This window comes from Rattus norvegicus, chromosome 5 (genome assembly GCF_036323735.1).
Source record: "Rattus norvegicus strain BN/NHsdMcwi chromosome 5, GRCr8, whole genome shotgun sequence".
Classification (NCBI taxonomy): Eukaryota; Metazoa; Chordata; class Mammalia; order Rodentia; family Muridae; genus Rattus; species Rattus norvegicus.
The window spans coordinates 72,372,954-72,661,078 of NC_086023.1; the positions used below are offsets into that span (position 1 = coordinate 72,372,954).

Below are 288,125 nucleotides of genomic sequence, written 5' to 3' on the forward strand. Positions count from 1 at the left end.
AAAACAATTATCAATGACAACATAAATATGACTTCCAGTTATTGTGAAGGCTGAGGTGGTTTTTTTTTTTTAACTCCATCAATTTCTTATAAGGGAATCTTTTAAAAGACCAGCCAACAGATCACCAAATGAACTTAAAGTGTTTGTAGTGCTTTGAGATTGATGTAATCTTCTAAGTGATTTTAAGTTTACAGTGTAAATTGAATACAATTTAGAAACATTTAATAATTGTAGGATAAATGACCCAGAGGCAATTAAAACAAAATTTATAATACCGTTTAGATATATAACTCACAAAACAGAACGTTTCCTCAAACGTATATTCTAGGTTGAGCAAGTGTCAACAATAGAGGTGTGGAAATAAAACCTGACTATTTCTGATGGAGACCTATAGTGGAAATCTATGACTCTGTTCAAAATGATACTTTTTCTTAATGTATTAACTAAAAAAAGTCACATTTACTTTTATGTTTAATCATGGAGTGCCAGAACCCACAAGCATCGTTCTGGTCTCTTGGCCCCTTCAAACAATATAGCCATACACACAAGTCCTCAACTCTGTTCATGCATGCCTGTGTTCTGCCTTATTTAAAATGTCCTCCTGTTGGGTTGGGGATTTAGCTCAGCGGTAGAGCGCATGCCTAGCAAGCAAAAGGCCCTGGGTTCCGTCCCCAGCTCCGAAAAAAAAAAAAGAGAGAGAGAGAGAGAGAGAAAAAGAAAAAAATGTCCTCCTGTTTTTGTTGGGTGTTTCCTAGAAGATATAAAAGAAATTTGCCCCCCAGTCGGAATGACCCAAACAATGACACATGCAAGTCCCATGTGACGGTGACATGAGTTTAACAGGGGCTTCTTATAGACATTGCAGGTTGTGCTCACCCAACTTCACCAAAGATGCTGCCACCTAACCTAATATGGTTCGGGTAAGTCTAAGCAGAAATCCAGACTTAGAGTGCCACCTACTGTCGCAATGTCAGTGACTGCACAGCATATGACAGCCAAAACCATATGCGCACTCCATCTTCCCATTCTTAGGGATTCTGCTGATCTCAGCAAACACTGACTGAGGAATGGCTCTATTTTGCTGAAGCCTAACATGTAAAGCACATAAACGACAGCTTGCTGACAGTGGGAGTCCTCTGGCTGGGTTCTAGAGGAGAGCAGTCACACACACACACACACACACACACACACACACACACACACACACACACACACACAGGCACATCAGAAGTGTCAGATAATACAACCATTCCCATGCCTGCATAAACCAGGCTTTGCTTTGGGACGGAAAAGCCAATTCTGACTTGAAATAATTATTACAGCATTTGTTCTGACAATCTGTTGAAGCAAGTATAAACTCTTTAAAGAACTCACTTTTTGAGCTTGTAATATAATTACGTCATTTGTCCTCCTTTTCAATTCTTTGCCATACATGTGACATAGCATTCTTCCAGCTTGGAGACAAGTGCATTAGTGGCTACAGCATTAAAAACCAGGAAGCACAGCTCATTTTTGTCAGTGGACAGTAATTTTTTGTGTGTGTGTCGTTGAGCAAGAGATGCAAATTAAGAAAGTGCTGCGTAAATGAAAGGTGGTATTCTTTTATTCAACAAATCAAACTTGAAAAGCAAGCCTCAGCCCAGTTGTTAACTTCATTCAAGGACAGATGGTGTCTGTTAAATCGTGGTGTAAATGTTCAGCAGACAAAAGAATTAAGTCGGGGGGCTGGAACGATAGCTCAATGGTAAAGAACACTGACTGATCTTCCAGAGGACCTGAGTTCAATTCCCCGCAGCCACATGGTGGCTCACAACCATCTGTAATGGGATCCGATGCCCTCTTCTGGTGTGTCTGAGGACAGCTACAGTGTACTTATATACATTAAATAAATCTTAAAAAAAAAAAAAGAAAAGAAAAAAATAATTAGGGGTTGGGAATTTAGCTCAGTGGTAGACCGCTTGCCTAGCAACCGCAAGGCCCTGGGTTCGGTCCCCAGCTCCCAAAAAAAGAAAAAGAAAAAAAGAAAAAAGAAAAAAATAATTAAGTCGATGTAATCACTCTAGAAGCTATGGTTCACAATAAATGAAAGATAAAGAACAAAAAGATTTTTATAAGTGATTCTGTAAAAGAAAGACATGCTAAGTAAGATCAAATAAATATAAAAATAAGATAATACAATATATTCTTATAATTTATTTCAGACAAATTAAAAAGTTATGGTTATTATCTAGAAATGTAAAATAAGTAAACTTAACTGAGTACAGATGGTATGTGTCTTAGTTATATTCCTATTGCTATCATAAAGCATCGTAACCAAGACAACTGATAGAAGAAAGAATTTATTAGGGGCTTATGGTTTCAGAGGGTTAGAGTCCATAACTATCACGGAGAAAAACGCCATGCAGGCATGGTGCTGAAGAATTAGCTGAGAGCTTACATTTTGATCCACAAACACAAGGCAAGGGGAAGAAACCCAATGGCTCAGAAACCTCAAAGCCTGCCCCCAGTGGCACACTTCCAATATACCCCTCCCTCCTAAATCTTCTCAAAGAGTTCCACAAATTGGGGAATCCAGACAAGTGAGCCTAAGGGAACCTTTCTCATTCAAGCCATCACAGTGTGTTTTTGAAAAACTAGTTACCCTAATGTCCTATTTGCTAACCCATATCCCTAACCAAGATTTTCATCTCGTTCATTCCAAGACTAATTTGTCCCACCCAACTTTATCAGCAGTTCCTGCCACTTCTATACACCAGAAGGAGTTTGGGGTCTAGGTCACTGGGTAGTACTTCTATACACCAGAAGGAGTTTGGGGTCTAGGTCACTGGGTAGTACTACTCACAGAAACTCCAGATGAGGAAGAGAAAATATTCACTCTCTACTACACTTGGGCTGCTATAACAAAACACTGAGGAGTGTACAAAAAGCAGAAATTACTTTGTCTAGGTTCTGAGGGCTGGAAAGACCAACCTAAAGATATCAGCAGATTCAACATCTAATAAAGGCCCACTTCCTCACTGCGGCCTCACATGGAAAAGATAAGAACTCTTCCTGGGATCTCTCTTACGAAGGCACCAATCCCATTCCGAAGGACTCCTCCTCACCATCCAACCCCTTTCTAAAACCCCTACCTCTTATTTTCAATAAAAGGGGAGGGGATATTGTGCAATGATAGATCTCTTCCCACATATCCAGGTAAAAGTTGTTTAACTGCCTAAGGAAAAAAAATCTTTCTACACGTTCAAATATCATTAAAGGTGCAGAAGCTTCATTTCTTGGATTTATCGCATTAAAAAGAAAGACCTACCCCTTTCAGCCATCACTCTGTAGTTAAGATTTTAAAGCATGAATTTGGAAGAGACTTGTGTGTCTAGTCATCACATAAATATCACCTGTAGTTATAATCTTGCAACCCTCTTGAAAATGTCCAGAAGAAACAAGATGGCTGGCTCATGATCAAGTGCAAGCCTTCAGTGTTTCAAGCCCTAATCTACCATCTCATCTTTTCTCTCTGCTTTCATTGACCAAGGCAACAGTTTCTCCAGGAACTATTCCTGTTCCTTCCATAGACCCCCAGATTTACTTTAGCCCCCTGTCAGGTGCTACATCGTACTGTAAAAATGGCAGATCAATGGCTAAGGATTAAGTGTCTGAGACCAATTTTGCCAGTGTCAACTGTCAGTACAATAGAGCTTGCCCTGGTTTCTCTTTTTTTGTCATTCTGCCTCAGGCTGAGCTCGCACACATCAATCCATGGTTTTCCCTTGAGAGATGTTACACACACTGCTCAAATTTCCTAACTCCTAGGTCCTGCTCCCTCTCTTAAATAAATGTCATTCAAATACCATTTTCTTATCCTTCTACCAGGAAACTGATGTCCCTGTTCATTTCCATCCTTCTAAAGACAAGCTAACAATATCGTTAAGTACAAGACACTCAACCTGCTACAAGCTTCTTCCATTCGCTAAAATTATTTACTATATTAAAACACAGCTATCTTTAATCCTAATGGGTTTTATGATAAGCCTAGAAAAATCTGTCTCATGACCTTGGAATCAGATATGGACTTCTTTTGTTTTAAAAATTTATTTATTTATTGTATATAAGTACATTGTAGCTGTCTTCAGCCAGACCAAAAGAGGGCATCAGATCTCATTACAGATGGTTGTGAGCCACCGTGTGGTTGCTGAGAATTGAACTCAGGACCTCTGGAAGAGCAGTCAGTGAGCCATCTCTCCAGCCCAGATATGGACTTCTTATACTCTCATTGAATGGAGATAGAAGCTCATTTATCTATCCGGGCTAAAACTCACCAACATGGCCTCTATGGTTACATACTACACTACCTCATCAGTGTGTCCATCCACTCTGTTGTCTTATCTCCCACAGTCTCACCATTCATTTTCCTGCCTATTTCTGTTTCTCTAGCAAGCAGATTGTGTATGGATTAAAGAGATAACAAGTAAACATGAAACCCATGATGTAATGATTAGAACAGACACATGAAACTGCTATCAGGTCGGTAAGGTAGCTCCACTGGTAAAAATGTTTGCCATCAAGCCAAATGACATGAGTTCTATCCCCAAAATTTATGGGTTTATAGGGATAGAACAAACTACAACAAGCTGTTCTCTGACCTCCACAGGTCATTCCGTGGCATTTGCATGGGTACAAAAAAAAAGTCAATAAAGATAAGAAATCTGGGACCAGACACCAGGGAAGCAAGAGGCTCCCATGACTCAATGGGGATGACTTTAGCCAAAGTACTCAGTGAAGGGGAGATAGAACCCGTAAAGTCCACCTCCAGTAGATAAGCATGGCCACAGGTCGAGGGATAGGGTTCACCCACCCATCTCAAAGTTTTTAACCCAGAAATGTTCCTGTCCAAAGAAAATGCAGGGACAAAAAATGGACCAGAGACTAAAGGAAGGGCCATCCGGCGACCACTCCACCTGGGGATCCATCCTATCTGCAGACACCAAACCCCCGACACGATTACTGTTGCCAATAGGCGCTTGCAGACAGGAACTTGATGTGGCTGTTCTTTGGGAGGTTCTGCCAGCCACTGACCAATGCAGATGTGGATACTTGGAGCCAACCATTAGACTGAGCTCGGGGATCCCGGTTGGGGAGCTGGCAGAAGGACCGGAAGAGCACAGGGGGATTGCAACCTCATAGGAAGAACAATGTCCAGCTGGCCTAACCACCCGGTGCTCCCAGGGACTAGATCACCAACCAAGGAGTGTACAGGGAGGGATCCATGGCTCCAGATACATACATAGCAGAGGATGCCTTGTCTGACATCAATGGAAGGGGAGGCTCTTGGACTTGTGGAGGTTTGAGGCCCCAGCATAGGGGGATGCTGCAGTGGTGGGGTGGGGGAGTACCTCAGAGAGGCAAAGAGGAGAGGGGAGAGGGTGGATGTGGGATGGGAGCTTTGTGGAGGAGTAACCAGAAAGTGGACTATCAGTTGAGATGTAAATGAATGGAATGATTAATTTTAAAAAAGAAAAAAGAAATCTGGGACCATATAAGTAAAATCTAAGTGAGATATGTCTCAGCTACCACAGGGTGAGATCTGTGTTCTGTTATTTGCTTCACAGTATGATGTTCAGCCTCACCTCAGGCCAGAAGTAATTGGGCCCAGAGCATGGGACTGAAAACCTTCAAAACAATGAAGCCTGATACATCTTCCTGCTTTTAAATTGATTTTCACTTTTATTTTGTCATAGCAATGGGAAGCCATTTACTATATGAAGTATGCACAGAACTATCTACCAAAATATCAGCAGCTTTATCAGAAATTATAGAACACTTTTATATCCACCGTTGTCCTTTCCTGGATGTTGCAATATTTGACAATAAAAAACATTATCTCTGTAATGAGGGGGAAACATTGAGAGAAGAAACTGCTATTTAATGAGTTAGATAAATTAGGTCTTGGAGACATTGTCCTTAATATTCTAAAAATTGTTATCTGTAGGAAGATTTAAATGTTCAACTTTAAATTACTTGTGGGATTATAGGATCTCTTAGAAGAAAACAAAGTTGTTTTTAAATTGGCTGCTAGAGGCACTGTGAGATCCCCTGGAAATACTTAGTGCCCAGAGGTTAAAGAGTGGAGAGATGGCAGGTTGACATATTTGTCCCAGCCCTTCACACACACACACACACACACACACACACACACACACACACACACACACACCACCTAGCTGTCATCCAGTCCCTGGTTTATTCGTTTCAGGATTCTACCACTAAATCATAGCTCAGAGAGATTGCTCTAGTTTAAGCTATGTGACTAGGAACAGTCACTGATTTCATACTTGTTTTCGTGCCTCGGTGTGCAGCCACATATGATATTTCAGGGGTTAAGAGCATCTTAATGATTCATTAGAAAAAATGCATGTTGGGCAGAGGGTATATGCTCATTTCTATGATGTCTTCATTAATTGAAGGTTTAGCACCAATCAACTATGTAATTTATTAGATGTGGATAACCTGAGAACCTTACATTGATACTGAAATGAGGCAGATTAGAACAGATGTGTAAACAGTAAACTTTATTTTCAGAAAGGAAAGATCATAAAAGAAATCAGAATCCAGAATAATTTATTTTATTTAAAAAGTTTTGTTAAATAGAAAATTATTTCCCAAAGTAAATACATTGTTACCTGTGAATATAATTTTTAAATTGGCTTCTACTTACTTTAGAATACAAAAGAATGGTAGCCTAGGAATTAAACATACTATATACTTTTCACTCTCTCTGGCCAAGATCTTTTGGCTGTTACGTAAATCTTTATGACAACACAATGTTTTAGCCACTGTATTTCTATCTATGTCATGCTTGGGTTAAGTGCTGTGCAAGGTTTGAACAGCTAACAGCATCTCTGAATAAAGTGTCTTGTCCCCAAAATAACTCTTCTGGAGTGACACAGTACTCTGTAGAAACACCAGAAGAACAGGAGATAAGAGTACCATCCCCTTTAGTAAGGTTAGTAAGGAATCCACGGAAGGCTGCTACAGCTGCACCAGTCACTGGAGTAACTGCTTGTTCTAATCAATCCTACAAGTAGGCCCCTGCACAGAGGAAGGTAAGGTAATACAAGGTAAGAGAATCAAGCTTCAGTGGTATTCTCAGCAATGAAAGAGTGTGCTCCGAATCTCCTTGTTGAGAATAGTAGTAAGAACTGTAGAAAAAAGAAAGGAAGAAAGGAAGAAAGGAAAGAAGAAAGAGAGAGAGAAAGAGAGAGAGAAGAAAAGAAAAGAAAAGAAAAGAAAAGAAAAGAAAAGAAAAGAAAAGAAAAGAAAAGAAAAGAAAAGAGAAATCTTCCTCCCCCATGCTTTTAGCAGTAACTCCTCACGGATATCCTGGGAACTCATCTGTTTAGACAAACAACTTTCATGTCAAGAACAAAGACACTCTCAACAACAGAAAAAATAGATAAAGAAGGGTACAACATGTCTGTTAGTGCTGAGTATGTTCTCCTGAAGAAAGCTTCCAGGGTGAATGAGTGCTAAACTGCTCAAATGATTCCTTGGGCTGCAGCCAGGATCGAAGTGAATGATACCTTTCCTGTAGGTCAAAAGGGGGAGGGGCATGGGAGAGACGTGCAAATGCTTCACGACCCACATTTCGTTGCTTCCTTTGCTGATGCACAATAATTAAGATCCAATTCCCGACCAAGCCGATAGACACACCACATCGATACAGTGTGAAGGAGCAAAAACCAAAGAGTTACCTACCGGGGAAAGAAGAGCAAGAGGAGCAGAGATAACACTGCCCTGGGTGTTTCTCCCCCACTCCTCCCTAACCACAAGGCTCTCCTCTTTTTCCTCCTGTGTTTGACACTGCTGGCGGGTTACAGTACCGCTAAATGTGAACACATTCTACATACTGAGTTAGAGAACTACTTTGCCATAATTGAAGCTGCATGGATCTGTCTGCTGATGACGGTACTGTATGAGTTTTGTCAGCTAAAATCAGAACATCAAAAGGCATTGTACTCGTCCACAGTGTAAGAGTGGCAAAAAGCCTTTCTCCAGTTTTCTGACCATTTAATGTTTTGTTTCCTATTTGGATTTTAGAGAAAGCCCACATCAATGTTCTGGGTTCTCCTCTGAGGAAAAATTGAAAATGGCCTTTCTGATGCTTATAATAATAAAGTAAGGTTAATTAAAATGTATTTGGAAAATAAAATTAGATCATTAATACCTTAAGTCCTATATTATAGATAAAATTCTCAACTTTTCTAGGCATGTAGATGAAAATCACCATCATTTATAGGGTCAGGAAGTTTTGTTTTCGTGCAATATCATGAGCATCATTATCCATTGTCCTTAATCCTTCTCTAAGATTACAATTTTCATGGCTTATGAATGTGACACTATGTCTTTTTCCTTGTCACATCATGACCTTCACATGAAAGGTTTCTGCATCCTGGAGGAAAAATTGTAGCAACTACTAAAACATAATTTAAATTAAAGTAATAATAGCATATATATGGCCATTTATTTTGTTTATTATATTATTAAACGTTTGGGGGAAATATTAATAAATTTGCAATGAATTTTAGGAACACACTTCCAGCATCTCATCAGTGAGAATTGTGCTGATCAATAGTTTGACAAAACTCATCTTTAATATCTTAATGACTTTCTTCCTAGATCTAAATTACCAAAAGTTTACATCAAGAAAGAATTTTGTGGGCCATCAAACACTCTCTGATATCTAGGTAGACAGCTGACAGAAATCTGTTGGGTTTTTTTTTAATCTGTTTGCTATACTTATTATAACAAATTTTCAGGCATTAATTTGTAATATTGTGAATTAATAAGAATAAAGGACATAATTTTTAACATATGGTTTAATGTCCCCTCTATGTGTATCTACAAATTGAATTTATTAGAGTTTTATTGTCTTTGCTATGACAGATTTAGGTAAAAGTCTATTTTAGTTTAATAAACTATAATATTTTTCACATGAATATATGGTATTAGCATATAAATTACTTTTTTTAAAAGCATAAATACTGACTGTAATCATGCTGAACCCTGTGTCTTTTTTAAAGCAAAGTACAAACAAAAGAAGCTCAACAATAGAACCTATTGTGAATCCTAGTGTGCACGGCACAGTTTGTGATTCCAGACTTTCTAATTTCAAGAGAGGTAAGAATGAGCCTAGCTGTTGCATGGGCGAAAGACCACCTTGAAGTTGCATACTATAGTATATACATTGTCTTTCTTTACACTTTATTTCTATCAGTGCTTTTGGAGAAACTGATAAAAAGCACCAGAGAGAAAAACCACCCATGGGGGAGAAGAACTTCCTAGGTTCCGTCACAGTACAATGAAATTGCAGAAATGGGAAGAGGGTGGTGAGGAATCGAGACAGGCTCTGTGCGTGCTGGATGGTTCTAATTTGTCTTGTGTGTTTACTGATTTCCTGTTTCTCTGCTTCGTCCTCTATCTGAAAACAATAGCCTACCTTGCCTGGATCCACTTCTAAATAGAGAAATGATGTCACAGTCGCTTCACCCCTACGTCATCAACAGCCCCACTGCCATTCTACATGGATTCTGTTCACACACCTTCATTAAATTGTAAGTATCTGTTCTTTCTTTAGTCTTCCTTTCATTTTTCTCTTTCCCCAAAATCAAAATTCAGCCTTCACTTTTTCTGTTTTTTGATAGTAGTCCTTGTAGCCAGTGTGGCTCGACAGCAAAGTAGAGTACAAGGAGAAAAGAGTATGTCCTAATGCGCTAAGGTACGGCTGCCATCTCTGTTTAACCTTTGCCAGAATCACTGCCTGGGTGATATTCCCTATGGGAAAAGAACTGACTTGGAAAGGAAACGGAGAGAAAACACTTTTCCTGGTCTGTTCCACATAAGAAGATGAGAGTGCCCTGGCCTACAACCAAGCAGTAAGCCCTTCATCCGTGTCTTAAAGCTCTTTCTATGGGTACAAAAGAGCCAAGGAAATGTGTGATATGGGATATGATCAGAAGAGGAAAGAATTTCATTCTAGCACAGCCCTGAAAACAGAAGCTGTGGCTGGGATGGCAAGCTACAGGGTCCAATCGTGTTTAGACCCCCAAAGCAGTAAATATGGGGGAAATGAAACAAGGTTGGGTCTTTAATGCTATAGGGCTACAATTTTAAGTGGACAAAGTGGAACAGAAAGCTAAGCTGGATGGAAATGGAAGAAAAAGTTAAGGACTAGACCACTTAAGACAGTAAGGTGTATATTGATTGACAGATGAAGACCAAGGCTAGAGGTTTCCAGGAGTGTGGTTAGTAGAGGCAAGTCTGATGGGGAGGATTCTCACATCACTGTTCTTGAAGATATTAATCTCAATAACTATCAAATGGTTACAGGCTGTGATCTAGCCATCAGAGTTTTCGTCTATGTCACACTTATGACTAGAAGTAAAACAAGTGATGCACGCTATCACGTTTGACACAGCAAGATGAAACTTCCTCCTAATGGTCTGATCCTGCTGAGAAGTAGTGTAGGAGTCTGTGAGACATGATCCGGTCTACTGGTTTCTATAGCCGGACTTAATGAGCTAAAGCATTCAATCAGCTTGCAACAGTATAATTAGGTTAGAAAAAAGTGCTCAAAAACTAGCCATCGGTTTGATCACATACAAAAGCTTCATAGCCCAGGTGAAACTACTCTAGAATGTCTTCGAATGTCACTTAGAGCACCAAGTATAAAAATTGAAATTAAAATACATATCAGTAGTTATTTATGAAGCTAGATTAATGTATCTGGTTAAACAAAATATAAGTCTAAGGGCAAGTGGAAGAGAAAAGATAGAGAATTTAGGGCAACTAGGAAGTTGTAAAAAGAAGAAATGTAGTTCTTGGTGGTTTCAGCTAAAGGAGAGTAGATTCCAGGCTGAACAAAACAGCATATAGTAGCATCGAAGTATCCCCAGGGCTTGGAAATTCCTAAGACCCAGACTACTTACTGTTTAGATGCTACGTGAAAAATGTTCCTGTTATAACTTTAATCCCCTTACTCTAAAATAAGAAGCATTATTTGAGGCAGGGTCTCATTACGCAACCCTGACTGATCTGGAAATTGCCTTGTAGTCCAGGCTGGCCTCAAACTCACCGAGATCCATATCCCTCTGCCTATGCCAAGGCCAATCAAGGTGCTGAGATCAGATGTGTGCACCACCATATCCAGGTCATGTAAAAAAATTTAATTAAATCAACTTTTCAGTAAATTGGACTTACATATATAATTTATCGAATATGAGCATAAACATAAAATTGCTATTTTATTATGTAATTTATTGTACTATATATTCATCTGTTAGTGACATATTGGAACTACTTACCATATCATCTAGTAGATTCCAGCTAAATTAGTTCACAAAACATTTTGTTCCATTCACTTCTCTAGCTGACTAGTAATAAAAAAATACCTGTATGAGCACACTTGAAAGACCTTTGACCTGAGATTACCTTCAATTAGAGACCTGCCCCTTCCTGGCACAATCCCAGGCCTCTGCTGCCATTTGATGCTAAGCACTGTATCCTGTCTCTGCATATCTTTCATAATTACTAAAAATATGATAGCCCTACCATTGCTGCTTTTAGGAAGTTTCCTAAGAAGAGAAGAAGATAAGACATAGGAAAGTTATCCTACTACACTCTATCAAGAACCGACATTTCCTTGAGCCCCGACCTTGTATGAATTCTGTGGGTGTGCTGAGTAGGTGAGGATGGGAAATGACTCTGCAGTGACGGAATTCTTTCTCGTGGGACTTTCCCAGTATCCAGAGCTCCAGCTTTCCCTATTTGTGCTCTGCCTCATCATGTACTTGATAATCCTTCTGGGCAATAGTCTACTCATTATCATTAGTGTCGTGGATTCTCGACTCCATACCCCCATGTACTTTTTTCTTGGGAATCTCTCTTTCCTGGACATCTGTTACACATCCTCATCCATTCCTCAAATGCTTGTCATGTTCATGTCAGAGAAAAAATCCATCTCCTTCCTTGGTTGTGCTCTACAAATGGTTATCTCACTTGGCTTGGGCTCTACGGAGTGTGTCCTCCTAGCTGTGATGGCCTATGATAGGTATGCAGCCATCTGCAATCCACTGAGGTACCCTATAATCATGAACAAGGTATTGTATGTGCACATGGCTGTGTGGTCCTGGGTCATAGGCTGTCTAAACTCTCTGGTGCAGACAGTCTTGACCATGGTGTTACCTTTCTGTGGTAATAATGTCATTGATCACCTTACCTGTGAGATCCTGGCTCTTCTAAAACTTGTATGCTCAGATATCACCATGAATGTGCTTGTCATGACAGTGGGCAGTATTGTTCTGTTGATGATTCCTCTGCTGTTAATTTTCGTGTCCTATATTTTTATCCTGTCTTCCATCCTGAGAATTAATTCTGCTGAAGGAAGAAAGAAAGCCTTTTCTACCTGTTCAGCCCACTTAACTGTGGTCATTCTGTTCTATGGTTCAGCCCTTTTTATGTATATGAAACCCAAGTCAAAGCACACCACAGCATCTGATGAAATCATCGGACTGTCTTATGGAGTCGTGACTCCAATGTTGAATCCCATCATCTACAGCTTAAGGAATAAGGAGGTAAAAGAAGCTGTGAAGAAAGTTTTGAGCAAACATGTGTATCTACAGAAAATCTGAAAGGCTTTGGGGCCTGTGAAACTCAAGCTGGGACCAAAGGACACGCTGTGTTTTCAAAATCTGCTTGGAAAACCAAGGAAGAAGCTACCATTCTCTGCAAGGCACATTGTGTAAACCATCTGAGTAGTGTAGTATTTGCACACTCCTCAGCCATGTACAGCTCTTCACATCTGTCCCTTGGGGTAAATTTTCATCAAGTCAATCTTTCTCATTCCTTCTGTCTCCCTTCTCAGTTCTATTTCTTTTTCTTTCTCGTGCTTCCACTCATTATCTACTTTTTTCCTTCTAATCCATTTTTCATTCATTTTTAATTTAACACCCATTATGTTATGGCCTAGAATCCCCTCTAAGAGTAAAAGAAAGTTCCCTTCCTTTCAAAATTTTTTATTAGATATTTCTCTTTACTTACATTTCAAACGTTATTTCCTTTCCGGGTTTTCTGTCCATAAGCACCTCACCCCCTCCCCTTCCCCCGTACGGGTGTTCCTCCCATCCAGCCCCTTTACCCGCCCCCAACATTCCCTTGCACTGGGGGTTCAACCTTGGCAGGATCAAGGACTTTCCCTTCCACTGGTGCTACAACAAGTCTATTGCAGGTTCCATATGCAGTTGGAGCCCTGGGTCAGTCCATGTATCGTCTTTCTGAAGTGGTTTAGTCCCTGGAAGCTGTGGTTGGTTGGCATTGATGTTCTTATGGGGTTGCAAGCTCCTTCAGTTCTTTCAATCCTTCCTCTAATTCCCCCAAAGGGGGTCCAGTTCTCAGTTCAATTGTTTGCTGCTAGCATTGACCTCTGTATTGGACATGCTCTGGATGTGTCTCTCGGGAGAGATCTATATCCAGTTACTTTCAGCGTACACTTTTTAGCTTCATCAATCTTACCTAGTTTTGGTGGCTGTATATATATATATATATATGGACTACCTGGGCCACCTGTGGGGCAGGCTCTGAATGGCCATTCCTTCAGTCGATGCTCTAAACTTTGCCTCCATATCCCCTTCTATGGATATTTTCCCCTTTTAAGAAGGAGTGGAAGCATCCACATTTTGGTCATCCTTCTTCTTGAGCATCCTGTGGTCTGTGGATTGCATCTTGGGTAATTCGAGCTAATTAGCTAATTTGGGCTAATATCCACTTATCAATGAGTACATAGCATGTGTGTTTTTCTGTGATTGGGTTACCTCATTCAGGATAATATTTTCTAGTTCATTCCATTTGCCCATGAATTTCATAAAGTCATTGTTTTTGGTAGCTGAGAACTACTCCATTGTGTAGATGTACCACATTTTTTTAATCCATTCCTCTGTTGAAGGGCATCTGGGTTCCTTCCAGCTTCTGGTTATTATAAATAGGGTTGCTATGAACATAGTGGAACATGTGTATTTGTTGAATGTTCGAGCATCTTTTGGATACATGCCCAGGAGAGGTATAGCTGGGTCCTCAGGTAATGGAATATCCGATTTTCTGAGGAACCTCTAGACTGATTTCCAGAGTGGTTGTACCAGTCTGCAATCCTACCAACAATGGAGGAGTGTTCCTCTTTCTCTACATCCTTGCCAGCATCTGCTGTCTACTTACAGCTTAACAACTCTTGCTTTGAGTCCATGTGGTGCTGGGAAAAGCTAACCTCACTTCCTAGAAATAGCATTAAGCGGTAAGCATACACCTAACTGATTAAGTGACACTCTCTAACCTGGTAACTGATGCCACTATCCAAGTCAGCCAGGTCGGGTGAACCACATTCAGTCCCAAATGCTGCTGCAGTTTGAAAAAAGCAGCAGTCTTTCTAGGCTTGGTGAAGAAGTGGGATCTGAGGCCCAGTCTTTGCCAGAATCCAGAAAAGGCCGGAAGGAAGGCAAGTGAGGAGTTGAAGGGGAAGAGAGAGTGCCTGCTGCTGCCACTTTAATTCCTTGATCCAGCTGTGGCTAAAGCAAAATTTGCAAAGATTCTTTTGGTTATGAGTCAATAAATCATCTTTCTACAATGCTCCCCCAACTTTTGGTTGGATTCTTCACAGTTATATATCCCTAACTGAATATCCCCCTTGCCACCTCCTTATTCCTATTTTTCCCCATTCTTATTTTTGAGGAAACGGTTGAAAGATTTAGATGAGTCCCAACTATCCAATATCCATGTTTTTAACACGCGTGTTTACCCATTTATCATGTATACATAGATGCCACAGTGCAAGTGTAGAGGTCTGGTGAAAATGAATCAACTGTTCTCTCAGTTCTCTCTATCTACAATGTGGCTTTTAGGGATCAAACACAGGTGCCCAGGCTTGGTAGAAAGAACATTTACCTGCTGATCCATCTCACCATCCCTCCTTTCTTTTAATAACTAAAGTATAATCATCTGATTTCCATTCACCATGCCCACAAATAGTCTACTCACTGCCCAATATTTGCTGAGGGATGTTCATATTTTCCTGGATCTAGCTTTCATTTTGGCTATATTGCCAGCTTCCGCACCAGTATATGCATTTTAAAATATTGAAATCCAGTCTACAAATACCTTGAGTAGTGTGTTATGTTTGATCATTGCATCCAGCTATATACACTTATAATTTGTGCTCAATATGAAGCCAAATACAGAAACCCATAGTGTGTCCTTGTTATGAGTACTGGAATTGCCATCACAACAGTGATAAGACTAGCATTGACATAGTTCCTTTTTACCAAAGAAAGAACCATGATTGGAATCAACCAAAAGCACTTTGAACATCCCTACTTGAGTTTCTCTGAAACTGCCACCTCACAGCAATACTTATGAAAACACCACTCTGTTTTAGTTCCCAGTTGCTTGGAAACATCTTTTCCAACATTCCTTATGGTCCAATCATCCAACAGTTTTCAACTTCTCTGTTCCTATCTTAATCACGATAATCTTTTCGTACAAAATAAGCTTGCCTGCTGAGGCAAGGAATTTAGAGAAAGATGGATTTTAAAGAAGATGAGAAAATTGGGCCTGTTATGGGAGAAGAGCTGTTAAAACTCTCAAATTCAGCAATTTTTTTTTCTCCTAAGAGGTAGGGTGATGGTTCCAGTGAGTAAGAGAGCTTGCTGCATAAACATTAGGGCCTGAGTTCAGATACCAGCACCAATTTGACAGACAGGGTCTCACAGAAGCCTTTAACCCCAGTGCTATGAAAGAAGTGACAAGAGGATTGCTGGAGCTTGCTAGCTTCCAGCCTAGTTCTAGGTTCTATGGGACACCCCGACTCCAGTGAGTAAAATGGAAAGAGATAGAACAGGACACCGGATGTGGCTCTATGGCCTCTACATGTGCACAAGAGAATGCATTACACACATGTGTACATGCACCACCTATGCACGTGCCTCACCCACATGCGTGAGGAATTCTTGTGCTCCAATATTATTTTCCAAAGCAAATCTTGACTGTAAGTTCACCCTGCACAACCTGTCATAAAATAAGCAAAAGTTAAAAAAAAAATTAGTATCCACAGAGGGGAAAAAATCACCTGGGAGATGAGCCTCTGCACATGCGTGTGGACTATTATCATGAATGTGATTCTGCCCTTCCCTGGGCTTCATAAAAAGGAGAAAGTGGGGGTTGGGGATTTAGCTCAGTGGTAGAGCGCTTGCCTAGGAAGTGCAAGGCCCTGGGTTCGGTCCCCAGCTCCGGGGGGGAAAAAAAACAGAAAAAGGAGAAAGTGAACGGAGAATGGGCATTCATCTTTCAGACAATTTTCAAGAGTCAGTTCTCGCCTTCCAAATGTAAAACTTGAGTCATCAGTGTTGGTGGCATCCTTACTCACTAAGCCAAACTATTTATTGACCCTGTTTTTCTTTTAAAAGAATTTGTTTTTTTAAATATGTATAGTGTCACTTTATATCTTTAATGCAGGCAACTACTGCAGCAATGTCTTAAATTAAAATGATATTCCCTTGCTTTTATATATGGTTTTCTTCATTCTGTACATTGGAAGATTCTGATAGACACAGTCTACCCAGCCCAGCCACACACAGCTGTAATGGCTGAACTAGCTTATGGAACCTGTAACTTGACAGTGGCCAACATAAAAGATTAGCATATAGAGCAGTGGCTTCTGTATGTACCACCAGCCCTGAGGCCTACTCTAATGGCTTCTCAAATACATGACCAAAACAGAACCTTTAATTACCTATCTTCAAAGTACTTTCCTTTGAGGCTTTCCCATGTCATGAGGTGAAGCACTGGCATTCAGCCTACCAGCAAATGTTGTCTATTCTACATTCAGACCCTGACTGTGTGAGTGCTTCCTGTACTGCTCTCCAGTGCCAAGCCACATCATGTCCCAGACTATGTAATGGCTTCCCACATCACATCCTAGATCCTACCTATGTCCTCTTACAACCCATACTCTGAACACAGTCAATATGTTCTGTTTCAAAGCGGGTATCCTGAAGATATAGAACACACAGAATCAAGTGATTGTGTTTTAAAAATCAGAACTATGTGCCTCTGTTGGGGCAATCACTGTAGGTATTATGACATAGGACAAAAGAAACCTTTTCTGAATTCAATGTGCTATATTCTTATAAGGATTCAAATAGTACAGGCATGCATTTGTCAAAACTAAGTATACCACTGATGTTTGTTATTTTACAGCATGTAAATTTCTTTTTTATTTAAAATTCATACAACATATTCTGACAACACTTTCCTCTCCATATAGACTCCCAGATCCTCCCCACCTTCTTACCTACCCAATTCCACACCAACTACACATCACACACATGCATACACAAGCACACACGCACACACACACAAACACAAAAGCAGAAACCATAACATACTAGTAAAGGTATAATAAGATTAAAAAATATTCAATAAAATTAATACTAGACAAAAAAGCTTTAAAAATTGAGTTTCTTTAGTGGTCACCATCTGCTTCTGGGCATGGGGTCTATCCTTATGTGTTGCTTGTGAAGAAAAGAAAATCCTGATTTTTCTTTGGAAATAGTTGTCAATTGGACATACCATCCTGTTTTGCTTTGGGATGGGAGCTCACGTTCATTCCTTGTAAATTTCGAATTGAAAACAAAGCTGTAAATCTTTAACTAATGAATCACATGATAACAAAATATTTATGATATAATATAATAATATCTAGAGCTTCCTTTCAAATACATTCAAAACATGACTTGCGCTTAAAGGGGGAACAGTACAGACTCATCGCTCTAAAGAATTCTAGTAAAACTGTGGATGGCGGAAGCTGATTAGCAGGTATATGGTATTCAGCATTAGCTTTTCTCTGTCCCCCTTTATGTTTGAAAGTTTTAGAATAAACATGGCCCTAGTGGATAAATATAAAAAATTAGTGAGGTCAATGGTTCTTGGATAAATTTATCTGCAATTGAGTCAGTCAGAAATCGAATCCTCAGTGGGATCATTATATATTCTTTTTCTATTGTTAAAAATGGATTTTTCCATGCAGTGTATTTTGATTACAGTTTCCCCTCCCCCTACTCTTCCTCACTTCCTCTTCCGTCCAGGTCCATACCCTTTCTGTCTCCCCTTAGAAGACAAGCAGGCACCTGAGGAGCAAAAGTATAAGAAAATAAAAACAAACTGGAATAGGACAAAATAACCAAAGCAGAAAAAGAGCCAAAGAAGAGGCACAAGACATTTCTAGGGGCCAAGCCACACTCGTTCACACTCACAGGTGTTCCCCAAAAACACAAAACCAGAAGCTATGAGAGATACACACGCAGCACCTGTAAAGTCAAATAAATAACAAAGACATGACAAAGAACTTCCAAAGATGCCATTGAGTTCATTTTGTGCCGGCATCCACTGCTGGCCACGAGCCTACCTTTAAGAGTAGTTTGTTTCCCTCTTGAGACTCTCTTGGAGAAAACAGATTTTTCACTTGCAAGTGGCCATCAGTTGGATACTGTATCTGGTTAAGAATAGAGTTATGTGCCGCTTCTCCTTTCAGCTCTAGGATCTGGTGCAGATCCCAGTAAGGCACTGTGCGTGCTGCCACAGTGTGAGCTCATACATGCTGCTGGGTGAGGAAGGCTTGAGTCTTGGTGTCTTCCTTACCCTGTAGCTGTTACACCCTGTCTCTTCCACGGAGTTCCCTGAACCCTGCGGGAAGGGATTTGATGGAGAAAACCCTTTTAAAGCTAAATGTTCAAGGGCTCTTACTCTGAATATTGTCTGGCTGTGTGTCTCAGTTTGTTCCAGATGCAAAAGAGAGGGTTGGAATGGGAGGATCAAACAGGGAGGAGAGAGAAAGAAGGATCTAGGGACGGAATCACAGCTGAAAGTAAGGGCCATTTGAGAAGTTTCATGGAAACCTTATAGTTGAAGTTTCCAAATATATATACATATATGGACACAATCTACATTAAATCACCAAATAACAGGGGAGGGAGATCCCCAGCTGTATATCTCTTGTCACCCAAATGCAGCTTCCAGTCCTGGGAATGGGTTACATTTAATCGAGGTCTTGGCCAAAGGTGTCCGTGGGAACTCCTGAACAGCAATGGTAAGGTTCTCACTGCAGAAAACAACACATACAAACTTACCGAACACAGAACACTTGAGCCGATGACTACATAGAGCCTTCACTCCTACTACTGTCCATGGTTCAGGAAGGCACTCTGCACGCTACTAAAGGAGAAAGGCAAACACCAACCCAGCTACAAACCTTCAACCTACAATAGCGACCTGCCTGCAGGATATGCTTGGTGCAGTACTAGCTCAAGGCTCATGGGAGTAACCAACCAATAACTGACCTGAGTTAAGGTCTACTCCATGAGATAGAACCCATACCCAGTGTTGTTTGGCCAGCCAAAAAGCTGAGATTAGTAGACCCAGGAACCTAGGGGAAAACCAAAAACCAAATATAGCAATGACTCCTTACAATGTTGTGCTCTTCTCATAAACTGGTGTCTTGATAAGCTGTCACCCAAGAAGCCTCATCCTGGAGCAGATTACAAATATCCAACTATTTTTCACAGTCAAAACTTTTTAATTAGGCTATTTACATCCCTTATAAGAGAAAAATCTTAAAATAAATTTAATAGTCCCTGTGAAAACTTTATTGAAAAGTCTCTCTTTCTCTCAGCTTCGAAAAAAAAAGTTCTATTATTTTAAAAGCAAAACTTCTTAATAGGTACTTACAACTCCTGCAAGTGAGAAATTAAAAATAAAGTTTAATGGTCCCTGTGAAACTTAATTTACTATGCACAGCTTAGACGGGGTTTCAGTTGTTATTCCCAGGGGATGGGTACAGGGGAAGAAAAAGAAAGTGAAGAAGTATATCAGATTTATCAGAATCAAGTTGGCATAGTGCACTGTTTTCGATGGCTACTTCTAATGGGACTACTCTTTCCCCAGACACGTCAGACTGTGTGAACTTTAGCAAAGGACAGGTGGCTTTTCTTACAGTTTTCACTCAGCAGCTAATACAGTTAAAGCCAGGAAATTCTTCAAAGCACCCATATATCTACGTGACAATTGCCTATTTATTGTAAAACCACTGCTACTCTTAAAACAATGGAGTTTCGTACTCGCACACATTTTCCTAGAACCTTTCTGATATTGAAACAATAAAAATTAAGTTTAATTCAAGCGATTTATAAATTAACAGAGTCAGTTCTTCCTTGTGTCTTATCACACCATATGCAAGATGAAATAAATGTCATTTACTGTTGGTTTAGGACAACATAACTAAATAGCAGTGATTCAGATGGTTATAATTGTTCATCTGGAGACCTCATACCATTATATTTATAAAGTTATGAAATTTCTCTTAATATAAGGAAACTGCTATTACTAGCCATGCCCCTATTCAGTTTAAATTTTGTTTCTGAACAAAAGCTTTGAAATACGAGGCATTTTGAAAGAGCAAAAATGCACGTCAGAGGCAGTAACAAATGGAAGAAATTAAGTCAGACAAGTAGATGGAAATGACTTTATATTAAAATAAATTTGAGCTCAAATAACAAAATGTCAGTAAGACTGAGAAGTCATAGGAAAGGCCATTTTTGCAACCTACTTAGAGGGCCAAACCTGTTCAAGTTCTTTGTCCACTTTTAATTGCTTATGGACTTTTGTTGTATCCGCCTTATTAAATATTATATTTTGTCCCTACATGTAATAGATTTTATTATCCCCCTTATTCCTTGAGATCATCATGTAGTGATACTCAGTGTTTATTTCTCAGTATACATATTGGACCATAAGATTCCTTTATCTCACAAACTTTGAGCACAAATATATTATCATTAAGTTACTTTCTCCATCATGATATTTTGTAACCTGAGAATTGTTTAGAAATATATTTATAAGAGTCCATGCTTAAACTACATTTTAGGGTTTTTCTTTTTTAATATGGACTTGAAGATTGTGACATTATGACCCTAGAAAATGATCTAAATAATGTTAATTTGTTGATTTTAAAAGACTTGCTTTCTGAGGAGGCATAAAGGCTCTAAGATCAAAGGGGATGGAGGACACCAGAAGAATGAGGCTCTCTGAGTCAACTAAGCAAGGCAGATATGAGCTCAGTGACACTGAAGTACCAGGAACAGGGCCTACATGGCTGTATACCAGGTCCTCTGTGTATAGTTATAGCAATTAGCTTAGGATTTTTTTCTCCATCTTTATTAAATTGGGCATTTCTTATTTACATTTCAAATGTTATTCCCTTTCCCAGTTTCCAGGTAAACATCCCCCTAGCCCCTCCCCTCACCTTCTATATGGGTGTTCCACTCCCCATCCTCCCCCATTACCACCCTCCCCGAAACAATCCTGTTCACTGGGGGTTCAGCCTTGGCAGGACCAAGGGCTTCCCCTTCCACTGGTGCTCTTACTAGGCTATTCATTGCTACCTATGCAGTTGGAGCCCAGGGTCAGTCCATGTATAGTCTTTGGGTAGTGGCTTAGTCCCTGGAAGCTCTGGTTGCTTGGCATTGTTGTTCATATAGGGTCTCAAGCCCCTTCAAGCTCTTTCAGTCCTTTCTCTGATTCCTTCAACGGGGGTCCCATTCTCAGTTCAGTGGTTTGCTGCTGGCATTCGCCTATGTATTTGCAGTATTCTGGCTGTGTCTCTCAGGAGAGATCTACATTCGGTTCCTGTCGGCCTGCACTTCTTTGCTTCATCCATCTTACCTAGTTTGGTAGCTGTATATGTACAGGCCACATGTGGGGCAGGCTCTAAATGCATAGCTTAGGATTTTTAAGGGACTTCTGACCATGAGAACAAGTGGGTCTCTGACCCTTGTGCCTTTTCTTGAGACCCCTTTTCTTCTCTTGGGTTGCCAGATCCCAATTTGATATGATAGTTTTGCTTCATTTTATTATTTCTTATTTTGTCAGATTTGTGTGTTATCTCTTAAAAGCCTGTTCTTTTCTAATGAGAGACAGAAAGAGAGTGGATCTAGAGGGAAAGGGGAGGTTGAGAAGAACTGGGAGTAGAGGGAGGGAAATTATAATGAGGATATATTGTATGAGAAAAGAATCTATTTTCAATTTTATAAAAAAGGAATGGCATGCCTAAAAAAGTATATTGTAACTCAAAATAAATGTTTTCAAAGGCTTGCTTCCTTTCATAAAAAGCAGAGACAGGGGGGTTGGGGATTTAGCTCAGTGGTAGAGCGCTTGCCTAGCAAGGGCAAGACCCTGGGTTCGGTCCCCAGCTCTGAAAAAAAGAAAAGGAAAAAAAACAGAGACAGGAATTATAAATACCTTAGACTACAGAAAGCAGAAGTGTCCTGGGAAATTTGTTAGTTGATACAATAAGTGAAATAGTATTTAATCAAAGATGACACAACAAATCAGCAAAGGAAAATATAAATGAGTGCTCCAAGCACAAGGAAAGGAAGAGTGTACATTAAATAAGGCAAAGAGGACACAAAACATAAAAGACTAGGAATTTAACTCAAAACCCTTATGTGGAAAAGCATATATGGCTAAGACAGTTTAAAATAGGACCCAAATGGTAGCTATCACTTACACATATAGCCCGAAAGGATTAGAATCCGGTTACCTTTTCCTTTATTTCTATGCTAGAGATTGAGCTCCCTTCACTGAATGGATACCATGACCAGGACAGCATGACGTGGATGCAATGATTCACTAAGAGTGGTGTGAGAAGCTGCCTGTAAAGTTCCTCTCCTAAGTGTAGCATATAGACTGCATGTGTAGGAAGAGTGCAGATGAGAGGGGGAAGTATATGCAATACAAGCATGCACAGGTTACAGAAAATGAAGGAAATGAACCAGCCTGCTCTAAATTATCTCCTTGTGGCCTTTGGTGAGTCGATTTCTTTGAAGCTCTTGTTTACTGTTTTCTTTTTTCTTTTCTTCTAAACATCAGCATTACAAAGGAAAATCAATATGAGTAAGAAAGTAACAAAGTAACCAAAAAAAGAACAAAAGAATAACATCAACCAAAAATAACCAACCAAACAAAAACAGTATAAGTGACATTAAGTACCAAATAGGCAAAATAGAATGTGATGGTACCCTGTGTGTGAGGTAGTATTAGTGACATTCCCCGGGAGCAAAAGAGAGAAGGGGGAGTTATACTTTAGGAATAAGACTTACGAACTGTTGAAATGTCTCAGAATATAAGACAAGAATTATTCAACCTTTTTGAAATTAGAAGGGACACTACATGGATATGCGGGTTAACTCATCATGTGATAGTGAAAATAGAGAAGGCTCTAGCAACATGGGTTGGCACATAAACCTTTTCCACACTGCAGATGCAGAGACAGAAGATTCCAACCGAAGAGGGTATGAAATAGGAATGGTACTGGCATAGTCCCCAAGGTTAGGGAAATCAGGAAATACACACACACACACAAGCACACACACACACACACACACACACACACACACACACACCCAAGCACACATGCACACACACACACACTCCGAAGCACACAAACACACAAACATACACACACAAGCACACATGCACACAAACACACACAGCACACAAACACACATACACACACAAGCACACAAACACACATACACACACAAGCACACAAGCACACAAACACACACAAGCACAAGCACACACACACAAGCACACAAATACACACACACACAATCATCAGATACCCCAAAGCACATGGCACTGCCTTAACCACACACATTGTTGTTAAGCACAAGAGTCTCATCCATCTTTGTCAAGAGGAGTGCTATCCTTCTCTCCATTCATACAACATAGAAATTGCATTTTTTTAAAGAATGAGTTGTCTTTATAGGTAAAGAAAATAATATGGAAAATGAGGCCTACTTCTCTCCAGGCCCGCCCCCTCTCCCACCCCATGGGAAGGATTTAACAATTTTTCTCATTTCCAAGCTTATAAAATGTTGACACAAACTTAATTACAGGGAGGCTGATTATAAAACACACACAAGACAGGCATAAACGATAAGATTAAATCCAGCATTCCTACAGTGATGAATAGTAAAAAAGCAGGTGTTTTTAAAGAACACTGGTAGCCAGAGACTTGAATCCTTACAGCAAGAGCTCTTTAGGGTTCCAACTTCACAGAGGAGTTTGCAGGTGTGCCTTGCATTCTGTTTAGCATTTAACAGTTAAATGGCCTTTATAGGCAACATTTATTCACCTAATATAAACAAAGCATGTCCTATAATTGTTTGATTATAAGGTCATGATTTTAATGTATCAGTCATTTTAATATCAGTGTTATTCATTCTTTTGAATCTTACCTGCTTTAACTGACCTTCAGTTATACTGTTGAAACTACATGCGTCACGTTCGCATATGAAAATCATACTATTTATAATTAATATACAAAGAAAGCTTGTTTGCTGCCAGGTAGTTCACATTAATCTGACATGTTTCACGTGCTTACTAATTGACTCCATAGGCATTACTACAGGTCAGTATGATTTTAGACTCGTCTTCGTTTTACTGTGTTAGGATTGTCACCGCTACAGAACAAACACAAGTGGTGTCCACCCAAGGATCCTGGCAGCTTTTGGTAATTGTCACAGTGTATATAAAAATACTTATTAAGTACAGAAAGAGCCAATTCTTCATTAAGAGGTGGTAGAGTCTGTCACATGGCCACCTTTCCCCTCTTTTATTGAAAATGTTTTTTTCCCTCACAAATACATTATCTGATTACAACTGCCCCTCCCTCCACTCCTTCCAGCTCTTCCCCACCTCTGCTCCAGTCTGGGTCTGCCTCCTTTGTCTCTCATTAGAAAACAAACAGCTTTCTATGGGATGGTGATTAACTAAAATAAAATATAGTAGGATAAAGTAAAAAACTAAAGCATCAGAACTAGACAAAGCAAACAGAGAGAAAAGAGCCCATGAGAGGGCACAAGAAAGAGACCTATTCATTGGCACACTCTGGAATAACGTGAAAGCACTCAACTGGAAGACGTATATGCAAAGGACCTATGGGGTAAATGAGAGAAGATATAGATATAGATATAGATATAGACATAGACATAGACATAGACAGATATAGATATAGATATAGATATAGGCATAGGCATAGACATAGACATAGACAGATATAGATATAGACATAGACATAGACATAGACAGATATAGATATAGATATAGACATAGACATAGACATAGACAGATATAGATATAGATATAGGCATAGGCATAGACATAGACATAGACATAGACAGATATAGATATAGATATAGGCATAGGCATAGACATAGACATAGACATAGACAGATATAGATATAGATATAGGCATAGGCATAGACATAGACATAGATATATATCTGTATATAGATACAGATATAGATATATAAAAGAATAAGATTATTTTTTAAGGAAGAGCCCAACCCTACATTGAGATAAGCAGTCTCCAAAGATTCCATTGCATTCATTTTCTATTGGCCATCCACTGCTGGGCAAGCGGCCTATCCTTAAGAGTAGTTTGCTTCCCCAGTAAGACTCCCATGGAGGAAACTAAATTTTCATTTGCAAGTGGTTATCGACTGGATATCGCTTCTGGGCTAGGGATGGGGACATGTGTCCACTTCTCCTTTCAGTTCTAGGGCTCCAACGGATGCAGGCCCTGTGCACACTGCCTCGGTCTCTGTGAGTTCATACCTGTTGGTTTAGAGGACGTTGTTTCTTGCTGTCCTCCATCCCTCTGGCTCCTACTCTATTTCTGCCTTCTATTTCATGGGGATATCTTGATCTCTGAGAAAAAAGGAATTTGATGGAGCCCCTTTAGGGCTCAGTGTTCCAAGATCTCTCACTCTCTGCATGACATCTGGCTTTAGGTCCCTGTATTTGTTCCCATCTTCTTCTTTAGGTTTAAATTTTTTTTCTTTGTTGAAAATATTTTCTGTGCCTTTCACCTGGGTTTCTTCTCGTTCCTCTATTCCCGTTATTTTACATTGGTCTTTTTCACGGTGTCCAAGATTTCCTAGGGATTTGGGGCCAGGATTTTTTTTAAGACTTAACATTTTCATTGAGTAAGATATCCATGTCTTCCTTCTATCAGCTTCAGTGCCTGGGCACTCTCTTTTCCATCTCTGGTATTCTGTTTTCGAGGCTTGCCTCAGATGTTCCTGTTCAAGTTCCTAAATTTTTTATTTCCAGATATTTACCATCTTATGGATTTTTTTTATTGACTCTGTTTCTACTTTCCAATCTTGAACTGCTCTATTTATTTTCTTTCATTATTTATTTGTGCTCTCATCAATTTCTTTAAGGCATTGTTTTATGTCCTCTTTAGGGACCGGTATCCTATGCATAGAGGGCATTTTAAAGTTCCCGTCTTTATGCTTCAGTTGTGTTGAAATAGTCTGGGCCTTCTGTGGTAGGGCGGCTGAGCTCCAGTGGAGACATTTGACCCGGCTGTGATTGTGTTTTATGCTTGCATCTAGGCATCTGGGTTTGGGAAGAGCGTCTAGGTCTTGTCTTCGGTGAGTGGGGGTTTTGTTCCTGGGTTTCTGTTGTCCTCTCTGGTTCTAAAGATACTGTGGTGGCTGTGGGTTGCCCGGTAGGAAATGCTTCTGGCATCCTGATAGGTGTGGACGCTGGGGGTTCCAGGTTTTGGGAGCTGACACTTAGGATGGGAAGGGGAAGGGGAATAAGAAGGGGATGCTGGGGCTGGAGAGATGGCTGAGCGGTTGAAATCACTGACTGCTCTTCCAGAGGTCCTGAGTTCAATCCCAGCAACCACAAAGATGGACACATTTCCCAGAAGCAATATCCAATTGATAACCACTTCATCACCACATCCCCGAGTTCCATCCATATAATCAAGTGATAAACATCTATAATGTGATCTAATGCCCTCTTATGGCATGTGGGTGTACATGCAGATAAAACATTCACATACATAAAATAAAATAAAAAAAATAGGAAGGAAATGCTAAGGAGATCCACGGGATGAAGAAATGATGATCATACCATTATAAGCTGCTTAGGGCCCTGAAATGGGAGCAGAGAGTAAAGGCAGGCCACAACAGGCAATCTGCTGTAGGGCTCCAGAGAAGACTGGGAGGTTGAACGTGGAGGGGAGAAGAGGAAATGAAGACCTGAAGCTATAGGACCGCAGTGGCCTGCAAGGTTTCCAGGGAATGCCTGTTGGAGTTGGGGACTGGGAGAAAGTGCTGAGTCCTGGAAGAAAGGAGGGAGGGCTGATCCGCAGGAGATGAGGGCGGGGGAAGCACGAGGGGGTGGGAGGGGCAGGGGGAAGCTGCCGCAGGGGGTCTGCTACAGAGCTGTGGTGTGGAAGGAGGATTGGGTTTGGAGGAGAAAGGGGAGAGCTGAAATCTACAGGTAGCCTACCTGCTTCCTTGGCCTTCAAGGCTGGTGTGTTCCCAGGGAATGCCCGCCGGTGTTGGAGGCCTGGAGAACGGGAGAATGGGATGAGTGGGGAAAAGAAGGGTTGGAGGAGCAGTTGTACAGGATCCATTGGAGATTGGAGGTGGGGGGGCTGGGGACCGGAGAGGGGCGGGAGGGTGTCAGAGAGGAAGGGAAGACTGTAATGGGTGTTCTGCTACAGAACTTGGGATGTGTGCCATAGGGGAACTGGATTGGAGGAGAGAACAGAGAGGTGAAGATATGCAGCTAGTCTATCTGCTTCCTGGGCAGACTGTCTTGAGTTCCCATGGAGTGCCTGCCAGAGATGGAGGGCTGGGATAAATCAATGAGTAGAAGAAAGGAAGCTTGGAGGGAAAGATCTGTGTGGCCCACAGCAAATGGGGGTCAGGGCGAGAAGAAAGGCTGCTGCCGGAGGTTTACTACAGAGCAGGGGATGAGACTTAGGGGTTGGATTTGGAGGAATGGAGGAAGAGGTAAAGATCTGCACTTAGCCTGCCTGCTTCCCTGACCTGACTCCTTTTAATATGGAGTCCAAATGCACTGATCAATAGATGAGAACAGTGGAAACAGAAGGAAATCCCTTTAAAAATTCTGCTAAGGAAATGTCCTTTCTGTCGTACCATATGTTGCTCATGCTCAAAGTAGCCATAGACTGGGTTAAAATGAATTCTTTGGATGGGAAGATTTTTCTTGTCAATGGGATCAATCCCATACTCAATCTGAACTTCTTTTCAAATTATTTCATATCACATCCTTCTCCCAATATAGTATTGCTCAGACTTAAAGGCAGTTTTTCTCTATTGCAATGAGTGTCTGTTTGAGAAACTCTACAGTGTTTGACAAGGTGGGCAATCCCTCTGGGAGCTCCTCTGTCAATTCTACTGGTTATCCAGGCATTGTTTTTCCATATCACAATTAAAAAGAGAAATTGAAACCAGATCTTGATTTCACTTCGATTGCTAAAGCACGTTTCTATCCAGACACCCTACAGGTTCTTCTCCTGTGATACAGACACCCCAACCATAACAGGTCACCTCAGAAAGACTCAGCCATAGGGCCCACACCAGACCTCAGATGAGCATGGCAGAGGCTGCTAAGGAATGAGCACACCAAAGGGTGATGGTCAGTCAGTCCTCAGTGAAGGCCTGGCCCAGGGAAGCCTGTGTCCCACAGCACCATCAGTCTGTCCTGAAGAGATACCATGTCATGTTTCAGAAAGGAAGCTTTCATCCAAACAGTTCTGATTTCCCCCATAAACTCTTCGCCCTCTTGCACAAGACACAGAAGGGCATTTGACCTTAGATCATGCAGAACATTGGTAAGTATCCTAGAAGGAATCCTGAAATATCTGACCTGGAGGTCGACAATACGGCCCTCTTGTTTGAACACAGCCTGCAAATTCTTGTGCTAATATTCCGATCTTAAGCACAATACCGACAATAAACAAAATACAACAAAATTTAAAAAGAAAAAAAAAGCAACAACAAACAAAAACAAAAAACAAAAAAAAACAATGCTTTAAAATCAAGTAGTGAGATGCAAGTAAAATTAAAATAAGTTAAAAAGTCAATTTGTCAGCGAGGAGGTATCTGGAATCCTAGAGCACTGAATCATATTGATATTCATAAAAAATGTGAGGACACAGATGGTTACCTAAAGCTAAAAGGTGTGTCAGCTAATAACGCAAAACAAAAAGAAAATCTATGTTAAATAATGAAAAAATCCAAAAATAGTCTCTATGGAACATTTCTCTTGAATTCCAAGGAAGCCATTTAACAGGTACCAAAACCATCTTCCTACACAAAACCTAAGGACAGTCAGCATCTTTAGGATATCTACAAATGATTTTATGAACACCAATTTGTTTTATTAATGCAATCATTAAGTAAGTTATTGCATAGTTAAATATTGAGCTGCTCACAATTTTTCTGCTACTTACTATAATAAAAATAGCAGTAAATAGTCTAGTATAGAAATGCCAAGATACATTAATAAGCTCATGAAATATGCAGTGGTTTTATTTTAATCCCCCTCAGAGCATTCTTTATCCCTCCCTAAAGCAATGTTCAACATAATGCACTCAGTCTCTTAACAAATATTCAGTGACATAATTAAGGCTCTTTATAATCAGGAGGTATGAAACTTTTCATCTTTAATTCTTGCTTTTATTGATATTTGAATTCTTAATATTGTTGATAATAGTAATAACAATGCAACCCATAAGTGTTATAATTCACTTTTTCTCTACTACATAATTCATCACCAAACACAGAAGCACAAAACAAATCCAAGACAAAAGTAATCTGAAAGCTAAAACATTCAAAATGCGTGTAGTTTATAGTAAACAGACTCAAAATCACACCTCTCTCTGTCTCTTCTGTCTCTCTCTGCCTATTCTGTCTCTCTATCTCTGTATCTCTCTCTCTCTCTCTGTCTCTCTCTCTCTCACACACACACACACACACACACACACACACACACACACACACAAGCAAAAGTTTGCTTATGTCACCATCTAGTGGCTACAGGAAATAGCACACAGATACACAAAAGTGCTTACCCAGGGAAGTGACTGCAGAATTCATCTGCCCAGAGGTATAGATCCAGAAGACAAGCATCTAACATATAACTGTCCTCCTACCCAGCTAAGGTAGCATCAACCTTGCCTGCTTCCTTCTGCACAGTTCCATGAGTTTGACAAAATCAAGCAAGAATAACATTAAACTGACTTTTCGCCTGCCTCAATTGCTAACACCCTGTAACTGGTACCTATTTGTTATATGAGTTATTTCCATCAGACCACAAAAACAGATAATAAAGAGTGAGAAAACCCCATATGCTGCTATGAGGAATATAAATTTATAAAACATTTTGGTACAATTTAGGAAGATGAATATGCGTATAACTTATGAGCCAACAACCCCACTCCTGGGTAAGAACTCTCGAGCAGTGGCTTGTTTCCCCCCAGGACACAGCCCAAAGGAGTATACTGATGGGTGGGTAAAAGGTTTATCTTAATTGTAACCAGTTACTAACTGAAATTAAGCATTTCCTTTTGTCACAATGGGAGGCAATAAATAGCATAAAGACTTGTGGCATTGTAGATAATAAATTCATAGCTACTATGTTCTAATTACATTTGTTACAGACATGGTAAAAACTCTCCATATCCTCATTGCTACTCAAAATGCTCCCACATCCACCACTAAATGTTGTTACTCTGTGCCTGATGAGTATGTCTACTTTTCTTTGGGAAGCATTTCTTTTTTCATTTCCATTGTTTAAGTCCAAGTCTTTCCTTGTATTCGATTCTTTATCATTTGTTTTCTTTGCAACTCTGTGCGTGTTACATTTTTGGAAACAAGGATTCTTATCATACTGAGAACAATTAGAAGTGCCTTAGAGAAAGGCCCTGGTGGAGCTATTACCAATCAGCTGGCGGGGATCATCTCAGCTCTGCCCAGACAATTCATGGGTAGGCAAGGAAAAGGAGCTGGTCTCTGGCTGCTTTCCTCTCTCCCTCTGGCAGCAGTCAATGGCAGCAGCTGGCAGTAACAATGGCAAATGGTAACCTCCATGTGCCAGTCCTCGTAGAACCTTCCAGAATCAGGACACTGGGCCCTGCAAGTGCTACAGCCTGAGTAGACCTAGAAAGTGCAATTCCTACCCAGTTGGCTGTGGCTAGACTGCAGCTTCTAGGCAGACCTAGTATCCCGATTCATCAGCTCTTAATGGCACCCTGTGTTACAATTTTTACACAGGCCTAGGTGGCGGAACTTTTCCAGCATCACAAGAACTGAGGTGGGACACTGAGTTGGATGAAGGCCCAAACCTGATGATCTATATGGCCTTGTAACTCTCTCTTACTGTTCTAGGAGCCAGAAGCTGATGGCCTCCAGAAACTTAACTCTTTCTTATTATTCTGTGCTAATAAACACGAGTTTCTTTTCTCTGTAACCCTCTTAGGATTTTGTGCTAATAAGTGTTAGTTTCTTTTCTCTGTAACTCTCTCACCATTTTGTGCTAATTAATGATGCTTCCTTTTCTGTGTTGCTTAAGGACCTCTCCCTGGTCAGACAAGAGGCTTGGATTCATTATCTCTTTTTGAACCAGGAAGAAAAGAGAAGAAAATCTTTTACATAGGCAATATGTAAAGACACACATATATTCATACACACACACATTCTAGTCGGGCCTGACCACCTGTCTCATCAGCTCCACAAGTGTTCATGCATACTTACATAATATACATATACCTACACACATATACATACATATAAACAGACATATATATATGATTGATATCTATATATAAATAGATATATATAAATATATATATAAATATTAGTTATGAATCAGATATCAGTCAGATATATATATATATATATCAATATATCGTATTGATGGTGGGGCAGAGCTTCCCTCCAACCCCCAACCAAGCTACTACCTCATATTGGACAAATGTTCTTCAGAAAAATTACCTCATAGATAAAATATTATATACAAAGAGAGTTACATAAGGATGTTGATATTAAGTTCAAAGCAATATTTCATTATAAGTTCAAAGCAACCATTCATTTCATATCATAGTGCATACCTGTGGCTTCATCCTTGGATCCGACTTAGAATAAATGTTTTTCTGGGATCACATATTTGTCTGAAGTCTATTTCTCTTTTTATGTAATTTATGAAAGCTCATGTATTACTAATTATGCAGGCTTTACTTACTGTTCTATGAGGAGTTAGTGGGCACATACTTGATTCCAACTTTATTATAGCTGTCTGGCAAAATAACTAAAACCATCTCTTAAAACTTTCTTTCTGAAATTATCTGAATCAAATCAGGAATTCTATAAAATCACTAATTCATCTAAACGGCATTAATTCATGAAAGCTCATCTTTACGTTGGTCTGAAGGAAATCTACCCAAAAGGGTGGGCTAATGCCCAAGAATCATTCGACTATGTAATGGTGAGGGAAGACCAATCAGTACTAAGCAATTCTGGAATGATTCTGAAGGCCCTGCGATTTAGAGCTTTCCCACTACAGCCATACAAAGCAGTGGGCCGTCTCCAGGAAACTTATTGACCTTTACCCTTTCCTAGATGGCTCCTGAAACCTAAGGATCAAGGCTTCTTATTCCTAATTACCTGCCAGTGACACAGCTCTCAGTCTGAGATCGAAGACCCTCATCCCTAAAACCTCCATGGCATCTAGAACTCTTCTAATGATCAAGACTGTGGTTTCCATTCTTTGGCTCCTTTCACCCTCCATCTGCCCCTATCTTGATATCCCTCTACTTGGCCACATCTCAAGACACTTGGTTGCTTCTTCGGCCATCAATTACTTGGCTATGACACATACCTTGTCTGCTAACCTCTTAGCTTTCCCTGCCTTTTGCCATCACTACCACTCTGCATCATTCTTAGTGTTAACTGGTGTTCTCAGTATTCACAATACTGAAAGCAAGCAAAAGAGACCTCTTGAGAGAAGCCGATTGGGTCTGATCATGCAACGCCAAGGGAAAGAGCATGGTAGAGTAGCTCTGAGTTGAATCACTAAACCTGAGCAACCTGGTTATACAGCCAGAAATGAGTTATCTAGACCTCATAGACATAGGTTTGGGTGCAATCACAGCCTTATCTTAGCACAGAGACAGCAGTGCCACTGCTGGGCTACCTCGGAAAGGTGCTTCCCCTCTGACCCAGATAGAAATGGGAGCAGGGCCATCTAGAGTTCATCTACACTTGTGAGAGTAAAAAGCCTGGCTAAAATCTGTTGTAAAAAATCCTGGTTGAGGCCGTACTTTCAAAAGCCAGATCAACCAGCTGGGTGTGGTTTTCTCAAAGTGAAGGCAAAGTGATAAATATGGCTACTGCTGGCATTAGGGTAGTTGTGTAGGTTGCTGTTGGTCTTTCTGTTCAAAGTAGATTGAGTACCGTAAGGGAGAGCCCAATTTACTAACAGTAGTAGTTACAAGTGTGACTTGTACCAGATGTGAAGAGGTGGGTTCCCCTTATCTGTGCCAGAACAAGGAGACATTTACAAAGAAACTCAAGCATTTTTGTCCATAGTCATTGAACTGACAAGAATAATGTACATTGATACATTACTGCACATGCAATGGGATAGTGTACAACAGAGATATGAACAGATTCTGGCACCTGCAAGAGTTTTGAAAGCCTAAGTCTAAGTAAGAGTCACATGACAACAATAAAAAGTCCTCCTTCACTTAAAGAGCAGTCTAGATTGGAAAAATGAAAGCAACGTGATGTTGAGAGCTACATACAACATTAGATTTTAAAGAAAATCGACATAATGAACTAAAAATTTGGAGCATGTGAGGTCAGAATGGGGTAGGAAGGAGCAGGTGTTGTGTACACGGTTGATGTCGTATCCTGATTCTTAACTCTGATGACGAGAGTGCAGCCGCTCACAACGAGTGACTCGGAGAGAAAAGATGCTGAATTTATATCCCAAAAATAGAATGAAATTTCAAAAAGCTGGGTAGGAAAAAAATGAAAAAGACACATTCCAGGAAAGAGAGATAAAGGGGAACTTTTGAAAGAAATACCAAACTCTTCAAAATTGAAAATGTTCATGGGTGAGCTAAAAGATAAAGGAAAGGCACTATCTCAGCCCAACCTTAAACAATAAAGACTTTAATTGCTTTGAGAATGCCATACATGAATATAGTATTTACACCATTTCCACCTCCATCTCTCACTCCTCTGACTCCTCCCCTGTCCCTCTCTACTCCCTCTCAAATTCATGACCTTTCCTTGTGTGATCACTGTTCTGAACATACATGGACACAGAAACACAAAACCTACTTAGAATGTTTACTAGTTGCTCCAGTGTCCATGAGTTTAGGGCTGACCAGTAAGGAAAAGTGAGGGATGATAACTGATTCTTCCTTTACCTAGCAGCCACTGACTGCTGATAGCTCTTCATTCACTGTGGGACATTGTGAGATTTCCCCACCCTCGTTGACATGCCAACTTGTGTTATTATGTAGGTCCTGTCTTATATTGTTGATATTCCAGAAATAATGTAAGCTTCATAAATTAATGCAAGAAGGAAGAGACAGTCACTCTTCTACTAAGATTAAGGCAAGTGGTGAAACTAGTAGATGATTTCTCAAAAAAGGAGGAGGAAGGGGAGGAGGAGAAAAGAAGAAAAAAAGAGGAAGAGGATAAGAAGAGGAGAGGAGGAGGAGAAGGAGGAGAAGAAAAGAGAAGAAGAGGAGGAGAAGAAGAAAAGAAGAAGGAGGAGGAGGAGGAGGAGGAGGAGGAGGAGGAGGAGGAGAAGAAGAAGAAGAAGAAGAAGAAGAAGAAGAAGAAGAAGAAGAAGAAGAAGAAGAAGAAGAAGAAGAAGTTCTTTAGATCACTTACATTACTCTATTGACATTTCCCAGGGATATCTACCTCTCTCTCTCTCTCTCTCTCTCTCTCTCTCTCTCTCTCTCTCTCTCTCACACACACACACACACACAGACACACACACACACACACACACACCTCTGTTATCTTCCTCCAGTAGAACATTTTATTCTTTGTGTTCTACTGTATTATTTTCATTCATATTGTTGACTAATTCCCTCAGAAAGAGAACATACTAGATTCAGGAGCCAATGAAAAAATTACCCAACATTCACGTATGCTCAAGTCTCTTCTACAGTGTTTGCATGTAATATACACTTGACCTCCTATATCTTTAACTCATCTCTAGATATGTCATATAAACACTTGTGATAGTCCGTTGTGTTGGTAATGCAAGAAGAAACGTTTGCACATATCCACAACAGATCCTTTTCTCCCACATTTCCTTTTCTCTGGTTAAATCCACAGATGCTGGCCTCAGATACATGGAATTGACTGTACTTTTTTCTCTTCAGTCATTTTTTCTGCAAACTGTAAGCTCTAATAGGGGAGAAGTGTACCTTTTTTCCACCTCTATAGTTTCTGGGAAAGTGCCCACAGCATAAAAGAAATGCAATAAGCATTAATTGAATAAGTAAATGAACTGTTAACTCAAGACTGAAAAACGGTGACAGATTTTAATCAAATAGATTATGTAAATGATGCTTCATTTACATTTGCTGGCTTAGGAAATAATCTCTTCAGGAAAAAAAACTGAATTCTTTCAGAATTACTAATTTTTAAGAACCCCCATCATCTAATTCAAAGCCCTTCCACAGGAAATCCCAATAAAACCATATCTGATAACCCTATAATTCTTCCCAGTCTCCACGATATAAGGAATGCTACTTCAGTGTATGCAGTATTAGCAAGAAGTCATAAATTATAATGTAGTTTAATGCAGTACTTATTTTAAACGCTAAAGATAGATGCCTGAAGGTACGTACTATGCAGTGAGCTAAAGTCTCATCTCTCTAGTAAACAGACATTATTTGTGAATAGAAAACTACAAAACACCAGAGTATACCTAACCAGGACATAACCAGAGCTGAGAAAAACAGCTTTATTTAACGTGTTAGATGAAGTTCTTCTGGGCACCACCAATCCAACAAGGAGGACTTAAGAGGTCAGCCATTTAAGTAGCACAGAGGAATTTACTTTTGATCCCTCTGAATATGATTGTAAAGGTCTCATTTCAGGCCTGTGATCCCACTGTTCTTGACAGGAGGGTTAACCTATCGTTATTCCGAGCCTCCCGAGCTATGCTGGTGGTAAACAGGGATGCAGAGTACTCTGTGATGAATGTGAAGGCTCCTGGGCAGTATCACAAGATCACCCCCACCCCGAGATTTTAAAGCACCCACATACATCCACACCTAGAGCAATATTTTGGAGTGTTACTGCCCTGCGGATGTGGGAAAGAGGGTAGCATAAAGTGGTAGCCCAGAATGTGGAACTGTACCAAGCACAGAGTTCTGCTCATTGCAACATCCTCTTTGACGTCAGGACCAGAACAAAAGACAAGCAAGGGGTCAGAGCTGAGACCACAGACCATACAGGTCGGTCCTCTGCTACCTGGAGAAGGGCGGACCCGCTCCTACGAACCCCACCCAGTCCAGCTCGGACCAAACCAAGCAGGAACAGGCACCAGAAAGCTGGGACAGCGCCTGTCCAAGCACCCAACGTGTCTTCCTGAGCGCTCCAGGCTGCGCCATGCTCGCCCTCCAAAGCAGCCTGAGGAGGATGCTGGCCCCGCGGGCTCTGGTGCATCCGGTAGGGCGCCACAGGGTCACGTGCAGGAAAGTGGGCAGAGCTGTGTGGGAGCTAGAGTACTGAGCAGGCGCTTCTCTCCCTGTCAGTGCTTGTTAAGGCTAGCGCTAGTGGGATGTCTCAGTGTCCAGGTACCAGCCGGTTGTGGCATGGGAGGATCTTGTCAGTTAGGGTGGGATTGGGGCTTCTAGAAACTGGACTAAGCTGTGATGATACCTTCACCAAAGGAAGCTCACCATTCAGCCCTAGCTGTTGAGCACTGGCTTATCCAGGGAATAAACTCATTTTGGTCCAGACTTTTACTTACCCTAGTGGAGGAAGAGGAATCAGGTTAACCTAGTCTAGAACCAAGTAAACCCTGAAGAAGAGACTAAAAGTTATTCATCCAGAGCTGTCCATGCAGCGTCACCAATTGTTTTCTTACACTATTATACTAACTTTGTTTGATTTTTGTTTCTTAAATCATCGTTCTCTTTAATGAGTCAGTGCTGGCAAGATCGTCTTAAATTGGTGAAGTGTATGACTTATCCCCAGCATAATTCTGACTCTGCAACCCAAGTCTGGTAAAACGGTTTTATCTAGTCACTCACATACTTCCTCCTCTCTGTAGGTTTCCTCCTGTGTATTGTGTCCAGGAAATAATAAAAGTTGTGGGCTTGACAATTATTGCACTCTCCAAATGCACACTCACTCTTTGAATCAACCTATAAAATATTGTTGTGAATGCCACTGGCTCATGTCCTGATGTTCTAGTCATTCATAAATAATAGGCACTTGTTCTAATAATCTCATTAGTAGATTTTGGTTTAAAGCACAAAAATGTCCATCAAATGCAAAGATGGCTGCAGATTTTTATAGGAAGTTTACTGGTTTGAGCAATGTGGAGGTTTGGATAAGTATGCCCCTCCCAGCCTCATGTGTTTGAATGTTTGGCCCACAGGGAGTGGCCTTATTGGAGGAGGTGTGGCCTTATTGAAAAAAGTGTGTCTCTGTGGAGACGGGCTTGACGTCTCATATATACTCAAGGTACACCCAGGGAGGCACACAGGTTCCCTCTGCTGCCTGTGTGTCAAGATGTAGAACTCTCAGCTCCTTCCTTAGCACCATGTCTGTCTGGACACTGCCATGCCTCCTGCCATAAAGACATGGACTAGGGGTTGGGGATTTAGCTCATTGGTAGAGCGCTTGCCTAGGAAGCTCCGAAAAAAAGAACCAAAAAAAAAAAAAAAAAAAAAAGACATGGACTAAACATCTGAAACTGTAAGCCAGCCCTAGTTAAATGTTTTCTGTACAAAGTTTCCATGACCATGCTGTTTCTTCACAACGATAAAACTCTACCAGTTGGTACCAGGAGTGGGGTACAGCTCTGTTCTTGGGATATTTTGGCAAAGTATTTGGTTGCATTTTGCCTTTGTCCAAAAAGACTGCCTGAGGCTAAAGTGAAGCGTTTTGGATTCATTGCCTTTATAAAGGAAATGTTAAAACAGCCTAATATAGACTCTGTCATGTAGTTACTAATGTTCACACTTATAAAGAGCATTTTAATGAAGAGGAGCAAGCTGAACAAGGAAAAATCAAAATATATGATTCTAGGAGAAAGGGGGTACCAGGAAGTGAAATAGAGCTAAATCCTGTGTTTGAGGGGATGAACAGATTCAAGATATTAAATGAGTAAGAGTGGAGACCTCAATGCAAGATCCCACACAGCTAAGTTTCTATCCTGTGAGATAGAATTAAAGAACAGTTTAAGTCCATGCATGGTGGTACATACCTTTAATCCAAGTACTCCTGAGATAAAGGCACACAGATCTCCGAGTCAATACCAGTCTGCTAAGCAAGTTCTAGGACATCCAATCTTAGGCAGTGAAGGAAATCACAGAATCCAGAAAGTTGGTAAAGATGCAATTGAATGGGGGGACCATATCCCAGCCCCAGCAAGCTGCAGAATTTGGCAGCTTTGGCCATGTGGTTCTGGCTTCTGAATCAAGAATAAAAAAAAGGGGTTATGGAGTCTCCGTCTGCAACTGAGGAAAGTTTCTGAGACCAGGTACATGGCAGGGGTTTCTCTGCATGGAGGCCTAGAAAGGCCATTGGTTGAAACTGTAAAAATGGAGCCCCCAAAATGTCATAGACGCCTGAGCCATGGGATACCCAATAAGGAAAATGGCCAACAGGGAGTGGAATCCACTCAAGAGAAAGAAGTGTGTTGCAGTCAACAAAGTTGAAAGGAGTTGGAGATCTGAAGAGTGCTTTGACATCAGACATGGAGATGCTGAGTTTGGAGTTTGCCCAGCTGGTTTTCAGTCTTGCTTTGGTTCAGTATTTCCTCACTGTGCTCCTCTTCCTATGTTTTATAACAGTAATGTATACCTTGTGCCATTATATGTTGGAAGTATGTGATCTGGCATTTTTATTTATTTTTATTTTACGGAGGATTGCAGTTAAGAGATTGTGTGAATCTCAGAAGACCCTTTGAACTTTGCACTTTTGAACATTGCTGAGACTGTGATAGACTATGGGGAAATGTATTTTACATTATGTTATGGCTGCAAGCCTATGGGGTCCAGGATGTGGAATGTGGTGGTTTGAATAGGTATGGCCCTCATAGACTCAGGTGTTTGAATGCTTGACTCCTGGGGAGTGGCCTTTTTGGAATAGGTGCAGCCTTGTTGGAGAAAGTGTGATACTGTGGAGGCAGGCTTTGAGATCTTTTATGTGCTCAAGCTACCCCTAGTGCGGCTCACAGTTTCCGTCTGCTGCCTGTGGATCAACTCTCAGCTCCTCCCCAGCACCAGGTCTGCGTGGATGCTACCATGCTTCCTGCGTGTTGACAATGGACTAAACCGCTGACACTGTAAGCCAGATCCAGTTGAATGTTTTATGAGTTTCCATAATCATGATGTCTCTTTACAACAATAAAACCCTAACTAAAACAAGTAGTAAGAATATAGTTTAGAGTAGAAATCAATGTAATGAACTAAAGGGAGAAAATTATATTAAGCTTTAAAAAATTATAAGCAAAAACTTATCAAAAGGAAAAATATTTCTTCTTCTACTCAGTCTAAGTTGTCATGTATACAGTGATTTTTTTCTATGCTTTTATAAACATTTGACCTGCCTTAGCAGATTTTTCTGGTAGTATTAACTTCATGAAATGGGTGTATGATGGCCCAACTTGAAAATAAGATAGGGTTTATAGCATGATGTCATATAGTATATGTACACATATGTGTGTGCATATGTACAGACACATACTCAAGGTAATTTCGAACAAAGTGTTTCATAGGGAAAAGTGCTCTCAGAGCAAAAAGTAGAAACTTATGTAGTAATCTTTTTTAAAAAGGATACTTGAGAAGTGTTTCTACCACATTGATATAAATGAATATATTAAAGGCCATCTTCACTCTTTCTCTCATAAGAAACTGACAGTGATTCAGACAATTCTGGCAATGATCTTTTAGCATCCATGTTCTATTTCAGTAGTTCCTAACCTGTGGGTCGTGACCCCTTCAGGGTCACATTTCAGATATTCTCCATTTCAGATATTTACATTTCTATTCATAAAAATAGCAAAATTGCAGTTAAGTAGCAACAAAATAATTTTATGGTCCATGTCACAACAGCATGAGGAACTCTATTAAAGGGTCGCAGCATCAGGAAGGCTGAGAACCACTGGTTTATTGCCAGATTTGCAAAGCAGTTGGAGCAAAGGCATCCTAGTGCATTGCCTACATTCCAGTTCTATTTTTTGCTGAATGTAGGAACAATTATTTGACCTGAACATCAATTTCTCTTCTTTAAAAAAAAGTTTTCTTTAATTTGAGCATGGTAACATGCCTCTAATCCCAGCAATCAGGAGGCAGAGGCAGGCAGGTCTCTCTGCTTTGAGGACAGCCTGGTCCACGGAGTTCCAGGACAGACAGGACTGTTACACAGAGAAACCCTGCCTCGAAAAACAAAACAAAATATTTTTTTATGTTACTAAAGATGTTCATTGTATATGCCCAAAGATATACAGTCTACAAAGTTCTTTCACATATGAAGCTCTAACCACATACACTATGGATTAAAGGAATATAAGGGAAAATAACTTATGTGAGTCTCACCAGGCGGTGGTGGCACATGCCTTTTATCCCAGCCCTTGGGAGGCAGAAGAAAGTGGATTTCAATGAGTTCTAGGCCAGCCTAGACTACAGAGTGAGTTCCAGGACAACCAGGGGTATACAGAGACCTGTCTTTGAAAAAAACAACAATAACAACTATTAATTGATCCTCTGGCACAGGTAGCACTGCTTTAGTTTGGGGCAACTTTCTATGAAAAATGGCTTAAGAAAAACTCACATGTTTAACAGTCGATATCTTTGACTCTACTAAAACACATCTATGGAGAGTTGAAAAGAGAAATGGAAACGGGGATTCTGACTCAGCCCCGGATTTGGTTGGAAAGATGTATAAGTTCTGTCATCCCTCAAATACTGAGATTTGGTTTATCTTTTCCTCAGGTGTGCCCATCATTTGCTACTGACCACAGACAGCGAGAAGGAACATTCTATGAGTTTTGTACTTACTATCTCAAACCCTCAAATGTGGAAGAGTTCCTGTACAATTTTAAGAAAAATGTTCATCTTCGGACAGCTCACTCTGAATTGGTCGGATATTGGAGTGTAGGATTTGGAGGCAGAATAAACACAGTATTCCATATTTGGAAGTATGGTATGAGTTATCAGTTCGAGTGTTCAATAGAGATTTTTATTCTCATAGATACGGCATAAGTCTTAGATGGACATACATTAGTCCATTTCTAGAGAAATTTTTTAAAGTGTGTAGAACCAAAAAGTAAATTCAAGTCCTTCCTTCTTGGTCCATCATTTATAGCCCTTTTCCAAAATCTAAATTAGAGCTGGGAAATCATGAGTTATCTATCAAGTGATTAAATTTTAGACTACTATTCTCAAAAACTTCATGGCTTATTGGAACACTGATTTAATGCAAGGCTTAAAACTGTTCACAAAAGCCCAATTAGGTTAAGATCACGGAATGAGAGAAATATCTGATGCTAGACCTGGTTACCAATGTCTTAGTGGAAACAGTTCGCACACTCAGGGTTTTGAGTGAATGGAGGTTCAGAGAGGATGGCAGTCAACTTTGACCTTCCCTCAACCCTGATTATTTTCAGTTCATTTCTACTTCCCAGAGTGTTACAGAATTCACTGCCAAACTACTTTAAAAATTTAAAGAATTTTACATTAACATTACTAGGTGTTCTTCTCCTACTGAAGCAACACTGCCTTGGAAAAGGAGAACGAGTTACAAAATTATTCAAGATTGTTGGTTAACTTTAAAAATCTACTATTAGTTAGCCTACATGGGGATTTGAGCATGTTCAGCAGACATAATAATTAATTACATTCAGTGTTTGGTCATCTATGTTCAATTAGTGTTCATACAACTCTTTAATGAGAAAAGATTCTAACTGTGGGTGCCATGGGTACACTTGGGGTTTGGTTAGATTTTGTTGGGTTTTTTTTTCCGTTTGGAAAGACAGAAAACACCAACAATATAGCTTATGCTTCAAATGTGCTTCATGTTAAAACATGACCCACTGGGAAAAGTAATTCAGTCCCGTTTGCCTCACTATAGGCTGTAAGACAGGTGTTTTTTTTTTTTTTTTTTTTCCGGAGCTGGGGACCGAACCCAGGGCCTTGCGCTTGCTAGGCAAGCGCTCTACCACTGAGCTAAATCCCCAACCCAACAGGTGTTATTTTTAATCCCTCAAATAAACTACATAAATCTTTTACCTTCATCTCATGATCTCTTTACAGTAAAGTTAGTACTAGGCTCAAACATGGTTAAACATGTCTGCCTATTCCAGTGATTTAGAAGCCAGAGAAATGAATGCTGGGGAAGAAATGATGGTTGACCATAGTTAGAGAATCAGCACAAGTTCTTTGGAAGTTATTTGTTCAAAGGAAATGATACCAAGTACATTCAAGTTCACTTATGTTACGTTAACATGAATACAAGATACATCTTGACCACCTACCATCACTACCAAGGTAGAATTTGTTGAGTGCTTCAACTAAACAATAAGAGTAGTCCACATGAAGTGTTAAACACTGTTGTAGGCTGCAAACCTGAAAAGCTGGCATCATATTACTTACCATGTCACAGACTGAGAAACTTAGCTCCTATCCACAGCTTCCTTCAACGAACCTGAGGAAGGTGTGCAATGTGAGTGCAACAATTGTTTCCCTTTCTTTCACCCTGAAGATGAGGAGAAGGTCGATGCCAATGCTGCATCTCAGATGGCTGTCCCCAGATCCACAGCCTGGTGTGCCTGCGTGCCCCAGATTAACGATTCAAAGAAACAGGATTTTCAAACAATTTTTAAAAAAGACTTTTCTCCATGTTTGTTCTACCACAGATAGTTATGCTCAGCGTGCTGCGGTTTACAAAGCCTTGGCCAAGGATAATGATTGGCAAGAACGATTCCTCATTCCAAATTTGCCTTTCATCGATAAACAAGAGAGCGAGATTACCTATTTGGTACCATGGTGCAAATTAGGGACGCCTCCCAAGGAAGGTGAGTCTGTCTCAGGCACTGTGAATTTCCTGACTGAAATAGTACATGTTTTAAGTTCTAGTGTGCTTTGGGACTGAGGGAGACTCCCTTTTATCTGTGGACATGAGACTGTTGAGATAAAACAGTATGCCTCTTTGTTTTATCCTTTATCTTTTTTTCTTGAAATAGGGTTTCCGACTGTCCTGGAAACTTGCCCTGAAGCCCAGGTTGGCCTCAAACTCACAAAAATCCTCCTGCCTCTGAGTGTTGGGATTAAATGTGTGGGCCACCACTCCCAGTTTCCTAAGTCCTTAAAAAGTGGGGATTAATGAAGAATTCTTCCCCCTTAAGGGTTTTAGCAGTTGTAAACCTCATCTATGTAATAGAGAATGTCACATGGTCGGTAAATGTTGAAAACCACACAATGAGAGTTAGTATGGGGCAGTGAGGGGTGATATGTGATATTGTCATCATTTTAAAACAATATTCGTATTTAATTATAAACTATTATAGAGATATATTATAATAAACACATTGAACATATATCTATAAATTACACTTCGTTTTAAATTTTAAATCACTGTATATGTTTTTCCTACAAAACTGACTATGTGGGGGAATTGATTAAGTAAAATTGCCAAGCTTGTTGACATGGGTGCTGGGAACTGAACTCTGGTCCTCTTCAAGAGCAGAACGTGCTCTTAACTGCAGAAGCATCTCTCCAGGTCCCACTGAATCCTCACTTTTTGTCATGTGTGCAATTAATAGCATAAAGTAAGTTTAAACATGGATAAGGGATTTCTAAGCATAAAATTAATGGGAAATAATACAAATATAATTATTGCATCTGTGTACATGTGTATGCATGTGCAGTCCTTCAAATATGAACATGCAGAGCAGGCTTCTACTGAAACCGAGTGAATATAGGTATGAATAGAAATTCCTTAGCTATTATCATTAAAACTGTTTTTTCCAAAATCTAGGAGTCTATGAACTGGCTACTTTTCTGATGAAACCTGGTGGCCCAGCTCTATGGGGTGACGCATTTGAAAGGGCAGTAAATGCCCATGCTAATCAAGGCTACGTTAAACTAATTGGCGTGTTCCATTCAGAGTATGGATTGCTCAACAGAGGTACAGCTGTATATTTCTTTTTAAATTTCCATGTTGGTTACAGTTTATATGTTACTGACAGGATCTAGTACATTTTAATTTTTAAGAATTGAGAAGTTGTCTCTTATTTATAATTTAACACCCACTAAAACTATTTTGAAATGCTAAACTTCTATTTTCTCTGACACATAAAATGAAAAAATTTTAAAAACAACAGAGCCTCAAGAAATACTTTATTCCTTTTATGATTTTTTTTATTCTTTTTTCCAACTTAATTAACTTGAGTATTTCTTATTTACATTTCGATTGTTATTCATGGGCCAACATCTCCCTAACCCTTCCCCCTCCCCTTCTGTATGGGTGTTCCCCTCCCTATCCTCCCCCCATTACCTCCCTCCCCCCAACAATCACATTCACTGGGGGTTCAGTCTTAGCAGGACCCAGGGCTTCCCCTTCCACTGGTGCTCTTACTAGGCTATTCATTGCTACCTATGGGGTCAGAGTCCAGGGTCAGTCCATGTATAGTCTTTGGGTAGTGGCTTAGTCCCTGGAAGCTCTGGTTGCTTGGCATTGTTGTTCCTTTTATGATCTTTTTATTCCTCTAAATATATTATTTTCAACACTAGGGATTGAACCTAGGACCTTCTGCATGGTAGGCAAGTGCTCTACCACTGAGCTATATTCCCTGTCCCAATTAGGTTTCTATTGCTGTGATGAAACACCAGGACCACAAGCAACTTGAGGACGTGAGGGTTTATTCAGCTTATACTTCCAGTTAATAGTCCACCTTGAAGGAAACTCAGGACAGGAACTCAAGGCAGGAACTGAAGCAGAAGTCATAGGAGAATGTTGGTTACTGGCTTGTTCCCTGTGACTTCCTGAACCTGCTTTCTTACCCTAGCCAGGTTTGTCTTTAAGCCAGGAGTGACACCATCCCCAATGACCTGGTCTTTTCCACACCAGTCTTTAATCAAAAAAAATGCTCCACATGCTTGCTTGTGGGTCAATCTGACCGGGCACATTTCCTCAGAAGTCTCAAGCTTTGTGTCAAGTTAACAACAACAGCAGCAACAACAAACTAACAAAAGTGACTCATTTGTCAACTTGACTTGTCAACATACCATAATAAACTTTCCTTTCTTGTTTGTCCCTGTCTTAGTCAGGGTTTCTGTTCCTGCACAAACATCACGACCAGGAAGCAAGTTGGGAAGGAAAGGGTTTATTCAGCTTACACTTCCACATTGATATTCATCACCAAAGAAAGTCAGGACAGGAACTCACACAGGGTAGGAACTTGGAGGCAGGAGCTGATGCAGAGGCCATGGAGGGATGTTGCTTACTGGCTTGCTTCCCCTGGCTTGTTCAGCTTGCTTCCTATAGAACCCAACACTACCAACCCAGGGATGGCACCACCCACAATGCTCTAGGCCTTGATCACCAATTGAGAAAACGCCTTACAGCTGGGTCTCATGGGGGCATTTCTCAAGAGAGGCTCCTTTCTCTGTGATAACTCCAGCTTGTGTCAAGTTGACACACAAAACCAGCCAGTACAGTCCCCAAGATGTATTGTTAATATTACCACAGTATAAAACATAGTATAACTTTAAAACCCACACAGTCTTCAAGAGCTCAATCTCTTTAAAATATCCAAAGTCTCTTAACTGCGGACTCTTGTAAAACCAAAAAGAAGTTACTTTCTTATTCCAAGATGGATGAACCAGGACATAGTATCGATTAAATTCAAAGCAAACCCAAAAATCCAACAGTATAAAAAGTTCAGTGCCTGACATCTGGGACCTACTCATGGATCTTCAGGGCTTCAAGGGGCCTTGGATGCTCCACTTCTCTAGTTCTGCTAACCTCAGCCTGCACAGCTCTGAACCACAGCTGCTACTGTCCTTGGTAATCATCCCACTTGCCTGGCATCTCCAACATGCTAAGGCCTCTACTATAACTGAAGCTGCATCCTCACCAATGGCCTTTCCTGGATGTTCTTCAGGGACCCCAGCCCAGCGACACAATGCCAAGTCTCAGCTGCTCTCCATGACCCCCTGTATGCCCTCAAAACCAGTACCACCTAGATGACCCTTCTGCATTCATTACCAATTCTTGTGCTGCCAGCACAAGATGGAAAAATAACATAAAACACAGTAGGAAGTCAAACAGTTTGGGTCTTGAATTCCTTTATCTATCTTACTTCACTTTGATTTATAAGCCTGTTTTACGTCTTCATCTATAAAACCAGTTTGACTAGTTAACCTATAACCTGCACTGCCATGTCTCTGACTCCTCTTAAATCTTATCACTGAAATACTTAGTATCACTCTTTTAACTTGAGATAGTCGGACTTTTTCAAACTTCATTTCTCTCTATTTATGTGCAAATGAAGCAGCTTTTGATTTGCTTCTGCAGTTCATGTTCTGTGGTGGGTCGAGGATGCAGATCGTCGGGCAGCTGGGAGGCATCAAGCGCATGAAGATCCCAAAGTCGTGTCTGCTGGTGAGCTGTTTCATGAGGCAAGAATTCTTGTTAGAACCAGTTGGATACATCTGATAACTTTATGTGTCTTATGAAATGTCTTTTCAGTTCGGGAAAGTGTCAACTACCTAGATACTCAACAGAATATGTTCCTGATTCCTTGGTCATTTTCACCACTGAAATAGTTTCCTACTGACTGTTTTGCTAGCTAAGTGAGATGTTTCAGTGGCCAGTGCTTCAATTCTCTCTAGAGAATTACTTCAACTTTTATTTGAAGGAAGTGGTAAGTTAATTTACTGTGCATTTTTAAAGACCATTAAAGGCCCTTTTATTAAACCTATGTGTGCATGGGAAATAGAATTCATTTCCCTATATATTAAAAGTAATTACCTTAAAAATAATGTTATTTTGTCCCAATGAAATCTTTGAAGACTCTAAGGTTTATAAGCTGAAATGCCTTATTGCTTTTACTAGCATCTCCTTCAATCAGATCCTTTGTAACAAAGATACTTAATCACTAGATCAAGATCATGTTCATTTGTTTCAGAATACCAACTCTGTAAGACAACCCTTTGTTCAAATGAGATCGCATTTCGAAGTGTGTGACCATATTTTTAAATTATTAATAAATATATGATCCATTTTAATCTTGTCTTTTTGCCTGAGATGTGTTTTGTTTCGGTAATTTATTTCATAATATCAAAAGGGATTCATGAAAATATTATTTAACTTCCTTCATATGAAAAACTATATAATAATCTGTGTTGTCTGTATTAATCATCAATCACTCACTTAGAAAATAATAGATCGCAGCTCTCTGCTCCCAAACCCCGTGGGAGAGAGACCTCACCGCCTGGTCAGGTGGGCACTCCTGAGGCTGCAGAGCGGAGGAGACCACCAACACTGCCCGCCCCTGCCCACATCCCTGGCCCAAGAGGCAACTGTATAAGGCCTCTGGGTTCCTGTAGGGGAGGGCCCAGGAGCGGCAGGACCCCTGCGCCTGAGACACCGCCGGAACCTGAAGGAAACAGACCGGATAAACAGTTCTCTGCACCCAAATCCCGTGGGAGGGAGAGCTGAACCTTCAGAGAGGCGGGCGCGCCTGGGAGGCCAGAAGAGACTGCACACTGCGCACGTCCAGATGCCAGAGGAAAACACCAAACGCCATCTGGAACCCTGGTGCACGGAGGCTCCCGGAAAGAGCGGCGCAGATCTTCCCGGTTGCTGCTGCCGCGGAGAGGACTTTGCTCCCACGAGCAAATTTGAGCCTTGGAACCACAGGTAGGACCAACTTTTCCCCTGCAAGAAACCTGCCTGGTGAACTCAAGACACAGGCCCACAGGAACAGCTGAAGACCTGTAGAGAGGAAAAACTACACGCCCGAAAGCAGAACACTCTGTCCCCATAACTGGCTGAAAGAAAACAGGAAAACAGGTCTACAGCACTCCTGACACACAGGCTTATAGGACAGTCTAGCCACTGTCAGAAATAGCAGAACAAAGTAACACTAGAGATAATCTGATGGCGAGAGGCAAGCGCAGGAACCCAAGCAACAGAAACCAAGACTACATGGCATCATCGGAGCCCAATTCTCCCACCAAAATAAACATGGAATATCCAAACACACCAGAAAAGCAAGATCTAGTTTCAAAATCGTATTTGATCATGATGCTGGAGGACTTCAAGAAAGACGTGGAGAACTCCCTTAGAGAACAAGTAGAAGCCTACAGAGAGGAATCGCAAAAATGCCTGAAAGAATTCCAGGAAAACAAATAAACAAGTAGAAACCCATAGAGAGGAGACACAAAAATCCCTGAAAGAATTCCAGGAAAACACAATCAAACAGTTGAAGGAATTAAAAATGGAAATAGAAGCAATCAAGAAAGAACACATGGAAACAACCCTGGACATAGAAAATCAAAAGAAAAGACAAGGAGCTGTAGATACAAGCTTCGCCAACAGAATTCAAGAGATGGAAGAGAGAATCTCGGGAGCAGAAGATTCCATAGAAATCATTGACTCAACTGTCAAAGATAATGTAAAGCAGAAAAAGCTACTGGTCCAAAACATACAGGAAATCCAGGACTCAATGAGAAGATCAAACCTAAGGATAATAGGTATAGAAGAGAGTGAAGACTCCCAGCTCAAAGGACCAGTAAATATCTTCAACAAAATCATAGAAGAAAACTTCCCTAACCTAAAAAAAGAGATACCCATAGGCATACAAGAAGCCTACAGAACTCCAAATAGATTGGACCAGAAAAGAAACACCTCCCGTCACATAATAGTCAAAACACCAAACGCACAAAATAAAGAAAGAATATTAAAAGCAGTAAGGGAAAAAGGTCAAGTAACATATAAAGGCAGACCTATCAGAATCACACCAGACTTTTCGCCAGAAACTATGAAGGCCAGAAGATCCTGGACAGATGTCATACAGACCCTAAGAGAACACAAATGCCAGCCCAGGTTACTGTATCCAGCAAAACTCTCACTTAACATTGATGGAGAAACCAAGATATTCCATGACAAAACCAAATTTACACAATATCTTTCTACAAATCCAGCGCTACAAAGGATAATAAAGGGTAAAGCCCAACATAAGGAGGCAAGCTATACCCTAGAAGAAGCAAGAAACTAATCGTCTTGGCAACAAAACAAAGAGAAGAAAAGCACACAAACATAACTTCCAAACTATCCAAATATGAATATAACAGGAAGCAATAATCACTATTCCTTAATATCTCTCAACATCAATGGCCTCAACTCCCCAATAAAAAGACATAGATTAACAAACTGGATACGCAATGAGGACCCTGCATTCTGCTGCCTACAGGAAACACACCTCAGAGACAAAGACAGACACTACCTCAGAGTGAAAGGCTGGAAAACAACTTTCCAAGCAAATGGTCAGAAGAAGCAAGCTGGAGTAGCCATTCCAATATCAAATAAAATCAATTTTCAATTAAAAGTCATCAAAAAAGATAAGGAAGGACACTTCATATTCATCAAAGGAAAAATCCACCAAGATGAACTCTCAATCCTCATCTTCGGTTGGTTTATATACAAGTGTGCAATTTCTAGGCTTGAAAGTAAAATGATGCTATCTGGTGCTGGATAGAGGAGCCTTATTTTTTTATTATGGCAGTTTGCTATTTTTGTAACATGGTGATTTGGTTGAACACAATAAAGTACAGTAGTAACTGAAAAAAAAAAGAAAATAATAGATCAGCATACTAAAAGTTGTGATCTCAGGTTTATATGCTGAAATGTTATTAATAATTTAACTAATGTTTATCTCAATTTTTTTCCTATTTAACAAAGACTCTTGTAGTATGTTTATGTAAATGAGGTGATTTTAGTCATGGAAACATTTGCCCTAATAAAAAATTTCCAATATATTCTAATACTTTTTACTAGCTTTTATATTTTCATCTTCTTTAGAATTGATGTAATGCACAGAAAAGAATAATTTATCACTCTTATTGTAACTGTGCCTACATTAAGGAAATATCATGCTACTTGTTATGGTTTGGACCTACGATGGTGCCTCTCCCCATCTCATCAGTTGAAGCCTTCATCAACAAGTGACAGTGTTACTGAGTGGTGCTAGAAAAGTTTAGGAGGGAGAGCCTAGATGGAGAAAATACATCTCTGGTCTTGCGACCTTGAAAGGCGTATTGGAATCTAGGCTCACTTCCTCTATCTCTTGTTTCTTGGTTGGCACAAAGCGAGCAGCCTTCTTCCACCATAATGTACTACCTCATGCCCGTCCTAAAAGCAACTGTACTAAGCAACCATACGCAGATACCCCTAAAAACATAAAGCAAAATAAGTCTTCCTTCCTCTAAGTTTATTTTCCCTGGGCATTTTGTCATAGCTAGGCCTTCCCTGTTCTCATCAGGAGTGTAGGATCATTTCATCACAACTAAAAGCATTTATATGTCACCATTTGTCAATGTTTGACGTGAGTCTCACTTGAAAGATAGCATCCCAACCCCTGGGCAGGGAGGACAGGCAATGTCCTGGTTTCGTTTCTGTTGTACTGGCAAGTATGGGAGGGGTTCTCTATACTTCAACTCCCATTCACAGGAGGTCTATGATGCTCTAGGGAACTAAGGCCATGGTACACTCATTCTTTCAATCATGCAGGTCATGTGTCTACAAAAGGGGGACGTAGTAGGGTCAGCTAGGAGAAACTGGACAGTCTTGATACATCAGGATCATTTGGAAAAGATGACAAGTCTCACTTGTTTGCCTTTGTTTTGGTCTTTTTTGTTTGCTTGCTTTTTTTGAAAAGGGGCTTCAGGTGGGCTAGTCTACTCTAGAACTCACTGTGTAGCTAATGATTTCCTCAAGCTCCTATTCTCCATCCCTTCTCCTGTGCTGGTTAATTTTATGTCAACTTGACATAATCTATAGTCAACTGAGAGAAAGAATAGTCAGTTGAAAAACTGTTTTCATAAGATCTGACTATAGGTAAGCCTGTAGGGCATTTTCTCCATTAGTAACTGAAGGAAGAGAGCCTAGTCCATTGTGGGTGGGGACACAATGGGCTGGTGGTCTGGGCTCGTGGTCCTGGATTCTATAAGCAAGCAAGCTGAGCAAGCCATGGGGAGCAAGATAGCATCCTTCCATTGTCTTACCTCAGCTCCTACCTCCAGGTTTTTGTCCTGTTTGGGTTCCAGTCCTGACTTCCTTTGCTGATGGACTATGATGTGTAAGTGCAAATGGAATAACATGTTCCTTCGAAAGTTGCTTTTGGTCATGGTGATTCTTCATAGTGATAGTAACCCTAACTAGGACAGCTTCGTAAATGTTGGAGTTACGGGCCTGTCATCATATAAGACTCGCATTTGGTTGTCTTATTCCATAATAGCCTTTAGGCTTTTATCATTTTATAGATAAAAGTGTTCTTTTTTAAAAAAATCCCCTAAGGAGTGATCTCTCCTCAATCTAATCCCAACCAGCATCTGACACACAAAGATATTCACTGAACTACATGCCTAACACTACATATGTGAAAGTCCATGGTTAACCAGAGGGCATACCTGTTTTCATGTAGCCAATATTCCTGAAGAATTAATTATATAACATAGCTAAAGAGCATAACCTTGGCTAAAAAGAGCAAAATAGGAGGGCAGTGAATGGGGTGTCAGGGTCTAGTTAGGTAGAGATAATCTCTCTGAGATGATTATCCAAAGCCTAAACAATGAGAAAGGTCAAGCCAGAGAGAAAGGTCTTAAAGAGAAAGAAGCCAGAAGGTGAGACCTTTAGTTTAAGGTCTCAGAAGAAATGAGTTTAAATGCCTAACAGGAAGGCAGTAGGCAGGAATGTAGTGAGCTAAGAGAAAGACAGATGTGCAGAAAGAGAAGTAGGAGCCAGCGACATAGAACTGGTAAGTAGTTTGAATTTTCTGTTCGACATGCTGAAAATTTCTGTGTTGGGTAGCAAAAAACATACATTATCTTATTTTTTAAGGATTTACTATTTTAGTGGTGGGGGGCCACTTATGTACATGCACATGACTGCAAATATCAGTAGAGGCCGGAAGAGGGTGCTGGAGCCCTGGGATATGGAAGTGATGGTGAGTTACCTGCTATGGTGCTGAGACCTGAACTCAGGTCCTCTGTAAGAACGGCATGTACTCTTAACCACAGAGCTATTTCTCTAGCCTTTAAATCTTAATTTTCTAAAGAAACAAGCATCTACAGTGATTTTTTTTCCTGAGGACATTAGATCCTCTAATGCTTGCTACTTCAGATTCTCATTAGGTTAACGTATTAGCTTTTCCAAATGAAGTGACTCAAAAGGCAAACAATGTGGATCGATGCTGTGGTAGAGACACTAATCCTGGAACTTCAGAGAATAAAAAGTAACCCCATGCCAACATGACTCAATGGTGGGTCGTGACAGGGTTTGCCTTGCAGACTAAGAATGATCAAGCTAGGCCTAAGCCCAGCTTAGCATAGTAGAAAGCTGAGATAACAAAGCCTGGGCCAGGAGCTGGAAGATCTGAATCCTAGTTCTAACTCTACTACACGAGCATCCATGTGACATCCCTTACCCCTTTAACCTTGGATCTTTTATGTGCAATCTAAGGATGAGAATGTATTCAGATCCCACATTCATGGACCCACCTTCACAGAAATGACTGCAAGCAGAGGCAGCAGCAACCATTGTCTCCCATGATCAAGTCAGAAAACATAATTACCTAAATCCTGTCTGAAACTCCTCAAACCTTCTACTTACCTCCTTGCTTTTTTTTTTTATTTGATTTTTTAATTTACATTTCAAATGTTATTCCTGGACACAAGCCCCCTATCTCATCCCCCACCCCTTCTTCTATAAGGGTGTACACAGGAATCTTATAGACTAAATGGTCTAATGAAATAATGATATTAGTTTGTAAATATATTCCATGATAATTCAAGTATAAAAATCTGAACAACACATTTCTTGGAATGTTTAGCATTAAATGACACATGGCTGTAATTCTACAGGGAAATAAGGTAGTGACAATTATCTCATTTTATTACCACTATCACTCTAAGTAACAGTTTCATTTTTACCAACCAACAATCAAGACAAAATAACTTGCAACTTGTAAGGTCACATAAGTAGTAAGTACCAGAACTCAAATCTAAGAATGCATGCTCTAAAAACACATTTCTTCTCATGACTCATACACTCTACAGGGAAGACTCTCTGTAAACTGTCTTTCTGAAATTGATAGGGCAAAATAATATTCTTCTTTCTACTCAAGTGAGTTAGCAAACAGAAATTAACTTGTGGGCAATAAAATAATAAATCTATTCTGTTGGCCAATTGTTTTCTAGTTTTCCTGACTATCTTAGCTTACCTGTTTTAGTTAAGCTTCAACTTAGGAAAAACATCAACTTTCCAATAAGTTCCTATGTCGAGTGCATCTGGATAACATCTTTCATATTGTGAAAGTTTAAAGAGAAAGCACAATTCAGTATCAGTCCCCAATATAAACATGTGTTTATTTTTATTCTTGTAATAACCCTGTATGATAGAGAACATAAAACAGTACATCGTGCACACACACACACACACACACACACACACACACACACACACACAATTTCTGTGTGAGTTTCTAGCCCACTCAACATAATCCTCTACCCTTCTGAGCCACTGTACATGTGTGGATTATACAAGAGGCCAACACTGAAGGTCCTTATCTTATTTCTGCTGTCACTGTGTTTCTTCTCCTAGCATCTTCAGCAAGTCTTCAAATCAATAAGAAAAACTATAACTGAAAACTGAAAAAAAATGTAATAAACCAGGACCCTAAAAATGACACAGCTGAAAAGACAGTCAGTTCACAAGAAGTCAGAGAAGTAGAGCTTAAATTGAAACACTTCGATTTAATAAATTGAGAGAAATGGCAAAAATGTACAATAGAAAAATTGGTAGGAACATAAGGAAAAGAAAATTCAATTACTTCCTGTAAGATGAGTGGATAATGGAGAAAAATATGCAATGAAGTTGACTCCTTAATTTCATTTTTGGGTGTATAAAAAGATATTTGAACCAAGTTATTCTGTGAGCATTATTTATTGATCACATATATATGAATATGTATATATAAGGAAGTGGTTCATAGAAAAAGAATAGTTTTTGAAAAACTCACTGGAAGAGTGAACAGAAATGAGTGGACCAGAGCTAACCTGTAGAGGGCCAGCCTCAGCAATGGCCAAGTCCCACATAGGAGAATAGAAGTCAGCGAAGGAGGAATAAATCAGACACGGTGGATGGGCGGAATTTTGCAGCCTGACTGACTGGCAATTCAAGTGTTTAAGCAGAACTCAGTAGGCATGGATAGATTCATGCTGTTCCAAATCTTAGATCATATCTTTTTGTCTCTGGGCATGTTTCGTAACTTCCTCTTCATCATAAGTTTGGTGAACATTGAGAAACAGTGACAGAACAGAGTTATCTTTTACAATGACTCCCTCTTGTCAACCCTATAACCCAAGTATTTAAGAAACTTGTGGTTTCAAGGGCACTAGACAGAAGGAAACTCTCCAAGCATGACTAGGTAAATTGCCATGTCCCGAACAGCATATTAATAACTCTTAATGGTCAGAGTGCCAACTGTCATTAGGCCCAGGAAAAATCTTCAGTCCAAAGTTACTGCTGCTATTCAGTTTCTACCAAAATACAATGTTTATATTTTATACCTTCATAGAATTTATTTATATGTCTAATTTAGGTATTCTTTTGTTCCTTGGTCATACACCACCACATTGTCTCTGCATGAGTTAACTTTTCTGAGAAAGGGAGGTCTTAATACTTTATTCTTAGATCATTTTTCCACACCATTTTCTGTCCATCAGTGTAAGCCACTGTGTAGGGTAGAGGAACTCCAGCTAATCTAACTTTGTTGCTGTGTCTTTTCCTCAAGGGGAATACCCTATGTGGTCCCTGATCTTATATGTTCTATAATTCCCTGGGAATATAGTAGGAAGAGGCTTTTAATCTGATCTGCTGCCAACACCCCTAGCCCACCAAATCTTATTTACCTTTTTAAGTTTATCTTGTTCTAATTATCTTGCTCCTGAGTAAGTACATGGCCAGATGTTCCAAGCGCATCTGTGAGGAGATCTCTGGTATCTATATTTGACTCACATCCTCCAGGGTACAAGGAAGACCTTCAAGTAGGGCCAGATAAGGATATCTCACTAAAAGCAGGATGGGTTAGTATGTTCATGAATTTTCTGGGAAAGATTAGAAGCAGTATTCCTGGAAGAGGGTATAAATGATTCATAAGTATTTCCCACCAATCTTGGATCTGAAAGTTGTACAAATATCAAAAGCCCCCAAAGCATACATGAAGATCAAGACCAAGGCTTTGCTGGATCTTTGTCCAGCAGCTGTGCTGGCCTTGTGACTTTCACTGTTCGCATTAGATATGGCTGTGTCACTAACTTGCTTAATACCTTTGGAGAATACTTTTGAATGTCTTGGTGGCTTGACGTGTGACAAAACCAGTCTGGACTATGAATATGCAAGAGCTACCCTAGAGCACTTGCAGAAGCACCGTAGAGCCCCCCAAACAACACTGTGGAGCTACACTGAAACTATAACTAGGAATGTTTTCCAACACCAATTTTAATCTTAAAGGTTCTGATTTCCCGTAAACTGTCTTTACCTTCATAAAAGGCACAATGAAGCTTGAGCTTGGAATGTGTGGAGAAACCCTAGGCAGCATCCTGAAGCTTCTAAGAAGTGGAAAAGAGGCAATAAGCTCCTTACATACATGCTCCACCCTTCAATACAACACTGAAAATAAACTATAAGAAATTCATTCTAAAGAGACTATAAAAGCAGCCAGTGAAAGCCACATAAACCAAAAATGAAAAGACAAGCTATTTCATTTAACAGTGATAAGAGAAAAGTTACAAAAGGTCCAGAAATTTTCTTCAAAAGTCCACATGTAGGAAACAGAGTGAAAGAATAAACATGAGCCTTTAAGAAATTACTGCACCACTCGGGCTGGGGATTTAGCTCAGTGGTAGAGCGCTTACCTAGGAAGCGCAAGGCCCTGGGTTCGGTCCCCAGCTCCGAAAAAAAGAACAAAAAAAAAAAAAAAAAAAAAGAAATTACTGCACTCGACTGGTACAACCATTCTGGAAATCAGTCTGGAGGTTCCTCAGAAAATTGGACATTGAACTGCCTGAGGATCCAGCTATACCTCTCTTGGGCATATACCCAAAAGATGCCCCAACATATAAAAAAGACACGTGCTCCACTATGTTCATCGCAGCCTTATTTATAATAGCCAGAAGCTGGAAAGAACCCAGATGCCCTTCAACAGAGGAATGGATACAGAAAATGTGGTACATCTACACAATGGAATATTACTCAGCTATCAAAAACAACGGCTTTATGAAATTCGTAGGCAAATGGTTGGAACTGGAAAATATCATCCTGAGTGAGCTAACCCAATCACAGAAAGACATACATGGTATGCACTCATTGATAAGTGGCTATTAGCCCAAATGCTTGAATTACCCTAGATGCCTAGAACAAATGAAACTCAAGATGGATGATCAAAATGTGAATGCTTCACTCCTTCTCTAAAAGGGGAACAAGAATACCCTTGGCAGGGAAGAGAGAGGCAAAGATTAAAACAGAGACTGAAGGAACTCCCATTCAGAGCCTGCCCCACATGTGGCCCATACATATACAGCCACCCAATTAGACAAGATGGATGAAGCAAAGAAGTGCAGACCTACAGGAGCCAGATGTAGATCGCTCCTGAGAGACACAGCCAGAATACAGCAAATACAGAGGCGAATGCCAGCAGCAAACCACTGAACTGAGAATAGGACCCCCGTTGAAGGAATCAGAGAAAGAACTGGAAGAGCTTGAAGGGGCTCGAGACCCCATATGTACGACAATGCCAAGCAACCAGAGCTTCCAGGGACTAAGCCACTACCTAAAGACTATACATGGACTGACCCTGGACTCTGACTTCATAGGTAGCAATGAATATCCTAGTAAGAGCACCAGTGGAAGGGGAAGCCCTGGGTCCTGCTAAGACTGAACCCCCAGTGAACTAGACTGTTTGGGGGAGTGCGGCAATGGGGGTAGGGTTGGGAGGGGAACACCCATAAGGAAGGGGAGGGGGAGGGGGATGTTTGCCCGGAAACCAAAGAATTATTATTAAGTATTAAATAAATAAAAAAAAACTGAAAAAAAAGAAATTACTGCACTCATGGCCTTCCGGTCTTAACATGTCACTGGCACTAAAATTCATTTTTAATCCAAACTCCTAAGAAACCCACAGGGGTATTTTAAACATACATAAAAGTATAGTAAGTATACAACTGTGTATGTTTTGGTAATAAAATACTTCACAGAAATGAAAAGCTTATACTTTCATTAAATAAGATATTCATAACTCCTACCACTGATACTAAGAAAGATATTAGCAAAACAGTTACAAAACTATAAACAACTGTTGGCAGTTCAAGAAGAGAGCCTTAGTCTTTGTCTTTCCACACAGCATTTTGTTTAATGTTCAACACACAAAGGATACTTTTGTGATATAAGCAGGACACTATTAATGAAAATTGATTTTTATCTTTGCTACAAGATCCTTAAAGGAGTTCATAAACTTGTTAGAGGGAGATTGAATGAAAATTGACTTTTACCTCTATGACAAGCTCCTTTAAATACAATGAAGCAACTCATAAACATTGTGATACTAATTTAGCTTTACTGAAATTAAGCAACACACACACACACACACACACACACACACACACACACACACATTGACTCCACTCTAAATACTTGTAGTTTAACTTACAAGAACTCAAAAAAATAAAAATTAGGAGCTGGAAATATAACTCAGTTGATAGTACATTTGCCTGGCATTCATTGAAACCCTGGGTCCAATCCCCAATTGTGTTGGTGGGGGAGGGGGGGAATTGGAGATAATGCCTAAAGAAATAAAAAGTTAATCTATGTCACCATCTAGTGGCCTTAGAATATAGTTCTGAAAGGAGAAACTTCTCCAAGGTAAGCGTGCTGTTCCTAGCTGGGCTAGCAGAAGATCCACCTTACAGGGACCAGTATCAGCACAAGACACCCCAAGACCAAGTTCTCAGCACAAAGATTTATTTGCCATAGAGGGGAAAAGGAAGGGAGTAAGAGACAAAGAATAGGGATGAAGGAGTAGGGGAAATAACAAGGGAGTGGGGGAGGGTTATTTATCCCAGGGACCAAGGATGGTCTCTGAAGAGAAAGGACCCAACCATGGCACATAGAAAAATGGCAGTTTATATAGGAAAAAGGGGACACCCTCCCCCATCCTACCCCTGTGTTAGGACTTGGTGTTTAATTTTGACTGGGCATATTAATTAGGTGAGCCAAAGGGGGCTTTTGATTGTTGGACTTTAATACTTTGATAACTGGACCTTGGTCGTCAGCCATAGGAGGAGGAAGTAGACAAAATAAGGTGGCTTGCTTTAGGAATGTAATCTAACGGTTTTTAGCAAGGCAGAGGGAATGTGTGAGGAGGGCAAGGTCCACCAGAGTCATGTCTGCCATGTTCGGCTGGCTAGAGTCCCTTCATACTGCTTCTGTCTACACGGTTGCACAAGTCTAACCTTTGGACAAAATCAAGCAAGACAAAATGCCACCAAGGACATTGATCTGTTTGCCAGCATCATAAGTCAACTATCTGGCAACTGGTACCTACTTGCTTTTTGAGGTGTACAAACATATTTTCACAAAAGCCAGAGTAAATGAAAAATAACATGGTCAGAAAAGTCTCACACAAAGAAGTGAAAAGTATAAACGTATAACCTATTTTAATAGTATTTAGTGTAGAATGTCTTAAGCACATCTTAAATTTTAATACCTATATAAAGTAGCATGCCTGTTTTTCAATAACTTACCTTTATATTTTGATGACATTTGTTCAGTGTAGTTTGTTTTTAGAGCTATATGTATTTGCTAAAGCATAAAATCCTTGAGAGTTTAAAGGCTAACAGGATTTCCAAGTTTATGACACTAAAACAGTTTTAATCCCTGATGACCAGTAAATAATGTAGTTTAGTATACATTAGTAAAGTGGCCAAGAGGCTATTTTCAGGGAAATTATTTAAGATACTGCGATTATTTAGCTATTTAATGTTTGTGACAAGTAGCCCCAATAAGCAGTGTACTTAAAAATGGTTTCTAAATCTTACGTCTTCCAAGTGAATATAGTTGGAAAATCATGAAACCTAGAATATGCTTAACAGAGAAAATAAACTCACACTAGAAAAATATAAATTGTAACTGAAGTTTTTGGAGGGCCAAAAATCAGAGAACGTCAGGTCAGCTTTCACATCACACAAAATTAATTTCGGTCTCCACGTGTCAAGCCCTCAGACCCACTTTTCTGGGCTCCAGGAAAATTAACCCATCTTTGTTCTCGGTGCCTCCCAGACCCTGTTGGGGATGGGGTTTGGGGTTGCAATAGGGATGCAGAGTACTCTGTGATAAAGGCAAAGGCTCGCTGATGGTTGCTACAAGTTCACCCCACCCGGAGAAGCATCCACGCCTCGCCCTACATTTTGTAGTGTTAGCGCCATACAGGAGATGAGGTGAAGGCCCAGGATGGGGAACAGAATCAGGTTCAGTGTCCAGATCTTCACAACCTTCACATCACCGACCACACCCCGGCTGTGCCTCAGGCGCCTGCGAGGAGGGGCGGAGCCGCGCCGCCAATTCCCGCCCAGTCTAGCACGGACCCAACTAAAGCTGAGGAGCACACAAGGAAGCGGAAAGAGCGCGTGTCCCGCTGCTCCGCTGCGGTCTATCTGGGCAGCACCATGCTCGCGCTCCGAAGCGGCCTGAGGACGGCGCTGGCCCCGCGGGCTCTGACGCCTCAGGTAGGGACCGCGGGGGCGTGCGCGAGTCGTGCACAGGGAGGTGGACAGTGCGGCCTGTGGCGAGAGCGAGCTTAGCCTGAGGAGGTGGGCGCAGCCTGGGGTGGAGGGGAGCGAGCTTAGCCTAGGGAGGTGGGCGGGGCCTGTGCTGTGCCTGGGAGGCTCAGGGAGGTGGGTGGGGCCGGGGGCGCGAGTATACACCCTCTCACTTGCTGGCAGACCCCTGATCGGTCTAGCCAATACCAGGTTCAATCAAGACCCAATATTATGTGAGTGCAAGGCACCCAAGGCTTGAGGAGATCACCACCGGAGACAGTGGACAGAGGCTTTTCTCTAGCACGGGGCGTCCCGGAAGCCCTGACCATTGCGTTCTTGCAGCTCTCACTATCGCGACTGCCACTCATTGAGGTTTTACAGCTCCTGCCTGGTTCAGATGTCGGCGTTTTGTGATGTTCAGGATCGCTCTGGGAGCATCCTGCCCTGCAACTCAGGGTCCTGGGATCTTAAGCCAAGCACGGCCCTGGTGCCTCCTGAAACTGGTTGTGCCTGCTTGTGTAAAAGGGAAGAAACCAACCAGCCTCATCCGTGGACCCTGGGCCATTTGTGACTTGAACCCAGAAGTTCTTGACCTCCTTTGTTTAGGAAGAGCTTTAAGCTGGTCTAGAGACAGACTTTGTGGTGAACAAAGAAGAGTGTACTGTCCATATGGCCTCTGTCCTGGCCGGCGGTCCAATATGGTTGACAAAAAGCTCTAATTCGGAGATAAGTGAACAAGCAGATTTTATGCTGGCACAGTTTGGCCCAGCCCTGCAACAGAGAAGTATCTCACCCTGAACACACACCTTTACCATACTGATTACTTTAATGTATACTTTCTGGGTGAAAGATCATAGTAAAAGTATCTTTGATCAGTAACTTACTTCTATTCTACCAATATAAATTCCTCGAATCATTCCAAAAGATTGTTATAAGTCTCCTATGTATCATTTTTTTTTTTACGATCTGGTATATTTTTACAAGTTTAGGTTTATTTTTCTGTATTTGTGCACCATATACATGCCTGGTGCTTGAGGAGGTCAGAAGACAGTGGCTTCTCTGGGACTATAGTTACAAATCATTGAGCCCCACCATATGGGTGCAGGACGTGGAACCTGTGTTCTCTGCAAGAGCAACAAATGCTGGCAACCATGAACCAACCCTCCAGCTTGTATTACGTATTTTAAACTACAAGTATAAGGCAGTTATTTAGAGTGTGATTACAAACAAAAAAAAGGCATTGCTACCACACTCAGAAGCACCTGCAGTGTTTTTTATAACGAGCTTAGTTGTTTGGAAAAATAGAAACGTAACCCATAATAATCGTGAATGAAGTGAGATACTTGGGTGGTTATGTTAACCCTGTACACAGGATAAACTCATGTATAATTATGTCTTATAAACAAAAGTAGAGTTAAAGCCTGTTGCTTTCATTAGTCCTAAAGATGATCAAGGTAAGCACTAATTTCGTCAAAGCTCTATTTACCAAAGTGGTTCTGAATACTTTTCTTATTTAATCACTTTCAGAAAGTAGATACATGAAAATTCAACCCACTTAGGATGGTGCTATAAACTAGAATGCTGTGTGTGTGTGTGTGTGTGTGTGTGTGTGTGTGTGTGTGTGTGTGTGTGTGTAACCAGACCCAGATAATTAATGGCAAGGTGCTTTCTTGCAGTTATTAAAGCACAACATGAAGGTTTTCATACAAAGGATAGGGCTATTAAAGGATTTGTCCATCAACCTGATATAACCAGGTGCATTATACTGCATCTTTTGAAACTGAGGAGGTCCCTGCAGGTGTCCAGGCACAGCTGTGTGCATGCAAAGAGATGAGCATGAAAACTGGGTTCAGATTGACATCGTCAAACTGGTTCAGACTTTGGGGAGTCTAATTCTGGGCAGTTCGTCCTAAGCATATTTACACAGTACAGTTTGGGGAAACATTTCCAGAAACAAACACTCCCATTGTAGGTTTTCAGACAACAACCACCCATTCCAAGTGTAATGTAAACTTAAGTGATGACTACTTAGAAACTCCTTTGCAAAGTACATGTGACACGAGGGTAGGTTTTACAGTTTAAGGGCGTAGAATCTAGTGTGGTCTCTGACCAATAGCGTAGAGGTCAGCAGGTGGTAAGTACCTGGGACATCTCCCCTAAGGATGGGTTTAACTGGAGCTAAAGGTCACAGTCTAGGAGGGGAGTCTGGACTAATCATTCTGCGGATTTGGGTGAGATCTGCTTCTGCAGCAAAAGGTGGTGAGGTCTGCCACCACTGATAGGGAAAAGGTCACCAGATCCCCAACAACATCCACTCCTAATCCTGTGGGCTGGAAAACAGATAATCCCTCCACTGAGGAGAGGCCCCTGTGTGTTTAACATTCCCGATTCCCTAATGTCGGTGGATACAAGGCCTGTGAGCCCCAACATGAAACTGTTTCCGAACACTTCTGCCTCCTTGAATTCTCCCTTTTCAGCATTTATGCAGCCATCCACTATATTGCAGAGCAATTTTAATGGTTCATAGCATCTTTTTTTTTTTGACCAGTAATTTACCTCACTGAGTACTTAAAAAAAAGTTTAGATCTAAATATTACTCATTTCTTTTAGGAACCCAAAAAGTCTTCTGCCAATAAAGATTTACATTATGTCTGTCAAAAAGACACGTATAAGATGTTCAGTCTTTTTGAAGTGAGTCGTACTGTTGACTACAGGTTTTGACTACATAAGAGAGAAGTCTAAAGTTACAAGGCTCTCTGGGAAACATGATTACAACCTTGGCGATTACATATCAGCAACTCTTCATGAAAATGTGCTTAAAGATGTCCTCCAGCTAAGAAAAGTAACTCTGCTTAGCACACTTAAGAGCAGTTACCTTTATTGGTAATCTCTACATAAACATGTATGTCTATAAAGAATTGACAGGAAAAATAGAAATAAGAACTATGAGTCTGCTTTGTGTCCTTTCTTTCCAGGCTCAAATATATGATTGTAACAGCAATGATAAATCTTTTCCAAAATATTTCAATGTGCCCTGTCTTTCTCAGGTATGTTCACCTTTTGCTACAGGCCCCAGGCAAAGCGATGGGACATTGTATGAATTCCGCACCTACTCTCTGAAGCCCTCAAAGACAAATGCGTTCCTGCAGAATTTTCAGAAATACGTTCACCTTCGGACAGCTCACTCTGAGATGATTGGATACTGGACCGTAGAATTTGGAGGCAAAATAAACAGAGTGTTCCATATTTGGAAGTATGGTATGAGTCACACAGCTTCTGCTTCGTGCAAACAATGCTCAATGTTAAGCAGTCTGTGAGGGTTGGCTCTTCTTTTTTTTTTTTTTTTTTTTTTATTAACTTGAGTATTTCTTATATACATTTCGAGTGTTATTCCCTTTCCCGGTATCCGGGCAAACATCCCCTTCCCCCCTCCCCTTCCTTATGGGTGTTCCCCTCCCAACCCTCCCCCCATTGCCGCCCTCTCCCCACCAGTCTAGTTCACTAGGGGTTCAGTCTTAGCAGGACCCAGGGCTTCCCCTTCCACTGGTGCTCTTACTAGGATATTCATTGCTACCTATGGGGTCAGAGTCCAGGGTCAGTCCATGTATAGTCTTTAGGTAGTGGCTTAGTCCCTGGAAGCTCTGGTTGCTTGGCATTGTTGTACATATGGGGTCTCGAGCCCCTTCAAGCTCTTCCAGTTCTTTCTCTGATTCCTTCAACGGGGGTCCTATTCTCAGTTCAGTGGTTTGCTGCTGGCATTCACCTCTGTATTTGCTGTATTCTGGCTGTGTCTCTCAGGAGCGATCTACATCCGGCTCCTGTCGGTCTGCACTTCTTTGCTTCATCCATCTTGTCTAATTGGATGGCTGTATATGTATGGGCCACATGTGGGGCAGGCTCTGAATGGGTGTTCCTTCAGTCTCTGTTTTAATCTTTGCCTCTCTCTTCCCTGCCAAGGGTATTCTTGTTCCCCTTTTAGAGAAGGAGTGAAGCATTCACATTTTGATCATCCATCTTGAGTTTCATTTGTTCTAGGCATCTAGGGTAATTCAAGCATTTGGGCTAATAGCCACTTATCAGTGAGTGCATACCATGTATGTCTTTCTGTGATTGGGTTAGCTCACTCAGGATGATATTTTCCAGTTCCAACCATTTGCCTACGAATTTCATAAAGTCGTTGTTTTTGATAGCTGAGTAATATTCCATTGTGTAGATGTACCACATTTTCTGTATCCATTCCTGTGTTGAAGGGCATCTGGGTTCTTTCCAGCTTCTGGCTATTATAAATAAGGCTGCAATGAACATAGTGGAGCACGTGTCTTTTTTATATGTTGGGGCATCTTTTGGGTATATGCAGGGTTGGCTCTTCTGTTCGTGTTACTGTACATACGCTTTGGCTACAGGAAACATTTTGAAAGCAATATAGCCTCTGAGATTTCTATGTATGGGATGTATTACCTCACGAATCTCTCATATGATGAACTAACTTTAATTCTCAGTTTTAGAATGGTTTGTTGGGAAAATATATCTTTTATAAAATTAAAATCTGTGCTTGCAAAAGTCCAAATTTGTGGAAAATATAAAATGAAAGTATCCTATTAACAGGAAGAGCTAGAGTTGGGTATTGACATTTTAGTTATTATTTTAATAATTCTCATATTTAGAGCCTTTGAGGGGGCCATCAACTTTTAAGTTTCTCAACCCTAAGACTTAATAATTCTGGGGTTGGGGATTTAGCTCAGTGGTAGAGCGCTTGCCTAGGAAGCGCAAGGCCCTCGGTTCGGTCCCCAGCTCCGAAAAAAAAAGAACCAAAAAAAAAAAAAAAAGACTTAATAATTCTGTTATATTTAGCAATCACTTTTAGGTTCTTCATAGTTTCAAAGAATTCACTATCTTGTTCTATAATGGAGACAAAAGCAGAGGAATTGAGGGTGTTCTCGTGCCACAGAACAAATGTCAAGGCTCTGTGAACCTCTTACTCCTGTGTCTGGTCTTCTCAGCCTGCGTCAGGGCCTGCGGGTACCTAAGGAACTCTTTTTTTTTTTTTTTTTGGTTCTTTTTTTCGGAGCTGGGGACCGAACCCAGGGCCTTGCGCTTCCTAGGTAAGCGCTCTACCACTGAGCTAAATCCCCAGCCCCCCCAAGGAACTCTTTAATCATTTTGTTTTGGGTTTTTCCATCAGTGTCCAAATTAATGTTCAAAAAAATGCTTTACTCTGCAAGTTCTTCATACTGTACCTAGCACAGCACAGTCTGGGACTTTTCCATGCTATCATAGACCAAGTCTCATTAAAATTAATATAGGCGTCAGATGCTGTACCAGTTAAAACATGACTCATCAGGAGACTAACAAAGTTTTGGTCATGGTGATTCTTCATAGTGATAGTAACCCTAACTAGGACAGCTTCGTAAATGTTGGAGTTACGGGCCTGTCATCATATAAGACTCGCATTTGGTTGTCTTATTCCATAATAGCCTTTAGGCTACAGCATCATTTTATAGATAAAAATGTTCTTTAAAAAAAAATATCCTGAGTGAGGTAACCCAATCACAGAAAAACACACATGGTATGCACTCATTGATAAGTGGCTATTAGCCCAAATACTTGAATTACCCTAGATGCACAGAACACATGAAACTCAAGAAGGATGACCAGAATGCAAATGCTTCACTCCTTCTTTAAAAGGGGAACAAGAATACCCTTGGCAGGGAATAGGGAGGGAAAGTTTAGAACAGAGGCAGACGGAACATCCATTCAGAGCCTGCCCCACATGTGGCCCATACATATACAGCCACCCAATTAGACATGATGGATGAAGCAAAGAAGTGCAGGCTGACAGGAACCAGATGTAGATCTCTCCTGAGAGACACAGCCAGAATACAGCAAATACATAGGTGAATGCCAGCAGCAAATCACTGAACTGAGAATGGGACTCCCGTTGAAGGAATCAGAGAAAGAACTGGAAGAGCTTGAAGGGGCTCGAGACCCCTTATGAACAACAATGCCAACCAACCAGAGCTTCCAGGGACTAAGCCACTACCTAAAGACTGTACATGGACTGACCCTGGACTCTAACCTCATAGGTAGCAATGAATATCCTAGTAAGAGCACCAGTGGAAGGGGAAGCCCTTGGTCCTGCCAAGACTGAATCCCCAGTGAACGTGATTGTTGGGGGGAGGGTGGTAATGGGGGGAGGATGGGGAGGGGAACACCCATAGAGAAGGGGAGGAGAAGGGGTTGGGGGATGTTGGCCTGGAAACCAGGAAGGGGAATAACAATCGAAATGTAAATAAAAAATACTCAAGTTAATAAAGATGAAAAAAAATCCCCTAAGGAGTGATCTCTCCTCAATCTAATCCCAACCAGCATCTGACACACAAAGATATTCACTGAACTACATGCCCGATGCTACATATGTGAAAGTCCATGGTTAACCAGAGGGCATACCTGCTTTCATGTAGCCAATATTCCTGAAGAATTAATTATATAACACAGTTAAAGAGCATATCCTTGGCTAAAAAGAGCAAAATAGGAGGGCAGTGAATGGGGTGTCAGGGTCTAGATAGGTAGAGATAATCTCTCTGAGATGATTATCCAAAGCCTAAACAGTGAGAAAGGTCAAGCCAGAGAGAAAGGTCTTAGAGAGAAAGAACACTGCGGGGAAAGGTGCCAGAAGGTGTGCAAACTAAAGGTCTCAGAAGAAATGAGTTTAAATGCCTAACAGGAAGGCAGTAGGCAGGAATGTAGTGAGCTAAGAGAAAGACAGATGTGCAGAAAGAGAAGTAGGAGCCAGCGACATAGAACTGGTAAGCAGTTTGAATTTTCTGTTCAACATGCTGAAAATTTCAAAAAACATGCATTATCTTATTTTTTAAGGATTTACTATTTTAGTGGTGGGGGCCACTTATGTCCATGCACATGACTGCAAATATCAGTAGAGGCCGGAAGAGGGTGCTGGAGCCCTGGGATATGGAGGTGATGGTGAGTTACCTGCTATGGTGCTGAGACCTGAACTCAGGTCCTCTGTAAGAACGGCATGTACTCTTAACCACAGAGCTATTTCTCTAGCCCTTAAATCTTAATTTTCTAAAGAAACAAGCATCTATAGTGATTTTTTTCTGAGGATATTAGATCCTCTAATGCTTGATACTTCAGATTCTCATTAGGTTAACGTATTAGCTTTTCCAAATGAAGTGACTCAAAAGGCAAACAATGAGGATGTGTGCAGTGGTAGAGACACTAATCCTGGAACTTCAGAGAATAAAAAGTAACCCCATGCCAACATGACTCAATGGTGGGTCGTGACAGGGTTTGCCTTGCAGACTAAGAATGATCAAGCCAGGCCTAAGCCCAGCTTAGCATAGTAGAAAGCTGAGATAACAAAGCCTGGGCCAGGAGCTAGAAGATCTGAATCCTAGTTCTAACTCTACTACACGAGCATCCATGTGACATCCCTTACCCCTTTAATCTTGGATCTTGTATGTGAAATCTAAGGATGAGAATGTATTCAGATCCCACACTCATGGACCCACCTTCACAGAAATGACTGCAAGCAGAGGCAGCAGTAACCATTGTCTCCCATGATCAAGTCAGAAAACATAATTACCTAAATCCTGTCTGAAACTCCTCAAACCTTCTACTTACCTCCTTGCTTTTTTTTTTAATTTGATTTTTTAAATTTACATTTCAAATGTTATTCCTGGACATAAGCCTCCTATGTCATCCCCCTCCCCTTCTTCTATAAGAGTATTCACAGGAATCTTATAGACTAAATGGTCTAATGAAATAGTGATATTAGTTTGTAAATATATTCCATGATAATTCAAGAATAAAAATCTGAACAACGCATTTCTTGGAATGTTCAGCATTAAATGACACATGGCTGTAATTCTACAGGGAAATAAGGTAGTGACAATGATCTCTTTTTACTGCCACTATCACTTTGAGTAACAGTTTCGTTTTTACCAACCAACAATCAAGACAAAATAACTTGCAACTTATAAGGTCACATAAGTACTAAGTACCAGAACTCAAATCTAAGAATGCATGCTCTAAAAACACATTTCTTCTCATGACTCCTACACTCTACAGGGAAGACTCTCTGTAAACTGTCTTTCTGAAATTGATAGGGAAAATAATATTCTTCCTTCTACTCAAGTGAGTTAGCAAACAGAAATTAACTTGTGGGCAATAAAATAATAAATCTAGTCTGTTGGCCAATTGTTTTCTAATCTTCCTAACTATCTTAGCTTACCTGTTTTAGTTAAGCTTCAACTTAGGAAAAACATCAGCTTTCCAATAAGTTCCTATGTCGAGTGCATCTGGATAACATCTTTCATATTGTGAAAGTTTAAAGAGAAAGCACAATTCATTTAACAGTCCCCAATATAAACATGTGTTTATTTTTATTCTTGTAATAACCCTGTATGATAGAGAACATAAAACAGTACATCGTGCACACACACACACACACACACACACACACACACACATTTCTGTGTGAGTTTCTGGCCCTTCACTCAACATAATCCTCTACCCTTCTGAGCCACTGTACATGTGTGGATTATACAAGAGGCCAACACTGAAGGTCCTTATCTTATTTCTGTTGTCACTGTGTTTCTCCTTCTAGCATCTTCAGTAAGTCTTCAAATCAATAAGAAAAACTATAACTGAAAACTGAAAAACAATGTAATAAACCAGGACCTTAAAAATGACACAGCTGAAAAGACAGTCAGTTCGCAAGAAGTCAGAGAAGTAGAGCTTAAATTGAGACACTTCGATTTAATAAATTGAGAGAAATGGCAAAAATGTATAATAGAAAAATTGATAGGAACATAAGGAAAAGAAAATTCAATCACTTCCTATAAGATGAGTGGATAATGGAGAAAAATATGCAATGAAGTTGACTCCTTAATTTCATTTTTGGGTGTATAAAAAGGTATTTGAATCAAGTTATTCTGTGAGCATTATTTATTGATCACATATATATGAATATGTATATATAAGGAAGTGGTTCATAGAAAAAGAATAGTTTTTGAAAAACTCACTGGAAGAGTGAACAGAAATGAGTGGACCAGAGCTAACTTGTAAAGGGCCAGCCTCAGCAATGGCCAAGTCCCACATAGGAGAATAGAAGTCAGCAAAGGAGGACTAAGTCAGACACGGTGGTTGGGCGGAATTTTGCAGCCTGACTGACCGGCAATTCAAGTGTTTATTTAAGCAGAACTCAGTAGGCATGGATAGATTCATGCTGTTCCAAATCTTAGATCATATCTTTTTGTCTCTGGGCATGTTTCATAACTTCCTCTTCATCATAAGTTTGGTGAACATTGAGAAACAGTGACAGAACAGAGTTATCTTTTACAATGACTCCCTCTTGTCAACCCTATAACCCAAGTATTTAAGAAACTTGTGGTTTCAAGGGCACTAGACAGGAGGAAACTCTCCAAGCATGACTAGGTAAATTGCCATGTCCCGAACAGCATATTAATAACTCTTAATGGTCAGAGTGCCAACTGTCATTAGGCCCAGGAAAAATCTTCAGTCCAAAGTTACTGCTGCTATTCAGTTTCTACCAAAATACAATGTTTATATTTTATACCTTCATAGAATTTATTTATATGTCTAATTTAGGTATTCTTTTGTTCCTTGGTCATATACCACCACATTGTCTCTGCATGAGTTAACTTTTCTGAGAAAGGGAGGTCTTAATACTTTATTCTTAGATCATTTTTCCACACCATTTTCTGTCCATCAGTGTAAGCCACTGTGTAGGGTAGAGGAACTCCAGCTAATCTAACTTTGTTGCTGTGTCTTTTCCTCAAGGGGAATACCCTATGTGGTCCCTGATCTTATATGTTCTATAATTCCCTGGGAATATAGTAGGAAGAGGCTTTTAATCTGATCTGCTGCCAACACCCCTAGCCCACCAAATCTTATTTACCTTTTTAATTATCTTGTTCCTGAGTAAGTACATGGCCAGATGTTCCAAGCGCATCTGTGAGGAGATCTCTGGTATCTATATTTGACTCACATCCTCCAGGGTACAAGGAAGACCTTCAAGTAGGGCCAGATAAGGATATCTCACTAAAAGCAGGAAGGGTTAGTATGTTCATGAATTTTCTGGGAAAGATTAGAAGCAGTATTCCTGGAAGAGGGTATAAATGATTCATAAGTATTTCCCACCAATCTTGGATCTGAAAGTTGTACAAATATCAAAAGCCCCCAAAGCATACATGAAGATCAAGACCAAGGCTTTGCTGGATCTTTGTCCAGCAGCTGTGCTGGCCTTGTGACTTTCACTGTTCGCATTAGATATGGCTGTGTCACTAACTTGCTTAATACCTTTGGAGAATACTTTTGAATGTCTTGGTGGCTTGACATGTGACAAAACCAGTCTGGACTATGAATATGCAAGAGCTACCCTAGAGCACTTGCAGAAGCACCGTAGAGCCCCCCAAACAACACTGTGGAGCTACACTGAAACTATAACTAGGAATGTTTTCCAACACCAATTTTAATCTTAAAGGTTCTGATTTCCCGTAAACTGTCTTTACCTTCATAAAAGGCACAATGAAGCTTGAGCTTGGAATGTGTGGAGAAACCCTAGGCAGCATCCTGAAGCTTCTAAGAAGTGGAAAAGAGGCAATAAGCTCCTTACATACATGCTCCACCCTTCAATACAACACTGAAAATAAACTATAAGAAATTCATTCTAAAGAGACTATAAAAGCAGCCAGTGAAAGCCACATAAACCAAAAATGAAAAGACAAGCTATTACATTTAACAGTGATAAGAGAAAAGTTACAAAAGGTCCAGAAATTTTCTTCAAAAGTCCACATGTAGGAAACAGAGTGAAAGAATAAACATGAGCCTTTAAGAAATTACTGCACTCGACTGGTACAACCATTCTGGAAATCAGTCTGGAGGTTCCTCAGAAAATTGGACATTGAACTGCCTGAGGATCCAGCTATACCTCTCTTGGGCATATACCCAAAAGATGGCCCAACATATAAAAAAGACACGTGCTCCACTATGTTCATCGCAGCCTTATTTATAATAGCCAGAAGCTGGAAAGAACCCAGATGCCCTTCAACACAGGAATGGATACAGAAAATGTGGTACATCTACACAATGGAATATTACTCAGCTATCAAAAACAACGACTTTATGAAATTCGTAGGCAAATGGTTGGAACTGGAAAATATCATCCTGAGTGAGCTAACCCAATCACAGAAAGACATACATGGTATGCACTCACTGATAAGTGGCTATTAGCCCAAATGCTTGAATTACCCTAGATGCCTAGAACAAATGAAACTCAAGATGGATGATCAAAATGTGAATGCTTCACTCCTTCTCTAAAAGGGGAACAAGAATACCCTTGGCAGGGAAGAGAGGGGCAAAGATTAAAACAGAGACTGAAGGAACACCCATTCAGAGCCTGCCCTACATGTGGCCCATACATATACAGCCACCCAATTAGACAAGATGGATGAAGCAAAGAAGTGCAGACCTACAGGAGCCAGATGTAGATCGCTCCTGAGAGACACAGCCAGAATACAGCAAATACAGAGGCAAATGCCAGCAGCAAACCACTGAACTGAGAATAGGACCCCCGTTGAAGGAATCAGAGAAAGAACTGGAAGAGTTTGAAGGGGCTCGAGACCCCATATGAACAACAATACCAAGCAACCAGAGCTTCCAGGGACTAAGCCACTACCTAAAGACTATACATGGACTGACCCTGGACTCTGACCTCATAGGTAGCAATGAATAGCCTAGTAAGAGCACCAGTGGAAGGGGAAGCCCTGGGTCCTGCTAAGACTGAACCCCCAGTGAACTAGACTGTTTGGGGGACTGCGGCAATGGGGGTAGGGTTGGGAGGGGAACACCCATAAGGAAGGGGAGGGGGAGGGGGATGTTTGCCTGGAAACCAAAGAATTATTATTAAGTATTAAATAAATAAAAAAAAAACTGAAGGGGTTGGGGATTTAGCTCAGTGGTAGAGCGCTTGCCTAGCAAGTGCAAGACCCTGGGTTCGGTCCTCAGCTCCAAAAAAAAAAAAAAAAAAAACTGAAAAAAAAAAAGAAATTACTGCACTCATGGCCTTCCGGTCTTAACATGTCACTGGCACTAAAAGTCATTTTTAATCCAAACTCCTAAGAAACCCACAGGGGTATTTTAAACATACATAAAAGTATAGTAAGTATACAACTGTGTATGTTTTGGTAATAAAATACTTCACAGAAATGAAAAGCTTATACTTTCATTAAATAAGATATTCATAACTCCTACCACTGATACTAAGAAAGATATTAGCAAAACAGTTACAAAACTATAAACAACTGTTGGCAGTTCAAGAAGAGAGCCTTAGTCTTTGTCTTTCCACACAGCATTTTGTTTAATGTTCAACACACAAAGGATACTTTTGTGATATAAGCAGGACACTATTAATGAAAATTGATTTTTATCTTTGCTACAAGATCCTTAAAGGAGTTCATAAACTTGTTAGAGGGAGATTGAATGAAAATTGACTTTTACCTCTATGACAAGCTCCTTTAAATACAATGAAGCAACTCATAAACATTGTGATACTAATTTAGCTTTACTGAAATTAAGCAACACACACACACACACACACACACACACACACACACACATTGACTCCACTCTAAATATTTGTAGTTTAACTTACAAGAACTCAAAAAAATAAAAATTAGGAGCTGGAAATATAACTCAGTTGATAGTACATTTGCCTGGCATTCATTGAAACCCTGGGTCCAATCCCCAATTGTGTTGGTGGGGGGGGGGGGGGGAATTGGAGATAATGCCTAAAGAAATAAAAAGTTAATCTATGTCACCATCTAGTGGCCTTAGAATATAGTTCTGAAAGGAGAAACTTCTCCAAGGTAAGCGTGCTGTTCCTAGCTGGGCTAGCAGAAGATCCACCTTACAGGGACCAGTATCAGCACAAGACACCCCAAGACCAAGTTCTCAACACAAAGATTTATTTGCCATAGAGGGGAAAAGGAAGGGAGTAAGAGACAAAGAATAGAGATAAAGGAGTAGGGGAAATAACAAGGGAGTGGGGGAGGGTTATTTATCCCAGGGACCAAGGATGGTCTCTGAAGAGAAAGGACCCAACCATGGCACATAGAAAAATGGCAGTTTATATAGGAAAAAGGGGACACCCTCCCCCATCCTACCCCTGTGTTAGGACTTGGTGTTTAATTTTGACTGGGCATATTAATTAGGTGAGCCAAAGGGGGCTTTTGATTGTTGGACTTTAATACTTTGATAACTGGACCTTGGTCGTCAGCCATAGGAGGAGGAAGTAGACAAAATAAGGTGGCTTGCTTTAGGAATGTAATCTAACGGTTTTTAGCAAGGCAGAGGGAATGTGTGAGGAGGGCAAGGTCCACCAGAGTCATGTCTGCCATGTTCGGCTGGCTAGAGTCCCTTCATACTGCTTCTGTCTACACGGTTGCACAAGTCTAACCTTTGGACAAAATCAAGCAGGACAAAATGCCACCAAGGACATTGATCTGTTTGCCAGCATCATAAGTCAACTATCTGGCAACTGGTACCTACTTGCTTTTTGAGGTGTACAAACATATTTTCACAAAAGCCAGAGTAAATGAAAAAATAACATGGTCAGAAAAGTCTCACACAAAGAAGTGAAAAGTATAAACGTATAACCTATTTTAATAGTATTTAGTGTAGAATGTCTTAAGCACATCTTAAATTTTAATACCTATATAAAGAAGCATGCCTGTTTTTCAATAACTTACCTTTATATTTTGATGACATTTGTTCAGTGTAGTTTGTTTTTAGAGCTATATGTATTTGCTAAAGCATAAAATCCTTGAGAGTTTAAAGGCTAACAGGATTTCCAAGTTTATGACACTAAAACAGTTTTAATCCCTGATGACCAGTAAATAATGTAGTTTAGTATACATTAGTAAAGTGGCCAAGAGGCTATTTTCAGGGAAATTATTCAAGATACTGCGATTATTTAGCTATTTAATGTTTGTGACAAGTAGCCCCAATAAGCAGTGTACTTAAAAATGGTTTCTAAATCTTACGTCTTCCAAGTGAATATAGTTGGAAAATCATGAAACCTAGAATATGCTTAACAGAGAAAATAAACTCACACTAGAAAAATATAAATTGTAACTGAAGTTTTTGGAGGGCCAAAAATCAGAGAACGTCAGGTCAGCTTTCACATCACACAAAATTAATTTCGGTCTCCACGTGTCAAGCCCTCAGACCCACTTTTCTGGGCTCCAGGAAAATTAACCCATCTTTGTTCTCGGTGCCTCCCAGACCCTGTTGGGGATGGGGTTTGGGGTTGCAATAGGGATGCAGAGTACTCTGTGATAAAGGCAAAGGCTCGCTGATGGTTGCTACAAGTTCACCCCACCCGGAGAAGCATCCACGCCTCGCCCTACATTTTGTAGTGTTAGCGCCATACAGGAGATGAGGTGAAGGCCCAGGATGGGGAACAGAATCAGGTTCAGTGTCCAGATCTTCACAACCTTCACATCACCGACCACACCCCGGCTGTGCCTCAGGCGCCTGCGAGGAGGGGCGGAGCCGCGCCGCCAATTCCCGCCCAGTCTAGCACGGACCCAACTAAAGCTGAGGAGCACACAAGGAAGCGGAAAGAGCGCGTGTCCCGCTGCTCCGCTGCGGTCTATCTGGGCAGCACCATGCTCGCGCTCCGAAGCGGCCTGAGGACGGCGCTGGCCCCGCGGGCTCTGACGCCTCAGGTAGGGACCGCGGGGGCGTGCGCGAGTCGTGCACAGGGAGGTGGACAGTGCGGCCTGTGGCGAGAGCGAGCTTAGCCTGAGGAGGTGGGCGCAGCCTGGGGTGGAGGGGAGCGAGCTTAGCCTAGGGAGGTGGGCGGGGCCTGTGCTGTGCCTGGGAGGCTCAGGGAGGTGGGTGGGGCCGGGGGCGCAAGTATACACCCTCTCACTTGCTGGCAGACCCCTGATCGGTCTAGCCAATACCAGGTTCAATCAAGACCCAATATTATGTGAGTGCAAGGCACCCAAGGCTTGAGGAGATCACCACCGGAGACAGTGGACAGAGGCTTTTCTCTAGCACGGGGCGTCCCGGAAGCCCTGACCATTGCGTTCTTGCAGCTCTCACTATCGCGACTGCCACTCATTGAGGTTTTACAGCTCCTGCCTGGTTCAGATGTCGGCGTTTTGTGATGTTCAGGATCGCTCTGGGAGCATCCTGCCCTGCAACTCAGGGTCCTGGGATCTTAAGCCAAGCACGGCCCTGGTGCCTCCTGAAACTGGTTGTGCCTGCTTGTGTAAAAGGGAAGAAACCAACCAGCCTCATCCGTGGACCCTGGGCCATTTGTGACTTGAACCCAGAAGTTCTTGACCTCCTTTGTTTAGGAAGAGCTTTAAGCTGGTCTAGAGACAGACTTTGTGGTGAACAAAGAAGAGTGTACTGTCCATATGGCCTCTGTCCTGGCCGGCGGTCCAATATGGTTGACAAAAAGCTCTAATTCGGAGATAAGTGAACAAGCAGATTTTATGCTGGCACAGTTTGGCCCAGCCCTGCAACAGAGAAGTATCTCACCCTGAACACACACCTTTACCATACTGATTATTTTAATGTATACTTTCTGGGTGAAAGATCATAGTAAAAGTATCTTTGATCAGTAACTTACTTCTATTCTACCAATATAAATTCCTCGAATCATTCCAAAAGATTGTTATAAGTCTCCTATGTATCATTTTTTTTTTTTACGATCTGGTATATTTTTACAAGTTTAGGTTTATTTTTCTGTATTTGTGCACCATATACATGCCTGGTGCTTGAGGAGGTCAGAAGACAGTGGCTTCTCTGGGACTATAGTTACAAATCATTGAGCCCCACCATATGGGTGCAGGACGTGGAACCTGTGTTCTCTGCAAGAGCAACAAATGCTGGCAACCATGAGCCAACCATCCAGCTTGTATTACGTATTTTAAACTACAAGTATAAGGCAGTTATTTAGAGTGTGATTACAAACAAAAAAAAGGCATTGCTACCACACTCAGAAGCACCTGCAGTGTTTTTTATAACGAGCTTAATTATTTGGAAAAATAGAAACGTAACCCATAATAATCGTGAATGAAGTGAGATACTTGGGTGGTTATGTTAACCCTGTACACAGGATAAACTCATGTATAATTATGTCTTATAAACAAAAGTAGAGTTAAAGCCTGTTGCTTTCATTAGTCCTAAAGATGATCAAGGTAAGCACTAATTTCGTCAAAGCTCTATTTACCAAAGTGGTTCTGAATACTTTTCTTATTTAATCACTTTCAGAAAGTAGATACATGAAAATTCAACCCACTTAGGATGGTGCTATAAACTAGAATGCTCTGTGTGTGTGTGTGTGTGTGTGTGTGTGTGTGTGTGTGTGTGTGTGTGTGTGTGTAACCAGACCCGGATAATTAATGGCAAGGTGCTTTCTTGCAGTTATTAAAGCACAACATGAAGGTTTTCATACAAAGGATAGGGCTATTAAAGGATTTGTCCATCAACCTGATATAACCAGGTGCATTATACTGCATCTTTTGAAACTGAGGAGGTCCCTGCAGGTGTCCAGGCACAGCTGTGTGCATGCAAAGAGATGAGCATGAAAACTGGGTTCAGATTGACATCGTCAAACTGGTTCAGACTTTGGGGAGTCTAATTCTGGGCAGTTCGTCCTAAGCATATTTACACAGTACAGTTTAGGGAAACATTTCCAGAAACAAACACTCCCATTGTAGGTTTTCAGACAACAACCACCCATTCCAAGTGTAATGTAAACTTAAGTGATGACTACTTAGAAACTCCTTTGCAAAGTACATGTGACACGAGGGTAGGTTTTACAGTTTAAGGGCGTAGAATCTAGTGTGGTCTCTGACCAATAGCGTAGAGGTCAGCAGGTGGTAAGTACCTGGGACATCTCCCCTAAGGATTGGTTTAACTGGAGCTAAAGGTCACAGTCTAGGAGGGGAGTCTGGACTAATCATTCTGCGGATTTGGGTGAGATCTGCTTCTGCAGCAAAAGGTGGTGAGGTCTGCCACCACTGATAGGGAAAAGGTCACCAGATCCCCAACAACATCCACTCCTAATCCTGTGGGCTGGAAAACAGATAATCCCTCCACTGAGGAGAGGCCCCTGTGTGTTTAACATTCCCGATTCCCTAATGTCGGTGGATACAAGGCCTGTGAGCCCCAACATGAAACTGTTTCCGAACACTTCTGCCTCCTTGAATTCTCCCTTTTCAGCATTTATGCAGCCATCCACTATATTGCAGAGCAATTTTAATGGTTCATAGCATCTTTTTTTTTTTGACCAGTAATTTACCTCACTGAGTACTTAAAAAAAAGTTTAGATCTAAATATTACTCATTTCTTTTAGGAACCCAAAAAGTCTTCTGCCAATAAAGATTTACATTATGTCTGTCAAAAAGACACGTATAAGATGTTCAGTCTTTTTGAAGTGAGTCGTACTGTTGACTACAGGTTTTGACTACATAAGAGAGAAGTCTAAAGTTACAAGGCTCTCTGGGAAACATGATTACAACCTTGGCGATTACATATCAGCAACTCTTCATGAAAATGTGCTTAAAGATGTCCTCCAGCTAAGAAAAGTAACTCTGCTTAGCACACTTAAGAGCAGTTACCTTTATTGGTAATCTCTACATAAACATGTATGTCTATAAAGAATTGACAGGAAAAATAGAAATAAGAACTATGAGTCTGCTTTGTGTCCTTTCTTTCCAGGCTCAAATATATGATTGTAACAGCAATGATAAATCTTTTCCAAAATATTTCAATGTGCCCTGTCTTTCTCAGGTATGTTCACCTTTTGCTACAGGCCCCAGGCAAAGCGATGGGACATTGTATGAATTCCGCACCTACTCTCTGAAGCCCTCAAAGACAAATGCGTTCCTGCAGAATTTTCAGAAATACGTTCACCTTCGGACAGCTCACTCTGAGATGATTGGATACTGGACCGTAGAATTTGGAGGCAAAATAAACAGAGTGTTCCATATTTGGAAGTATGGTATGAGTCACACAGCTTCTGCTTCGTGCAAACAATGCTCATTGTTAAGCAGTTTGTGAGGGTTGGCTCTTCTTTTTTTTTTTTTTTTTTTTATGGCTTCTTTTTTTTTTTTTTTTTTTTTTTTTTTATTAACTTGAGTATTTCTTATATACATTTCGAGTGTTATTCCCTTTCCCGGTTTCCGGGCAAACATCCCCCTCCCCCCTCCCCTTCCTTATGGGTGTTCCCCTCCCAACCCTCCCCCCATTGCCGCCCTCCCCCCATAGACTAGTTCACTGGGGGTTCAGTCTTAGCAGGACCCAGGGCTTCCCCTTCCACTGGTGCTCTTACTAGGATATTCATTGCTACCTATGGGGTCAGAGTCCAGGGTCAGTCCATGTATAGTCTTTAGGTAGTGGCTTAGTCCCTGGAAGCTCTGGTTGCTTGGCATTGTTGTACTTTTGGGGTCTCGAGTCCCTTCAAGCTCTTCCAGTTCTTTCTCTGATTCCTTCAATAGGGGACCTATTCTCAGTTCAGTGGTTTGCTGCTGGCATTCGCCTCTATATTTGCTGTATTCTGGCTGTGTCTCTCAGGAGCGATCTACATCCGGCTCCTGTCGGTCTGCCCTTCTTTGCTTCATCCATCTTGTCTAATTGGGTGGCTGTATATGTATGGGCCACATGTGGGGCAGGCTCTGAATGGGTGTTCTTTCAGTCTCTGTTTTAATCTTTGCCTCTCCCTTCCCTGCCAAGGGTATTCTTTTTCCTCATTTAAAGAAGGAGTGAAGCATTCACATTTTGATCATCCGTCTTGAGTTTCGTTTGTTCTAGGGATCTAGGGTAATTCAAGCATTTGGGCTAATAGCCACTTATCAATGAGTGCATACCATGTATGTCTTTCTGTGATTGGGTTAGCTCACTCAGGATGATATTTTCCAGTTCCAACCATTTGCCTACGAATTTCATAAACTCGTTGTTTTTGATAGCTGAGTAATATTCCATTGTGTAGATGTACCACATTTTCTGTATCCATTCCTCTGTTGAAGGGCATCTGGGTTCTTTCCATTTTCTGGCTATTATAAATAAGGCTGCGATGAACATAGTGGAGCACGTGTCTCTTTTATATGTTGAGGCATCTTTTGGGTATATGCCCAAGAGAGGTATAGCTGGATCCTCAGGCAGTTCAATGTCCAATTTTCTGAGGAACCTCCAGACTGATTTCCAGAATGTTTTTACCAGTCTGCAATCCCACCAACAATGGAGGAGTGTTCCTCTTTCTCCACATCCTCGCCAGCATCTGCTGTCACCTGAGTTTTTGATCTTAGCCAATCGCACTGGTGTGAGGTGAAACCTCAGGGTTGTTTTGATTTGCATTTCCCTTATGACTAAAGATGTTGAACATTTCTTTAGGTGTTTCTCAGCCATTCGGCATTCCTCAGCTGTGAATTCTTTGTTTAGCTCTGAACCCCATTTTTTAATAGGGTTATTTGTTTCCCTGCGGTCTAACTTCTTGAGTTCTTTGTATATTTTGGATATAAGGCCTCTATCTGTTGTAGGATTGGTAAAGATCTTTTCCCAATCTGTTGGTTGCCGTTTTGTCCTAACCACAGTGTCCTTTGCCTTACAGAAGCTTTGCAGTTTTATGAGATCCCATTTGTCGATTCTTGATCTTAGAGCATAAGCCATTGGTGTTTTGTTCAGGAAATTTTTTCCAGTGCCCATGTGTTCCAGATGCTTCCCTAGTTTTTCTTCTATTAGTTTGAGTGTGTCTGGTTTGATGTGGAGGTCCTTGATCCACTTGGACTTAAGCTTTGTACAGGGTGATAAGCATGGATCGATCTGCATTCTTCTACATGTTGCCCTCCAGTTGAACCAGCACCATTTGCTGAAAATGCTATCTTTTTTCCATTTGATGGTTTTGGCTCCTTTGTCAAAAATCAAGTGACCATAGGTGTGTGGGTTCATTTCTGGGTCTTCAATTCTATTCCATTGGTCTATCTGTCTGTCTCTGTACCAATACCATGCAGTTTTTATCACTATTGCTCTGTAATACTGCTTGAGTTCAGGGATAGTGATTCCCCCTGAAGTCCTTTTATTGTTGAGGATAGCTTTAGCTATCCTGGGTTTTTTGTTATTCCAGATGAATTTGCAAATTGTTCTGTCTAACTCTTTGAAGAATTGGATTGGTATTTTGATGGGGATTGCATTGAATCTGTAGATTGCTTTTGGTAAAATGGCCATTTTTACTATATTAATCCTGCCAATCCATGAGCATGGGAGATCTTTCCATCTTCTGAGGTCTTCTTCAATTTCTTTCCTCAGTGTCTTGAAGTTCTTATTGTACAGATCTTTTACTTGCTTGGTTAAAGTCACACCGAGGTACTTTATATTATTTGGGTCTATTATGAAGGGTGTCGTTTCCCTAATTTCTTTCTCGGCTTGTTTCTCTTTTGTATAGAGGAAGGCAACTGATTTATTTGAGTTAATTTTATACCCAGCCACTTTGCTGAAGTTGTTTATCAGCTTTAGTAGTTCTCTGGTGGAACTTTTGGGATCACTTAAATATACTATCATGTCATCTGCAAATAGTGATATTTTGACTTCTTCTTTTCCGATCTGTATCCCTTTGATCTCCTTTTGTTGTCTGATTGCTCTGGCTAGAACTTCAAGAACTATATTGAATAAGTAGGGAGAGAGTGGGCAGCCTTGTCTAGTCCCTGATTTTAGTGGGATTGCTTCAAGTTTCTCTCCATTTAGTTTAATGTTAGCAACTGGTTTGCTGTATATGGCTTTTACTATGTTTAGGTATGGGCCTTGAATTCCTATTCTTTCCAGGACTTTTATCATGAAGGGGTGTTGAATTTTGTCAAATGCTTTCTCAGCATCTAATGAAATGATCATGTGGTTCTGTTCTTTCAGTTTGTTTATATAATGGATCACGTTGATGGTTTTCCGTATATTAAACCATCCCTGCATGCCTGGGATGAAGCCTACTTGATCATGATGGATGATTGTTTTGATGTGCTCTTGAATTCGGTTTGCCAGAATTTTATTGAGTATTTTTGCGTCGATATTCATAAGGGAAATTGGTCTGAAGTTCTCTTTCTTTGTTGTGTCTTTGTGTGGTTTAGGTATAAGAGTAATTGTGGCTTCGTAGAAGGAATTTGGTAGGGCTCCATCTGTTTCAATTTTGTGGAATAGTTTGGATAATATTGGTATGAGGTCTTCTATGAAGGTTTGATAGAATTCTGCACTAAACCCGTCTGGACCTGGGCTCTTTTTGGTTGGGAGACCTTTAATGACTGCTTCTATTTCCTTAGGAGTTATGGGGTTGTTTAACTGGTTTATCTGTTCCTGATTTAACTTCGATACCTGGTATCTGTCTAGGAAATTGTCCATTTCCTGAAGATTTTCAGATTTTGTTGAATATAGGTTTTTATAGTAAGATCTGATGATTTTTTTAATTTCCTCCGAATCTGTAGTTATGTCTCCCTTTTCATTTCTGATTTTGTTAATTTGGACACACTCTCTGTGTCCTCTCGTTAGTCTGGCTAAGGGTTTATCTATCTTGTTGATTTTCTCAAAGAACCAACTTTTGGTTCTGTTGATTCTTTCTATGGTCCTTTTTGTTTCTACTTGGTTGATTTCAGCTCTGAGTTTGATTATTTCCTGCCTTCTACTCCTCCTGGGTGTATTTGCTTCTTTTTGTTCTAGAGCTTTTAGGTGTGCTGTCAAGCTGCTGACATATGCTCTTTCCTGTTTCTTTCTGCAGGCACTCAGCGCTATGAGTTTTCCTCTTAGCACAGCTTTCATTGTGTCCCATAAGTTTGAGTATGTTGTATCTTCATTTTCATTAAATTCTAAAAAGTTTTTAATTTCTTTCTTTATTTCTTCCTTGACCAGGTTATCATTGAGTAGAGCATTGTTCAATTTCCACGTATATGTGGGCATTCTTCCCTTATTGTTATTGAAGACCAGTTTTAGGCCGTGGTGGTCCGATAGCACGCATGGGATTATTTCTATCTTTCTGTACCTGTTGAGGCCCATTTTTTGACCAATTATATGGTCAATTTTGGAGAAAGTACCATGAGGAGCTGAGAAGAAGGTATATCCTTTTGCTTTAGGATAGAATGTTCTATAAATATCCGTTAAGTCCATTTGGCTCATGACTTCTCTTAGTCTGTCTACATCACTGTTTAATTTCTGTTTCCATGATCTGTCCATTTATGAGAGTGGGGTGTTGAAATCTCCCACTATTATTGTGTGAGGTGCAATGTGTGTTTTGAGCTTTAGTAAGGTTTCTTTTACGTATGTAGGTGCCCTTGTATTTGGGGCATAGATATTTAGGATTGAGAGTTCATCTTGGTTGATTTTTCCTTTGATGAATATGAAGTGTCCTTCCTTATCTTTTTTGATGACTTTTAGTTGGAAATTGATTTTATTTGATATTAGAATGGCTACTCCAGCTTGCTTCTTCTGACCATTTGCTTGGAAAGTTGTTTTCCAGCCTTTCACTCTGAGGTAGTGTCTGTCTTTGTCTCTGAGGTGTGTTTCCTGTAGGCAGCAGAATGCAGGGTCCTCGTTGCGTATCCAGTTTGTTAATCTATGTCTTTTTATTGGGGAGTTGAGGCCATTGATATTGAGAGATATTAAGGAATAGTGATTATTGCTTCCCGTTATATTCATATTTGGATGTGAGGTTATGTTTGTGTGCTTTCATTCTCTTTGTTTTGTTGCCAAGACGATTAGTTTCTTGCTTCTTCTAGGGTATAGCTTGCCTCCTTATGTTGGGCTTTACCATTTATTATCCTTTGTAGTGCTGGATTTGTAGAAAGATATTGTGTAAATTTGGTTTTGTCATGGAATATCTTGGTTTCTCCATCAATGTTAATTGAGAGTTTTGCTGGATACAGTAACCTGGGCTGGCATTTGTGTTCTCTTAGGGTCTGTATGACATCAGTCCAGGATCTTCTGGCCTTCATAGTTTCTGGCGAGAAGTCTGGTGTGATTCTGATAGGTCTCCCTTTATATGTTACTTGACCTTTTTCCCTTACTGCTTTTAATATTCTTTCTTTATTTTGTGCGTTTGGTGTTTTGACAATTATGTGACGGGAGGTGTTTCTTTTCTGGTCCAATCTATTTGGAGTTCTGTAGGCTTCTTGTATGTCTATGGGTATCTCTTTTTTTAGGTTAGGGAAGTTTTCTTCTATGATTTTGTTGAAGATATTTACTGGTCCTTTGAGCTGGGAGTCTTCACTCTCTTCTATACCTATTATCCTTAGGTTTGATCTTCTCATTGAGTCCTGGATTTCCTGTATGTTTTGGACCAGTAGCTTTTTCCGCTTTACATTATCTTTCACAGTTGAGTCAATGATTTCTATGGAATCTTCTGCTCCTGAGATTCTCTCTTCCATCTCTTGTATTCTGTTGGTGAAGCTTGTATCTACAGCTCCTTGTCTCTTCTTTTGGTTTTCTATATCCAGGGTTGTTTCCATGTGTTCTTTCTTGATTGCTTCTATTTCCATTTTTAATTCCTTCAACTGTTTGATTGTGTTTTCCTGGAATTCTTTCAGGGATTTTTGCGATTCCTCTCTGTAGGCTTTTACTTGTTTATTAATGTTTTCCTGTGCTTCCCTAAGTGTGTTCATGTCTTTCTTGAAGTCCTCCAGCATCATGATCAAATATGATTTTGAAACTAGATCTTGCTTTTCTGGTGTGTTTGGATATTCCATGTTTGTTTTGGTGGGAGAATTGGGCTCCGATGATGGCATGTAGTCTTGGTTTCTGTTGCTTGGGTTCCTGCGCTTGCCTCTCGCCATCAGATTATCTCTAGTGTTACTTTGTTCTGCTGTTTCTGACAGTGGCTAGACTGTCCTATAAGCCTGTGTGTCAGGAGTGCTGTAGACCTGTTTTCCTCTCTTTCAGTCAGTTATGGGGACAGAGTGTTCTGCTTTCGGGCGTGTGGTTTTTCCTCTCTACAGGTCTTCAGCTGTTCCTGTGGGCCTGTGTCTTGAGTTCACCAGGCAGCTTTCTTGCAGCAGAAAAGTTGGTCTTACCTGTGGTCCCGAGGCTCAAGTTCGCTCGTGGGGTGCTGCCCACGGGCTCTCTGCAGCGGCAGCAACCAGGAAGACCTGTGCTGCCCCTTCCGGGAGCTTCAGTGCACCAGGGTTCCAGATGGTCTTTGGCTTTTTCCTCTGGCGTCCGAGATGTGTGTGCAGGGAGCAGTCTCTTCTGGTTTCCCAGGCTTGTCCGCCTCTCTGAAGGTTTAGCTCTCCCTCCCACGGGATTTGGGTGCAGAGAACTGTTTATCCGGTCTGTTTCCTTCAGGGTCCGGCGGGGTCCTGCCGCTCCTGGGTCCTCCCCCACGGGAGCCCAGAGGCCTTATACAGTTTCCTCTTGGGCCAGGGATGTGGGCAGGGGTGAGCAGTGTTGGTGGTCTCTTCCGCTCTGCAGCCTCAGGAGTGCCCACCTGACCAGGCGGTTGGGTTTCTCTCTCACCGGGTCTGGGAGCAGAGAGCTGCTGCGGGCCGGGATCCGCGGGTGTTTTTTTTTTTTTTTTTTTTTTTTTATTAACTTGAGTATTTCTTATATACATTTCGAGTGTTATTCCCTTTCCCGGTATCCGGGCAAACATCCCCTTCCCCCCTCCCCTTCCTTATGGGTGTTCCCCTCCCAACCCTCCCCCCATTGCCGCCCTCCCCCCACCAGTCTAGTTCACTGGGGGTTCAGTCTTAGCAGGACCCAGGGCTTCCCCTTCCACTAGTGCTCTTACTAGGATATTCATTGCTACCTATGGGGTCAGAGTCCAGGGTCAGTCCATGTATAGTCTTTAGGTAGTGGCTTAGTCCCTGGAAGCTCTGGTTGCTTGGCATTGTTGTACATATGGGGTCTCGAGCCCCTTCAAGCTCTTCCAGTTCTTTCTCTGATTCCTTCAACGGCCTCTGTATTTACTGTATTCTGGCTGTGTCTCTCAGGAGCGATCTACATCCGGCTCCTGTCGGTCTGCACTTCTTTGCTTCATCCATCTTGTCTAATTGGGTGGCTGTATATGTATGGGCCACATGTGGGGCAGGCTCTGAATGGGAGTTCCTTCAGTCTCTGTTTTAATCTTTGCCTCTCCCTTCCCTGCCAAGGGTATTCTTTTTCCCCTTTTAAAGAAGGAGTGAAGCATTCACATTTTGATCATCCGTCTTGAGTTTCATTTGTTCTAGGCATCTAGGGTAATTCAAGCATTTGGGCTAATAGCCACTTATCAATGAGTGCATACCATGTATGTCTTTCTGTGATTGTGTTACCTCACTCAGGATGATGTTTTCCAGTTCCTTCCATTTGCCTATGAATTTCATGGTCATTGTTTTTGATACCTGAGTAATATTCCATTGTGTAGATGTACCACATTTTCTGTATCCATTCCTGTGTTGAAGGGCATCTGGGTTCTTTCCAGCTTCTGGCTATTATAAATAAGGCTGCGATGAACATAGTGGAGCACGTGTCTTTTTTATATGTTGGGGCATCTTTTGGGTATATGCAGGGTTGGCTCTTCTGTTCGTGTTACTGTACATACACTTTGGCTACAGGAAACATTTTGAAAGCAATATAGCCTCTGAGATTTCTATGTATGGGATGTATTACCTCATGAATCTCTAATATGATGAACTAACTTTAATTCTCAGTTTTAGAATGGTTTGTTGGGAAAATATATCTTTTATAAAATTAAAATCTGTGCTTGCAAAAGTCCAAATTTGTGGAAAATATAAAATGAAAGTATCCTATTAACAGGAAGAGCTAGAGTTGGGTATTGACATTTTAGTTATTATTTTAATAATTCTCATATTTAGAGCCTTTGAGGGGGCCATCAACTTTTAAGTTTCTCAACCCTAAGACTTAATAATTCTGTTATATTTAGCAATCACTTTTAAGTTCTTCATAGTTTCAAAGAATTCACTATCTTGTTCTATAATGGAGACAAAGGCAGAGGAATTGAGGGTGTTCTCATGCCACAGAACAAATGTCAAGGCTCTGTGAACCTCTTACTCCTGTGTCTGGTCTTCTCAGCCTGCGTCAGGGCCTGCGGGTACCCAAGAAACTCTTTAATCATTTTGTTTTGGGTTTTTCCATCAGTGTCCAAATTAATGTTCAAAAAAATGCTTTACTCTGCAAGTTCTTCATACTGTACCTAGCACAGCACAGTCTGGGATTTTTCCATGCTATCATAGACCAAGTCTCATTAAAATTAATATAGGCGTCAGATGCTGTACCAGTTAAAACATGACTCATCAGGAGACTAACAATGTGATAATCAACACCATTTTTGTTCGCCGGAAGAACGGGTTTGATGGGTACCTTTTCCTTTCACTTCTGTTACTTTGCTCAAGGCATATCTTGACCACAGTACCATCATTATCAAAGTATTTCTCTCTCAGCTGGGCCTGTCAGGTAGGCGCTTCAGTTGAATAAGAAGAATCCACATGTGTTTGGTGCTAAGTACTAAAGTCTCTTCTAAACCCTCTTCATGGGCTCATTTAATCCTCACCGCAAACCTGGAGGTCGATGTTATCTTATTTTCCCATATCACAGACTGAGAAACAAACAGTAACTTAACTCCTGTACCCGGCTGAGTGGTAAAACCTGTGAAGTCCATTCAGAGAGATTACAATAGCTGTTTCTCTGTCTTTTACCCTGAGGACTGTGATTTGAAGAAGACAGCACATCTTCCCACGTAGGCATTCTCAAAGCCGTAAAACAATCTCTCGTGGGCTGTGGATAAACAGTATCAACTTTTCTCCACTTTTTTCTACCATAGATAATTTTGCTCATCGAACTGCCGTCCGCAAAGCCTTGGCCAAGGATAAGGAATGGCAAGAACAATTCCTCATTTCAAATTTGGCTTTCATGGATGAACAAGAGGTTGAGATTACCTACTTGGTACCCTGGTGTAAAATAAGAACACCTCCCAAGGAAGGTGAGCCTGTCTTGGGCATTGCGAGTTGTCATGACTGAAATTGTCGGGATGTTAAGTGGTTTTTAAAAAAAAAGTGTTCCTGGAAAACAAAAACCAATGAATTATTTGTTTTCTGTAGGAATGACGCTGTGAGTATTGATCTAAAAACTGATCTTTGTTTATTCTTGAAAAATGAGAATTAATGAAGTATTTTTCAAAGTAAGATATATATACATATACAAACATATATTTGCATGTATGTATTTGTTAATGTATATAGGTGTTTTGCCTATGTTTGTCTGTACAGAGCTGGCACACCTTGCACCTGGGGAGGTCAGAAAAGGGCATCAGATCCCATGGAACTTGAATTACAGACAACTGTGAACTGCTGTGTGGGTGCTCGGAATTGAATCCAGCTTCTCTGCTAGAGCAACCAGTAACCTTGACCACTGAGCCATCTCACCTGCCCTTCCAATCGTTAGGGACTAAAGCCTAATTACAATGTAGAAAAGAAATCAGTAAAATATTATAGTTTTTAGGGTTCGAGACAAGATCTCATGATTTAACCCAGGGTGAACTCAAATTCACAATTCTCCTGCCTTAAACTCTCTAACACAGAGATTATAGACATGTAATACCATGCCTGTTTAAATAGTATAAGCATTTAAATACAAAAATACCTCTCACAGATTACAGTATTTCAGGTTAAACACATCTCTTATATAGAATAGACTGTCTGGAGGGACAGAATTAATTGGCACTGCCAAGGTACACTGCAGCTAACCTTTCTGTCCTCTTCTTTCTCACTCTGAAAGCAATTCCTTAGGATATGTCTTCTTGCTTATTTAAAGAAACTTATCTCAATCCAGTTTCAAACAAATGTCAGATTATAAAAGCGTAACATTTTAGCTTTTATTTCCCATTTTCCTAACTATATTTTTGAGTAGAAGAAATTTGAAAAATCTCATTGAGACCTTCCCTGTAGGGAGCAGAGGAAGCCCCGAGTGACTGTGCATTCTAACATGAGCACAGCCTGTGCGGGATACACAAGGCTTCAGACCCATAGGACAGTTGGCAAAGCCATTACCCATACGCCAGACTCAAGAGGAATGGCCACCCTTTCCTTAGGACTCGAGTGTGAGTGTTTATGAATGATTGATCCTGTGCGCCAGCAGCTGCAGCGTCCTCCTGGATGTTTACAGCCTGGCACTGCTCACCTACAGGACCTCCCACTAGGCCAGCTAACCCTGCCCCCTATGCTGCACCTCAAAACCAAGGGAAAGTGGTTTCAGGCAGTGGTGGTAGCAGCAACGTTACAGAATCTCACCTGACCCCAGCATCCCTGGCAGTATGTGTGTCTGTGTGTCTGTCTGTTCTTCATTCCCTTGTGCCCTCTAGCCTGGGTTCTGGGACCTAGGCCACCAGGTATGCAGCACCGGTGCACTTAGGCCTGCCCTTTGCTCTAAGTGCTGTCCAAAGACAGGTGCCACCTCTTGCAGTGGTGTTGTAATCTTGGTGAGTTTGGTGTCTGTTTTGGTTTGGGTCTTTTTTTGCACTTTTCACATTTATTTACTTATGTAGTATATATTCATGCCTAGTGCACACATGAAGGTCAGAGAACAACTTCCTTACATTGTATATGTTCCAAGGACTGAACTCTGTCAGGCTTGGCAGGAAGCATTTTTACACACTAAGCCCTCTCACTGGGCATAAATGTTATTTCCCTCTAAATTTTTCATAATTCTTTAGTGCCCTTGTTCTTTTTCATTTTCTAATCTTTTTTTTTTTTTGGAGCTGGGGACCGAACCCAGGGCCTTGCGGTTGCTAGGCAAGCGCTCTACCACTGAGCCAAATCTCCAACTCTTTTTCATTTTCTATCAGATCTACTTATCCTCCAGTTTCTTATTTCTGCTTTATATTTCTGACTAAAGGTTAAAAAAAAATCAAAAACACTACATAGCTTAAAATCCTATTTAAAACTATTTAATGTAATTGTTTATCCATAACTTCTATTTCTCCTTAGTTATTAAGGTTAACCTTGAACATAGACAGAAACTTCTAAACATAAAAATGAGGAAAAATAATGCAAAGGATTAACAAATACATCTGCATAAATCTGTATATACAGATGACTTTTTCATTAATTTATTTATTTATTTATTTATTTACTTACTTTACATCCCAACCACAGCCCCCTCTCTCCTCTCATTTCAGTATAACCCTCCTACCACCTAGTACCAACCCACCCTGGCACATCAACTCACATCAAAACTAAGTGTGTCCTCTCCCACTCAGGCCAGACAAGGCAGCCCAGCTAGGGGGAAGGAATTCAGAAGCAGGCAACAGAGTCTGAGTCAGAGACAGCCCCAGCTTCAGTTGTTGTGGGGGACCCACTTCCACAAGTCTCCCTGATGTTTGACGCCTAATGTTTGACTGTGGGTCTCTGCCTCTGTTTCCATCAGCTGTTGCACAAAGCCTCTCAGGAGACAGTTATGTTAGGTTCCTGTCTGAAACCATAGCAGAATATCATCAATCGTGTCTGGGGTAGGCTCTTTCCCATTGGGTGGCTCTCAAGTTGGGCCAGTCATTGTTTGACAGTTCCCTCAATCTCTGCTCCAGGAGATGACCCTTTAAACATACATATATGGTCACTTCCCACTCCTAGAGTCAAACAAAGCTAATGGCCTGAATAGTGTCGGGTGAGTAATTGCTTAATCATTTTATTAATTCTGTCAATTCCAGGAGTCTATGAACTGGCTACCTTTCAGATGAAGCCTGGTGGCCCAGCTCTATGGGGTGATGCATTCAAAAGGGCAATAAACGCCCATGTTGAGCTTGGCTACTCTACACTAGTTGGTGTTTTCCACACTGAATATGGAGCCCTCAACAGAGGTGAGAATGTGATGAATGTTGGTGATTGCCTATGTTTCTTGGGGTTTTTGACATTGATTTTAATATTGAGGGTGTTAGGTATGCACATCTTTTTTTTTTTTCTTTTCTTCGGAGCTGGGGACTGAACCCAGGGCCTTGCGCTTGCTAGGCAAGCGCTCTACCACTGAGCTAAATCCCCAACCCCAGAGGGTGTTAGGTATGAAAACACTGATTTGCATCTTACTTATTTCTAAAGATGTATTTATTTTATGTATGAGTACAGTGCAGCTGTCTTCATGTACACCAGAAGAGGGCATTGGATTCCATTACAGATGGTTGTGAGCCACCATGTGGTTGTTGGGAATTGAACTCAGAACCTCTGGAAGAGCAGTCAGTGCTCTTATCTACCGAGCCATCTTTCCAGCCCCCTGTATCTTATTTTTTAATGTGATTGCTAATACTTTTGGAGTTATTTCATAGTTGTTTAGAAACTGGAAGAGTCTTTAAAAAATATTAATTCCTTTTATCATTTTTCTAAAAGCCTCATGATTTATTTCAAAATAATAATGTTGGAGTAAAGATACTGTTTCCAAATGAAAATATAAATATACATTTTTATAAATGCAAAAATTATGGGCAAACCCAAACAAAAAATATCTATTTCTGATTATTGATGTTGACAGTGTTTTATGAATGGCAAAGGAATGCAAAGAGCTAAGAACTGTTGCATATAAAAGGCTAGAACAGTGTATGTGCATGACGCCAGCGATAACTTCCTAGGGCTCCAATGTGGATAGACAGTACTGGCATGATGATCTGTGTTTGATCTCTGGCACCCGTATCAAAGCTGGCCACAGAGGCACAATCTCCAGTCTCAGCCCTGGGAAGGTGAAAGTAGGAAGCTTGCCAGCTAGTCTAGCCCGATTGTTAAGTTCCAAATTGAGTGAGAAACCTTGTATCAAAACAGGAAGAGAGCAGTTGAAGAGGGCACCTGACACTCACCTCTGCTCTCCACCTGTGCACATACACATGTGCACCCATAGCACACAGAGATACACATATCAGGGTCAGGGATGTAGAGCAGAGGTAGAGTACTTACCCAGCATTCATTGCATCCTTTCAAAAGGTCCTAGACCCCATGCCCAGCGCCACACACATTTAAAAAAATACCTGCTATAAGGTTGTATCTTGAGTATAGTACACACACATGCATGCGTACTACATGTACGTATATGCAGATAACAATAAAAGAGGGTGTGAATTTGAAAGAGAGTGAGGAGGTTATATGGGAGGGTCTGGAGGAAAGAAAAGGAAGGGACAATGTATATAATTATAGTCTCAAAAATGAAAAAGCTGCCTGTTATGAAAACATTACAGCTAACTCATGGTTTACTCGTGCAGTTCATGTCCTCTGGTGGAACGACAGTGCCGACAGCCGAGCAGCTGGGAGACACTGGTCCCATGAGGATCCCAGAGTAGTGGCTGCTGGTGAGCTGTTTGATTAGGCATGAATTATTTTTAGAACAAATTTGATTCAGCTGATAGCTTCATTGTCTTCTAAAATGTCTTTCCAGTTCGGGAAAGTGTCAATTACCTCGAGTCTCAGCAGAATATGTTCCTGATTCCAACCTCATTTTCACCATTGAAGTAGTTTCCTACCGAGCGCTGAGCATTCCCATCACGGAGGTGAGATGCGTTTCCCCCAGACAATCGCCCTGTTCATTGTCTGAAGGAGGTGCTGAGCTACCGCACTGCCCTCTGCATGTCTGAGACTTCATGTATCCTTTACTACCAGTCGCTCAGGAAATGTTTCTGTCCCTTTTCATGTCTACTGGATGTCAGAAAGTGGTGTTATTACTCCATGCCCTGGTACTTCATTGTTCTTCTGTGGTTTTATGATTAAGTCTTGTCCTCAAAATATGATTTTGAAATTTTTTCCCTCAAAATATTTGGAAATTAAATAAATACAATATCTGCCTTTTTATTGCGTTCATTTTCCCTAAAATTTTTAACTGTTTTTACCAGTAATGTTTACTTTGTGATTTCAAATGGGATTGATAGAAGTCAGAGAAAGAACTGGAAGAGCTTGAAGGGGCTCGAGACCCCATATGTACAACAATGCCAAGCAACCAGAGCTTCCAGGGACTAAGCCACTACCTAAAGACTATACATGGACTGACCCTGGACTCTGACCCCATAGGTAGCAATGAATATCCTAGTAAGAGCACCAGTGGAAGGGGAAGCCCTGGGTCCTGCTAAGACTGAACCCCAATGAACGTGATTGTTGTGGGGAGAGTGGTAATGGGGGGAGGATGGGGAGGGGAAGCCCATATAGAAGGGGAGGGAGAGGGGTTAGGGGGATGTCGGCCCAGAAACCAGGAAGGGGAATAACAATTGAAATGTAAATAAGAAATACTCAAGTTAATAAAGATGGAGAAAAGAAAAAGAAAAGTATAATACCATGTCATCTGTATTAATTACAGTTTCACATTCATTATTAAGTCAAAATTGGAAAATAATATATTCTTGAGACTTGGTGTATAATATAGTTTTAGTGGGTTTTTAATTGCTTTTTACTACTTTTAATTTTACCTTGAATTACTCATAAATATTATGAGACACTTATTTATTTCAATGAGATCTTTATAAATATAGAAATCTTTTTGTTTTAAGATTTATTTATTTATTATACACGGGTACACTGTAGCTGTCTTCAGACACACCAGAAGAGGGCATCAGATCCCATTACAGATGGTAGTGAACCACCATGTGGTTGCTGGGATTTGAACTCATGAACTCTGGAAGAGCAGTCAGTGCTCTTAACCGCTGAGCCATCTCTCCAGCCCCAATTATGGAAATCTTTAACCTAATAAAGACCTTCACTTCCATTCTGGTTTTTCGTAAGTGTGTCTTCTGTATTTGTATCCTCTTTTCCGGAGCTTTCTCTGTAGAGTAGAGTAATGACACCATAACACTGTGGCAGCTCCACAGCTCTTCAGCACACAGTGGAATAGCATGTCGGCTGGCTCTGAAGACAAGCTATACCACTGCCGCCTCAGCTGTGGTACTACTATGACATGATGCCCAGGAAGGCAAGCTGTGTGGCTTTCTCCTCCGTTGCAGCGCCCTTCAGGCAGCCTTGAGAACGCTGTAACACTTATGTGACGTAGCTGGAGCGTCATGCTTCACATACAGTCTCAGAAAGATGAATACCACGTTTTCTGTCAGTTGTGGTCCCTAGATTTTCTATGTACATAAAATCATGTGTGTCTCTATGAAATGAAAGTAAAAACAAACCTGTCTGTGGTAACAGAGGGAACCGATGAGAGCAGAGATGGGTGAAACGGGGAGAGAGATTTGATGGAGAAAGCATAACTGAGTGTACAGTGTATGTTTGTGTGAAAATTTCCTTAGCACAATACCATATGCAATGAATGTATACAATGAATTTTTAAGTTGTCAAAAGCCTAAGTGCACATAATTTAAAACTTTTAATTAAAAATTTAACAATCGGGGTTGGGGATTTAGCTCAGTGGTAGAGCGCTTGCCTAGCAAGCGCAAGGCCCTGGGTTCGGTCCCCAGCTCCGAAAAAAAAGAAAAAAAAAGTTTAACAATCATTTATAAAATGTTTTTTCCAACATAATGTTTTTAGTGATTAGTTGGGAATTTTCACAGTGCATCCTGATGACACTCACTCCCCAGTCCTCCCAGGTCCACCCTTCCACCCTTGTCCCCTCCCCAAAAAAAGGAAGAAAAGAAACCAAATACACAAAGCCCAGTTTTTATTGTTTATGCTCACTAGAGCATGGTCGAACAAATAGTGGCTAGCCCCTTCAGGAAACCAGAGGCCTCCCCCACCTCTGCTCCATGAATCTGAAGAGCTACACTTCATCGTCCCTATCACAAATTTAAAGGACTCTCTTAATGGCTTCCTGTCTATAGGTTTCTTTTCTTTTCTTTTCTTTTTTTTCCGGCGGCGGGGATTCGGGGGATGGCCACAAATCATGGACACCGACATGGTCTCCAGTCTCCAGTGGCAGCGCAGACTGTGGCGGTCTAAGAGGCCCAATCCAGAAAATGAACCATTTTCCACCTCAGACATCCTGTTACTGCCCAGAGCCAGGGCAGTCATGTGCCTGAGCAGCACATTGTCGTGCAGAGTGTGCACATGCGCAAAGCTGCTACATGTCACTCTGTCGGCCCTACTCAGCAGCAGCATGTTCCCAGGTCAGCCACAGCTGCGCCCCCACACTTGTGACCACAGCCACAGTGTCTCTAGCTCTGCCATATCCTGCGTCAGTCCAGTCATCTTCCCCACCTTTCCATGGCCCATTTAATCACTAAAGTGACAACTGCAGTCTGCAGTGCGTCACACAATTTTTTTTTAATGAAATAGTTTTACATGCAAATACTTATTGCAGCAAGTCATTGGTCTTGTTCAAGGTTTCTGAAGCACCATAAATACTGGACTATAGCTGAGACTCCTCTCAGATGTCCTGTCGTTGACCAGAGTCAGGGTGACCCTTGCAGTGAAGGCAGAATCCATGAAAGATTCCAGGCCAATGCGCAGTACCCTGCCCTTGATGCTGGCTGCCCTGCCCACTCTCAGGCTCGCCCTGTATGGCTGCTGGCAGCACTGACTCTGCTCTCCTCCCCACACAGGAGAGCGAGAAGAGATTGTACAGACTGACACCTCCCTGTCACTGCCTGCAGGCAGGTCCCCATACCCTACTTTCTCTCTTACTGGGGAAGACAGTCATCTACTTGTCCACTTAGCTGAAGCAAATGAGGAAATGGCTACAGGACATTCTGTCTTCTGAAGCTAGGTTTTCCGGTTCTCAATCCTCAGCATACAAATATGCTTATTCCATCTTTAAAAGATAAAATCATCCTGCCCTCTAGTAACACAAAAGGAGGGTCATACTTCCAGCCTCTAATGACTCAGTACTCCACTAGCCAAGTAGCTCTCACCAAACTCACTTTCCAGTTCTCATTTTAATAGATTTCCTAGCAGTTGACCCTTTCTTTGTTGTAGATTTTGTTGTAGATTTTGCTCTAGACTTTCTTCATTCCCACAAACACCATCGGCTAAGTCTTCTTTGCTTATTAATGCTTTGGGGCCTCTATCGTGTCTCCTTCATCTCCAATGATGTCACACTCCAGAGCTGACTCCCTAGACTTTTTTTCTATCCTACACTCACTCCCTGGATTTTGTCCCAGTCATACATCTTCAACTGCCACTTGTGTTCGAACAGTCCATCCAGTATATGTGTATTCTCTAGAACTCAGCCTTATTTAACTGCCCAGTCTTACTTAGTAGCTCCACCTGGATATATTAGAAACTTCACACCACACCTACTGAAAGCTAAGATCTTAATCTTTACCCGGAAGTCCTGTCTCCATGAGTGACACCTCCTTTCCTGTCCATTTGCTCAGGTCATTCCCCCATCTATTAGCAAATCCCAAAAGCCCAGAATTTGATTGCTTCACATTCCTGGTTTCGAGCCCATCATTATTGGGGTTTAAGGGTACAGCTCTTCACTGACCTGCCATCATCCTAGTCTATTTTAAACACAGCAACCAAAAGGGTATAAAACACAGACCACACTAATTCACTCCTCTAATCCCTCATGTTTCTGATAGCTTCCTGTCTCCCCTAGGGTCAGTGTAGCCTACAAGCCCTTACATGATCTGTCCTTTAGTGTCTGTCATTCCACTCCCTTGGTTCCAGGTGACTTAACAGCTTTTCTTCTTTGACTCACTAAGCATTGTATTGCCTTGAAGTCTATTTCCCCTACCTAGAATCTTCATCCCTAATCATGAATTTTCTTGGATCATCTCCACGCCTTATTGGAATCTTTACCCCAGAGCCCGATGCAGCCCTCCTCGACAGCTCCACTTAAAATCAAAATCCCTGTTTGCTATAGAATGAACTTTCCCCCTTCAAATCACATACAGAAATCCCAATTGCTAATGTAATGCTGTTTAGAGGTAGAGACCTTATGATGGATCCTAGTCAGTGTTCTATTGCCCTGAAGAGACACCATGACCACAGGAACCCTTCTAAAGGAAAGCAGGAAAGTGGGCTTCCTTACAGTTTCAGAAGTTTACTCCATTGTCATCATGCTGGGAAGCATGGTAGCACAAAGGCAGGCGGACATGGTTGTGGAGGAAGAGCTGAGTTCTACATCAAGATCTGCAGGCAGTAGCACTCGAGCTTGGAGTGGGCCCTGGGAACATCAAAGCCAACAAGGCCACACCTTCTAATCCTTTTAAATAGTGCCACTCCCTGGTGACCCTGCTTTCAAATCTACAAACCTATAGGGGCCATTCTCATTCAAACCAGCACATGAGGTAATTAGATTTATGTGAGGGGATGGGTCCTCTTGATAGAATGAGTGTCCATACAACTATCCTCTCCATATCGCTACCATGTGAATTAACCAATGAGGTGTGCACTCAGACCTAATCATGGCTAGCATCCTCATCTCAGATTCCCCAACCCCCAGAATGGTAAGAAATAAACGTTATTTAAGTTACATAATTGGCATTATGTCACATATTAGTATAACTAATTTTACTATTTCAGTTATATGTGATTTTTATTGTATTCTTCCACTAGAAACTAAATTCCATGATATCATGGGGCTTTGTTTGAATCATTGCAGTGTCACCAATCAGTGGCTGGCTCATGGAAAGCCATCAGCAAGCATTTATTGATTGTATTTGCATATGAGGTGCATCTTAGATAAAGTTTGCCTGTGACCCCCTCTCCCAAAGATTCATGTGCTGGAGTTTGATCCTTAGAGGGATGATGGAACCGTTGACATCTGGGGCCCAGTAGCAAGTAGTTAGTTAAGTCATTGGTTGTACCAGTTTGGGAAATAATATAATATTCTTGGGACCCATGTTGATTCTCTTGAAGTTGAGTTATGTTGGTTACTTTGTTCATTGCTATGTCCAGATCTCTGAGAGAAACAAGGAAGGAAGGATTTATTTTAGTTCATGGTTTTAAGTGCTACAGTCCATCATGGTAGGGAAGACTTGACAATTCCTGGAGGTGGGAACACACAGCTAGAGTTCCTCATATCTGAGTAGATTATAAAACACAGACCTGGACAGCAATTGAACCCTCACTGTGAACCTCAAAGGTTTAATGTTACCCCAAACAGTACTACCAGCTAGGGACCATGTGTTCAAATGTGTGAGTATGTGGTGAACCGTTCACCATATTCAAATGTTAATAGTAAGTTGTTTATAAGCCCTGGATCTCTTTGTATTTCTCTCTTTTGCTGTGCGACCTCTCCATCTTACTCAGGCTGCCACCTTCCATGAGGCATGCATATATATATATATGGAGAGATGGCTCAGTGGTGGTCTTCCAGAGGTCCTGAGTTCAAATCCCAGCAACCACATAATGGCTCACAAATATCTGTGTGTGTGTGTGTGTGTGTGTGTGTGTGTGTGTGTGTGTATTCCTCTCTCTCCACACTATTTTGACAAAAGATACTATTGCCTATTGGCTCTGAGATGCCTTTCTAGACCACAAAAAACACAACAATTGTATTTCGAAGAAGAAAAACAGACACGGACAATCGAGTCTCATTCCTCCTCCACTAAATAACTTCCAAAGAATACGAAAATTGATGCTTGCAGACTCACACCCTGGACTCCATTCACAGCACCAACTCCTAATCTACTGAGCAAAGCCTAGGTACTTAACTACTGTGGGAACTGAAGTTGTAGTACTTTTCAGTCATCAAAGGAGTATGAACCTGCAACATGTCGAAAGAAGCCAAAGACTCATTAGAGAGACTTTATTCATAAACTCTGTTACTTGGAAAGATCTCTTTCAACTCATCTTCGTAAAAAGAAGCAAGTTGTTCCAGGAGAACTGGGTTTGATTTCTTTAGTTTCAACTAATTGGCCCAAGACCCTTTGGTAAGGGAAGACATGAGACCAAGTGTGGTAAGGGAGTTCGATGGGGAAAAGGCTCCTGACAGTATTCATGACTAAAGGATTAAAAACACTCAGAAAGGTGAAGAAGAATGCCATCCGTAGTCTATAGGCAAGAGGAATCCAAATGAAAGCTTGGCAATCCAGCTCTGTTTGTCTGTTTCCCTGCAGAGCACAATGGCCTGGCGAGTCATGATTCACCATTTCTCCTCCCTACCTCTCATTCCTCCTCAGTCCTCTGACTGTAAGAGTTTGCCCCAGGAACCACCATCTTATGAAGCACAATGGCCATTCACAGTTACCTTGCTCACTGTGGCAGTTTTCAGATCTAAGTAGAGTTCTGCCTCCCAGGAGCATACCATCCTTCATATGACACACCCCAGCTATGTTTACTCCTCTTCTCCCTCCTGCTGGCCATTCCCTTCCAGTTTCCTTTGGTACCTTCTAAATCTCAGGCTCAAACTTTCCTTTTCTTCAGGTAAGTAAGCTCATCCAGCCCCGTGACTGAAAAAACAAAACGACACTGTGTTTGTGTGTGTGTGTGTGTGTGTGTGTGTGTGTGTGTGTGTGTGTGTGTGTGTGTGTGTGTTGTGCTGTTAATGTGACCATTTCTACTTTCTGTCATTGTCCCCAAGCTTCAACACAAGCATCTGTCTAGTTCACAAAGTAGAAGCCATTTTTGATGGCTCTTTCCCTGGACCCCTACCGACAGCTGGTGAACAAGTGCTACTGGCTGGGAATTAGATACTGTCATCCTTCCTCCCTGAATGTCACCACCACCATCCTGCCCTATTCACTGTCCTCTAATCCTCTTCTACTGCCCTTTCTTCCCATCAAAGTCCACACTCTCTGATTAGATTGTGCCCCTTACTCTGTGGAAAACCTCTCGGTTCCTCATTATCCTAACAATGAAAGACAAATACCCAACAAGGTAGCAGGATTCTGATTCCAGACCCCACTCCCCGTCACCCCCACTGCCCAGATGTGGATTCTTCCTACTTGGCAGCCATGATTTTTTCCCAACTGTGATGTTTGTACAACGTGTTTAAGATGTGTTCTCGCAGCTCACCTTCCTCTGCTGCCCCTGCTCGTTTTGTTCAGTTCTGAGCTTAAGTGTCTTTCCTAAGACAGGCTGTTTCTGACTCTGCACCACTCTTAACCCATCACCCTGTTTCCTACTCTTCAAAGCACTTGCTGTTGTGCCTAGAGTGTTTGTCCACTGTCATTTGTCCTTCACCGATGCATCATTAAAGAATAAGGTTGATTTCTCTCAACAGAATTGGGATGGATGGCCAGCATATACATAAAACTCAGTAAATATTTGCCAAATTAATAAATAACAATGCTTAGCGGATTTACCAAGGACAAGTTTAACTGACACCTAACTTCAAAGGGAGAACCACTTGTGGTTTAATTAGCTTGCATCTTGGAACAAATCTCTCTAAGGTATCGTTTATTCAACATGTAAAATGTCTGGATTCGCTGCATAGGGTAGGTTACCAGTATCTGGCAAGTTGAAAATGGTTGCTAATTTTTCTCCTGTGTTTTTTGAAATTTAATATATTTTCATGTGTTTTCATACATGTATTTTCATGTATTAAGTACATTTAGTACCTTTCATTCACTATCCATATGGCCCAGAGTGGGTTTCTAATCTGTAACTTTAGAGAGGGCTTTGGTCAATATTTGAGTCAAGATCTGTGTGTAACTTGTATTTTCTTCTAGGTTAAGTGCCCTTTCAAAATACTTCTTTTTTTTTTTAACTCTCTCAATTACGAATTTTCACAGGCATACATAGTTTTGCTATTTCATTAAAGTCTTATAATACCCTAAAGGATACAGTTGTGTGGCAGATACTGAACAGGCTTCTAGGCCTACTGAAAGGCCAAGAACATGCACACAGAGTTCCGACCTGTCCCCTGGATGAGGAGCACCACTTCCTGTTGTCCCGGCCATTCTGCAGTGGGCACTATAGAACCAGGACCAGTGGAGGTTTTTCAAGCTGCAAGGTTAAGTGTGAATCTTTTTCTCTGAGTCTGATTCTTAATAAGCCATGATAAATACATCCTCACTGTCTCAACAGAGCACTGCTTGTGTGTGCACTACTTAGCACTGAAGTCTGAAAGCAGGGAGGGCATGGAAACCAACCCCACTACCTCCCCATATCATTTCTTTTTCCTAATTTCTCCTCCTTGGGCCTGGTAAACATTGCCGTCACCCCCGGCAATGCACACGATGCTGGGTCCTTGTAGCTTTGGTTGGATAAACACCCAAAGTTACCTTTCTGTAGCCTCCACAAAGCTCGTTCTGTTTTCATTAAGGAATCCCTACCGAAACTGCTTTCTCTTCAGCTTAATAATCAGTAACCATTTCTCCATCTAGAAAGCCTCTGACACCCTTTTTAATAGCAGTTATTTGCTCTTAAGTGAATCTGAAGAGACACAACAATCTTCTTTTATTTTAAAGTAGCATCCAGAGCTCTTTCTTCAGAGCGTTTGAACTTTTCCTGAAACTCACACCAGTGATTAACAGCTTCCTCTCTCAGTTTTACAACACTTTAGCAGCAGGTGGTGCTACCGATGCACAAAAGTAAATTTGTGTAGACCAGCAGGACTGTCACAGCTTTATTTTGTGACTCATAACATAGAAACAGGCTTTTAAAAACACTTCGTATAAAGTTATTCACAATACAATTTTTTTCAGTTTTTTTCTTTTAATGAAAATTATTTAACTTAGAAATCTGCTCTGAAACTTTTGTCTAGTTTTGCAAATCTCAGATATTCCAGTGCAAAAATAGATCCATTACAGACAGCATAAAGTGCTTGGGATGAGGGCCAATGATAAAGAAAAAGCACAAAAACAGCTTCATCCTAGGGTACACGGGGAAAGAACATACCGCATCCTTATATGGAAATATAAATGTTCTACAAAAAGGGACGCAACAATTTTCAATCGGAACAGTATTACTGTGGCATTACACTATTACCAGTTAATAGTAACGAGAGTACAAATTAGTATTTCAGTATCAAAGTGGTTCCCCATTACACAACACATGGCTCTTTGGAACAATTTTACCTGATATATACAACCGTGAGAAGACAACAGACAATCCCTTTAAGTCAATGCCTGCTTACAGAGAGCGATTGATGTATGACATTGTCATGAGGCATATGTTTGCAGTACAGACACCTAAATACAGTAGTTTGAGGTTTCCTTGTTTGTTTCAAAATGAATTGCGCTAGGATGTCTAGCGAGAGGACTTACTTTCTTTTGTCTTTCTCATATTCACAGTTAGTAAGTTTTCCAATATTAAAAAAAAAATAGTAAACCAGAAGTGTTTGCGCTTGAGAATTTCTCAACTCACGTACCACATCTCCATAGGGGATTTTATTTGAAGATAAGATTGATTTTTAAATATCTAAGATAATTACGTTTACAAAGGAAAACTGAAGATTAACTATTCAGATAGTATAAAAGGTAATACAATACCTACAGATTGTCTCTAGTTTTAGGAATGATTTTAAATCTACACTGAATTGAATCTTTTCCAAAATAGTGCCTTATTTTTGCTGTTGCTTGATTCTTTCTTTTTAATGTGGCCTCAAAAATCAGTGATTAAAACAAAGATTTTTCTCAGGGCTGTAGTATATTGAAAAGTTAGGACACAATGACAGTGGGCTGAGGAAGTCAACTAACGTTTGATTTTGAAAAATAGAGACTTGTTTCTTTGAATTCTGTAACTTTGATAAAATATAGTGGTGTGCCAATAGCTCCTGGAAACACACTTTTCTTGTCATTTTAGAGACCTATGTTGACATGAGTATCAAAACCATCATTTTTTTCCTTTCAAGCAGTGAGTTACATAACAGTGTTACATAAACATAATTTGAATAGATCTGAAATCTTTCTTATTCTTCCCAATTTTTAGAAGATGAAGAAATTAGAGATATCAAAAGCTCACTTGAACTTTGCCCAATACCGGAATTTTACTCATGTCTTGTTTTGTATGAAGACGAATGACATCGAGAATTGGTGAAATAAGTTTTTCTTTCTCTCTCTCTTTTTTCACATTGCTTGCGGATGAAAGCAAATTAAGTTTGGGTTAGAAAAGTCTGAAAAATGCTCCATGTAGAACAGCTGACTGTTTTTCATGACTGGTTAGTGAGTAAAGAGATGGACTGTTTGAGATCGTCGGAGGTTTAAATGGGTGTCTCACATCCTGCTAAACCCATTGTTTGCCCATAGTTTGAAGGTCTCAAAGGTCACAAGTATAAATTATATCCAAGAAATTTCAAGCTAGCGGTTTTCCCCTGGGAAGAGTTGGTTGTTTAGTGACCCTCCTTGGCTTTTGTACTGATGCTATCAAGTAGGCAAGGGTGTGGCCGTATTCTTTCAGTGGATTTAACAAAACAGCCTGTATCTGTAAATCAGTCAGCTGAGTCAATGGCACAGAAAATCTGCGAGCTCCCCCTCACTCCCATCCAGGAATCTACCCAGTGATTGTACGCAAAAAAAAAAAAAAAATACTCAATCTGCAACTGGAAATGAATAGTGTTCTACCGGATCTTAAAATATGGTCTGAGATGTTAACCACAACATTGTTTTCTGGTCACTGGGCTAGTCGGACATTCCACCTGCAAATTTACCAAGGAAAATAAGGCATGAGGCAGTGTGGCCACATCCCTCTATGCGACTGAGCACTGAGGTTTGGTTTGGTTCTGAGCTTCCAGAAGCATTGATAAAACTTAAAAGTTCCAAATAATACGAGCAATGCAAACATTTTCATCAAAATAAAATGCCACCCTTTCGTTTTCTAAGCTAATTCCAACAGCTGGAAAGAACTATGTTTCTGTCAAATAACGAAGGATCTCGAGATGGAGTATACCATCTTGTGTTAGCAGACAGTCGGGACGAACAGACCCAGACCTCTCACGTGTAAGTGCACCAGATTTTTCCTGCCACACCCTGAACTCAGCTGATTGCAGCCCCAGCAGTTTGGCTGCTGACCTTTGTTGCGTATCGGGATCTAATGTGTTTGAAAAAGTCTCAGAAAGATGCTCTGGTAATGCATGACACGAGCATGGTCATGGGGATGGACATGGGCATGGACATGGGCAACAGTGAACAGCAGAACCAAGGACCTGGGTTACAGAGATCCACATCTCGCACAAGACGGCCACCACAGCAGCTCATCAGAGAGAAGGAAAATGGGGACTTAGTCACACACGGCACCGTTTTGTCACCTGATATTTAATGATGTCAACAGACAGCAGGGCGGTTTTCACAAAAGTGTTTGTGACATACTTAGTGCTTCAGACTTTCTGAGCAACTTGGCACTAATAAATCTGGCACACTCATTGCCAGCAATGGATGTGTCACCGGGAAACCAGGTTTGTGGGTCAGCATGGCTTAGTGGATGAGGATGTACATGCCTTCGACGTTGATTATCACTGGCCATTACTACTTGACGGATTGTTGTTGCAATCCCAGTGAGAATACACAGGAACAAACAGTATGAATCCAAACCCAGAGTCTGCTTGGTTCCACACCAGAGTTTCACATCTGCATAAGATAATGAACTAACTTCAAGTCATTTTAACTAGAGAGCCATACAAGACATAGGCTACAAAGGCACTGCCCCTGTAATGGAATCGTGTTCTTGTTGCATTGAAGTGCATTGCATTGAATAGTGTCAGTACAGAATCCAGTTTGTTCCACTCCACAGAAACGCGGGACGCTTTCTTCTGGAACACTTGACCCGGTGCAAAGGGAGACCTAGCTCTCCCTTCCTTTCATTCCCCCTGTGTTAACAGGATTCTTCATACGTAACTTTCTTTCACTTTCTCGTCCTGCAGGAAGGATGTGAGAACAGCCACATCCACCACTGTCTGGTTTTTGTGTAGTGACAGGTCCTTTAAGTGGTCATCATCACTTTGGTCCTTGGCAAAGTTCACGAATACCTGTCAAAAGGAAGACAGACGGACGCTCATGAAGGGCTCTGGATCGGAGGTCAGTTAGGAGAACGCAGAACTGAGTAAGTACTCGAAATAGAAAACCCTGCGTGAAAGGGAGAATTCTCGAGAAGCCCCGAAAGCACTGAAATCCTTCTCTACATTACTCCACATCACCAACTTCTCAATCGGTATACCTACTTACCAGTCATCCACTTTGGCATATCTACGATTAATTAAGAGGAAAAAAACACTTGTTGGATGCCTACTAACTGCCAAGCTCTGTGCGGTACGTCGTTGGGGACTGGTTTCAATACTTTGTCTTAATTTGGCCCCCCAAATAACTCGGGAATCTGTGCGTCCTGTCGCCGAGGGTCCCTGTATGCAATCAGTTTTTGATTGGTCAACAAAGTTACTAGCAGCCAATGGCAGGGAGATGGAGGCGGGACTTTTAGATTTCCGGGACTAAGAGAAGAAAGAGCGGAATCACCATGACAGGGAAGCAGAGATCAGACTTAGGAGCTGCAGGACAGAAAATCATCCAGTCGTGTAAGAGTCAGAGAAGTGGCCCCAGGGGCCACTCCCCCAATTGGGTCTGGGGTAGCAGAGATGAAATATAGATTTTAAAAGGTAATAATGCAGGGATATCGGAGAGTAAAATGGGATAGCCACATGGAGTTAGGGAGAAGCCCAGCCTTGTGTTGTTTAGGTATATTAAATGGCATTTGTGTCTTTTATTTCCAGGATTAAGAGAACTCTGGTTGGTGGTAAGGAGGACAGGGATCTCAAATTGGTTTCACAGATTACTACAATAATATATCTTGTTCCTTAGAAGAGATGAGGCACCTGGCAGAAGGCCTGGCTCATGACAGGCAATCAACAGTAGCTATTCTGACTACAGCACAACCATCACAGTAACTATACATAGTAGAAAGCATCGACTTGGCATGTGTTCATAGAAATGTGTATAATGTAGACAGTAAGAGCAGAGAAGGAATCAAAGCACAGACCATCTGAACTTCTCTCAAGCTGAGGGTGGGGAGAAAGGGCCAGGCATCCTAAGCCTGTAGCTAAAGGTACTTTGGGCTGAAACCTTACTTGGTCAAGTGTTGTCTGAGAGACAGAGTAGTCTTCTATGTGGAGTCGCTTTTTGCTCTGGGAGAGAATGCTGAATATCCTGGCCAGAGATGACAAGGAGGACGGAAGCTGGTACTGTAGCATGTTTCGATGTTTCTCTTTCAGAACACTTCCAGGAAAGGCAAGTCCAAAGAACTCCTGGACAGGCTTTAGGTCAGGGTTGGAGCCCGCTATTCGTACAACTATGGTATAACCATCTCCAAACCTGAAAGCAGGAAACGAATACACAAAACTGGAGCCTTTGTAGAAGACTACTCAAGAGGACACTCAACTCTGAAAACCCAACTGGTACCAAGAAAAACGGAGGTCTCTGGCAGGCCTCCAGAGCCACTTCTGAAAGAAGCAATCGGTTTTATCTACCAAATACCTAGTCATGTGTGCTCACAGCCTTGAATATGAGATTCCATTAAACCTCAGTGTGGGCCTACAAAGTCTGACACGCAGACAGAAGCCCATGGAATTCAGTGACCTGGCCCTGTCTCTGAGTCAACGCCCAGTTACAGCAGGGTAAAGAAGTGAACCTTTTTGTGTTAACTCCACTGTGTGTCCTCATTATCAATAACACCACAAGTGAATTACTAAGTTTCACTTCTATAATTAAGTTCAGAAGAGCCTCGGAAACTACTCTCAGAGATGTTGAGTAACCTGCGTACAAATCACACAGCCAGCACACTGGCAAATCCGGAACTGGAATACGGCCCGTTTAGGCTTCAAAGTCCATGTTCTTTTTTTCCTACACTCGCTTGTTTTTATTTTAAGCTATCATGCATACACCCACCACAAAAGAAAAAAAAAACATCGATGATTTCAATATATGCTACCCCAGAGAAGCGATGTCTGTTACCTGTTTTTCAGATGTTGGACACTGCCGAGGCACCTGAACCTCCCATTGACCATTATGGCCATCCTGGTACAAAGAGCTTCACATTCCTCCATGCTGTGGGGAAGACAGAACGAAGTTTGCCTTTCAGACGGATGCTCCTGTGAGCACCACAACACCACCATGACTCCTGGCACTTCAAAGAAACACATCCCCGTTATCCTAGAGCATCCCTCGCCGCGATACAGAAATGATGCACTTCTCTGCCATGCGCCATACGACGGTGAAAAGGTAAAAAATAATCCAAAGGTTTACACAAAGAACAGCTGCATAAACTAGAGCAGATCTTCATAAATGACAATGAAGCTACAAGAAATGATGGCCATACCTCAGTTGTATGACCTGAAATTTTGTTTTCACTACACACGTTATAATTAAATTTTTTGTCTATAAAATGTGTACGTGCATATAAGCTTTGCATAAGAAATACACTGTAACATATACATATAAATGATAACAGCTATCTCTATTCCAGGTGGAATAATTCCAGGTGATAACTCTTCCAGGCTTTGTCTTTATTTTTTAATTTTTATAAAATGAGCAGATATAATTACACTCGGTAAAAGTCAAGACTATAATAGTACAGACCTATGAGATGTAAGAACTACGGATCTTCCCTCCTTGATAATGCTTAGGGCACAATTCCACAGGAATCTCCGGGCTTTGGGGTCCATGCCTGTGGTTGGTTCATCCTATAATTAGAATAAAAGAAGTTTAATTATTTGCTAGGAAAGAATATCAAAGACAATTTCTTTAAGAGATGAGAGTATGCTGTAGAAGAGGGCACCAGATTCCATTAGAGATGGTTGTGAGCCACCATGTGGTTGCTGGGAATTGAACTCAGGACCTCTGGAAGAGCAGTCCATGCTCTTAACCACTAAGCCATCTCTCCAGTCCAAGACAGTTTTGTTTGTTTGTTTGTTTGTTTGTTTGTTTTAAATGCTAAAGATCATGCTGGGTTTCCCAGTATGGTGTGGAGTAGAGACACGTGGGTTTCTGTGAGTTCAAGGACAGCCTAGTCTGCATAGTAAGTTTTAGGACTACATAGTGAAACCCTATTACAAAACTACAACAAAATCACAACTTTTTGTCCAAAACCATTTTGAAGTCTGAGTAGTGTTTGGGTAAAATTGATGCTCATATTTTTCTCCTTGTTCTATTACACTTGCTAATCACAGAGAAATTTCGTATCCACATGGTCAATAAAAATTAAAGCTTCGACCCAAGGCTTCTTCCCATACCCTCAGTGTTCTCTATAAGATGAGGATCAAGGACCACTTGCGCAGTCTGATCTGGTTTTTATTTATCTGTATGGGAGCAACTCTGATCCTATGGCTCCTCCAGGAGCCGTGTCCTCACTTCTGACCCTGGAGAATGAACATATATAGTCATGGAGAACATTCTGGAGAAAGATCAATTGGCACACTCAGCTTCAGCCGTGTTTGTAGCGATTATCTGAGGCAAGGAAACAAGATGCCTGGAGCCTGTCCACTTGGGGAGCCTGTGAAGGTACAACAGAGCCACCCAGTGTGCTTTGTGGGAGAAGGTTCCTCTGGATTCTCCGAGCCTGTTCTGGAGCCACAGGCAGATTGACTTGCTGTCGCCATGCCACGCATATGGCACGCAAAGGCCTATATGTGACTTTCGGATAAACCATGCTGTCTATTCTAGACAGAAGAACAGCTTCCACCCTGCACTCACGCACAACCCCCTCACACTCACCAGAAACACCACAGGAGGCCCGCCAATCAGAGCAATGGCTGTGGAAAGCTTCCGCTTGTTACCGCCACTGTAGTTGCTGGCGTATTTTTCTCCATACTTAACAAGGCCCAGTTTGCGAATTGCCCATTCACCAACCTAGAGAGATAAAAAGCATTCCTAGTTTTGTCTGGCCAAGTACTGTCACCATGCTTCCCTACACATAACAGTAGGGAAGTTCTCTCACTGAATGGGACTCAAGTCTCAGCTACCACTGAGGACCCAAAGAAGGGAGAAAGGACTCATGCAGTGGGACCTGCACTCCCTCCCTGCTCCCTAGCCTGTGCCTGCCTACCCTCCCCTGGAGTCAGTGCAGAGACCACAGTGTGAGCAAAGAAATAGTCTCAGGTTGCTGTCACGTATGAAGTAGGTATTCCACTTTAAGGGTGTCAAAAGAGATAGTCTGGCTTTCTGGTGCCTACCGTACCTTGCCAACTTCTTTTTCTGGGACTCCCCTGAGAAGGGCAAAGAACTCCAGATGCTCTCTTCCAGTCAGAAGCTCCGTGATGGCATCGAACTGAGGGCAGTAGCCCATGTTTTGATGTACTTCATGGATGTTTGATAAGATGCTGTTAAGGAAGACAGAACCAGTGAGGTTTTCAGTGGTTAGAAATATTCTGAGGAGACGATCGGGCTTGACGGTTCTTAAAACAAAATATGCTTGGTCAGAACAAATAGACGCCTGCTTTTGCTCGGAGGAACAGCCATTCTGTCCCTAGGAGGTCGACTCTTCAGTAAGGGTCCTGTCTCTGCCCTGCCTAGGTCTTGTTGACGCAGCACTTGAACCTGCAGGCTTAGTCCGGCATCAGAGTGAGTCTATACAAGTGCAGTACAGTCTTTGCCCACAGACTCAAACTTCAACCCTATGTCTCCATTGCAAATGTGACTCTGAGCTGGTCATGTGTAACAAGTGTCCCTGTACCTTCAAGACCATGCAGTACCACGTAAGTCCCAGAAATGTTGGGCATGAGCTCTCGCTGCCTTCTGCTCCCCATTCACTGATTTGGCCGTAACATTCATGATCCAAACATTCTGATTCCACCAAATATACAATGCAGACTCCAATTTATCGCTCTATCTGTTTATTTAATTATAGACCTTCTAATATGGTAACGGGAAAACTTCACATATAAATAATTTTACTTATACATGCAGGGGCGACTTCTAGGTTCTATAAAGCCTGCCAACAGTTGCTATTATCTGAAAATTTTGACATTTGTATTCCAGTCTCATGGCTGCCTTTCAGTCGCCTCCAGATAGCTATAAAAAGTCAGTCCTTTCTGCTTATTTAGTATTCTTGGGTTAGCCAGCCTTCTGTTACGGTTTGTATATGCTCAGCCCAGAGAGTGTCATTATTAGAAGGTGTGGCCCTATTGGCATAAGTGTGGCCTTATTGAAGTAGGCCTAGCTTCATCCTAGCTGCCTGGAACTCAGTATGCTGCTAGCAGCCTTCAGATGAAGATGTAGAACTCTCAGCTTTCCCTATACCATGCCTCCCTGGATGCCACCATGTTCCCACCTTGATGATAATGGACTGAACCTCTGAACCTGGGAGCCAGCCGCAATCAAACAATGTCCTTATAAGAGTTGCCTTGGTCGTGTCTGTTCACAGCAGCAAAACCCGAACTAAGACACTTCCTCAAGACTTAAAACTAAGGTACCCATGGACATTGTGTCTGGCTTTCACAGCTACATCGCCCAAGTCAGTTCTACGGTAGCTGTGATAAACCTTAGGATGGCCAGTTATTGTCTCTCTGTGTGTTTGAGGAGCTTGGTGCTAGAACAAGACTGGGAAGTCACCACTATTCCCAGAATTCCTATTCTTTTAAGGCTCCTTTAGATTGCTACTGAAAAGAGATGGATGAGTTCATTAGGCCCCTGACTTTACAAAAATATTGATTCTATCTCTAGTCAGTGTGTCTGAACTGTGAGCAATCTCCCATCACCGGGTTGTGAAATAAATTTAGTAGGTCACAGCCAGCAATTTTTGAATGGCATCCTGCAGGCTAGAGTATGAACTATTAGGGTACACTACAAGTAGTAACAGTAGGTGGGTGCCATTTTAATTCATTAGGTGGATGGGTACCTAACTGTCTGAATGTATGCGCTACATTGAAATGTAAGGTGTGTTTTCTATATGATCATGAACAGAAAAGTTCAAAAGGTACAACTTATATCTTTACTCATATAAAAAGCCAGAAGAAGCCCCACATCTTTAAAGTACTCAAGTAAAATACCACCTAACAGGTCTCTGATATGCAGCTTTCTCTACAACAAAGATTAGTGAATGACTTAACAGAGGCTTTATCAATTGGTAGGCACTTTAGAGAGGGCAATTAAACAGGTATATGCCCCTTTACCATGTAGGTGATTTTCTGAGGAAATAACAGAAATTATCTTCAGGGACATATTTACACAGTGAAGAGAGAAACTAATTAATGCCCAACCAATTATAATGAATTGATTAAATAAACCTATTTACTTGGCAGAGTTTCTAGATTTTAGAATATGTAACCCATTGCAAAATCTTCATTATAAACCTATTACTACAAACTCAAAATCTGTATAGACACATTTAGGTGCATAGCAGATGTGAGCCAATGGAAAAGCTCTAGAACTCAGCTGTGATTGTGTAATTCAATGAGTTTACTAAAAGTCACAGACCTATTTTCTCAGGAAAAGGAAATTATATGTATGTAAATTATAGCTAAGTAAATTTTTAGGGTAGAGGGAAACTGAAAGAAATTGTAAAAATGAGGCTTATTTCCAGGTAGTGAAATTGGAGGTGATTTTAAGAGCTTTTGAACTAAGTAATTTCAATGTTTTTACAAACTGTAGTAATAGGATAGATAGAAAATAACTGTGTATTTCTTAAAGCTGGAGAAAGAAAATCTCTGCGGCAAATACAGACCGCTTCTTTCCCACCTGTTCTTGTTAAGAAGAGCATCCCCTCTGGTCACAGCGGTATCTCCAGTCAGCATCTTGAATGTTGATGTCTTCCCAGCTCCATTAACTCCCAGGAGTCCAAAGCACTGAAAAGCAAGACTAGGTGAGCTGCAGGAGCAAACTCCTAAATCTCGGTCTGAATTGCCTGATAAAACAGCCCCCTGGGCTTGGATTGGCTTCTCCATTGATCCCAGAGCATCACTCTTAAGTATCAATGAGTTCAATATTCAGATATCATGAGTCTGTGTGTGTGTGTGTGTGTGTGTGTGTGTGTGTGCGCGCGCGCGTGCGTATGTGTGTGTGTGTGCATGTGTGTATGTGTGCCTGTGTGTATGTGTGCATGAGAGAGTGAGGGAAGGAGGAGGAAGGAGAGGAGGAGGAGAGAGAGCTTACGTATGGGCCATGTTGTATGTGGGCATTTTTATAAATACTGAGTCATCAAGTTGAGACCAAGGTCAATCTGTAAAGAGCCGTTAAAAACTCACACCTGGGGCTGGGGATTTAGCTCAGTGGTAGAGCGCTTACCTAGGAAGCGCAAGGCCCTGGGTTCGGTCCCCAGCTCCGGGAAAAAAAAAAAAAAAAAAAAAAAAAAAAAAAAAAAAAAAAAAAAAAAAAAACCTCACACCGACCACCCACTCTAAGAACATGAAAGAAGGGGGTTGGAGATTTAGCTCAGTGGTAGAGCGCTTGCCTAGGAAGCGCAAGGCCCTGGGTTCGGTCCCCAGCTCTGAAAAAAAAAAAAGAACAAAAAAGAACATGAAAGAAGTCCAAAAACTGTGCGAAAGGAGAAAGTCCTTTTTACCCTACTTGAATTCCATCCCTCAATGGATCTCCCAAAGCACGATCTAGATGTGCATGTTTTCTTACACTGCCTGAGAGTGTGCAAGCCTGTTCTGTTCTGACACAAGAGGTTCTCATGCTCTCCATGACTGACTGCTTCTCACAGACACAAATAAAGAAGCCTTGAAAAGCCATTTTCCATAGTTACAGACATTGTTGTCTGATTTGGCAGATACAGTCTGAATTAACATAGAGACAAACACAGTAGGGCGCTGTGCATTTACCTCTCCAGGAGGGATGCCAACGCAGATTCTGTCCACTGCAGGCTTCCGCTTCCTTCTGTAGATCTGCAACCACGGAAACACAGAAATCATGCACCTCCATTGATCCCAGAGCATTGATCCCAAATCATGCCAACTGTGGAGGAGGGGCTCTAAAAGCCACACACATCGCAGAACAGAACTCCGATGGCTGCACCACGCGCTGGATGTGCCAAGAGCCTTTGTCTCTGGGAAGAGTGACTTCTACCTGACTCTGAAACTCAAAACTGAGTTTCTTTTTTATTCCTAATATGAATTTTTTCCTTTAAAATAAAAAGACTGCGACATATTTTAAAATTAAATTATGTAAGGATGAAATCTACAATAAAATGTTTCAGTTACCATAAACTAAAATTCGAGGGTCTTTGTATTCGGAAAGGGCTGAGCAGTGGAGGTAGGTAAATAGAGTTGCTTTTTGAGCCAAGAAATTCAAAATCAACTATTAATTCCCTACACTTTGTCTAAACACACAATATTAGAATATTTTAATAACTTGCATAAACGTAAATATGTACAATAAATAAATCTTAAGAGTGGGAATTGCGTTACAGAAGTATTCCCAGTAGGATTTTGTTTTTTAATTAAGAAGTCTCCATGGTGTATTTCAAATAAAATTGACAAAGCTTAGTGTTGGGGCACATTTGGCGAGGCACTAGGTTTTGTTTTGTCTTGAATTAAACAATTCGGCAAGCGATCAGAGAAAAACGCAAAAGACGGAAGAGAAGCCATGGGGTCCACGGCCGCCGCCCACCTTGGTCAGTTCTTTGATCTCTAGGATGTCATTCTGTCCTCCACCCTCCAGAATCCTCTGTCTCTCCCTCCTCACGTCCTCGTCCTCGTCATTCAAAGGAGGAAGCCTCGCCTTTACAGGTCTTGGGAGAAACAGTAAGAAAAATCAACCTTTTTAGCTATTTTCCAAGGCAAAACTCAAGTTTCTAAGGCTAAGCCCACTTGCGGTCATTCCTAGGGTGCACAGCGCATGCTCAGGGCTGGAAAATCAGTTTAACTGGGTGAGCTTGGCTCAGCGCAGTCACCCACGGCTCATGGGTCCCCTTTGCACCCGTTAAGTTCCTGAAAGTGTTCTGAGATAAAGCTCACCTGGGCCTGATGAAAAATCGGTACTGGATTAGAACCGTAACGAGGAAGAACACCACCCCTTCCACGGCCATGGCAAAAAGGTTCCGTCCTACTAAGTCCCAAGAGAGTGGAGAGACGAAGCGGTTCTCCCCTGTGAGATACAATGCAAACATCTGGTCAGAGGGGAGGCTTCGGAAATCATGGCCCCACTTCCTGTTTCTGAGATGAGGGTCCTTTTTTGTGTACACAGAATAGTGCTTGCACAGAGAGGGCCCTTAAGCTGGGCCTGGCTTTGTTGTTTGACTGCTTTTTTTCATTTAAATTAGTTAATATTATGCTTAACTTTCAAGACTAGATTATTGTAAATAAATGTACTTTTTTGGGGTTTTTTTCACTCTTGAAATATTAAAGGACTCCCTTTATATTAAAAAAAAAGGAAGGAAGGAAGGGAAAGAGGGAGGAAGGGAGGAAGGAAGGAGAAGGGAGGGAAGGATTTCTTCATTTTGGGGCCAATTTCATATAACTTTTCTAGAAACACCACCCCTGACAAGAAGAAAAAAGTGTCTACTTTTGAGATTTCATCTGGAAAACTATAATATAACCTGGTGGTATCAGGTCAGAATTTTAGAGTCAATTAGCATTAGATCTGTAAGTTCATTAAGATTGCTAAAATCCCCTTTTTAATGAGACATGACCCCACCGAAACTCAAATGAATCAAGTCTAGTAAGGTCAATAATCCTGGGAAATTTTAGGAGTCAGGTTTTGTTTAGTTCTAAGTTTTCAAAGTAACAGGCATTAGAAAACGCATTCAAACAATGCCCATTTCTGCAGCATTTAACGTAACCTGGTGACCTAATTGGATGATTTTTTAGATTAATAGCCTTAATCCTTCATGTCTCTTTTGTATCACTAAACTGAAAACATCCTCTTCTATGTTTTTAAGTGGCACGGCCCATTTAACTCAATTAACCAGCAAATGAGTAATAGTCACATAATAGCAGGAGATATTTTAATCATTATAAATGTAGGGGGAAAAGAAAGCTTCAATAAATTACACTGAAGGCCTACATTTTCTTAGTAGAATCAAAGGGTATATCTTTCTTTTTGACTATCTGTCCTTATCTATTTGCCAAAGCTGTGGTTTGATTTTTCCAGTGATTTGACAAGCTCACCCAGTGGCATCAGGAATTGATTTCAAACAAATGCCAGCATTTTCCTGCTTCCAAAAATTTCCCCCATTTATCTCAGTGCTGTCAGAGGCACAGATAAACACCTATATGATGGGTGTCTGTCATGACAGACAGAGCAGCTGTGTTGGTATTGGCCCATGACAGTTGGAAGGACAGACATCCTGTACCCAGCCCCTTTCTGAAGCAGCGATGAGGGTGCTGAGGCCCAGGAAAACTAACACACCTCCATCAAAGCTTTGCACTGCCTTACTCACCAAACCTCTCCAGGGCATCAGCCATCGCCTGGTTTTTCACCATGTCAATAAGCCCTCGCCCCAGGCAAAAATGTGGGAAAATAAGAAACACAGATTTCAGGATGTCATTGATGTCATTGAATTTCTGAAGATGAGAAGGAGAGAGAGAGACATACATCACTCATAGTCTAAGCTAAAATTTTATCAAAGTCTGAAATGTAGACATGAAGAAATGCATCTGACTCTCTGGACCTTTGAATGCAGATACCCACGAAAAGCAGCAAGATTTCTTCATGAGCTCTGGAGTGATGATAGTGAGTGTTTGAAAGTAAACAGACTTCTAAGCATGGAGACTTATAATCAGACACAAATCCACAAGGAAACATTGGCCCAGTGTTTTTAAAGCAACTCGTTCATATCTAGGTCAATGCCTGAGTTTCAGGATTTGGTTGGCATTTCAAAACCATAATGGCAATTACATCAGAACGTATTATGACTCCGTAAAACAAGGTTGGTTAACTATCCAGCCACTGGAGCTAGAGATATGGCTCAATGGGTACAGAGGACCAGGGTTTGGTTCTCAGCACCCACAGGATAGCTCACAACTGGCTTTAACTCTAGCTCCAGCAGAACCAACTCCTTTGTGTGGCCCCTGTAGGCCCGACAGACAAACGTGCACAGGCATACATGCAGGCAAAGCACCAATACCCAGAAAAGAAAAAAGAAAAAAATCCAGCAAAGTTGTTAATACACGGAGGATGTTTACGTTGCACTGAAGGAAGAACTGAGGGTTCTGACAGTCCAGAGAAAAGCAAGCATGTATCTTACTGGGCGAATGAGGGAAGCTTCACACTAGACTTAAATCTTAAAGGACATGGTAGACACTCTCAGACTCTGTGATAAAAGAAGGGCATTTCGAGGTAGACCTACAGGAACATGGTGGTTTAAGGGAAAACTCAGCTAAATTTCCAAGCATTGGGAGGGGATATGGTAGTATGTAGCCAACAAGGCACTGTGTGCTGAGAAGAGGCAACAGAGAGTCCTGTTTATGAGATTGAGATTGGAAAGATTCAGATGAATAATGTAATAAACAACAACGCATAGATGGGTCCAAGAGAGGTATGAGAACCTGCAGAAACGTCACCAACCGACATGGCCGGAAAACTAACAGGTTCTAATAGGAAGAACCATACCCATCTGCCTAGGATGTGGTACCTATAAATGATTTAAATGGAGTCATCCACTAGGCTGTGAGAAGTGGAGAACAGAGTTCCAAGGGGCAGTCAAGGCATCGATCTGAGAGATAAAAATGAAATGCTGAAATGGTGGTGAAGGCCTGAAGGTCGAATGGCATTGCCCGGAAACGCTGCCGAAATAGGAAGGCAAAGCCAGAAGAGAATTCGGTCTTTGCCAAAGCAACACAGAAGGAGAAAGAGGCATGAAGAAAATAATCAAAGGAGACAGAAAGACTTGACCAGAGAAATACAAGGCACAGCAGGACAGAAATAGAGTTCTACGTATAGGCATAGCTTGCAAAAGCAGAGATGTCAGTGTGTTGATGTTACAGACAAGTGGAATAAGGCTGGGGATAACCACCGTTCTCCGACACCCGGAGTGCAAGTCAATGGGATGTGCTCTGCCCATGACACTCACATTGTTTGTAAAGAGCTCCAGGACGAAAGTGGCCACACTACCATTGATGCCGATGAAGAGGTTCACACTGGTGAGGACCACGTAGGCAGTGCTGGGGATCTTGAACACAAAGGACGCTGGGTACATGAGAGGAGTGATCGACCACCTGGGAAGGCACAAACATAAGCATTCATTGGCATCTTCTGCCCTCTGTCTAGCATTGGGTACCATATGCCTTGTCCCCCGGGAGAGAGCTCCACTCAGAGTTGCCTTACCCATATAGCAAGAGCAGAAGGGCTAGAACAGGCAGGTTGGTGGAGGATACATAGGACTTCTGCTGGAAGCAGATGAAGATGATAACGACCAGTGTAGCAGGGACCACATAATTACACTGAAAGAGAAAATAAAGTTGACCGCTAAGTCAAATATACAGCATACCCCAAGTCTTCACCACCACCCGACAAGAGAGGACAGATAGACATGTTGGAGAATAACTTTGAATTAATGAAGCCACATAAACTATTAATCAAAATTCCAGACAATACAGTTTGACAAGCATTTTACCCTTGGCTGATTTTATAAACTGCATGCCCTTTCTGTCTTTCCCAGAGCTCAGCCAAGGTGTCACGCTCAGTAAACTGACTGAAGGATGGATTCTCGGGCAGAGCCATTTCAATTTCACAGGAGGCAAATGAGTTTCCATTATTCTACCCAGAGATGACTGTGTCTGTTCCATCATTAATGCTCTATTACAGTCTGCCTGAGTTCAATCCCACATGTAATCTATTTGTGAGATAAGCACTCATAACATGAATGTCAAAATTGTTTCATCACACCGGGAATAATTTTACGGTCTGTCCTGACAGTGCTTCAAGCATTAAAATGAAGAAATAAAGACTTGACCCAGGGACAATTATGAAAATTCATAGCTGGCAGAGGGGGTGGGCACATGCATGGCACGTAGGTGGTAGTGGATTGGCAGATGGTAAAAGAATGGTAGCTTCAGACTGTCTCAGTCCCACCCTGTTTAATGTGTTTATCAGTGACTGCAATACAGATATGCTTGCGGCAGACTCCAGGCTCTTAGGCGGGGAGGGTCAGAAAATACATAGAGAGTACAAGAGAAGTCCCTGAGGTAAGGGGCTTGCTCTTCCATCTCTGAATGACCTCTTCCCGGGACAGCCAGACACCATCAGACTCAGTGGATTTTAAATGAATGAGTCAAGATAAAAGAGAGCTGACAAGATCTAGTTTAAAAAAATTGCTAGGTTCAAAAAAGTTGACTCTGTGTATTAGCATAGAATGAACAAGACCCTGCTACGATTCCCATGAAATAGGTTTTAGCTTCATTGTCAAGTAGAAATAAGGCAGGGCAACTTCGCAATGCCATACCTCAAGCTGCAGTAGAAAGTGTGAGATAAAAAAATAGCTTTCTCTAGACTCGTAACCGTGGCCTGAACACAGGGTTAATTCTGGGTTTAGCTTTTCGAAAGCAATGCTGATAACTGGAGTGATCAGAAGACTGGCAGGTCTTAGAGGCTTGGCATGATTAGCATATGGGATTTCATTATCTCTGTTATCGTCATTCATATCTGTGCAGAGTCTTAGAGAACCTGTGTTCTCTCAGACACCATCTCGGCCGAGAGAATGGTTTTTGGTTTGTTTGTTTGTTTGTTTTTGTTTGTTTTGTTTTACTGAGAGTTGCCTTTAAACATCTGAGGAAATGTTTATTGGGCAAAGAATTAGATCTGCTTCGGGTAGCTCTGAATTAATGAAGGTCATAAGGGAAGATAGTTCAAACTCATTTGCCAATAATTGGAACTTCAGGGTTCTATGAAGTCGTTCATATCGATCCAAACAAAAACAATGCAGTATAGTTGATACGAAATGGATAAACAATGGACAGACACGATGCTGACACAATTTATGGAGTTTTCAGTGGCAAATGGCTTCCTAAGGCAAAACAAACAAACAAAGAAACAAAACAAAAACACAGAAACACATCAGATAAGTTAGAGGTTCTGGCTTGGGTTTTTAATGAAGGTCTTTCTACTGTAGTCTAATTTTTAAAGGGAATGCTGGCTAGACTTATGTCAATTTGACACAGCTAGAGTAAACTGAAAGGAGGGAACTAAAATTGAGAAAATACATCCATGAGATGGCTGTATGGTATTTCTTAATTAGTGCTTAATGGGGGAAGAGTCCAGTCCATTACGGGTGGTGCCATCCCCTAGGCTGGTGGCCTTGAGCTCTATAAGAAGGCGGCAGAGCAAGCTCGGGCCAACATGGCCTTGATGGGAACAGAATGATATGGTTCCTGCCCCTGGGACGGGGCCAGTGGACTGGGCCCCATCCAGCTAGCTTATCCTTTGTGCTTAGCAGAGGTAGACAAATCTCTGAATTCTTTTGCAATGTTAAAAGGACATGTATGGTTGCTGTCTCCTAAGAATCAAAGGGCTGGGTCACTGATTCATAGGATAATCAAAAGGGAACCTGGAACAAATGCCTGGATAGATGTGTAAAATAAAAAGATTGGGCTTGTGATCTACAAGGGATGCACTATCCGGAGAACTTTTTAGAATAGCAAGGGAGAACTGCTTGGAGAGCTGCCTCAGCAGAGAACAGCAAGGGAGAGCTGTCTAGGGAGAGAGAGGCAGAATCTCCAGAGAAAGTAGATCAGAGAGGGAAAGCAGAACAGAGAGGAAACAGCTTAGAAAGCTGTCTCCTGCAGAACTCGGGCCTACAATTTGTCTTAGGATCCTTTGTTTCCACCATTTCCTGACACTCCTTCCTCAGAATCCCTCTCGAAGCCAAGGCTGGTCCACGACACCATTAGGAGCAAGCCAGTAAGCAGCACGCCTCCATGACCTCTGCAGTAGCTCCTGCCTTCAGCTTCCAGCCCCGCTTGACTTCCTGTCCTGACTTCCTTTGATAGTGAACTGTAATGTAGCATGTGAGGTAATACTCGGTAATAACCATAGTCATGGTGGTCAGATGGTCCCATGATGTGTGATTATTTTTAAGGCTAACATTATGTTTGGTGTCACGCAGGCATTCAGCGGGCTCGCCTTTTTCCTATTTCACACAGTTTTAGACTAAGTGGGCACTTCCCAGGATTGGTGGCAGGCTGTGTTTCCTTTAGCCCCATGACTCCACAGTCCCCATTGAGAGTCATACAGAGATAGAAGGTCCTGCGTCCTCACCATATCCCAGACAAAGTTGGAGAGCCAGTAGATGACAGGCTTCACGCCGCAGATGAACTGAAGGTGTTTGGCTTTGCTCACACGCTCCTGGATCAGGAACACAACAAAGCTGGCTGGCACAAAGGACATTGCAAAGATGACACAGATGGACACAAGGACGTCGACAGATGTGGTCATCCTAGAAGAGAAGACGCAGTGAGGATCAGAGGACCCTTCGATGCAGCTGGGGACATGGTAAATAGTAAGAGAGACAGCAAGTACAACCAAAGAGCGGCCAGAACAAAACCACAGTCACCAAACACTCTATCTCAGGGTTCCATCTAGTTATTTAAAAAGCGACAACTCAGAGGTAAAACTGGTTTGGATAATATTAAAATGGGTCCACTCCCATAGTGAAACGACAGAACACTGTGGGTGTGGCTTAACAGGGACCACTCCTCTCCAGTTTCTAATCTTAAGAGTAGTGAGCTGTAAACTCCTATAGACAAAGAAGGTGTGGCTTGGGAACTATTTCAAATGAGGAAGAAATCTAATCTTGAAGCTAGTCATACAAGTTAATCACACGGCTATAAGTGGAAAGCATACATATCAGGCTAAGACATAAAAATCATATATTATATATTATGTACTATTTATAGAATATATATCTCACTCTAACACAGTCTAATATGGACAAAAGGCCCATTATACAAAGTCTTACAAAGATCCTGATATTCAACATTAATATTCTACAGTGGTTATATAGTAATGTGTCATTCCTATCCAAGAGGAGATCTAATACGCTGATTATCAACTCTGTTGCGCTGGCTGTAGAATGTATAGCACTTACCTCATTTAATATTACATACCTAGGAGCTTAGACACCAAATTTAAATCTTGACTCTTTCATCCCAAGACTACTGACCTTAAAATTTACAGACATGCGTGTACAGGAGAATACGAGTGTGTGTGTGTGCGTGTGTGCGTGTGTGCGTGTGTGTGTGTGTGTGTGTGTGTGTGTGTGTGTGTGTGTTTGTACCACTCACCAGTACACGATTCAAGAAAGAAACTATTAAAGGCATATTTCGCTGAATTTAGAAACCTCAATTTCAAGCAAATGAAATATTAATGGTGAGTTAATTACTTTTGGATCTCATTAACAATTTTAATTCCTTTTACGTGAGTTTATCAATGTGATGATTTTCACAGATCTGGCCTTCTTTCTTCTTCGGGTCAAGAACAATTGCCAGTCAGTCTGTAAACTGGTCATTTCTGCCCAGAGTCTAGATCGACCCAGGCTCACCCAGTGGAATTATCTCTAGCTGTTACTACCCGCTTTGCAGTCTTCCCCACCCCCACCCCCACCCCCACCCCTACCCCCACCCCACCCCCCACCCCGGTGCTCAGTCTCCCTAGCGCCTTCACGCCCATCCACTTAGACGCACTTACAGAGCCACCTCCGAGAGCTGCTGCTTGGTGAGGTTCAGGGGATGGTTGAAAGCAGTAATCCCATACTGGCTTGGGTTCTCTCCCTTCTGCAGGTTGGCCCGGAGAATGGCATTGTTGATGACATTCAGGAATGAACTGATGGCATGCCAGCCCTTGTTATTGAACCACACCTGAAGTAAAACAGACCAACCTCAAGGTGATGCTGCCAAACCGTGCTTCCAGAAGTGAGTGTACATACACAAAACGTGCATGGAAACTTCAGAAAGGAATCCCACTCAGTGACATACCAAACAAAAGCGTTACAGATGCAGGGTCCACTGACCTCTGGCCTTCACTATGTGAAGACTTTTACACTTTTAACTAGTTACCCACATAGAGTTAGAGGCAGCCACAGTTGCCGCCTTCCTGCTGCACAGGAAAGGGACACTTAACCAGGTTAGGTAGCTTAAGGCAAAGACCACAGAGGTTCACACGTTAAGTATGGTGGCAAAACAAATTCTCTTAATCACTACACTGTATCATCTCACTGGTAAAGATAACCGTTTGCTCTTTTCTACCACAAATGTCCCTCACTACTTGACCATGAGATTTCAAGGAACATAGGATTACTGTTTAGCAAGAACATAGCCAAGGGTGTACCTTGACATTGTTTTTGGTGTCCAGTCCTGTCATGAACCTTCCCAAGCTGCTGAGGAACCGATCTGCAGAGCTGTCCTGTGAACAACAGAATCCTGATTCAGTGGTGTCTGTTTGCACCGATAAGGGGTGATAGTAAACAATGAGGCAGCCCTATGCTGACCAAAATGACTTCCACTTCATTCACTGAAATTAACTCTAAAGCCATTACATATGTGGTTCCCGACCACTAGAATCCAAAGTATCAATGTTGCCATGATGTCACAAGTCATGAAAAAACACACACGCACACATGCACGCACGTACACGCACACACAGAGACTCGTAACCTAAATCCCCAAGATTTTTGAGCGAGAGAAGGATCAGCAGTGAAGAGTACAGTCTGTTCTTCCAGAGGACCCAGGATCAATTCCCAGCACACACATGGGGTCTCGCAACTATCTGTAACTCCAGTCTCAAGGGAGCAAATATACTCTTCTGGCCTCTGTGGTCACCAAGCACACACATGGTATAAAGGCATACATGCAGGCAAACCACTCATACACATAAGTGAAAATAAAAAATTAAATTTCCACGATTCTTCAGTCTCTTCATCATCCCAAGAACTAAAACCCACAAGACATGCAGATGCTTCCCATGGCGTAAGTGCTCTAGGCCCAGTACGACTGTCCGAAACCCCAGGGTCCATGTCACCTGACAATTTCAACATGGGAAACTCGAGATAGAGAGAAGTAAATGTGGGCTTAGCAGCTCTTGAAGCCCAGCCAACCAACCTGGAAAGTAAATTAACTCATTTCCCCCATTTCCTGTCTACTCACTGTTTTAGGAAACTGTTTGAAATTCAATTTATTTTACAAACTGGCTAACTTATCAGTTTGACTGTTTTAAGAATTTTTAATCTCTGAGTTCATTTTGACTTACACTTTCAGAAACGTCCTAGCACGAGTGTGCATGGAGTGTGTGTGTGTGTGTGTTATGAGTAGTCTGGTTTATCTGAACTGCTTTGTATACAAACCTGTTCAGACCACTGACTATCAATTCCAGACCCATTTTTCTGACATGTCTCAGGACTGATGCTATACCTTGGTCAGCTTCAGGAGTTTCTTCATTTGCTTGATAGCATTATTAACTTCTTGGCTCGGAGGAAGTGCTTGAGAATCACTGACACCCAGGGAAAACCCGCCATACCTACAAGAAAGGCCTGCTGTTAAAAGCCAGACAGTGTGCCCAAGCCATGAGTCACGGCAGCAGATACTGCAGTGCACAAGGTTCTCTGAGAGACGCCTCTTATTCAAAGTAGAACCAACGTTTGCCTCCTCTGGTGAAATGTAGCCATCTTAATTCTCAAGATGGCTGCAGAGCAGGGAAGGCCTAGAGCTAATGACATGAAATAAAGCACCCGTGTCACAGACGGGAAGACAGGAGGATGGGCAGCCTTGAAAGCCAGGTAGGGATTACAGACAGGTCTTGTCTTCCTTGGCATTAAGTGAGCCTATGACTGCTCTGTTCAGAGCTCCAGGGACCCTGGCCCCTGGAGAAAAGGCAGGGTAGAAAACTGAAATTTGAAGTCTTTTGAACAGCTACATTGCAACTCATGACTTCAAAAATGTTTCCTTCCCTACTCTCACCTGTGCCTTCAAAATCCAGAAGGGGGAAATCAGTGGAAATAAATGCTTTTGATGCCTTTCTTTCCTCCAAGACCTCACATAATATGAAAGGTCTTGAGTCCTTGAGTCCCTAGGTACCCTTGGGAATCTGTCTGGGGAAAAATACAGCTAGGACAGGTTTTCCTTCATGACATTTTACTTTCTTAAGTCTCTAGAGGCCTACAAGGGATTTCTGAAACTCCTCAAGGAAATCACTATATCAAATATTTCTGGGGCCTCTGGAGTAAAGAGTGTGCTACACAAATCCCATAGTGAATCTAGTATAACCCTGATTGTGCCCTCGTGTGTTCCACAGGTCTGCAGCACCTCAGCCCCCTCATGGTGAGGTGACACCCAAGAGTGTACCAAGAGTGGCAAACAGTCCCCAAACCCATAACTCTGTTTTGAACCAAGATTCCTACATCAAAATCACTCTCCTGAGACTTGAAGTGATTCAGGGGGAATGGGGAGAAGGGATTAACTTACCGAAACTCATTCACCCAGACCTTATTCTTTAAGCTGCAGAAAGAAAGGACAAGCCAAACATCAGATCTAGAAAGCACAGGTCATATTGATGATGCAACAGTAATCATCTACTTGAGGACAAAGCACAGAGATAGGTGATCCTATAACTAGGCCAACGGCCAATGCTGTAGAGTTGCACATGTGTAAGGGAGGCCACTCTCAGCATGTCCTGTTTGCTATCTTCTAAACCTTACTCATCTAAGAATCATATAGTACAGTAAGTCAACTTAAAGTCCACCTTACAAGCAGGCAGGGTGGGACACACCTTTAATCTCAGCACTGCACTGAACAGGCAAAGGCAGATGAAGCTCTATGATTCTGAGGCCGTCCTGATCTACATAGAGAGCCCTAGGCCAGCCAGGACTAATGTAATAAGACCCTGTCTTAAACAAACAGACAGACAAATAGATAAATGTATTACTGACCCAGGTATTACTGAACTAAAAGCTGTTTATTGTGAATCTCATATGGAGAGTTTACAGCTCTGAGAAATGCATGGCCTATTCTTTTTTTTTTTTTGGAGCTGAGGACTGAACCCAGGGCCTTGTGCTTGCTAGGCAAGCGCTCGACCACTGAGCTAAATCCCCAACCTCTGCATGGCCTATTCTTATTCTAGCACACCCTTGCCATTTAAAGTTAGTTCAAACAGGGACATGACACCTGACCAGACTGATGGGAAGGAAACAGATTTTCTGAGCACTGACTAAACATTGGTCACTCTATGGTCATATCCCAGGAATTTACAAGTCTCTTTAAAGGCTCCACATGCCAGAAAGGCTACTGTGTCTGCCATGATCTTGTTTTTGAAGCCATCCACAAGACAGGACCTACAGGTCTTTGCTTATATCAATTCTGTTAACCCTCCCACAGATTTAAGAGTGCAACACTAGTATCAAATGTAAAAAAAAAAAAATTAAAATTCACATAGGTGAAGACTTTAGTAGAATAAGTCAGAATTCAAATCCCAGTTCAAATTTATCACTTATTTTCATTCTAAAGCAGGCAGCCACATTCTCCAGGCTGAACTTTCAAGGCTCACAAGTCCCCATATCCTCTTGTCTAACTGATATAATGTGCTAAATTTCTTACTGAACCACAGTAGGGAAGTTCCATTTCCCTACCACTCAAATCTACATATGTAGCAAGCTAGGTTTCAATAGGAAGATACCTTTTTGCTATGATCTGCACATATGTCTTCACCAGGTAATCTGAAATATTTCTTCCGGTCAGATTCTGAAGGATGTCTGCAGTCTTCTGTTTTCTCTGTCATCACACAGAAACCAAGTTCACATGTCTTACAGGTAAGAATCGGGGCAGAAAACAGACAAAAACAATAGGGACCACAGGGCCCCAGGCAAGACCCTCAGCCAGCCACCACCGAGACCATTGACACTTGTCCCTCACTTATGCCAAGTCAAAATCATCCCCCGGAAAGTGTTCACCGGATATCTAGATGGGACTCTCCATATCACCCAAATATTCAGGGAACAGCATTATAAACAGCCCAATGAATTATTTTGTACTTTGGAGTTATGTTGGTAACTGGGCCAGTCAGTTGATTTATGACTTCTTTTAAGTTTGCACACCCACTAAAAATCCCCTGTCCCCGCCCCCCCAACCTAGATTGTGATAAAAGGCCAGATACCACTATTGTCCTGAGATTTTCAGGGGAAACAAAACAAACAAAAGAACAAACAAAGACAAAACAACTCAATCTCCCTCCAAACTTCAGAGCCCAGAGTATATTGGAGTTGATGAGATACACCTAAGCTTTGTGGCCCATTAATCTCAAGTGAAAACACAGGCCCAAGGAGTTAACACAGCCAGCAGCTCCACTGTGGCAGAACCACGGTACCCATGTACCTATGACTGCTGTGTCAGGAACTGTACAGTGCAGCTCACACAACCTCTCTCAAAACCCACTTGCTTTTCCCAAGAGAGATCAAGGCAGAAATAACGGTGGCCTCACATCTCACTCATTCCGGTTGCCACACAGAGGCTACCTGGCCAACTTCTCAGTCACACTGACAGGGACTCACACACCTGAGGAGGCGGCAGCCCCCCTGCCCCTGGAGGACACACAGGCAGCATCTTCTTGATTTTGTCACTGCTACACTGGCACGAAGGTGAGGGGTTCTTCATCGTCCAGTTCCCATTTTGGAAGAGGTCCATGAGGGTCTGGGGAACTGGGCCAGTGGTCCAGTCCTCCTCCCCGACCAAGCAAGGAGTGTTTCTGTAAAAGCAGATACCAAGCGTTGTAGGCTTGCCTGAAAAGGGCCTGTCTTCCCTTGATCCTTTCAGAGCACAGGTTTGCTCTTCAGAAGGACCCATGTGCCTCCCCACCCCATTTGAAAAACAGTTTGGCTTCATTATGTTTGCTCTCGTAGGATCCTGTGGAAGCTGGAGAATCACAAAAAATCCAGAAAATAGGACATGAACAGGGTCCAGATGCTCACACTGAGCTCTGTTCAACCCGGCTAACCAATGTTTGTTGACACAACACACAGCAAGGGTCCGCTAGGTGCTGCACAGTGTTCCGTATCTGAGAGTCTGGGGAAGGCAACAGAAACTCTCTGCCTTCATGGGTTCTTCATAGCCAGAAAGTGTTGGACAATTCAACAAATCTAATTTTACACAACCCCAGATAAAGCAAACACAACAGGAAAGTACACGGAGAGAGCAGACCTTTGAATCTGCTTCAGCCCAATCATAAGCTAGATAAAGAATTGGGAAAAAGATGGGCTGGTGAAATGCCTCGGCAGATAAAGGTACCCACAGTCAAACCTGGATCCATCTCTAGACCTTGTTTTACTCTGACTTCTGCACATGTATCATGACATGCATTTGCACACGCACGAGCGTGCACACACACTAGAATACATAAATTAATTTTAGAAGAATTGGGGAGAATTAACATGTCAGACAGCAGCTGTGGGCAATCAGATACAAAGATACAAAGGCCCTGCAAAGAGATGCATGTCTGTGCTTGATGAAATACTAGAAGGTCTTGTGATGAGCCCTACGACAGACTGATGGATGAGAAGGGAAGAAGAGGAGGTGTCACACGACATCGTCATGGTTAGCAGCTTGTATTTTATGCTTAGCATGTTGAAAATCTTGTAGAGAATGGCAAGATCCAATTGATGTTGTACAATAGCCAGAGAATTGAGGAGCTGAGTGGAGTGGGAATGCTCACAGTATGAAAGGGAAGGGCATCTATGAGCAACGAAGACGCTAATCGCTGCCTAGAGCCCTGAACTGTTTGGTGCTTTATCACAAGCCCCCTGCAAACTCAGGGTTCATTTATCCTTACTGATGAAATAAGAGTATAAGATGACTTGCCGTTTCTAATCTCTCTTTCATATTTCCAATTTTCAAGATTCCACAATTTAAACTAGAGACACAATCGTTCTATCTCACATCTGTGCACTTGTCCATGTTTATAAGGATGCACGCAAGTACTTTTTGTGCAAATAACTTATTTTCTCTTTAAAGCCTCTTCCCTAAAATATTTGCCCTTGTGAAGCTCACACCCATGACCTTTAAAAGACAACAGGCTGAGACAAACTAAAGACCATTTGAAAAAGCAACTAAGCCAGAATGGTCTGTCCTAATGGTCCCCAGGAACCTCAAATTTGAATTTCAGTCTGAGATGGTGGATGAAGCTCTTGCCTTTCAGGCCGCTTCCAGCAGAGCGTCCATGGCGCTCAGACAGCACTCATACCTTCTGATGTCATGGACATTTCTTTTATCTCTGCAGGCCAGCTGTCAGCTCAGTTCTCTCTCCTATAGATCTGGCCTTTGCTGGAATCAATTCACGAATCCATACAGTTTAGCTTACCAACAAAGGACCCAGCTACCCAGATTATCATCTTACCTCATCCTTCTTTCCTAAAAACCTTCACATGGAATCCTAAAGTGTGGTGAAGTCAAGAATCTGTGTCCTTCTCCACTCTCAGAATCTTTTTAGTTGGAATCAATATTGGCTGCTGGGTTTGCCACCTTGTAAGTACTAAGGATATGCTATGGTGTGAGTCTTTAATATTTTCCAAAGGCTCAAATGCTGAAGGCTTGATCCCCAGATTGTGGTGCTACTGGGTGGGTGCTAACAGAGTCTGTAAGTCATAGGACCTAAGAGAAGTAAGTTAAGTCCCTGGGGACATACACTCAAAGGAAATCTTGGGACCCCAAGCCTTCTTTCTCTTCTTTTGCTACCTGGCTTGGCTTCTAGGATATAAGAAGCTATTATATCATACAGAAGCACACATTCTCTACTATAATGTTCTACCCAACTAGGGACCCCAAAAGACCCCCAAACAACATAGCCAATCAACCATGGACCAAAAGCTCTGACACCACGAGTCACCAATAAATCTCTGCTCCTCGTAAGTGGGTTTTCTCAGTGACAGAACATTGTCTAACACAAAATCCGACACTGTGGTGGTTTGAATGGTCCTGCAGGCTGATGTTTGAATATTTGATCTCCAGTTGGTAGAACTGTTTGGGAAGGATCAGAAAGAGTGGCTTTGTTGGAGAAGGTGTGTCACTGGGAGCAGACTTTGGGATCTGAAAAGACTCGTGCTATTCAAAAGACCTCCTGTTTGTGGATCAGGACATGAGCTCTCAGCTGCTGCTCCAGCACATCCCTGCCTACCTGCTGCCATGCTCCTCACTATGACAGTCATGGGCTCCTATCCCTCTGGACCTGGAAGCCCCCGCCAACCCTTCCTTCTTTAAGTTGCCTTGGTCACGGAGTTTTATCACAGCAACAGAAAGGTAATTACGCAAATAAAAACTAAGAGCTGATAAACACACAGAAATTATTCATCAATCTGCTTGGTCTTAGACAGACATAGCCATCATGTTCAATGCTCTGACACAAGATTAGGCATCTTCTTCTCCTTTGTCATTTGGGATTCAAATTTTCTTTTCTGTACTTCTCTGTCGCCTTGTCAACCCTCCACAGTTCCTTAGCTACCACTCATGTGCATGTGGACCTCAGGCGTAAATTCTCTCTGGACCTGCAAACTTGAAGCTCCGTCTACTAGCTCCAACTCTCTCCTCCTCACCTCTCCACTGGTTTGACCAGTGTGCCCATAACTTGCTTCCTTGGTAGACAGTCAATTGGACGTATCCCTGAGTTTATTTACCTACTATTTAGAACTAGTCCTGAAGGTGTGATGAAAATATGTAACTGCACAAAAATAAAAGTATCTGTTATTATAAACAATCAGTGGGTCAGCTCTGTTGGTTAAGGTAAAGCAATGATGAGCAGAGCTGCAAACAACACACTACTATGGCCAAGTCTATTGTAGCCAGTCTACTGTACCTAGCCTACTATGATATGCAAATATGGGAGCCAGGGTCAAGGAGAGAAGGGGAAAGCACTTGGTAAGTATAAACCGTGATTTAAAATCGGCATCACAACAGAGTAAGCAAATGTAAGTAATGATTTGTATATAGAAGAGTCTCTTTGTTACTACATTGATTTGGTTATCCCCTGGCTTTTTAAAATAAAAATTGACTGAAAGAAAATACTGACAGTGGTCACAATGAAACAGGCAACAGCACCAGGAAGAAAACCAGGTGGCCACCATGAGAAGGCAGCTCATGGCTGAAATGTTACTCACGGGATTGGGTTTCCTTCCATACAACGGGTCCCGAAGCCTGGATCTTTGGTTAGAGCATTGAGGAGTTCCTGGGTGCCCATGTCCTCTGGAGCATCGTTACTGCAGTCACATGGGAGACATTCAGATCAGTAATTCATCCAAACCAGGACTTGGAGGCAAGAAACGTTTTCTACAGATAAAACTCTACTAAGCACTTTCTGAGGAACAAGCTTCTAAAGCTAAAATAAGTAATACACAGAAGTCATCTGCAAGGAGTTTCCAACACTTGGCATCAGGGTAACATACAATACCCCCAATGAATCATGTACAGAGTGAAGGCATGCATGTACACACACACACACACACACACACACACACACACACACACACATACACACAAATGCACATACCCTTCATTTGAAGTAAAATCATTAAGGATCAGTATTTCAAAACTACATTGACAATTACCACTCGACACTGACAACTAGAAGTTTCTAAGAACAGACAGGAAGATTTTATTGATTACTTGTATGAACAATTAAAAAGCCCAAGAAATAGTGAGCCTAGATCACAAACCAATGTCATGATCTGTAGCTATGGGCAATACTAGGTCATCAGCTAGAAACGGATCAAACAAACTTTCAACCATATAGGATGAAAGTGAGCTAGAGCAGAAGAGGCTAATAAGCGATCTATTATGATATATACGTATCCTACACACATGCACACACAGAGATTTTTAATCCTTTTAAAACTGCCCTCTCTATCACTGACATTTTCTCCCATCTGCAGACCTACCAGTGCATCCGACCTGAAGAAAATCTGTGCTAAACAAGGTTAGACAGTCCTCTATCTTTTGATTTTTAATAGGACCAGTATGAAATAGGAAGCATTCTTGCCTAAAGACACACACTTAGCTAGCATCCTAACCTGAAAGATTTGGTGATTACTGAATTTATGCATAGCTGGTCATTCCTGACAACAAGAGCCCAACAATACAAGAGGAAACCTGGAATTTCAAGTTATCGTTTATTACTGCCCTTTGCTGCAGCAGTGGCTTCTATAGGAGCCAGAGCCATCATGAGAAAACCATTCCACCTCAGAACCGTGGATTCTGACTCCTCGGCTCTCAGTACAGCAACGCTGATGTCCTGGTTCAAGCCTCTCTGCCCTGAGGCACAGAGGGCAGACATACCTGACAAATGTATACTGCTCGTTATACATCCAGGGTTGAAGTTCCAGGTTGGGGTACTTGCCAAAGGGTGGCACGATCAGGCTGAAGACCAGGGCGATGCAAACAAAGACAGCCGGCAGGACAATCTATAAACAGGCATTGGAGAGGGAAGAGACAACAGGACAACTTTTTAGAAGTCTAAGGAGCAAGCCCTTAAAGTCTAGCCATCCCTACAGACTAGCAACACAGGAATAAGGAATGCAGGCAAGGCACGGGGCTGAGTCCCACCAATGTGTTTTTGGCAACTGGGAGGAAAAGGAGACTGAAAATTAAGCCTCTTCCTCCCAAGGTAAGGAGCAGAAGCAGCCAGTGTCTCTCCTATGAGCACCGTGAAAAGCAGAATTATCTAAATTTTTCCATGAAATTCCTCGAACTTTATATATACCCTCTGTGAAAACAACATAACATATGGGTCAACTAAAGGATCTCTTCATTTCCGAGAGATTGACCCTTTAAAACGTCAATGACCCCATGATAACCCTGGCTGCAGGAGTAACTTGGCAGTAGAGAGCTTGCCTAGAGAGCTTTCACATCCCGGGATTCCATCCCCAGTGCCCTAAGAATTCTAACAGTAACTGTGGTTTTAGTATTCCTGGGTTTTAAAACGGAATCTTATCACTGGATGAATAGTTGCACTGGAAAGTACCGCAGCGAGAACGAGCTCCTTTAATATCTATTCCGTGGTCAGTGGGGGTGTTAGTATCATCATCACTGCTCACACAGGAGAGCATTATGGATCAGAGGGGAGTCAGCCAGTGATTCACTGATCTGCAGGCTTCACATTGGTGCTCTGAATTAATGTCGCCCAGGTGGTCACCAGCGAGGACTCGACGGACATGTTCTCTATAATTCTCCTTTTTGTAGAACGAAATAACGCTATAGCTGACTTTACCCAATCAAGTCAGCACGGAAACTGTGACGTGGTGGGGGATGTCGGGAGGCAGGGGGTCTATGTTCCAGTTACATTCCTAGTTCTCTCAGTATCCTTTCCATCAGCTAAGTGTCAATTATGCCCTGCCAAGCACAATTCAGCATGGCAACCCATATGTTATGAGAGTTGATTCTGCCCAACTGGTTTTTCTAAACTGTGTCCCTTTCAAGATCGCCTCTAAATTACAACCCCCTCCCCTAGTAATGTCAAGCTCTATGCTAAATAAATTCATCTCATCCTCCTCACGACCACATATCACGGCTCACCTCCAGATGAAGAAACTGAAGCTCGGGGAAGTCACTGGCCACCCGATAAACAAATGGTAAGAAGCAGACAGAGTATGGACACCCAGCTAATCTGGTCCTGGTATCTACGTCTTGACCAGTCGAAGAGCCTACAGTCCATGGAGACAGACACCAGGGTATCTCACCTGAGCAAAGAAACCCTTTCTACTCCGCCGGGCAATCAGCAGCCTTTTCCACAAGAGGGCCACAAACTGCTGCTGGGTGAGTTTCCAGCCCTTTAGCTGGTAGGAGCCTTTGCCATCCATCCCGCTGAGCAGGTCTGTCTCCCTGGATTCTGTAAGAAGCAAATATGGAGGGTCAGCTGCGATCGCTCCTGTATCTGCTATCTCCTCTTTCCTCTGCTATCTCCAGCAGTCATCCTGGAAGCTGTGGTCTGAAGCCTCCAGAACCTCACAGAAGCAAATGGTTTTCTTGAAAGGTCTAAGGAAAGGCTCTAACTCAAAGTTGTATTTCTCAATGTGTATGCTTTCAGTCCTCGTCTGATGAGCACAGGAAATGAAGATGCCTTGGGGCTGGTGCTCACAGATATCCGAAGCAAGCTGTTCCCATGGAGTAAGTCATCAGCTCTGAATTGGGCCGTGTAGGCTGGCACACACTGGTTATTAGTCTCCTATCTTTCATATGCATGGTAAAAAGTGAACAAATTTAAAACATCTAAGTCCTGATGAGGAAACATAAAGTAAGAAAAAAAAAAGCCAGACGCATAAAACCAGATTAATTTTCTGTCCTCACCAAAAGATGTCTAAAACGAATGACTCCTAACTGAGGCACTTAGACAGTCTGCGGATTTGTTTCATTTCCTACGGCCCTTGTCCATCTCAACCTCACATGGACACACACATCGACAATATGTATGTCAAAGAACACAACTTCCTCTTTGATTCTTTCAAAATCAAACACCCATTCAATACATTTTCATTCAAAGCTTGAGCACTTCAGTGTGCAAGAAACGGAGACCCTACAGAGGTGACAGTAAATAAATGGGTTCGGAGCATGGACGGGTCACTTTCTCATACCCATCTGAGAAAACTGTGAAGTGATAAAGGTAGGCTTCTTCAGGTTTGACCAGATATGCCACATTGGAAAGGGGGCTCTCATCTTTTCTACTTTTCTTTGGGACCTGTTAGGATCTTAGCCAAAGGCCATCAAAGAGAGAGCTAGGAAACACATAAAAGACAAACTCAGGTTCAAACAACAGAACAAAGATCCCGCCCGTGCGAACCTGGGTCTAGGTCAGAGTCATTCGGATCCACAGCATCGTCCTCTGTAAATGGGTGCAGACAGCTCTGCTTGTCACCGAAGGCCCGTCTGTTTCGTCTTGCTGGCAAAGTACCGTCTACATAGGAAACAGAAGCAATCCCGAGGTTTATTTATCTGTAGTAACAACAAACCTTCCAGAGCAAACCCATACACTAAAGCTGAGACTGCATCAGACCAATGCAAAGAGAAAGACCAACAGGGGTCAGCTCGGACAGTCTACAGAAAGCCTAGCCAGTGTGCAAGCCACTCAGCCAAGTTACCTGAGGTCTCAGCATCCACCCCACTCTCTTCAGCCACTTTGAGGAATATCTGAAAAATTAAGGCAGGATGCAATGTAAGAAAACACTTGCTTTATGAAAGAAGTTCTCACTCCCCAGATTAGATTATGGAATCCCACATTAGGCTCTCAAGATAAAGAAGGTGGAGGCCACATTTATCAATAATAATTTTAATCAAAACCACTTGAGAGCGATGTTGTTTGGGGCAGAAAACATTTCTTCAGGTGTGACAGCTGTCGGCTTAGGCAACTCTTTCCAAAATAAAACAATACATTCATTATGACTGTGGAAGAAATTCATTCTGAGCCTGCAGAGAATGAGGGAAGTCACTTTTATCGGGTTTGTGCTCCCAGACCTTTGAGCAGGATAACACTGTGATCTTTTATTCAAGACAAAATGGCCACAAGGAAATGAGATTCTTATAATTAGAAATAAATATTATAGTACAGGGAAATCTGAATGAAGTCGCTGATTTCCAAACCCATCTACAGACCACTCTGTAGGAAGCACTCGACAGAAGTTCAAAGTCATGTCTCCAGAAATCCCGACCAAAGGCACAAGAGAGGAGCTCTGGAACCTCTACTGTCATCACAGATGTCTTTACTGCACAATCTACCCTGGGAACCAGCCAAGCCAGACAATGTTTACACCCAACCCAGGCCTTGAGGCTTGTGATGTTGGGTTTCTAAAGAGAAGCACTGCTACACAGTAAAGGCAACCTGGGATTTGAAGCCCCAAACCTCTGATTCATAACCCTAGATCAACTTCGTAATTAATTCTCAACCTGCTTTGACCAGTAAATGAGCTTTCAATGTTTAAAACAAAAGGCCACCAATGGAGTGACACCAGTATACTGACCACATGCCAGGCCACGCCCCTACCCAGGAGTGGTCCACAAATACTGATAGATTCCCATGGGCTTATTTTGTCTTTAAGAGAGAAAATCTGAAGTTGGGTAGGTAGAGAGGTGGGGATGAAGAAATTGAAAGAGGACCATTAATAATGTATGGAAGATAGTCTCAAAGAATAAGTAAAAAAATTATTTTAAAAAATAAAATAATGGGTTAATAAAAAATAAAAAAATAAATAAAAATAAAATAAAATAACGGGCTGGAGAGATGGCTCAGAAGTTAAGACAACTGACTGAGAACCTGTGTTCAATTTCCAGCCACCACATAGTGGCTCACAACCATCTGTAATGGGATCAGACGTCTTCTGGTGTGTCTGAAGATAGCTACAGTGTACTCTCATAAATAAATAAATCTTAAATAAAATGCAAATAATAATAATAATAACAATAAAATAGTAATAAAAGAGGCCAAAATTTGAAGGAGAGCAAGGAGAAGTAAGTGTAAGGGAGGATTTGAAGGAATGGGAAGGATGGGAGAAATGTTGTAAGTAAAGTATCATCTCAAAGAAACAAAACAAAAATACCAAAATTATCAAGTTAAGCACCTAACTCCAACCGACTGTCCATAAATGTTTGTATTTCCTATGTGTGAGCATTGTCATCTGGCCACAACACTATTCACAGGGAGCAACCCTACCTAACACTTCTCTACACTGCTGTCTCCCACTACCTACTCTCTCAGTGTTTTACTGGGGACTAACATTACCCAGATGCCAGTGACTTAAACTCCCAGCAAGCAACTCTATAGCCATCTTGTTGCCAGGCGAGGCTGCTTCTCTGGCCGTGGGATCGTTGAGCTTACTTCTTCTAGGGTGGTCTCTGAGATGCCGTAACTGGAGATGCCCAGGTCTGAGAGGCGGTCATCAATCTCGTGGAAGAGCTCCACAAAGGCTCCCTCCTTAGCAGCTTCGTACGGCAGCACATAGGTCAGTTCGTGCCCAATGTCCTCCACCAGCCGGGCTTCGGACACATGTTTCCTGATGAGGTTGGAGATAGCAGAGACATCTGCAGGGACCAGAGTGTGAAGGTGCTCAGTCATCAGAGGCTCCACAGAAAGTGCCAGCTTGCCTCTCCCCTTCCCAACAGCTCAGAAGCACCACTTACACACCATATGTCCTAAGATGCTAACACCCATTGGCTTATTCATCTCTGGTATGAGAACTCCCAGAAAGCAAAGACTGTTTTTAACTCATTCTTACATCCCTAAACCTAGTCACACTTATAGGCACTAGGTGTCTGATGGCTAGGTGCCTGTGTCTAATGTGTAAGTACCAGGACTCTTCAACAGAATGAGTTTAGAAATCATAAGAGACCCTGTTCTTCTGTAAACTTTCAGATAAGGATATCCATGATTTACCTCAGGAGATGGCTAATCAGTCTGTGGTAGCAGAAACCTTCCTGCAGAAAGCCAACTGTTGGGACTGAATAGAGGTAGTCAGCCTAATATTTTTATTTCACATGTCACTGGTGATATTTGTCTCTCATAGGCACTGCTCTAGGGAAATCAAAATGCTATTCCTTATTTCCTGGGCTCTCACCTTTATTACATGCTGAATTCAAATCCCTTCTTACTGGTTTGGCCCTCCACATTTCATCCAGGATCTGGCTGAATCCATTCCCCAGTCCTCCAAGGTATTCCCCAACTCCCAGTCACATCTGTTCTCTGGAATATTGCCCTCCCAGCACCAAGACCAAGCCCCATGCTCCCAGCAAGTGTTAGGCCAAACCACCACCAAGCTGCATTCATTCCCGCAGCCACCCAGCCCAGCCCAGCCCAGCCCAGCCCAGCCCAGCAGCAAACCTTGAGTCAGCGCCACCAGCCTCTGCACCTCTCCTCCTCTGCCTCCACTCTGCCCAGCTGCGGGGAGCTCAGGCACCACCTGAATAAGAAACCCCAGAATCCTTACCGATGGTCAGCGTGTCACTTTCATGGTCGCTGCCCAGGCCAGCATCAGAACTGCTCTGAGAAACACTGTCCTCCTGATGACAAAGAAGGAGGTGAGAACGTGGTCAGGGGTCAAGCCGGGCATAGCCTTCACCACCTTTGATGGGCAGAGCATTCGGGAAGTTCTACTGCATAAAACTAGAGCAGAAAGCTTTTCCTGGGAAGTGTGCAGCCAGCAGCCATGGCTTCAGAGGCCACTGCTCCGATGTATGTGCTCTATATAGATGGTCTCACTGGCTAGAGAGATCAGCAAACTGAGTGACTGTCAACAGAACTGTGGTCACAGATCAATGCTACCACTGGTCATTTGCCAACAATCCCAGGTTGGGCTTTACCTGACCATTTAGCTAATTTAATGCTTCCTTGCTGTGAATATGCATTTAGTCACTCAGACACCTTATTAACATACAGATAAGGATTTCGTAGGTCTGAATGGGGCCCAGGTCACCATGTTTCTAAAGAATTCCCAATGGAGCCCGATGTGCTACACTTCAGACCACACTTGAATGAGGAGGCTCCAGGTAAAAGGAAAATAAATGGATACACGTTCAAATCAGGTGGGAGTCGGGGCAGGTAGCTGGTCTGGTGTGACCGACCACACAAGCACATCTCCGACATGTTAAAAAGAAACAAACCAGATCCAGGATTCTGGATGTAATGGTTATGAATTTGCTCGGAGATCTTGAATATGTTACAAATTCCTACTAGCTTCACTTCCTCCACTTGAGATTACAAACATAATACTGTCTTCCCTGAGTTGCTCTATACTTGAAAAATACAAAATAAATAGAACATATAAATAAAATTGAGTTGAAAAATGTAAAATATATAAACAGAACAAAAATGTACTAGTGCCATTATTTTATTTTTTCTAAACCCACAGGTTATCAGGGGTGGTGGGGTGTAAAATCAGTATATGGTAAATATTTGATGTTTCATAGCTTCAAAGCCAAGGTCAATGAGATTTAAGGCAACAAGCAGGAATGGTGGGGCATCTTGTAGCCAAGGCTCCTCTTACCTCTTGGCAAGTTCTCTTTTCTTTGATTGAATAAAGCCCTCAAAGGACTTTTCTCCATAACTCAGGGCACTTGCAGAGGGAATGTAGGAGGGGCTGCAACAGAACTAATGTGGCAGGAGCAGAGGTCTCCTGGGCCTGCCACACAGGAGCCAGGATGCACTGCAACAGGTCCACAAAGCAAGGGGAATGTTGCCACAATCTTAGCAGCATGGAGCGCCCACGTACAAGCCATCTAAGCCAGCAAGCCCTGGCTGCCTCATTCCCACATAAGCCTAACCACAAGACAGCTGCTCACCTTTTTCAGACAAGACACAGTACTGCTACTGTTTCTGCAGGAACTGAGGGACGATTCCACATCTTTCTTGACCAGGGTCAGGTAGTAACCCGTTCCCAACTGGTTTTTCAAAAACAGGGAGGAGCCCACACAACACAGCTTCCCATGGGAAATGATGGCAATTCTGTCCCCTAGGATGTCTGCTTCATCCATGTGGTGTGTAGACAAAATAATGGTGCGGCCTGCCAGGCACAAACACAAGGTGACGGGACAGTGGGATTTGTCAGTTCTCACTAATCATAGTGGCATGTACGACGGAGATGTCATTTATGAGAAAGACATTAGGAGGTCTTTAACCTTTGTAGATGTGACCCCAGGATGGCAAGGCTTGTGGGACAGCAGTTGCAACTGTCACAAAAAGGGGAGCAGTGTTTATTTGGGACCTTGCTCTATCAGGAGTGCGAAGAAGTTGACAGACATTCCCATTAGTCAGGGCCAACATGAATATGGACACCGTCTAACTACAACACATTTGTGTGTGCTTATACTCTTTCTGCTCTTTTGGTAGGCCCTTAGATAATGAACTATATGTTTTAAGAATCTTGCCAAATTTGAGCTTTAAGGAGGCTGCAAATTTTTCTTGAGAAGCAACTCTGTCACCCTAACAAAACCAGCCACAATTCCTAAGAGCCCCTCTCTACCCCAGGTCATGATTCGAAATAAGTAACAGCATGTACCTTGTCGGTATTTCAGCAGGAGCTCCCATATTCCCCTGCGAGAGTATGGGTCCACACCTGCTGTGGGCTCATCCAGAATGACAACCTTGGATCCACCCACGAAGGCCAAGGCCACAGACAGCTTTCTCTGCATCCCACCTACAAGACAGGGAAGACAAATCTTCAAATGGTGACTGGAGGCAGAGTTGGTGAGAGATTACTGGAGCTACCCATCTGGAGACATAAAGAGGGATAGGCTTCTGTTACCCACCACCCAGGCTTGAACTCTGGGGTATTTGTCAGGAGAAGGAAGGAGAAGAAGAAGAGTAAGGACGATGCCCAGGGCTCACCAGAGAGCTGACTTGTTTTGCTTTTCAGCTTGCTGGGGGGTAAGCCAACATCCAGGGCCATCTGCTCCATCTCTGCTTTCACATGCTTCTCTGAGAGCCCCTTTAGGCGGGCATAGAACCAGATGTGCTCTTCGACTGTCAGCCTAAGGGAAAGAGGGGCAGATCAGCTCGGGGCCAACAGGATGGGTGTACCTTAGCACAGTTTTCTTCTCTTCCACAACATTCTTGCCTTAAAAAAAAACCACTCAATTTCTTTAAAAAGGTAACCAGAAGGAAGAACTCTCGGTACACAAATAGCGAGGCACACAACGGAACATTTATATCCTATAAATGAGACCCAGCAGGACTCATCACAAGGCACCAGGCCATTAAAACTTTAAATTCCAGGTTCCCGATTCAGTTTTTAGTAACCATGTTGGCTCAGCACTCACTGGTGTGAATGAACCCCAATGGGTCTCAAGTTCTAAGTCTAATGGAAGGGAGGCCCTGGGAGGCCCAGAAGCCCAAGCCACTGAACTTAGGTAAAAGGACCTTAAGACCTACAAGGTGGAAAAGGCTTTGCCTGTAGTCGAGGGCTCAGGGCATTCTTTGTTCCTCCACCAGAGAGTTCAGGACTTTCTCTGTTCTACTATCAGGGCTCCTTGAGGATCCCACTTGCTGGGGGACAGCCTGGGTGGGAGCAAATGAATTGAGCAGGGAATGCAGGGACATTGTGCCAAGTGTCTTTTGAGGTTCTTGTACCCTGCCTTAAGGAATATGCTGATTAGTCTAGACAGAAACTAGAGTTACTCAGGAAGAGGGACCCTCAATTGAGGAATTGCCTCTACCATACTGGCCTATAGGCATGTCTGTGGCACATTTTTTTTTGATGGCTCAGCCCACTGTGGGTGGTGCCATTCCTAGGCAGGCGGTTCTGGGCTGTATAAGAAAATAAGTTAAATTAGTCATGTAGGGCAAGGATCTAAGCACCATTCCTCTGTGGTCTCTGCTTCAGCTCTTGCCTCCAGGTTCCTGCCTATGAGGTCCTTCAGTGATGGACTGTGACCAGAGAGTTGTAAAATTAAGTAAACCTTCTCTTCCCCAAATTGCTTTTGGTCATTGTTTTATTGCAGCAACTGAAAACAAACTAAGAGCAAGGAGGAATGCATCACGAAGATGGCTGAACTAAAAAATTAAAAACAAACAAAAAAGGGGCTGGAGAGATAGCTCAGCGGTTAAGAGCACCCGACTGCTCGTCCAGAGGTTATGAGTTCAATTCCCAGCAACCACATGGTGGCTCACAACCATCTGTAAAGAGGGCATCAGATGATGCCCTCTTCTGGTGTATCTGAAGACAGCTACAGTGTGTACTTACATATAATAAATAAATAAATCTTAAAAAAAAACCAAAACAACAACAAAAACAAAAACAAAACACAGAAAACCCCTCTAGTCCAGTAAGTGAGAGCATGGCTTTCTAAATCCCATCAGCCAACTGTACTGATGATACAGCAACTTCACCATTTCCCCCTGAAATCAAAAGGCAACCTGTCACTGTCTATCAGGAGAGGTACGACCTACCACTCCATACCCAAGAAAGGAAAGTCTTTAGTAATACACTACTCAGAACACCAGGACTCCCAGGTCACAAACTGGGGGTGCTCCTCTCTACGTGATTCTGCTACTCACATGTCAAACAACACATTATGCTGGGGACAGACTCCCAGGTTCTGCCGGATAGAGTTCATCTCAGATCGAATGTCCTTCCCCAGGATGTAGGCAGTGCCAGAAGTTGGGGGAAACAACCCAGTCAGTATTGACCTGAGGACAAGAGTAACAGATGCAAGAATCAGGACGACCCAGCCTTACCATTCAGTGCTGCAGAGTCAGGGCAAAAAGAGCAGATCACACAACACACTCTATCCCTTCCTTTCTAATCTAATCCAATCCAATCTAATAGATGCCCACAGAGCAAAGAGGCCATTTGCTTTAGTGAGTGGCTAAGCATGAGCCTATGTCTTAGAGATAGGAGTTTGCTAGGAGCAACTGAAAATGTTACTCTTAATTTGCAAACGGGTGTGCTCCTTAAAACATATTTTGTATGCCTAACATTCTGTACAAAAAAAAAGAATAAGCAAGAACATATTGTTAAAAGATAGAAATGTTTGTGCTGCATAACAGAATTCCTGAGTATCTCAGTCATGTTCATAGTATACTGGTTTTATGTTGAAGAAGAAAGCTGGTCATCCCCAAAGATCAACCTCAGAAATGGCAGAGGGACCACACTACAAACTGTAAGCAAACTACTGTATTCTATGGCCCTTCCTCTGTCCTCACAGGTCCCAGGGAAGGCAGAGGAAGAGAGCTACCCAGGCCTTCTCTCATCTGCTTGAAGTCAGATTTTCTAGAAGTGTCCGTCTTCCTCTAGCTTGTTTGATCTCTTTCCAGTCTCTTGCTTCAAATCTCTGAACCAACGAGTTCAGAAACAGATAGCCTCAGATTCCAAGAAAGCTGGGGAATTCTGAGAACTGCATGGGGAAACTCATCAAAAGGTTCCTGCCTATTTTAGACTAAAGGAAAAACACCTAGCAAAATCTAGACCTCAGAAGGCATGCTCATGATTGACACATTTCTTCCCATCATGCTCTGCTCTTAGCCTTAGGTGTATGCTTCTAAGTGGGGATTTCCTGTGGCAGATCTTGGGAGAGCCACACCCTCTTCTTACATGGTGGTGGTCTTCCCTGCTCCATTGTGGCCCAGGAAGGAGGTGATCTGGCCCTCGTAAAAATTTAGCGCCAAACCATCCACAGCAACCTTCATGCCATCTCGGTAAACCTTCACCAGGTTCTGAATGGATACCCCCAGCTTCAGGTGAGTGGGCTCCTCTTCCATGCAGACTGTGACAGAAGAAAGGAGACAGAGATGATCCTGCAGGAAACACACCTGGCCAATAGAGTGTAGAAATACAAACGTCTATGCTTAGACCTTTAGAACTAGCTTCTGTCTGTGTTCAACCTTTAATGTTGCAGACAAACAGGAGATGAAATATTTTAAGCCTCTTGGGACACTCATGTTGATAAACGAAATGGACTTATTAAAAAAAAAACCATTAGTCTGTGGATGAAGAAAGGCTGCACAAACAATTAAAATACAGGATGCTAACAGACATTTTAGAAAAACATTAAAATAAACTAAAAGTGTCATGGATACCCGTATTATGCAACAGTACTCATTAAGGAAAAACAAACAAACAAACAAAAATGGCAATGAACTAAATATATCACAATTTGAGTGGATCTCAAAAGAATTATACCAATCGAGAAAAAGATCCATCCACTCCCTCCCAAAAAATCAACTTGGCCTTCATGTGGTTCCCCAGCAACTGGAGCTATTCCAAAAGCTGCTGCCTGTACACACATGGTGGGATATGTTCTATTAGCTGGGCTGCCTTGTCTGGCCTCAGTGGGAGAGGAATCACCTAGCCTCTCAGAGACTTTAAGTGTGGGGGTGATACCCAGAGATGCTCCCATGCACTCAGAGGAGAAGGGGGAGGGATTGAGGGGAGAGGTGACAGGGAGGGGGCAGTGAGTGTGATGTAAAAGGAATAAATAAAAAAAATAAAATAAAAATTTTAAAGTTGCATGTTATCTACACTAAGGAGCACCAAAAGGCAACCAGTGGGAAGGACACAGAAGAGAGACCCTGAGAGCACAGGGAGGAAGCAGGCCTCCTTGACAATGTAGAGAGGTAGCAGATCTACTGACAACACAGGAAGAAAGCGGGCCACTGACAATGGAGAAGGGAGCCACACTGAGCACAAAGACACAAACAGAAAACCTGGGAAGAACTGGGGCACCTCTACCTGCAGTCAGGAGCGAGGAGGGGATTAGCACCCTACTTGAGAAAGGGTGGGAAATTATGAAGCCCAGGCTGGGTATATAGCAGCCTCTTGGTATCTACCGACAGAATCCCTAGGATAGACCACCACAGCAAGGCAGATAGAGAAACTAACTAGGTCCACAACGATGGCTAACTGTAGTTATTCCTCTTGGCTTAGTAGAGTAGCATGATTATCCTAGATGGAGAAATAAGGGTATACTGATCAAAATATACTTTGCTAGAAGAGGGGCGACAAAAGAACTTCTCCTCAGGAGACAGATATGGTTCCCACTAGGTGCGTGGGATGGCAATGGCATGGGTGCATTGGGAAAGGACCTACTGCATGGGATTTCTCCCCATCGATTGTGGCTTTGGGGTGATGTTAAATGCTAGACACAGGCTCTGCTCCACAGCGGGTGGGGGGGGGATATTTCTGGTCAGCAGTACTTACTTTCTGACGCACCCTTCTGGCTGGAACCAGGGTGGCTCTTCTCATCAATTTCCTCCCCAAACCAGTAGGACTTGGTACAAGGAAAATACCAGGGCCTGGGAATTCCGTACTGTCCTGAAAGCAAAGCATAGGTAGCACAGGCATGACCCCAGCTGACGCAATCTCAGCGGTTCTGACGTTTCTTAGCCAGACCCTCTTTCTCCTTAGCACGCCCTATGGGGAAGGAGCGGACTGGAGGGAGACAGCTAACTCTTGGCCGAAACCTGCTGTACAAATCATATATTCTGCACCTCTCCATGGCTTCCCAACAACTCCCCAGGTGGTAATAGCATCCTCATTTGAGAGATGAGCAAAGGGCAGGACAAGTAGCTATATCCAAGGTCACTTACACAAAAGAAAAAGGATTCTGAATTTGAATCTTTATCTATACATGCAAATTGCATGGTCAATGGAGGAAGTTCAGATATGGGTTTAAAACAACAACAACAACAACAAAATTACAAATGAGCTTCCTTGGAAGAGAGTCAAAGGGTGGCCATGAGCCTAACTTCACTCTCCCTAAAATCCGTTCTCAGACAGAAACGTATCCTGAAGAGGGGTCCTGCTGTACTTGGTGAAGGTTAGAAAAGCATCAGAATTAACTGTTGGTGAATACTACTTTGCCTTAAGCCATGGGTAAGAGCCGAGACCCAATACATTATATTATTTATAGCCTGTAGTTAGTAGATAGATTCTCCTAGGGCTTCTTCTTCTGGGGACATAGAACTAAGAACCCAGTCAATACTAAGAGAAACCTGCCGGACTCTGACCTAGTGTAGCCCAGCTGAGGTCATCCCCAAGCACTGACACTTAACAGACACATGACCTTAGCAAGTCGCTTAAATTCTCAGTTAAATCTCTCTCTTAGAAACTGTTTACAATAGGAAACAGTCCAGAGCAACCTTCCGAACCAGAGCCCCTAAAGTACTTTGCTCGGCACCTGGCACACTAGGCTCTAGAGATTAGTAGCACAGTGGTAGTGACACATGTGCTTTCAACACAGGTGCCTTTCCTTGGACTATTTGTTTTACACAAGCTTAAAGACCAAGCCAACTCCCGGGGAGTTCCCTCATCCTTCAGCAACTGCAACACAAAGAAAGGAAGGACCTACAGACAGAAAGCTGCCTTCCCCATCAGTTAGCCAAAGCAATATGGAAGCTGGGGGTACCTGGGAAGACGGCTTCGATGTACCATGTCATCACGCCATAGATGAAGGTGTCAAACAGCATCATGGACACTGAGGTGGTAAGATTGAAGCCATCCTCCTCCACTGGGCTCTTAAAGAGATTGTCCCATTGGACCCCGATGCCTTGCTCCTCAAAAAGAGCAAAATACTCACAGCCGAATCCAAAAGCCACAGGAGACAGCAGGCTCTAGAGGAAGAGGCAAAAGGAACCGGTCTACATTCTTGACTCTCTCATTTTTTTCTCTTCTGATGTAAATTCCACCTTGAGAAGTTTGACTTTGCAAACTTAACAATTACATCAATTATAAGGCACCTAAGTATTCTCCTAGAGTCCCTTTGGAGAAGCGGACTCTCTTGCAGCATATAAAATGATTTCATTTCTAAGCGCTCATTATGCAGACACGTTTCAGAAATGTATGCATGAGAGCAGGTGAGACTTTAGAACTGTATGCTTCCCAAGATATTGCAAGGCTCAACGATCCTGTCCCCCCATCCAGCCTCATACTGACATTCATCAAGGACTTTTTTCACTGATCGGTCATTGAATATTTAGGATCAGAGAAGTCACTTTAAGGCTTCACATCTAAGAGACTCAAGCTTTCGGCACTCGGAGCATGCCGAGAGCCTACTCATATTTTATCAGTGGCCCAGCAGGGCAGGTAGTGAGTGGTTCTTACTGGTATTTTCACATGCACTACACCTACATTGCACAAAAGACAAAAATGTCCTGGACAGGGATCTGTGGGAGGGTAAGTCCTGTTTGGTTTTGTTCAGTCTGGAAAATATTACCCAAGTCAAATGACACAATGAATACAAGACAAGGGATGAGAAGGCACCATTTGTGGCCTCAAGCTGTCCATGGACTTTGCTGTGAGCTTTTGATGGCCAAAGAGCTAGAAGATCAGGGGGGGAGGGGGAACATGGTATCTACTGCATAAACTAGATCCAATGTCTCTTATCTCCAACTAGTTCAAGGCACAATCTGATGAACTCTGGCAAAAATCAAATCCAACCAGAATTTATCCTAAGGGCAAAGGAGAATCAATTTAGTAAGAGGGGAGAACGGAAGGATTATCCAACACCCTGGGGAGGTGGGGGGAACCAGAACTGCGTCCTCTGCAGAGGGATCAGTTACTCACAGCAAAGATCTTGATGGAGAAGCCCACATAGTCCTGCCATGCTACACACAGCACATAGGGCAGGTACAGCGTGAAGTAGATGATGCCCCCACAGGCTGCTGCCAGGTTGGTCCGGGAGAAGAGTGTGCTAATGAGGAAGCACTGTAGAATGGTCACCACGGCAAACACAGAGAGGAAGACGAACACCACGCTGGGGTCACTATAGGGCAGCAGATCTCCTAACTGTAGAGGAAGAATCTGGATAAATGTGTAGCCTTGGCAAGTTGGCAAGCCTGGTCACTTAATGTGATCATAATGCTGACTTTTTTTTTTTTAATCTTTCAAAGATAATTCAGGGGAACCATGCTGCTCGATTTTCTGATGAGGAAATGAAGCCCAAGAGAAATAACTTTCTGGAGAGATTACGCATGAAAAAAATCACAGCAGAATTATTATGGTTAAGGACAAAGTCCAGGACTTTCTATACTTGATCTTAGTGGACAATTTTCTTCTCTGTCTCTCACAGAGATAAAGGAATTTGGTTCCTCCTTGTCTAAGGACAACTATTGCCTCTAAGAAAAAAAGTCGTGTGAGACAACAGCCCATGCATTCTTTCTCTCCAAAAGCCTAGGAAAAAGGCCAGGGAATCTGAACTTTTCCCTGGTAAATACAAAGTCTTCATTCAGACTCTCATCTAAAGTTCTGTGGATATTCTGAGCTCTGAGCTCATCAGTAGTCACCGTGGACACTGAACCAGGCCCTGTCAACACACAGCTGACTTAATCAGTTCCCACACACTGGCCAGAGGATCCCTACCCTTGCCACAAGGCTTAGGTCGTTGCCCTCAGATACCAGAGCATGAGAAAAGAATTTGTTTCAGAACAACATGCAAATAAATCTTGGTTCTGTCATCCTTGGGTGCTTTAGTGAGGCTCTGACTTTCTCTGAGCACTCAATGGGTTACTGTAGGGAGGGTATACTGAGGCAGCTTACAGCATGTTCTCTGACCAGTGCTTGGCATCAGTGAGTGCTTGTATGTAATATATAGTAGCTGGTATTAAGACGAATGTTACACTCTCTTGCTTTCTTAGAAAACACTAACTTTTATAAGAATCATCTTCATATAAAATAACCGTTGAAGCCAAAAAGCTTAAGGGTGTATGAGCCAAAACGTCAGTGCCCAGACTCCACTTTAAGGGAGGACATCCTTGACTACAGGTAAAAGGCATTGAGATGTTAGTACCTCTGTTGTCATAATTAGGAGAGCCAACAGGCCCTGGAACGCCCCTTTGGCTAGTGAGTCCCACGAGCCCCTATCCTGTGACCAGCTAAAAGGGGTAGAGGATGTCAGGCCTTGGGAATAAGAATCTGGACTTCGGGGCTGGAGAGATGGCTCAGTGATTAAGAGCACTGACTGCTCTTCCAAAGGTCATGAGTTCAAATCCCAGCACCCACATGGTGGCTCACAACCATCCGTAATGAGATCTGATGCACTCTTCTGGTGTGTCTGAAGACAGCTACAGTGTACTTATAATAAACAAACAAACAAATAAGAATCTGGACTTCTCAGCTCAACGAGGGAAGCTCTTGGACAAGCTGTATGTTCTCCAGAACACCCCATTGTGCTGTTGAATCATGGCTCAACTCCTCCCTCTGCATGACCCAGCATGTGCTCCATCCCTCCAGATACTAATCCCTAATAAATACTCATATTCCAAAGTCTGCCTCAGCCTCTTCCTCCAGAGAGCCAAACCTTTAATAGTACCTGACTTTCTGACTGTTGAGTTTACACACTTGGAAATACCCCCGACACACACACCCAGTACCCCTATTCCCAAACACACAGTGCGGCACATGTAATCTGTGCTTCTTCAGAAGCACAAGCCTTGGGTTCTAGCTACTTAAGCTACTAACTAGCCCAGTGTGTTGATTGGGACAAGTCATTACCCCTCTCTGGATTTTCCTCAATTGGGAATGGAGGGAAACACACATGACACAGAAATCCCTTTACCCCTTGGCTACATTATTAGGCTTGTCAAGAATTCCTTGTCAAGGAGAGTGAGTGAGCCCACCTTACCTTCAAGATGATCACCAACAGGCCAGCGCTCACGAGCAGAGGGATGAGACTACTAATGAACCAGCTAAACCAGAGGATGCCATTGTCCAGGCCCATGATGCGCATGGTCTCCTTCAACCGAGCCTCCTTCTCATACACAATGCTCTTGATGATCACAGCCACAGAGTAGATCCAGGCCAGAGTCATGAAGAGGGGCATTGAGCGGCTCATGACCCGCAGAAAACTGGAGGCACGGAAAAAAGGTATGAGAAAGAGGAAACAGTAAACCCGGCACTGATCCAAGACCTTGCACACTGAAGGAAAAACCACATCAGGGTTGCTCAAGAAAGGCCCATTGAACTCTCAAAGGGACAGATGTTTCGTTAGAGGTAGACAGAGATTCGAACCTGGGCTTCAAAGTATAGCCATGCAAATTTTCTTTAGGGACTCACTTTAATAACTAGGAAATGGTTAGGGTAATGTTAAGATAAAGGTAAATTACTTTACTAAGTACTAACACAAAGGGTAGGAGCAGAACCCAACCTGGTCTTTCTCTAAAGGTCAGTGTCTCTAGGATCTCCTATTGACTTGTTTTCCCTCTCATACCGTGTAGGACATGCCTATAACACACACTCTCTACAAGGACCTGGTCATCTAATGAAGATGTCGGCTTGTTGGTACACTCACATGTCATCAACATAACAGGGGTAGGGCATCTGTTGCACATAGACGCCCGTTTTCTTCTCAGTCCCCGTCAGCACTCTGATGATCGCCTGCTCCACCACATCCTGCAAGTAGGCGAAGCCACCCCAGACATAGCGCATATCTTCAAAAGGGTCAGCCCGGGGACCAGGGTCCCAGTACCTGAAACCAAACCTCAGGTGACGAAACAGTCCTACAAAGCACACCCTGAAAAATCCAATTCCCCCACACTTCCTTGGCCACTCTTCCTATTTTCTATCTCCCATTCTTATCACAGTTGACAAGTACATAGATTCTTGGTTAGAAATAGTCACAATGGACACTCCTTATATATATCCATACTCCTTATGGGTATATTTTTTCTTTTCACTTTACTAGTGACTAACACTGCATCTGCTGGACATACTGGAATTCCCTTACAAGCTGTCTGCCTCTTCTTATAAAAATATGTATGGCTAGCAAGGAGACCTAATGGCTTTCCTTTCTTTCTCCTGACTTTTAAGTCCTTTAGCTTAGTCTTTTGAACAGGAACATGGAAACAGAAAGACTAATATTTTATAGCCTTTGTATAACAGTCCTCAGCAATGGAGTTTTACCAAAGTCATGCCGTGGCTGATTTGTTGTTGACATTCCTCAATAAAGAACCACCAGTCATAAAAGTCATCCAAATTACGTTCTTGAGCTTTGCAAGACTGCGTTTCACCTTACCCATCCTTGATCTTATTGGTTCTCTCAACATTGTCAATGTCCATCCGGATCTTGTACTTTACATGGTGGGGCAGCTCCACACTATCAGGAGTGATTCCTGTGAACACGATACCAGCCCAGAACTTCCTCTCATCCAGCAGCTCCATGGACTTGTTGATGAGCCTGACTTCTGTTGGGATGGGCTCCAGCTTGTTCAGGTTGACACACTGACAGACAGAAGGAAACCTCATTAGAACTGGCAACCAGAAAGACAAGCAGTACTCAGCCTCCTTTGAGAGGCAGGAACTAGCCGCCTGTATTCTTAATCTGTACCGTCTCTAACGTAGTCTTCCAGGTTTCAGCCAAGCTTAGAACTGAGATTTGAGTGGAACACTGAAAGTTACTTATACTGCTTTGTGTGAGGGAATGACTCTCTTTAACAATTTTTATTCTCTTAGCAACATGTCTTAGCAAAGTCAAGTCACCGCGACTAAGCAACTAGAAATCAGATAAGAAAAGATTCTACTCAGCCTTTTCTCTTTCCATCATTTTTAGGATTAAAGATTTAAAGTTTTATCTGTCCCAAATTAGATTAGATAAGTTTCATAAATAATGCCTTTATAATAGAGCAGTTTATCATTAGGATCTAGAATATCAAAACAGAGGGAAAGCTAGAAGATAAGGATAGAAACACTGGGGTCGATCTGAACCAAAGCTAGACGTAAGCTTATTCGCTCGTTAAGCCATTCATCTAGTGTTTATCTTGCTCGCCAGGCCTGCAGAATATAGCTGTACGTGACACTACACATTCGTTCTAAGCTCTCCTTCTGCCTATAACTATTGCAACAGCTCAAAGGAAAAAAGGCCCCAGACTTTGCTAAAAGGTGTGCACAGCAGACCCTCACCTCCATGAATCGAGATATCGTCTGGATTGCCTGGTTGGTCTCATTGAAAGCTTCTCTCCATGTATACACAGAGCCATTTGGGGACTGAACATCCTCTGGGTTCTTGGCCAGAAATGCCATGATGTCTTGGGCAGTCCAATCTAATCCATCCAACTTTCGTTCCCAAAACTGGTCATTGCCTCTGCTGTCCAACATCGTCTGCCATTCCAGGAAGGAAATGTGAACACTGATCATCAGGTTCGTGGTAACGAGCACATTTGACCAAGATTGGAGTCTGACATGATTGATGTTGACCAAGGCTAAGGGATGAGCTGAGACACAAAGTCAGACCGCTGACTTTGAAGTTCACAGGCTTCCCACTGCACCAGACAGCTCACGTTAACTGTTTCAACTCTAACAAGAGCAATAGTAGGGTGCTGAGGGATCTATAGGCATCAGAACTTACACAACTCCATCAGAGTGTGGCTTTGGTACTGCCCCTCTCACGAACAGGAAAATGGAACTTCCGGGACGTTAAGGTAGCTCAGGAGCAGGAAAGTGGGCGTTGATTCCAGCACACCCACTGCACGGCACCCGCCTCTCTTTGATGGTGCCAAATAAAGCCCCTGTCTCTAGACCGAGCCCACTTTTAATGCTTAGTTCAGGGAGGTAACACTGCTGGTTAATCCAAATATAAGATGGTCTTCCTAACTCCAGGACACGGGGATGATACGAAGAAAAGAAGACCTGTTTCCCATCACCCATCAATGTGAAAAGGGTAAGCCATTCTGTCCCTCAACCAACCAGTCCAGGGGGACTGGGGTAAAAGTCTTCACAAATGCACTGCTGAGAAAGCGAGCCCACTGCTGACTGGGCAGAATGGAAACACAGCCACCATGCTCACTTCCCAGTTTCCAGGGGGAGGGGGAGGCCCTTGCTCTACTGAGCAGGATCTCCAAAAGCCTGAAACCCACACCTCCTTCATCCGTCTTCTCTTCACCAACCTTGCAAGCTTTCCCCCTAGGTGGCTTCCTCTTTGCTGTTTTAATGGTAACATAATGATTTCACAGAGTGCGTCTACCACAATTTCATTAACTACTCCTGCACTGCATAGCATCTAGTCTATTTCCAATTACTTACAATAACAATTATTTCAGTAATAACGTTTTCTCTCCCATGATGTAGGACGCATCCCCGGGGATGTGTGTGAAGCAAAGGTACAACAAAGGACACATTCATTCTAAGTGGGTTTCGAAACTCCCATTTCAAAGCGCTTTCCATGAGGGGATAAAACAATGACCCCTGTCACCAATGAGGGACCAGTACAATTTTATTTTATTTTATTTTATTTTTGTCAATGGATGCAAAAACTGTACCTCGCAAGAGTCCATGGAGGTTACCAATTCCAAAACTACTTTATTTGGATCCTTGGAAGTAAAGAACAAGTAAGATCAGAGAAGAGGGATGGTGTCATTGGGCTGGGTCCTGCCCAGCGTGGCGTCTCAGCACTATGGAAAGAGAACAGCCAGACCAAGAGGCGGTGCCCAGTGAGACCATGGACTCTACAGCACCTCTAGAAAGCCGAAAAGGAATGGGAGACCTAACGTTTCACATAAAATGCTAGACAGCGAGAAAGCAAGGCCTGGAGATGAAGCACCAGGTCCAGTTCAAAACAATTTTTTTTTAAAGCGGGTTAGGTCAGGGGGTTCTTACACATAATAGAAAAGTGTCTCCAGATCTGGAGGGGGTACAATAAGAGCTGATAAAACCAGAAGCAACAGGGAGATGAGAGCATACGGCAGCAAAGTGGGCATCATCTATGTGCCAGGTACCAAGATGCTGAGGACTGAGAAACCCAAGGTGGTGGGTTAAAGTAATACTCCTCGGGTCAGGGAAGAAAGGATGGGGTAAAGCTTCTCTGGTTTCCACCGACGAGGTGGCAATTCCTTACCATTGTCCCCAGGCCAATCATCCTTCTGTATTGCAGACCCCAAGAACCACCATTCTGTTGGTCTCTCGATAGCCCCTGCCAGTCCAGGTAAAAGTCAAGACTCTCCTGTACCTTTTTCTCCTTGCCTTTCTACCACAGTTGCAGCCACGCCCCCTCTTCTGTGCTCAGCCCTTGCTACTGAGCCATTCAGTCTCTGACGAGGTCAGTCTCTGCCTTGCACCCATCTTTCTTCTAGAATACTGCATCTACATCTCCACTTGCTTAAAACCATCTGCTGACCCCCTCTGAATGTAAAGATCTTTACAGCCCCCACCCCAGGCCTTTCCTTCCCGTCTTTGCTGCTTTACGTTGACTACACTGTCAGCATTCTCCCTAGTGAATCCCTAGTGAATGCTCCCTTATAAGGACTTGTCCCTTAAGAACCAAGAGTTGAGCAATTGTAGCCTCCAAAGCAAACCCTTGATTTAAAAGCAGCGAAGGCCAGGCATGGTGGTTGGTATCTGGAATTCCAGCTCTGGGGGAAGCTGAAACAGGGGAATGGCCATGAGTCTGAGGTCATCCTGGGCATATATATAGTCAGTTGCAGACAAGTCTAAGCTACACGGTGAGACCCTGCTTTTGTTGTCCTTGTTGTTGTTTGTTTGTTTGTTTTAAAAAAAAAGAGTAGGGAAACATCTACATATGCCCAATTCAATTAAAATTCTCTTAAATCCCTTTACTGTCAGACAAAGAACAAGTTCAAGAAGTAGAAATATAGATGCCAAGGAAACAAGGCCTAGGGTACACGTTGCCATGCGTCCTGTGGTAGGATCCCACAAATCTCTCAGAACAGAAAGACTGGAGCTCAAGGGAGAACAATGTACCACCAGTGTCAACTTGTGCCATGACTCGCCCTGAATGCATAAGACTTTGCTCTTGATTTTCTCACCCAAGCCCCGTGTGTACAAAGGCTCCAAGTTAAGGATTCTCCACGGGTGTAACAGCACTGATGTAATCAAAAGAGGCTCCGTCCTTCATCTCCAGATGCTCTTTGATCATTAACTTGTCCCCCAAGGGGACCCAGAGCACCCCTAAACTCCAAAGAAGCACAGCCTCTAAAAACCCAGTAACCTTCAGGGAACAAAGGTTCAATTCCAGAAACCAGGCAAACATCCTCCCTTGCTTCTTAATGGCAGAAGAAATAAAAGCAAGTGGTCTTCCTCACCGTGGCAATAGGAAGTTGTCTAATGACCCTGGCTGAAGCTGACGCAGAGATGAGGCGGTTAAATGGTTCTCCCGCTGATGCAGAGGAGACACTGAATGTTCAGGCTGCTCTCCCTTTGAACCTCGTTGTGTCTGGAGTATGCACAAGTGGCCCCCACGTGTTAAGGGCAATTCCCTCCACTCCACGGCAGTGGCTGGGGTGCTGTATTCTTGCTGTGCCTGAAGAGCCAGTCTGCCTGACCTGTCTGCATGCCAGATCACGCTTCTGCTCCCTCCTCCTGAGACATGGCAGGATAAAGAAGATACGGGGTGCCTAGCCGAGTGACTGAAGCCCAAATGAAAATACTCGGGGGGCTGGAGAGATGGCTCAGCGGTTAAAAGCACTGACTGCTCTTCCAGAGGTCCTGAGTTCAAATCCCAGCAACCATGTGGTGGCTCACAACCATCTGTAATGGGATCCAATGCCCTCTTCTGGTGTGGCAGAAGACAGTGACAGTGTACTCATATATAATAAAATAAATCTTTTTTAAAAAAAAGAAAAGAAAAGAAAATACTCAGGTGTCCTGCAAGCACCAAACTCTACTTCCAATTTCTGATCTTCACTGGGTTTTGTGCAAAGCTCCTACTGAACCATGAGGGATATCGATGCAGGCATATCCAGGGCTATCACTACACCGAGGCCTTTACTTCTACAGAAGCAGCGGCTATGTGGCTTCAGCTAATCTCAATTGCTTTAACGTACAGAACTTTTATCTCAGGGATTTCTGGGAAGATGTCCAGAAACCTTTTCTAGATCAAGCACACAAAGCAAGTAGAGAGTCGCTCACCCGCACAAGGTCCATCTCTTGGCTGCTCTCCATGAAGGTCCAAATTTGGGGGCTGAGTTCTTCCCACATGCCCTCCAGGTCATGGAACAAAGCCAGCTCCTGAAAGGTCTTGTTCACCTAGAGTCAGGTAGGGAACCAGGATTCATACAAACACAAGAGAGGCAGAGGTGTCGAACATTTAGAGGTTGCCTAAAAAACACCACCTATTCCAGAAAACTCTGCCCAGTCCTTTTACTTCCTCAGGCAATCTGTCCTATAGCTATATTTCAAACACTCAGGGCTGGGGATGTGGCTCCCAAGATTACATGTGGATTTGGTTCAGTTTGGTTTTGACTATTTAAAGAGTCCCATTACGACCAAAAATATACCCAGCATACTCTATCTGAGGCTTCCTACTCCTAAGTCTGGGAGGACTCCGGGGACACAGTCCGAAGGCTGAACAGCTTACCTCAGCCATGACCTGCCTTGTAGCTGGTGTGTCAGGTGTATACAGAATCTTCCCAATGAGCAGTGGCTTGAGTGCCTTCCAAATAATTCGAGAAAGAGGACTAGACTCCAAGTTCTTCATCAAATCATTGCAATAAGGAGCTACAAAGAAGACAGAAGATGGATAGACATTCACTTCTATATCATAGCCAATTGCCAACAGGAACTTAGAAGTTTTAGGGGGCCATGCAGCCAGTCCAGTGTGCAAACCCCCCCTCCCCCGATCACCTAACAGTCATGAAGCGGCTAGCTTCCTCTTATCTGAGCCTCAGTTTGTTCCACTGTAAAGAAAAGTTTGAAAGCTCATAACATCTGCTCGACAGAGTCATGAGGAGATTAGATGAGGTATTTCCAGTGAGGTCTTTACTTGGAGCTTGAAATAAGCAGGTCCTCTCTCGGACGACATCTGAGCTGATCTAAAGGAAGGTCTTGACTACGCATGCGCCATCCCAACTCGAGCCCCCCACCCTCTGCCAGTCCTGCGAGCACAAACAGGATTCTTCCTGGGGAAGCCAGAGGACTGCATTTAGACTTTGGTTTCAAGAAAAAGCCAAGTATTTCCTTAGTAACTAAGAGATCCTATCGCGAATAATATTTATATTTAATAAAAGTTCCAAACTGAAATATCCAATGTTCAAACGGACAAAACGGGCTTCACACAGATACCATGCTACTTCTACAGGCTGCTTGCCAAATAAATGATAAAATGATAAGAAAGATAATACAATGAGTTGGGGGACATACTGGAAATGAACCCATGGCCTCACTCATGGCATGCAAGTTCTCTGCAGTTGTGTTACAGCTCCAAAGCTAGAATACTTTTCTGAAGGAAACTCGCCCTCAATTATATCTGTTGTGTAAACAAGAGACGCCCTTGGATGGCTGTGCAGACTGGGGAAGAAGAGAAGGTTTCATAAAACTGCCTACACCACCATCTTCTTCAGGTTTATAAAGCAACTAGGAGAGTCCTAGAGTGCTGTGCCCCAGAGAGCACAGGCTCTGTGTCACAGCCACACGTGCCGCTCTCTCACTTCTTACCTGTGACTGGAAATAGAGATTGGCTCAGCCGCGTGGCAAGCTTATGACTCAAGGCAAAGATGCCATTGTTAGGACAGTGCGCTGAACATATGCTACATAGGACCAGGCGTGGGACACACCTCCACACAAAACTGCCCAAGTGTGGCAACTGGACATAGCGTTACTGGTTTCTCGAACACCCAGAGTACAAAACAAGCGGGTGACAAAATGTCTGAGTGTGACAGGGCATACATGCCACCATTAATGAGATAGTTCACCTCAAAGAGCCAGGCGGCTGTGGGCTTGGATCCCGGCTCGAAGAAATTACCTAGGAATGAAGCTTTAACCTCTGGGCCTATGAAATTGGGAGGTTCCAGAACCTTCCTTGCAAGGTCACTGCGAGGATCAAATAGGTAATTTAAACAGAATGCATTATGCATAGGAAATTTTGCTTTAATGTCAGGTTTCCTTGCAGTTGTTGTAATTGCTATTATTGCCCTCTTTTAGGTGTTTATTATAAAGCTTACCTCACAGTAATATAATAATAATTATAATTATAATTATTATACTATTTTATAATTATTCTATTCTGTAATAATATACTATTATGTAATAATGATAATTAAAATAAAATAATTGAAATAATATAAAATTAAAATATCTCATTATTTTAACAAAGTTTTCTGGCTTTACTCTGGTAAAAACGGTATGTATTTAAAGTATACAATCTGATGTTCAATACATGTATCTGCTGTCATGATTAACCCAGTCAGGATAATTAATGTCTCCATCACTTCATGTAGATGCCCACTGCATCTGTGCAGTAACATTGAGATGAACTCCCTTACAAAGTTTAAAGATATAAAACAGTGTTACCACACCCTCACTCCGCTATCCATTTCATCTCCAGAGTCATTCTCTTTGCACAAGTGAATTCTGTATTCTAACCAAGGCAGCCCATCTCTCTATCACCCTCAGCAACTTCTTTTCTTAGCTGCTTTGTGTAGCTTTTCCTTTTAGAGTCCACATATGAAAAGAACTGGGGAGACTGGCTATCAATCACTCACGGAATAAAGGAATGCTTGAGAGAACTGGGTAACATAGGCTGAATCCAGACCCAAGCTAGGGATCAGGGCTTTGGTCTGCACAGCCACTCACTTGTAGAATTGTCATAGAAGGTGTCTGTGTCTTCCTCGGTGCCATTCCCTCCAAAGAGGGCTTTGTAGTTGTTATCCTCGTACCAGTTGAGGGACTTGATCTTCAGGCCCCCGCCCTCTGGGTGACCACAGACGATTCGGGACACAGCCTGGTATATCTGGGTGGAGGAGCCGGAGTTGTTCACGTTGGTCAGAAACATCACCTCCTGCCGCATGTCGCTCCAGCTCTTTGTGCTGAAGAGCTGGTGTCAGGGTGGGAAGAGAAAGGAGAGGGCACGGGGAAGGGACAAGAGAGAAGCAAACATTTTGTTTTCATAACCTAAAAGTAATGCTGTAGAATATACTGTGTCTAACATCATTTTAAGGCCCTGTGGTGATTACCCAGGGCTTTCTTCCCTCCATCTGTGGTCCTGGGACTGACAATGTTTTATTATGGCATTATCTGTAACTGGTGGCTTCTCCTAGCACCCTCCTGAGGAGAGAATTCCTGCACATTCTCCTTCGCCATAGCTCACACTGTACCCTTTCTCTGTGACTTGACCTTGGCTCACAGGCGAGGGTAACCACTCATCTTCCAGGCCAAGAAGAGCCGTTGTACCTGAGGTCATCGCAGTGACCAAATGGAACAGAGCCATCTGTTGCAATGTCCCCACCCTCCCTTATTGTCGCTTCAGCCTTTTCCTCAGTTTAACAGCAAGAGTGTAGACATTTTGCAAACATGAAGTTACATTACATACCCTCTTTCTCACTCCTCTGGCCTCCACCGTGGACCTTAGGTGTATGTTCTCAAGCATGCTCTTTCCTGGACTTTACATCTACTGCCCTTCCTGTGCAGAGCGTCCTAACCTCTCTAGAAATGCAGCAGCTCTGTCTCTGCAGTCACCTCATGCCACTCTCCTTAAGATGGCATCTCATCCCTCTTTCTACTACCTCCCTTACCTGGTTCATTTTCTTTTTCACTGCCCAGATTCCCATGGTCACACTCTCAGCTGACCTGTTTATTTCTGATGTCCACCTTTCCATGAACTAAATGACGGCAGTGAGGTGACAATGCTCAATGCAGCATTGCGATAGCTAGCAAGGTCAAGCACCTGGCCCGTGCTATGTGTCTGTGATACCACCTCCACTCTGCTTCTCAGGCTTGTTCTGCATGCTTTCTCTCCCACCCACATATGATAATAATCTCAGCTCTCACTCATCCGTATGGCCCCACTGTCAGGTCCACTAATGCACGTACTCTCCAAGGCTCTCTGGCCTATTGTAGTCATGAAAGGAGTTTGTAATGAATTCTTCAAAGGAGAAAACCAGAACATAAGCTTCAGAGTTTAGAGGCCCCCAAGTTCAAGTTCCACTGTAATCAATTAACTCTGTAGAAGACTGTGGGAAAAGTATATGACTTTTCTGAGCCCCAGTGCCATCTGTGAAATGGGTACAATAAGAGGTGCCTCACTGTTCCATGAGGATGAGTGAAGCAAATGCAATTAAAGAGTCCCAGTCCATCTGTGAGACCTTGTCTTTTCCTGTCAACAGTTGAGCTTTGAACATAGTAACGTTCTTTCTTTCTGAACATGGACCAAGCAAATGCATTTCTTATTTATCACTCAGAGAGAGGGTCAAGTGAAAAGTGACCAAAGTAGCTTGAGGGTAAACTCTTGGGAGAAGTGGGTGCCCATGACTGGCAGGAGCAGGAGTAAGCAGGATCCAAGAGACAGTGAAGAATAATGTACACAGTTCATCAGCCAGAGGTTTTCCACACATTCAGCCACTGGGCACAGCAAGTGCTTCTAAATTATTTTGTTATAGCTCAGGATAAAAGCAGGTACAACACCAGAAGAGAAAGTTGCTGGAAGAAACCCTGAATTTACAGGTGTCACCCCTTCCGCCCACCCACCCGGCCACTACTATGTCCACTTTGCTTTCTCCGGGAATGAGGAGCAAAGAATGAGACAAGGAGGGGGACCTTCCAAAGCAGTGTCAATGCACAAAGCCCTAGGGAAACAGACAGGAACTCGTAGGGCACTTTCTCTTTCTTCTGTTTCCCCTTTGGCAGAAACCCAACTGGCCCAGTTTCTAAGCCTATCCAAAGGTCACTCACCTCCCTAACAGAGGAACCAATAACAAACTGACAAAGTCAGTTCCTAAAGGGAGGGCATGAGAGCCAAGCCCCTCTGTCCAACATGGCTGAGCAGAGTTACAATACATGAAACAAACAAACAAAGATGCACAGTGAGGTATGCATGGTCCCAGGTTTTTCTAAACTTTCCAAATGCATTGCTTGTTCAATGATGAATGTGAAAAACTTTTATTGTCAGAAAACAAGTTAACTTTTTTATATTTAGAAGGGGAAAAAGGACATTACAAGCATGGAAAAATGTGTTAAAGGATCAGTTAAAAATAAAGCTGGGGGGTTGGGGATTTAGCTCAGTGGTAGAGCGCTTGCCTAGCAAGCACAAGGCCCTGGGTTCGGTCCCCAGCTCCGAAAAAAAAAAAGGAAAAATAAAGCTGGGCCAGGTCTAGAAAGAAATGAACAGGGGGTTGGAGAGATGGCTCAGCGGTGAAGAGCACTGACTGCTCTTCCAAAGGTCCTGAGTTCAAATCCCAGCAACCATGTGGTGGCTCACAACCATCTGTAATGAGATCCGATGCCCTCTTCTGGTGTCTGAAGACAGTTACAGTGTACTTATGTAATAATAAATAAATCTTTAAAAAAAAAATAAGGCAGGGCCAAGTCTGAGAATGCTTTCCCCATGGATCACTGTATCCCAGCCTGCCTTGTGTTCCACCCATGACCAATAGAGCAGACAGTGGTGGGACTCATGGGAACTGTGATGTCAGGAAAATGTCCATTCTGTCATGTGTGACAACATGTAGACCTAAAGGCCAAGTTGGCTCTCGCTCACTAGGAACCACATTCCCAATGCTGAGCCTCCGAGGCCAGATTTTCCAAGGCAAAAAGCAGGGTGAGGAAAGCCAAGGCCCTCTGGTCAGTTAGCAAAGGTGCAATGGCTGAATGGATGGCCTTGTCGTTGAAGAAACAACATGAAGATGTTGCTGTCAAACCAAGTCAGTATACAGGGTAGGAGGTGGCGTGAGAGAAAGAGAGAGTTCTCCTCACAAATGTGCACGGGGCAGAAGGAGCTCACAGAGAAAGGTCTAGACTAAACACGGGGTTCTGAGCCACTAATTCTCTCTGCAAAATTGATGCACTTTAGCTTCTTCTTCTCCAATGGAGATCAAACCTGATAAATTCTTAAATTACTTGTGCTTCAAAGATTTAGTCCGACGCAGCAGGTAATATTCAAAGTACAAGGACCCTGTTGGCAGAACTCAGAATTAAAGAAAATAGTAGTGGTTAGTCTGTCCACTGTGGCTTAAAAAAATACAACTTACCTCTTGGGCCAGCCCCCCTAAGCTGTCAAGCAACGTTGTGGTGGCTTCAGCCAGATGCTGGGTCGGGAGAAGAGACGTGGAGTTTAGTTTTGTCTAGAAAGAGGGGGGGAAAAAAAACCTTTGTCTCTGAGCTCAAATACAAGCTTGGAACCTCTACATAGAAAATAAACAAATAAATGAAAACCATTCCCAATAAATTTTGAAATTATAAAACAAGAAACCAACTTCTAGCCAAAGCAAAGAACACTGGACAATTACTCTAACTGCGTGCCTGCATGTTTATTTTCTTCAGATAAGGACTTCTCTTTCATGCATGGCTGTAGGAGTACAAATTTAAGGCTAGTGAATAGACAACATATACAAATATCTTACATGGTACAGGTGGACACAGGTGTGTGTGCGTATATGTGTGTATGTCCATGCATATGTGTGCATGTGTGTTCAATAAAATTCTGACCAGAAAGCCCCAACTCTATCAATAGTTCTACAAGACACATGTTTATAGGCATAGCCTGAGAAAAGAGTCTGCGATGGTTCTAAACAAACAAACAAACAAACAGATAAAATTCAACGATAACTAAAACAAGAGACGACTTCGCCTTTGCTCTGTTGAGTCAGCAGATTTTCACTATTTTAAAGACGGGAGACGTAACACCGAACACTGTTCTTGTGTCTAGCGTTAGTCGATACCTTGTATTTACTAATTAATGTATTTGGTTGTTACAATACATAACCTAGCTGCACAGTAAACATGAGAAAATAATTAACATTAGGCCCGAAGGAAAGATAAATTACAATAGAAAGCCTAAGGAGCGAGGGACAAAACCCCCACCGGCTCTGGAACCAGAATTGCTATAGACAGAATTTCAACAACAGTGCCATGATTAGGAAGAATAAGAAAGAAAATCTCCAGGGGGAAAGGCAGCTTTTCTCAGTGTTTCCACAGGTTCTGTTTTGTTCTATTCCATAGTGTATCGAACACCTCGAGAATCTTAGACCGTTTTGACAGCATATATCATGTCAAAGACTGCTGAGGTTATAATTGCTGTGAGGTTGTAACAGTGAGTGCTAAAAGTAGACAGGACTAACATAAGGAGCAGCCTCAGAGATGCTCTTCTACTTATGTTTTTGGTCGTGTTCTTTATGAATACCACGATCCCAGGGTCGGGCACCATCCTGGGTGCACACTTCTAAGAACATCTGCCTATGAAAGAACTGGAGCTGCTGGACACATGGGTTCTACTGGGAAAGCCTGTGAGTAACAGCCAAGTCTCAGAGCTCCCATACTCACAGACCTCCCATGGACCTATGGTCACCCCATAAATGTTCTACTCAGGGACGCCTGTGATTTAACTCAAGGCAAAGGCTCTTCCTTCCACAGGGAACTGAGGAGCAGAAAACAATGGGCTGCTCTGCTCTCATACTCTCTCTCTCTCCCAGTTCACTTCACAAGTGAAGACTGGCCTGAAACTGTGATTTCTCTAGGTCAGGGAAATGCTTACAAACAGAGAGGTCCCAATCAGAAGCAGCAGGAGGTAACCTGGTTTTGTGTTTAGCACGGTCCACCACTATGAATTTTGAATTCATTTATGATTCAAAATTGTAAAGCAAAAATAAATGAGGACAAAACAAAATTTCCGGAGTCACCTCATGTGCATTTCTAAAATCTGAAATGTAGGTGGATACATTTCTCTTTTGAAACCTACAGAACCCAAGGTAAGGTCCCCTGTGCCACCATAACCTCAGCTACTCTGCTGCAGAGTGGAAATACTCCGTGCATCACGAAGTTTCATAAACACTGGGTTGCAGACGCCTACAAAGTCCTTTGAGCAGAGCCTGCCACACGGTAAGCTTCAGGAGCAAAAGAAGGCTTTCATCTCCTACTTCTTCCTCCATTCCTTCAAAGTAGCTTCCCAGTTCTCAGGGGGACAACCATCCTGCCTCTGCGCCTTGCCCTGTGCCAGTCAGGTCAACAAGACACCAAATGCCTGAGGGAGTGTACCCTTAACGGTCCAGTGACCAGTTCGTCCATGCAGCTTCTCCATCTGAAAACATTTCCATCTTCGTAAGGACTGACTGTCCCTCCATCTGGTTTTTTTCACTTGGACAGTTTAGAGTGAGCTTATTCCTCCTTGTTTTTCCACAGTTCAAACACTGTTGGCATGAACCTTGCACCTTGCCTGCTTAACCCTTGAGTGTAACTAGCCTTACGTGCAAGCGCAAGGTGACTTCTACCACGAATACTGGAGCTTTGATAAGCAATGTCTTATGAGACGATTTGGCTGTCAATGGTTGAAAGTCTAAATCTGTTGGTTTAATTGATGCCCTGGGGTCTCCGCCCCTTATTGGCTAAACCATCCATATGTAATATGGTACAGCAGTCAATGTCACTGTGAGGATCTTTTTCATTGACAGTTTTTTTTTTAAAAAAACAAAAACAAAGAAAACCTCAGGGTTGGTAAGATGAGAAAGGTGCCTCCTGACAAGTATATATGACCTGAATCTGACCACCAGGAACTCCATGGTGGAAGGAGAGAACTGATGCCCACAAAGTGACCTCTGACCTCCACACATGTGCCACAGCATGGGAGTGCCACACACAAGCAAATACGATGTAATTTAAAAATAACTTGTGAGTAGACGTTCAGTATACTTTAACAATAGCAGCAACCTGCAGTTGACACAAAGTGACGCACATAACTTGAATTCAGAATCAAGTCTCCAGTTTGGATTTTCAAGATAGTTTTTGCTCCAGGTCTCAGTGAACTCTTTATTTGGGGCGGGGGTGGACCTTCCAGGATACAGAGAAGCTGCGGGTAGCATCAGCAGAATGAAATGCTTCAAACCGACAGATAAGCCATGCAAGGCTACTCCTGGCTCAGTTAGTCGTGTTTTCTGTCTCACCTCATTGTTTACAAATAAATTCTCGGTAGATTAAAGAGCTGAAAGAAATACGAAAGCTTAAAACGAACTGGAGAGAATATTAGAAAATATAGTTATGAACCTGCGCTCAGGAAGACTTTTAAACGAAATTTTTAAAAAAATGGGTTCAACCAAAAACAAGAAAGTAGTTGTATAAAAACTGCATATCAAAAGGAAACCATAGATGATCTGGAACACTAAGTCAAAGACTAGAATAATGGATTTTTTCTCTTACATTAGTATAAAATGCAATGCCAGCGAGCACTCAGTAGGAATCAGTTACGAAAGCACCGACGTTGATTACGCTCCAGGAACACGGAATTTCCTGAGAAAGAACAGGACCCGCTCAGCACGCACGAAATCACAACGTGAACTCACGGAAGCCCATACCAAGCGCTGCTGTTGCTGGTATTTAAACATATACAGTGTAATGTTTAAAAACATGCAACTCCAGAATAGGGCTCGCCTTGGAAGACTAGACAGGGTTACACAGGTGGCCGCCGTGGTGTCTACGATGCTCTAATCTGTTGACTACACTCTGAGGTGAAGGTGGCTGAATGGCAGCTGTAGCCCACGGATGCTCTTTCTGTCATTCTACCTTTTTTTATGTTCATTTGAAATGTTTTCCAATTTTCTCTTTAACCCGGTACAACTACATATAAAGGGGGAAGGGTGGCCGAGTGGGAGTGAAGGAGAGAGTGCACATCAGGTCTTAAAGGCAGCTTAGCTCACACCTTTCAATATTGCTGGGAGGGAGGTGTTCCTGGTGGCGTCATAGCCTCAGGAATAACTTAGGCCGTGAAACTGGAACACAGAATGCCACCCTTCCATACCTGCGACCCACTGTGGCCCCCTGCTCACACCTCCTCAGGGAAGGCAGAACTTGCCACAACACTGCTCCTCAAAGCTCCAGCAACAACACATTTAAGGTGCCCCAAAGGCACGGCTCAGAATTCCTGTTTTTCTCCTGACGGAAAACATCCTCTTGATTATGAATTCAAATTAAGTCTCTATTGCCCACAGGAAGAAAAGTAGTTTCCTGCACAGAGTAAAGAAAGGCGTAGAGAAAACAAATGCTTCATTAAAGGACTGTACTTTCTGTATTTAGCCCAGCAGGAATCCGTGTATTGTCCGATATATTTAGATCCTAAGTACTGTAATAGCATAGAATACAAATTCTTGCCTTATTACACAGACTTCCACCCATTTTCTGTAACATGTATATTATATCAGTACAATATTTCCTAAAAGCCCCCCAGATGACAAAGGCTACTGTCCTCATCCTCTCAGAGTCTAGCAGATGCCTTCATTTCTTCTATCCTCACTGGCTTAACTGATGCTGTGAGAGACTGAAACATGTTAAAGGTCGACAACCTAGCAGCATCCTCTTGGCTTTCACGCATGAGCTGGTATTTTACTCAGCATGTCTGCATTTCTTGCACGTTTGTTAGCCTATCTCAGTAGATGTTTCCTTAAAGGGAGGGAGACACATCTCAGAGGGAAGAAATGAGCCAGTGTTATCCTACCCCAAAAGCTATGCAAATCCCTGAAAGTGCTGTCTTCCATGCCCCTCCTCAAGTCACAAACCACTGGACCCTGCCTTGGCTGCCCTTGGTATGTGAATGGCATCCAACGCTCTGACATGAAGCGCACCAGTCTGTCTCTGATATACTTTGTCCACTTTCCCCGCATCTCATCTCATCTCTGCTCCTCCAATCAATGTCCCCCATCAGCACATCCAACCCACCCTGTTCCCCTAAACATTGCTTTCACTTCCTGTTCTCCTCCAGACATGCACATACCACATTTTCTTTTAGTAACGTTCCCTATTTTGACCTGGCTAACATCCATTGCTTAGGCCTCTAGCATTTTGAGTGCTTCTTTGCAAATGAGTGTTACAAAATGATCCCTGGTACATGCCTGACTTCTCTTTAAAGCCGTGCACTGTGGCAATGGTCTACAATCCCAGCATTTAGGTCTGAAACATGAGGTTCACAAATCAAGGCTGATCTGGACTATCTATAAAGATGCTATTATAACGACAATGAAACCACCTTCCCCTAAATGACTTCCCAAAGCAGACGTAACTCTAGCTCCCCACTTATTTTGCCCTAAATTAAGGATTAATAAGCTTTGAACCGGAAGCTGGAGTGATCGTTCAGAGCATTGACTGCTCATCCACAGGGCTTGATGCTGGGTTTGGCTCCCAATACCTACATGACAACTCACAATCATGATGTGTAACTCCAGTCCCAGGGGATCCACACCTGGCCTCAAACCAGGCATGCACTTGTGCACATGAAGACATAAAGGCAAAAGGCCCATACACACGAAATAAATAAAATTTGGAAAAAAAAAAACAGTTTTAACCTGAAAACAAGTCAGCTATGTACCGTGGACGAGGATGGTCATAACCAGTCAGTCTCTAATATTTCCATGGCATATACGGCCATCCCACTCTGAATGGGCCCAACCCAAGTCCAATATTTCCATGACAACAAAGCTTTCCTTTGAGGAATATTGTAGTACTTTTATTAAAACAGGGAATGATTGACCTCATGTCTAAAGAAGGTATTAACATATTAAAAATAACAAGTTAAATATTAAGTTTTATATTAAATGTGTTTCATGCATTAAAATGTTTCATGTTTATGCTGCTTCTTAAATACAGTTCGATGCACTTCTTAGCATAACTTAGGAAAAAAGCAAGCCTTTACCTTAAAAACTACAGCATTTCTCCAGAGCAAACATAGCATAATTAAGGCACACACGTCTGGGCAAACAGAGTTGAGCAGTCATATTAGCAAAGCCCTAAATTCACCAATTTATCCCTTAGTTTGTGCAGATGAGTCAACCCTCACAGCACGTCGCTGCACCGATACCAAACGATGAGGGCCACAGTGCTCAGAGACAAAGGCACATCATGCAAACAGCTGGACAGTAAACCAAAGGAAGCTTGTGAAATCTAATACTTTCCACAAATGTTTGAGTCTTGCAGGCCAAGGGAGAGGAAAGGCAACAATTCTTTCCTACAAAAACCTACATAAAAATTCTCCTCTACAAAAACCTACACAAATCCCATCAACATGTGACATGCTAAAGTGTTGAGCCCTTAAAAATCATGAACAGGGCCAAGGAGATGGCTCAGTTAAAGTGCTTGTGACAGAAGCATGAGAACTGGAGTTCAGATCCCAGAACCACACAAGTATCAGGTGGGCATGGCAACCTGCCTGTAACCCCAGCCTTGGAAGAGAGGAACAAGGGGCCCCCAAAGCAAGCTGTCTAATGAGACGAGTCATACCAACAGACCCTCACTGAACAAAGTGCAAAAGAATGATTCCCAGCATCTATTTCTGACCTCCATGCACATATATGTATGCCTACACATATACACACGTTCCCACCTACATACAAGCATACACATATGCACACATGCATGTGTGTGCATGTGCGTACACACACACACGCACACTGCAAATGGGAAAAATGTCACGGAGCAGAAGATAATATCTAGTCTCATCTGTCCTCTGAGTCTTTGTCCACAGAAGTTAAGAACAAGCCCAGATCTTCAAAATAAGGCAGCTCTACTCGCCCGTTGCTCATTTGCACCTTGGAGAGCAGACAGCGCAGCTGTGAGGTCACTAGCCTTGCCGAACCCACGGGCATCCTAATAGAAGAACCCCGAGTTCTGCTCTGGTGGGAACATGGAGCGTGAGTCACAAGACATTTGAAGAGAGTTCTTCGCTCCACAGAAACAGAATTGTCCCCTTTAGGCAGACAGTATTCTTAGAGGTCAAGGTGACCTAACCACAGTCATGTGAGCGATATCCAAGGTATTGTGGACACGAGATACATCTGTGGTCTTGCCCTCAAACGTCAAGAATCAGACACCATTCCCACACTACTGAGACGACAGTGAGCCAGAACCAGAACCGAAATCTATCCAGGGCAAGCCTCACTTCACCCGAGAACCTGGAAAGAAGTCCTTAAACATACCGCCTCTGCCTCTTTTCCCCTTCCATTTATTTATTCACTTTACATCCTGATTGCTGCCCCTCTTCTTCCCAGTCTCTCCCTCAAATAGCCCTCCTCCTATCTCCTTTGAGAGGGTGGAGGTCCCCCTGGGTATCCTCTGACCCTGGCATATCAAGTCTTTGCAGGGTGAGGCGCATCTTGTCCCACTGAGGCCAGACAAGGCAGGGGAACAGAATCCACAGATGGCCTTTACCGTTGGTCTTCAGAACCCACTAGATTGAAAACTCTGCAGGTGTGTCTCATCTGCCTTGCCCAAGAGTGAATTTCAGCGCCTAAACCAAGTACAATGTAGAGAGTAGACATCCGGTAAATAGTTGGATTTTGTAGGATGGATGTTTCAAAAAGAGACGTTCTGCTTCCCACTGCTTACTCTGTGCATGAGAACCCTGAGTAGGTACTGTTTATCATGCAACACAATCATTCTCAGAGCAGTGGTGAGAAAGAAAAAAAAAAAGCCGAGAACTAAAGAGGGATCAATAGAAGCCTAGGGCATTAGGGAGGATTTCAAAGAAATAACGAAATAAACTCTCCAACCCAAAGGTAGTTGTGGCAGGTGCAGTACTCCTAATGATGACCACGCACTAATTTCTGGAATCTATGACTACATCAACAGTGGGGTAAACACACTTTGAAGAGGTAATCATGGACCTCAAAAACAAGGAGACCATCTTGAATTACCTAGAAGGGCAGATCTAATGACCCCAGCCCTTAAAAACACAGAACTTTTTCTACCTGCTGACAGAGGCAAAAGTCAGAGATTTAAACCAGTCCAGGTGCTCAGAGTTGAGAGACACAACACTGCCTCTGAAAGCACAGACCCGTGCCCCTGACTAAAGCCAGGACAGGGACTTCAGGCCTACAAACGGAAGGAACTGAATTCTGCCAAAATCCCAAATGAGCTCAACGGCATGTATATCTATCTGTCTTCAGAGTCTCAAAAAGAAAAAAAGCCTTCGAACACCTTGACTTCAGCCTAGATGCCCGCCTCCCAAGGTATCCAGACTCCTAAGCTTCAGGACTGAGTGGCTGATAACTGCATTTCATGTTACACTCCTGTGCGCAATCCTGACACTTGGAGCAAACAGCTTGCTCTGGACCACCCTTCTGCTCCATTATCGCGACCCTCTCCTACAGTGCAAAGGGAAGAGGAGCCTCAGGTGGGGAGGCAGACAGACATCCCCACATAGGCTCCTGCCTATCTCTGGGGAAGATGCAGGAAGGAGCCAAAGAATAGTTCAGAGAAAGCAAAAAGAAAGTTTACCTGAGGGGCTGGGGATTTAGCTCAGTGGTAGAGCACTTGCCTAGGAAGCGCAAGGCCCTGGGTTCGGTCCCCAGCTGCGAAAAAAAGAACCAAAAAAAAAAAAGAAAGAAAGAAAGAAAGAAAGTTGACCTGCTCCACCCGGCCCATGTCATCAGCCAAATCCACCCTGCTGGGCCGTGACATAACCCAAGTTGTTGCCCGGTGGCCTAAAGCTCCCTGTAAGGGTTAATATCTTAACAATACACTAGGAACACCCAGAATTATCAGCATGTCCATGACCTCTGTTACACTTATCCTAGAGTCAGGGTTCCATAATTCAGTCTGCCCTTGTATTTACTAGAAAAACCACCCTTTTGAGAATCTCAACCAAGTAGGGTTCCTAGAACAATCTGACACACGTCACTGTTCAGCAAGGGAGTTAGCCTGGAGGTTGGTTGGTGAGTTTGGTTAGGGGTTTATGGCCATTTCTGGACCAAAAACTATCATTATGCATTGACACATTGTCCAGGATTTCTTTGTTTATTCTGCTTCTGATTCTTAACACTGAGCTACAAAAGGAAACATCTGCCTCACCAGCAACTGTTTTCCAAACGCCATTTCCCTAATCACCTAGAGGAGACCCAGGGATAGGCACAATGTTTTTTGGCTGAAAATTGGGGAAATTTCCACACCCCAAAAATAAAGGGAAATATTTCATAACATGCCTCTTATGATGAGCTGCTTTGTGTATAGAAATGACATATTAACAGAACAGTCTTCTCCCATGATACTGAGTCATGCATCAGGCTGTTGTGCTAAAAGTTTTTGGCACAATTAACTGTCCATCGGTGTGGTGAAGAGCAGAGGTCACACACACACTGACTATCACAAATTAAAATCTCAGCCGAGTAGCAAGAGAAAAAGAGTGTCCTTATTGTAAACCAAGAATCAGTCCCATCATTCCAATTAAAGCAGTGCTTAATTCAGTGACACCACAGAATGTTTGAAAGACACTCCATCCCAGAGGCAGCTTCCAGAACATTTTCACACAGCACAATTCTGGTCACTCACTATTGTCTTCCTCCAGAGCCCCTATGTTTTGACTTTACGAGAGAGGGTTCCCAGCAGAAGCAAAGGGGCAGAAACAGAACTCTACTCTCTACACCCAGGAGACGTGCAGGGGGTACACCAAAGCCATCTTAATTAATACCTGTTCATTAACCTGTTAATATCCAAGGCTGTAACAGGATAGGTTGTCACATGGCTGACAGGTTTGAAGGTGTATTTCCATGGTGTTGGAAACCCTCCCCTTTGGAGGGAGATTTCAAGTGGAAATCTGAGCTGTTAATGGACAGATGATGAGGGCCATGGTGGTATTTTATTTTGATAGTTCAGATACTCTGTGGAAGGGGGGATTTATTGGGTTCTAAACACTGCAGGTGTTCAATGAGTAAACGGGAATGAAATCGAATAAATGCTCACCAGAATCAATTCCTGTCTCTTCTTAAATAACTCATAGTTCCTAAATTTGAAGGACAAGTGTTTACCTCTGTATCTTAAGTGAAGCAAAGCAGCCCCCCTCCAACATGATTTCACATCACCCCTTTCATGCCATCGTAATGACCTTGACTCCTTTGTGTCTCACAAAATGTCAACAGTCTGCACAAATCTGCAGCCACACATTTATCCAACTACGTAGTTCTGCCACTCGGAGCACCACGAACATTTCCAATAGAGAAATTACAGTGATAAAGGCAATAACCAGTGGACTCACAGGCCACCGAAGCAAAACCTGAACCAGAATCATTTGCTTTAGGGGTAAGCAAACATTAAGCTTAGCGCAAAGGCTGGCGTGTTTGCACTCCACAGAAGCACCTAGAAGAGACTCGTCATTTCGCTGCCACCTACTCTTCACGCAACAGGGGCAGAGTCAAGACACATGCAAGAACATCTCCATGGTCAGTTCAGAGAGTCCACTCTAAGATGTTTCCAAAACCCACATGATCTAGGCTTGGAAGGCTGATGGAAACCAACCATCTTAGGACCCTGTAGGATGCATAACTCCCTGTAGTGAAAGCCAGCTTCACAGAGTTCAACGTGATTATAGCACTTCGAAAAAGATCTCAGAAAACTCACAGATCTCTTAATTTCTATTTATTTAGAATTTCTATAATGAACCCTGATGATCAATACACCAAGGCTCACTTGCATTCCTCGGTTATGGTTTGTGAGTATGTCTTTCTAGTACATTTTTGTCATTGTGTGAGCTAATTATCTTTATGTGGTCTCGCCCAATCGCAATGTTTTACTATCTAACACAGTCTCCCTCTTCTGCTAGTTTTAAAAACACTAATAAGTAGCCATCTCCCCATTAATCATTTCAAGACTTTTTCTTAAATCTGGCATGGGGGAAATCTTTCTTCAAATGGACTCTTCCTCAGAAATATAATATTTTAAAAAGTACATGAAAGATGGGTCTTCTCTAGTTGAAACCGGCACCAGAAACCTTGGGCTTGGCCTCAGCACACCCAGAACATTCATCTCCAACTAACTCTTGGGAAATAGACTGAAAAGTGAAAGAACACCCAGAGTATGACTGGGCTAAATTATATCACCAAGTTCCAGTCAGCCCCGAGTTTCTACAAAAACAAGACATGTTGTCCAGGAAAAGATTTCACATTCTAAAAGCATGAGCACTTGAAGTCCCCTGCACAGCGCATGCCCACTCACCATGACTGGCTTCAGGATGTCCATGTTAGAACGCAGCTCGCGCTCTGCTGCATCTAGCTTCTCCCTAGGTAGACTACAAAGGGCAGAAACTTCCAGATCTCCAAGCCGAATGATTTCTTCTAATTTTGATCCATTACACAGACTGGCCAAATGTAACTGGTAGCCTTGCAAAAACACCTGGAAGGGTTTGAGGTGAACAGAGAGGAGAAAAAATTATCAGGTTGCAGAGCTAGGTCCCAGATGGCTTTGTGGGGAGTGTAAAGCTTGGAAGATCTGAAGAAAAACACCACTGCAGCCAGACACGAGGTCAGCCATGTTCCAAAACTGCATGCTGACTCAATACATCCCACCCTCTCGTCCCTTTAGCACAGGAAAATCCTTAAGGCAAGTTTTTTTTCTCAACGTGACTGGAAAGCATGACTCAGCTAATGGAAACCCAGAGTCTAAATTCCTGGGACCTCTAGAGGAAGGTTATCCCAATTCTGGAATGTATGACATTGGACACTGAATTTAGGCTGGTTCATGAAAAGAGTTATACTGTGAATCTGTAGTATAGACACTTGACAAATGCATAACGTTCTGTTTAAGGAACGGCAGAATTGGGAATGTTTTGTTTGACTTGACCCCCAAGAAGAATATGGAAAATCAGGCCTCTACCAACTCCCTCAGTAAAGCACTTCTAAGTCATCCTTACTTGCTCTTCATGGCAAACCCATGGGGAACCTCTCTTTGGCCATATGCTCCTACCTAGCTAGCCTTTCTAGGTTTAAATACCTGAGCCTCACCATCCAGCAGAGAGAAGTCTCTGTAATAATACAAGGCTACCTTTGTTTATGAGGTTGTAGCCCTAGAACAGTACTTTTGAATGGATGGATTATTACAATATTACCAACCCTCTATGAGTTTAACTGAACGCGGTCCGTTCTGGTCACAGAGCGGCCCTGTAGAGTAACGCAAGTGACGAACCCAACACTGAAGAGAATCTGTCCCGCCACGCAGTCCACTCAACTGTCACTGACTGCCAGATACTCGAGCATGCTCCTCGAGTACTCTTGCCTTAAGTCCTTTTGGTCGTGCTGTGACGAAGAACCCTCACAACACTGAAACTCTAATTACCATGAAAAGACCTTCCCAGGACGCCTCTTAGTTTAAACCGACGACAGCGTGCAACAGATATGAAATTGGCAGGGGGCAATGGAAATTATGCTAAACACGATGATTTCAAAAGTCTGCTGCCTCTGGCCCACCTCCCAACCACACGATTGGTAAACACAAGGCATATTTTCCCAGTTTCATAAGAGCAAGCAGTAAGCACATTTTTTTTCCTAACTTTAAACATTCCACAGCCATGTGAATCAAAGATCTCTTCAAGCATAAACCCGCCCACTACTTCTGCTTACTGTAAAGTCAAGTCAGAATAGAGCCAAAAGGCAGTGTAGGGTGTGTGTGTGTGTGTGTGTGTGTGTGTGTGTGTGTGTGTGTGTGTGAATGTGTGTGTGTTCTCCTTTCTGACAGAGAGTAAAGTTAAGAAAAGCTTTGGGGTAAAAAAAATGTATATCATGCACTCTGTCCAGGAGTGGTATAGGAATAAGTGGTGTCAGAGAAGTTCTCTAGGACCCTAAGGTGCAAAGCCTATGTAAACACTAATATTACACTTAAAAGTCAAACAAAAGGGGTTGGGGATTTAGCTCAGTGGTAGAGCGCTTGCCTAGCAAGCGCAAGGCCCTGGGTTCGGTCCCCAGCTCCGAAAAAAAGAAAAGAAAAAAAAAAAGTCAAACAAAAGCCCCTTTATGCAGCCCCCTGTCTTTGAAAAGCAGTTCAGTATTTTTGTTTAATCTTTTGTGACAGATTCCAGTTTAAGACTGCAACCTTTGGCTCTTACTTCAGAACTACATTTCAAAAGAATTCCTAATTCACCTTAATAAAAAAAAATCACCCCTTTGGGAGGAATTCAATCACCATGCCAATGGACAGACACAAAGATCAACTTCCTCACAACATCCTGGCCCTGATGCTGGGTAACACATCCTGCTCGCTGTAGGGTTTGTCTATGGCAACCAGAGCCGAGGGTCAAACGAGGTGACACTATACTTCTGAGCCCTGGCCATTTCCTTCACAACGTTTTAAAAGGCAGGACTTTGTCCTTTCCAGGATTTCCAACAGGGTAATAGGCCCCACTGGTTTAGATGACGGTAGCAGCTTACCTTCTGGAGACTGACATCAGCCTGTAGCAGATTGTCCACAGCGGACCTTGGAAGGGACAAACTGTGCTGTAGGAATCCAGAGAAGGTTTCATTGTCCACCAGGAAATCCTGAAGCTTCAAATCTATCGGAAAAAAAAATTGTGTTTTGTTTACAGTTTAATAACTCACGAAAAGAAAAAGAAAAGACTCACCCGCTATGGGGCAGGTGGAGAATAGAATATTGATTGCTTCATTTTAAACGGATGGGTGACCACAGGCTTCTGGCTTACGTACACGGAGAAGTGAGTTTCGGGAGCTCCGTCTCAGTGGGAAAGACATGAAAAGATTGCTTTCTGATGACATGTTGAGCCACACTCAGTGTGTATTCCACAGCCTAGCAGCACAGTGGTGTTGTTACACACGTGGCCTTTCCTTGTTCCCGACTGAAAAACCAGCCCTTTAAAATGATCTCATCCATCCTACCTGAGGTTTGTGACATGAGCCCTGCTGCTCCTGACTCCCCAGTGCCGACTCATGTAGCTAGAATTGAAAACACTGAAAGCAGCCTTATTTCCACAAGCCACAGGGCTAATCTCCCAGATCAGCAGGCAACCGCTCTCAAACTTTTCTGGGGACCAGAAGCGCTTGATGGGTTGCTTCCACTAGACTGCCGGACAGCAGCCATGGAGCATCTGCTTCTTGGGGGCTTGAGCAACGTCTGCAGCAGCCGCATGTCTAACAAGCTCCCAGGCAATGCTGATGCTGCCAGCCTGGGACCACACGTCCGAGAATCACAGGAGAGACCTGTGAGCACATGCAGGTGCTTTTAAACAGACACGGTCTCCTCTTGATTCTGAACAAAACATGGGATGCGGAGGTACAAAGCCCAGTTCCTCCAAACAATGAGAAAAACATGTAAACGTAGGTTTGGAAACCCACCCTTTACTTTACTAAACGTGGTGACTTCTAAAGGCTTTCCCACTGACTCCCATTAAACAATGAGCTCTCCGAGTACATCGAGAAAAGGCTTCAGTCCAGTGGCATAGACTAGAAACAGCGCTGGCCAAGAATTCAGAATGTTAGTCCCCTGGCTGGAGGCTATGTAGGGTGGTACCACTTGAATATTTCCTAGCACCTTTCGGAACCTCGGGCTCCACCATCTGTAAAGCAAAAGGATTCTGAGCAGATCTGAGTGGGGAGTCTGTCGAGCTGAAACACCGTCATTTCCCTGCGTTATTGAACTGACTATCTTATCTTCCCTCTTTCTTTCCACATTAAACTCCTAATAACCCGAATTCTTTTTTGAAATTAAAACAAACAACCCCTCCCCAAAACAAAGCTAACAACAAAAAAAACAAAGCCCCCAGCTCATCTGTGACCAAATGGCTGACCACTAGAGGGCAAACTTCACAAACCCAAATCAATTCCCCCGGAGAGGGGGTCCATCTGAAAGTAAGACTACAGTTTGCACTGATGAAACAGCTTATTCTGGGGTCTAAAAGGGTCTCCCTTCGTGGAGACAAACAGCCCACGCAGATTCTCAAGAGCTGCAAATGATGCGGGCATCGTTGTCATTGAGCAAACCTCAGTAATTCTGAGTGGAGCAGAGAAGAACGCCTATGTGGTTTTCATCCTAGGGTTCCTCATAACATCGCAAAGCCGACCTGAGGCCTGTCAAATGTCCCTCCTTGGAATCAGCACTCAGCAAGCCGTCATCTCATCTGCCTGGTGTTTCCATTGTACAAGACCCCATACTGGTACTGACCTCAATTCTTCAGTCACCAAGCCACAGAGCACTAATACTCATTAGAAGGCACCCAGAAACTAGTCTCTGAGTGTCTTCCCCTTCAGATTAGAACCAGGGGTTCTAAGGCAGACCACCCAGAAATCTTCATTTTAATAAGAATCTGCCGCATTTCCAGTGCAGTGGGGTCCATACATTATGAAACATTATTTTACTTAAATACAGGCTACAGTCAACGCTACTTATACAAATACAGAATATGCCTTTTATCTTAGTGTTCCAAGGCCTGACAGAAATACTGCTCAGGCAATGACACATGACTAAATGCTAGATGAGACTACCAGAAAGATTGCAGAAGGATCTTTTAGATTAGTGGGTCCAAGAAGAGGCCCAGGATGTCAAGACCATCCATCCCTAGGCTATAGCCCAGGAGTAAATAAGAACCTTGAACACTAGAAGTGTCTTCCCAAAGATAACATCCAGAACATCCCAGCATTCCCGTGGTGGAGGGTGGGGTGAAGGAAGGAAGGCAGGCAGAAGGCTTTAGCTGAGGCTTGAGGTCAAAAGGCAGGCATGCTTATAAATAAGTTATGTATGTGTATGTGCATATATATTGATATATGCATATCAAAAGTAGAGCTGGGGAATACAAATCATTCAGTAGAGCACTCTTTGAGCCTGGGCAATGTCCTGTAAAATGCACACGTACACACGCACACACAATACTGGGAATACAAATCCTGAGTTTTGTATCCATGTATTTCCAAGTTTGTTTCACGTACTTAAACTTCTATGACCTTACCTATAAGATGAGGGTCAAAAGAGATCTCTGTGAACCCTCTATAGAATAGAATAAATCTATGACCTAACACCTGGATCAACCGGTTGAACACAAATTCCCCCCTAAGCAAAGCCACAGCAGCACACGGCATCCTACTTTGGAACTTCAGAACAGCTCGTTCCTTCAGGGCAGCAGAAGTGTGGGAGGTTGACCCAGGCTGCACTCTGAATGGACCTAGGTCACCCAGCCAACACTCTGGAGACCAGAAAATGTGCTTAGCATGTTTACATGATGCTTCTGTTATGTCAACAGACTCTGCAGATGAAAACAGCTGGATGGGATCAAACGCCAACTGCCTATCCCCAGGATGAGACACGGAAACCAAAGAAGCTGGTTAAACAGGCAACAGCCCTTAGCAGTGTGTGAGCATGGTGTGGGTGGCATGATAGTTCTCAACCTTGGATGCTGCCAGGCCCACTTGGGAGTTTTTGAAAGGTCCCAGAGCCCAGGCCATGCCCCAGAACAATGAACCAGAATTGCTAGGGATAGGAACTGGGTCTTGGGAATTAAAAAAGAATTCCAACCAAGTCCGAAAAATAGGTGAGCGTGGTAATCCATACCTGTAATGTCAGTAGTCAGGAGGCAGAGGCAGGAGACTGCAAAGTAGAGGCTAGCCTGGGCTACAGAGTAAGTTCCACACCCATGCTTACACAGAGAAATCAAGCCTCACAACAAAATTATACAGGCAAAAAGAAGTTTGGGACCATAAAACCTAAAATGTAATACTGTATCTTGCTATAAATTAGCTGTGTGGCCATACGATGCCACTATACCTTAGAGAGGCCAAGCTTTACCAATTAAGGAAGAGATCAGCATTTACCTTTTGAAGTCTTGGGGATAAGAGATGCTTTCATAAACTTGACCAATGAGCAACTGTCTAGTGACAAATGCTTATTAAATGGTAATATATTAATTGTCATTAAAATGGCTGTTTACTGCACTATATAGCAATGTGCAGGGAAAAAAATGAGAAAACAGAACTTCCTTCAAGGGGTTTTCTTGGTTATCATGAAGAGGCAAGCCAAGTACAGAAAGCAGAAGAAAGGATAAGAAAGCCAAAGAAAGACAGAAGCAGTTTGAAGAGGATGGAATTTATCTGCAAGAATTTATCTCATTATCATTCAGGAAATCAGGCTACAGTTCTAGAAAAGACCACAAATCAACCACACCTAGTATTTAGTGGGGTGAGGACAACCCCTCTCATGATAGAAGGCACTCAGCAATCCTGTATTCACAGGGCTATATACACAGTAAATTCTCAACATACCTCCATGAATACAGAAATAGAACAAATTCCACAACCCTAGATTTGAGGTATAGGAGGGCAAAGGGAAAGAGAAAGAAGTGATATAAAAGAGTGGTTTTGTCCTTGCTGGTCTTTGTCTTCAGGATGCAGCTAGCTGTGTAGAAGAGTACAAACAATGAACCAAGCCAGATGACTGAAACAGCTATTAATCTTGGGTGAAGACGATAGATGGATGGATGGATGGATGGATGGATGGATGGATGGATGGATGGATGGATGGATGGATGGACAGATAGATGGATAGGTAGATGGATGGATGGGTAGATGGATAAATGGATGGATGGACGCATGCATGCATGTATGATGGATGGGTACAAATGCATGAATCTAAAATTAGCTGATGTGACCTGGAACATGACCAATTTTGAGGAGGTAAATTCGTTTGACAGGAGGAAGGGGAAAAAAACAATCAGGACATGAATGTAAAACAGACTGGGTCAAGATGGCTCTGGTGTCCCTAAGCCTACTTGGTTTCATCAGCCCAAGTGAAGAGAAGCATCAGGTAAATAGCAGCCAGAAGCATAGAATAAAACAGGGAAGCTGACACAGAGCTTGCCGCAGTGGTCACGCTTGCAATCCCAGCTCCTCAGGAGGCTGAAACAGGAGGATAGCAAAGTCAAGGTCTTCTTGGTCCACAATAGGAGTTCAAGGCAAGGCTGGGTAGCCTTGTGAGAGAAAGGCTGTGGGTATGTCTCAGAGGTTTGAGCCTTTACCCAGCAGGCATGAAGCTCTGAGTTCCATTTCTAGTACCAGAAAGAATAAGTAAATAAATAAGTAAACACACAAACCAAACAGAAATGACAAGAGCATCCTCCTTTCTGGGCTGACGGTAAGCATTAGGTGAGGAATGTACGTGCCAGCCAGGGGGTTCCTGTGCTGAGCTCCAGGCTCCATTCAGAACTTCTAATCTGATCCTGTTCAAGGACAGTTTCTCTCATTTGCTGAGCTGCTGTGTTCAAAATAGATAAAAAAAAAAAAAGAAAGAAAGTCAGGTCTAATAACACAGGCCTGTTATATTCCAGATCTCTGGGGTTCTGGGGCAGGGGGATTACAAAGCCAGCTGAAGCAACTTAACTCTTTTTCTCACAAAAAATGGGGGTGGAGGGACAGGCGGGGATATAGCTCAGGGGTAGAGTATTTTTCTAACATGCAGAAGCCCTGGGTTCAATCCCCAGTACTGCAAAAAAGAAAGGAGAGGAGAAAGGAATATGAAGACAGAGGGAAGAGAAAAAATAAATAAACCTAACGATTTATAGAGAATCGATGAAGGGATCTTATCTTCTGGCAATTGTAAGAATAGACACAGGTAGACGACCAGTAACAGACAAGTCATGCTAGGTAACACAACACAAAGAACGCTTGGCGGGAAAGACAGTCACTCAGTTAACCCTAACCAAGTGAGTTGACATGGACCTGGTTTGTATTATCTGTGGAATGTGTGGTTGGAGAAAATGTTCTCTGAAAAATTCTATTCCGTGTTCCTGAGCGGAACACGGGGATCAGTTGATCCAGCACCAGAGACTCTTATCAGAAAGGCTGAACTCAAACACTTCCTATCTATGTATGAACCTCTTCTGGCCCCTTTCTTTGTTCCCTCTTGGCCTCAGTTTCTTAGACATCAAAATGGAGTTAGGGCCAACAAGAAGGCTTAGCAAGGACAGCACCTGCCACTAAACCTAGCACACCAATCTCAGTCCATGAAACTCATGTGGGGTGACTTCCGGAAGTTGTCCTGTCCCTGCACCCCACTCCACCTCATATACAAACAAAAGAAAGTGTACTGATGTTTTTAAAAGAAAATGGAGATAGTAACATTCTTTTTTTTTTTTTTTTTGGTTCTTTTTTTCAGAGCTGGGGACCGAACCCAGGGCCTTGCGCTTCCTAGGCAAGCGCTCTGCCACTGAGCCAAATCCCCAACCCCGATAGTAACATTCTTAAGTTGATGTAGAAAGCAATGATTAAGAATCTGAACGAGAAGAGTGAAGCTAGGAAGATGGCTCACTCAATAAAACACCTACTGGGCAAGCACAAGGGACTGTGCTTCTACCCCCAACATCAATGTCAGAAGTCATGAACCATGCCTACAATCCCAGTGCTGGGGAGGTGGACATAAGTGGAGACTTGAGGCTTGCTGGCCAGTTGGTGTAGCTCCAGGTTCAGTGATAAACCCTAAGTTCAATACTGATGTCTGACCTCTAAACACACACACACACACACACACACACACACACACACACACACACACACACACACACACACACTCACTCATTGAAAAATCAAGAGCTGATTATGATTAGCTGGGAATATTTACATAACTGTGAACATCAAGAAAGACAGAAAGCTGTATCCAACAAAAGGCCAAAGGAGTTCTGGCACTACAATCCCTTCAGCATAAATCAAAGTATCTCATCTGCCCATCCCAGCTTCCTGATTGGCCTGAGAGGCAACCAGCCGCCTGCCTGCCGCGTCCCAGGAGCTTTGGGCACAGTGAAGCAGGGCAAAGGGGAGGAGAAAGGGAAAACAAAATAAAAGGCTGGCATCTAAAAAAGAGCAAACAGATGAGATGCATCTGTGGGCTGGGACAGAGTGAGACACAATCCTGGGTTTCTTGCTATTCATCTGGGTCAAGCCTCTACTCCAAGCTAAGGAAACATACCACAGGCAGATAGAGGTTAAAGAGAAGCCTTAACTCAGTGGGAGCAGATGGGGGTGTCTTCCTGGCCTAGGAGGTGACCCCTGCTTTCTCTCTCAACTGCCTTCTGGAACCCAGGAGCTGAGGAGGAAAAAGAGGAGGGGAGGAGAGGAGAGGGTGGAGAAACAACAGAAGAAGGCAGAAGAGGAAAACCCTGGCAGCAGCCACCGGGGTTACTCTCGGTCAGTGCCCTCTCCAAGTCCCAGCTTAAGTTTCAAGATCTCTGCAGTCTTGTGCTCTATACAAAAGGAACCACAGCCATCAGCAGCTTGAGAAGTGGGTGGAGAAGACAAATGGGAAAAAGGAGAAGTAGAGAAAGCTGTGCCAGCAGCCCTGGCCTGCATACCCTTCTTAAATGGACCCCTGGGTGGCAGCAGAGTGGGTAGAGGTGGGTTAGAGGTCTACTAGTCCTGGCTCAGCCAACAGAGAAATGGCTTGTGGGTGGGGGTAGGGGCTGGATGACAGTCTTGTGGTTTTATTTAGCCTATTTGATTAGTCTTATAAACAAGACTTTGGAATATTTTCAGCTACAAGGGGGCTGGAAATAACCACACCTGTTTATTAGTGGGTTGGATCCTTAGTTCCTTTCTGAGTTTCGTGTGGCTAAGCCTGGCTTTGAACTCCTCATTTTCCTACTTCCACCTTCCATATGTTGCTATCATAAACACCATCATCCCCAGCTTTGGTGTCTCTGTTGTTTTGGTTGAGTTTGTGATGTACTTTCTTCAGGGGTGAGACGTCTCCAGAAGACTTTGTGGGGTGCTCTGGAGAGAAGGAAGAGCAGCTGGGTGGCTGTGCCCTGAGGTAACTGTTAGCATGGCCGAGGATGAGCGAGACTGTGGGTATGCACGCCTTGAGACCGCTCTGCTGGTCATGGAGCCCTGAAGAGATTTCTCTCTCTACAGTGATGGCTTTCGGAAGAATTCTAAAGAAACTTCAGAAGAAGCTTTGGAGTCTAATGAACCGGTGTCACATTTCGTTCCACATTAAATTCCAGAATTTACTAGTTCTGTGGACTTTGGAAGTCATTTTTCAGGCTCTCTGAGCTTCTGGGTTAAGAAAGCACTAATAACACCAAGCATGACTCACACACAATGCACAATAAATTGGAAACTAAATACGTTCAAAATGCATGCTGATAAAATCATTATGACAATTAGGTGACCAGTTCCCAAAAGACCGTGATATACACCCTGAACCGTTTGGGGCAAACAGTATCACTGCCAAAAGTTTGTTTTTGGACCAACAGAAATAGTACAACTTTAGACAATTACCAGTGCTAAGAATGAAATGAAAAAACCTAGTCAGTGCTTCCCAAAGACAGGAACGACAAAAGGGTTATGGTATGACGCAATCCCAGCCCTTGCCATCCAAGAGGAGATGGGCATCGATTAAGAACAGAGCAGCCCTGTCTGCTGTTCGAAAATCAGTCACATTGAAATCAGAGCTAGAAGGAAACACCTTTCCCTAGATCCATGCTCTAAGGCAGTAACTGACTGACAGGATAAGAATGCTGGGAAACTGGAGGCCTCCAAGAGAAATTGATCATCAGAGCAAAGTCCTCCCAGATGGGCTTATAATTTTTATGAAGCACTTTTTTAGAAGATTGAAGAGACACAGAGTGCATACACATAGATACAAGCAAATACTCATAAGAATAAAAATAAACAATATAAATCTTTTTTAAGACCTTGAGGGGTGGACTCAATCTTCTGTCTCTTCTACCAGGTTAAAGTAAAAAATTCTTCCCTTCCAGGAGTGGGTAGCCCACAGCAGATACCAATGCCGCAGCACTCTGACCTTGGGCGTCCAGGCTCCTCAGAAACAATTTCTATTGGGTAAAATTACTGAGTCTCGGGTATTTTCTTTTGGAAGCTAGAATGGATTAAACAAATAAACAATGCCTTCCTAACAAGAAGGAAGTGGGAGAAGCTGCTAGAACTGGAGGTCATCTAGTAAGACTCTGAGAGGTTAAAGAGCCAGGGAGGACTGTGGCTCTCACTGGCCAGCAGGTGGTGACAACATGCAGGCTGGCAGAGAAAGCAGGAGGAAAATGAAAGGAAATACTGAGGCACTAACACTGGTGCAAATGAGTTCTGAACCTAAGGAGAAACAAGAATCAGGAAGCCAACAGGAAAAACAAGAGGACAGCTGATAAACAAACAAACAAGCCACCACGCTTTGTGGAGAACCTTTTGTGAATACTGGAGGGATGCAAAGCACAGAGAGGGCGCTCAGAAGGTGGAAGGAGAAAAGAAGGAAAGGTCAAAAAGTAGGAAGAAACTAGTTAGAAGCAGGGAAAAACTGAATCTAACAGAAGGTGGCAGAGATGGGAAGTCTGGGGGAAGGGGCGAGTTTAGGCTACCCAGTTCTAAGCTATGACTTTGTCTCTAACTGATTGAGACCAGCTGTAACAGGATGAAGTTCCTGGGAACTTGAAAAACCCAGGAAACAGGGATTGGTGAAGCAGCTCAGAGGGGATGGGGCCGGGAGCTGGGGGGCAGACACAGGATCTCTAGAGCATGCTGGGTAGATAAGATAGCTTAACAGGTGAGTAGACCCCTGACATCAACTTCTGGCCTCCTGAGTGCATCAGAGAGAGAGGGAGAGAGGGACGGAGGGAGGGATAGAGGGAGGGAGGGAGGGACACAAAGAGACAGAGACACAGAGACAGACAGAGAAAGACACACAGAAGAGAGAGACCCATAGAGACACACACAGAGAGAGACAGAGACAGAGAAACAGAGACACAGAGACAAACAGAGAGTTGGAGACAGAGAAAGACAGAGACAGACAACCAGGGAACAAGAGAAGGAAAGGAAGATGAACGTGCCAGTGAGGGACTGAGGTGGGACTCTTTCCAGGAAGGTTTAAGGAGAACTCTCATATGCATCCTGCACACTTCGCCTTATTTCTTCTAATGTCCAAAAGTAATAAACTTAGCAGGACGTGGTGGCACTTTGAGGCAGGAAACACGACTCGTATTTACAAAGCCTCAGACACATTTACACGGATCAATTTCCAGAATCTCTAAAACCAGCTTCCGAGAAAGGTATTGTTGTTATCCTTGTTTTTCCAAAGCAGGAAAGAGACCAGAAGGGAGTAGCTGGCTCAAGGTCACAAAACAAACCTGAGGCAAATGTAAACCCAACAACTTCGATTTCAAAACTCTAGTTCTTTCCATTCTACTAGCAACTAAGTGAATTGTGTTACCTTCTAAAGTAAAAAACTGGTGATGCCAACCATGCTTCCCCACACTGAAGTGAGGCAACGAGGGCATATGGTGTGGTGGAAAGATGTGGAATCTCCAGTCACACAGACCTGGACCCACGTTACAACTCCATAGCACTGAGCAACAGATACAACCTTTTCAGACTCAGTTTTCTCATCAATAAAATGGGGACAATTAGTACTGATCTGCTAATGCTGCCTCAATGAACCAAATTCGGTAGCTCATTAAAAAAATATAAAGTTCCGCTCAGAAACACAAGCACATCAATGTTCACTGAAGCTCTCTCTTCATAACAGCTAAGTTAGGGAACTTAGAACGGCCAAGTTAGGACGCTTAGGTGTCCAACAACAGAGAAAGAGGTTCAATATTTTTCAGCCATAGAGGACAAAGCTATGTCTTTTTTGAGAAAATACATATAATCAGAGATTTGATTAATACTATTAATCGAATTAAGTTAGTCTCAGAAAGACAGATATTCCATGCTTTTCGCTCACTTGTGTGTCCTAGGCTTTACATAAATACATAGAACAGAAGGTAGAAGCCCATTGTCTAGGAAAACAGAAGGAATGATGTCAGAGAAGGTTTGAGCCAAAGGAGAGGACAGTGTACTAGAGGAGTACCCTCAACACACAGAACATACCTGTGTAAGTATGGCCTTACATGACACAGGACCAAACATACAATGCATACATACCTATGTTCAGTATATTCTTTATGGCATGGGACCAAACATACTCTACATACCTATGAACATACCCTTATATAACATAGGACCAAACATGCAATTTATTTATGTGAATACACCCTTATATGACACCAGACCAATCATACAAAGCATACCTATGTGAGTATATCCTTATATGACATGAAACGATGTGCAATGGATATATATTATCAGGGGAAGATCTTTTTTTTTAATTTTTTTCGGAGCTGGGGACCGAACCCAGGGCCTTGCGGTTGCTAGGCAAGCGCTCTACCGCTGAGCTAAATCCCCAGGGGAAAATCTTTTAATGTAAAATGTCATCGCTACCCTGCCCAACCTTGTCTGTAGTCAGAGTCAATTGAACACTGCCTTTCGGTCCTTCCATGCAATCAAGGTGGGCGGGCTTGAAGCACAATGCTCTCAGGGGGAACCAAACTCTATACCCAAGCTGCTCTCTGCCACCCACAGGGTAAACAAATCTCATACAGGAAAGGCAGGAGACATGTGACACTCTTGTCTGATGGTCACAAGTCAAGCTTTTGAAAAGGCAGCCTGATATGGTGGGGTAAGATGGCTTTCTGTAATTGAATGCAATTGTGTTTTCTATGCTTGTCTGGGTAAAGTTGACCTTTGATTTGATTTAGCTCGAACAATATTTCAACAGTGCACTGGAGCTCTGAGTCCCCTGACTACTGCTTGGCTGGAGCCAGGCCTCTGCCCTGGATAGCAACCAACAGCCCAGGCTCTGGGGCACAGCCTGGCTTTGACAGGACTCGTGGGAACAACTGATCAGCCACAGAAGCAGAGCTTGAACCCAGCTCTTCTGGCTGTCCAGTTCAGGGGATATTTAAAAGTTGTTCACGGTTCATCAACACCTGTCCTCAAATCCCGGCCTCAGCCAACTTCCTTATCACCACAACCACTATGCCTCCTGGAGCTCATGTCTCATGTCTACCATGGAGGTAGAAAGGTTTCAAACTCTGAAAGTCTGAAACCTTGAGTCAAAACTTTTGACAAGCACACACAGGACGTGAATGGCAATCACCCAAGGATTTCACAGGCTTTCAATTTTGATGACATGCTGACACGCGTCATCAGATCTCACAACAAGATGACACACACGGGTGTCAGGTGTGAGGACAGAAGACCAGACGTTTGGGGCTGCAAACCCAACTTGAGCAACTGCCCTGATGAAACAAAAGGCAGAATTTCAGACAAAAAAGGAGAAGTAGCTCTGAGTCACGAGATGGCCTTTAGAGATAGGCCTGGGGAAAACGTGGTGACTGCTACATAGGAAGCTTGGACGTGAAGCCAGAGGGAGGGAAATCTGACAGAAGCTCTTTTCCTTCCTCATCCCGGCCTGTCTGTATGTGTGTGGGGACCTCATAGGTGTCAAGGGCAACTCTCTCTAGGATGTACCAGCGATGAAGTATGAAAGACTGAAATTCTAGTCCTGCCATCAGTTGCCAATGGTGGTTTCTCAGGCAAGGTACTTAGCCTCTCTGAATTTCATGTGCACAAAGAGAAATGGCCTACCTCCCATAAGTGTGCAAATACAAGTGAATGAAGGAGGAGATCTGACACGTGCTGTGTATCAGGTCAGTATGGGAAGGCCTTGTTCCTATTGGCTCATTTCGTTGCTGTCCCATCCCTGAGGAGGTGCTAGCATTAGCCCATCTTAAAGAAACCGAGGCACAGTAGTGTTACGTAGTTACTCGTGGGAACAACTGATCAGCCACAGAAGCAGAGCTTGAACCCAGCTCTTCTGGCTGTCCAGTTCAGGGGATATTTAAAAGCTGTTCACGGTTCATCAACACCTGTCCTCAAATCCCGGCCTCAGCCAACTTCCTTGCCCTATCACCACAACCACTATGCCTCCTGGAGCTCATGTCTCTGTGACTTTCAAAGATTAATGCAGAATCAAAGATCCTTATCAGGAGTTGTCAGTGTCAACAGACAGGCAAAACAGCATGGCCATTTTCCCTAAGCCAAAACCAGCATGCTTGCAGGTGGAAACACGGATACCTGGGTCTAAGCCACAATAGAGAGGCCAAACCAGCTTTGTATTTTGAATACGTGAAAATGGAAGCCACGCCATTGCCTCAACATGACACCTAGCTAAAGAGACAGAGACAAGCAAATGTATCTCAGGATGACAGCATGCATAAGACGGCCCTGGAGATCGACCCTGGATCTCCTCCGGTCTCCACCTCAACAACCTGGGGGCATACTCAGTCCAGTCCTGGTTCTTTCTCGGAAAAGTTTTCAGGAGCTTCAGTGGTTCTGTACCCTGGAGAGAAAGCATCTGAAAAGCCCCTGAACAAGAAATTGGGGCAAGGAAACAGGCTGTGAGCAGTCACCACAGTATGCACTGGTGGAAGAGGATAGAGGCTGCAGCAGACAATGCCTGACTTGAAAGAACACAGCTCTCATGGACAGTGTCACTCCCATAGGCTGTGGAGCACATGCACACATGGGCACAGCTTTGAGGCCATCCCTCAACTGCCCTGGTTGCCTTTCCTTACCAATCACAAAGGACCAGAAAATAGTCTTCTATGGACCCCAAAGTACCTTCTGGACTTCCTTACTTAAAGTGTATCAGTGTGGTTGCCACTTGGGACAGAGCCAGACACCTAGAGAGCTAAGAGCTAAGAGCTAGGAGCTAGGATCTTGGCTGAGTCCCATGTACATAAGGGATCAGCTATCTGGCATCCAGCCATACCACACAACGGATAGCCCTAGCCACACCACTCAGGTCATGCTTCAGCTGTAAAGAATGCAGAACTTCTACAGGACGCACACAAACCAGACAGATTGTCCCTAGATCAGCATAAGTAATGGTGAGCCTACAGGAGTCCCTGGGGGGACTCACTAGACAAGGGTTTAACTAATTGTGAAGATGTGGTGTGTGCAGAACACATGAAATTCAAGAGGGATGACCAAAATGCGGATGCTTCACTCCTTTAAAAGGGAAACAAGAATACCCTTGGGAGGGGATAGGGAGGCAAAGTTTAGAACAGAGGCAGAAGGAGCACCCATTCAGAGCCTGCCCCACATGTGGCCCATACATATACAGCCACCAAACTAGATAAGATGGATGAAGCAAAGAAGTGCAGGCTGACAGGAACTGGATGTAGATCTCTCCTGAGAGCCACAGCCAGAATACAGCAAATACATAGGCAAATGCCAGCAGCAAACCACTGAACTGAGAATAGGACCCCTGTTGAAGGAATCAGAGAAAGAACTGGAAGAGCTTGAAGGGGCTCGAGACCCCATATGAACAACAATGCCAACCAACCAGAGCTTCCAGGGACTAAGCCACTACCTAAAGACTATACATGGACTGACCCTGGACTCTGACCTCATAGGTAGCAATGAATAGCCTAGTAAGATCACCAGTGGAAGGGGAAGCCCTTGGTCCTACCAAGGCTGGACCCACAGTGAACGGGATTCTTGGGGGGAGGATGGCAATGGGGGGAGGATTGAGAGGGGAACACCCATATAGAAGGGGAGACGGAGGGGTTAGGAGGATGTTGGCATGGAAACCAGGAAAGGGAATAACATTTGAAATGTAAATAAGAAATACCCAAGTTAATAAAGATGGGAAAAAATGTGGTGTGGGGGAGGAATGGAGAGAGAGAAAGTGGGGGAGGGAGAGAATGAATGAGAATGTCTTAGACTGTGAAGATGCTCTATCCTGGAAAAGTCAGAATCCTTAGCCCCCAGCATAAATAAGCACTTCCCAGCTTCAGGTCCAGTAGTTAGCCCCGAAGACACAGTAATCCAAGGCAAATGGGACAAGGAGCAGACACTAAGAGAAGGTAGATCCCCAGGAAGACAAGCTCAGCAGGAAGCAGGCATGAACGTGTTCGCTGCTTATCCCTAAGCAGAGCCTTGTAAGTAGCTCAAAGGGAACCGGCAGCAAGGGCACAGCCAACTGTAGCAGGCCAGACACCATGTTCTCTGACAGTGGGTGACAAGCCACCAAAAAGGACTGCTTTGAGGCTCCTACTCTCCCCATCCCTGGGGGAAAGGCCAGAGTCACCAAGACCTGGGCCCAGAGAAGCAGATGTGGTAAGCCAAAGGCCAGGAACAGAAAGGAGGCTGTGGGGGGGATGGCTCTCCCTAATGGGCAGGGACATCCTCTCCATCCCCAGTGCCTGGAATTCATGTAGTGCTTGCCTAACCTTTTCAGATTTTAAAATACCTATCTGTGAGTAAACACATAGCTAGGTCCTGCTCGGGGACCTCAGAGAGGGTCATGAGAGCGAATATCGACCTCTGCAGTACATGTTATTCCTCTGAACTCAGATTAGCACACCCAGGGAAATCACCGTGGGAGGTAAAGTGGGGGAAAGAGACCCAAGACTGACTTAGTATGAATGTGGAGCCTTCGGGGCCTGGTTTGCACAAGGGAAGTGGTTCTACAGTTACCTGTGCTGTGTAGAGCGCTTACACTTGACAATATCAGGTGAGGAGAGAGGGCATGGTATTTATCAGACTCGCTTTCACTGCCCTCTCTAAAGGTGCTCTCAGGCTTACCAGGCTACCACACTGCTGCTCAGAGCACAGCCACTGCCATGGCCTCTTCATGCCCTGAATAGGCTACGGCCCTGTGGGTAACACAAACCACCCCTGTATCACAGGTGTCCCCCTCCAAGGACCTAGCCAGACTCTAAGCTGAAGCATCATCAAGTCATTTAACCAGATGTCAAAAGTTAGACCATGACGCTTAAGGACCAGACAAAGTGAGCAACTTGTCAAAGGCCAAACAGCCAGGAACAGGAGGGAAGTGATGTATTTCTGACTTACTGTGTGCCACCCTCATGCTCACGAACCTAAATTTGTTGCCAAATCAGTCTTGACACAGCTTTGCGTCTCTCCTACACCACCGTTTGCCAACCTTCAGCCACTTACCACCTTGCTCTCCAGAATTTCACCATGAAACATACTTTTCTTAACTTCATCATTTCCTTCTCAATAGCCATTTGAGCAACATTGGCACATTTTGACGAGTCAGAATTAAAAGTTGTCATTTGTGTCCAGTCAGAAATCAACTCCTATATCACATAAAACTCAAAGCCCTGACCTTGAAAGTTTACACATCGCAGGGTCACAATCTAGACATGTCACTTTTTTCTGCAGTTTCTGAGAGTTTAGCCAATGCTTATAGCCTTTGAGCTTCAAGCATGACAGGAAAGGAAGACGGCTTTACCACACTAACTCCCAGACTAACTTAGCCACCACTCGACCTATTGGTAATACTCTGGCTTAGAGGGGGGGAAAAGCAATAAAGTGACCCAAAATTCCAGCAATGTGAAAACTGGGTGAGGCACATCTGTAAGGCTTCATTTTTTCTTTGTCACGATTCAATGATAAATAGAAGAATTGTCCACAACTTAATCTTTGAAGCTCGACTATTACTGAAACAGTACAAGATGGCTCTTTCTAGAACCGTGAATCGGGACGCCAGGGTTGGCGGTGCTTCATTCCTCAGATGTCACTCCCCTGACCGTGTAAACTGAAAGTGGAGGTGAGTCCACTTTCAGTATCGATTCCCGCTGGGAAGAAGCCCTTAACCCCAGGCTCAGCACCTGGGAGAGCATGGTTGGCACATGGCTGAATACCTCAAGCAGCCGGTCCATGAATCCACACACAGACTAAACAGTTTCTGAGTAAAGCAATGTTGTATCCCAGGAGACCTGGAGACAAGGCAAATGCATTTGAGTAGACTCCTGTGTCTACAGAGTCCCTGTGTCCAGTCTAATGGCGTGAGCAGCGGTAATGAAGATGAATTCTCCAAATGGACCTCAAAGCAGGACGCGGTGGTTCCAGCCATGACCACATAGGCAAGTAGCTAAGTAGATTTAACAATGTAAATAAGAAAAGACAGATAGAGTCTGTTAACTCAAAAAGCCAGAGGTACAGTTAGGGGAAGGAGAAGTCACTGCAGTTCTGTCTGTGTATTCACGAGATCTGCAGTTTGAGTTTGGTTATACATGAACAGTGAGTCAACAGGATGACAAGAACGTCAAAGGTCTCATGCAATCTCAGATGCCTGGACAGAAGTATAGGGCCCATAGACAGGCAAAAGTCCCTTTCTCCTCTCTGCTAGAATACTTTTGTCATTTCTGGTAAACTTCTGGAATGACACAAACACACTGAGAGGCAGAAGTTGGGAGGAAAAGTATTGAGTAAGAGGAGCGGAGGACATTTAGATGGAAAAAAATGAAAGACTCTAGAAACAGATACAAAAATTGCTCTGGGATTTTTTGACGGACACGGAATTAGATTAATTCTCTAGAAGAGAGCGGCAAATACTACATGACAGTCTGGGCAATCAACACACAGCATAAGCTACCTCATGAGAGGATAGTACAGGGATCAATAATGACACCCCAGTCTCCAAGTCAGACTTGTGGGGTGTTGTTCAAAATCAGCAAAATGTTACCACTTCCTAGAGAAGGAGGCAGCATTTTTTTATGTGCTTGCCCTGAAACTGTGGCCTGGCTTTCTGTTGCAAGATTAAAAAAAAAATGATAGAAAGTCAAAGACCAGCTGAGCATGGAGATGTAGCTCAGTGGTTAAGGACTTGACTAGCCAGGACAGAGAAGCAAACTGAAACAGAACAGAACTAGCTGCAGGGCAAAGGGGACACTGAAAACTGAAAGAGAGTTCCCCTCAGCAGAGCTGGGTACACCCTGCCATTTCTTTCCCCAATCTTTCTTTGTGACTCCAGTTGCTCACAGGAGAAAAGTACCTTGCTCTCTAGGCCAGCTTCCACTAAGAACTGGAAATTCTGCCGGTTCCTTTAGTCGGTCCCACAAAGTCAGAGGCAGAAGAACAGAACAGATGGTCAGAAATGAAGACAATGCTATGAAGACAGCACTGGCTTCTGTGAACAAAGCATCTACTATGTCCAGACACATGTCAGATTTGCACCTTAGGAATTATCATATTAATGGTGTAAGATCTCATTATACTGTATGTGATATAATATCATTATAATTAATCCAAGAAATTATGTCTCAGAAACATTGAACGTTTCGTCTGAGGTGTATTTCCAACACCTCCATGGCATCTCCCCACAACCTGGAACTCAGTTCCAGGGATTCTGACGGCCATTTCTGGCCTCATGCATATCACGAACATACACAGTGTACACACGAACATGCAGGCAAAAATATTCTCACACATAAAACAAAATAGATAAATCAAAAAAGAATCCTTTAGAAAAAGATTCATGACTCATCTTTTAAATGTTACCTCAGGTGTCAAAGACCGTTTTGACCCTAGATGGGTCTCAGACTGTACCCATTTTCAATAAGAAAAGATAACCCCTAAGGCACTGGGTAACTTATTCACAAAGTCACACGGTAATGCACACCGGCACTTTCTGTCTGCACTACCCTGTTTCTTGGTGGTAGAAAAAATAACCCAATTCCACTGCATGACAATCTGAGGCCCTCTGTGACAGAAAAAGCCTAGCCTTGACCAGAGGCCTCCAGGGGAAGGAAGCAGCAGCAGCTGATCTGGCTGCCAGGAACAGTCTGGCTTCGAGCTCCCCACAGGTGATCAGAGACCAGAACATGCCCACACCTCCGTACTGAAGCCACACTTCATCTGTCTGGGGCCATGGAGTCCACACAGCAATGCCTCTTATTAAGAACCGTGTGTGTGTGTGTGTGTGTGTGTGTGTGTGTGTGTGTGTGTGTGTGTGTGTGTGTGTAAGAGGCTTGTGCATGTTAGTGCAGTGCCCTTGGAGGCCAGAAGAGACCAGTAGACATCCTGGAGCTGGAGTCACGGGCAGTTGTGAGCCACCCAAGGTGGGTGCTGAGAACTAAACTTGGGTCCTTTGGGAAAGCACCAAGCTCTGATCATTTCTCAGCTCTCCAGCTCCCTGAAATGCCTTTTCTCCCACCCAAGGAAAACAAGCTCTCACCAATCCATGTCAGCAACAGCACTTGACACCACTGCTTCTTTCACAAACTGGGGAGAGAGGCCTTTCAGCAAAGGCTAGACCAGTCCATCTCCTCATAAAATGTCAAAAGTGTGTAAAAAGACTTTCCTGGAGCAGCAGCCACTGTTGACCCAGAGTGAGAGGAGTACTTCATCATTGGCATAGTTTAAAACAACAGCGCTTTCTGATGGCTTGCTGAAGGCTTCTCAGTCATCGCTGTGCAAACCGTTATTGCCAGTGAATATCCAACACTGCCCCTCCCCCTGCTAGCAGGCCACTGCCCAGGGGACTGCCACAATCTCTACAGCCAAAGTCTTGGTCAGCAAATTGTATGTTCCCCAGACACTTCCTCAGTGGCATGCCAGGAACTAACTGCCCAGCTACTTAGCAAATCTGAGGTAAAGCTTGTAATTTTTCAAGATCAGAATTCAAATGCCTGTGAGGCTTATCCAAATGGCTAGTTCCGGAGGAAGAAGAATGAGTTTCCCTTTAGAAAACAGGTGCCTAACTTTTACTTACCCATAACAAGTTAGAACTCTAACCGCTCTCATATGCACAGAAATATCTCATCTATAAATCCGTCTATGCATGGAAATCCTATGGGCAGTTCAAAAAGGCCCTTGGCAGCAAATTGTGCTCCAACTGGCCCTAATGGCCATCCTGTGACGTTCTGGATGGGGCCTGCATCCCCAGTCACTGTCTGGGACAACCAGCTTCTCTAGGTTGGTTTCCAATTCTTCCTTCAAGGAAAACCAGACATCCAGCCACAAGAAAAAGAAAGACACTTGGGGACAAACTGGAGAGCAAGCCCTAGGCCACATGGGCAGGGAAATGTCCATTTCTGGATGCCTGAGTGGAAGGGTTTTGCTTACTTGAGTTGGGATGCTTGATCTGCTGTAATGTTCTCAGGACCTTGTGCATGTCCCTAATGCTGGTGTCCTTTTGGCTGTACAAAAGAATCCGTTGAGCATCTGAGAATAGGCGGGACACACTGTAAAGGGAACAAGAAGAAATAGAATAGGCCTGGGTTAGGCCAGCTATCTCTTCCCAGCCTGGCCTCCCTACTCCCTAGCCATCACCCCATCTGCTGGCATGAGCTCACACGTGGATGCAAATGAGCATGCGCGTGTGTGCACATCATGTGTACACACACACACACACACACACACACACACACACACACAAAAGGCTAATGTCCATAATAAGCCCATGCCTCTATCCCAAGACATGCCTAATGATTCATAAAACATTTTCATTTATTAAAAGTGTGAATTAGAAACATATATAACAAGAATGCACATACAGTAATGAGTTTGCTCACTACATGCATCTGTATACTAACAGTCTGATATGTTTTAATATTTTTGTTATGCGTGAAAGTGCCAATGCAAAGTCCAAAACCTATGCACGAACATTAGAACGTGGCCCTGACTGTCTCAGCCGTGGCACCATCTCCAGGCGGCAGCACATCCTACAGTCCCCAGTCCACTCTAACTCTGTGACTCTGCACATCGGGGGCATCTTCAGCATCTCATCTGGAAGATGCACACTATACTCATCATCCCAGCGTTAGAGCCAGGAGCCAGGAACACAGACACTAAGAAAGCACTCGGGCAGCTCCCACTCAGGGACGGAAAAACCTGTCAACAGCAATAACACTGCAGTCATTCCAGCGGTCAGAGCAATGACCTGAGAGCAGAGAACAGCACACTCCTGCCCTGGGCTCTGAGGTGCTGGAGAACCCAGACCCTTCCTGTGCCATGACCTTGGCTCCTAGAAGAAGAGCCATAGGAGAGGAATAGTAGAGAGTCTGAATGAGTAGATCAGATGGAGCTTGCCGAGTCTCACGGAGGCACTGACTTTGAGTAGACAGCATTCAATCACACAATCACAGTGACTCTTAAATCCTGGTGGCAATTCCCCCTCCATTCATTCTGCAGGCTTCTCATGCAAACCTCTCCAAGAAGGGAAGGATAAGTATTAACTGGCAAGTTTTGGAAAGAAAATCTGATCTGGTACTTACATGGACTTGTTAAAGTTTCCAACAACACCGGGAGCCTCGCCTGGAGTTGGATAACGGAAGCAAGGGTTATTGGCATTACAGATAATCCCCTGGACCCAGGGAAGGGTTCCTGCAGAAGGCATGGCTTTATTTGGAAAGTGACCTGTTGAAATCGAGAAGAAAACACAGAGAAAACATCAGACCTTTGAAGTAATTTTAACACGATCCTCTCACATCTGTGTGTCTCATTCGCCATGCCCTAGATTTATTAATGTTATTTATAGGAGTGCTTTGACTGATACAGGTATGTGCACATGTGTATGCCTGATAACCATGGAGGCCAAAAGAGGTCCGTAAGCCCCCTGGAACTGAAGTTACAGACAGTTGTGAGCCACTGTGTGGATGCTGGGAACTGAACTCAGGTCCTCTGGAAGAGCACGCAGCCAGTGCTCTTAACTCCTGAGACACTGCTCCAGCCCCTCACCATGTCCTAGAAGACCTGCTTCCTCTGAGACAGGAATCTGGCATCAAGTAAGGATGACAATGGTTCTATCTGGCGTCACCTGTAGGTTGGGATTCATGATCCCAACCTCGGGAATGTAATAAATGGGATATATCAGACCATGGACACCAAGTACTTGGCAAGCAGCATGTGCTTGGTCCCCACTTGCTCAATCCCTACCATCAGCCTCACCTCTAAGCGACAAAGAAGGACCTGGGCAGTGACCTAATCAGTTCCCTTACACTGCAGCTGGTGAAGAACTCAGAGATGCTCATGGCTGGGAATAGAAAGTTCATCTTCAGGATCCCAGCCCATGCCTCTCCCTTCCAGCTGTGGCCATCACCATCACCTCACTCTCCTCAGACTACTCTTGTTCCTGCCTTCATCTGGCAAAAGTCTGTCAACCTCACTTCCTCCAACAGCCCAAAGGTTCACCAACAGCACCTCAAAAGCATGCTCCCTTGAGACCGAAGTCAGCTGTCGAACTATCTCAGTTTTCCTGTTCCTCTCTCACTCATCGATAAAATGAGGCCACCTCCACCAGGTCACTCCTCACCCTTTCCCTTACACATTTAGTAGTTTCTTACAAACAATGATTGGCATGTCTGGGTGAGGTCTGAGTCTTCAAAAGCACAGGTCGGTCTGTAGCGAGGATCTACAAATATTGCTTATGGGAATCAAGGAAAACGTTGCACTCCCGCCAGGGGTTGTTATTCCAGGGGCCTGCTCATGCTGAGGCACAAAGGTCTTGGCTCCGGCTCTCATCGTATGCTCAGTGTGATCTGAAGATCTGGCAAGCATTCAGAACCATGGCTCTAGGTAACGACTAGCTTGTATCGTCACAGATCTTGGAGCCAAACCAATAGAGATTTACACCTCTGTCCCTGCCATGTGCGAGGCCCAGACAAGCCAATCTCCAAGCCAATCTGCAACGCCTCGTGTTCTCACCTGTAAAACGCTGATCACAGTGCAAGTGGTGTTACAAGAGCTCTTATCAGTCAGGCGGCTTGTGATTCTATTTGTATTTTTATGAGACAAAGTTTCACTCTGCAGCCCAGGCTGGCTTAGAAGGTGGAACACTTTTACAGAGGGCCCAGCACAAGGTAAAGGCTCATGAATCATCAAATTAGAACTTCTGAGGCATCTTGTAGTGCCATTGTGTAGCTCGCCATCGTGTAGTGTGCTCCCCTAGCTGTTGTGCATAGGGAACAGAAAGCTCTTTCCATCTCACAACCGTTACTCTTCGCCCTTTTGTTTTCCAGTCAATATGCTAATAGAGACTCCCCAAAAGTCAACCAAAGGCTGAGCTGCACCTCACTGTATACATCGGTACTGGAAACCTTTCAATCTTTGAAAACTTCTATCCCTATTCCAACCAGAGGCAACAAGGAAGGGTGTGACAAGATCTGGCCCCCATGGGCAGTCTCTGTAGGGACTCTGGCCTATTGAATGTTTACTCAGCTAATCTCTCTATCTCCCTGTTAACAGTTCAAGGAAAACCAAACACAGCCCCTTGCCTAATGAGCTGCCTCTCCTCACTCAGTGGAGATTTATATAACCCAACCAAGTACTCCAAGGACCATGGGACTCTCCTTGTTCAAACTGCAGATGCTCGCCCTAAGGATAGGCGAGTGTAGGTCAAAGGCAGAGATAGAAGAGATTTATATAACCCAACCTTTCCTTCCACTGGGCAAGCAAAAACCCTTCCTTGTATGCTTCACCCCATCCTATGAGCAAATAGAAACAGAATGACAGACAGACACTGGTGTCCAGGACGCCAGTCAAATAATGTAATGGACATCAAAAAGCCAGAGGGCTCATGAAGACCTTGAGGACTCTGACCTGGACTACAAAGATATACAGAGAAGAATTTCACACTAGCCCTCTGTTCCCAGAGTAGAGGCATATATATGTCAGCAAGCTTCCCCTTAGCTTTCTGCTCCGCTGTTTTAACTGAAGAAATCAGAAAGTTATGTCCGAGGAAATGTATCCGAGGTATCTGGGTGTAACCTGAACATATAGGATGTCTATCAGCAAACTTGTATGTAAGTGCATGCTGTTACATGCTATGTAAGAGATGGGAAGGTGACCAAGGAACGAAATCAAAACGGTAACTGTGGCCTCAGTGCTGTCTTGGAAGAAGACAATCTTCTAAGCCTGCGGGGCTCTAGGAGCTGGTGAGTGCTAAGACAAGGGTGTGGGACAGAGAGCTTTTGTTCCCAGCTAAAACTCCTACACAAATGCTAATTCTTTGGACCTTTTAAACTGTTGTTCCATCTGTCCACCGAGCACAGCCAGACTGTAAAATGGTCATTCTGGCAAAAACAGTGCAAATTAGGTTTTGCTATTCTCTTTTACAGAGAAGCTAAAAATCACTCGTTCATGGTGACACAGGGGGTGTCCAGGCTGCCTTCAAAACTCTGTGAGTGAGAGCCAGGCGGCCTGAACTGTATTCCACGTCTACTAGATATGTACATCTGGGCAAGTCATTATAGGTGGGTGAGCCCCAGTTTAACTACCAAGAAATTAAAGCAAATGATAATAAAGTCTACTATAACAAGACTGTTGAGAACGAAATGAAATGTTATGTTAGACAAACTGAGATGTTCTACACAAAGGCCGCGAATCCTCTCAGAGCTGGGAAGGTGGCTCAGTGGTTAAGCCCACAAAGTGCTCTTGCAGAGGACCTGAGTGGGGTTCCCAGAATTCACATCAGATGGCTTACAACTGCCTGCAACTCCATCTCCAGGACGTCTGACACCTCTGACCTTCTCGGGCACCTACTCCTGTGTACATACCCACACACACAGACATATATGCATACTCTCTTTAGAAAGTACGTGTTCAAACATATATTCCATGATTTTCAACCACTGGTTAAAAGACAATGCAAACAAAAGGACCACAAGAGGGAACTGGATACTGGCATTTGAAACATTACCGCAGGGTGATTTTTAACCATCACTTTCTGACCCTGAGGCTATCTTGTTATCGTGATTTTAAAATATGTAAGATTATTATCATTACTGTCTTCATCATTTAACTCCAGGGTTCATGCCCTAACCAAAAACAAAACAAAACAAATAAATAAAAGCCAGATTTTCTGTTCCAAGCTATTTGTGGTGTTTTCCCGTAGACAGCATCTTTGAAAAGGTTCAATTGAGATTACATTCACTCTGGATCTTGCTGGTCATCACTGAGTCTCAGGCATGGTCCATGGATACTCACACTCATGTTGTTCATAGGGTGGGTAGCTCAGGCGGACAGAAATCAGGATCAGGAAGATAAAGAGAGGCCAGGCCACTTCCAGTAACAGCTGACACTAGAAAATAAGACACAATAGCATGAATTTAAAAGATAACATGGTAGCCAACTGCTACTGGACTCTGAGAAACCCACCGAGAAATTCAGCAATTGACTGACTCCAGTCATGTCGGACTTCCTTCACTCTCCAAGATTTAAGTACACTGAATTGTGTGTGAGCTCCTGGAACACCCCTTTCCGCACCTTTGTCTTCTTCAAGGCCATAGCAATGGTTGCTGCCTACTTCTCCAGGCTCCCTTCTACCCAGGCTTCAAGAACCAACCACGATACTTTCCCCCTGAGCCAGGAAGCCCTTCTCCTATGCCCACACCCCCACAAACCTCAATAGTTCCTTTGCCCCCATCACTGGCTTCCACACAGCACTCTTAACATCTATCTCAATGGGCACACAATTCATCATAGAAAACAGTCTTATAAACTACGGTTTGTCATGATCTCGATATTCCTGTCTATGAAGAGATCAGAAGTAAACGTCTCTGGATAACTGGTACTTTGGAGTATTAAGGGCATTTGGAATTTTTGCTTTGTTTTGTTTTGTTTGTTTGTTTTTGTTTGTTTGTAACCTTGTTTGGTTTTCCTAGTTTAAATAAGTAACTTTGAATTTTCTAAGAATTTCGCTATGGCGTCACATCAAGCTCATTTTTGAATCTTTGGGAAGGAACTGCAACAAGATAGTAGCTGTGAACATTCCAGAACAAAACCATGACATTTCTATGCTTCCTTTGTCTTCTTTTAACTTTTCCATAATGAACCCCAGCTACCACAAACTATAAAGAACAGTTTACACAAAGAGCACATTAAGATATAAAATGGCCAGGATCATAGAAGAAAAGATTAACCTTACTAAAGATGTCTGTTAATAACCCCCAAGGAAGCAGCAAAACCTCTCCGTTTGCAAACCTTTTCTCTTTTCCTTCCTAGAAAATGTATTTCCCACACCTCTGGGAGAGGGTAATGGACACGGATTGCAAATCATGACACCACACTACTTTTACTGTCCATTACACCTCTGTAAACTGGTTAGGGGTGGGGAATGGGGATGACTTTCCACCAGAGAACACAGCCTGGAATCCCTAAACACTGAAAATAACTTCCCTACCGGTAAGGCCAGAGCCCTTCCTCTGAGATCCAGGTACACTCTGCCTTTATCAGCGAGTGGCCTAAGAGCTGTGTTTACACACGAGCTTCTCCCCTCTGTTACTATGTTCTAAGTAAGTCTGCAACATGGCAAGGGCTAAACACAACATGGTAAGCATGTATTGGGTAAGAGAGTGAACTGAAGTTTTCAAAATCAGAAAGATGGAAACAAAAATCAGCTGATCCCTCTGGGAAAGAAGTTTGGCAATATGCAGTCCAAGCCACATTTATCCCTTTGCCCAAGCATAATCTTCCTGGGAATTCATCTGAAAGAGCAAAGTTAAAACAAAACAAAAACAAAATAAAACAAACAAAAATACCCAAACCCAAAAAGCTGTATACATAATTTGAAATGCTATAACTGTAAAGTGTTGTAAACAAACAACTTAATCATATAGCAGAGGAGAAACAGTTACATTAGCATATATCTAATGATAGATCCAATGGGCAATAATATATTACTTGGTCACTATAGCAACATTTATGAAACATAGCTCTCACTAACCAAGAACACGGGCACAGAGCCCAATACGTTCTAAGCCTGCATCTTTAGGAATAAAGCTTCTTCTAATGACATGGCTATGGATGAATTAAAGAATAATGAACCCTGAAAAGTATAAAATTAAGCTGAGAATATACAAGTCATTTGTCTTGAGGCTCTGATGCCACTATTTCAACTAACAGGATCAACAGAAGCTGCCATTTATGGAGAGCCCAATATGTACCAGGCTCATTCTACATGGTTAGCTTCCTTAATCCTCAGAACCTCATTGTGGGTGTGGAACTACCATTCTTCCCATTTTACACTGAAAAGTCTACTGCTTGAGGAAGGGCAAGCCACAACAGTAGTTAAGCAGAGCCAAGACCAGCGGCCAGTTGTACTTGATCCCAGAGGTCACATGAAATTCTATTTGACAATGGCAGGCATCTCCAGTAGAAAACAATAAAATCTCCCTACACGGCATAGACTAAAAACGTCTACATGTTCCACAGACACAAGATTAGTTAACTCTCTAGGCGGGTAACAGTTATAGCTAATACTGAAGTGATTTTTTGTGACTCTTGTCCCCAACAGTTAGTTCATAAAGGCTGCAATGACACTATTTCATAAGTGAAGAATGGAGGTTCAGAAAAACTAAGAACCATTAGAACCCAAATCTTCATGCCTAAATCTGTACAGGACTCACCAGGCTGCCTCTCACAGTGCTACGCTAGAGACACACGTTCTAATTCATCACATATAGGGGCCAGTAAAGCAAGCCTTGTGTTCAGGACACCTCTGGAGCCCCACACTTAAGACCGGCAAAGCATCACGTGGTCAGAGTATGTTCATCCACTGAAAGAATGAATGCTTCCTACCACAGTTCTGGCAGCAAAGCACCAGAAGAAAATCTAATACATCATTTTCAGGAGGTGAAGGCAGAATTTGTAACCAGGTCAGGGAAAGAGATATGAAGGAAACTGACAGTGCTAATCGTGATAGCCAATTTGCACAACACCCACAACATAACACACACACACACACACACACACACACACACACACACACACACACACACATATCTTTTATAGTCAGACATCCAAATTAGGACTATTACTGTAATACTCACTTTACATACAAGAGAACTGGGGCTGATTAATAAATTACCCAAGGAAAGCCAATCTCACTTAAGGGCCTCTTCTCTTCGCCATTAAGCACACCAATTTCCTTTAGCTCCTGCTGCTTTCCCTTACCATGTAGAACATGTAGACTCCTTACCTTTCAAAGCTTCTACTAAGCTGAGCACTAATTGGATGGATGGATGGATGGATGGATGGATGGATGGATGGATGGATGGATGGATGGATGGAGACTCTGCATACAACATTCACACCACCAAAATCAAGGAGCTCACAAGAGATACAATTTAATTATGCTTCTTTACCCTATGCCTCCAGAACTATTTTTGTGTCTGTCTAACCATCAAACACACCTAAGCTCAGAACTTTATGTATTTCCACATCCCCTCCCTCTAGAAACTAAACTTGACTTCTCCAGGGATGCTATTCTAGATCTACTAATCAAAGTCAGGCTTCTCCTCGTCTCTAACTTACCATTTGTCCTAAGCACAGGGAGTGAATAAAACAGCTTAGGGACAAAGATGGCACTTGTGCCTTTAGAAGATCCTACTGAAAACTCTTGAAAGTCCTTCATGGCTACACCAACTCCGTATCTTCCCACCATGTAGTGGCAATGGTAGGAACTGTTGTATTCAAGAAGTGATTGTCATCAAAGTCACAGCTGTCTGAGGGAATCCCAGAGCACACACGTATTCCCTTCTAACTCTCCATCTCTAACCCGAGGATGAGGAACGGGCACACCTGCATGAGGACTTCTCAGTAAGACACCTATGGCTTTGAAGGACAGCTAGTTGTTAGCAGTTCTACTACAAACTATGTTGTGTTTAGCAGCAACGCCCTTGCCCTCTACCTCTCAATCCCAGTAGCACAGGCACACTTGAAATTGTGCCAGTGAAATGTCCCAGGATGGAGGAAGAGTCATGCCCTCAGTTGAGAGTTGCTGCTGTGAAGTTCTGAGAAACAAACATTGCTTCCAGTAAATGATGCCGCTTATAACCACGCTTAGCAGCTCTGACGTCATCGTAAGAATCCATAAGCACCAAGCCATTTTTGCGTTTTCATTTAGGGCAGTGCCAAACCGCACACACTACAGACGTTCACTGTCCACGTGGATATTCACACTTAACTTTTGTTCCGGGTTGCAGAAGCCAACACACTGCATCCCAGTCATTGCACGAGTGCACTTAGCTATCGAGCCTAAGGATATAGCAGTGATGGTCTTACCTTCAAGATTTATCCTTATTAATTCAAGGCTTTAGGGTGGTTCGAGGGTTATGTCTAAAGAACACAAAAAGATCAGTGGAATAAAATTTGGCCCTGGGAAATGATCTTCTGAATAACAGTAGTCAAAAAACAAAACGAACAAAAACTATTATATGTTTGAAAAATGAAGTGATTGTTTCTTAACACTGAGCTACAGGTGCTGGGGTTGGATGGAGCAGAGACAAAGAATCAGAGAAAACGGACACCAAGAACAAGGAGAGGGAAATATGCTTTCTGTCTGCAGCATGGTCACTAATCCAAGAAACATGGCAGAATTAACCATGATGAATTGGAAATGTGGTAAATTAATCAGAACCAACAGGAAGCCTTCTAATAAGTGTCGTATACACCTTTAATGATTATCTAAGTTGATACAATGTGGGGCAAATAAAAAACATTAATGACAGTGGGAAAATTCATAAACAAACGGAAAATGGTTGAGTATTTTCAAAAGCTAAAGGGGAAGTTGGACAACTGGTTGCCCAAACATCAGGCTGCTCACCAAAGGAAGACTTGTGCACTCTGGAAATACCAGGTAACTAACTCTATGGTTACCACCCACTGTCAACTTGACTGGATTAAGAAATGTGGAGGAGCTGGGCGGTAGTAGCACACACCTTTAATCCCAGCACTTGGGAGGCAGAGGCAGGTGAATCTTTATGAGTTCGAAACTCTATCTTGAAACCCGTACCAAAAAAGGAGGAAATTAAAGAGACACAGCTTTGCGTGTACCTTGACAGGGTATTTTTAAGAGTCTTAATTGAGTAAGGAAGAGATCCACTCTAAATATGGGCATCATCACCCAATGGACTGAATATAAAGAGGGAAAGACATTTATCCCTTGCAGTTCCCTGATGCAGATGTATGCAACCAGCCACCTTCAAACTGCAAGCCAAAATAAATCAGTCCTTCTGTAAGCCGCTTCCTGTCAGGCGTTTGAAGAACCCCTCAGCAATGAGAAAGGTTACACAGCAACCAACACTCGTCAAATCTCCAAATGAACAACTTCAGAAATGTCCCTATGTGGACAAGGTTTTATATAAATGTACCGAAAATAAGTAGGGAAGGAATTACTGTTTTACAAAGTTTACAGGCATGGTGTGAATATGAAATTACAGATTTAACTTGATCTGTCCCTGATGTCAAAGACTTCATCATATGTGCAAAACCTGAAATGAAATCTTCAAACCTAATCAGTTCAAAGCCAGAGGGAAGGACAATTTATAAGCCATACCTATCCCCTGGAACGCTAAAGCCTGATGCAAAACCACTCAGAACCCTCGTAATGACTGTTAAAACTGGCCCGTCTTTTGGAAGGACATCTGATCACACACTTCAAGGGCCACTTCATCTTGTCCAGTATTCCTACTCCTGAGATCCTGGACTAATGAACCAACATAACAGTAAGAAAGTGCTGTAAGCATACGACCCTCAGAAGATTTCACTTGAAACAGCAAACACCAGGTACAAGCTAAATGCTGCCGATAGGGTTTGAGCTTACAGACGTGCACTGTTGGCTTCACATATAGCTCTCTGGGATGCCAATGACATCATTCTACATTAGACTGACAGCCAGAAGATCCCACACCTCTCTTACTAACTTACCAATGGTGTGCCCTTCATCGGTGAAACAGACTTCACGGAATTATTGTGAAAATGAAAGCATAGTAGACATAAAGGTGCTTTTGAAGCACTCAAGGGCAGCCTCACATCAGATCTCATCACTATAAAGATTATTTACAAAGATGAGGACGTGCGAGCCAAGCCCTGCCAAGGAGCACAGTCCATCAGTCGGTGTGTGTGTGTACAGAATGGCAAACGCTTCCTGCCATTCCCACCACTCCAGTTACCTCGCTATCAAGACCCAGAGGATGAGTCCTATTACTCATGCTGGGCCCACCCAAAGGGCTCCTTTCAGATATAAAATCAAACTCAACTGTCTGTCCTTAACTGGAGGATCTATCTTCCAATTCATCTCCAGGCGCTCTTCATTTAGTGAGCCAGTGCCCCTGGCTTCTTTCTGTTTTCTCAGCCTAAAATATGGTGTCTCCCGAAGTCTGAGCCCCTGATCTGTGCATGCTAACAACACTGCTACCATTCTGGGGCTCCAGGCTTGAGTGCCATGAAGTACCCTACTCAAGCCTGACTTCCACAGTTCACTGCTTTACTCCTAACACTTCCAGATGTTGTAATGATATTTTTACTTGTGTGCTGCTAACATTTCACATCCTCGTCCCTCGATAAACTCTTATGCTCCATTAAGGACAGGAACAAAGCCTGTCTGGTTTATCACTGTACACGAGGCACAATCTCCCACAAGTAATGGATGCTCAGCAAACATTTATCTAAGAGAAACAACAAACGGGCTTGTCCTCACATTCTTCATCTCTAGAAGAGGAAACCAAAGCTCTGGAGAACACCAAGGCACAGGGCTGGCCACGCTGGGACGAGAACCATGACCAAGGTTACTGAGCTGGAACTAAGGACAGGAAGAAATGTTCCGGGAAACAGGAAAGGGAAGTGGAGTTCCCACACACTGTGACAGTCTCTAACTACTCAGGAAGCAAGAGTCCTAATCGTTCTCACATTCATTCCAGACTGTCCTACCAGCAGTCTTCCAACTTACTTAAGAGTTAGAATTTGCTCTTTCTTTTGAAGGCAAAGACAAAGAGTCCATCTGGCCACCTCACATTGTCCCTTCTGTTTTGTGGAGACCTTGGCCTCTGGATCAAGCCCAAAGCCAGAGGAAGATCCTGATATCCTGAAGTCCACCCCCTTCCTGTCCCAAACACTGTTTGCATAGAATAACTGTTGCCCACACACTAGCTGACTGGTACTTTGGACCCAAACTGAGCTTTGGACCCTTTTGCAACTCAACTCAATGTATTCTTTGCCCAAGAGAAACACTGGAAAACTAACTCTGATTGATGGACCCCATGAGTCTGCACAGTGAATGGAGACAGAGAGTTCTTAAGAGTCATCTGCAACCAAGGACACAAGACCAATGCTGCCTTTAGCTGGGGTTCCTCAGCTCCAAGCTTTTGCACACTCTTTCTAGTTCTCCTAGATGCTCCCAGACCTTCAAATAACAGACCAGCAACACACTCACCAGTCATCAGGCAGATTCTTATCACACACATCATAAGTACCAGGTTCTGTTCTGGGCTCTAGGCCATGGGTACAGATGTTTGTAGGACCAGGGCATCCTACAATGAACGTCCAAGCACTGTGGCTATCAAGGGGCTTTAAACTTTTGCCCTTTCATAATGGGCTTTTATTCTGTGAGTTAAGAAAGTGCCACCGAAGGCTCACGCAAGTTCCCATCCCTACAAAACTGTAACTGGATGGATTAGACAGTAGTGACACAGCAGTTGCTAAGGATAAAGTAAAGCCAACCTTTAAAGGCCCGGCCTATAAGGATGCCAGGAGATGGATTCTGACGTTACTTCAGGACTGAGCCTGTATCCAATAGGTTCTGACATTACCTCAGGAGTAAGTGAGCCTGTGTCCGTTAGAGCCCCATCTCCAATAACTGTCCAAGAGCCAGGCTAGATCTTGGCAGTACCTGTTCTGCTCATGAAGTGTCTGTGACTGGAAATCAACTGTGTTTCTTTCTGATTTCTCAAAATGGATTTACTTTAGCAATCGGGAAGGGAGATGACTCAGACAAGCTGGTAAGCAATGATGTATCCTACAAAGGCCACCTGTGTCCAAGGACTGTGTCCCTACATCCCACTCCAACAAGGACTCGCCAGTAAACTACGTTGGACTAAATCTGTCTATCTTTCTAATCCTAGTAACTTTAAACTTGTGAGCATAATGCAAATGCAGCACTGAGCAAGAAGCAGCAGGATCAAGTCCGATGAAGACTGGCTCAGGAGCTAACCCTGCCCTCGTCTTGTGCTCCTGGACAGTGCACTCCTGACTCCTTGCCTGGACACAGAAACCCATAGCCTACACTTCCTCCTCCCTCAAGCTTGGTGCTGTGATATGGCTGCAAAAGACTGGGAAAGGGAACAAACATTGAGAACTGGAATGAGGAGGGCTCAGCCTCTGGCCCCAGATCAGCTTCTTCCTGACTGATCTAGAAGATCACCTCTACACTTTGTGCCTCAGCTTCCCCACCTGTAAAATCTGATATTCAGAGCAAGCTCCCTCAAGACCCAGTTTTCACTGCTAAAGTGATGTTTCTCACTTTCTGTGACTCATGAATGCGCCCATCAAAGCAGAGACAATTTACCACCAGGTAGGAAAGTGACAGACATACAGAGGACAGGCAGGGAATACTGACCAAAGTATAAAGGCAAATGTAACCGACTTAGGACCATCAGGACCCAGGAGTGATTGTGAGGTGCCGGACGTAGGTAAGAGAAAAGTCAGAACTGTCAAGGTTTGCTGATAGAGAAGTTTTCAAAAATTATGCCACCAAAAGTGATGTAAGGCTGGGCATGGTGATATACACCTATTCCCAGCACTAGGGAGGGAAGCCAGAAGGATTAGGAGTTCAAAGGCAGACTTGGCTATATGGTGAGTTCCAGATCAGCCTGGATACCTGAACCCTGGTCTCAAAAAGACCAATAAATAAATGGCAGTCTAACATAGTAGTCACCGTTTAACATAGTCTAACATACTACTTCTGGTGTCAGACTATCGGCAGTCAAATGCTAGCAGTGCAGACATCTGGAAAACTCCTTAGTCTCTCTATACATCAAATCTGTTATCTGTACCACAAGGAGAAACTACTTCATGGGGTTTAAGAACGACTAATACAAACTAATTTCCCACTTTGTCGGCTGTTTGGTTCAGTGGTAGAGCTCTGGTCTCGCATGTGCAAGGCCCTGTAGTCAACCTACAGCAATTATAAAACAAATATATAAACAACACATAAGGGGCCTCGCTCATAGAAGCACATCCTAATTATTGTCTTTTATTATAGCATAGCAATGTACATTATATTTTGTCATTATTACTAATGACAATGGACACAGAGATCCTAGTCATCGCTCTCTCACTAGTGACCCTGAATTCAAGAATTCAGGTTCCTCATTTGTAACATTAAAAGCTAAGCAAAAACTCTTGTAAAGCTGGAATCTCTAGCCCCCCCCCCTCCGTGTGTGTGTGTGTGTGTGTGTGTGTGTGTGTGTGTGTGTTCATTCACATTCAAAGGATTACACCTCTGTTTTCCATGAAGATCTTAAACTTCCTGTGTTTCCATTTCAATGATCATCTGAACACCTATCTGAATTTACTGACTCCAGCATAAATTGTGCCACAAGCCGTCGAAACTCAGGTTTACATTAGTACATGCAACTGTATGACCGAGACAGCCTACGGATGGGATTAATGGATGCTGCCCAAGTAGAAACACGGATGAAGAACTAAATCATTAGCACTGAGTAACGGCCAGCACTGTATCATCTCAGTCACCATGACCTTCCAGTAGACTGGCCAAATTCAAAATGGCCAGCATCGTGTCACCATCTCTACCACCATATTTCACGTGGCAACTTATACTTTGGATTCCGGCTAAACGAAGTCAGTGTTCTTACTACACTTAAGGTGATAATTTGAGTTGCCATGTCCTTCTTCAGGTTTTATTTGCTTTGATTTGTAAATCTGCATGGGGACCTATTGTTTTTATCATTAGGGTTTAAATCTATTTTTACTAATATACTTAAGTCATGTTATAATAAAAACATCAGTGAACAAAAGAGCACCTCAGTATGTTTGTTCCCTTATAGGAGATCTTCGAGTACTATTCTACTTCAAGAAACACTAAGCTAAACTCTCGTCAGGGTTCAATAGATTATCTTGGTTACAGACAGGTTGAACTTCATTAAGACAGCCAGGTGGAGATGAAGGTTTGTGATCCAAAAAAAAAAAAGTGCAGGACAGGAAACAAGTTTAGACGTGAGCTACAGAGACGTGTAGCTAAGCAGAGAGGGCAGGATGAGAAGACTCAAACTGGTCAGAGAAAAAGGCACCACATGGAAGGCTGATCTAAGTCTCAGGGAGCTCGCCTTGCCCTAGAGTCTTCACAGTCTTCCACAGAAAAATGACATTCACCTATGAAGTAACAGTGGGCCTGGAGTACTCAAAGAAAGACTGGCTTACATAGAAAGCGGGTAGCTTAGATACCTCCACAGAAATGACAAGTCTCAGTTACTATAATCTTCCAGGCTGCTGAGGAAGGCTTAATGCTGAGATCGCCAGGCCCATCTCTAAGACATGCTTTGGTATTTCACTTTACAGAAACACTGAGGCTTACAGAGAGCGGCGGAGTTACCAGAAATTCAGTGAAAGGAAATAGTGGGGTGGTGGGGGCTGTTTTCTGCCAGGCTGCAGAGGTCAGCACCTGTGTCAGAAACTAGCACAAACTCATGTTATTATTTCTGCCTGATGGATCACCTTCCCTTCATGTTGAGCCATGGGTCACATCAGAGCCACACAGTCCCGTGTCTACTCATTCAATAACCACCACGTGAAAGCCAAGAGCACACCCTCCCCTCCCTTTCCAACCCCCAGTCCTTCCCCATGGAGAGAGCAAGAAAGAACCCTACAGAGAAACTTACTGTTTGTCTTCTTCGAAATGTCAGATTCTTCCACAGCAGCAACCTTAACTGAGACCAACAAGCCATGTTACCTCTGCCAGCACCCACAGTGATCTGTGTGTGTGGCTTGAGAGCCCTGGAGGAAGCAGCCAGAGCACGGAGCTGTGACACTGTGGCTGGTCATTAACTGAAAGATAAAACAAGAGAGAGAGAGAGCGCGCTGTCAATCACTGCTTCGAAGCCCTATGCCGAAGAGAGCTGTGGCTCCAACCCTCTCACCAGACACCTCTAACACCCTGCTGGTTCGTCAAAGGGTCATGAGTCCTGGATTGCCAACCTCCAGACAGAGCTTCCGGGAGGCTTGCTGGCTATAGGCTGCCAGCTCGGTGCAATCAATGGTCCTCATCACGTGAGCCACACTGAGGTGATCATTTAAGAATGAAAAATACATCTGTGACAACAGGTATGAGAGAGTAAATTTCCCTGGCCAAAACAGAGGTCAGGCATGACATCCTAGTGTTCCAGAGGTCTGCCTGCCTTCCCTATGAATATATGTATCCTACCAGGAACCGTCAGCAGCATTTATAAATCCTCCTTTATCCCTGGAGTGAGCGATATCCCCTAACATTCGCTACAGACAATGTTTTCACCTGGCCACAAAGCTGGACACTTCTAAGTGATAAACGGCATCATTAGCCAGGCGGTTCCCCCAGTAGGAAGCTGAGATTGTCTGAGATGACGATGAGTAAACACCAAAGCAGTGTCACAGACACCTGGCTCCCATGTGATATGGATGGAGCTGGTGTTGCGTCTCTGCAGAAAGAAAACAGTATCCCACGGAGAAGAGCGCCTGCCAAGGCCTGATCCCAGCAGGGCATCTGTGAACATGGCAGGTTCCTACAGTAGGGACATATGGAGCACACTTCTGGACTTGCTCTCCGTACCCCAGAACACATGGCCACTTCACTCCTACTTAGATGTTGCGAAGGTCTCCTTGGGGGACCGTTGACCGTCCTAGAGATTTTCACGAAGAGGTCATACAAAAGACTGTGTCCTCCTTACCCAGTGTCCTTGTTACCCACTACTCAGCTGTATTTATTCAACGCTGGAAAACTTCCAGTGGCTTTGGAATAGGAGGAAAATGAAAAATGCCGAGAGGAAGAGGAACGCACGGGTTATCAAAGCCGGGACCTGACAATGGTCGCTAGTCACAAACTCTCAGCAGAAAACACTGCTATGAAATGACTCCTAGTGACTGTGGCTTCTAGTAGCCTTCTAGCATAGACAGGTGGGATACTGGGCAGAAATGCTAAGAGACAAAATCAAAAACTGCACTCAAAATCCATGATCTTGATCAATGCCCAGGAGGTTTCTGATAGGATTTTAGGTCCCTGTGATACCCTTTTGCTCCCTAATACAAGAGGACTAAGATTAAACATTTCCAGGAAAGAAGGGAGAAAATGAAATCAACATGTCCAGAAAAAACGGATGCCCTACAATGGCTAATTCTAGGTCATTTATTAGTAATGTAATAAATCAGAACTTCTATGATAGTTAAACCCTAAAGCCTTTATTGTTGCTCAGCAAACCCAGAAAGGACACAGACTACCCACAGTTCCTTACTCCAAAAGTAAGATGACGTAGGCCAATAGTGAGTGGAAGGCCGGTACCATTTGGCTTGCAGTTCCCTGTTAGGTGAAGCCAACTGGACTCAGAGAACTGACAGGGAGGACATGACCAAATTGTTTGTAAGTCGCACTTAAAGAATTATTAACTGGATTTTTCTCCAGTTAAAGACACTCTCCAGGAATCACTTAGCTGACTTACAGGGTACAGAAATTTTCTCAGAGCCCATTGTAAAACGGAAAAAAAAACCATCTGGAATACAATAAATGTAGTGTAACAAGAGGGAAACTAAGGTGCAGAATGAACCCTGGTGGGCACTAGCCCACCAGATCCCCAACTGTGATCCTAGGACGAGATCCATGGCCTCTGAGTAGCAAGTTCCTCATTCCGACAGGGGGCAGAGCCATCTACCTTGTATGGTATTCTACTCTATTAAAGGAGGGGATGGAAATAAATTCAGAACGCAGCGCAAAGGCGTAAGGCAGATGACAAAGAAACCCAGGTTCCTATCTCCCACCCGCACTCTCAGCTGCACGGCTGCCCGTATCCTCCAGCAGAGAAACAACTGCTTATCTAAGAGGACATTCTGTTATTTCTAGTTTCTGGAAAGTGAGAGGTGGGATGAGTAGAGTAGGAAGGACAAGCTCTCGATAGTTTAGGGTTGCTCTCTAGGGCCAAATCCATATCTGGAATTGTTTCCTGACTCCTGAGCAGAGATATTCAGGGAAATAAAGACAGAGTCACACAGGGCACTCATGAGATGAGAGAAGAGAATATGGCCCTGCAAAGCACCCTTTGGGAAAACTGAGTTTTCTTGGAGGAGATTTTCCTAGAAGTTGATGAGTTTCTGAGTCTCTGGAACCAATTTTAGACTCCAGGTTCCCCAGGGACACAGCGCGGATGTCATGAGACCAGAGGAGAAGTTCTTCTCTGGCCGTGAAAACAAAAACTGGTGACATTGCAGCCCGTTCTTCCTGGACACCTGCATAATCCCCACCCACACCTCCACCTCCATCTTCAAATGCGGAGATCCATGCGGAGGGTGACTTTACCCCAAGAGAGCGGAAATGCCTGAGTCCTTCTACCCAGGTAACAAAAGCCAATGGGACATTTCCACATCAGTTTTCCAAGGAAGTGAACAGGCAAACCTCAAACAGCACAGTGGGGAAGGCAATCCTGTGCACTGGATTTCTCAATGCTTTGAAGTATAACACACTTGCTCCTGCCCCTACATGAATTTCCGGGCACCGGCTGGAAGCGATCCCACTTCAGAATCATATCATCCCATCCCCCACCCCACCCCCATCAAGAGCCTGCTCTTATCTTGATCCTGCATGACTGGAGTAGCAACTCCAAATTGGCCTCCTTGGCTCCAAGCTCGCCCCATTCTCCTCCCTTTGACACAAGAGCACTAGATTCCCACCACCCTGGATGGAGTCTTCACCCAGGTTTACTCAACTTCCCTGGTGGGCCTCCAGCAACTCTCACCTCCTCTCACCCACTTGGCCAAGCCCTGGAGGGCTCACACACTGGAGACATGCTACACCTACTCTCTCCTATGCCTAGGACCACACTGTTCTCTTCCTTTCCACAGAACAACACTTTCTACAGAACTGTGAGCTTGCCTAATTCCACCACAACTCTGGGTCTCCGCAGACCCTCGACTAGCTCAGCAATCCTTCCTGGTCACCTCTCTCTATCAACATCTGAAGGAGCAGTACTTTCCCTGCAGTGTCTGTCCCCTTCTGAGTTGGGACAGCAGTATTCCTGACCCTCCCTCCGTCCCAGTTATTTCCAGCAAACAAATAAATCAGTCCCGGCTTGTTGAAAGCATGTAGGGGCTTTGGCCTCAATTAAGCTTTTAAAACATGGCCATGAAAAGCAAGGTCTCCGAATTCAAGGATGATAGCATTCTTGGGCCTGTGGTAACTGATCTCTCAAGCTTGATTAACTGATTCAAACAATTTGTCCCTAGGGAGAGAGCCCTGTTCAGCTGCTTCTACAGCAAGCTCAGAAGAGTCACAAAGGACTGCAAAGCTTCCCTGATGACTCCCTCAGGCACCCTGGGAAGCTTAAGTGATTTGAAGTCTACTTTGCATGAACACCAGGTTTAGCCCAGGACCACACAGACCTCCCAAAACCACTGCAGTCATGGAACTGGCTCTCTGCAAAGTTCCAGGATCAAGTCCTTAGAGCCATCTCTCTGATTCTCGGCATTAGTCTCACTTCTCAACCTGCTAATTTCCACATCCCGACCTTGACTTGTGCAAGACAGATCTGGAAGAAATGACTGCTCTAATCTTCTACCAATTTGCTTAGCAATTTTTACTTCAAACGCCACTGGCATTTGGAAGTTTTTAGAGTCTATAGAAGATGAGAGTCTCCTAAGACAACAATCCTGGATATGCAAAGATGCTCACACCGGTACTTATAGGGAAATGCAAATTAAAACACAATGAGGTATCAGTATACACAGTAAACCTAAACTTAAAAAGGATGAGCAAGTGTGTAGAGCAATCAATCAAACTCAGTACACTGACTTCAGGAGCCTAAGTGACAAGAGCCACTTCGGAAAAATGTGATAGCTTCTTATAAAGTTATACATTCAGTCGTGAAACGACCTGATCGCCCCACCTCATTTTACCCTAAAGAAGTGAGAGCAAAAGCCCACACAAAGACATATGCAAATATTTATAGAGACCTCACAGAGAAAAGCGGGTTGAAAACAACTGAATGTCCATCAACAAGTGAGGAAACAAAAATGGAGTATCACCGAGCAAAAAAAAAAAAAAAAAATGAACCCAGCATTGACACATGCGACACACACAATCTCAAGAGCTGCACGCTTAGAGAAATAAAGCGCACACAGGAGACAGCTACATAATGTCTGAGTTGTACTGAGCACTGTGAAAAGAAATGAAACAAGAAAGACTGGAACCAGGCCACAAGCTGTCAAAGGTTATAGGTGAAGACAAGAAAAGACCACAAAGGAGCACGTACGAGAATATTGGAACGTGGCTGGAGTTACACCATTTACACCATTCGTGCATCTGTGAAAAGCCCAACTGCATACTTTAGAAGGGTAAATTTTACAGAATGCGAATCATATATCAATAAACCTGACACTGAACAGTCCCTTTCTATTATAATACCTGACAAACACCAAGAGTCCCACTATGCTTTAGACCTAAGGATTGCATACGATAAGGACTGATTACGGTAGGGCTCCCCGAGAGGGGGTATAGTAGGTAAATAGGAAATCATTACTTAGTAATTCAGCCAAACAACCTCTTCCTCAACTCTGCCAGGCTCCCATTAACCACAACAAATATCTAGTGGGCACCATCACAAGTCATGTGCTGCCAAGGACCGGTAAGATTCAGTGAGAGTAAGAAAGGCATAAATCCTATTCTCAGGGACCCTCAGTTCAGCAGAGAAAAGTCAGCAACATGAGAGGACATCTCTAGAAGGAAGAAGTGAGAAGCTGAGCCAACCTTTGGCTGCCCACCAGCCAGCATTATAATTTTTTTTCACTCATCCCTAAAGCAAACTGGAGGGCTAGGCAGACTGTGACACTAGCAAAAGAAAACACATACACACACACACACACACACACACACACACACACACATGCATATTTATACACAGAAAGAGAGGGAGAGAAGGAGAAGCAGGAGAAAGAGAGGAAGGAAGAAGAGAGAGAGAGAGGGAGGGAGAGAGAGAGAGAGAGAGAGAGAGAGAGAGAGAGAGAGAAGTGTTCATAGGAAACTTGGTGGACAGGGAAAATGATGGACCTAGTCACTTAGCATTCTGTTTACCACTGTCTTCCTGACAAGATCATTTTGACATTTAGAACTTGACAAATGTATCTCAAAGAGATATGAGACAAGAGACCTACTGAAAACAGAAGTTAGAAACATAGTAAAGGTCAAGTCGAAGAATTTATCCCCCTCAGTTAGCATAGTAGGAAAAAAACAAACAAACAAGAACATCTTTCCCAGACTACCTCTACTCTGTTGACAGAAATGTAGGGCCGGGCCTGGCAGTGCTGGCACCACTTTTATTCCCAGCACTCAGAAGGCAGAGGCAGGCAGATCTCTGAGTTCGAGGGCAGTCTGGTCTACAGTGCAAGTTCCAGGACAGCCAAGGATACACAGAGAGACCATGTTTGTGCATGGCCACACTGTCAACTAGAAACCGTTGTGGTATGGGAACAAAAGGTTGGGCCTGTCATGTTTCTTCCTGCAAGAATACAACGGGGGATTCCAGTGTTAGACTCCATGAAATAGTCACTCAACCCATGACTCACAGAAGCTTAGCCAGTACCTGTTTCCCAACTACAAAAGTCCCCAAGCAGTGACCATGTAAGTGCTGTCTCACTGGAACTGAGAAGTTGGTCTTTCTGGACATAAAAGGGGTGGGAGCTCCCAGGCTTGTGTTCCATATGATAGCTGTACGTGTAAACCGAGTGCCTAGGGGTTTAGGAAATAGCCCCCATCCCCACCACACTCTCCTGCAGTCTTACAGAATGAGAAGAAGAGGACCCCCCACCCCAGGCAAATCATTTACATGAGAACAGTCACATGCCTCTTCCCAGTCAGCCGTTTCTCTTATGCCTCTGTTTATTCTTCTGAGTGTATTTCTCTTCTCAGTTCCATCTAAATACTTCAGACACTTAGCATGTGCATCCAGCGACTAATTTTCATTTCCAAATAGCAGTGGTCATGTCAGCTATTCTCAAAAACTTTCAATAAATAAGTCTATGTGTTTCTCTGTGCTCGTGTCTCTATGCTCTACTTTCTTAAGACAACAGATTTCCAGTTAGCAGAAACCAGACGCAAGGTGAAATTCTGGACCGTAGCTGCAGGCATAGTCTGTAGATTTCCTTTTCTTAGGGGAGGTAAAAATGGGCAAATAAAAACTGCAACATCTGTGGTGTTCCATACCACTAAACGGTGAGGCAGTAAACGACAAATCAGGGGTAGGTCCAACTATGGCAGATCTGCAAAGGTGCTGAACTCAACTGATTGTGCATCCGTGAGACACTGATACAAAAACAAGAAACACAGATGAGGCTCCTGCCTCATCCCCAGAGGGTTGTGCAAGGTCTGGAAATATCATGGATGAAACCTGTAAGCCCAAAGAGTATGCTTGCTCTAGAGAAGCCCTGTTCTCTAATAGCGTCTCAGAGCCTGTGTCTCTGTATCAGTACCCATGTCCGGGGAGAAGCCTAATGAGGTTACTACCTGGCTGGCACGGGCTCACTGTACCCATAACTTCAGACCAGATGGGCTGCTGTGGGGTGGGAGGGACTGTGAGCTATCCTGTCATTTCTCCAAGGCTGACCCACCAGCTTAATACGTGCCTGAAGCTAAGCTAATTGACTTGATGAAGCTTTCCTGACCTCCAGTCACAGGCTCACTACCCTGAAGCCATCCTTGCCAGTGGTCCCTCAAATGAGCCTTCACTCAAAAAACGAGAAACAGGCACTCAGATACCCCAGAAATGATGTCACTACCTAAAGATAAGATTCTTAACACTGATTTTTTTAACACTGAAATTTGTAAAAAATCAAAGAGGGCAAGAGATCTTCAAGAAAAAAAAATCAACCTCAAATTAATTAATTGATAACGCCTCTCCAGGAGAGCATCACTATTTCAGAAGGGGCTGTGCTAACAACCTCCCAATGGAGACTGCAGAAGCTGCCGATGCTATCATTCCCAACAATTAGAACTAGGGAGGCAGCAGGGTTCAAATCGCCAAATGCATCAAACGTCCATCCTTACTCATAACTGTAAGATTACAAACAGCCGCGCGCATCTCCCCCCAACAGGGGACACATAGTCAGCATCCAAGACAAAATTCTTTGCGCAGAGCTTCGTTTTCAATGCAAGAGCTAGGAAATAAAAAAATGAAAAGGGAAACCCAAAAGCGGAAGTGAGAAAGGCATGTGGAGCCGATCAGTAACTAGCCTTTGAGAGGCAATTCCTCCCGTCCGTGACAGTTCTACTCTACAAGAGATCCTAAAGTCCCTGATGGTTAGTCAGTCAATGACCCTATTTATTGACCTCAGACTTCCAGTGTTGGGACTTTTTTAAAAAAATGCTTAAAAGCCAGTCTTTTCTGAAACCAGACCTGTACCGAACCCGAACCCTTGTCCCTCTGTAGTAAAATTAGGGGAAAATTCTAACAAAATGTTAGAGATCACCTCTCACCTCTCACCGAGTTCCACTAAACAAACATAGAGCAGGAAGAATTTTGCAAATAATACAAGCATTTGCTTTTTCCCTGGTTGGGGGGGTTGGGGGTGGGATGTAGCACATAAGGAAATGAGCCTTCTCTTCCTGTAGAAACCAACCCACCCTCACGACTGACTGTCATAAGGAGAAATGTAAAAAATCTTCAACTCTGGTCAAAATGCTAGAGTAAGAGGTACTTTGGCATGGGTCTAGTGCACTCCTCCACCCTGATGTACGAGCTACCTGCCAGCCCTGATTTGCAAATCTGACTGGACAATATTCCCTGTTGTTCTAAGATGGTTTTCCAAGAGCATCTTGGGAGCTGTGGTTTCGTGGCATATTAGTAAAAATAATCATACCTGCCTCACATCACTGCAGTGCGACGGAAAAAGGTCACTGGCTCTGGAACCCTAAAGATTCTGACACCCTGCATCCTCTCCATAAATCAGAGCTCAACAGTGTATATAAAACATTTATCTAGTTCCTGGAACAAAGTGAGCACAGTATACACTGTTATTGTAATAAGTGCTACCCACTTCACAGAGTGAAGCTTTCATCCAGGGTGGGGCTGAGAGTGGGCAGACAATTAAAGGAACCTCTGTCTCCTCTCTTGGTCCGCAGAGAGAATCCCATTTCCTTCCAGGGCCTTTCCAGGGCCTTTCCAGGGCCTTTCCAGGGCACTTTAGGATACCAAGGTTTTGCCATAGAATCCCCTCTGGGGTCTCTACTATCTCCACACTGTCCACCATTCAGCTGTTTTCTTTAGCCCTTGGCCGCTTTCCAACAATTCTCACTTGGGTCTTGCCTAAAGCTTCCTCTGTCCCATTTCATCCAACTTTTTTTTAAAAAGAAGTATTTATTTTATGTATATGAGTACGCTGTCGATGTCTTCAGACACACCAGAAGAGGACATCGGATCCCATTACAGATGGCTGCGAGCCACCATGTGGTTGCTGGATACTGAACTCAGGACCCCTGGAAGAGCAATCAGAACTCTTAACCGCTGAGCCATCTCTCCAGCCTCCTCATCCAACTTCTAAATCAATTATCTTAGAAGTCTGGGCTTCAATCCTGAGTCTCTTTTCAGATCTGCTTATGCTCTTCCCCAGTTGCCCGCTTAGCAAGTGCGCCCTGCTGAATAAGTTGTTTAAAGGACCTAAGCCAAGGCACCATTTCCAGGCGTGTTAAAAAGCAAACAATAGAGCTCACAAGAACATACCAGTTGAAAAGGACACCTTCCTGGGGGGCCAGGGTAGGGCAGAGGGCTCATCCCAAAATATAAAACGTTTGGCACTGCTCAAGAGCCCTGAGCTCTAGGCCCACAAGTTCAAGTCAAAGACTTAAGGAACCCTTTCAATATCTGCACACAGTTTTTCTACCTCAACTTTATTCCCTTCATTTTTACCAAACAGAACTCTTATCTAGGGCCAGCTTAGAGATCAGGTGACTGATACCAGGACGCTTCTCCAGAGGGCCCTTTCACCAGCCAGCTCCTGAGCAGGGCAAGCAGCCGCCCCATGTCCCAAGTCAGTTTTGAGTGCCAACTAACTAGACAAGTGAGAAGTTCATTAGGCTGCTAGCTGAGGCCCAGAGGCAGGAGTCCTTCCCTCCAGACTGACACCTTCTCCACAAAAACACAAACAAGCCACTTTGCTGGCTACCTAATCAGAAGAGGAGGAGAAAGAGGAGTAAGACCACAATTGGTTCTGAAAAACAAAACCGTAAGGGCGTGTTCACTTTTTACTTTTTAGTATTGACGATGCAAACACTGTTATTTGGGGTTTGGGAAGATCCTGCAAAAATAAAATTCATCTCAGATGAGTCCAGTATTATCAAAATTCTATGCGTTCCTTTCTTTAAAAGTGACTCTGTTATTAAGATTCCACAAATCAAATATTCAGAGTAGCAAAGGAAAAGTATTCAGGGGGAAATGAAAATCAACTCCTGGGTGGGACTTTGGTGGCCTCATTTAAAAAAAAAAAAAGGCAGATTTTATGGTGCCATTTAAAAAGTCACACACTCCAGTCTCCAAGCAACAATGTACTAGGTGGCTGCATCAGGTGAGAGCCAGTGTCCCCACATGAAGTGCCCAGTTGGTCTTCACAGGTTCCTCAGCAGGGGAGAACTGCCCTCTGATCACGTGAAGTGTGGCTTGCTTGGCAAAGGGGGGAAGGTGTTGCTGTTAAATTTGCAAATCCCCATGGGACTGATAACTGAGTAAATGCAACGGGGACCAAAGGCTGGCTTTATGTTAAATTCAAGGCCCCACTATGACTAACACCATCGTTAACAAGTGTATAAAAAAATACACCTGCCCCAATCACAATTAACACCAACCAAAATTAGTATCAGGATTTTATACTTTTACAAAAAGAAAACATCACCTCCCAGACCCTCAACAACCAGCAGTTCTGTAAAATTTTCTTCTCCTTTGAACTTAAAGCTAAAGGACGCTTTGTCTTTGGGAGAGCAAGAAGAGTTTCAGTTGAAAAACGTAGGATTCAAATGGGCCCAACAGAGATAAATAAATGAGACCAGGCCAATGTTTAAGAATTCAGTGTCCATTTAAGCCTTTTATGCACACAATTTTTCTTTACTCTTCTAAAGGGCATTAGGACTCTAAATTCTGAAAGAGGAGACACCATCCAGGATTGAGGAAGCAAAAGAGTAAGAATTTAATTTCCAATTAATGCCCACTAAGAGAGTGGATCTAGGCAAGGAATCCTACTGCTTTGGGACACAAAACAAAGGAATGGTCTTTCTTATGAAGAGACCAGAATAGATGATGTTAAAAACAAAAGGTTGGGGATTTAGCTCAGTGGTAGAGTACTTGCCTAGCAAGCGCAAGGCCCTGGGTTCGGTCCCCAGCTCCAAAAAACAAAAAAACAAAAAAAAAAAAAGAAGAAGTCTACAGCCATCCCACCCTGAATGTGCCTGAGACCGCCTGGGAATACCAGGTGTTGTAGCCTTTAAAAAACAAACAAACAAACAAACTAAAAACAAAATGAGGCTGGAGCGATGGCTCAGTGAGTAAGAGCACTGGCTGCTCCTGCAGAAGACCTGGGTTCGATTCCCAGCAACCATATATATGATGGCCATCCATAACTCGAAATCCACAGAATCCAAGGTCCTCTTCTGACCTCTGCAGGGACCAAGTAGGTACATGTTGCACAGACACACGTGCAGGCAAAACACACATAAATTAATAAATCTAATGTTTAAAAGTTTAATAAAGATTTTTAAAAACCCTGCCAGGGTCTAATGTACCCAGAAGCCATAGAAACACAGCTCAGCAGGCACAAGAGAGGATAGGCCTGCCCCTACTCCCAACGTCGAAACTGTTCATCCACTTCCTTATTCACGGATAGACAGGGTGTATCCACTCGGGAATCAGTATCAATGTGTTTACAGGATCACAGAGGAGTGAGTTTTCCTCACCCTTTCAAAGAAAAGGGTGTTCTAGGGGAGGTAGCAAGAGAAATTTTGCTGAATTGGGCATCTTGAATGTCTTCTCAAGGTCCGTGTGTTAAAGGTGTGGTCAGAGTGTTGTAATTAGGAAGTAGTGGGACCTTCAGGAGTCCGTTCCTTACTCCAGGGTGGCTTCAAAGTCTTGGAAATAACACACTAAACAGTGTAGATTTTAAAGCACAGACCTAAAAAAGTATGAAAGCCAGAGATAACGCGAAAGAGACTATTGTACTTTTTAAAGTGTTTAACGCCTCTAAGTCACCTAATGAGTTATCTCTCGATCATCCGTAAGAGTGCATTAATGAATAACCCAAAAAGTCTAAGGGGAGCACCACAGACATCGTCTCAAATCGCAGCTGCCGCAAAAAATGGAAATGGGACGGGTGAGTAGAACTGTTTGTTCTACCAGTCATTTAGCCTAAATAATTTAAACACGCACCAAAATTCATCCACGTATCACAGTGATGCCCATAGCCATATCGTTTCCTAACACTGTCCTGAGAAGGTCTCCTTTGTTGGAGTAGTTTTAGAACACAGGAAGCGAGCAGCACCCAGCCCCTGAATAGGCTCTCTGAACTATTTTCTGACCCACAGTAGGATAAGGTTTTGCAATCTAGATTCTACCATCCAGTCTTCTAGTAAGAGCATCTCCTCAACCAGAATCACCCTCAGTATACTCAAACACACACTGGTGTAAGTGATAAACATGAACACAGTGGCTGCTACCCCACTTTTCAGAGCCTGACCGTAATATATGCAGATCTGTTCAAGTCAGTATCTGTCAATTTCCTTATTAGAGGGACAGATGATGTGCAAGGGGAAAAGAGGGTCAAAGACTCTCTTTAGAGAAGCATGCATGCTCCAGAAAGACAAACGGTGATTATAATTTTGAAACCTAAGTACATGATATACATGAGCACGGGGAGCAGCTCCAATGGAAGTGCACAATGGGAGGGAACTGTGGGTCCAGGAGACTCTGAAGAGGAATGACATTCTCTCTGTCAGGTCTTCGAGTCTGCAAAGTCTTGTTTTAGAAAGCAAGTGTGATGTCCCCCACGGTCAACAAGAAACAGGCACGCTGCTTTTGTATAGTTCACGTCTGACAGTGTATGGTGTAGCTTGAGACCCGCCTGCAGAAACCATTTCATGTCTGAGGCTTTCACTCGGACTTCACGTATGATTAAAGTAAACCGCCTGGCCCCACTATCTGTAGGAACTACTCTGCAGTCACACTCTAGTCACAATTAATTAGCTGAGGCAGGAGTATCGCATTCATTTAAAACCAAGTTTTGTTTTTGGTTTTAAATGAGAATTGAACAAATGTTACTGCCTGGGGTTTTCGTTGTTGTTGTGTTTTGTTTGTTTGCACTGTGTTGCAACCAAGTTCTCTTCCAGAAGAGAATCTGACAGGACTACTCCAGAGCAAAAATGGGGATAGGATATGGATCATAGCTTCCAATAAGAATGATAGCAAATGACTACACAGAAATTTCACGGTATCTGAAATTGTACCAGAGTCTCACATAATGTGGACAGTTAAAGTCTTCTGGAATTTGAACTCAGATCTCAAATCAGCCACTTGGCAATGGAGCGCCAAGGACCAGTTAGCCTCCCACCTTCTTAATCTGTAGACACAATAAACAAGCGTGGTTCGAAGATTAACTCAGTGTCTGAGAAACACGGGGACAGCAGCAGGTAAGGACTTATTAAGCCACAAACACGTCTATAATTGGTATTCAAGGTGTTTTCAAATCCGTGTGTAAAGGCGGGCTCCAATATTTTAATGCAAGTGCTCTCCCAGTACAAGTAAATCAAACAAGTATTACGATTGATCTTTTAAATTTTTGATGTCAGAATAACTGACCATAGGTACTTTATAAATAAATCCATTATTTACTTAACATCTAGACCATATGTAAAAATGTATTTACACTTGAATGTTTCAGACATGCCAAAGCAATGCACCTATGTAGTATTTTCTAAAAGTCCAGAAAGTTTGTAATTTAAAAGTTTAAAGGAATGTCCACTTAACTATCTTAGAAACTCAAAATAATCTTAAAAAAAAAAAAGCATAGATCTAACCACTTTTCAGTCACTACAAATGCAGCCCACGGAAGCACACTGGTATGTGAGGTGCAGAAACAAGGAGAAAAAACTTAACATAAGAATGTCCCAGCTCCCCTCACACAGGTAAGGCAGCACACAGCTGAGTTGCTAAGTGTCATTCAGTTTTGATAGTGTTGGCATTGGGGCTTCCATGAGCAGAAGTGGGAAACCAACAAGCCCCAGTCACCCTTCCTGATTCCAGACCAATTAATTCATGGTCTCCCATAAACCTGAACACATTCCAAATCATCCTATAAATCCGAACACATTCCAAATCATCCTATAAGCCCGAACACATTCCAAATCAAGATGCATCTGAGGTCCGTAACAGGCCCACCTTTAGGTGCTAATAAATTAAAATATTCATCTTCAGACAGATAGTCAAGTCACCACCAATGAGTCGTCCAGAATACCAGTGACTTTTACAACGGGACACTTATTTTATGGTATTGATTTTTGCTCCAAAAAGGTACTGTGAGCATTATGTTGCTGGAAATGTCCTTCTCTCACCCCTCAGATCCAACTTGTTCTCACATAGATAATAATCAACTCCGTGCATCACGTTTTAAAAAAAAAAAACCATTTTAATGACTTGTGGCAGCGCTGAGGAAAAGACATGCTTACAACAGAAAGTGTAATTTACCTGTATTATTTTAGATATTATTATACTACCCACTCGAATATTCTCTATGCTGTCTGTACCTCCTTTGATGTTGGGGGAGTTGTATTTTTGCAAAGATGGGAACAGCAATACGTTGCCCTTATGTCTGTATTAGAATAGAAAAAAAATGGGCTTGAAAGAAAAGGGAGTAGTACTTTTTAATTGGCATTTATGTCTGGTAGAGTATTAAGACTTAGGTCTGGGTTCCAAGCTATGACTAAGTGGTAAGGGTGTGTTTTCTAGCCTGCAGGCATGTGTCAGGTGTGTGTTGTGGGAGGTGAGGATTGAGCCACAGAAAGAAAGTGGTGTATCATTCTCGTCAAGGAAATTTTGTGGGGTTTTTTTTGTTTTGTTTTGTTTTGCTTTGCTTTTGTGATGGGTGGTGCTAAAGGTCTTGTACAAGGTTGACACTGTACCATTGACCTACATCTTAAGCCAGGAAGTGTTCCTTTTGTTTAAATATCTTTCCTTTATTATATATTTATTCTGCCAACGTCCTTTGAGGGACTTGGTAGTAAATTCTTGTTTTGTTTTTTAATGGTGATACCAGTGAGGCCAATGAAGGAGACTAATTACTTCTAGTGACAGATACTTAGTTTTCCCAAACAAATAAACACACAAAAACAAACAAAAAAACAAAAACAAAAACTGTTTAGTATTTCTCTCCTTTCCAGAGGTAAGTGCAGGAAAAAAAAAACAAAAAACAAAAAAACAAACAAACAAAAAAAAACAAAAACAGGCACCTACCCACCAGCCTGTCATCAGTAAACACCCCCAAGAACCATGCCTCGTTTATCAATGGCCTGGGAGTCAGGAAACGAAAAAAAAAAAAAAAGAATTAGAAGAAGGGAAAACAACAACATTGGCTGGCTTTCCCGGCCCTCAGGGTTCCTCCCAGTTTGGAAACACCAGTTTTGACTAGATTCACAGTGAAGGGAAGGACTAGACTCTCACTCTACACCGGGCCATACCTTGGCTCCCCTGCCAGGAGGCGCTGCGGGCCAGTCTCCAGGGGCCACCCGCAGGCCGCCCAGCCCCCACCCCCTGGCGGCGGAGCCCAGCCCTGCACCCGAGCTGCGAGTTCTGTGCTGCCCGCTGGGGTTACTTGCGGTCATTCGGCTGCAAAACCTAGCCCCAGCTTCTCAATCGGTGCTCGGCCCGAAGGGACCACTAGCAGAAAGCAGGAAGATGGGCCAAGGGGTGAGGATGAATTGGGCACCCCAGCTTCGGCTTCCTGCAAACTCTCTTCTAAGTTTTCTGTCTTTAGAAGTAACAAAAGTGGTCCCCCACTTTGCGCCAGGGGATGCAGCGCTCCAGAGTGCAGGAAGCCTGTGGGCAGGACCCCCGAGTCGAACAAAGCCCGAGAACTCAAGCACGCAATAACACAAAAGATCCCGTTTAGGACACTTCTTACTAGAGTTCTTTGGAAACAAGGACATGCCGCCCCAGTCCTGGGAAGAGGACCTCCAAGCTAGAGGCCAACACGATCCAGCTAAATAATGGAGTGGGGACTCAGATGTGACACTTCCACAAGTGCTACGACGGCCTACCCGGTGCTAGACAAAGGGGGACTCTTTGTAAAGGATCCTCTCATCTCCCTACCCCAGTGGCTGTTCCCCTCGGACGCCCGGGAATCTTGGCTCTCACTGTGCCCAAGAGGCGAGTCTCAGACACCAGAGATGCTTTCCCTGGTCTCCGATTCGGGGAGACCCGAGTGCTGTCGTTCTGCGTCCCGTGGTCACCACGATCTGTCCCAGAGCATTCTTTCCCCATTTATGCCTCCCCTGTCCTATTTGCATCCCCAGAAGTAGGGGATATGGGAGTTCGAGTCCCAACAAAGTCCCCAAAATGGAGAGCTCCCCAAAGCTTCCTTGGCCCCGAACCAAAATGCCCAAGTCACTGAAGAACCTCTTACCTGTTTTCCACTTTGCTGTTTGCGTCTGTTTACCCAACCCCTACACAAACCCTTCCAGAAACCGGGAGAAAAAAGTAGGGGGTGGGGACAGGGAGCAGAGCAGCTCCCCAAGCCGGCTGTGGTTGCGCGGGTCCCGCGGCGCCCCCTGCCCAGCTTTGCGCTGAGCCGCAGAGACAGAAGTGGGCTCTGCCGGTCCCGGCCCGCTCGCTCGCTCTCGGAATTACTGGTTTTTGCCGCGACTAGTTCCTTTTATAGATTCGGCTGTGCCGAGCGCCGGGGTTACTACCGGTCAAACGCTGTTCTCTCCCTTTTTCCCCGCCTCCTTCCCGGCCTCTGTTTATGTAGTTCAGTCACTCAGCAGAAAGCACGTGGAGCTATGGCCCGCCCCTTAAACCGGCGACAGTGCGCCGCGGCTGACACTGGGGGAGGATGGTGCAAGCTTCGTGGGGTCCGCTTTCGTAGCCCCGGCCCTGACCTGCTAGCTTCGGGTAACGGGAAACTCCGGACTTGAGCTGAGCCAGGGACTCCGCATTCCCGGCAGAAGTGGGAAAGGGAAAAACGCTTCCTCTAAACTCTTCTTTCTGCAATTGTTTGGGGGTTTGTGGGTGTTGAATTTTGAGTTTGTGTGTTTTGTTTTGTTTTGTTTTGTGTGTGTTTTTTTCTCCCTACCTTCCTCTTTCTCTCCCTCCCCCCCCCCGCCCCCGTACTCCCTCTCTCCCTCTCTCCTTTTGTTAGTTTACTCAGCCCCCAGCTTGGGAAGGAAAGCAGACCCACCCCCGCCCGGCCCCACAGATGCCAATCATTTTCTGTCTCTTCCTTCTCTTCTTTAAAACGTCCTAGATTGGTGCAAGGGGTGTGGAATGGACAAAGTGAATATCAGCTTGTTTTGGTTTCTGCCTCAAACCTTTACTTCGGTTTTCAAAAGAAGATCCGCTACCTTCCAGAGTTCTAGACTGACACACACACACACACACACACACACACACACACACACACACACACACACACACACTCCACTGGTAATAGGTACCTGTAAAGCCACAGGGGGCAGCTGTGGTCACAAGAGTGGGTTTTGATGATGTCAAACGACCACAGTTAGATGAAGTTTTTCTGCCTTTATTTTATTTGTTTTAATTGAGACAGTCTCATGTAGCCTGCTCATAAACTCAATAACCTTGAATTCCTGATCCTCTTGCCTCCCAAGGCCTAAAATTACGGGAACAGAGCACCACGCCCAAATCTGTACAGTTGCGGAGAGATGGAGCCCAGCCTTGCACAGTAGGCAAGCATTCTGCCAGCTGAGCTATATCCTTAGCCCTTGCTTCCTGTCTTTCTAGAGAGAGCGTTCTCTCTGTCTCTGAGTTTTCTGAAAATGAATTTTGTTGGAACTTTTGAAGTCATCGGAAGAGGAGTACCATAAAGAGTCAGAATCCTACTGACTGAACATCAGTGCCAATTTTTAGTGACATCCATACCCTGTAAACTATTTCCTGTGCCAGACTTTTTAAAAGTCCAGTACTAGCAAAGAATTTAAAATAATGTCCGTGGCCATCTGTGTACAACGGAAAATGCCTAAGGGAAAAGGACCACTCTCCACATGATTCTAGGAGATTAAGCTTTTCTGCAGTTTTCCTCTTCTCCATATCTCACAGCAATTAAAACACACGCACACACACACACACACACACACACACACACACACTCTTTGTAGTTTGAAGGGTATGGTTCCCGAGAGTACTCCTATTAAATTCTGTTCCCAGCATCCACTTGAAGGCTTCAACCATCTGTAAATCCAGTTACAGGAGATCTGACACCATCTTCCGGCATCAGGCATGTATGTGCTGCACACACATGCATACAGGCAAAACACTCGTGTACATAAATAAATTTTTTTTATCTTAAAAACAAAAGCTTACTTCTTGGGTTTCTCTAACAGGGAGTAGGTGGCATCGTGGAGTAGGCTACACAAATCAGGTAATTAGGAGGCAGAGAAAGAAGAAAGACTAGGAAGAAAGAAACCCCAGGCAGAGCATCCTGGGAACCTCGCTAAATGAAAGCAAAGACCTTAAAACCCAACTCGATCTGTTTAACTAATAACCCCTGTAGGGTATGGAATCCGCCCTACAATAAAACTCTCCCTAGGGGCGATAAAAGCAGAAACAGACTTCGGTGGTGGAAGTATGGATATGCATTTAGTACATCTCTACCCTCCAATCCTTAAACCGCTACAGAGGTCAAAGGCTTCATCCGGGTTATGCCCAGCATTAGCGTGTTGACACCCAGTGACATGTCCTGCCAGAGGGCAGCATCTTATGGCACAACTGCTGGATCCCAACAATTAGAACGTAGAGGAGATCACACTTAAGAAAGAAAGCAGTTTCAAAGCGGGATGCTCTCCATCCTTTGAGTGCCCCTGGTTAGTGTGTTCCTGAGCGGGCTGCGAAGAGTTTTCCCCACCACATCTTCTGGATTATAGCACCTTCACCAAAGGCCCCAACCTTGTCCTCGGAAGCCCTTTCTACCTGAGTAGGAAGGCCGCTCTTCCTTACTGTTGCTCTGAAGTGGTGGCTTCCATAAATGTGCGCTGGGTGACTCGAGGTTCTATTCTGAGATGACCCTGGGATGCTCTAATTGCGGACTTGACCTTCAGGCAGCTGTGGCTGTACTGACCTTGCTAGAGAGGTCGTACAGATACAAGAAGCTCAATTTTATCATGCCACAAAGCCTTTTAAATCAAGACTCCCTGAAAGGCAGAGCTTGTAGGATAGTTTTAATTCAGATCTGGCAGCCAGTCTACAGTCTACAAATGCCTTATTTAAAATAGAGAAGAATTTTTAAAAAAATTTTCTCTAAAAATGTGCTTCTTGCCTGAGATACCTACTATTTGGCTCCTAGTAGCTGAAAAAAAAAGACACTGCAGGAAGTCAATGAAATTTTTTGAAAAACATCAACAAAATGATTTTCCAAAATGAATTTGTAGTGATTAAGTAAGCCTACTGGGGGCTGGAGAGATGGGCTCAGCTGTTAAAGGCTAGGCTCACAACCCAAAATATAAGAAAACCTACTGGTCAGAACATTAGAGAATAAAATATGACTCAAAAAGAAGACTAGAGAGATATCTCTATCAGTAAAGGAGTTATCATGTAAGCATGAGAGACTGTGTTCACATCCCCAGAACCCATGTAAAAGCCAGATGTGGTATACCAGTAATCCCAGCATTGGAGAAGAGGAGACAGGAGATGGATAGAGGCCCTGGCTAGCCAGTCGAGCAGAATCAACGAGAGACTGTGACTCAATAAATAAGTAAATAAATAAAGCGAGGAGAAATTGAAGACATCTGATGTTGATATCTAACTTCAAAATGTACACACACATATGCACATACATGCACATGTGTGTGAGCACACACACACAGGCACACACCTCCCTCCCCCAATTGGTAAATCCTCTTTAATAAAGAGAGATGAAGAGACCTACAGTTCAAAATTGAATCAGCTTAATTCCAATATATCTTTAGACACAGGGTGGAAAAAAATCTTCAAGCCATCAGTGATCAAATGAGAAAATCCAAGTTGCCACCCTTATAGGTGGAACAGGCTCTAAACCACGTAGACTCTGAATGCAGTGTGATTTCTTCTGAGTAGACCAATGTGGTCCCTTCTGTATTAATGTAAATTCTATTAACACCCAAGCAAGATACAACACTGCTTCTATTCTGGCCTTGAGATACATATATTTTCGGGTTTGTTATGGTCAACCAGTTGTTCCAATTTGTAAATAGATATATTCCCTGAGCATCGGGCAAGAAGTGAGTTATATTTTTTTTCTTAAAAGCTGCAATTCCAGTCTGCCTTCCTCCAAATTACCCTTTCTTTAACTTTACAGGAAAGTTTTAATTGTCCCCCTTGTCCCTCATTAAATTCCCCATGGTACCCAGACTGTTCTGTCCAACTTAGTGACACAGAGGTCTGAGAATCTTTTTTATTATTATAAAAATATTGTTGCAGAAAATACCTCACACACAGGCAGATAGCTTAAAACTGGTAACGTTGAAGACCTCTTTTAGGTCCTTAGGCTACTTGATTTCTGATATTTGAAACTGAACCACACCTGCCTTCCTGAAACTAGTTCTAAGTTTCATGAATCTGGTTCTCTTGTGGCTATTCTGCCCCCTTTTTTAAAATTTAATTTGTGTTTTACTTATTCACTTTACATCCCACTCACTGCCCCTTCCTGGTCATCCCCCCTCTGACAATCCCTCTCTCATCCTCCCTCCCCTTCTCTGAGTGGGTAGGGTACCTCTGGCACTTCAAGTCTCTAAGGCTAGATGCTCCCTCTCCCACTTAGTTACACTAACTCCTCTCTCTCTCTCTCTCTCTCTCTCTCTCTCTCTCTCTCTCTCTCTCTCTCTCCAGCAACTCAGCAATTAGTATCTTTATTGACTTGAAATTGTCAGTGTTAAAAAGATTTATTCCATTAGAAATAATAAACCAGAGATTTGCTTATTTGGTTTTTCTTTTTCATTCTTTGTAGCTGCGACTTTGTTCTATTTTACTTCTGTTGTCCTTAAGAAAGCCACTTATTAACATTTATCAGCACAAAATGATGAAGACATTCTGCAAGTTACAATCTCCCTCAGAAAAGAAAAGCCCAAATGTATCATCTTCCCCTCAAATATCCCTCTTTTGCCCTCTTAACATCATCATCGACATCATCATCTGGTCATCTACTGGGAAATCACAGTCTTGCTTAACACTTTTATCTCTGTCTTCATCTTCCTCTTCTCATTTGAGAGAACACCATGGCCAGGCCGGGGGTACCACCTACAAATCTCTTAAAGGTTTTGGTTCTTCTCCATCCCCACTGTCAATTTCAAGCCTGAAGTGTGGCCTTCTGTATTGAAAGGCTGCTCCTTCCTCTTCCTATTTATCCTCCCTATCGGAAAATTGTTCACTTGAGGAGAGGGGGAGTGGGAGGTGACTAAATCACACACAACAACAATAATCACCCTGTGCAGCTCCCCCATCCACCCCTGACACACACTTTCTTATGTCCTCAGCTTGAAAAAAACCCTAACAAAGGATTATACTCCAAGTCCCTTAGGCAACCTAGGAAGCGCTGTTGTTGTTGTTCTTGTTGTTGTTGTTCTTGTTGCTGCTGCTGCTGCTGTTGTTGTTGTTTCTGAGCCCATAACAACTGAAGCTCTTTGAAGGTGATTATGTGCTGCTTCCTGCTCCACCCTCTCCTGCTCCACCCTCTTCTGCTCCATCCTCCCCTTCTGATCTTACGGCTGCCTGCTGCTGTCTCACAGACTAAATCGTCTGCTTCCCAAGGTTTTAAAACCCCTTCTATCATCTCCACCCCAGCTGCCCTATGACACTGCTTCCCTGGAATATAGATGAGCTTATCAGTTGCAGCATTAAGAGTAGATAAGAAGGAGGCCTGTAAAATATCCAGATTATAAATAAAATGTACCCCTAACTCAAATCTATCAACAGGCGTCGTGATAGACTTGCAAATGGCCCTTACACATAAGTGCCCTTATGTGTGAAGAAAATAATTGGGGATTGAAGGAAGTCCAACCTTTATTACAGCAGAAGTTAGGGATCTTCATTTTCTCTTATTCAGAGTCCTTTCCTGACACTGAGGAACCCACATTCCTGGCAGTGATCTTGGGGATAACAGGTGGTTTTATGCCTTTGCAAGAGCTATCCTCTGTAACACACACACACACACACACACACACACACACAGTTATTAAATGATAAATCCTAAGGAATTCTCCAGATCCCATCTCTTAGCTTCTGAAGAAACAAGTCTCTTTCCCCTTGTCTTTGTGGATGGACCCTGGGGACCATTCTTTCCAGAGGCTGGCATTTGGTGTCCTCATGGTTATTGTGGATGCTTCCTTGTAGAACCTCCATGGATTCTCAACAACTGTTTAGACAGAACAAATATTCATTCTATTTAAAGACCAAAATGTCCACCTGTACTGTGTGCCCTTCCATTTCTCCCTCTGTGGCCATGGCTTTGGAGAGCTGGGTTTCCCAGCAAAATCTGAGTCTTGTTATTAGCTGGTCCCAGGTTTCATATCAGAAGGCAATGTACTCCATCCTTCTGGGCCTGCTGTGGGGCCTATGCTAACACTGATCTCACATGAGCCATGTTTGGCTGGTTCTCTCCCCTACCGCAATTCAGCAAGAAGTCTACCTGTTTAATGCTGGGGCTAGAGAGCCTTGACATGGTGTCCAAATGAGAAAGGAAAGCAAAGTGGAAGAGTCTAGACATAAGATGTCTAAGGAAAGTAGGTCAGAGGAACGTGTTATAAAAATGACGTGATACATGAGGCTGCAGGGCAAGGTGATCTAGGATCATGGACCCACACCCACTCATTTACAGGAAGAGATTTGTCATGAGAAAACACCAAACGTTCAATGAAGGGGCTAGGGAGATGGGTCAAGTAGTTGCTGCTCAATCATGAGAATCTGAGTGTCCATCCCAGCACCCACATAAAAAGCTAGGAGTGGCTGGGGTTAGGAGTTGTGGAGAGTAGAGGGTCAGTAGAGCTTATCTCCAGGTTCAGTAAGAGACCTTCTCTCAAAATAAAAACGTAGAGCATAATGGAGAAGACACCCAACATCCTCCTCTGGCTTCTACACATGTGCACACCAAGAGAAACAATGAGTTAAAAACTCGGCGTGACTCTGGATGTGCTCAGTGATTTTTTTTTTTATTGCTTATCAGAGTGAACTCTTGGAAAGCATTTAATCATCTAACTGCATAAAGGTTCTAAATAGCCTCTGCTAAATTCACATGATAGACTATTGCCCAGCCACGAGGCATTAAAATTATGTTTTCAAAGATTACCCAAACAGGGAATCGCTCATGGTGAACGTTAGCTGAAAAGACAGAGCTGTAGTTCTATGCATATGTGACTCATATTTAGAAGGTTTTTAATATACTTACATTTTTTTGTTGTTGAACATATTTGCATAGAAAACACTGTAAAAAGCCCTACCGGGATGTTACCGGCAGTTTTCTCTGGGTGGTAAGACTGAGTAATATTTTCACACATATCTGTAGTTTTCAGTCTTTCTGGGATAAGCATGTACAATTTTTAGCTAGGAAAAGACACCATGAAAGTTTGTTTGTTGGTAAGGAGTGGGAAGAGAGAGTTTATAACTGCATAAGGAAAAACTGCACCTTACCACACGAAAAGTTATCCTAATCCTAGCATATTTTATAAGCGTGTATGTAGACTGACAAGGAGCAGGAGAATCTGAAGAGACAAAGATAGTTAAGACAGCTAGACATCTTCGGTGGGTGGGTTTATGGGTTGTCAATGTATATAGAAGTTTTGAGTTAATCCTAGGCTTCTGTCGGCTGAATGAAAATCCCGGGGGCTAGCAAGATGATTCCAGGGTTAAGAGTAGTAGTAGCTGCTCTTCCAGAGGAGCCAAGTTCAACTCCTAGAACCCACATGGCAGCTCACAACTGTTGTGACTCCAGTTCCAGAGGATTCAACACCCTCACACAGACATACACTCGGGCAAAACACCAACACACATTAAGCAAATGATGAATAGCTCATTTTTAAAAAGAAACATGGGCTGGAGAGATGGCTCAATGGTTAAGAGCACTGACTGCTCTTCTAGAGGTCCTGAGTTCAATCCCAGCAACCACATGGTGGCTCACAACCATCTGTAATGGGATCCGATGCCCTCTTCTGATGTATCTAGAGCAGCTACAGTGTGCTCATATGCATAAAATAAATAAATCAATCTTTTTTAAAAAAAGAAAAAGAAAAGAAAGCCCAGTATATTTAAGCCCTTTTTTTTTCATAACCTGGCCTTCTGATATTTTTTCCCTCATATTTGTAGAACATCTTACCCATCCACTCTGGGTGTTCATGAGTTGGTCATGTAAGCTGTTGGGACCACTTTACGTCCTGTTCAGAGACTGCCACCTGTCCCTATCAGTCCCACTGAGCTCCCCTACCATTGTGACTGTCTTAAAATACAATGTAAGTATTCCTCAGTATCCATAAAGACGTATTAAATGTGGCTCTTTTTAACATTTCTGCGTATGGATTTTTCTTAAATGCTGTTTACAAAGAAACGAGTCAGTGTGGAGTGAGCTGTTCATCAACCTCAGGAGCAAATGTGACCGCTATCGTTTTGTTAGTCAGTCATCTACCCATTCGTTAGCAGGAAGTGCACCATCCCCTACTGTCAACACTGCTTGTACAAAGCTTTGGGGATTTAGAGAGGTTAGGCCATAATTTTCGTGACTTGTCTTATAACTTTTACAAAGCAAGCTGGCTAAAGACTGGCCCCACCAAACCCCACCTACCCTTGTCACTCTTAGGAACAACTTCTGTACTGACCCTGAACACCTTTATTGTTCCTCCTGACAGTACGACAATTTAGTTTCGGTCAGCAGTTGAACGCTAAGGGTCCCCTGACTACACCCAGCTTTTTCGACACAGGGCTTAGGCTGAAGACTGTTGAAATTGTATTTGAAGTAGTCGACACAAATGGAAATGTCACCCAAACGTCTCTATCATTTCTGGTGAAAAGGTAGAAAATCTGATGGTACAATCAGGCTGGAGCTGACAAGAGCTCTCTCCGTGGAGATGCTCTCTCTACATTCCCAAATGGTCTCTAAGTCAGAGCTAAACGCATGTGACCCACATGCCTGACCTATCCGGTCTTCCTCATTGGTCCTCCCTTAGACTAGAAGTTCTTAGGAAGTAACAGGGAGTAGCACAAGTTGGTGGTGAGCAGGCCATTTTCCACTCTGAGAACATCCCGGGAGATATATGATTATGGTAGACAGAATTATGATTTTGGTAGACAGTGAATTACCCTTAATTTTGGTAGAATCAAATCTAGCTGAGAGTCCTACATTACAAGTTAATGTTGATGATTGCATTAATAATCAGGCTCTCCTCTTTCCTTGGAGAACCCACAGAACCCTGGCTTTCCAGTGATGCCACTTGAGTTTTCAGGCTTATGCTTGGTACTGAACCCAACTTGAGTCACGAAGCAACAAAAGGCAAAAGTCTCCACCGTCACCAGTGTCAAAGGTCTAGTAAAATCAGCAGGGAGAAGTCAGAGAGCCACAGCAACCCTCTATTTCCAGACACTAAGAATGAGACCAAAGAAAACATCCAAACCAATAAGAACTCAAAGTTTGATCTAAGTCACTTTATTTATTGGCCTGAACCCCAAAGATAAACAAAATATACAAGATGGAAAACAGCCACTATGCTGGTGGGTGTGGGTGAAGGTGGAGAGGCAATAATCAGGAAACCCTCTGGACAGCTGAGGAGTCAAAGCATCCCTGAGTGACCCCTCAGTGTAACACAGTGAGAGCATTTGCAGTGACTGGAGAATCCATGTAATATGCTAATCATCGCTCTGAAGAGAATTTGTCATCTGGAGTTCTGAGAAATGACGAGTGTGTCATAAAAATACAGTAACTCCAGAGTCACAGTAATTTAATCTTAAAAATGGATGCTTGAAAAGAAGCTGTTTCAAAAAAGAAGGGGAGGAGGGATGGGATAGGGACTAGAAACTCAGGAAAGGGGATAACATTTGAAATGTAAATTAAAAATAGCCAATAAAAAATAATTTGAGATTCTGAAATGGAAAAAATAAAAAAGAGGCTGTTTTTAAGTCAACCATCAATTTATCCAGGTATCATTTTTAAATTGGGTAAGAAATAGGCTTGTCACGTGATTCTCTCAGTCACCCTGGGCAGGAAATTCTCCTGTGTACCTAACAAGGCTACAATATTTAATTTGCTACCACATAAGCATTTTGCACCTATTTTTCCCCAACCCAAGAATTTGCATCTTGTATATCAAAGGTAAATACTTAAATATGCTTATAATGGGTTTATAACCCGCACATATTAAAAGGCACAAAGTTAGTTAAACAGAAGCAATAAAGTTGGCTGAGTAGTATTGGAGTGTGCAGATAAAACGATGTTAGTTGTACTCAGGGAAAACATTTTTAGAGTGGTGTGACATTTAAATAAATCTATTTTCACTTGGGAAATTTTTAACACAGACTAAAACTTAAGACTTCAAAGTACATGGGTCTTGTAAAACAGAAAATAAAACTTCGTGGCTTTCTTTGCACATTTTCTTATTTATTTTGTTGTTTGCATGGGTACAGGCATATACATACCAGGTGTGTGTGTCTGTGTGTCTATATGTCTCTGTGTGTGTCTGTATGTGTTGTCTGTGTGTCTGTGTGTGTATCTGTGTGTGTTGTCTGTGTGTGTGTCTGTGTGTGTGTCTGTGTGTGTGTCTGTGTGTGTGTCTGTGTGTGTCTGTGTGTGTGTCTGTGTGTGTATCTGTGTGTGTGTATGTGTGTGTGTGTCTGTGTGTATGTATCTGTGTGTGTGTCTGTGTGTGTGTATGTGTGTGTGTCTGTGTGTGTATCTGTGTGTGTGTCTGTGTGTGTGTCTGTGTGTGTGTCTGTGTGTGTATCTGTGTGTGTATGTGTGTGTGTCTGTGTGTATGTATCTGTGTGTGTGTCTGTGTGTGTGTGTGTCTGTGTGTGTATCTGTGTGTGTGTCTGTGTGTGTGTATGTGTGTGTGTCTGTGTGTGTGTCTGTGTGTGTATCTGTGTGTATGTGTGTGTGTGTCTGTGTGTATGTATCTGTGTGTGTGTGTCTGTGTGTGTATCTGTGTGTGTGTATGTGTGTGTGTCTGTGTGTATGTATCTGTGTGTGTGTCTGTGTGTGTGGATGTGTGTGTGTGCAGGTCAGAGGACAATTCTGGAAGTCAGTTCTTTCTTTCCCTATATGGGATCTATGGCTCAAACTCAGACCATCAGGCTTGGCAGGAAATACTGTTATCCACTGAGTCATCTCACCAACAGAAGTAACATTTATATTTAAATATGTGTAGTACTAGTGCTCAGAGTCAAATGTTCAGACTATAACAAAGGTGTAAAATAAAAGGATTAATTGAACAGGAGGAGGAGGAAGAGAAGGAAGAAAAGGAGGAAGAGGAGGAAGAGGAGGAAGAGGAAGTGGAGGAGGAAGAGGAGGAAGAAGAGGAGGAGGAAGAGGAGGAGGAGGAACTAACCATCATCTCTAGGCCCCTATCCAGAGAGGACTTCTGTTAGTCTCTGGTGTTCATTTCTTCAGAATTTTTCCTGGAATAAAATGTACATACTTGGAAACATTCTGATTTTAAAATCATATATATATGCTCTTAGTAAGCTTTTTTTCCAGAATGATAGATCATGGATTTCTTTCTATGCAAACAAATGCAAAGTTCTGTCCTTCTTTTACATACATGCCACACCATAAGGGCATATCCTGCAGTTTGTATCTCTTTTCATACATTCATGAAAATGCAAACATGGTCTAATCTTGGCACACATACTCAAAAGATTACTTAAAGTAGTTTTGAAAAATAGGATTGCTAAGCGATTCAGAAGACAAACAACATTTTTCCTACTCCAGTGCTTCTACCTTAATTTTTTGTTGAATACAAATTTTGTTTTCATACATAATTTGACTGTGGCTTTTCCACACCCTACTCCTCCCAGATCATCTCTGCCTCCTCACCAGGCAGCGAAGGAAGGAAGGAAGGAAGGAAGGAAGGAAGGAAGGAAGGAAGGAAGGAAGGAAGGAAGATGAAGAAAAAAATAAAAGGAAACACACCCAAATAGGACATAACAAACAGAAGGAAAAAGGCCCAAGAAACAAACATAGACACATAGACCCACTTGTTTGTACATTCAGTAATTCCATAAAAACACCAAACTAGAATCTGTAATATATACCCAAAGGTATATATTCCTATAGGGTAAAAAGAGAGAAAAGGATAAAAATAAGTAAAGATTAAATAAAAATGAGAAAAGCCCTGACATTATGAGGCAACGAACCTCCAACAATGTTGTTGCTTTCGTTTTCTGTTGGCCATCTACTGCTGGGCTCGCAGCCTACCTTTAAGAGTAATTTGTTTCCCCAGTGAGACTACCTCGGAGAAAGCTCAGTTGTCATTGGCTGGCAGTCATCAGTTGGAGATTGCTTCTGGGTTAGGGAGGGGGGCTTATGTCCACTTCTCTTGTCTTCCCTAGGACCTCATATACACTCCTGCGCACACCACCTCAATCTCCGAGAGGCTTTAGTCCTGTTGATTTAGAGACCCTTAGTTTCATGGTCTACATTCTTTCTGCCAACTCTCTCGTAGGGTTTCCTGAGCCCTGAGGGGGAGGGATTTGATGGGGACATCCAGAGTAGGGCTGAGTGTTCCAAGGACTCTCACTCTCTGCATATTACCTGACGGTGGTTCTCTGTACTTGTTCCCGTCTGCTGCAGAAGGAAGCTTCTCTCATGATGGTTGAGCAAAGCACTGACCTGTGAGGAGAGTAGAATCTCCTTGGGAACTTTCTTATTGCCGTGGTTTATTGTTACTGCTGTTTTTGGAACTGTAGTATTTGTTTTACCACAGGTCCCTCAGTTATCTAGGTTCTTGGTCATTCAGGCAGTGTCAGTATGGTCCCATCGCAGAGACCAATAGAGACCCACAGCCAGACAACTGAGAGATCTTGGAACACTTAGCCCTACTCTGAATGTCCCCATCAAATTCCTCCCCTCAGGGCTCAGGAAACCCTAAGGGAGAGTTAGCAGAAAAAGTATAAGAGTCAGACGGAATGGAAAACACCAAGTAAACAAGGATCTCTAAATTAGAAGAATTAACACACCATGGGTGGAAGTTGTGTTGGTCAACTTGGTGCCACCATTGAACTAGCAATCTTGCAGGCAGAACACCACTGTAGATCAAAGGATTTGCAGCTGGATTGGTGTTTACATTTCTCCATCGGTAGCTTGCAAAGTGCCTTCCTTTATCAAATTGAGATTTTGAAATTTTACATTTTGTGTCTACTGCTAAATTATCCTCCACAGAAGTTAGTATCAGTGTGTCCTCTTGTGCAGAGTGTGAGGAAGGCTGCATTTAGGGTAAGGCACGTAAAGGAGGGTTCTAATTGTCCTAGAATAAATACACTTCTCTTGAGGTACACAGTTCTGTGCATGACGACACACAGATTTGTGCCATCATGACCATAATCAAGATACAGGCCATCACCTTCCAGGAGAATCTCCCCAGGAGATGAACCACTGGGTCCTATGGGAGGTGCATGTTTAACTCATAAGCAACTACCAGGCGATTGCACCATTGTGTAATCTTGTGGTCTGTGGCAGAGATTTCAAATGATGTCCACCCCCTCTGTACTCATGTTTTCACTGTTTTCCTGTTTGGTCAATTTAGTAGATATATAGATATATGCCTTGCTTCTCACCCTTCTATTGATATTCTCATTAGTCTTTAAATTATTCCAACGCAATTATAATCATTTTGATCAATTTTTCTACCATTTCTGGTGGGATGGAACCTCTTCTGGCATACGCTGCTTTTAACCCAGTGTTCATCCTTTTGTTGTTTAAAGCTCTTGTTAAGTGAAGCATTTTAATTCTTGACTTTTACATATTGTACTGGCTGTTTTTGTGTGTCAACTTGACACAAGCTGGAGTTATCACAGAGAAAGGAGCCTCCCATGAAGAAATGCCTCTATGAGATCCAGCCATAAATTATTTTCTCAATTAGGAATCAAGAGTGGAAGGGCCCATTGTGGGTGGTGCCGTCCCTGGGCCTGTAGTCTTGGGTTCTATAAGAGAGCAAGCTGAGCAAGCCAGAGGAAGCAAGCCAGTAAGTAACATCCCTCCATGGCCTCTGCATCAGCTCCTGCTTCCTGACCTTGAGTTCCAGTCTTGACCTCTTTTAGTGATGAACAGCAACGTGGAGTGTAAGCTGATAAACCCTTTCCTCCCCAACTTGCATCTTGGTCATGATGTTTGTGCAGGAATAGAAACCCTGACTAAGACACATATGGTGCAAACAGTTTGCCCAGACTGTCATTTTTTTTTATTAATCTTAAAATCCATTCCTTCAGGGTTATTGGCTTTGATGTTAGCAGATTCCACCTAGATTTCAAGATTATAGAAATATTTGAGCAAATTTCTTCAAGAGGTTACAAAGATGATTCAACCTTCTACGTTATTGTTACCAGTTGCCTGTCCTCATCACAGCTAGCACTGGAGTCCCTGGCTATGTTCACTGCCGGCACAAACTTTTTCAAACCATGTTTCCCTACAATAGGTATTGCTTTGTATGCGACATCAAAACAGCCTCCAAAATGAGCTGCAGAAATGTGAAGGAAACTAAGGTGCATCATGGGTAGGGAGATTTTTCCTAAGCATCATGGAAAGGATTGGGAGTAGTGATGAGAAATACTATCCCCACCCCAGGGAGGAAGAAAATAATCTTCCCAATAAACACATGACATCATAGATCCCAGAACCAATTTCAGTGAGTCAATAGTAAATATGCAGAGCTAAGCAGAAAGACGAGACCCAAGGTGATCTCAGGACAAGGGGTCCACAGAGATGCTCCACACAGGAGTCAGTGTTGGGAAGAATCAAGAAGAATCAACTCAAGAAGGAAAGAGTCCAGAAACAAGACGTTGGGATCTGGGGAAGTAGCTCAGTTGGCATCATATGTGCTGAGCAAGGGTGAAGACCTCAGTCCATCCCTAGGTACCATGCAGAAAACCGTAATGTGGTAGCTGGTGTTAACAGACAGTTCCCTACAGATTCCCAAGGCTTGAGGGTTTGATCCGGTAAGTTCCAGGCCAATGAAACAATGCCTCAAATGACAACATGGGAGGCTCCTGAGGGACCCCATCCAAGATTGACCTCTGGCCTTCATACCTACTTTCACATGTGTACATACCAACACACACACACACACACATACACACACTAGTCACGCAGACACGCATGCACATGTACATACTTTTACAAACACACTGGAGCATAACACACTGAGAGTTCTATAAAGAAAATGCCTTCGTGTTAAGGAGGATGAACCCACATGACAAAGGAGGAGGAAGGAGGAGAAGTCGATGAGCCTTCACGAGATGAGCTTTTAAAAGAGAGATTAGACAAATGTGCTTCGTAACTGTAACTCTTAAGTAAAACCAGCCAGCTGTCTATATGTTATAAATCAATATTTCCAAACCTCGCCATAACCCTGATAGGACTGAGAGCCATTCCCTTTCACAGGTTCCGTCTGCACCCAGTTTGCCAGGAGAAGCCATAGGGAAGAGTTCATGATCAGTCTTGAAGATAAAAGGACAACCTGGAACTCAACAGCACTATCGTCATAATGGTTGCTTAATTCATATGAGATTGCTGCTGTCGTCAATGGAAGTATTTCTTAAATACTGACAAGTTTTGAAGTAGCCAAGATAAGGAAAAGGACTGAGAAAAATCATCAGGATATTTACAGGCCAAAGTCAAATTATTTATGTAAATTTGAAGTTAGAATCTATGATGTTTATAATTGTCTTACGGGTATTTCTCTTCCCAGAAAACATTTATAGCTCCCCACTAACAGGCTGAACACATTGCTAAATCTATTATATGATCTGAGGTGGCTCACAGCTTGGATGTGAAGAAAGACAAGAGAGACTTTTACCAGACCCATGCTACTACGTTGTCTGACGTGTATCCAGGAAGCAACCACTTAACCTGAAAGGTCTGAGAACATTCCAAGAAGAAGCTGAAAACAAGCTCCATCTCAGTGGCTGAGCATTTTCCCAGACTTAGAAGTGCTTTCCAGGAAGTTTAAAGGCAGAAAAGCCAAGAGTTGAGTAGAACAGGGTAGACACTGGCCAGGTTGTTTACTGAGGCTGTAGCTCAGGAGGGTCATTCAGTAGGAAGTGGAGTCAGAGGAGGTCCAGCTCAGGAATGCTGCAGTGTGTGGTGGAGAGCTGAGACCCCGCTGTAACCCTCCACGCCCCTCTTAGCTGCAGTGTGCCTGAACTCCCAGAACCCTGTCTTCCCTTCTCACATGAGCAGAAATACTTTGTTGAAGAGGCAGTACTGTAGCTAAGTGTGAGCATCCTGAATCTCCATGGTCTTGTTTCTAATCCGATCCATAACCTTCAGGCTGAATGACTCTGGGCAATCTACTTACTATCTCTCTGCCTCAGTTTTTCCATTCATAAAGCAGAGATAATAATTAACACCTGCCCCCATAGCGTTACGTTAAGGATTATCAAGCTAATCTATGTAGAAAGACTTAGCACATGGCTGCCAAGTACTTGGTAATCAATTACGTATAGATACGATTATAAAAGTACTAGGATATTCCAAAAGTAATTATGTAATTTTTAAAGTTTCCATATAAGACAGGCGAGGTGGCTCAGTAGCCAAAGGAGTCTGCTGCCAAACCTGACAACCTGAGTTCAATACCCAAGACCAGGAGATAGAAAGAAAGAAATGACTCCTGCAAGTTATATGCTGACCTCCATACTCGAGACCCACATATTGATAGAAAGAGAGAACCAAGTCCTTCAAGTTGTTCTTTGACCTCCATATGTTGGCCAAGACACATGCACATGCATGCGCACGTGTGTGTGTGTGTGTGTGTGTGTGTGTGTGTGTGTGTACATGCACACACTTCAAAATGTGATTATTTGATTTCTTTTAAGAGTTTCTTTTCACCAGGTATAACTAATTTTTTTCAAACCTTTTAACTTTAAACATTTTAACTTCCCTTGTAGCCCACCACCCACCAGAAATAGTGGAAAAGAAAAGATGCAGTGAGAAAGTGGACGTGTTTAGAAAGGTTCTTTTAAGCAACTCCCATCTGTGTTGTCTGGAAATCAGCAGTTCAGTTCACAGTTAGCAGCGGCAGCTCGATCTACTCGAGAACACTTCAGGGACACACCAGCAGTCCAGTTCGGTAGAGTTGGGTTAGCAACAGAAGAGGCAAGACCTAGCACAGACAGCCAGGCCTTGGCCTTGGCTCAAGTTAGCAGGAGGGACCAACAGGAACACCAGGAGGTTCCAGCTGTGCCTCTCTCAGAAAAACAAAGATCAGCAAAGACTTGAGACCAACAAGCATTGCACAGCTAGCTGTACTAGCAAGCCAAGCTCTGTCTCCGTCACTCCGTGGAGTCCTATTTATACCCTCCAAACACCTCGTGTCCTCCATGTGCCTTGCCTCAGCACAGATCTTGCCTCAGCCTGTGCATTCAATCAGCCTGAGTCCTAGGAAGCAGCAAGAAACTGCAGCACCCCACCAGACATTTTTTGATGTGTTTCTAGGGTGTCCCAACAAATGTAGCTTAACTGTGTACTGTAAGGAGGACCAATTCATGCATGTCATTAGCAAAGAGTCCTTCATCAGGTGTCCTTTCACTGCTTGCTTTAGCAGAACATCCTCTCTCCTGTGTCTGCTTCAGCAAAACATTCCTTCCTGAGTCGGCCTTAGCCTTTCACACCTGTGTCCACTTAAACAAAATGTTCCTTCTCATGTTTGCCCCAGCAAAACACCATCCAACCAACCTTCCAAAGAACCCTTAAGTTTCTACTTCAACCATGTTCTTTTCTTCTTGGCTCTCTGATTTGGTCACATGATTTTGTTCTTTCCTTCTCAGTTCTGCCTGCCCCTGGAAGAAAACATCCTTCCTTTGGAACCATTTCTAAACCAGAGACACGGCGTCTGAATTGGTCTGGGGTGATCTGCACCCAGGCTAGCCAGTAATCAGAAACAAGTGGATAAATCATAGCCAGTTCACCTGGGCCACCCAGAGCACGGCCTGCATAGCAGGAGTCACCATCTAGGGCTCCCAGATAATGCCAGCCCAGAGGTAGCCTATCCGACTCTAGAAAGCTGGCCATTCTAATATCACACCTGCCCTGGGGCATTCTACTAAACCTTCCGATACAGCAACCAGCCAACTCTTGTGTGGAATAAAAATAATAAAAAGATGCCAGTCATAAATCCTGGGAGAGAAACCAGAGACCAGGCAGGGAGTAAGCAGACAGCTGCAAGGGGCACTTTTAAGTTCCTTCCAAACTAACCACAGATGGGGGTGGTTAGCTGCCAATTTGGCAAACTGTAACAAAGTTTAATGTATGACTTAGAGTGAACTGGACAAAGGAATAAGTGACTCTAGGACAATAGAACAGCAAATTCAGAGCTGTCACGTGCCAACTCAGAGCTGTCACGTGCATATTTAAGGTCAAGTCCCCATGCTGACATTCACGCAGTAACTATCTCTAATGCTTCTCTCAGAATTCCAGTGTCTGCCATCACTGAACATTTCACGCTAGAGCACAGTTATTTTTTTTTAATTATTTTAAAGATGACCTCTGGCCCACGGGATGACAGTGAGATCATTCCCTGGCTCAGAGTTCCCCTACAGCATATGCTGGTGAAACGACTCCGATAATCTTGGCATTGAAAAGGACCTGCCTTGACTGTCACCTTGCACAATGAGAACAGAATTAAGGTGAAGGAAACTGAGGCATGGAGGAGCCAAGTGACAGGTCCAAGATTATTGTCAGTCATAAGTAGAGCCCAGAGCACTTGGCTGCCAAGCCTTCTGCCCAACAGAATTACCAAGTTATGCCCATGCCTACAAGCTTATAGCAAACAGCTCCATACAGAGCAGCCCAGGCTCAAAGGCCCAAGGCTACACATTATGAAAAGTCAGTCCTGTGTCTTTACCTCCTCAGGAAATTCCATTACTAAGGAATTTCTCCCATCCTAAAGACTTCCTTCCCTGTGGCCTCCTATTTTGTCCTATTCAGAGACATCTGCCGCCAAGAGCTCTGACTGCAGGCAGGTACAGGCTACTTCAGCAAAGCTGCCCTTCCAGCAGACAGTGCAACCCTGCTGAGCCCCACCCCCCATGTATCACCCTGCTCTGCATGCTCCTGCCCTGGACTCAGAGCACTCCAGCCTATGGATCAGGGTGACGACCAGGATAGGACAGGAGGGAAGAGAGCATTGCCAGTCACTGAGTGTTGCCTTTGACCATGTTGATCTTGAAGCAGGACTGTCTAATATGCCCTTGTTTTCTGGACCACCACACCTCTGCTACTTGCCTGGTACCTCTTCCATAGAGATTCACAACCAGACCCTGAGCCCTGGGGCTGGGTGAGGCTCAAATGTGAGAAGTTTGTAGCACCTATCTGGGTGAGCCTTGCCTGCCTATCCTCCCATAATCTTTAGTACCTCTCTATCACACCAGATGTATACACACACACACACACACACACACACACACACACACACACACACACACACACACAGAGCATTTCATATCTTATTCCTTGGCTGACCCCACCCCCAAATATCCACGTATACATGTCTGAACTTGCAGAAGGATGTCTGTTAGCATGTTTTAGTCTGTTTTACTGTGCTCTATCACCTACCACCCTTCCAACATTTATTTCCCCCAAGCCCCTCCAAACCCAACACTAGGTAGGAGAGAAAGGTTAGAGGGGGTAAGGGGACATAGACCTCTATAGGCTCCTTCCTGCTAATTAGGGGCGTAGAGTTACTTGGAGCAAGTCCAATCTTCGCTGTCAGAATATCTAAGAGTCCAGCAAAACAACAATCCAGTGACAGCAAATGCAACCGCAAACGCAGCAGCGGGAGAAATCAGCAGCAAGGGGAGGGGAGCAGCAGCTGCCTTCCTCTTCTTCTCCAGAGCACCTCCAGCCCCTCCCAGGGCTCTGCCATTTATTCCTTCTCCAGAGTCCCCAGAGTAATGCCGCTGCTAGAGCACGAGACAATCTTAGGTAATGGCCATGGACAAACCAAAGCAGCCCCATATCCCATACCTGGGATTAAAACAAAAACCATATTCACATCACAACTGAGTTTCTTAAGAAACCAAAGTTCTCATTACAAATGTCTTTGAAAGTATTTAAAAAAAAAAAAAGCATAAGCCCGAGCACCAGGGGCATCAAAGCTCAAGTCTTCACCACCATTTAAACTGGCATGAGTATGACCAGCCTATGTCAATCATTTCCGTGTGCATTAGGGCTGGGGCCATACAATCTCGAAGCAGTCCCTGCCTTACTTTGGAGCCTTCCAGAAGCTGGAGCTGAGAAGGAACAGGCATGAAGACTAAAATGAAAGATAAGTCCAGAATGCTCCTGGAAGGAGGTGGGAAGAGGGAAAACACCAGTAAAAGTCATCACTGTGGTTGGGATATGCCCCCAAAGGCACACGTTGGAAACTTAATCCCCAGTATGATAAAGTTGTGAAGTCAGGACTTCTGGGGTCATGAAGACTTTGACATCGTGCATGGGTTAACACCAGTGTGAAAGTCCCTTGCATTCTTTATGTTGACACAGGAGGTCAGAAAGAACAAGATTTACTGTTACCTCAATCAAGCTACCACGTAGCCTGCGCCTACCTCCTGGAAGCACAAATGAACTACACATACCATGGAAGATCTAAGAACATTCCAAGAAGAAGCTGACTAGGAGCTTGGTCCAGGTGGCTGCGCGTTTTCCCAGACTTAGAAGCGCTTTCCAGGAAGTATAAAGGCAGAAAAGAAAAGAGTTGAGTAGACACAGGCCACCGCTCTTTACTGAGGCTGTAGCTCGGGAGGGTCACTCAGTGGGCGGTGGAAACGGATGCTGCAGTGTGTGGTGGAGAAATGCGATCCGCTGTAACCCCCCTCCACTTCGCTCTTAGCTGCAGCATGCCTGAACGCCAAGAGTCCTGTCTTCCTTTCTCCACACGAATGGGGTGGGGTGGGGGGAACCCTTGCTTTTTAGGAAGTAGGAGCCAAAAATCCCGTATCCAGTTACTTTGCTGTCCAGAGCCTTCTCCTTTGCTCCCAAGATGGCGCCTTGCTATTGCATCCTCCAGCAGGATGAACAGCATCTGAATCATGTGACCTTCATGGGAGAGGAAATATATGTCCAGTGTTGGTATGATGAAGAGCGTTTCTCCAGGTCCTTATCTACCTGATTCAGTTGCCCACCACGGGAATAATCACAGACTTGAGTTTAAACTTGTGGTGTGAGCATGAACAGACCTGAATCTGAGAAGCACGTTGTAAATGTTTTCTTTTACAATTTACCCTAGCTAAAGGCGGGGAGGGGTTGCTCCTTAAGGAGTATGAAAGCTAATAACTACAGCTTACTAATCAAAAGCGGGACTCCTAATCTTTCTGACAGCTTTCTGGGCCTTTGCTTTGCTTTGTTGAAAATTTATAATTTTCTCTTGCCAACTTCCTACCAAGAATATTACCAATCACCTGCTGTGGTGTATGAAGTATTGGCTTCCCTTCCTTACCAAAGGCTGTTTCTCATGATTGTGTTGGGGGTTATTTGTGTATGTGTGCGGTGGAATATTTACAAGGTAATACTTTCAGTAAGACTAGAAATCACACCCTTTGGTGCAGTATATATTTCTATTGTCTTCATCATCTCAAGGGAGAATCACAATGTCTGGTTTTCAGTGGGGTCAAACCCAATCCAGACAGTTGTGAATTGAATACTGAAGGATGCTGGGCTGGGCGTGGGGGTGTCTGTGCTTCCTTCCATACCTAGAAATGGCAAGCAAAGGAATCCTAGAGTTAGAGCTTTGCCTGAGAGACTAAGAAGCAAGAAAACAACAACAGCAGAAAGCCAAAATGTTGGTAATTGTAATTCATCTGGGTAGCAGTTGGGTGAGTCAGCTCCTAGCCGGAAGAGGGGAGTTGTATATGCCTCCTCTGAGAAACATCTTTGGCAGAATTCTGTCACCATTTATGACGCAGATTCCAGGATCCACTGAGGAAGGATAGAAGACTTGAGTGTTTGTGCATGAAAGAAATAACACTGCGTCCAAGCCAAGTGTTGAGCTCTTCAGCAGCAATCAATATAGAATTTGATTACTATTGCTAGCACCAGTGCCTGCAAAGAGCAGCTCCCTTAGATGAAGGTAAAGAGCAGTGCACAGGGCATCACTCATGTATCTGCGGTAACGATGTCCTATCTACTGTGCTACCAGTGATACAGAACCACAGCACACACGAGCATGGGTAGGACAGAAGATTTGATGAAGACCAAAAAAAAAAAATGACTGTTATTGGCTAATTCATTTATTATTGTGGGTTTTTTTTTAATGAATGGCCTCATTGGTTCATATATTTGAATGCTTCCTCACCAGTTAGTAGAACCATTTGGGAAAGATTAGAAGGTATGGTCTTGTTGAAGGAGGTGTGTCACTGGGGGTTAGCTTTGAGGTTTCTAAAGCCCATTCCAGGGCCAACCTCTCTCTACCTGCTGCCTGCAGATCAAGATGTAAGGTCTCAGCTACTTCTCCAGCACCATGCCTGTCTGACTGCCTGTCTGCCTGACTGCCTGCCTGCCTGCCTACCTGTCTGCCTGTCTGCCTGTCTGCCTGTCTGCCTGACTGACTGCCTGTCTGCCTGCTTGCCTGTCTGCCTGTCTGCCACACAATCTATATGATGATAGTCATGGGCTAACACTCTGAAACTATAAGAAAGCCCTCAACTAAGTGCTTTTTTTCTAACAGTTGCCTTGGTCATGGTGGTTCAGCACAGCAATAGAACAGTAACTAAGACAACTGAGCCGTACATTCATCATTGTTTTAGAGTTTGTACTGAGTAGTTTTATGTAAACTTGATATAAGATAGAGCCATCAAAGAGGAGGGTGCCTCGGTTGAGAAAATGCCTCCATCAGGTATTTTCCCAATTAGTTATTGATGAAGAAGCGGTACCCAGTCAATTGTGGGCAGTGCCATCCCTGGGCTGGTGGTCCTGGGTTCTGTAAGAAATCAGGCTGAGCAAGCCATGAGGAGCAAGACAAGAAGCAGCATCCCTCCATGACCTCTGCACTATCCTCTGCCTCTAGGCTCCTATCTTGTTTGAGTCCCTGTCTGGAATTTTTTTAATGACAAACAGCACTGTGGGCATGTAAGCTTAATAATCAATTTCCTCGTCAAGTTTCTCAGGTCATGGTGTTTCACTGTAGCTATAGTAACCCTAACTAAGACAGAGTTACCTCCTGCGTTATTTTAAATGTGTTGCCAATTTCTGTATTCCAGGTGAAGCCAACAGCAGCCTTACACATTTTTATATTTAGCATATTTCTCAATTCCCTCAAGAAGCCATTTCTAGTGATCGACCTATACCACCCAGGTACCTTCTATGATAGTCACACAATGTCCAAATTGCCCAATGAGGTGTATTTTAAAATGCATCCTCATCAATAAGTGGCATGTGGCTGTACATTGATTATTGAATCTCTACAATCAGCTTCCTGGGTTAGTAAGGTTATTCAGTTTTCCATAATCAATCAGAAGATGGGTCCTGGCTCAGTGGGTTTAGCTTTTCCTTCCTCTTCACATACCCTGCAAACATTGAGATGCTGCTCTACATGAGTGCAGCACTGGCCTCCTGAACAGCAAAAATGACCAAAGCAAATTCTTTTCCTTGGGAAACTTGAAAATATTAGACTTTCGGAGGAAAGTCTTAGAATAAAATGGGCAGAAATCACATGAGTTTTTTCTTTATTGATGTTTTAATACATCACAAAATGAATGAATTTCATAGTCTTTAATGAGAGCATTGCAGGAACACAATACAATAGTATTCCTTTAATCAAGCCAGGCAAAGCACAGTATTTATTTAAACACTATTCAGACTCCCCCATGACACCCACTATCATGACTCAGTGCTAAGCAGTAACAGGACATCAGTTTCAAGTTAATTTTCATAATCATAACTATAAGGAACAAGTCAGACAGGGAGAGGCAGAGTTTCTCTGCTTGGGGCATGAGTAGAAAAGGACTTCAGATGCCTTTTGCTTTGATCTTCCCCATAAGCTATACAACACGCCCTAAGGAAGCTTTGCAAACATCCTGGGTTTGCACAAGGCACTATTTGAAAGCCATATACTGAACAGCCTCCAAAATTGGCATAGGAGGGCAGGATAGAGGAAGGAATTTAAGGAGGGATAAACAACCCATTACCTAAAAGCTCAGCTCTCACAGTGCTCGAAGGACCCTGCAGGATACCAGAGAACAAAAGTCACCATCAGTCTCACCAAGCTGTGACTTCTGAGATCTGCAGCAATGATTAACTGGAAGATGTTTTCACTTGATGCAACAGTGGTACAAATGTCATGGGAATAACGAACAACATTCTGCGTCAGTTTAAGGCCTTCTCCAGAAGATGAAATCTATACTGGGCATGGTAACTGGTCCAAAAAACCTGTTGTGGCTAGACAGGTCATAGGCCTTCAGGGAGACTCTGCTGTTGTTATTCTGCTAAATAGGCACAGTATTAAAAATAACTCCTAGTAACTTACAGTTATTTTCATAGATTAATGCATCTCTCAAATCCCATCAGAGAAGCTTTCTGATGATTAGCACAGAATCCTACAACTGGTCAAGGTACAAGCTGTGGAAAGTTCAGCCATAATCAAGGCATCTGTTTCATACCCTCTTTTCCCCAAAGCTTAGGGGTCATCGTGGAAGAGCCAAAGGTGGTGGATGACAAGAACAGTGCTTTTCAGATATAATAAGGCATCTGCACATGTAGCTCACAGCAGTTGTGTAGCACGCACAAAACCGGCACAAGCTCAAGCCAAACAAAATCCCAGCATGGAACCTGGATATGGGCATGAAGTCCCACCCTTAGCTGAAGAATCATTGCCAGTCGATTAAGACTGGAAGAGAGTTGGAGTCAGTTTGGTCTGTTAGGTCAACCGTGGTCTAGAGCACATAAACAGCACAAATCTGAGTTGGTGGGTTAAAAAGAAATAATAACAGGACATAAAGTTAGGAGGCCAGGGAAGGTGGTGGATCTGGGAGGAATTGTGGGAGGGGTAAAAACGATCAAAAGACATTTTATGAAATTCTTAAGGAACTAATAAGATGCAAATAACAATCTAATCTCTATAAAAGTAACCCCCTCCTGCTCTAAGTGTAGACGATGTAGGCGTCTTACTTCACTGATGTGGGACTAACTTCACAGCTCAGGTTCTCAGAGGGCTAACCTGGACAACAAGCTCTGCTTCCCTTCTCTAGACTGTGAGCTGTGTTGAGCACCGTTTAGATCTATTCCACATTGTGTCTTCAATTCTGGTCCCAAATATTGGTTCAAAGCAGGAGACAAGAGTAGACATGGGAACATAGACTCCCCTCTTCCTCAGGAGAAGCTACTCTGATTAGTGGAGCAGGAACGTGTGCTATGACCAGCTTCTCGCTATATTCTTTTCTGAACATACAAACAAGTGGATGTGTGTAAAAGTGTGTATACACACATACATATAACACACACACACACACACACACACACACACACACACACCCCTTACCCTTACCTGGGCAAGAGCCAGGACTATAATGTAGAACATTGTATCCTTCAGTCCTCAGGCTCCCTTCTAGATACACTTGTTTATACCCCTGAGAAGTTTTTATTCTACCTTCCCTCCTTTCCCCAGCCTTTTCTCCTCTCTCACTCTCAAAGTGGGCATGAGACTGTCTTAATCAATGTTCCATTGCTGTAAGGAGACACCATGGCCATGACAATCATAGAAAAGGAAACATTCAGTTGAGGCTTGCTTACAGTTCTGAGGTTTAGTCTATTTTCATGGCGGGGAGTATGATGGTACTCAGGAAGAAATGGTGCCAGAGTAGCTGAGGGTTTTACATCCATATCAGCAAGCAACAGGAGAAGTGAGGGAGACACTGACTGGCTTGGGGTTTTGAAAGCCAAAGCCCTAGTGACACACTTCCTCCAGCATTCTCACACCTTCTAATCCCCCTCAAGTAGTGCCACTCCCTGATAACCAACCATTCAAAGTGTTGAGTCTAGAGTGGCTCTGGTTAGCCCACCACACACCCATAGTTGTCTTCCCCATTTCCACACAGAAAACCTCTTAGGCCTTCAGTAACTTGATCTGCTCCAGTTTGCTGATGTCTCTCCTAAAGTCAGACCTGTGGTGCTAGAAGTAGGAACGACTGAGGGTGTGAGCACAGAACGGGCATTGGCGAGGACAGTGAAGTGGAATTTCCTTCTGATAAGGATAACTTTCTACTACCCAGCGGCTGTGTTAGCATTGGTGGCTCACATTGCAGATGGAACCGATCGAAATGTTTTCATCTTCTTCTAAGAACTAACATGAAATGAATTTTCCCTCTTACTAAACTTGCATATTAAAAAACATTACATGTAGGCTTAATGTTGTATGGTTGTCATCACCAAAAATCACTGGTGCTCTAGCTTGATATTATATTTTCTTCTTTAGAAAAATATTGCCTTGGGGTTGGCGAGATGACGTATCAGGTTACCAACCTGACAACCTGAGTTCAATCCCCAGATCCCACATTGTGGAAGGAAAGAACTGACTCTAGCAAGTTGTCCTCTGACCTCCACATGGGAGCTGTGATATTCGCTCTACACACACACACACACACACACACACACACACACACACACACACACACACGCTTGTGCGCACAGACACAAGCACAGGCACACCCATGTGTTAATTTGGGGAACTGGAGTAAAGTGCTTGCTACACAAGTCTGAGGACCTTCCTTTCGACTCTTAACGATAAATAGGGCGCTGTAGTACTCCTGTGACCCCAGCACAGGAGAGACGGAGACAGGAGGAGCCCTGGAGTTTGCTGGCCAGCTCCAGATTCAGCAAGAGCCTCCATCGCAAAATGTAAGATAGAACGGTGGCCGAGGAGGGCCTCAACACCAACCTTCGGCCTTCGTAAGCCTGCATGCATTAACCACTTGTTCAAACAGGAGAATATCTGTCATTCTGCTATGGTTTCTTCATTTTGTGTCCAAGGGAACACTTTAAACAGACTGAAGTCAAGACACAGCGATTTGAAGAAATCCCTTCCCTGTCTGTGTCAGCCCCGTCAGAAAGGAAACAAGGTTAGCTCACCATAGCATGCTGTCAGCAAACCTACTCTGTTTTCCTTGCGAGGTATTTGCAAGCCATCTGTTCATCTTCTGACGCCAAGGCTAAAATAACACTCTCCCTGAGTTTGAGAATTTACTTTTTACGTTTGAACAAGTCAGTTCATGGGGGAAGTGAATTTTCTTTTATTTTTATTAATAACGCATGATAGACTTGGGCAAATATTTGTGCATGGATCCACTAACAAGGCAATGCAAGGTGGCACACTCTCTGGTAGCGATCCCAGCACTTGGCAAGTAGAGGCAAGAGAATCGGGAGTTCAAGTCCATCCTCGAATAAATAAATACCAAGCTTTAGCCGGGTCCAAGCTATGTAAAACCCTATCTACAACAAAAACAAGCATTTGCCAGGGCTCTGGTTATATCATAACTTGAGAAGTAAGGAAATATGGGGATGTTACCCCAGAGCCAGTATGCCATGTGCCTATCACTGTATCTGATGTCACTTCCCTTGGAACCCTTACTGCTAATGCTGGTGATAAGCTCAAAGGCAGAGTCCAAACCATCAGCCACGCTCAGTGGTTTGAGGCAAGTGAGTTAGGCATTGGAAGGAAAAGCTAGATGAATGCTACAGTTTGAATATTGCTTGAGACATCCCTAAGTCTGTGTGCTGAACACTTAATCCCCCCGTGCAAAACATCTGCAAAAGTGGGACGACTAAGAGGTGATTAGGTAATGAGGTCTCTGGTCTCATGAATGGATTGATGCTGTGACCTGGCTATCTGGTCCTGATAAAATGATAACTTTGCTCAACTTCCTCCCTCTGTGTCTCTATGCCCTCACTTGCCCTTCTGCCACCTTAAGACATTGCATCAAGGGCCTTGCTGGGTTCTAGTATCCCACTCTTGTGGTTTCTAGCCTCCAGAGTCACACGAAATAGTCCTCATAAATTATTCAATCTGTGGTATTATACAGGAGCAGAAAAAAAAAAAAGATGGTGACATTCCTGAAAGAAAATACAGGACAGAACACAGCCAGAGAGAACGGCTACCCAGCCTGGCACGGATGAGTAACGACCATCTGGAGGAAGAGTTGTGAGCCAGGTGCAGCCTGTATCCCAGCCCACACATCTGTAAGCCCAGCTATTGGGAGGTGGAGGCAGGAGGGGTCAGGAATGTACTTCAGGTCTTGAAGACAAAAACAACAGGCAGGCTGCAAAGTGACTCACTCACCTTGCTCCCAGGACAGGTCCATTTGCCTCACAGATGCAGCACGTGAGTCTGTAGATCACAATATTCACACCGATTCGGTTTTTCTCTTGTGTACCTTGTGGGTTTTGTGTTTCTGGAATTTTAGATTCCTGTCCGTCAGAAGTTGGCCTTCTAACGTGCGATCTTTTTCGTTTCATGATTTATACACTGTCTTCAGGCAAATCCTAAGTGAACCCTAGGGAATTTTTTCCCCCCTCTTTGGTTCAGATTGTGTTTGCAAACACTGCTAGGAAAACACCACAGTTGCTCCCTCACAGACAGCATACCACAAGGCAACATCCTCAGCGCAGACTTGCTTCCAGGCCACACAGGAAGCGGCTGCGATTGCAGTCTGTGTTTTACGCAGTCTGGGTGAGCACCAGCAAGGGCAAAGCCAAAGACACCTTGGCCTGGGAACAGAAGCACGAGGAAGCTGTGGAGTATCTGACATGGGGAATTTCACTTCTCTAGAATTTTAGGAGATTAAGTTCTGCTCTTTGTTTCCCTTTGCTTGCTTTTGTTTTGAATTCCTTAACTAAAGAGTTCCTGTGTGGCTGTATGATTCCATTTTTATATTACTGGAAAAAAATGGCCAAGCTGGAGAGGCGGACAATAGCAGTAACCAGCGACTAAGGATGACAGGAAGAACTGACTGCGAAGTGTCAGGTTTTGGTTTTTGGTTGATAGAACAACTGAATTGAATTTTTCAATGGAATTTTACACTAAAAAGAGTAATTTTTCTATAGCAGATTTTTAAAAAGTGAGTTATGGTTTAATATTTAAGGATGGCATTCTGGTGACCTGACTACCTTTTCTGACTACTCCATTCTCCTTCCTAACATTACTGGTAAGCATTATTTTTGCTTTTATTCCCATTATCAGACATCTTTTAAAAATGACTTTTACAGATGTAACTGCCTTAAAAATTAGAACATGTACGGGGCGAGCAAAGGACCGGTGTTTAGATATCCTTGAGATCTCAATAGAACATTCTAGAACTCAGAACTATCAGCCTAGCCAAATACTTTCTTCTTTTGTTTGTTTTCTTTTTTTAGCTTGCCCTGGTACTTTGCCCATATGCAAAATGCTGTATTTTTAATAGATATTACTAATGTTTTAGTAATAACATCTACATATTCATATGTTTCATGATAGAGTAAATTTAACAATTGTATCCTCAGATACACTTAAAAATGCAATAATCAAAATTTGAGAAGGCAACAGATGATCCTACAGGGGATGCTGTAACAGACACGGCTATGGTGAATGGTGTTTCCATACTTACCACCTCCAGCTCTCCGCTCCGCCCCTGTAAACCGCCTGTGTGAAAGAATAGATGTTTCCAGAAAAGCATCCCCGTCATGTACCGGATGCTTTGGGTATAAAAACTTCAACTCTGTCTTGGTTAGTTTTTGTCAACTTGACACTATTAGAGTCACCTGGGAAGAGGGATCATCAACTGAGGGATCGGCTCTATCAGATTGACGTCTTTGAGCACGCCTCTGAGGCATCTTCTCAATTAATGGTTGATGTGGAAGGGACCAGTCCTCTAGGGCTATGCCACTCTGGGCAGGTGACCTTGGATGTATAAGACAGCAAGCTGTGCAAACCAAGGGAAACAAGCTAAGACCCAGCATTCCTCCGTGACCTCTGTTTCCGTTCCTGCCCCTAGGTTCCTGCTTGAAGTTCCTGCCCTGACTTCCCTCAGCGATGGACGGTGACCTGAGAGTTGTAAGAGGAAAGAAACGCTCTCCTCCCCTTGGTTTTGGTCAGTGTTTTATCATTAATTAGTACAATCTGCTTTTCACTCACAACTTAGTCTCAGCTTCTGTAACTGATGAGGACCTGGGTGTTTTCATACACGCCGTCCCAACGTGACCTAGTCTCCTTCATCACTGTTTCCCCTGGATTCATGGACAGTTCTTGTTCCGTGTCTGATTCTTCTGCACTTTATTATGCTTCCTACATAATTAAGCTATTGTAGGCTTCCCAAGTTTGATTATTTATGCAAACCGACAACTATTACTGGATGGTGGCAGGTGACAGTTATCCAGAGAAAGCTCCCTGAAAGAGCCTTGTAGTGACATGTTGGAACATTTTTTTTTCTTTGTTTTTGTGGAAGTCGAGTTTCCAAGTTTCTGGCAAAGACTGTAGACCTCTACAAGCTCAAGACAAAAAGGCTTTCCCCCAGAAAGTAGGTGTGGCTCCTCGTCTCGATGCACCTCATCACCTACTGAAGGGCAGACGCCCTGCTTTCTCTGTGCTTGTGTCTAATCTCACCCTTGATCTCCCCAGGGACCCAAGTTTACCCTCGGATTCTGCTCTCCTTTTATGTTGCCAAGGTGATTCTTCACTGGCCAGCCCAGAGGCTAATCTAACCTTGACAATTCCTTAATTGAGATCCCCTCTTCCTAGATGACACTTGGTTGTGTCAAGTTTAAAATAAAACTAACCAGGACACCTCTTCACTCCTGGACTACAGTCAGTAGTCCTAAGAATTTGGCCATGAAAATGAATCAGCAAGCAAGCAAACAAACAAACAAACAAATCCGAAAGAAAACTGCATGGTAAATATTATCCAGGAGTTTGGAAGCACCAGGTCCTGGACTCTTCGAGGGCCTGTGGAACTCCATCCTTCTTTCCTGACCCCTCTGTGTAGTACCCCAGCAGGGAACCCCAGCTTCACGCACACTCTCCCCCCCACCCCCAGTCTTAGACTGTGTTTTCCCATCCCCAAGTGTGGTGCTTAGCACTTCCCTACAGCCCAGTAACAGAAGGCAGTGGTATGGAAAAAACACAGTCAAGCACTCCCCGAGTTTCCCAAACACATGGACAGAGCATTTACAAATAAAAAAAAAAATGCCATGTTCTGAAGCATTTAAATACAGACTCTTTGGGTAGGAGAGTAAACATTCCACTATCAATAAGGATAGTCAATATGTGATGGTTAGCAGTATTTAATATCCCTCTGGGTTGGAACAATGGCTCAGCAGTTAAGAGGACTTTTCTTCTGCGATGGACCGGAGTTTGCCTCCCAGCATCCCCATGGCAGCTCACCACCATCTGTAACCTCTTTTGGTTTTCATAGGCATCAGATATGCACATGACATACATTCATGAATGCAGATAAAATAGTTATACACATATGAACTAACAGATAAATACAACTAAAAACAGAAACAAAAGTATCCTTCAGCCAAAGGTAGAGAAACAAATTGAATTCTCCCACAGTCCTCTGGTAAGGTGGAGAGACAGCAGGTGCCTTTTACTGAGAAACCATCTCATTCTTCATGTGCAAGCCTTTCTATAAAACCCTCACATATACTATCACCATGACCCTCAGGAACAAGAACCCAACCTCCAGAACTTTCAAATTAGATCTTTCTCCCACATCATTTCTTCCAGAGACTAAGTGTTCATTTGCCTAGAGTCTGAAACCCTTAAAAATCATGCTACCAAGAGAGATTTGGCCTAGCTCGTAAATGGCTGCATAAACTAAAACATCAAGGTTCAAGAGAGAGAGAAACAGTTGTAAAATCACTGCTTTTCGTAGACATAAAACGATATTCCTAGGGGTTGGGGATTTAGCTCAGCAGTAGAGTGCTTGCCTAGCAAGCGCAAGGCCCTGGGTTCAGTCCCCAGCTCTGAAAAAAAAAAGAAAAGAAAAAAAAAAACTATGTTCCGTTCACATTAACCTCTGTTGATCATAGTTCTTTCGACCAATAATTTTTTTCTCACCTGCTACTGTTTCTTTCCATCAGTGTGATAATAGACCTTTATCATGTTTACACAGGTGAGTGTTTTGGGCTTTACTGATGGGAGTAGGTCCCATAAAACAGATCCCAGCATGCGTGTGTGTGTATGGGGGTGTGTTATTAACTACCGGCATTACTTGGTGAGTTTGCTTGTGGGAGCTGTACACCGTAGTCTAAGCTTGGCCTATTCAAGCCTTCCCTAGGTACAGCCAAGTGAAACATGCTCTAGCTGTCTTTGCCTTGTGGAAAACTGCACATCGAAGCTAGGTAAAATGCCAATTCCCCATTGCAACAGCTTCACAAATACTCTGTAGGGACAGAAAAACCCTTTCCCCTCATCCTCTGCCAAAGCACATAGTGAACACTCACAGCAGACAGCACAATGCTCCTGCCCTGCGACAGTCCTTCCATCCTCTCAGGGTTATAAGAAAGGACAGCTGGTGACGGTGTAGCCCCGGACTGCAAGGCTCACACGGCGGGTATCAATGCTCTATCGACCAAGGATGGTGCCTTTTTAAAAAGTCTTTGTTAGATGATCAGTGTGCCCTCGTGGCTGAACAATTAATCAACTCTGCAGATAAACAGAAAAACATTCCAAGGCCATAGACATCACTGGGGAATCCAGCGGGACCTGTGAGTCAGGATATAAACTTTACAGTGGTAAAGAGTAAATAACCCTATGTGCCTTTGTTATGAAAATAAAACCACATACATCTTTTTCAATAGCCAGTTGTGATAGTGATGGTGTGCTGCAAAATAATAGTGAACCAAAAGTGAAGAATTTTTTAGCAGAATTTGTGTGTTTTCACACAAACTATTGTACTTGTTTTGTTTCATGGAGTTGGTTTCTCCACTGACTTATAACCCAGATGACTTCAAATTACCAGTCCCCCTGCCTCGGATTCTCTAATGGTGCGATGACAAACTTGTATCATCATGCTGAGCTTCAAATTAAGTATCATTAATAAAGCAAAATAAGTTCCCTGCAAGTGAATTTCTTACTGTGCGATCCTTAAATACAATGTGTTTTCTAACACGAATCTGCACAAGCAACAAAAGACCCATACTCAAGAATTTGTAGCAACTGTCAACAAACCCACTGGCATCTGGACCTCTGATTGGGTAACTAAATTATAAAGAAAGGTATTTACACATGTAAGTGAATCTTCAGGTCCACAGTCAGCCAATCATTCTTTGTTTTTTCTTTTTCTCATACCCTTCCTGTTTCCTTTTCCTCCTTCCCTCCCCTTCCTCTTTCTTTCCTTCCTTCCCCTTCTTCTCTCTTTCCTCTCTTCCCCTCCCCAACTTTCCCTTCTCCTCCATCCTCTCTCCTCTCTCCCATCTCCCTGACCCATCCTCTGAGACTGGTCCTCACTTTGTAGCTACTGCTGGCCTGGAAGCTGCCATCCGCCCACTCACCGTCCTCCCTGGTGCCTGAGTTCTCCCTCATGCAGGAGTCTTCCCTCGGGCCCCACGGGGAGCAAGACAGAGCAGCACCAGCACACTCCCACAGTGGACACTTGCAAAAAATTAAATTAAACCTTATAAGCACACTTGGACCTCTCTCAATTTCCCCCCTTTATTCTCCCCGAATTGGGTATTTAGTGGTGCCCTGTGTGTTTCGAATGCTTTCTCTACATAGGAAAGTCGGTAACAGTGTGGGTTTATGGACTTCAAACTTTAAGCAGAACTGCATTGGTCTTGACGTGTAATTTGTAGCTTAAACTTTGTTGTAGAGACAGTTTTTGAGATTTATACAAGTGTTGTTTGTTGTTTCTGTTTTATTGTTGTTACTGTTTGTTTCTGTAGTTTGTAGTGCTCCACCGAATGGGTGAATTAGTTATCCACACTTTTGAGGGGCCTTGCCATTCTTTTCTATTTTAGGCTCCTATCGTTGCTGTCCTATGGGCTTTGACATATCCCTGTCTCTGGATTGAGTGTCCAGGGTGGATTTGCTCCATAATCCATGCTCTCATCATGGTTGCCCAGCTGGCTGACTTGCACTGACATCAACAGTATATGAGAATCTCTGCTGTTCAACAGCACTGACAAATATGGACATTTAAAAATGTTCCAAAATCAGGCAGGTGAGAAACAGTATTTCTTGGTTGTTTTAATTGTTGTTTCCCTTATTATTCATGAGACTGAAGTTTTTCTTATTAACCTTCACTTTTCATCTTCTGGGAATTACCATGTCGTACCTGGTGTATTTTAGGTGGTGTTATTACACTGCATCATTTATTATTGTTTTATTGGTTAGTAGCAATTAAGTGTGCTAAGAAATGAATACTAATGCTTTGTCCTCTTGGGTCGGACATGCCTTCCCATCCCGGACCTTGGATTTGACTCCTGTTTTGTGTATCCTGTGTTATTTAAGTACTCGCCTGTCATCAGGGTGGTCAGGTTCACTTCTCTTTTCCTTCATAATTTGAACATTATATGGCTTTTTCACAAATGCTTTCTGGGCTAGAGGTATTGTTCAGTGGATAAAAACAAAACGAACCTCACTAGCCAGGCATGGCACATGCCTGTAACCCCAGGACTCTTGAGGCTGAAGCTGGATGACTGAGTTCCAGGGCAGCCTGGACTCAGCAAATTCAAAGAGCGCCTGGACTATAAAGAGAGACAGTCCCCCCCCCCAATCTCAAAAAGAATAAAGAAAGGACAGGAACAGAGAAAGGGAAGCTTCCCAAAGATCAAGCTCAAAGAGATTCACAAACCAACCTGTAGGTTCTGCTTTTCATATTAATGGTCTAATTTAAATGGAATTTTTATCAACTTACTCAGTTTATGTGACATTTTAAAGTGTTTAACCAATTGTTCTCACACCCTTGACTGAACAGTCTACCTCTTACCCCCATGTAAGTTCCCACAGTGTACGGCCCAGCTCTGTCCCCCTCCCTCCAGGAACAATACCAGATTGTCTTACCACAAGCTATCTCAGAGGACTCCTAGCTCACTCTCTTAAAACTGTGCTTCTTGAGACATTGATCTACGTGTTGCAAGACAAGCCTTACGTGCACACACACAAGTGCCACTGTTGCCATTTAAGACAGGTTGCAGGGAATGGGTAGATGTCCAATTACATAGCCACTTCATCCCAGGAACATAATGGATTCTTTAATTAGTTTAAATGCTTTCTTAGTGATTTTCAATAAAACGTTATGGCACCTTCCATAAAGGATTTTTAAAGGATTTATTCTGCATTCCTAATGATTTTTTGTTCTACTATAAGTTGTACCTCTTGTCCAGTTAATGTATGTCTTTAGCTGTTGGCGATAAAAGGGAAAATTAAGTTGCACTCTTTGCTTCCCTCTCCAGCCGTCTTCTCTTCAGAGGGTACCCAGTGTAAGTTCCTTTGCAGCTTTCCCCATCCACACCTACATTCCCTTTTATCTTACGCTCTTATTTTGCTGGGGCAGCTGGGATTGGATAAAATGAATGTTTAATAGAAAAGTTGGTGACCAGCAAACTGGGTTTGTCTGTGACAATAAAGAGAATATTTAAGAATTTTGTGAAAGTCTAAGTGTTTCCAAATATCACGAGTCTCGCTGCCTCCTGGTTCAGAATGTATGGAGGGTTTGTTTTGAGCACAATGGCCATTCTAGCCATTTCCAACGTCACTATACATCAACTATTATTCCCATTTTCCCGACTGCCTATTGCTGGGCTGCTGCACAAAAGGAATAAATAATGAATTATACATCTTATTAATTTTGGGCACAGTTGACCAGTTTCACATTATTCACAAAGGTCACACTGAACAGAACAAATGCACGCAAAGTCATCAAGCAGAGAAATTCAGAAGCAAAGGGGAAACCCCAATCCTAAAGCTGTTGTGCGTTCAGATCCTAAACTGGTTCCCTCAGAGGTCCTCACATTCTACTTGTTTGCAAAATTTAAAAAGGAGAAAGTTGGTTGTTTACTTATGGCAATAAGGACTCAGGGTTAATTAGGTGCTTCGGAGGGAAGAGAGTTGGGGATGTCTTCACTTTTAGTGCCTTGGGTCAATAAAATGCCAGGAAGTCGCTGACCACCCAGCTTAAGGAAACCACTATTATCGCTCTGTTAGAACCAATGGTGCCTTCTAGAACAGGGGTTTCCAACCTTCTTCGTGCTGTAACCCTTTAATCCAGTTGCTCATGTAATGGTGACGCCCAGCCATAAAATCATTTCGCTGCTACTTCCTAACTGTAATGTTGCTACTGTTGTGAATACCACTGTAAATTTGCAAGGTATCTGACGTGCGACCTCTGTGAACTAGTAGGGGGTTGTGAGAACCAGTGCTCTAGACTATGCTACCAGAGAACACTTTTGTTGTGTCTTCCTGTAACAAAAAGCAGAGCAGTCGTTTAAGCATTCTATTCAAAGAATATATTACAAATTTAAACCGTTTTTAAAAAAAAAAAAAAAACTATGCACTTTAAAGGCAGTTCCAAGTATGATATGTCTTAAAGACACTCCATTAAAAGAAGTAGAAAACTAAAGCAAATTTTTAAATCAAGTTTTTACTTTATCCGCCGCCGGATCTCTTTAAAGAATTCCTTGTTGGTCATACTGAGTCTTAATAAAGGACACTAAGTACTGCCTGTGGATACCAGTAACAGAAAAACAATTATTTTGACACGATAGGTTTTACAGATGGTATTTTCTAGGTTTTCGTTTGTTGAATGCACAAGTTCGGATTTGTGGAGCTAGAGAAGAAGGAGCTGATGAACTTCCAAACAGGCTTGGGACGCTTAAATGGTGTCCTTTCTAAAGCACTGACTGCGGATTCATTGACAACAGCAGATCTAGAAGGATTCCTGTGTCTGGAATACAGGAAAGCTAGCTGCCAAGTTCTGTGGAGATCTCGCCGCTTTAAGCGTCCTAAGCCTTGGACCCGCCCACCAGAAAGCCACACCGCGCGGTGTCTGCTGGAAGTTGTAGTTCCAGGCCCCAGTACACCTTGACTGTCCCCCTCCTTCCCTTTCATTGGTGCCTAGCAGACCACAGACTCTGAAACGCTTCAGATTGAGCACTGATCACTTCAAAATGAGAAGAATTTTCTTTAATCACTGGATCTGCGCGCCGCTGATGATGCTTAGAAAGTGTTTGAAAGGGGCGCAAGAGATGTGCATGCCTCTGACTCTCCTAGAGCTTGGGTGAAGGGGACTTAGGCCCTGTATGCAGTGTAAGTTTGTGATAGTGTGGCTTGCAGGTTGTGATAGAAACCGAGGAAGGCAGGCAGTGAACAAAAATTTTTCTCGCACCCCATCCTGACTTCTAGGACACTTCCACCTCCTAGTTGTTCCCAATTTGAAAGAATTGCAGTTTTTCCCATACCCCACCCTTCATCTCTTTATGGGAAGGTTTTCCCTGCAGTGTTGTGAAATCCTCTAGATCTCCTCAGCCAAGGCCTTTCAGCCTGCCTGGAATTCAAACCGTTCCTCCTTGCCAGCTTCAGGTCATTCCGGGCAGCAAAGGGCTCAAGGCACGGGCTGTACAGCAGGTACCACTGCTCATCTCCCTTGTCTTGCAAAGCTGGAACCAGCCAGATAGAAGCTTGGATACCTGATGCTTGGAAAGTGTTTGGAAGGCTCGAAAGCGATGAGCATACATGATAGATACATTGATGTATAGGTTAGATGTCTTTAATTCTTGAAGGGTCTTCCAAAGGCTCTTTGAGGCGGCATCATTAGAAAAAGAACAGGGTGAGAATTTACGACTATAGTCAGTGGCAGAACCCCCAAACTGAAAGTTGTAGAGGTTATGAATCTGCTTTTCCGTCATGTTAAAGTAGACAGAGCTAAAGGGGACCGGGCTGCACCTGATGTTAGCTGCCTGTCTGAGTAGCCAGTCCAGACCGCACCCACCCTTAAAGTAGTGAGCAATTGCCTTTGAGTGAGTGAATCTCCTTCCAGCAAACACAGAGGATGCTGCTTGGAGATATGCTTAAGACGGAGCAAACACATTGTGCTGGACTCTGGAGAGATAAGCATTAGATTTTAGCTAAGGGAGTGACCAGGTTAGGCTATAAAGTGCCCTTCATTTCTCAAAGGGAAGGGCGAGCCACATGGTGTTGTGGGTTTGCAAGCTCCCTTCCCTCAGCAGCTGCAGTGTATCAGCAATGCTAACATAACTGTCAAACAGGCATACAAGTGATGGAATCCCCCGGCCTTGCTGCCTGTGCCTTTAACCTCGGCACTGGGAAGGCAGGCAAATAGATCTCTATGAGTTCTAGGTTAGCCTGGACTATATAGTGAGTTCCAAGCTAGCCAGGGTCACCTGGTGAGAATCCGCCTCAAACAACAACAAAAACAAAGGTCGGGAATCCCCTACCTGCTCTTCCGGTTACACCTGGTGTGGGTCAGGAAAAGGAGAGATGAAAGTGGTGGTGTAGATTATACAAAATTGAGGAGCAAGGCGTACAGAGCTGCCTGGAAGGGGCAGGGGTCTCAGAAATCTGTGTAGAAAAGTAGTGTTTGCTCTGAGGAGATCTCTGATGAGCTTTGGAATTGTGTCTCCTTTAATCAACTAAGAAGAAGTTGTCACCCCAAAACTCCCACATGAGTTCTGCCTGAGAGGAAAGGGGACAGTTATTTGGTCTGCCAGCATGGGCCCAAAAGGCTCCGGTCTCCCTGGTGCTCACTTGGTGAAACCACACTATACAGAGCCCCTGGCTCTCCTGAAATGTCTGTGGAACGCTCTCTGTGGAAATGCCTTTGAGTGCACTGCACATTCTTTTGAACCTCTTCTGCCCTGCAACATCTCGTTCCTTCGGGGATTTGATATTTGGGAACAGCCAGAAATCATTTGGATGCAGGTTTGGAAGGCAAGGAAAGCTATGTGCTACATAATTGCTGCCCCTGAAATCTGGGAGATGGTTTTGGGTGTGAACCAAAGGCAAGGTTTCTCACCTTGAAACATGGGAGTTTTGAGTATAACTTTTTACGGGTTGGGGTGGATGGGGGGTAATGTTTTTAGCTGATATTACAACCTCCCAATGGATCCCAAGGATTCAAACAAGTTAATGATCATAGATAAGGTCATTTCTCTGTGGGATGTGGAGAGAAGTCATGCGTCAGGAGAGCAGGGAGCTGCTCACAGGTTCACCTGTAATTTGATGTGTGGTCACAGTAGTTTCCAGAACTCCCAGCATCACACGGGCTTAGTTGTGCCTACATTACTGAGTTGCTCTGTGTCTTAGTTAGGGCTTCTGTTGCTGTGATAAAACACCAGGATCAAAAATCAAGTTGGGAGGAGAGGGCTTACACTGTGGATTGTAGTCTATCACTGAGGGAGCCAGGACACGAACTCAAGCAGAAGAGAAACCTGGAGGCAGGGGCTGATGCAGAGGCCATGGAGCGGAGCTGCTTACTCGTCCTGCTTCCCTGTAGAACCCAGGACCACCAGTCCACCATGGGCTGAGCTCTCCCCGTTTATCACTAATTAAGAAAACAACCCGTAGGCTCACCTGGTCTTATGGAAACATTTTCTTAATTGAGGTTCCCTCCTCTCAGATGACTTTAGCTTGTGTTGAATTGACACAAAGCTATCTAGCACGCTCTGTAATTCCAGAAAATCCAAGCAGAGAGGTTTCAAGAAAAACAACAAAACAAAACCAAACCCTTGATTTTGAAAATCCAACATCCAAGCGGGTAAGTCAGCCTTCTCAAATAAATAACTCACTCAAAAATGTCAGTCTTCACTTGGTTGACTTAAGATGAACGTGCCTGACCACAGACGTCAACATCCTGATATCAGAACTGGGAATCTAGAGACCTCAAACAGGCCTAATCGGAGAAGGAAGGCAGAAGACTTATTCAGAATTGTTCCTTGTGCTCACAGATAAGCCCTAGGGAGATGAAAAATGTTAGCACATAGGGTTGTTCCTTCAAGGCAAGGAATGCAATACGTGTCATCTGCCCAGAAGGCTGGGAGCAGATGTGCGCGCTCTAGCCTGGTGACCTTTGCACTGTTTGCATGGTTACAACATGCCCTTTCCCAGACCCTTATTATAACCTTTCTTTTCTCAATCAATCTGTATAACTATATTGATGGAAGGCGTCACATGTAGTCAATCTATAAAACCTACTTTATTGGAAGATGATACATGTATTTCACAAAGAGGTTTCATGTGGTCTTCTTTGATCCATAGTTTGCTAATTTTGTTCCTCAAAGAGATTTAAGTATGCTTCATTGTGTGCATGGGATTGAATCAATTATCACTAGAAAGGTTTTCACCAAATTATGCTGTGCTTACATATGCCTAAAATTGATTACATATGAGTCAGAATCCTGAAGTTTGAACCAATGACATGATATTTAGCAATGCTGAACCAAGATGCCTTTTTGCCCTCCAGGGATTGGGAGCTCTTCAGACTCTGCAGGCCATGAAGGTTGCAAAGACACCCCCTCACCTCCCATACACAGCTTGTTATAAAGGGGTAGGGAATAAGAGGGAACCTGGAAGGGGCCGCAGAATGCTGCTGGGGTCAGGAAGCAGCAGCTGAGGCAGGTCTGCCTTGAGGGAAGGTTCTGAGAATGGGGATGTAGCTTAACCCTAGAGCCCTTGGCAAGGGTAGAGGAATTTAGTCACCAGGGGTTAATCCAGGGTGGAGTATGGTGCCAGAATTCAGGCAAGAGAACCGTTTGTCCGGGTGGGACTAAACCCCACGTAACAGGATCTCAATTCAGGAACTAGATAAAGTACAGGGTAACTTGAGACTAGCCCAGAAGCCGTGCCTTCAGGATTAGTTTCAGAGCCTTCACTAATGTCTGCCTCTAGCCATAGAGGAAGGGACTGGTGGCCTTCTGATATCAAGAGAATAGCTTAGGAGCTACCCAATAGCTGTGGGTTTGCCCCAACTCTCTTCTTTAAAGGTTAAACATTTTTTTTCTAAAGATAAATGTTTGTTGGTATAGATGGACCATGGATAAGTTTTAAGATTTATTTATTATATATAAGTACACTGCAGCTGTCTTCAGACACACACCAGAAGAGGGCATCTGATCTCATTACAGATGGTTGTGAACCAACATGTGGTTGCTGGGATTTGAACTCAGGACCTCTGGAAGAGCAGTCAGTGCTCTTAACCACTTAGCTATGTCTCCAGCCCAATGTATTTTTAGAATGATATTCTAGCATGTGATTTTTTTTAATACAATGACTTAGGAAACATGGTCCCATGGGTACCTCATTATAGTTCCAGTTAGCAGATAGTTGTTGGGTGCTGGTGCCCACAGTGACCAGTGTAGGTAGTGGCTGAGAAGAGATCTGGGCATCATGGTGCACACCTACAATTCTAGCACTTGGGAGTCTGAGGAAGGAAGAGTGCCATGAATTCAAGGTCACCCTGGGCTCTATGGTGAGTTCCATGCCAGCCTGGACTACAGACTAAGACAGGTCTCAACAAGTCTCAAAGAAAAGCTTATGAAAGTTTGTGTCGTAAAAGATGGCAAACGTGTGAGGAAATACGATTAATCTGATTAAAGCGTTACTCGGGGCCAAAGAGATGGCTCAACAGTCAAGGGCATACACTTCTCTTGCAGAGGTCCCAGTTTGCACCACATGGTGGTTTGCAACTGTCTTTAGCTCTGGTTTCTGGGATCCAATGAGCTTTTCTGGTTTCTGAGGGCACCAGGTATACACATGGTACACATAAATACACATAAAATAAAACAAATTAAAAGTAATATGTAAACATTAGGCAGTTTTATGTCTTTAATGTAACTAAAACTCATTCAGACTCCTGTCTATGTGCATTTTCTTTAGCTGGTAATTGTCCTAAAAATCAAAACATTTCTCAGCCCTTTATCAGTATCGGCCATTGTGTTTACAGGCATAAAAGCATTAATATTATGACACTGTGTGTGTGTGTGTGTGTGTGTGTGTGTGTGTGTGTGTGTGTGCTTTAATCTGTGAAAAATAGTGGACACCACCCAATCCTGAGCTCTGTTTCCCTGTCCAAGGCTGCCGCCGTGGGTCTAGATGAGCAGTAAAGTTCTGATGTTTCAGGCCTCCGGGGGGGGGGGTGCCTGTACTCTCTGTCTTCTTCTCCTGTCTTCTTCCCCTTCCCCTTCTCTTTCCTTATTTTTCCATTCCTCACCTACAGAGGTGAGAGAGAAGAAAAAAAAAAAAAAGGAATGATGCTCTCCAATCTGAAGGTGAGTACAAACTTAAGATAAAGATTTTGCACTTAAGGAAGTAAATGACTGAGTGCTTAGTCAATTTCGGGGAGGGTGGGAGGGGTGGGGGGGGAAACAAACCAAAAACAAACCAAGAACAAAAAAAACTGAAGCAGTGAATGGGTGGGCTGGGAAGTTACTCCACAGAGAAAGGGAATTTCCACTCTCCTGAAGGACAAAAGCTTGGAGCTTCTCCCACTGCAGAAGAAGCCTGACTGAAGAGCTCGGCCCTGCCCTTCTTTTCGGTGTTACTTAAGGCGTTACCTGGCATTGTTTCTGCCCCATAATGAGTGGCCAAGTAGCCATTGTTTTGCACAGGGAAGCCAGAGGTTTTGCAGGGTAATCAAAGATTGAGAGGGCCTCTCAGAAAATCTCTTTGGCTCCAGATCAAGCCCCAGTGTCCAGGTCAGCCTCATCAATAAGTAAAGCTGAGATATTGAGTCTTTATTTGGCCTGCCTTCTGGCTTTCCTTCTCAGCAAACTTGAAACTCTGAAAGAGAAAACAGGCTGGTTTTGTGTTTTGTTTTGGTTTGTTTTCTGCCTTTTCACTCCACCCCACACCAGGGAAGAAAGTCTTGAGGTGGTCAGTCTAGAAGGAGCAGGGGGCCTAGGGTTGCCAATAAATGGGAGCCTGTACTGATAAGGGTTTTTGTCAACTTGACACAAGCTGAGATCATCTGGGAAGAGGGAAGCTCAACTGAGAAAATACCCCACCAGATTGGTTTGTGCGGAAGCTAGGGTACTTTCTTGAATGACACTGATGGAGGAGGGCCCAGCCCACTGTGGATGGTGCTACCCCTGGACTGTGTAAGAAAGCAGCCTGAATAAGCTGTAGGAGCAAGCCAGTAAGAAGTATCCCTCTAAAGTCTCCGCTTCAGTTCCTGCTTTTAGGTTCCTTACTTCCCTCAGTGATGGGCAGTGACCTGAGATGAAAACCAAATAAACCCTTTCCTCTCCCAAGTTACTTTTTTTTTTTCGGAGCTGGGGACCGAACCTAGGGCCTTGTGCTTGCTAGGCAAGCGCTCTACCTCTGAGCCAAATCCCCAACCCCCAAGTTACTTTTCATCCTGGTGTTTATCACAGCACTAGAAAGCGAAGTAGAACAGAGACCCCAGGATGTTTCTGCACCAGGACCCAAAGCAGGCACTACTATTTTAGAGGCTTAAAAATAGAGGCAGTCTCCCAGACTCCGAAAGGCCTGGATGCTCTAGAGCTGGCCTTGAAGAGGAGAAAGGGATGTCTGGAAACCCCTCTCTTAGCCTGTCCAGTGGCTGGAGTTTGCTGAGTTTGCAAGAGCTTCCAGAACTAACTCTTGACTAGCTGGGTGTGAACTGGCTGTCTCTGACTCAAGCTGTTTTCTCTCCCTGGAATTCCTTCTGCCCATTGTTTTCACTTACTGGGTGCAAGGGGAGGATCTCTGTCCCGGAAGAGTGCTCCTGCTTCTGAGGTAAAGGCTTTCTATCTTCTTGATAACTCCTATCCACCATTCCAGACTCTTAGACACCGGCTCCACCGGGGGCCTCGGCTTGCCTTGCCTTCACATCCAGGTGTATTGGGATGTTCATGCGTCTGCCCCTCATGTGGCCTCAGCACCCTTACAAACTGCTGTCCTCCAGCATGTGTCTACTACTCTTGCTTCTTCCTTATTCCAGCTCTGCTGTGTCGTGCAGCCTGCTTCGAACAAATCTTTCACCTCCTCGTGTTATCTGGAAAGCTCCTACATCTTTTTTTGTGTCCTCTTCAGAAACCTCGTGGACCTCAGAAAGCATTGGCTGCCCATTTACCCTCCTCCTATGACTCTGAAAATTTACCCACCTCTAAGACATTCTATTGAAAGGTTTATTCATTGGTCCCATGAACTTGAGGTTCTTCTAGAAGGTGTATACTCCCTCCTTTCTTTCGTTCAGACCGTTTTACTTGGAACCCAATTGATCCCCAAGAAACATTGAGTGAATGAATTGTTTGTTTACACACGTGTCCCTTCTTGCTTCTTTATTCAGTAAGTCTTTGAGGTTAGGAGCATGGCTCCTTTGGGTCTTATTCCTAACTGCTGGTGGAGTGCCTGATAAAGAAATGGGCATTCGTGCCCTCTGTAATGTTTCCAATCTGCTGTATCATTTATAACTTTGAAACACCAAGCACTTCCTCATTGTCCTCTCTCCACCTTGTAATTACCTCATTGACAGATGCTCCAGACCTGACAAGAGGCTCCCTGAGGACAGGAGCAGGGCTTCTGTGTCCCTTTATGTGCCCTACGGTCGGTCTGCTACACTGGCCAACATCCAGGAAGGATTCGAGAGTTAAACTTCTCTTAGCTAAGACTACTCCTCATCCACATCCCTCTCTCCCTCCATTATGGGACGTCCATTCATGTGAACTCCACGTGCACCGTCTCATAGCACCCAGAGCTGCTTCACGCATGCTTAGTGTTACCAGCTCCCAGACTTGAAACAGCCTGTTGTTTCATATTTATGTTCTGCACTGGTAGCTGCCCAGTAAATATTTTCAAACTAATAAAGTTGATTCAACCCACTAAGGGTAATGAGCCCAAAGACAGCACAGAGCAGCAGAGAAATGGTCCCTGCCCCCATGCACACTCAAGCCCTCCATCCCTTACCATCAACATCCAACAACAGGATAGGTTCATTTTTTTTGAACGAAGCTTCAAATCAGATGTAGGCTGTATGTGTTTGTGTGTCTAGCAAATATATAGCATTTCACAACTTCTCTTGGCCTTAGGGTTGTACCACTGATCAAAATAGACATGGCTCCTTCCTTTGCTGTGAACTGTAATGAACTGGAATGTAGACGGGGTTTTATAGTAGGATACTCAATATCATCCTATAGTAGGAGTGCTCAAGAAAGGTTTTCTCAGAGAAACAGATTTGAATGATAAGTAGGAATTTGCAAGGTGACGACGATGTCTGGAGACTATTAGGCAAATGAAATGGTGCATGCCGGGACTCAGGTTGAGAAGAAACCTGGTATGGCTTAGGAGCTCTCCAATGGAGACTGAGACTCAAGAATTAGGTAGAGGCAGAACCTACATGTGATGTAGGCTGTGTTAGCGAAGTTCTTTTTGTCTTGACCTGGAGTGATGTGTCACAGTGGGTGGATTTCACACAGGAAGTGACATAAATAAATTTGGTTTTAAACCCACGAGCACGACTGCGTGATGGCAGCTACACGGGAGCTGGAACTGGGGAGACTGGTTAGGAATATACTGGGATAAAGACGAGAAACAATCACAGTGTGGTAAAGTGGTGGCGCTCAGAGAAGAGGAAAAACGAGCAGGTGTCATCAGTACTCGAAAGACAGGATAACAAGATGTGAATGTTGGCTTCAAAAGGAGGAGAGCATGCTGATGTCTAAAGCTTGCAACCAACATTGAATGGAGTAGAGCCTATTCATTGAGATAGGGGTAGGGATGGTAGAGGTAAATTACAAGGGCTTAAGAGCCATTTCTTTCCCTTTCCACTAATAGCCAGGAGTTAGGCAGCATTCTGTATCATTCACATCTGTACTGGAGAAGCACTCCCATGATGCACACCGGCAGCAAGCTCAGCCCACCCAACCAAACTCCGTGAACTCCAAAAGGTTGCACTTTCTGCTAGGGGTCTGGGACCATGGACGGATGCTTCCCTAGCATGCATAAAGCCCAAGGTTCTCCAAGACTGGAGAGATCACAAAGAAAGCATTGCCCCTTTCTGTCTTCTGATAATGCTTCCATGTGTTCATTGTTCTTATGTAGGGCACAACGCATTGGCATATGAGCAAACGAGTGAGGTTCTAAGCCCTGTTTCTAGCTCTTCCCCCACTTGTTATTTTTATTTTAATGACTCACTGGCAATTACTGTGCCCTGTTTCTACTTTCTGTTCTCCAGTCACTCCACAATAGCAGGTTGAGCAGGTTTTTCTAAGGAGCTTCCCCTCCTTCTTCTCCGGGAATTTCTAGTGCCTGTGATTAGGTCAGTATCTCATTGGACAAATGTGTTCTCCATTAATTGATGGTAGAGGCTCACCCTTCTGATCCATTATGCCAGATTCGGCATGTCCTTGAAGGTGGTATCTGTATTTCTCCCAGGCTCTACTCACCTTCCTAAGGGGCTGCAACAATTTCTAGGCATCGATCTCCAAGTTCCCATGCCCCATTTCATGGCCCACATCAAAGACATACTGCCGTCTGCCCCTCACCATACCTGCCTCATCTGTTCCTCCAAGGCCTTCCCATCATTGGTTCTCACCAATTGGAACCACCACGGGACTGTTCATGTCTGTGCCAGGTCTGTCCTCACTTGCCTTCCCTTCCTTTCCTTTTGCTTTTCACATGGAGCCGTCCAAATGCCTGTTGAGTTCATGAGTGGGCAGAAGAGCAAAGACTAGCAATGAATACTTTGTTTCAAGAGAGATAAAGCAGGGGTTGGAGATTTAGCTCAGCAGTAGAGCGCTTGCCTAGCAAGCGCAAGGCCCTGGGTTCGATCCCCAGCTCCGAAAAAAAGAGAGAGAGAGAGAGAGATAAAGCACTAATTTTTATTTTGGCCAAACAAATGATATATTTTTTAAGTTTTCATAAATAAAATTATGATGAATAATTAGGAGCTGGGCTGTTTACTCTAACAGTGTAGTTGGTTCCTTGTGGGAGGCTGTACTATTTCACGTGAACCTGACACTCTTGAGTGAATTGTTCCTTCAGTATAAACAACATTACACCAAACCACTTGAAAAAGTAACATTAAAAAATTAAAAGTTACAATTATTGATCACATCGTGCTGCTGCCTCTGATATACAGATGCACAGTCTTAGCTCTGGATGCCTATGAATGCTAGCTGATTGTTTTCTGTAACCCCTCAGTTCCTCTTCTGGAGTTGCATGGGATGTCATTATTTTAGCCTCCAAGGTACCATATTACTATTGCACTGGACATTTTGGTAATACTTCGGATTTGCGAAATGCAAGGCTGTCAAATCTTTAGTATTTCTGCAAAGCCCTCCTATAAGGTGGTTCAGCATTATTGAAGCCAAGCTTAAAAATAAGTATGCACTTATCAGGAAGATGCTGATAGGATCCAAATGAAATGCCAATGAGTAATAATGCACAACATTCAAAATGCTGGTCTCCCCAGATGCACTGCAGCAGAACTGTCAAAACTCCCTTTCATCCGATTTGAATCACCAACCTCAGAAAATAATTATTTTATGAGTTCTTACTTGCAAAGTTAGGGTTTATGCTGCTATTTGAAACTTGCGTATACAGATGTTTAAACTTTATGAAGACAATGTTTAAATTTTAAAACTTAAGTGATTCCCTTATGCAAGGAATTACTCAATTAAGTGGAGTTGGGATTGTCCAGACCTTGCTTCTTTCTGTGTGTTTGTCTGTCTGTTTATCTATCTATCTATCTATCTATCTATCTATCTATCTATCTATCTATCTATCTATCTTTAACTACCTACCTATATTTTATTTGTTTGTTTGTTGTTCTGTTTTTATTTTTCCTGAGACAGGGCATCACTGTATAGCTCATGCTATCCTGGAACTCACTCTACAGACCAGGCTGGCCTTGAACCCACAGAGACTCACCTGCCTCTGCATCCCAAGTACATTCGCCAATAAGCCCAGCCAGAACTTGCTTTTTAAGATTATATTTTTAGTTAGCCCAAATTATACAGCTATCAACAACTATAGATAGACCAGTTCAGTTGAATATTTCTTTAAATGGAAGAGGGAATTCCACTCCATGCAAGATTCAAAAGAGGTGAACAGGGCCGGCTGAAGTGAGATGCTACATATCAATTAAGGAAAATGGCTACCTGCATGAGAAGTTCGTGGACACAAAGCTTACTGAGATGCAGGCATCTTCCTCGTGTTAGTGGAGCCTAGGAGGTGGTGCTGGGAATGTATAAAGAGGTGCCACAGTGCCACCAAGTGCTCAGGTACCCCTGGGCTAAGAGTTCTTTTGAGCCCCTTCTAAATTCATGTTTCTAAATTCATGTTAGAATCCCAGTTGCTGGAACGTAAGGTGTTTGTATCTGAGGACAAAGCGTTAATTAAGACTACTGGGTGCAGCTCACAGGGAGAGCACTCACCTAGTGTATGCAAGGCCCTTTGATCCTTAGAAAATCAAGAAAAGTGAAAAGACAATATAATTAAAATGGGTCTATTAGATGGGGAGGGGAAGAGGGGGCAGAATGAGGTATGGGAGGGGATGGAGGAGCCTCCAAGAACCCCGCAGGAATGATATTAGCTTAAATACCCCACAAAGGGGAGGCAGAATCTGTAGAGACCACATCCAGAGGTTAGGCATGCCCCCCTAGTTGAGGGATGGGGCCACCTACCCATTTCCAAAATTTTAACCCAGAATTACTCCTGTCTAAAGGAAATACAGGGACAAAGAGTGGAGCAGAGACTGAAGGAAAAGTCATCCAGAGACTGCCTCACCTGGGGTCCATCCCACATGCAGACACTAAACCCACACACTTAGTGATGCTAAGAAGTGTTTGCTGGCAGGAGCCTGATACAGCTGTCTGGTAAGAGGCTTTGCCATAGCCTGACCTATACAGATGCAGATGCTTGAAGCCAACCATCGGACTGATCACAGGGACCCCAATGGAGGAGTTAGGGGAAGGACTGAAGGAGCTGAAGGGGCCTTATCTGGCATCAATGGGAGAGGAGGCCCTTGGCCCTGTGAAGGCTCAATGCCCCAGTGTAGAGGAATGCTAGGGTGGTGAGGCGGGAGAGGGTGGGTGGGTGAGTGAGCGCCCTCATAGAAGCAGGGTAAGGGGAGTGGGTGGGATAGGAGGTTTGCAGAGAGGAAAGGGGATAATATTTGAAATGTAAATAATTAAATTACCCAATTAAAAAGGTGATAAGAGGATTTTATGTTGATACTGAATTTTTCTACAGTCTTTAAGTTAGTTTATTGTAAATGAAAGAATGAAGCTTGTCATGGTAGGTGAAGAAATATAATAAAAATTTATATTTATTCTTTACAAAACACAGAAAAGGAGTCTATTAGGGTCCCTAAGTCATCCTTAATTGGTACCCTTATGAGAAAAAGAAACATTGACTCTGAGAGGCACCAGGAATAAAAGCACATGACGTGGAAAGAGCTTGTGTGGACACAGCAAGAAGACGACTGTTTACAAACCAGGAGAGAAGGACTCCCACCCTGCCGACACCTCCATCTTGAGTCTTGGACTCCCAAACTCTGAGGAAGTAGATTCTGTTGTTTCGACACCAAGGCATTTCTTATGACAGCTCTCACAAGCAAATGCTCTAAAGGTTTTTCCCCAACAGGTTGTTCCTCCTGTCTTCTGCTTGGGCAATCCTGCCAGCCTCCATACCTGCTGCAAACAAAAGGACAAAGAAAAGTGGTGAGGAGAAAGGTGAGCGCACAGGTTATGGAGAAAGAAAACATCAGCCCCTCCCCAGCAGAGTTCCATGTCACTACACCAGCAGATCTGGGTAACAGAGTCCCCTCACTGCATTAGAGGATCTCTAGAGCAGTGGTTCTCAGCCTCTGGTCACCACATCCTTGGCAGTTAAATGTCCCTTTCATAAGGGTCATATGTCAGATATCCTGCATATTAGATATTTATATTACAATTCATAAATAGCCAAATTGCAGTCATGAAGTAAAAACAAAAATAATTTTATGGTTGGGAATCAGCACAGCATATTAAAGCGTTGCATCATGCAGAAGGTTGAGAACCACAGCTACAGAAGAACAAAACCCTAGAGTAAGGGTTTATTAAAAGAGGATTTCTTGGGTTGCCTTACACAATATGGTCTAGGTCGTCCAACATGGCCATCTCCATGCTGAAGAGGTTGATAACCCACAGCTGCTCGGTTCACAAGGTTGGATATCTCAGTGGTCCCAACCTGGTGCTAAGGGCATGAATCCTCCAACGTGGTCTTGGTTGCACACTGGAAGGTCAAAGAAGTCAGGTTCCGATATGAACAAAGTGTTTCAGCAGCGACAGGATACTTGAACTCCTAGATGGTAGATAATTTCACCTGGGAGATACTAGTCAGGCAAATAGAAGGAGAAAGCTATCCCCTTGAATCTCCTTATATCTGTGCCACCAACCACCACAAGATAGCATCCACAGTTAGAGTTGGCTTCCCCCTTGAATTACCCTAACCAAGAATATTTTCACAGGAGGGCTAAGACACTTGTCTCTAAGTTGATTCAAGATGCAGTAAAATGGGCAACCTATATTGGGCATAACATCAGAGGGCAGATCGCATCTCCAAAGAGGTGGAGAATAATGTTTCTTTTGCTTTCTCTTCTTTTTGAGATTATACCTTAATTACAATATCTGTCCCTTTCTTTTCCTCCCTCCAAATCCTATTTACCTTCAAGTTCACAGCCTGTTTTCCATCAGTTATTATAGAGTGCATATGTGTATCCATGTGTACATATAGTCCTAAACAAAGCCTGTCGAATCCCTATATTGTTACTTATGTAAATGTCTTCAGCATTGATCATTTGCCATTAGACAAACAATTGCTGTGCTCCTCCCTGGGGAAGACCACCTCTCCTACTCCCAGGCTTTCCTTAGCTGACATAGTTCTGATGCTCTTTACTTTTCTACCCCTCCTCCTCCTGTCCCTATTGAACATGTTGTCATGCCAAACAGATTAAAGTTCTGGAAATAAAGAAGAGAGAGCAAACGAAGACTGTGTATGCCTCTAGCACATATATACTGTCCCAGATGTTTTAAGTGAGAATTATGGAGACACATGAAGGTGCATCCACACCATGGCAGCAGATGAAGAACTGAAGAAGACTTGGTGCTAGGACTTTGCCTGGAGGTTACCACCCTTCATGCAATGTGGCGGGTTAGGAAAACAAACTCAAGACTTCATATGCTCCTATTTCCCCACTGGTTGACTTTGGGCAGTCCGTTTCACATTTCTCAGGCTGTGTTTACCTCCCTATAAAATAGGGATACTCAAGGCAGGAGATGTAGCTCAGTTGATAGGACGAGGGTCCAGCATCCAGGAATCCTTTGAGTCTGATTGTGAGCACAGCACAAACTGAGTATGGTGGCACAAGTCCACAATCCCAGCACTTAGAATAGGGAAGCAGGAGGATCAGAAGTTGAAGGTCATCTTAGCAAACACATTGAAGGCCATCCTGGGCTACATGAGACCCTGTCATAAAAGAAATGGTGTGAGGAGAATCAGAGGAAGAAACACAAAATAGAGACTTGGATAGTTATGATGAGTGTGGTAACATTTGTGAAGAATGTCTCTAGAGTTCTCCCAGATATGCACAAGGAATTATATTAAAGAATGTTCATCTCACATAATTGAAAGAATTAAAGTTTATGGCTGTGGAGATAGCTTCATGGGTTAGGCTACTCTCTGCAAGCATGAGGAGCTAAGTTCGAATCCCCAGCACCCACATAAAAAGCTGGGCATGACTAAACTTACAAAGTCAAATCCCATTCTTTCCTTTCCTTGCCATGCCTTTAACCCCAGGATTGAGAAGGCAAAGGCAGGAAGATCCTGAGAGCTAAAAGAAACAGAACCCCAATGATCTCAGTCAAGCTTTACATCTCCCCTTACCAGGAATTCAGTTTGGAGGTGGGTGCTAGGGTTTTAATGTCTCCACCGAAACTCATGAAATGTAATCCCAGGGTGAGGGAGTAAGAAAGTGGAAGTTCAATCTAACTATGGTATTTAGAGATGGGACCTTTGGAAGGTGGTTGAGGTTAAACGAGCCAACGAGGGTAGAGCCCTACTCCAATGGGACTGTGGCTTTGTCAAAAAGAGAGGTATGAACTGAGAATTGAGCAAAGGTGCTCCTTCGCCATGAGATGCTCTGCTCCACTTTGGGATTCAGCTGTAGCACAACCACCTTAAGAAAAATTTCGGCCTGGAGAGATGGCTCACTAACTGCTCTTCCAGAGGTCCTGAGTTCAAGTCCCAGCAACCACATGGTGGCTCACAACCATCTGTAATGGGGATTCGATGCCCTCTTCTGGTGTGTCTGAAGAGAGTTACAGTGAACTTGCATACATAAAATTAGTAGTAAAATAAGTCTTATAAAACAAGAGAGAAAAAAAATTTCTTCAGGCATTTCCACCTGATCTTGCCCTGTCTTCTGAACCATGAGCTGGTTAGACCTGATTAAACCTGATTTTGTGTGTGTGTGTGTGTGTGTGTGTGTGTGTGTGTGTGTGTGTGTGTGTGTGTGTGTGTATTGGTCCATATTATTAAGTTATAGCAACAGAAGTTTTGTGACAATGGTCTTGTTCTACACGGTTGCCACACATACCTGGTGACCTAAAGTGACTGTGGAGCATCAATCACCATGTTTCCATGGCAAACAACAGAAAAAAGGAAATGGAATAAAAAGTGTCTGCCCTGCCTTAGGCAGGATACTTCTTGAAAGAATCACAAACCATTTGTTCTTACATCTGAAACTATCACACCATCATAGCTAGTATCTTAGTTAAGGTTTCCGTGCTGTGCAGAGATCCTATGACCAAAGCAACTCTTATATAGGGAGACATTTCATTGGGGCTGGCTTATGGTTTCAGAGGTTCAGTACATTATCACCATGGCGGGAAACATGGCAGTGTGCAGGAAGACATTGTGCTGGAGGAACCAAGTGTTCTACATCTTGATCTGAAGGCAGTGGAAGGGGACTCTCTTCTACACTGGGCAAAGCTTGAGAATAGGGGACCTCAAAGCCTGTCACACAGTAACACAATTCCTCTAAAAAGGCCACTCCTATTCCAACAAGGCCAGACCTCCTAATAGTGCCACTTCTTATAGGCCAAGCACTCAAACACCCAAGTCTATGGGTGGCATTCCTATTCAAACAACCACAGCTAGCTAGCAGGGAAATGGAAAGAAAAATCAGTTTCTATGGCAGGTAGTTGCGTTCCCAGGAAAGAATTGAGGAAGCGTCTCTTTTACCACGAGAAAGGGATAGAGTTCAGTAACGGACAATGGCTTATGTCACTTGGACCTATGGAAAAGATCTAGGACTTTATGTAAAGACATTTGCAGTGGCAATGCCTAGGTGACTTCTGATACAGCACAGAAGCTAATGCTGTCCTGTTTCAGTCTCAAAGGGTGGCCCATGAATGCTGGTTAGAAATGCAAAATTGGCCCTACATTCCAGCCCTCTGACTCAGAAGCTGCATTTTAACAAGAATATCTGGCATAGACTAGATTGATGATCCCACAAAGAGAAAGTTGGAAATTACAGCGAAAATTGGAAACATGGGAGTGTTAGGCGGGGCAGGGTGAGCCCCATGACCTTGGTACAAAAGTGGTGCAAAAGTACCAGACAGCTGAGTCTTCCCACTTGACTCAAGGATGAGAAGACGAGAAACAGAAGCGGGGGAAGAGGCACTTGAAAAACTTGGAATGAAACACAGTCTTGCAAACAAATTTTAAGTGAGTATCAGAGAAATTCGGATGCAACCACCCAGTATTAAGAACCAAACTGCCATAACCCTCACAATACCCTTGACTCATAGCTAGGATTCGCCCTCTAGGTGGTAAAACTGGACCTCAGAACTGTTGACTTGTGGAGATCATATGGTAAGGGCTGACACAGCTCAATACTTTGCAGAGCTCTGGATTCCCCAAACTCTATTCTGTGCCTTGTCTCTCTCCTCACAGTGCCTATGAATAAACTAGCTGTTATTTTAATCTTGCAAGTTAGAGGTCCAAAGACTTGATTACAACCCAGTGATTGTTTACCTTCTTTCTTCTACTCTTCCTTCCACTAATTCCCTGACACAGGATGAGGAAGGACATGTAGGGAATACCAGGATGGCGATTTGACTGTGTAAGAGGCCAGCCCAGGGAGAGGTATACATAAGATGGAGATTCCAAAAGCAACTGATATTTTTATCATTACAAAGTGCCGGTTTTGTTCAAGAAAGTAATATTTATAGAAGTAATTGCCAGAGTAAGGAATACAGAAGCCACATGAGGAGATGATACTTGAAGAGGTTGTCAGAAGCAGGGAACGAACTCCTCCTCCAGCTTCAGGACTTAGGGCCTTAGGGTCATGCCGCTGGCTCTGCTTGCCTCACAGAATGACGGCGCTGGGGAAAGCCATTACCGGCTTGACCCACTTCAGCCTCAAGGGCATACATCACTGAGTATGATTACTAGTACTAGATGAGAAAAAGTATACAAGATACTAGTCTAGTTCTCAGAACAGAACACGTTTCCAGTAGTTCTGCCTCTTACGAAATCTAATTGTAGATGAGAAAAGTGCAGTTGGAGATGGGTTAGGCAGCAACAAGTCCAGGAAGGAATTAGCCTACACGGACAGTTGTGAGTCCTTACCAGAGAACAGACCTGAGTGACGCCATCTCTGAGAAAGCCCCCTTCCTCTGCACACAGCCTTCACACACTGATTACAATCAACATGAATTCCGATGAGGCTTTCTTTCTCAGTGGTGTGTTCAAGTTATGGACTTCTAAATGCTTCTATTTCTCATAAATGTACTTAGTAACTCTGGCTCTAGCACATGAGTGCAAAGCAAATAGTCATCACTCTTACATCTCTTGCTTACGGAAGAGAATGAGATCAAAGGCAAAACTCCATTTATGACAGGCTTTGGCACAACCTATGAAGGTGACAGATGTTCCACCTCCTAGAACCTTCTTGTTCCCCCCCCCCAGAAAAAAATCTATATTTTCCTTTAGTATATTGATTTCTTGTTGCAGAACAAGAATGGCTATTAAATATCTTTATTTGGTAGCTTGGGGTTACCAGTTGTGAGAAAAAAATATCAGTACTTAAAGGAGAGTTGGTGGGGGTGGATGGAAGGGGGGCAAGAAAAGGTAAATCTGTATTACTGAATGATTTACAGCTGACTGAAGGACCGGGAGCCTCACCAGAGCAAGAGGAGAGGGCAAATGAGAAAAACATCCAATCCTGGGAAAGCCTTTGATGGATGAGCAAGGTTCTCTAACAAATGAGAGAGAGAGAGAGAGAGAGAGAGAGAGAGAGAGAGAGAGAGAGAGAGAGGGAGAGGGAGAGAGAGAGAGAGAGAGCGCTTTCCCCAGTAGCCAGCGGGCTCCTCTCACCTCTCATTTTGGCTTGTAATGCAGTGGAAATATCCAGGCTAAGAACTTACAGAACATGTGAACCAGCTGACGCACACTAATAATAAATTAAAGTGTTCTGGCTTTGTGCTTTGCTTTGATAAGAGGACATTGATTTCTCTTTAGGGACGGGGTTGGATCTTCATTATCAAAATGAAGTTGAAAAATGCGTGGATTGATGAGGAAGAATGTTCTAAATGCTATTTCCCCACAGCAAGGCAAATCGCACTTGTATAATATATTTTTGCTTTCAAAGTGTGCTCACCCAAATTGTCTCATTTCATCTTATAAATAACCCAGTGAGTTAGGTGTCATTATCTACATTTTATACTCGAGAAAAACGAAGGCTCCTGGAAGGACATTTACAGCAGCATTCAAATGCTTTGCTATGCTGGCTTCGTTGGCACTTCCAATTAATGTCATCCTGCGGTCACAATTCCCACACCGGGCTTGACAGAACAAAATAACACCAATTCCAGTTAGGGAACCCGTAAGGGCCAGTAGCTTGAATGCATGTTTGCCTGTTAGACTCCTGTTATACCACTTGCTACCTGTGGTGTCTTCTTTGAGACTTGCATCTTTAAAATGGGGTAATACAGAGAATGTATCATGTAATGGCAACTTAAAATTCTGAGGGTTTAAAGTGCTCAGGAAATGGCTCAGTTGGCAAAGTGTTTGCTCAAGCATGCGAACCTGAATTCGGATTCCCAGCACCCATGTAAAAATGATGGTAGCACAAGTCTGCAAGGCTCAATGCTGGGGGATCTAGACAGGTAGATCTCTGCAGTTCACTGGGTGGCCAGCCTAGTAGAATTGAAGGATCCCAGGGTCAGTAATAGACCCTGACTTGGAAAGTGAAGTGGAGAACAATCAAGGAAGACACTTGAAGTCAATTTCTGGTACACACACACACACACACACACACACACACACACACACGTATAAACACACATGTAAACACACACAGGTATACCTTGAAGACCGTGCACACACTTACACATGAACTGTATATATTCCATACACTATACATTCTATACATTGAACACCTTGAACACCCTTGGAATAGTTTTCATTTGGAAGATGGATAAACAGAATTTTTTTGTTATCTATTTTTAATGTACTTGTTCTGTTTTGGATTCCTCTATCTTTGAGCTGAAGGTGTTATCTTGATTCCTCAGATGGGTGCAATAAGTGATTCTCTTCCACAGACTATGGAAAATGTAGCATCTTCCCAGGAAGTCTTGAATCCCAAAGAAGGTCTTCTATTTCTTAATCAGCTCATGATCCAAACATCACCTCTTTCAGATCTATCCTGTACTGGGACTCTTGTTGTTCTCTGTAGTATCTTGCAGATGTTTAAAGGAAATGAATATATACACAAATTATATCAAGACATTTGCATGGAGGCAGGGCCGGCAGAGTATTTGCCTAGCATGCATAAATCTCTGAGGTTAATCCTCATCACCACATAAAACTGAACATAATGACTGATGCCTCTAATGTGTTTGGGAGGTGGAGGAAGAGGATCAAAAATTCAAGATCATCTTCAATTACACAGGGCAAGGGCTAGCTAGACGAGACACCAACTTTCCCTCTCCCAGCAACAATAAAATGGCAACATACCTTCAGCGAAGGATAGGACTTCATGTTCATCCTGTGTTCCGTGCTTGGTTTTTGTCTGGCTTGATCTTATCTAGATTTTGTGTATGCTGTTACAATCTCTGTGGATTCATTTGTGCAATTGACTTGTTGTATCTGGAAAACATTGTTTCCTTGAAGTCATCCACCAACTCTGGCTCTTAGAATCTTCCTCTTCCTTCTTCTACATTGATCCCTGAGTCTTCAGGGAGGAGATATGATATAGATATCCCATCGATGGCTAAGCATTCTGCAATCTTTTATTCGCTACACCGGTCCTGACCAGTTGTAGGTCTCTGTGTTAATTCCCGTCTCCTGCAAGAAGAACCTTTTCTAAGGAGAGTTGAGAAACTCACTAATCTATAGGCATAACAATAGGTTATTAGATGTAATTTTATTGTTCCGTCCATTTAGCAGAATAGTAGCAGAAATATAGTATGATCTACAACATAGAGATCATTGTAATAGTAGTAGTAGGTATAACTGCTGCTGCTGCTGCTGCTGCTGCTGCTGCTACTACTACTACTACTACTACTACTACTACTACTACTACTACTACTACTACTACATAGAGACCACAATCTACCTAGCTACAGGTTCTTAGCGTCATTGATAGTGTCAGGTATGGGTCCCATCTTATGGAGCAATCAAAAAGTGATTGCTTCCATAACATTTGCACCCTTATCACACCAGAGGGCATATCTTACTAATCAGATCATTATTGTAGCTTGAAACATTCATCTTACGTGTTTATTAGTACATATTCCTTGTACATTGCAACGGGCTTCATAGAGACAGACTTATTAAAATAAATATATCATGTACTTTGAACACAGTCACCTCTTATTAGCATTTCAATCACCTTATATGTAGTTCCATTCTGTTCCCCAAATAGCCGAGAGAGAGAGAGAGAGAGAGAGAGAGAGAGAGAGAGAGAGATTATAGAAAATGTGATGTTTGTCTTTATATGTTTACTTACTTTGGTTTAAAAATCATTCTCCTTCCATGTTTGTATGTGGGTAGGACCCAGTGGGGAGGGTTATTAACACAGGTTATCTATGTTAGATCTCACTTTATAACCAGGAAAATTTGGGTCCAGAAAAGTTAAAGTATACCCAAGACACCTAGTCTGGCTCTTAGAATCTGGCTCTTAGGTGAAACGGATGAGGAGTTTTCTTGGTTTCGCTGAAAGACACAATGATACTTACTTTAGCAGGTTGTTAGAATTCAATGAATGCAAGCAAAACACCAACCTAGCATCTGGAACGCTGCTAAAGAAATACTAGCTGTAGTAATAATTACAATGCCCACTCTCTCACCTTCACTCCATCACCTTCAGACAAATCTAATCGCCCTCAAACCCTATCCTAACCACCACCACCACCACCACCACCACCACCACCCCCCCTGCTCCCACATGTATTACAAAAAAGCATTCTCTTAAAGCAGAAAGCCTGGCCTTTGAAATCCTAAAATCAGGGCCACAGAGGTGGTCCAGTGCTCTTAAGCACTTGCTGTTCTAGCAGAGGACCCCGGTTCAGTTCCCAGCACCCACATGCTGGCCCATAACCATCCATAATTCCAGTTCCAAGGGATCTGTTACCCTCTTTGGAACAGTATGGATACAAGGCACACATGTGAAGCACATACATACATGGAAGCCAAACACTCAGATATATAAAAACAAAATAAGTAAAATAATAAAAAACAAAATCCAGAAATTAGTTTTCTCATGTTAGCTGAATCACCTTTGGCAAATGCTACCTTGCCTTAGCCACAGTTTGCTCATCATGAAACAGAAGTCAGAAACTTGTATTGAATTAGCTCACATCATTGTCATGATTATATAATATAGAAATGTAAAGAAGCTCTATGCTTGTTGATACCTGTAACAACTCCTGTTTTCAACTTGACACAATTTACAGTCACCTGGGAGATGGAACCTGGATATGCATGTGAGGGATTATATTGATCCCATTAAATGGGGTGAAAGACCTATCCACTGTGGGCGGCACAATCCCTTGGCTCCTAGATGTACACCTACAGAAAGGGAGACGAGCATGCACTCATCACTCCTTGCTTCTTCTCTTTGTATGCAATGGACCAGGCACCTCAGATTCCTGCTGCTGTAACTGTCCGATCCCATCCTGGTGTGCTACCACCTGGAACTGGAGCCAGAACAAAACTTTGTCACCTTGAGTTGCTTCTGTCAGAGTGCTTTATCACAGCAACAGGAAAAGAAACCAAGAGAGTACCTTATTTCTAATCTCATATTAGAATGGTTAGTGGATTTTGGTTTTTTGTTTGTTTGCTTTTTGTTTTTTAAAAAGATTTATTCATTTATTATATATAAGTACACTGTAGCTGTCTTCAGACACACCAGAAGAGGGCATCGGATCTCTCTATAGATGGTTGCGAGCCACCATGTGGTTGCTAGGAATTGAACTCAGGACCTCTGGAAGAGCAGTCAGGGTTCTTAACCGCTGAGCCATCTCTCCAGCGCCCCGGATTTTGTTTTTTGATGCAGGGTATTTGCTAATCTGTGTTAAAAACATATGGACTCTCCTTTGGGGTATAGTAATAGCAGACTGCCAGTGTTCCGATTAGTTTCTCTGTGTTCGGCCTTCTTGCTTTGTTTTGGTTCGTTTCTCATGTGACACCCATTCCTTCATGGGTTTCTGTAACATCGATTCATATTAAAAAGAAAGCATAAGACCTTTACCCCCACCCATCACAAATTTTCTTTTAGTATGTGAGAATGAGTCTATATCAACTGATTGATCAACTGAGGCGATGGCAGAGTAAGAAAATAAAAGGTGCCTGTCCGTGAATCTGTCAGTCTTTGAGGGGAATGAACCACATACTTTGCCTCAACATAATGTCCCGAAAGAGTTAAGTGATCTTTCAAAGAAACCTAGCAGACCTCAAAATGTCCACTCACACAACACATGCCTCACTTTGAAGGTAATTAATTCAGCTTAGCACTGTTCCCTGGAGGTCTTGTCTGACATAGAGGCAACGTGACACTGAAAATTGTAGAATTGCTCAAAAGCCCAGGGACCATCAGAGGAACTCCCAAGCTCTGCTGTTAATGATGCTTATCCCAGAGATGTAAGAGTGGGGCACATTCCCTTCCCCTCACCTAGTCACAAAGCCTGGTCAAACCGAGGTATCCTGTTTGCACCTGTTGGGGATCATTGTCCAACTTCAGACACCAGAGGTAGGGAGGGCGGGGCATGAGCTCCTGCAGCAAAAGGTGTTTTGGAAAATAAGTTTCTCGTTGACTCTCCCCAGATTCTTGGGATGCCAGGAAAGAGGTCACTCTCTAAAAGTCAAGAGGACCTCGACTATCATCAAGGGTGGTGTGGTTGAGAGCCTCAGACTTCTCCAGATGACTGTGTTTCCACTATGGTGGTTCCAGAGGCCGAGGGCGTGCCCCTCCTAGCGCCAGCCCCGCCCGCGCGATGCCCGATAGTAACCCCGAGGCGCGCGGCAGCCGAGCCGCCTTCAACCAGCGCGACTCCTCTGGTTTGCAACCTAGTTGTTAGATCCGGCTCCTCCCGGGCAGGAACTTGAGTGTTAAGTTTGCACCCACGTAGCTTCTTGCTCGAATGTGCTCCTCTCTAGCTCCGGAGAGAGCCTTGCTCTTTTCCGGGGGCAGTGATCAGGGCGGAGATGAGGGGAGGAGATGGGCAGCCCCCAGCTGTGGGAGAGTGGGGAGCGGGAAGTCCAGCAATGGGGGGAAGGGAAGGACGGGGAGCCTGGGGTTGTCAGTGCTGCGTGACTACTTTAGAGAGAGGTCCACGTTGCTCTGTCTGGCCTGCGACCGTGCCCACACAAAAATCAGTGCACGTCCGCAAGGCCCACAACCTTCATTTCTGAGAAGAACAGAAATCACAAAAAAAGGGGGGAAAAAAAACACCTCGGGATGCTTAGCTGCAGCCGGCAGCCAGCTCTGCGCAGGCGCGCGGAGATCCTCGTCTGACCTGGAGTTACCCCGCTAGGCGGTCGCTGCTGAAGTAGGTGAAAGGTAACTGGCAGGCGCCGCTGAGCCAAGGCCAAGACAGGCCTGCGCAGGACCTGTCCTGTGCCTTTCCAGACTCAGCAAGTTTCTCTAAGCGAGCACTTCCTTCTGTGGATGGTGCTTGAGCTAATGCGAGGATGCCCGAATCGAGGAGATTTGGAGATCTTGGCAGCTGGCGGTCTGTGCACAAATAAGGACCTGGAATTGTGCAAAGGGTGGAGAAAACCAATTATGACATACCCTTTATGTGGCTACCATGATGTGCAAAGTATCACTTGCGTCTTTTAAATTTAGAGATCCATTGGAAAGAAGGCTCGTTTATGAGCAAGGAAACTGAGGCTCAGGGAGCTCCAGTACTTTCCATTAATGGTCCCCGATTCAGTGTAGAGAGCTCTGTTCTAGAGTAAGTAACAGGTACATAGAGTGAGTTTTGGAAAGAACTTACTCCATCCATTCTGAGGAAGGTACCTGCTACCATTTGGGTTCTTTGTTTACTGAGGGCAGAGACTCAGCTCACGCTTGCTAAATTTGCTATTTATTGGAGTGAGCTCATAAAAGAACAGCTAGATTTTTTTTCAACCCCAGGCTTCCTCAAAAGAAGCTGTTACTGTGTCTGGCAGACTGAAGTGACTGCTTGTTAATGACGTTCCCCAACATGAGGGCCTTTATATCCATTTAGCAGACATGCACCCAGTCTGGAATGTATCCATAGCTGGAAACAGGTGGTAAACACTGACGGCAGAGAATGCCTCGTTCTGCCTGGAAATCCTGTATTGAGTCTGGCACAGTCTGCTAAAACTGCTGTACCACAATACCAGCAATTTCCCACCTATCTGGAGCCTGGAAAGCTAAGATCAAAAGACTGGCTGGCCCACAGACTGGCATCTCACCTTCTGCTCAGAGAGCAATGAGAGAAAAAAAAGAGGAGAGGGTTTGGGGAGAGGATTCTAATAGTGGCTTTTCTTGTAAGGCCAGAGCAGTAGTAGACATCTGGGAGTCTCTCCATCTTCAGACTTGGTGAAAGCCATTAGCATTCTTCCCATTAGAGTTGCCTATGTAGCTAGAAGCATATCAGAGAGGAGGGGAGGGCAGGGACCCAATTCCACTCTTCTTACTTCTGTCTATCCCTCGATGCTGGGCTTTCCTAAGCATTGCAAAGAGCTGGAGAGAGAAGCAGGTGTCCTCCCCTCCTGAAGGGGCCTTGGAGACAGGAAAGGGAATAGAAGGCAAAGAGAAGTGGGCCAACCTCCTCCTACTCTCATCTCTTTCCAAGAATCTGCTCCCTTGAGTGTCTCAGGGAATTGGAATGTCACTGCCTGGTGGCCCCTCCATGGAGTTGCTGCTCAGGCTGATTAAAACAAAGGCTGCAATTGGGCTACCCTTGCCCGAAAGTAACCCTGTCTCCAAGCCTTGCTGAGGTGACCAGGGGAGAAGCGGAGACTGTTGGATGCCTCTGTTGCCATTGGCAAGAAGATGGCCGTTTGGAACGTAAATCATTACCCTGTTGAGAGTCTCACATGCTAAGAGCTTTGAACATATTTGAGCCCTGAGCTGGACAGTTATAATTGAATTCTCCTGTGACCCACTCGAGTCTTGTGCAATCATCAGTGTGATTGCTGGTTCTCAGAGGATAAAACTAGGCTCTAAGAAAGTGACTCCTAATCCCATACAACTCAGCTCATCCCATGGCTCTGGGTCTTCAGATACAACACGTATTGGGGGTTAGTGGAGCTGGTTGGGACAACTCTCTGTAGGTTTTCTCCTTTGTTATCGCAGGAAATTTTAAATGAAAAGGTCAAGCAAGAGGTGCCCTGTGCCTTCCAGATGAGTGACTTTGTACAAGAATGAGGTTGTTCGCAGTGCCTGCAGCTGGCCTTGGCACATGGTATGCGTTCATAAAGACGTTTCCTAAGTGATTGACTGAAGGAAAGGAACAGGTGAAAGCAGGAGTGAAGGCGTTTCAGTCTGATACACCAATGTGTCTGCGAGTGAAAAGTCTACTAGCCTTAGAAGACCATTGGTAAATATACTGAAGGTGGGGGACGCAAAGCCTCGGTCTGCATCTCTTTCTGATTCAGTTGCTCTCGCTGGGCCCCTTGTGATTTTTGCTTCTGGTTTGTAACTGGGGAAGGCCATTCACTCCATTCTTTCAGAAGCTACTTCTTTTTGAAGAAGAAGCAGGAGGAGGAGGAGGGAGAGGAGGAGGAGAAGGGAGGAAAATGAAGAGGAGGAGGAAGTGGAGGAGGAAGTGGAGGGAGAAGAGGAGGAGGAAGAGGAGGAGGAAGTGGAGGAGGAAGTGGAGGGAGAAGAGGAGGAGGAAGAGGAGGAGATCCATGCACACTAGTTTGGCCTTGAACTCCTGAGCCTCCTATCTCCACTAAGAACTCAGGTCCAGCCTGTGCCACCATACACAGCTAGAAGTTAATACTCTCTATGAGGTTTTAGATAAGGCCTTGTTCCAAAGAGGGGAAAATAGGAGATTTGGATTTAAAGGTTCGAGGTGGAGTTTGTTCTTCTTGGAGATCATCTTTCAGCACATGACTGAATCTCTGTGATCCTGTTTCCTTGTATATAAAATGGGTTAAAAAGTTACTTGGTAAGGGCAATATTAGGATGTCAGGGTAGCCGTGGAGAGAAGCATTTCCAGGCAGTGTAGAGTGGTGGATAGTGCAGAGAGGTGCATGGCCTAGGAGCAAGACACAAACTGTGCAAGCACCTCCTGAATCCTGGGTCTGGGCTTTGGGCTTGCCTAACTCTTCCACACTGAGGTGTAGACATGCCATTTGATTCCGGTGGCCATGGGAGGAAAAACATCTCTGAGCTGCGGAATGCAACTGGACTCTGTCTGCCTGTGCTCACTCTGCAATCGCCTAGCTGAGTCTGCCGGATTCACAACAGTCAGCACTTACTGAGTGTTGATTGGATGCCAGATCCTAAAATTTCAGAGTGGGCCTGATACAGAGAATTTTAAAACAGAAGGATTTGTTAGCTGCAGGGTAGAGAAACCCATCACACTGGGGAATGAGAAATTCCCTAAAGAGAGTCAAAGGCTCAGCTGATACTGTCCTTGTCTGGCATGGATGAAGGTGTGGGTCTTTTCCCCAGCATAGCATAAGCCAGCCATGGTGATACACTTTTCTAACACCAACACTCACAGACAGGAGGATCAAACTCAAGGCAACATGCCACACATGTAGTAAGTTTGAAGCCAGCGTCTGCTAGAGGTACTAATCGGGAAAGGAAGAGGAAGAGAGACAGAGGGAGGGACAGAAGGAAGGTAAGAGAGAGAGATGCACAGGCACTGACAGACAGACAGACAGAGGAAGGGGGAAGGGGAGCTCAGGTGCACACGCTTACGTTTTCTGGGACTAACGAACAACCATGACTTTGGAGTTTATACCTTTTGGCAAACAAACTTGAGTAGAATCCCTCTTTGGCCAAACCAAACATTTTCTTTGTTTACCCAGACACTTGGGGAAAGGGTAAGAACCAGGAGCATCTCTAGGTCATCTTAAAGCCGAGAGGCAAGGCCCAGGGCTTGATTGTTTACCAGCCGTGTAGGTGTGGCTCATTGACTCCTTGTTGTCGGAAAAGTAAGGACCTTCTGTCTACCTTCCTCACAGCATTTTGTGGGGGCCAAACCAGAGGAGGGTACAGACACCAGCATAGCTCCAGAGAAATGTCTGCATTCTCTCTTTATCCACAGAAAGACTTGCACAAGTGTTAGTCCCTTGGGGAAGGGAAGGCAACTCCGTTAATTAAGCCTAACCCCATTCTGTCTGAAGGCTATAATTACCCTCCCAGGTGGATGTCTTCTTGCCTTGAGACTTCCCTTGGTCCTGGGGGGGCAGCATGTCAGAGCTCAGCCTCCTGGGTATAAAGGTGCAGAAAGGCTGAGAGATCTTAAAACCTGCTCAGGAAAATCCCCAGGAAAGTTGCTGTAAATAATTAGCATGAGCTATGTATGTCTGTGAGCCAGGTGGCAATGCCACAGAGAAAAGCCAGGCCTCTGAGGTATTTCAGCAACCATGTAAAATGCAGATGTGTCAAGGAAGCCTGGCATCTAACCCTGACTGCTTTCGTCACCCCCCCACCA

General features: G+C 43.2%; 4 protein-coding genes, 2 long non-coding RNA genes and 1 other non-coding gene across 10 annotated transcripts; 4 read left to right on the forward strand and 3 right to left on the reverse strand.

The window, feature by feature from the left end:
• The first annotated feature begins 11,741 nt into the window (after positions 1-11,741).
• Positions 11,742-12,680, forward strand: Or13d1 (olfactory receptor family 13 subfamily D member 1). Its single transcript, NM_001000398.1, has one exon. The coding sequence runs from the start codon at positions 11,742-11,744 to the stop codon at positions 12,678-12,680; it is 939 nt and encodes a 312-aa protein (NP_001000398.1).
• Positions 12,681-23,747: 11,067 nt separating this feature from the next.
• On the reverse strand, positions 23,748-23,875 carry LOC120103354 (U6atac minor spliceosomal RNA). Its single transcript, XR_005505409.1, has one exon. It is a non-coding gene; the product is annotated as a U6atac minor spliceosomal RNA (small nuclear RNA).
• A 12,536-nt stretch (positions 23,876-36,411) lies between these two features.
• On the forward strand, positions 36,412-47,488 carry Nipsnap3a (nipsnap homolog 3A (C. elegans)). Of its 2 annotated transcripts, XR_354019.5 has the most exons (7): positions 36,412-36,692; positions 41,192-41,402; positions 43,114-43,272; positions 44,235-44,384; positions 46,776-46,862; positions 46,950-47,124; positions 47,389-47,488. XR_354019.5 is itself a non-coding variant. In NM_001161846.1 (6 exons), exons 1-6 carry the CDS (start codon positions 36,633-36,635, stop codon positions 47,024-47,026), a joined length of 744 nt encoding a protein of 247 aa, NP_001155318.1. In that variant the 5' UTR covers positions 36,472-36,632; the 3' UTR covers positions 47,027-47,173. The 2 variants fall into 2 exon arrangements, 1 of the variants encoding a protein (NP_001155318.1); NM_001161846.1 differs by lacking the exon at positions 47,389-47,488 and having other exon boundaries at positions 36,472-36,692; positions 46,950-47,173.
• Positions 47,489-57,554: 10,066 nt separating this feature from the next.
• LOC134478970 (uncharacterized) lies at positions 57,555-63,541 on the forward strand. Its single transcript, XR_010051805.1, has 2 exons — positions 57,555-60,262; positions 63,343-63,541. It is a non-coding gene; the product is annotated as an uncharacterized LOC134478970 (long non-coding RNA).
• Positions 63,542-73,991: 10,450 nt separating this feature from the next.
• Nipsnap3b (nipsnap homolog 3B) lies at positions 73,992-92,137 on the forward strand. Of its 2 annotated transcripts, NM_001009422.2 has the most exons (6): positions 74,954-75,069; positions 78,155-78,365; positions 87,147-87,305; positions 90,027-90,176; positions 91,557-91,643; positions 91,730-92,135. In NM_001009422.2, the coding sequence occupies exons 1-6, from the start codon at positions 75,010-75,012 to the stop codon at positions 91,804-91,806; spliced, it is 744 nt and encodes a 247-aa protein (NP_001009422.1). In that variant the 5' UTR covers positions 74,954-75,009; the 3' UTR covers positions 91,807-92,135. The 2 variants fall into 2 exon arrangements, with proteins under 2 accessions (XP_063143689.1, NP_001009422.1); XM_063287619.1 differs by lacking the exon at positions 91,557-91,643 and having other exon boundaries at positions 73,992-75,069; positions 91,730-92,137.
• Positions 92,138-100,722: 8,585 nt separating this feature from the next.
• On the reverse strand, positions 100,723-223,610 carry Abca1 (ATP binding cassette subfamily A member 1). Of its 2 annotated transcripts, none has more exons than XM_039109846.2 (50): positions 223,299-223,610; positions 207,305-207,470; positions 196,617-196,710; positions 192,908-193,049; positions 191,757-191,875; positions 172,428-172,549; positions 170,224-170,400; positions 159,297-159,389; positions 155,908-156,148; positions 153,695-153,834; positions 153,247-153,363; positions 149,287-149,484; positions 148,403-148,608; positions 147,680-147,856; positions 147,014-147,236; positions 144,958-145,179; positions 143,801-144,005; positions 142,594-142,707; positions 140,989-141,160; positions 139,953-140,084; positions 138,285-138,427; positions 137,956-138,093; positions 137,240-137,460; positions 135,783-135,861; positions 134,784-134,986; positions 133,054-133,102; positions 132,756-132,869; positions 131,659-131,807; positions 130,259-130,383; positions 129,085-129,183; positions 125,498-125,687; positions 124,623-124,717; positions 123,416-123,448; positions 122,366-122,471; positions 121,287-121,361; positions 120,648-120,817; positions 119,220-119,397; positions 116,292-116,407; positions 116,038-116,182; positions 114,406-114,529; positions 112,982-113,111; positions 112,635-112,755; positions 111,848-111,910; positions 110,763-110,869; positions 108,265-108,406; positions 107,802-107,936; positions 106,668-106,771; positions 106,044-106,136; positions 105,161-105,404; positions 100,723-104,071 (listed from the first exon to the last, which is right to left on the reverse strand). In XM_039109846.2, exons 2-50 carry the CDS (start codon positions 207,368-207,370, stop codon positions 103,931-103,933), a joined length of 6,792 nt encoding a protein of 2,263 aa, XP_038965774.1. In that variant the 5' UTR covers positions 207,371-207,470; positions 223,299-223,610; the 3' UTR covers positions 100,723-103,930. The 2 variants fall into 2 exon arrangements, with proteins under 2 accessions (XP_038965774.1, NP_835196.2); NM_178095.3 differs by lacking the exon at positions 135,783-135,861 and adding an exon at positions 135,889-135,961 and having other exon boundaries at positions 223,299-223,520.
• Positions 223,611-272,221: 48,611 nt separating this feature from the next.
• LOC103692353 (uncharacterized) lies at positions 272,222-284,232 on the reverse strand. Its single transcript, XR_592515.4, has 5 exons — positions 283,148-284,232; positions 280,985-281,190; positions 279,991-280,122; positions 273,055-273,201; positions 272,222-272,621 (listed from the first exon to the last, which is right to left on the reverse strand). It is a non-coding gene; the product is annotated as an uncharacterized LOC103692353 (long non-coding RNA).
• Between the last annotated feature and the right edge of the window lie 3,893 nt (positions 284,233-288,125).

Excerpts from the sequence above, each read along its gene's own strand:
- Or13d1 (NM_001000398.1), top strand. The coding sequence starts at position 11,742 with ATGGGAAATGACTCTGCAGTGACGGAATTCTTTCTCGTGGGACTTTCC.
- Nipsnap3a (NM_001161846.1), top strand. The coding sequence starts at position 36,633 with ATGCTCGCCCTCCAAAGCAGCCTGAGGAGGATGCTGGCCCCGCGGGCT. Across the intron at positions 36,693-41,191 it reads CGCGGGCTCTGGTGCATCCG|GTGTGCCCATCATTTGCTAC; the intron begins GTAGGGCGCCAC and ends TCTTTTCCTCAG. Across the intron at positions 44,385-46,775 it reads GTATGGATTGCTCAACAGAG|TTCATGTTCTGTGGTGGGTC; the intron begins GTACAGCTGTAT and ends TTGCTTCTGCAG.
- Nipsnap3b (NM_001009422.2), top strand. The coding sequence starts at position 75,010 with ATGCTCGCGCTCCGAAGCGGCCTGAGGACGGCGCTGGCCCCGCGGGCT. Across the intron at positions 87,306-90,026 it reads AAGAACACCTCCCAAGGAAG|GAGTCTATGAACTGGCTACC; the intron begins GTGAGCCTGTCT and ends TGTCAATTCCAG. Across the intron at positions 90,177-91,556 it reads ATATGGAGCCCTCAACAGAG|TTCATGTCCTCTGGTGGAAC; the intron begins GTGAGAATGTGA and ends TTACTCGTGCAG.
- Abca1 (XM_039109846.2), bottom strand. The coding sequence starts at position 207,370 with ATGGCTTGTTGGTCTCAGTTAAGGTTGCTGCTGTGGAAGAATCTGACA. Across the intron at positions 129,184-130,258 it reads GAGCAGTATACATTTGTCAG|TAACGATGCTCCAGAGGACA; the intron begins GTATGTCTGCCC and ends ATGTGACTGCAG. Across the intron at positions 106,137-106,667 it reads GTAGTTCTTACATCTCATAG|CATGGAGGAATGTGAAGCTC; the intron begins GTCTGTACTATT and ends TCTTCCCCACAG.